This window comes from Siniperca chuatsi, linkage group LG16, assembly GCF_020085105.1.
Source record: "Siniperca chuatsi isolate FFG_IHB_CAS linkage group LG16, ASM2008510v1, whole genome shotgun sequence".
Taxonomy (NCBI): domain Eukaryota; kingdom Metazoa; phylum Chordata; class Actinopteri; order Centrarchiformes; family Sinipercidae; genus Siniperca; species Siniperca chuatsi.
This window is the reverse complement of record NC_058057.1, coordinates 14,745,150-14,995,282: the sequence shown is the minus strand read 5'-3', so window position 1 is coordinate 14,995,282 and position 250,133 is coordinate 14,745,150. Positions and strand designations below refer to the sequence as shown.

General features: G+C 40.1%; 13 protein-coding genes, 2 long non-coding RNA genes and 1 other non-coding gene across 42 annotated transcripts; 8 read left to right on the top strand and 8 right to left on the bottom strand.

Annotated features, from left to right (window-relative positions):
* Positions 1 to 7,385: 7,385 nt before the first annotated feature.
* gata4 (GATA binding protein 4) lies at positions 7,386 to 17,587 on the bottom strand. The gene is made up of 6 exons (XM_044169742.1): positions 16,813 to 17,587; positions 11,158 to 11,324; positions 10,917 to 11,042; positions 10,268 to 10,349; positions 9,769 to 9,905; positions 7,386 to 9,382 (listed from the first exon to the last, which is right to left on the bottom strand). Exons 1-6 carry the CDS (start codon positions 17,333 to 17,335, stop codon positions 9,257 to 9,259), a joined length of 1,161 nt encoding a protein of 386 aa, XP_044025677.1. The 5' UTR covers positions 17,336 to 17,587; the 3' UTR covers positions 7,386 to 9,256.
* A 15,425-nt stretch (positions 17,588 to 33,012) lies between these two features.
* trnae-cuc lies at positions 33,013 to 33,084 on the bottom strand. The gene has a single exon. It is a non-coding gene; the product is annotated as a tRNA-Glu (tRNA).
* A 109-nt stretch (positions 33,085 to 33,193) lies between these two features.
* Positions 33,194 to 52,327, top strand: LOC122863167 (nuclear receptor coactivator 7). 2 transcript variants are annotated; one of them, XM_044169366.1, is made up of 18 exons: positions 33,194 to 33,356; positions 34,274 to 34,466; positions 36,361 to 36,428; positions 40,927 to 41,084; positions 43,458 to 43,528; positions 43,657 to 43,764; positions 43,859 to 43,960; positions 45,724 to 45,849; positions 46,074 to 46,258; positions 46,695 to 46,849; positions 47,391 to 47,990; positions 48,095 to 48,266; positions 48,489 to 48,636; positions 48,894 to 49,019; positions 49,128 to 49,280; positions 49,670 to 49,765; positions 49,865 to 49,938; positions 50,521 to 52,327. In XM_044169366.1, the coding sequence occupies exons 3-18, from the start codon at positions 36,400 to 36,402 to the stop codon at positions 50,654 to 50,656; spliced, it is 2,439 nt and encodes an 812-aa protein (XP_044025301.1). In that variant the 5' UTR covers positions 33,194 to 33,356; positions 34,274 to 34,466; positions 36,361 to 36,399; the 3' UTR covers positions 50,657 to 52,327. The 2 variants fall into 2 exon arrangements, with proteins under 2 accessions (XP_044025301.1, XP_044025300.1); XM_044169365.1 differs by lacking the exon at positions 36,361 to 36,428 and having other exon boundaries at positions 33,196 to 33,356.
* A 1,173-nt stretch (positions 52,328 to 53,500) lies between these two features.
* LOC122862821 (histidine triad nucleotide-binding protein 3-like) lies at positions 53,501 to 62,113 on the top strand. Its single transcript, XM_044168551.1, has 8 exons — positions 53,501 to 53,696; positions 54,926 to 55,043; positions 55,457 to 55,526; positions 56,283 to 56,409; positions 56,681 to 56,725; positions 59,254 to 59,327; positions 59,440 to 59,567; positions 60,242 to 62,113. Exons 1-8 carry the CDS (start codon positions 53,595 to 53,597, stop codon positions 60,271 to 60,273), a joined length of 696 nt encoding a protein of 231 aa, XP_044024486.1. The 5' UTR covers positions 53,501 to 53,594; the 3' UTR covers positions 60,274 to 62,113.
* A 2,736-nt stretch (positions 62,114 to 64,849) lies between these two features.
* On the top strand, positions 64,850 to 96,103 carry ppp1r13bb (protein phosphatase 1, regulatory subunit 13Bb). 15 transcript variants are annotated; one of them, XM_044168544.1, is made up of 19 exons: positions 64,850 to 65,221; positions 65,470 to 65,639; positions 75,076 to 75,223; positions 76,770 to 76,889; positions 77,853 to 77,923; positions 83,393 to 83,494; positions 84,931 to 85,108; positions 85,404 to 85,603; positions 85,751 to 85,915; positions 86,236 to 86,428; positions 86,976 to 87,104; positions 89,431 to 89,564; positions 89,810 to 90,260; positions 91,194 to 91,981; positions 92,074 to 92,226; positions 92,309 to 92,442; positions 92,549 to 92,715; positions 92,984 to 93,183; positions 93,959 to 96,103. In XM_044168544.1, the coding sequence occupies exons 2-19, from the start codon at positions 65,631 to 65,633 to the stop codon at positions 93,998 to 94,000; spliced, it is 3,384 nt and encodes a 1,127-aa protein (XP_044024479.1). In that variant the 5' UTR covers positions 64,850 to 65,221; positions 65,470 to 65,630; the 3' UTR covers positions 94,001 to 96,103. The 15 variants fall into 15 exon arrangements, with proteins under 15 accessions (XP_044024479.1, XP_044024480.1, XP_044024481.1 ...); XM_044168545.1 differs by lacking the exon at positions 86,976 to 87,104 and having other exon boundaries at positions 64,851 to 65,221; positions 84,934 to 85,108; XM_044168546.1 differs by lacking the exon at positions 86,976 to 87,104 and having other exon boundaries at positions 64,853 to 65,221; positions 84,934 to 85,108; positions 92,074 to 92,211.
* Positions 96,104 to 96,566: 463 nt separating this feature from the next.
* On the top strand, positions 96,567 to 100,619 carry LOC122862820 (tubulin alpha-1B chain-like). Its single transcript, XM_044168549.1, has 4 exons — positions 96,567 to 96,719; positions 98,004 to 98,226; positions 98,316 to 98,464; positions 99,291 to 100,619. The coding sequence occupies exons 1-4, from the start codon at positions 96,717 to 96,719 to the stop codon at positions 100,269 to 100,271; spliced, it is 1,356 nt and encodes a 451-aa protein (XP_044024484.1). The 5' UTR covers positions 96,567 to 96,716; the 3' UTR covers positions 100,272 to 100,619.
* A 1,216-nt stretch (positions 100,620 to 101,835) lies between these two features.
* On the top strand, positions 101,836 to 151,588 carry LOC122862869 (disheveled-associated activator of morphogenesis 1-like). 4 transcript variants are annotated; one of them, XM_044168678.1, is made up of 26 exons: positions 101,836 to 101,987; positions 127,606 to 127,895; positions 132,701 to 132,790; positions 137,057 to 137,128; positions 137,737 to 137,831; positions 138,357 to 138,690; positions 138,802 to 138,912; positions 139,057 to 139,160; positions 139,617 to 139,683; positions 139,788 to 139,905; positions 140,574 to 140,712; positions 140,944 to 141,002; positions 141,123 to 141,310; positions 142,114 to 142,425; positions 142,516 to 142,623; positions 143,570 to 143,599; positions 143,954 to 144,051; positions 144,152 to 144,236; positions 145,189 to 145,295; positions 146,081 to 146,169; positions 146,486 to 146,654; positions 146,884 to 146,991; positions 147,088 to 147,148; positions 147,275 to 147,406; positions 148,698 to 148,868; positions 149,741 to 151,588. In XM_044168678.1, exons 2-26 carry the CDS (start codon positions 127,710 to 127,712, stop codon positions 149,951 to 149,953), a joined length of 3,246 nt encoding a protein of 1,081 aa, XP_044024613.1. In that variant the 5' UTR covers positions 101,836 to 101,987; positions 127,606 to 127,709; the 3' UTR covers positions 149,954 to 151,588. The 4 variants fall into 4 exon arrangements, with proteins under 4 accessions (XP_044024613.1, XP_044024616.1, XP_044024615.1 ...); XM_044168680.1 differs by lacking the exon at positions 101,836 to 101,987 and adding an exon at positions 116,308 to 116,330; XM_044168679.1 differs by lacking the exon at positions 101,836 to 101,987 and adding an exon at positions 116,356 to 116,652.
* A 396-nt stretch (positions 151,589 to 151,984) lies between these two features.
* On the bottom strand, positions 151,985 to 156,233 carry LOC122862870 (trans-L-3-hydroxyproline dehydratase). Of its 6 annotated transcripts, none has more exons than XM_044168688.1 (6): positions 156,104 to 156,228; positions 154,802 to 155,291; positions 154,561 to 154,730; positions 153,720 to 153,822; positions 153,379 to 153,516; positions 151,985 to 152,224 (listed from the first exon to the last, which is right to left on the bottom strand). In XM_044168688.1, exons 2-6 carry the CDS (start codon positions 155,277 to 155,279, stop codon positions 152,130 to 152,132), a joined length of 984 nt encoding a protein of 327 aa, XP_044024623.1. In that variant the 5' UTR covers positions 155,280 to 155,291; positions 156,104 to 156,228; the 3' UTR covers positions 151,985 to 152,129. The 6 variants fall into 6 exon arrangements, with proteins under 6 accessions (XP_044024623.1, XP_044024620.1, XP_044024617.1 ...); XM_044168685.1 differs by having other exon boundaries at positions 153,700 to 153,822; positions 156,104 to 156,226; XM_044168682.1 differs by lacking the exon at positions 151,985 to 152,224 and adding an exon at positions 152,920 to 153,070 and having other exon boundaries at positions 153,318 to 153,516; positions 156,104 to 156,233.
* A 674-nt stretch (positions 156,234 to 156,907) lies between these two features.
* Positions 156,908 to 173,254, bottom strand: LOC122862868 (potassium voltage-gated channel subfamily H member 5-like). Of its 2 annotated transcripts, none has more exons than XM_044168675.1 (12): positions 173,097 to 173,254; positions 171,309 to 171,432; positions 170,864 to 170,970; positions 170,581 to 170,709; positions 169,509 to 169,627; positions 168,687 to 169,079; positions 168,482 to 168,574; positions 166,860 to 167,289; positions 162,334 to 162,533; positions 161,513 to 161,765; positions 160,980 to 161,176; positions 156,908 to 159,333 (listed from the first exon to the last, which is right to left on the bottom strand). In XM_044168675.1, the coding sequence occupies exons 1-12, from the start codon at positions 173,167 to 173,169 to the stop codon at positions 158,200 to 158,202; spliced, it is 3,252 nt and encodes a 1,083-aa protein (XP_044024610.1). In that variant the 5' UTR covers positions 173,170 to 173,254; the 3' UTR covers positions 156,908 to 158,199. The 2 variants fall into 2 exon arrangements, with proteins under 2 accessions (XP_044024610.1, XP_044024612.1); XM_044168677.1 differs by having other exon boundaries at positions 169,509 to 169,624.
* Positions 173,255 to 174,400: 1,146 nt separating this feature from the next.
* On the top strand, positions 174,401 to 183,432 carry LOC122862800 (sphingosine-1-phosphate phosphatase 1-like). Its single transcript, XM_044168488.1, has 3 exons — positions 174,401 to 175,468; positions 179,924 to 180,013; positions 180,977 to 183,432. Exons 1-3 carry the CDS (start codon positions 174,773 to 174,775, stop codon positions 181,526 to 181,528), a joined length of 1,338 nt encoding a protein of 445 aa, XP_044024423.1. The 5' UTR covers positions 174,401 to 174,772; the 3' UTR covers positions 181,529 to 183,432.
* Positions 183,433 to 184,946: 1,514 nt separating this feature from the next.
* Positions 184,947 to 194,677, top strand: abcd4 (ATP-binding cassette, sub-family D (ALD), member 4). Of its 2 annotated transcripts, XM_044168485.1 has the most exons (19): positions 184,947 to 185,323; positions 185,766 to 185,884; positions 186,215 to 186,342; positions 187,421 to 187,560; positions 187,821 to 187,937; positions 188,584 to 188,709; positions 189,127 to 189,177; positions 189,473 to 189,567; positions 189,671 to 189,792; positions 190,569 to 190,660; positions 190,801 to 190,890; positions 191,089 to 191,294; positions 192,209 to 192,300; positions 192,480 to 192,516; positions 192,906 to 192,955; positions 193,104 to 193,156; positions 193,296 to 193,372; positions 193,629 to 193,744; positions 193,913 to 194,677. In XM_044168485.1, the coding sequence occupies exons 1-19, from the start codon at positions 185,283 to 185,285 to the stop codon at positions 194,012 to 194,014; spliced, it is 1,854 nt and encodes a 617-aa protein (XP_044024420.1). In that variant the 5' UTR covers positions 184,947 to 185,282; the 3' UTR covers positions 194,015 to 194,677. The 2 variants fall into 2 exon arrangements, with proteins under 2 accessions (XP_044024420.1, XP_044024422.1); XM_044168487.1 differs by lacking the exons at positions 184,947 to 185,323; positions 187,421 to 187,560.
* Positions 194,450 to 205,907, bottom strand: LOC122862798 (acetyl-coenzyme A synthetase 2-like, mitochondrial). The gene is made up of 14 exons (XM_044168484.1): positions 205,288 to 205,907; positions 204,853 to 204,949; positions 204,570 to 204,769; positions 203,256 to 203,431; positions 202,566 to 202,718; positions 202,118 to 202,265; positions 201,457 to 201,594; positions 200,296 to 200,388; positions 197,014 to 197,126; positions 196,283 to 196,409; positions 196,072 to 196,199; positions 195,299 to 195,362; positions 195,046 to 195,167; positions 194,450 to 194,952 (listed from the first exon to the last, which is right to left on the bottom strand). The coding sequence occupies exons 1-14, from the start codon at positions 205,583 to 205,585 to the stop codon at positions 194,776 to 194,778; spliced, it is 2,034 nt and encodes a 677-aa protein (XP_044024419.1). The 5' UTR covers positions 205,586 to 205,907; the 3' UTR covers positions 194,450 to 194,775.
* Positions 205,908 to 206,042: 135 nt separating this feature from the next.
* Positions 206,043 to 212,875, bottom strand: LOC122862801 (visual system homeobox 2-like). The gene is made up of 5 exons (XM_044168489.1): positions 212,347 to 212,875; positions 211,601 to 211,691; positions 210,737 to 210,860; positions 208,699 to 208,879; positions 206,043 to 207,476 (listed from the first exon to the last, which is right to left on the bottom strand). The coding sequence occupies exons 1-5, from the start codon at positions 212,774 to 212,776 to the stop codon at positions 207,139 to 207,141; spliced, it is 1,164 nt and encodes a 387-aa protein (XP_044024424.1). The 5' UTR covers positions 212,777 to 212,875; the 3' UTR covers positions 206,043 to 207,138.
* Positions 208,755 to 212,325, top strand: LOC122862802. 2 transcript variants are annotated; one of them, XR_006374848.1, is made up of 4 exons: positions 208,755 to 208,893; positions 209,091 to 209,148; positions 209,450 to 209,505; positions 211,639 to 212,325. It is a non-coding gene; the product is annotated as an uncharacterized LOC122862802 (long non-coding RNA). The 2 variants fall into 2 exon arrangements; XR_006374847.1 differs by having other exon boundaries at positions 209,091 to 209,505.
* Positions 212,876 to 220,502: 7,627 nt separating the features above from the next.
* LOC122863521 lies at positions 220,503 to 231,059 on the bottom strand. The gene is made up of 2 exons (XR_006375025.1): positions 230,003 to 231,059; positions 220,503 to 223,448 (listed from the first exon to the last, which is right to left on the bottom strand). It is a non-coding gene; the product is annotated as an uncharacterized LOC122863521 (long non-coding RNA).
* A 13,196-nt stretch (positions 231,060 to 244,255) lies between these two features.
* Positions 244,256 to 247,583, bottom strand: eif2b2 (eukaryotic translation initiation factor 2B, subunit 2 beta). Its single transcript, XM_044168393.1, has 8 exons — positions 247,317 to 247,583; positions 246,436 to 246,556; positions 245,431 to 245,582; positions 245,130 to 245,293; positions 244,920 to 245,015; positions 244,705 to 244,842; positions 244,561 to 244,627; positions 244,256 to 244,456 (listed from the first exon to the last, which is right to left on the bottom strand). The coding sequence occupies exons 1-8, from the start codon at positions 247,486 to 247,488 to the stop codon at positions 244,299 to 244,301; spliced, it is 1,068 nt and encodes a 355-aa protein (XP_044024328.1). The 5' UTR covers positions 247,489 to 247,583; the 3' UTR covers positions 244,256 to 244,298.
* Positions 247,584 to 250,133: the final 2,550 nt, after the last annotated feature.

The following is a 250,133-nucleotide window of genomic DNA, read 5'->3' as shown; positions in this document are numbered from 1 at the left end:
CATCATATTCTATAAGATCATCATATGTTTGTAGCGTCGCTGTCCTGCCATCTCTAAAAAGTCAACTTTTCATGAGAAAAACAGCCCTGTTTTCAGGTTTGTGACATGCATTTTCCAGCTAATCCAAGGTTGTTTTTTAGAAAAATAAGTTTTAAGAAGTAGGAGAATTTTCTCAACCCATAAAGGAACACTTAATCCTTCAGAAAAATTCAGGTTCAAAATCACCACATTTGGAGATAGATGGTTTTCACTGGACAGGGGATGAAAATTTTTAATCTGAAAAGTAACTAAAGCTGTCAGACAAATGTAATGGAGTAGAAAGTACAATATTTGCCTCTGAGATGAAGTGGAGTAGAAAGTAAAATGGAAAATACTCAAGTAAAGTACAACAAGTACCTCGAATTTGTACTTAAATACAGTACTTGAGTAAATGTACTTAGTTACATTCCACCACTGGTCATTTCTGACAATCAGTAGAGGGACTAGAGGATCACAGCTACACATCAACATGTAGACACAAAAGTTGGTCATCTGTTGGTCTATCTCCCTGCACTCTCTCTCTCTCAATTGTGTTTCCAATTTCAAATTCAGATTAGTTGTATTGGCATGAGTTGGTTGTTTTAAGGTTTGCAATGTAACAACTTAGAATGTAAGACAAAAGAAACACATATGGTTTCCATGTTGCTACATAGCAGCGATAAAAGGAAAACAAATAGTTAGACAAATCACTGAAAAATAAAAAAAATACATGTATACATGTATGTAAAATATATTTAACAAATATGGGGAAAAATATAAATATAGTGTCTCTCTTTGTGTGTCTTGCTTTCTCGCGCGCATGCACGTGCCTCAGTAAATGTTATGGAAACGGAATGATGACCCAGCCGAGGTCATGTCAGGGCTGCAGACCATTCTGATCTCTCACTTAGCACTAGGACTTGCATACGAGTTGACCTCTTGTAAATCCAAACTGTGGAAAGCTAGCTAACTCTTGGAGAACTGAAGTGCTGCAAAAATCTACTGAAAAACCAATCTTGTTGAAAAGCAAAACTTGGATCACTGGATCACTATTGTGGAAAACCGAAGAGCTTAAAAATGGCCCTCAGTAGAGCACTGAGCGATGAGGAACACCTGCTGATGGGAGTCACCCATGCAGGTAAGACAACCTTTTCATTTATTTTATCATTTCACTCATGATGGATTCATTGATTGATCCCTTTAAAAACTTTCAAAAGCTTTATCTGTACAGAAATCAGTGTAACGTTTTTAATTGTGGACAGTTCACACCACGTTGTAAGGCCTGGTGGAAAAACAGACTTTCACTCGACGATTTCTCAGTGTAAAACGATTATTTGACGGACAGAATGTCTTAAACGTCCCGGGAATTAATGTTGTGATTCGAAAACAGTTATTTTCGCCTTGTTGTTGGTTGCACATGATTTAATCAGTGTACCTTCGGTCCACTGTGCGTAATGCGTAATAGTGCAATGCATATTAAATACATTTACGCAGCTTATTACAAAACAATGAGAGTTTTGTCCACAAAAACACTCCTCACAAGACCTCATCATTGTTGGTGCAAAACAAATGCCTTTGCCCAGTGCACATACACGACAGCCTATCAGTTAACACTCACATTTTTACTAAAAGCCCTACAGTATTTCGGGAATTATTATTATTATTATTATTATTATCTTTTGTAATTTCTTCTGTGTTGAGTACATCTGAAGAACTCTGGATGTGCGCAACCTGCCTTTTTTTTATTACATAATTTTGACCCATGGTCTCCTGAGAGCATTTTCAAGGTTTGCTCTCATTTTAAATATCATTATACACCTACTCATATACTTTCAATCCAGAAATACTCAGATCCAAATGAGTTTTCATACAGTTGAAACCGTTAAGATGGGTTTATTTTTTATTTATTTATTTTTTATCCACTGATGTTTGTCAACACAGTCAAGCTAGTCATCACAAAACTTGGCTGTGTCAACATTGGGGCGCCCTGGTAGCCTATAATGGTTCAGGCGTGTAGCATTGTACCCCCCTCTCTCTCCCATGTTTCATTTTTCCTGTGTCTCTCTACAGTCTGTCAAATAAAGAATCAATAAATTATATAAAAAGCAGCCCCCATTCTGCTTACTTTCTCACATCCTACAAATATGGGTCATAAAGATTCTCAGTGCTGTCTGACATTTTTGTCCATCAGTTATGTGTGTAAACACACCAGTAAGACATGCTTATATTATATTATATTTTCAATCATGCTTAGTTTCCAAACACAAAATTAATTATTAAAACTCTCAAACCATATATGTGAGTGTACTTGTAATTTATCATTGTGAAAACGTTTCTTCCAAAGTCAACACCAGTAAAGTAACTAAGTAAACAATGGTTACCATTAAGTGACCCATGAATGCAGCATAAAAGTATTCTCATTTAAAATAACAGAGGCAGAACTGCTAATAGGTTCAGTACAGTCATAGTTATTATTTGGGTAGCTTGTATTTTTTTCTAACTTTTACTTGGATTGTTGCTTATTTAATATTTCAAATTTGAAATCAGGTTTTCACGTGCTTTAACTTTTGTCCCCTCAGGTGGTGTAAACTACATCCTTAAACGTCCGGCAGAAGACGGCCTCCCTGAAGTCATCCGGATTGTCGACAAAGGTCACAATCTCCCAATCTACATCTCTTCTGATGAGGAAGAGGAAAGTGAGGCTGAGATTGGTATTGTGGACAAAGGTGAGGCGCACTCTTCTCTGACGATGAGGATGAGTTTGAGTAAGATGATCGATGAAGATCGATGAGGAGGAGGATGAAGACACTGATGACGATGAGGACTTGTCTGATTGGGTCAGCGAAGATTCTGGGTATGACTCCATGTATGAGGATGAAGAGGACTTTGAAGATGATGATGACGACAACATCAGACCTCGCTCCCCTCTCATCCCACCAGGACATTTTCGGATGGCGACAAGTGTATCCTCCTGTTCCTGCTGCCGGTCCTGTTGGCATTCCCGATCGTATTCCTGACGCTGTTCCCGTTTGTGGTCCTGGTGCTGTTCCTCAGCAGCTGATTGTTCAGCATCAGGAGCTTCCTGGGCAGCAAGTGGAACAACGTGAAGACGGTCTACCCTCCGTTTCTCTAAGGTCAGAAGAGTGTGCTCTTCTAAATCAGGCCTCAGCTCCTCCATTAAGAGGAGCAGGGAAGAAAGCTACGGAGAGCAGGTAAGTGCTAAGAGGCAGAGGTGGAATTGTGAGGACAGCCATGAGGAGTCAGCGCCCTCAACTTCAGGCCTCAACTCCTCCACAAACAGGACCAGGGAAGAGAGCTACAGGAAGTCAGCACCCTCAACTTCAGGCCTTGGCTCCTTTACAAACAGGTGATACTGGCCAGGTCCTCTTGAGTACCAAATGTGGGCTGATGACAGCGACTCTGATTAGGACCGACAGCCCTGTTTGCAGCAGCACTGGAAAACTGTAAAACCTTTGTGTCTGCCAGGACTGGTGAATCCCCAGGTAACATTCCCACGCATCTGACGGGGTTGGCAGGTAGCATCTTGCACCAGGGCTTTTTTATATGTGGCTTCTTTATATTGATTTTCATTTTGAATAATAGTTAACTTTAATAGTAATGTATAGGATACCTAATTGAACTGCATTTATGTTGTGCTTTAATCCAAAGCACTTTTGAATGTGTCTCTCTCTCTCATACACACACACACACACACACACTGATGGCAGTTGATGTGTTTAATTATAAGCTGTAGATGCCTATACGATATATAAGATAACATTAACAAAAGTGTCCTGCAAATTTTAATTTCACTTTTTTAGTGAATAAGTTATACTGTATGTTATGTATTTTTCTAACATTAAGTCTCCAGCGACTCTTATCACCTTTTTAAAAATTCAGTGATTATTTATTTTAGTCACTCTTGTATTTAGTTTTTTTCTTTACTAAGGTACGATGGCTGTAACAGGCCAAGGTAAAGTAATAATTAAAAACAACTTAGAAAGTCTCCTGCAATTTTTAGCACTAATTTAATAATTCAATGATTATTTATCTCACTCACTCTGTTGTGCGTTCATGTTTTGTTTTGTTTTTCCCCACAGGTGTGTAGATGGCTAACAGGTAGAGCTGTGGAAGCTGGAGCACAGAGACTCTACATCCAGGATTTCCATGACTAAAGAGAAGAGATGAGAAGGATGGGCGACTACAGGATCAGCTGGAGAGCGATGGTCCCCTTTCTTTCAGTCGGCTAAGTAAGTAATCCCCTCACTAAGTCTACAAAAGTAGCAGTAGTGACATAAAGTGGTGATAAGCTAAAGTTAACTTTACATACGTGGATTATATTGATTATGTATAATCCCCCCCCCCCGGCCCATCCAGCACAGAGGATGTTGTTACCATCTGCTACTTCCGTGCTGGTGGGTTTGGGACGTTCCTCACACATGCGCACACACAGGAAGTTGTCACCACCTCTTTGCATCTATGATCAGAAATCACGACATTCAAGAAAGAGACTGGCAGTTCAGGCTGAATGAGGGGAAAATGAATTCTAAAAGGTTAAAAAAATATTTAGTTTGTCACATTCAATAGTCTGTTACCATATGTACAGTATGTATACGCTTTATGTCCTGAATAGTACAACGCAATAAGTATAATAGAAAAAGACAAACTTTCTAAATATTTCTTTATTTTCCAACACTATTATAATCTTTCATGTAGAATTCAGAAATCTGACAATGTATGACATCTTAAATAAAATAAATATTGTGCAAATTATAATGTGTTTTCACTTGACTCAAAGACATTACTGTTACAAGTGTAACTTTGAACTGTCTGATTGTCTGTCTGCCAGCCAGCCAAATGGTTAAATAATAATAGTTCCTTGTGTGTTTTTATTAGAGGTGTAGAAGTTATACTTTAAATCTGAGTCTCATAATAAAATAATTTTAATCCTAACCAGGGTTTGCCCCTCATAACATACCACACTAAGTAAGAAAAGACATTTTGACTTGTCATACTAACACCAGTGTTAGAAATATCATTAACAATGGCTCTGTACTAGAACCCTGAAACTGAAGCAGCTAAATGGAATTCAGCCGTCATTAATTTTATTATTTACACCTGGTCTCTTCCGACTGTGACATGTCAAAATGTCATCTAGGTGTTGCAGTACAGGGTCCTGGCATTGTGCATTGCTGCTAATCGGCATGGCCTACTGGAACAGCTGATTTGAACTGAGCCGTCATTAATATAATTTGTTGCACCTGTGCATTTCTTACTATGACAAGTCAAAAGTCTGCTGTGAAAAAGGCCAATTACCAATTCACTGCATCCACAACTGTCAAAAGAGGGTGTGATGTGTAGTCAGTGTGAAATTGATTTACCTGTGACAGCTTTTAGCTAACATCAGTATGCTAACATGCTCACAGTGACAATGCTAATATGGTGATGTTTAGCAGATATAATGTTTACCATGTTCACCATCTTAGTTTAGCATGTTAGCATGCTAACATTAGCTAAATAGTACTAAACACAAAGTGCAACTGAGGCCAATGCAGGTATTTGGTCATAAACATAAAGTTTTAGACAAATTTAAATATAAATCTGATGATGCCGTTAGATAAGACAAGTCAGAGAATCCCCAAAGTGATTACAATTCATCCTGAGGGAAATATGAATGTCTGTAGCAAGTTCTGGCAACACCTCCAATAGAAATTTCACTGAAAACCACAAAGGTGAACCTCAAGAGAAAAAGTCAGGAGATCACCAAAGTCAGTAGGGTTCATCCTCCTCCCATGCTAATTGCATGATGCATTTCATGTCTGTATTGTAATATTTCAGTTCTTACTGTAAACTGCCATGACTTTAACACACAGATAAGCAACTCCAAACTAAACCAAACACAGAGTAACACCTAGATCCTGTCTAACATGTTGCCCTGCATGGTTAACATGCCTTTTTGTTTAAATGCGACACTGACTGTACATGTCTCCCTCAATTTGCTAGCGACATTTCTCAGAAACCACAAGAAAACACAAAGGAGATTGTTGCCGCTACAGTTTTCTATGTTGTTGCTAAAGAACTGTTCAAACATGCAAACACACAAACCCCCAGTAATGATGATTATGTTAATGATAAAGCACCAAAGGCATCGGTCCTCCACAGTTGTTGTTTTGATGAATTCAGAATGCGGATCCATGTCCTCACTGAGGAATGTGGCGCAGAAGATAAGCAGCATTCATGGGCTGTTATTGAGAAGCAGGAGGAGATTGTCATGTACGGACCTTATTATCCTAATTACAACAACGGAGAACACAGCGAGGACATCATTGTTAAACAAACCGAGGAACTTCTGGAGTCAGAGGTTGTCTCAGAAGACTGGCAGCTGTATGTTTTCACCATGAACAGCCCGTGTTTGGCTAGATACACCGATCCATGCATGCTGAACCTGGTTCAGAAAGCTCAGGAGTGGTGGTGTGTATATGGAGTGAAGACTCATATTGGTTATGTGAAATGCTGGGGCTTCAAAGGAGCTAAAGAAAATCTGTTCAGGGACATGAACTACAGCCAAGTGGACTGTATAGGTCAGACTGAGGACCATGAGAGCTATGTTAAAGCAGCTGAAAAGAGCACTGATCTTAATCCTTTATGTGAAAATCTGTTTTCTGCTGTTAAACACCTCCTGCGGTCTGTGAGTTTCCCTTTGATAAATATCGTGCAAGGGCAGCACTGGAAGAGCTACTTCAAAAATATGCATAGTATTTTTGAATGCAAAACAGAAGACGAGAAAAAAATCTTCACACAGGAGGTGAACGACATGATCAAAGCTGCACAAGCTCTGCTTTCAGAAAAAAGTGAACGTTTTGAGGAATGTTTAGAAAAAGGACGGGTTTTTGCATTGGATTACACTTTTAGTTCACAAATATCTGACGCCATCCAGGATCACATAAGACTCACATTTCATCAGTGTTGGAAGGAGATGGTACAGGACAAATATGCAGAGTTCATGAGGGAGAAGATCACTGAAGACTTCAATCAATGCACCGTCCAGCTTTTTATCAAAGATGTTGTAAAGTTCACAAAAGAATACTTAGAAATTGGAAGGATACAGTTTTGAGAAGATTCAAAAGCTCCACGAGGTGTCAAGAAGTAAACTCTTTGCCAAGATGATGTGGAAGTTAAGACTAAATATTTCACAAATGTTTGGTATGCACTTGAAGTGGAACGAATGACACCAAACCTTTACAACATACATACCATTGTCATTATGTCAGAATGCTTCGTCTTTATTAGTTTCCTCAGTAGAGCTACAGTTGCACACAGAGGAAGTTAGTGTTAGTGCACACTGAGAAAGTCCACATACACATGTCCATCTCTCACTGTGTCTTTACTTATAGTATATCACAAGTGGTGTATTACAATTATACTGGAGTGGATTTTTTTTTTTTACATATATGCTCATATATTTGTTATTTTGGTAACATGGTACATGTGGCGATATCCCACATTTACACATGTTGCCTCCATGCTTGTCACAAGCAAATTAAAGCATTAAGTATTGATAATAAACTGTACAACATTAATACAACACTTCTTCATAAAGTTTATCGAACATCCTTCAGCCTTAAGCTAATGGATGATAATTAGATGATGGTGTGGTTTGGGGTTGTGCCTATAATAATAAATACTAGAAGGGATTTTTTTTTTTTTTTTGGAAAGGCTCTTAAGTTTTAAAGAAGATAAAAGTTTTCTTGTGGATGCACATCTGCACTTGCATCAGCAGAGGGAGTTATGTGCCATTACTTCCATCCCACATTCATCATGTGCAACTTAATTGCAGCATAGGTAGTTTATCATGTATTTTTTCATAGCGGTGTCAATGCTGACATGTACAGTTTAAATCAAAAGGACAAATGCACATAGTTCAGGCAATTGATCCAGACACAACAGGCCACCAGGGAGCTGTTCCTATTGAGTAGGAGATCGTGTTTACATATCACTGGTGTTACAGTTACAGTAAGTTAATAAGAAATGCTCCTGATTTCACTTCGATGCACTGTGAAATTACACGTGTGCATTACACTCATGGGTATCACAAATAATACCTGACCGTAATCAGTGACTGCCAATTTTGGGCAACGTTTAAAGGGTCGGTTCACACTGATCACAAATCACATATATAAGTTTTGCCATTTACCCCTACTGCTATTTTGCTTTGCAGATAGTTTTGGTTTTATTTGCTTACATTGTGAGATATTGCTGCTGAGACTGAGCCGCCCTACTATAACTAAGATGCCTGCTTGTGTGTGTGTGGTGCTCTATCAATTGACACCCTTTGAAAAACTCAATAGCAAAGGGCTTTACTAGATGCTCTGGATAATGCACAGACCTCACCCCCTTTGAACAGTTTTAATCATCTACCGAACATACTAAATACTGAAAACTGACCACATCGAGGTCTGCGGATTATTTTGTAACCAGCACATATTTTGGTCTGTAAAGAGACATAGCTTAAATATCATTTCAATGCTTTTAGCACCACAAACAAAATTTCATTCACCTCTTCTGCATTGTGGTGTAACGTAAATACCACTTGTGTGAGTGTGAAAATATATAGTGTTTGTTTTTCTTATTAATGTGAACTGACCCTTTAGTTGCACTTGCTACAGCTCCTGTATGGTGTTACTTTTGACATTAAGGTGTGCTGTTGTGACTCTACATGTTTTGTGAGTCCATCATTTTATGGCAAAATGTCCATAATAATATGAAAATGAAGACAAATATATTAAGATAAAAAAATAACTCAGGGAGAAAAAGTCTGACCATTACTGTTATTTGTTACTGGTTTATGTTACAACATTTGTCAAGCGCTCAATGCCCCTGCACTGGCATGGTAGAAAAGGTGAGAGTGACACAAAAACGTTCCCTTTTTTCACTTGTTTCATATCAAGAGTTGTTGTGTGTATTTAATCACAGTGCTGCTCTTTAATGATTGTCTAACACAAACGCCATTCAGTCCTCGATTGCTGTGAGTGAACACACAGTATCTGTTTAGGATCTCCATTTCCTTTGTGGCGCCCACATATTTGTCCCAGAGTGTCGTACTGAAGGCACTGTGCGGTGTGTAGGCTGTGGGAACATCTGCATCCAGAGCGGCAGTCTGCTGTCTGGAGACCCTTGTCTCTCAGGAGATTTTAATTGGTATAGATAGGTTGGTTTGAGATGCTGGGTCGTAGGTCTTCTAGGCCAGGATTAGGTTGTTCCAGGGCTCAGCTTTGGAGCCAGAAGACCCGCTGTGGCCCCCAGGGGACATCTTGAGAGGAATGGCCCCACCTTGAGCTGCCATGTAGGCTGGCAGGGCTGAAATCTAGAGGGATACAGAAGGAAATTATGAGAAGGTCAGTACGGGAATCTGTCCTCTGTGGCTGTTTGTGCAGATGAGGGCCTCTTAGTGCGTCATCACTACCTTCCACTTAGAGTGAGATCATAGATAAGGACTTTTCCTTTCCCTGTCCCATTATTTAGCATGTGAGAGAAATATCAATATAATAAGTGCAAAATAAGACTCCATATTGTAGAATCTGGGTTATAATAATCGCGTCTAAACAGTAGTTTAGCTGTCTGTTTGTTTAGGTGATACTGGGCTTATTAGACTGTTCTAGCTGAATGTAATGCGCAATGAGAGCCTCTACCTCTTTTTTCATCACAACCAAAGACTTTTAGTCAAAGAATCTGACTAAAAAGGCGTCGAACCTGTGTGTGTGCGCTGTGGTGTGAGTACAAGCTGTGAGTGTCCGGCTCTGTCTTTATCTGGCGAGGCTCCTCTGTGGCAGCGGAGGCACGGGGAGTGCTGCTTGGCGTGACTGGAGTCCCCTCACTGCCAGGGGTCCCTGTGGAGCACAGAACTGAGGTCATTACACATTCACAGACAGTATACACGTGTAAATGGGCCTTGTTACATATTCACATATGAGATATGCTCTCAGAAATGTACGAATACTTGCTCATTCATTGGGGGGGCCTCCAAATTACTGCTCTGATTTTTAACACAGGGTTTGTTCAAATACAATTTTTCTCCTACTGCTATTATGTTTATCATAGATAGAATAATGATGGTTGTGGATGGTAAGGAGGGGAGCCCTAAGTCCCCTCTTCTACGTGGGACTCATAAGTCTTAGCTGTGCCCCTGCTTATTTAATATCTATATCTACATATATACACAAACATGAACACATGTGGTTTTGAAGCTCACCAGTTTGGGGCTTGTTGAGGTTCTTGGGTTTGCGTTTGCGGGTCTGGATCCCCTCTTTTTTCATAGCCAGGGGTCGTGGTACCTGTTGAGACACCAAGACAAAGGAATAACTCAGACTGCAGTAACGCAAGTGTAGCATCCGTGGAGGCTGGTGAGAAAGGCTGGTTAAGTCAAGATCCAGAGGTGCAAAGAGAAAAAGGATATACCTGAAAAATGTGCAGATGTTAAGTCTCCTGTCCTCAAGACCAGTTTTCCCACTAATTTCTAAAGATACATTTTTCAAAAGATCTGGCAATGATAGTCCTTTTTATCACCTTTATGATGTATTTCCAATGGTTTAAGTTCATTTGCCTAATTATAACAAATAAAAACTTGCAGAGGCTCTGAGAGAAGTCGTCCATTACATCAAACATTTAGTCATCCGTAATTTTAGGTCAGAATTACATTATTATTGGATGGTGTGCACTTGACCACCAAAATGGTGCTTAAATGTATATTTACTTTCTTGATGTCTATACATTTAGAAATGCTCTGTTTGTATTCTTATTTGCAGAAATTAGAAATGCCAGTTTTAAGTTCAAGTAAAAATATGTTTAAACTGGTTATATACAAGACTTGCACTCCCCCTGCCCCCATCTTCCTCTCTCACCCCATGGAGTTTCATGTAGAGTCCACAGGCGTTGCAGACCGGCTCTCCCTCTGCGTTTCGTCGCCACAGGGTGGTGGTGGTGGTGTGACAGTTGGTGCAGGACAGGCCCACTCTCCTTGAGGCAGACTGCAGCGTATATAATATGTGTCCAAGCCAAGAGTTAAAAAAGGAGAAAAAGAAAATACATCAATTTTTTATGAAATGAAGGAGGTGCAGTGGAAAGTGCTCTGCTGTCACCCACCAGCCGTCTCTGAGGTTTGATAAGAGGTCTGTTGATGCCGTTCATCTTGTGGTACAGTCCGCAGGCGTTACACAGGTAGTGGCCAGTACCATCCCGCCTCCAGAGAGGGGTTGACATTGCCCCACAGTTCACACACTCTCGCCCCTCAGCAAAGTCATCGAACAGGTCTGATGAAGGCCGACAAGAGAGAAATACCATAAGCCAAAATATCTATTATTTGTGTGAAGAGTTTTTCTCTTCCTTTCCTTAAACCTGATCTGGATCAGTAATCTGCTTCTGTCATGTAAAAACTGTAACTCTGTTGCTTCTTTTTTAACATCAGTTCAGGGATCATACAATGCCTGTGGTGCAAAATAACTAAGTAGGCTACATTTACTCAATTACTCTACTTAAGTACAATTTTGAGGTACTTGTACTTTTTTTTTAATTTGTTACTTTATACTTTTACTCTACTACATTTCAGAGGGAAATATTGTACTTTTTACTCCACTACATTTATTTGATACATTTAGTTACTAGTTACTTTACAGATTCAGATTAAAAATCAAAAAATATAATCAACAAATACATTATAATGTAAAATTATAGAGTAAGCTCGCCAGCAGTATATAAAGGAATTAAAATTAGCCCCACCTTTACAAGATGCAACATTAAAGTAATACGTACATTAATCTATCAATAATTATATAATACAATAATACAATATACATTATTTTGAAATGGACCATTCTGCATAATGAGTACTTTTACTTGGTATATTTTGATGCTAATACATTTGTACTTTTACTTAAGTAACATTTTGAATGCAGGACTTTTATTAATATTTCTACACTGTGGTACTTTTACTTAAGTTAAATATCTGAGAACTTGTTCCATCACTGTACCTGTAATGCTATATGAGCTAAAACAAGTTCTTTAAAACTCACACTTGGAAAAATTCCACTGAATAAATTTTTAAAAAGCATCCACGTCAAGTTGAAGCCATGGCTCTTTTTCTGAAAAGTTGATGTTTTACTGATAGTGTTTTGGCAATAAGATGGTAGAGCTGACAAGGACAATTCAGAGTGACTGCTACCATTGCCAGCCATTACAAAGAAATTAAACTGACCTTTCCAGCATTTCCACAAATTACTTTGCACATGTCCAGTTCATGTTACAAGCCCAAACTGAGCTGATTTCTGTGATTCTTAGAGAAATTAACTTCCAGCTGGACTCATGCCACAAAAAAATTCTTTCCACCCTCCATAATATACAGTTTCCTGCACTGTCAAACCCTGTCAGGGTGATTATCAAATGCAGGGGCACTTCTACACCAGCAGGAGGTGCGGGCCTACAGCAGGCCCACACAACAGCAGCCTGGAATCCCTCCTTATCTCGCAGCTCTCCATAAGATAAAGAGTCGGCTAGAAATAGAGACGGAATAGAGCTCCATCATATTCAGATAGAGACTCCGCGTCTATCACATCTCTTTCTCCCTCTCTCTCAGATAGCATGACATCTGATGAATGCAATCTTCACTCTCTATCCTCTGGCACATAACAGAGTATCTCCCAAGAACCACTTAGCTGTTCAGGGGAAGGACATCAATCTGTGTTATGACAGTGACAGCTTGGCTTTATTCTTCATTTAGCAGTGATCCCAACAGCACAGGTTACAATATTCAGCAGCTGTATGAGGTTATGCTGAGAATAGCTTGCAGACATGTGGAAAACACCAACTTATTAACTGTAAAAGCCACATTTAGATCACACCGTGTTTTTTAACTGTACGCTCCACAGTGCTAATTATCCTTCTTCAGATAGTATAAATCTGACCTCCATCTGTTCCTCCCTCGCTGCAGAGTGTAACTGGAATGGCACTGATATGTGTGCAGGCCTCCTCCAAGGCTGGGAGCAAAACAAAGATGGCAGGGGCATGCTAACCTTGAGCCACGCAGCAATTGTAGCCAACACAACGCAGCAACACGAGACAGTACACAAAAGCAATAGTGCAGTATCCATGTATATCTAAATGGAGGTTTATTTTTTCCGCTGCATAAATGTCAGTGTGTGTCTTTATCAGGGTGCAGTTTAAAAACACCCACACTAACGCTATTAGAGGACAAAATAAATAAAAGACTCAATCTGCTGTGGCATGTGAAGACTAATTGTCTGTACAGGTTTTAAATGTGTTTTTCAATTGTCACAGTGGTAGAGTTAATGAGGAAATACTGTGGCAACCTGTAAAAGTAACAAAGTTCATTTACTCAGCTTTATCTAAGTACAATCCTGTGCTACTTTCACTTTACACGAATATTTCCTTTTTCTTAGACGTTATACTTTTACTCCGCAACATTTCAGGTGGGAATATTGTTCCTTTTTACTCCACTACATCTATCTGACTAATGTGGTCACCAATTACTTTAGATATGGAGACTTTAAATGCAAAACACATGATCAAAATATAAAAATTTGAGTTGCTACATGAAATAGCAACAACTTGGACCACGTACAACATTAATACAAGTACAGTAGTATATGAGAATAATTATAGAGGGCAGAGAGTAACTAAGTATATTTACTCAAGTACAAACTTAAGGTTTTTACTTTTAGTGTTTCCATTTTATGCTACTTTACACTTCTACTCCACATTTCAAAGGGAATTATTGCAGTTATACTCCATTGCATATATTGACAGCTGTAGTTAGACAATAGATTAAATAGTTAAAATGAGCTTCTTCAAGAGTCAAATTCTGCTTATACATTCATGTATCAGTAATAATAATCTAATGGTAATATATATACTTGTATAACACTCACAGACATATTTTTACTTAATATTTTCAGTACAGGAGTTTTACTTGTACTGGAGTATTTTTACAGCACAGTAATGTTACTTGTTACTTATTCTTTAGAATGAGTATTTTTGCCTTTGAAATTGTATGTATTTTACGCTCAGCGCTTTTTAAATTTTACTTTATTCATTTTTAACATTTTTTTCCATCGCTGTTTACCCAAATGCCAAGCAATGGCCAACATGGCAACAAGCAAAGGCTTCTTATTTTATATTTCATGAGAGGCTCCTTGTGTGTGAGGGAGACAGATAATACAGACACGGCCTAATGTCTTCTAAACTAAAATAATGACATTTATCCAAAACATATATCAGAAACATATCAGAACATCATAAACCAAACATCTGATGCATAACTTCTTTTTTAGTGAAACAGTTTTAACAAAGATTCGTAGTGAATCAAAATAATTGTGATAAATAAAAACTTAATTTAAGCTATTTTGAAATAATCAAACTCATTTTTACAGATGTTTTAAAGAATTTAAGTTTCTCAGTAAAGCTAGGCTTCATGCTAATTATCACTGAGCATCATTAAAGGATCCTCTTTGTGATTTATTTCTTCTTTCATTGAAGAAAAATCCAGTGACTTCCCCGCTGAGGGAGTTTCCCTTTCTCCTGTTCACCAACAGAACAACATGGGACTTTCACTGCATGGCTGAATGCCACTTCATCAAACTGAGATTTGATTGAATTTTCTGTGATTGTAAAAACAACGAGGTGAAGCCTGTCACTGTGACACGAAAGCGTGTTCCTCCATCAGCGAGCGAACAGGCTGGCCTGTGGGTTGTGTGTGATCGATCAGATGAAGAGGTCAGAGTGGATCAATGCTGTTATCTCTCGCGCTCTTGTACAGCTGATCTTTTTTCTTTCTTCATCAGACGGTTCAGGGAGATTTGCCTTGGGAACGTTTAGGCACCACGCAAACTCTAACTAAGTGCGGTCAGTCAGAGCTCATTAAAGACAGAAAGAGTGGCTGGTATTTATAAACGAGGAAGCAATCAGCTGTAAAACAACTGTGAATTTGATGCAAATAATAAGTGACATGTCTAATAATGATCCAGCCAGATTAGGTTGTAAGTTACATGATAATGAAATGGGAATATGATCAAATGTGGAAATGAAAACATGAATGTAAAGGTTTAGATGACCATCAGCCTGCAGCTGCCAGCCGCACAGAAAATGGAGATAATGGAACAAACGCAGGTCAAATAAACACAATGCTGATTAGTAATGAGGTGCAAGTTGAAGTCATCGAAAAACTGACAACCTAAGCAAAATCAATGTGCTGATATGTACCAGAGTGCACTGCAACCTGCAGCTAAAGGCCAAACTCACTCCCGGCACAGGGACGTAAATCTGAAGAGACCGTTAAGGTCCTGTTCCTAACATCAATGCTTTATTAATGAAAAATGATTCACACTTCAAATCTAATGAAATCTGACCTCATCCAGGCCGCAGTCAAACACAACTCATAAACCATAATCCCTATAAACTGTGTTATCAATTCAGGTTCAGTTAAATATTAATCTCTATCACTCCAAAAATGTCTTTGATTCATTTGAATCAACAATATACAAAACATGTTTATTATGTGTTAATTACATGTTGTGGATGTATGTGTGACTTGGGGTTGTATGGCGGTTAAAAACACTCAATCTGAGTGTCAAATGTTACGTTAATTGTCGTTATTCAATCTGACCTATTGGTTTGGTTTAAAGGAAGTCATGGTCAAATATTGCTTAAAAAGCCTCCTAAAATAGAAATGTTTAATATAGAACTCGTGTCTGGAAATTGTCACTTCGAGACAGAAAAAGTAAGGTAAATGTATAGTTAACAAAGTAATAAACCTAAAATGTGACAGGCTCAACTACAAGACTCTCAACTAACCCTAAACATGATCAAACGATACTCTAAGCAGGATAAACTAACTGCCATTTTAGAAATAAAGGTAGCCAAACATAACTTTTATTAGGAAAAAAAATGTGTGCTTTCCATATCATATTAGCTGTCGTGAAAATACATTGGTGAATTAGAAATCATATTACTCAATAAACTGCCAAACTCCAAATCAGCCTTGAACCCTTCTGCTGGGGCTCGCGGAGTCTGCGGTGAATGTGTGGGCACATCACGGCACTGACTGCTGTGTTGTTTTTATCAAATGTCAGGAATTAAAAAAACATGCACGTCCTGCTTCATTTAAATTTGACGTTAATTTTCGTTCTGCAGAAAGTTGATGAACAGTAACTCATCTTTCCAAAAAATAGTTAGTTTTTAGTTTGAAGTTATTACTCATAATTCAAGCACATCTAATCGATTCGTTTTATACCAGAATTTTTCTTATAGGCCTAGTTGTGTAAAATATACAGTATTTAATCTTGTAATATTATATTAGGTCTATTGATTTATTTGTTATTTGCAGATATTTCAGGCCCTTTGCCCTAAATTAGAGCAAACTAGTGTGTTTAGTGTGTTCTGTCAGTTAACACTGCCTTAATCTTGATGGGTCTTAATTAAGAGATTATTTTTGCCTTACATGCAGACGAAACTGTTTTTTAAGAGCTGTCCTGCAGCAGGACTTGCGTCAAAATGTATATATTTTTCAAGACAATCCTGTTGTTCTGCAAAAAAAAAAGCCCCATTTTTTTCAATCAGGCCTTGCAACCTCTTTGACATTCTTTGCATTTCTGTCTGGATGACACAATTTCAAAAAGTCAAAACACCTTTTAATGAAAACAAAAACTGAATATATTCAGCAGACACTTACAAAAAATATTTAAATGCTAAAATAAAAACAAATATGGATTGTATTTTCCTGTCGCTCACCTATGTTTGGGTGCCGTGTTGCGCCAGGAGGGGCGCCGGTTTGGAGACCATGGAGGACCGGGCTATCAAAGGGGGACGACGGCCACGTTCCACCCACGTTCGGGCTCATGTAGGCCGGGTAGTGGCTGTGATACGACCCGCTAAGGCTCCGGGCGCCGTAGTGCTCCCTCCCGTTGGAAGAGATATTTAGCGGGCTGGTGTAAGAAGCTGCCGTCTCCCGGGCCGTGGCCACCCCGGAGGACAGAGGCGGGCTGGTGGAGAAGGCGAAGCGTGGAGACACCGGGGAGTGGTTGTACGAGGGCACCGACTCGGCGCCCGGCTGAGCCCAGGCAGAGTGGCTCGACACGGGACTGCTCTGCTGCGACGCGCCGGGCGTCTGGAGGTAAGGCAGCGCCGGGATCATGGGGGTGACGACCCGGGTGGTGGGCACATAAACCGGAGAGGTGCCCGCCGAGGCGTTGTGGAGAAATCCGGCCTCATAGGACGTGGGTCCGTGGTTGGTTGTCATTATGCCCTGATACATATCCTCTCCTTGAAGCTGCACATCCGTGTTGATAGAAGGAATAATGATAGTATGGATGCAGTTACGCACAGGATTGCTGAGTATCAACGCAAAAATATGTTGTTTAATACAGTCCGCGAAGCTCTCTCGTCCTCATTAAAATCAGATCTGCTGGTGAGAAGTCAAGTAAACCGCAACATTCAGAAAATTAAGAATAAACTGGGAGAGGAGACACGAGAGAGGAGGAGGAGTGGGAGACTATACCTTGTGATCAAGATCCAGCTGTTATCATCTATCTGTGTGTGTGTGTGTGTGTGTGTGTGTGTCTCTCTCTCTCTCTCTCTCTCTCTCTCTCTCTCTCTCTCTCTCTCTCTCTCTTGTGTCTCTCCAAAACAGAAAAGAAATGTGAAAAAAGGATTTTAATGAAACTTAATAATGTTTACAAAAATTCTACCAACCCAATTATATTTTATTTTCATTGTTTTCATTGTATTCTAGATATCTGGCGTTCCGCGGCTTTGTCTAGCCTGCTAGATATTTCAAAAGTATCTTTATTTTTTTTACTCATTATGTCCTTGCTGCTAAGTTCGATAAAACATTATTTTTTGTTTTACTTTTTTGTTTCCTACTTCTGGATTTTCGTACTCATTTTAATCCAGAAAACTTTTTATTTTCATTTGTGAACTCAATTAACGCATAAGACCTTTTTCAGTAGAGTTGGATTTTCTCTAAATGGTGATTGGTTGATAGTTCATTTCTGAGTTGTCCTTTCGAGAAAATCACGACCATATTCTTGTGTGTCTGTGGTGCTTATACGTTGTCGTGATCTCGTTTTTTCCAGTGGTATTTAAAGTTATAGCAAAGCTATAATCATATGCGTATTATTTTTCTGCAGACGTGTCGTATGCTAAATTTCTGTCTACTGAAAAACGTATTAGACTAGTGAGATACATTTTGCAGCAGGGTGCAGGGTTTGATTATTCTGCTATGATCAAGCGAATAGTTTAGAAACACGTGGTATCAATTAACTCATCGATCTGGGCAAATAAGTCCAACCTCCCCAAAGTTATCCATTATCCGATAGAAATAAATTAATGAATAAATAAGTACCAGAAGCAAATAATTATACATAACGTGACTTCTTGACTTCCATTCATGTGCTGAACTATTTACACGTCTTAAAAGCGACGTCAAGGCCTACTCTCTTTTTTTCATGACAAATATGATGTATAGTGCTGGATGCTTGACGCGCCTTTAGTCGGAAGTCTCTGGCGGTTGTTGTCCTCATGAGGACAGATTTATACCTGTCATCAACACCAGTGAACGTAAACACACGAGGCCATTTCATTGTGCAGCCACTTCCCACAGACATTGAATTATGTGGCTCTACACAGGCTGCCAATATAGTCAAGTGTGTGTGTGTGTGTGTGTGTGTGTGTGTGTGTGTGTGTGTGTGTGTATGTGTGTGGGAAAATCTAACTTTATAATCCATAACAGGTAATTCATTATGTTGTACATCATCTGATTAGAAGGCTTCCAGATGATGACTATTTACATTTTTTTAATTTAATTTAAGTTTCCCACTGTGTTGCAAATCAGTGACAGAAAGTGTCAGGAAGAAACATAATGTGTTCACAGAATTTATCCAGATTGCATTTAAGACTTTACTGTCCAATTTCTCTTGCAAATTACCAGATTTTGTAGTTTGACAAGGCTGTTCTTTGCCAATAAATAGACCTTTCTCATGGCAGGTACTTGACTAATAACATGAATTATGACTCCATTTAAGGTCACACCCAAATGGAATGCAGCCATCATTAATGTAAATAATTACACCTGTGGTTTTCATGCTATTAAAATTTTAAAATGTCTACCATGAAAGGAGCCTTTTGAAAACTGTACAAATCAAATCAAATGAAAAAAAATGGCAAGTTTCTGTTTCCTTTAGGAAATGAATCCTTTGTTGAATTCAGCAAATCGATAAAAATAAAGAAAAGCTAAATGTTTCTTGAAAAGACAAACCTAAAAGCAGCACTGGATGCATCACAACTGTGCTTTCAACTCTCCTGTAGTCGCTTGACTACATAAATTGACTTTCGTGAAATGCATTGAATGGCATAATTCATGTTTAATATTTTACATGGTCCCTTACAAATAGATACATTAAAATAAAATAAAAATACTAAAAGACCCATATAGATGTTAATTGTCCAACAGGTGCAGCAAAACATGTTAATCAAATAGCTCCAAGCAGAGCTCCAATCAGGTAACATAATTGAAAACACCCGTGTGTGGGTCTGTCATGCAACTGCAGGCACATCAAAAGAGCACTCCACTGATTTAGCATTGCACGCCTAAAACATTGTCGGACTCACGATGGACAGTTATTTTTAAAAAGGATAAAAATTGATGCAGCAGAACCAACTTTTTATTCCACGCATTCTTCTTCCTCGTCAAAACCTGGCGCCTACATTACGCACAATGCACCGCAGCTGCCAACAGTTTAGTTGGAGATTTGGACGAGTAATGCTAGTAGCGGCTAATGTAGCCTCGAGCCGCTGCCCTCAAGCAGAGATGAGGAGCGGACTACAGATTTTTTTCATTTTCAAACTTGTAGTCCCAACTGACGCTGACTCACGTGACATCACTTGAGGACAATGACTTGAGTTCCCCTTTAAGTGGCCAAAACCGTTACATGCATAACGACCTGAAAGCAGATTTTTCTTTTTAATCTCTGTGCATTTTTTACTTATGGCTTGTGCGCATACTGTACGCACATTTGTTTGAATGAGTGAATTATTGAGTGTGTGAAAGAGAGAGAAACAGACAGATAACAAAGGAGAAGCTCTAAGAGTCTATCTATCTATCTATCTATGCATGAACGTTATACAATCACCTATAACCTTATACAGTAGTATTGATTCACTGCCCCCCACCCTCTCTTGTAGAAGTCAAACAGAGCAATATTGCCTCAATGGAAATGGGGAACTGTCATCAATGTGTAACTGCAGGCTGATAACAGAACCACCAATTGGTGGCTAATACTATCAAGGCGTGGATCCCTATTTGCCTGCGAGGGCATAAAGTAGCACCAAAGTCAGAGCTGATTCATGCTTTTATGGTTCAGTCTGTGTGCCAAGAGGCGAATGGACTGAAATAAGAATTAATATAACAAAAGAAACACGGAGACGTTTCTGTTAGTTTTGCATGCTGTGCAAGACGTTTGGAGAGTAAGATAATCAGTCAGTCCTCATTCAGCAGCGTTTGGTATCATTCGTATTTGAGGCTATAGGCTACTAAACCCTACACCGCAGTCTAATCTGACCAAATATAGGTGAAGAGGTTACAAAAATACCAAAAAACCAAACAGAGTTCATCCTCTTTTCTGTTATTGTACAGTACGGCGTGTGTTTTGATTTGTGTGTTTGCACATGCCAGGCTGTATCACTGACAGTGACAGAGGCCAGAGCCCGAGAAAACTGCGTGTGTGTGGGTGTGTTTATAACCATCATTCTGTGCAACTGTGTGTGTTTTCAGTGTATATGAATGAGGAGGTGTTGGGTGAGGGACTAGATAGAGATGCTGGTATGTGGCGGACAGCAGCAGACTGTGGCTGAGGAAAGTGTGTCTGTGTGTGTCTGTGTGTGTGTGTGTGTCCGAATCAGGCACCAGGAAAACTGTCCCCGTCTTGGCTGGGGCAGAGACTTAATCATTTGGGGGTCGGTGACTTACTTTGGCCCTTCTTCCTTGCACACACAAACACACACAGACACACACACACACCGAGGCTAGTAGACTCCTGGCTCCAGGAAGAAGACTTCAAATGGAGAAGCAGGAAAAGCCAGGAGGCATAATACCCTGTCGATATGGGCCAACAGAGGCCAGGGAAACACACACACACACACACACACACACACACAGTTGTACTGGTATTCTTCAGTAGCATGCTGTTTTGCAAAGTAAGCAAAAAGTATGAATTCTTTTTACAAAAGGCCTTTCATCTTGTCTGCATCTGTTCCTGCTGACCCCACCTGTTTGTCTTGTTTTATCTGATCAGACTGATCATCATGGATCCACTCATGTGATAATGATAATAATGAAACAGTGCTAATCAATATTAACTCACAGTCCGTCAAATGGGCTCCGATTACATCTGACGACTCTCAAATTTTTGTCCTTTTTGGATTGTTTATTCAATTTTCTTGACATTTATTTGATAAGCCTCAGATGACTTTTCTGACTTACTGATTTTACTTTATTGAGCCAGACTTTCAAATCTGACAACAGCATGTGCACATAACACATGATTTAATTTGTTACACTAAAAAAAACATTTAATCCTTCAACTATTGGCCTTTTAAATAAAATGTCATTTGGCCTGTTGTCAGTTGTGAACGGGAGCGTCCCCTGGTCTCTGGCCTCTCTCTGTTTCTCTAAATGGTTTTGGTGACAAGTGACGGTGGCGTCAACGTTCTTTGTTTCTATTGCCCCATGGGGACAGTAAAGCTGTACGCTCAACTCTCGCCACAAAATAGGTCTCTCTCTGAATACCAGTGTATTTCTACTGCTCTCATTCTTATGTTGAATTAATTTATTCTCTGTGTGTGGTCATTTTCCTATCTGCTAACTTCAGTTCACATCACAAATATCCTACAAAAGCAACACATTTTTGCATCCCATCGTATCCCATATAAAAAATGCAAGCACTAGTTTGTTACATTTTGGTTAACTTTTAGGACTTTAAGCTTTAGTGATAATATTTTGTTTAAGTTTGGGTTAGTCATTTGGATAAATTAAAGTTTTTATTTATTGTAAAAAATAAAAAAAACACTGGTCGTATCTATACAGTTCACTTTTTTCATTCAGCATTTATTTTTCCTTCAATCAACTTTCTTGTGGGATCATGCTCATGTGTCTGTGTTTGTGTGTGTGTAAGTAGGCCTATGTGTGGATTTGTGTGTTATTCTAAGGTATCTGTATGTTATGCTTGCGGATTAAGTGTGTTTGACCAGGTAAGGTCAGGGAGTCACACTGGGGAGACACAAGTCCATTCAGCAAGACACCTGGGCTTCAGCAACACAGATCATCTCGCTCTCTGACTAACACACACACACACACACACACACCATTAACCAGCAGTGTGTTTTTTGTTTTTGAATAAATTATTAACTCCTCGGTTGCAGGTTCTCATATGTGACGGGCTCAAGTGCTGAATTGAACTCTTGGTTCACACTGTTTGAAGAGCAACACAAACACATCACACAACACTCAATTACAGACGATAAGAATTCAATTATCAAAACCTCTTTTGTTCTGATGGTCTCCACTGTTTGTAAAGCTACTTAACCAACTCACTCACACAAATGTTTGAATATTTCTTTGACACTTGTAAGCTAATATTTGAAATTCCACTCCTGGGTGTTGCTTGCTCAAATGCCAACTATAAAATTGAGGAAAAATCCTGAGGAAGTTCTGTGAGTGACTCGTCATATAGTCCCATGTGCAAAATCCACCACTGACCAGTCATATTGGCCGGATATCTGACTGACAGCCTCAGAGCAGGGTGCCCCATGATACACCGAGAGTGTGTGTGTATGTGAGCAATGACGAGTGTATTTTTAGCAGTGAAGACTCAGGGATCCCAGGACCTCTCCCTGTGATAAGCAGTGGCCAAAGTCCGCAGGCTAGCAAAGGCCTGAAGAGCAAATAGGGAACACACACACTCACACACACACACACAAATGCAAAGACAGTGCTAAATATGCTGATACGCGGAGCTAAGTTGCAGTGATGTGGCAGGTTGAGGGAAAGCTGTTTGTTTTACGTGGAGGGGCAAGTTAGGGGTAAGATTCAGGTTAGGTAAAGGTGAGGTGACATCATCAAAACAATGGATTCTGGTGTCTTTGAAGGGTGCGTGAAGAGTTCATTCAGAGAGGGTTAAAGATGTGTCAGTGTGGATAAAATGGTGTAAGAAGATGCAGAGTGTGATGGAGAAAGACTGAGAGAAGGAGGGAAAATTAGAAGTTTTCATCAGGGACAAAAACTTTTCTTCTGCTGTCAGTCAAAGGCGGGCTCGTCCCTCTCTCAAAACACTGTAAGAGAAAACAAAAACACAATGAGGAAGCGAGAGGAGAAAAAGGTTCCTCAATCCAGGGACGGTCATAGCGCACATGCCCGATAACAGCAGGACAAAGAGAGGAGGGGCGCTGGAGGAGAACAAATTGGTTACGTCTGAAAAAAGAAGTTGAAAGTGGACAGAGAAAGAGGGAATGTCAGAGAGGAGGAGAAGGGAGATGCCACCAGACAGGAGGAGCAGTGGAAAACAAAAGAGGCTCCACACTCAGCTCTGTCTTATCTGTCTGAGGGTCTTATCCGCCACTGGCTCTGTTAGTGTAACCCCATTCCCTGCCTCCCTCCCTCCCTGCCGGCCGCTCTCCCTCCACCTCATCCCTCCATCTCCAGCCCCCACCCCCTTCCTCCCCCCCACCCCTCTACTGCTCGCTGTGGACCCCGTTATCAGGACAGGGCTGACGTCAGGGGGCCCGCTGGTGCTGGGGGGCCGGAGACGGAGGCTGATAGTGCGGCAGAGGCTGCCTCCACACAGGCTGTGGGAACCACGGACCCAGCCCACCTCGACCCAGTGGCCCCGCACGTCCACCACAAAAACACACACAGAGGTGAGGATATGCGGTTAATTCATGAAAGCACACACACTTTTCAGCAACCTGGGGAGAGTTTCTACAATTGAAAACTTACACATTGTGGGTATGTTTAAAGCTGAGATCAGTATTTTTAGAGTCAAAATGGTTAAATTTGACTACTTTTAGGCCAAAAATGAACTAAATATTAAATAAATCAAGGCTTCAGCATATCTCCACCAGAATTGATTTTCTGCCAGGGTGGAGATTGAAGATTTTTTTTTTTTACACAAAAATTAGAAATGAACAGTTAACCGATGATGTATGTATGACTCATGACCTGAGTATTTCTAAAATCCTGGCTACAGCCCTGACACTGATCCATGTGCATCTATCTACAGCACAGCGGATAAACACATCTACATCTATAAAAAGGGGAACAAATGCATATCTAAACGCATGCAAAACTGTGCATATATGCTCACATCTTGCTATTATAAGCATTTTCCACTTTCATAGATTCTACAGTCTCTTTATTAGCCTAAAATAAACACAAGATATAAATTGCGCAGTTAATGAGCTGTTTCTTATCAAAATTCCCAACTGCTGAACATCTCATCTTCTCATCCACTTCTATAAAAATAGCATCAAATATGTCCCAAGGTAGCAATATTACTGTAACTTCTTATCTCCCATCATTTTTGTCACAATATTTCAGCAGTGACTGACTTCCACTTAACAAAAACAAAGTGCACAAGCTCAGGGAATCACTTTATGCATCATAAGTTACATGTTTTCAACCTTACGCTTGAGAAATCAGTTCCCCAGGCACCCACTCAGCCTGATAAAACTGTGTATGACAGATATTATGTGGAGAAGGAAACTGTCATTTAGGCTGAAGATAAAGCTGACGTTACGTGACACTCTTCAGCCCATGTATCTCCATAAAAGACAGTGCAGTTGACAGATTATGATGTCAGGGTTGGTATTAGTCCATGAGACATTAATTCACTGGAGTAAATCTCAGGGAATTAATTGCCTGAGACTAGGTTAAGGAGGCACTTAGCCCTGAGTGATTGTCATGCCAAGAAATCTGTTAAAGGGTGTGTGTGTGTGTGTGTGTGTGTGTGTGTGTGTGTGTGTGTGTGTGTGTGTGTGTGTGTGTGTGTTGGTACGGGTCAACAGGTGCAAGTCTGATCTGAGGGGAGTGTGTGGAGTGTGGAGGGCTGCAGCAGATGAAGTTGGCAAGTTTCACATCATTAGTTGCAGGTGCAGCCCTCCCAAAATGTGCCAACACATACACTCATGTCATCTAAACCTTATTAATTATCATCCCTCAACATCAGTATACCCACTGAAACCACCCAACTCTACTCTATTCAACTCCGGTTTGACTCATTTACAGTAATGGGAGTGAATTGAACCATCAATCTGCCAGTTACACAGAATATTTCCACATCTTCCTACGTGTGTCTCAGATGTTTTCGGAGATGGATCTGTCGGATGGGGAGTGGAGACACACTTATCAGTGTGTCCTCGATAAGGCGGAGAAGATTTGTAACGGTTGCAGTGTGTGTGTGTGTGTGTTTGTGTGTGTGTCTATTGCGCTCTCTCTCTTACTCTGACCTCTCCTCGGCCAAGCAAGTAGGAGGGAGAAAAGAGTGGCCTTGACAGAGCGAGAGGAGGGGTGAGATGTAAAATAAGAATCGGCGAAAGAAGGAGGCTGTTGTTTTCTGAGTTGCTTATTTCTTCTCCTCCACCTCTCATCTGTCATTTTCTCTCACTCTTTGTCAGACACACACTCCCTACATTTCACCAGTGGCTGGGGTGTCCTATAATATAAGTGAGTCACTGGGAGTAGAGGTGAGTGTAAGCAAGAGGGGTAAATGAAAGGTCAACTTAAGGTGCACTCTAAAAATGCTTTAATGCATGGGGAAAAGAATAAAATGCAACTTACTGCTACAGACGACACTGGCAGTCTGTGAATGCTCTGTGGATTCAACATAAAGAAAGTATTTTTAATATGGTGGCATTATCAAGAAGTGCACTGAAAAACATGCACAAGAATCTTTTATGAAATTGTTTTGATTGTATCAGGCAGCAACCATGTTTGCTGGATGGTGAAGTCAATGCACGAGTGACTAAAGATGCAATTCCTCTAATGGTCGGTGTAGGACCACCAAAATTATTCCAACTGTATGTAATACTAATACTATTCTCAATTGATCGTTGAGGGCCTTAAAAGGCAAAGATACAGTGAATGTACAAACAGATCCCTGACTACACTTGCATCACACATTTAGTAGTACACAGTAGCTTTTGTAATACAGCTTGCAGATGTAATTGTATAGGAACACATGCATGTGTTAAACACCACCTGGGTGTATAACATTGCTGAATGTCTGGAAAATGTCTGCTGTCTGGTGGGCAACGCATGCATATGTTAACAAGTGGGCACAGTACAAGTTAGTGGCAGCGGCCTCAGTCAATCAGAAGTTAATATGTTAATAGTTAATATGTTCTCGTGTTTGCTGCAGAAAGCAACAGCTGAACTGACCAGTGCATTACAACAGACTAATATTTCCAGAAATACATACAACAATACATTTATGAGCGTAATGCAGTGAATAAAATAAACTGAACATATACCAATATGGATAGCAAATTTAACTTCTTTTAGGGTGTTCTTGGTGGCACTTTCCATTAAGAGGATATTAAAGCTTAAAGAGGGGTACATTCGGGTATATTTGCTTGACTGACAGATCTCTCAGTCATTCAGCACTCAGCCACGGTGGTTTTCGTTTTGCTTGCTTCACCCACACTCCACACTGAAATCAAATTTGGGTTTTCCATCTAAAGAGAAGTGGCAAGATAGCAAAGAACAGTTAAACCACTTATGTGGGGGACGTTACAGATTCTACATCTTTTTACTTTCTGCAATTGTCAAGGTTTTTATGTATACAGCCTCCTGCACACTGTATGTGTGTGCTTATCAGGAAGCGTGTGTTTGAACAGAAGATTGACTCATTAATATAGATAGTAAATGAATCACAAAGAGAAATGTTATGTTTTTTTTAATTTTGCATTTGATTACTCATCCATTCATGTGATCACTTTCTATTCAACAGTGTATCGTCTCCTCCGCTTTCTTGGTAGTCAGCCACGCTGTCTGTCTCAGTGCCCCCCTCTCTGCCCTCTGGGTGACATGATAAGCACAGGCCTCATTAGTCTTTTTAATTGGTCCAGAACAGTTGTAGCGAGCCAGTCTGTGGTCTGGCCACATGCCAGGCTAAAGTAAACCGACCCAATGGAAACACTGCACAGGCCGACCAACAGATCACAGAGTGCAACATCGAGCCTGACAAAGACAGCTTTTGATTTAGACTAAACCAAATGGGGAATTCATGGTATACAGTGTTTTATCTTATCTAGTATGCACGTTTTATCTTTAATGTCTGAGTTTAACACTAGTTAGGCCATCCAAAATTCAGTTTGGTGCTTAAAGAATTGAACCATTTGAGCTTGTAAAATGTTTCTGATGGACCTGCTTTGTTAGATTTTAAAAAGCACACAAGGAATCCATTTCTAAACACATCTACTCCCTTCACTCGACAGCTTGTTGGCCTTCTCTTGTGCCCACTAAACTTTGACCAGTCTCCATAGCGCTAAATAAAGATATTTCTCTTCTCAAGATGAGTTCAAAACAGAACAACTTCCAAGTGTAACCTTTAGCCTTCTGGAGCATTTGCTTTGTCTATTCATAGTGTGTATGTTCTTTGTTAATGATAAATACTGGAATCTATTTTTTAATTAGCTTTTATTGCTAATATTTGGAATTTATCCACTTTTTACTTGTTTTTTGCTTATCTGGTACTGTGCATGTGTGCACAAGCATTCATATGTGACTCTGTGAGTGTGTGTGTGTGTGTGTGTGTGCACTGTGGCGTCTATAGCTTGTGGGGAATCCATCAAAGCTTATCATTATAAGTAAACATGACAGAGTGGACAAAATGTCTTGTGCGCCGCCAGACCTGCTATCTAACCACAAGCCATATCTGTGATGATGGACTGATGTGGCGCTGGCTTGGACTAACCAGAGTCTGAGTGTGAGAGTGGGAGTGCATGTATGTGCGCACACACACACACACACACACACACATGCAAGAACCCACACATCAAAAGGCGTACACATGTAGACACTCAGACACAGTAAGTACACACTCAAGTTACCTTTAACATGGCCCTTATATCTTTTGTTTCTCAAAGGAATACTACTTTTACCATACATGAAAAGTTGACTTATCTCACAATCATAAATGAGCGGGCACAGTCATAATTCATATAGGAATTTATAGCTGTTATTTATTGGCCAGTGTTTGCTGGGGTTCATAGTTTTACCTATGAGACTGTGCTTTTTCTTCTGAAAAGTGATGGTTACTGTACAGGACAAGCCTCTTTTTATGGCAGATGAGATCAGAGGAGAGTTAAGGAGGAGTAATGTTAGCTAATAGTTCATGATCTGTACTCATTATCATGGTTTCCCTAAGTGTCAGAATATAGACCTAGATCAGGTTATCAAAAGCCAGAAAATGATTTGGGAGATGAACATACATTTCTGTTAGATTTTTAGAGCTTTTTTGCATTTGCCCAAGGTGAGGTTTCTTCCATGTGTGTGCGTTGAGCTCAGCCTGTGTGTCCCTCTGCTTGTTACAACACTGCTGATAAGCAGGGTAAACAACCATGCACTGTTTGCTCCCATACCATGGTCATGTGATCAAAAACACTGATGATCCTTCAGGTTTTCTACACTGTCTGCTCCTTCCTCGAGGTGTGGCTCCTGCACTGTCTGGACATTTAGCTTGAAGAACGAAAACCCCGACATTGATAACCTTTCCCCTGCCGTTCAGTTCCTGGGTCAAAGGTCATGGCTGCAGTACCTCTGCTGACTTGGCAGACTGACAGTTGGTGTAGTGGCACTGGATGGTATACAGTATAGAGCTGTTTCAAGCCATGTCTCCATCACTTTCATTCCCCTCTCTGTCTTTGTTAACTGACTGGTGCAAGTGGCCAGTGTGTATGCAGAGGGAGTGTGTGTGTGTGTGTGTGTGTGTGTGTGTGTGTGTGTGTGTGTGTGTGTGTGTGTGTGTGTGTGTGTGTGCTCGAGGTCATTAACCTCATGGTAACCTAGAAGGTGGTCTTTCAGTCTCTCTGCACTCTCCTAGACCACCAGGGGAGTGGTAAATGTCTCGCCATCACATTTAAGCTATTGAAGCTTGCGATGCCTCATATTCAAGTTTTTAAGCTTATTACACGGATACTTAAATCAATTATTTGACACCAAATATTGATTTAATTGATTTAAAAATTATTTTAAAACGTTTTTTTGCGACAGGACTTCTTTCTGTGGATTGATGATTGGACTCGGGAGTCTGTGACCAGAACTTCGTCCATAGCAACGGTCTGTTATTCATAACAGAAATAACAGCCCGAAGAATGCCGTAATTGACCAATCAGAATGAGTATTCAACAAAGCCGTGTAATAAAAAACAATATTACATCCCTGCTCCTACAGCCAACGTCAGAACACCATCGATTTGTAAATCCATTACTACTTTTGTGTGTAAAGTCCTTCCTGAGTTCTACTGCCTAGTTTCAATCTAGTGGTTTATTTAATCAGGCTGCTCTATTATTGGAATAGTTTGACATTTTGAGAAATACACTTATGCGCTATCTTGCCAAGAGTTAGATGAGAATACCACTCTCTGTCTGTCCTGTAAATATGAAGCTACGATCAGCAGCCGGTTAGCTTAGCTTAGCACAAAGCCTGGGAACAGGGGGAAACAGCTAGCCTGGCTCTGTCAAAAATGTGCCTACCAGTACGTCTAAAGCTCACTAATTGTTATTTCTCGTTTATTTAATCCGTAAAAAACAAAGTGTAAAAACAACAATTGTGGTTTGGGTTTTATTTTACAATTCAGTTTACCTAGCTGTTCCCCCAAGCTAAGCTAACTGGCTGCTGACAGTGGCTTCATATTTACCTTATTTCCAGACACGAGAGTGGTATCGCTCTTCTCATTTCTGCAAGAAAGCAAATAAGCATATTTTGTCAAACTATTCCTTTAAAACAGGAAATGTCTTAGCAGGTAAAGACTTAACTTAGCTGCATAGTTACACCTGGAAGTTACTGAGAGTTACCCATTTTAATTTTGTAATGAAATAATCAAAGAAACAAGAAAATGTAGACAAAAGAAATATTCGTTTTTGTTTCAGTTATTTTTTTTAATCAAATCTACTTCCTTCCATGTGTCAACCTCAATGCAAAAGCTTGTAAATCTGTCACAGTTGTTGGCTGTTGAGGTTCGTAAGTGGGACTCTCAATCCTGTTTCTTTTTTAACAGTTGCTGTCATTGGCTTCATTAATAACAACTCGCTCTCATGGATTTCTTGTCTTTCTAATTGGTTTATTGCACAACAATCTGTCAGCATTCTTATGTCTTCCCATAAACACACAGATGAAAACACTGTCCGATGGAAGATTTTCTAAAATATAGCTGCCCTTTTTTTCACAGGTTTGGTTCATTATAGTGAATTACGACTCCCATATTTCCTATCAATTATCATTTGTGTGACATATCCTTTTTCAGTGTTTAGATTTTGCAGCTTCTTGCTGCCACAGTGTACTTGAAGTTATCAGTGGTTGTAGTCTAAGCTAAGAAGTGTATGACGTCTGAGTAAAATGATTTTAAATCTCTCCAAGGCCTGTGCTGGGTCAGACCTTTGTGACCACAACAGTTTAAAAAGATATAAGCAAGATATTATCTTTATTTGCACTGACTTAGCAAAACAGGATGTTAGTTGCTGCTATTGCCACTCTGACTGTTTAATCTCCCATCCAACAATGGACACAATTGAAATGTGACGATAAAAAGCAAGTGAAGATCATATGGCTTATTTTTAAATATGTACTGAATATGGTAATATTAGTTGTCACATACAAAAACACATGTGCATTCTCAGATACACTATATCCTCAAAATGTGCTTCATATTTTCTTTTGTTCGTTTCCTCTTTCTCCTTTTCTGCTCATCCTCAGCAACATAAACTCCTGTGTGTGTGTGTGTGTGTGTGTGTGTGTGTGTGTGTGTGCGTATGTGCTGACACATGGTATTCAGTAAATGAATACCACTGTGTAGCAGTAATATTAACACAAAAAACAGACACTGTAATGCTACCAAGCTGTTTGTGGGCCCTGAATTCTAATTTCAGAGGCTGAAATGAGACTACCTGTATACTGTACAGATCTTATATGACACGGAGACTATAGGTTTGATGGACTTAGACAATTATTATAGCCTGTCTGAGGCACATCTTGAAAACATTACTCAGTAAAGAGTCAAAAGTTTACTAGAGCTCATCCTTTTTTTTTTGTGCTTAAAATTCTGTGAAACTGTGCTTCACTGTCTGCCAACGCGATTTCCTTTTCTATCTTTGTTGGTTCCAGGAAGGTAAAGCAGAAAATCAAGGATAACTTGCCACACATAACTTGAACAAAAATATATCAGACATTAGGAAAGGGGACAAAAAGCAAGAGAAAACATTTGAAAGAAGGTGGACGGCGACATTTGGGTGGCTGTCCCATTGCTTAGTCACATGAAGGTGTTGATGGTCTTGAAGGGGAACGATGATACCCAGAGCCCCGGGGGCCCTGCCAACACAAACCCTGCTCCCAACCAAACAGTCCCCCACAATCCTTTGCTCCAAGCAGGGTCGAGAGAGGAGGGGGTGGAGAGGGGTTGATGAGAGTCTGAACAAGACGGAGAAGGGACACACCGGCGCCGTGGCGATCCCTAAGACAACTTATCTCCTCTCCCACAATGATAGCGCCTGTCAAAATAACTAGATACATAGCCAGCCAGGAACTGGTTAACTCCGGGCCTTGTCCAATCAGAGGGCCTGCAGCCGGCGTCTCTGTCTTTCTCCACCTTAGAGGGACCCAAGTTCTACAAACACACATTTTCTCTGTCTCATTGCTCTCTATCTCAAACAGGTTCAGTTGAACTAGTCCTAAGCTTTATTGGAAGGAGGGGACAAAAAATGGTTACTGCATTACATTTACATCTGAATTACATTGTAGTTAATGTTACAAATATGTAGTGAATATTGGACTTGAACTTGTGCAAGCTGAAGAAATTACACAAAACAAATGTTAAGGACACTTAATAGTCTCAGTGTGAAATGCTGCAGTGAAAAGGACGTCTTCACTCACCTGGCAGGCTGTTGAAAAAATAAAAATAAAAAGTTAATGTAAGTTACAGGGCTCTTATGGTAGAAGCTGTTTTAATGTGCAATGTATTTTATGTAGGGACTGTTCTATGTAACTAATACAATACAGCCTCCTCCACATTTCTGTTTCTTGTACCATTTGTTGTGAATTGTCGCCACCTAGCGGTATAGTTGATAAATCGCTCGGGAGGGCAAAGTCAAGTGTACTGTGTATTTCACACACATAAGAGGTCACATGATAATTATGAGGGGTCTCGAGATGGTTAGAAAAAATTATTTAAAAAATGTCTTCAGGCATTAATCTGCCATTGTTTTACACGAATTACAGCATAATTAAAACAATATATTCAAATGAAACTGTAAATACAATCACTCAGAAATCACATCAACTGTAGGTGACAAGTACACATTGCTGCCAAAGCCAAAAGGTTGAGAACCCCTGCACTATTACAGTCAGTGGTGATTAATCTCAACTCTTAGCTACAGTAGGTAACGTAGGAGAAACGAGCAAGAGACAGCTTGATTTTGAAAGTATCCAACCGAAGAAATCCCGGATATCACTCTTTTACTGTAATGGCTACTAAATAATAACGTTATTGCACTGTAATACATTGAGTTAGTAAAGCAGCTGGGAGTGGCTCAGGAGCGTCAGCCATGTTAGCAGGACGGTCACGGCCAAGCTGTAGCGAATTCATGTTAAACCCATCAGCTGCTCGGTCGGGTTTGTTCCGTTAAATTCTGTTGACAGGATTTTAGGTGGAGTGGGAGAAAAAGTAGTTCCCTGACCGGGAATCGAACCCGGGCCGCGGCGGTGAGAGCGCCGAATCCTAACCACTAGACCACCAGGGAAGCGATACACCGGGGTCGATCCTGTGTGGTTTTCACTGTACCTATGTGATATACGTGCTCTTGTATATATGTAATACCTACACCGTACGGTGTAATATCGCCCAACGATCAAACCTTCAACCTAGCTAACATTAGCTAACTTAGACCAGCATTAACGTTCCCAGCTCGGTATTAGCGGGCTGGGAACACAGACGCCCCTGTGTTTTTACCAGCAGAGGGCGCAGTGAAGGGAGGCTTCATTTTCGTTTTAGCTGTTTGAGGATGCACGCAAGGTATGTGGGCACTTTGAGCTAACGTTACCTGTTTTCATGTCAAATTTAGCGTTTAAATGCGCTGTTGCGCATCAGTGTTTGACGTCAGACTGAAATACCTTATTGTTAAATAACGGGTTAGCGGCTGGACCGAATAAAATATCTTTATCATCTCCGCCAGGTTGCTATTGTCCTGTAAACAAAGTGGCTAGCTAGCACAGTTGGCGTCAGCTTGAAGACGACCTTGTTCACTGTGTCTGTGTTTTGCTTAGACCTGGCGGTTGCACAGAAGGTTTTAACATTAGCATAACTGGAAATCTGTCTTTTGTTACTGCTGCACCTTAAGAAGAGGCTGGTCAGTGGTAAGCTTCTTAGAGAAACTCCCATTTGGCAAGCTGCTACAAACTGAAGAATGCAGCTAGGTGGGGTAACGTTGCTTCAAATTTAGCAAGTCCTCCGTGGTTAGTCTTTTACCTGTTATATTACACTTTCAGGCTACACGTGGATGAACTTCAGTTGCCTTATTTCAGCTCTTTAGGATGTGTGACATGCGTGTAATCGATTGGTTCGTTTTCGCTTAGTGCTGTGATGTTACAGCTAGCTGTTAGTGTAGCCATGATGGTCTGAATGTTTACATCAACTGGATTCCCAAACCGATGCTGCTAATAATAGACACGCTGTTGTGATGGAGCATAATTACATAATAAAACGCATGTTTACTGTGGCATCATTAAGTGGTAGCAGATGTGTCTGTCCTCGTTGGTCAGCCATTGTCAGCTGAGTGGCCTGACATGCTTATTATAGGATGCTCTCATCGCCCTCCACTTAGGCTGATGAGGCGTCGCCATCAGTTATTGGGCTTTTGCAAACTGGTGAGTGTTGTTGAGTGAGGAGGCACCCGGTGAGCCTGCTAATCTCCTCGCTTATTTCCTCTGCAGGACAAGAAAGAAGTGTGAGAGCACATCGTCCCAAAGTTGTGTCTGCTGGCTTGGACACACTGAGTGAGTGAGTGAGTGTGTGTATGTATGTGTATGTGTGTGTAAGGGTGGATGTTTGTATGGATGTGCTTCACTGCATGCAGATTTAGGACCTGATGGAAAAGAGAGACAGGAAGCCGGGATATTTTGCCAGGTAAGGGACTGTGTGTGTTTGCTTTGAATTTGTGTCAATTGCATTTAATTTAGGTATTTCTCAAGCAGCAAAACTGAGCTCCAACATTTAGCTCTAATTAATTAATCTGCATATTTTTTCTTATGATAAATTGCTTTCATCTTAAGGCGGTACATTGAATCTGGCATTACCTAATGAATTAGTATAGATATTTTGTTTTGCATTCATGATGATGAGTTACCATCAGTTTGATTTAAAAATCACAGATCACAAATTTGTCTCAGACGGCTTTACAATGTGTATAAAATACAACACCATCTATCTTTAGACTTGGATAAGGAAAAACTACCCAAAAATATACAGAGTACACATGAATAGCAATAGTAAAATTTCAATATGGAGAAACAAAATGACAACATTTGGTAATGAAAGCGCAAATATATGTGCAGAATTAGTAATTAGAGAAGATGTAGAGCATCTTTCAGGTGCTAGACATTATATTCACAAAGTTGACTGGTCTGCTGCACAGAAATCCTGCCATAGTATTTTTTTATTAATATTGTGAGTCATGATACTCAATTTATGTCTGCATTAATGTCACAGAGCATTTGCAGTGTCGGATTTCTCCCTAAATGATTTTTGCGATATATTAGAATGCCATCTAAAATGACTCTTTAGTTACCAGACGTCCCATTACCATCTCGTTCAGCGAATGATGAGCATCGACCAGTAAGTTTAATGGGGGAGTTTCCCTACCCAAACAAATATTATAATATATATATCTGTTGGACGGAAGTCTTTTGGCTCTTGTGATATGTACGTCACTCAGCCAGGTATTACATGCTGGAGTGTAAAGTCCAAAATCTTTTTGAAATCTCTTTGTTCTCCTTAGTACATTGCTTGTTACGAGTGACATTGTGGCTTTTCCATTGTGCTGCTTGGTCATTTGTACCATGACATTTTGCTGTCAAGGTGCATTAACTAATTATTTATTCCCACCTTTTTTGAATCAAGGATCGGCACTGTTAATTGACCAGTCCCTCAGCTGCACCCAGCCGGTACAGCCTCATATAATCCGAGTCATGCGTCAGAGGTGTAGCAAGAACTGACCCACTGGGATCATGTCGACTTTAAAATTGGATTTTGGCAGCATTGTGAAACATGATGGCAGGAAATGTGTGGAAAGAGGCTTATCACAGCTACGGTGCATAGACTTGACAAGCAATCGGCAGATCATGAACAAAGATCAGACCTTTCTTTCTGACGTCTACACAGATGAGATGTGTTATAGAACTGCATGATTGACTCATTAATGACTGCTGGCCGGTGTTCATTTTAGAAAGCTGAGTGAATTGGTTTAAGGGGTGTACTACTGTGTAATGTAGCTTGAATGTGTCTAAAAAACCTTAACCCACACTTCAGAATATAGTTATTTTTCTGCTTGATTTATCCCATCCTTGTCTGGCCTGTTGTGCATAAACAGTATATCATAGCGTGAGAAACATAAACATAACTTGCAGTTAATTTCGTTACCGAAAACTATGACAAAAAATGTTTGTCATGTTTTGTTTAGGTTGACGAGACCAGGCAGGAATAAATTGTTAGTGGTGAGCTATTGGACGTTCAAAAAATACGTGATATTTTCCGCCAATTGTGCGTCTAGTCTGTCTGTCAAAATATAAACAGTGCATCCCTGTCATTGATTGACGTGTGCAGATTGATTGACGTGTGCAGATGTTAACCGACAGCGAGTTAATAACAACAACATCGGAATAAAAGAATAGATCTATGGACACACTTCATTTATAATTCAGCAGAAAGGAAAACACAATGCACTGTAGTAATGCGAGACGGAGAAGAACATTCCACTATGTTACCACTTTTATCTGTGTGTAATGCACTACCCTTACCTTAGTTAGTAGATCAGCAAGGACAGCACAGCAGCATCGCATTGATGGGAGAGTCTAGAGATATCCAACTAAGGTAAGGAATCCAGATATAACACCAGTAAAAGTGTTAAGAGAGTGAAATTTTGCTTTGCGAATTTCAACACTTGATACTGTCACCTTGATTCCAATTTTGGATACCTGCATTAGCCTAATGGAGTTAGTTTAAAGAGAGGAAACATTTTGACTAAAAGTTGATTAAAATGTAATGATTTTTCGTCGACATTTTTAGTTGTTGTCGACTAAAACTAGACAAACTACGAAGGATAAAAACAACTAAATTAACACTGATAACTTGTTTGTCTTGTTTTATGCCTTAAAAGTAAACAATTGCTTATGTAAGTAAGTTGATTTATGGATGAGCAGTAGTCGCATGGTGAGTGTGCTGTTAAAATATCAGCGTTGTTGTGAGGCAATGCACTGTAGCCTAATGGGCTTTCTTCTTTCTTATTATGTCTCAGGTTACTTGTTCAGGCTGTGCTGACAGCCTGGAAAAATCCTGCAATATATCTTGTGTTTTCATGATTTGATTGGCTTATGTTGGAAATATTACATTATGGAGAGAAATGATTTTGTAGTGGTGTCGCATTTCAGTCACTCTCTAATTATTAGGTAGGCAGTACATTAAATCTTCACGGGTTACAGGCTTTGAGCTGAGTTAGAGGTGGTCTTTTCATGCAAAGACAGTGTGCAGACCTGTGGGAGTGAGCAGTAAAACAACAGTGGAAAGGTGCGAAATTAATACATCAGACTCATGCAGACCTCTACTACTATAAAGACCAATAGCCATATTGTGCCTGTACGGACAGAGAGTGAACATATCAGGAAGGAAAATCAGCCTTATCTCCCCACACAGCTACTGCTATAACATGTAACTCTCCTGCTAGTTGCTTCATAAGCTGCCGAACTTCCTGACAAATAGAGCAAAGGCCATTGTGGAGCATACACATGTGCAGTACAGTGCTAATAACAAGTATTAACCCATCATTGACTTTTTCACAGTGAACCCCAGTACATGCTTCTGGTTGCCGAAACTGAAAATACAGTTGCCATTTTTAGTCACCTTATATTTTGAGTAATGTTTAAAAGTTTAATTACAGTAACCAAACAAAATTCTTTGTAGTTTGTTTTATCTGATACTTTACAGAATTTGAATCTTAAGTGTTACCAGTTAAGGTTATTGAAAATTCAGAGACACTGAAAACACAGTTAAGTGCAATAAGATCAGGCTTAAAAACCCAGAGCAGGCTGCGCACAAACATTAGAGATTGAAGCCACCAAGAGGCTCATGGCAACTCTGAAGGAGCTACAGAGCGCCATGGCTGAGATAGAGAGACTGCACATGAAGTAGCTGTTGTCTTGGTGATTTCACCAGTCAGCTTAATGGCTGTTGAGAAAACTCACACGACATCCTGGCCGCTGTTTGCCAGAACATATGTGGGAGACATATGTGGTGTTGTGACGATTCCAAAATTATGACTTTGATACGATACCTGTCTAAATATCTCGATATCAATACTGAAATGATACCACGGCAATAACCTAAAACATCAGGAAAAGTAATGGTAGGCCCTGCACGCTACAGTAGTGCTCTAAAGTAGACTGAACACTAATGACTCAATACACCTCCTTGGCATTTTCTAGTAATAGGAATAATTATTGACAAAAATGTACATGCCACGATTACCATTACCTGTACTGATTTAGTATAAATTGATCATTTATAACTGGTGTTGTTGATCTGCATACTTGTGAATGCCTGATTTAAAAAAAAAAAAAAAAAAAAATTTAGCAGCTTGCGACTTACTTCCTTGGTCTGCGTGGGTTTGAAAAATCTTATACAGACCAGCTTTGTGGTGTCCGTGGGCTTGCCCTGACTGTCAGCTATGTAAGTGAAATAATGCAATATTTCGCTCGGGGAAAAAAGTGGAAGCAGAGCGCTGCACACACACTGCCCTGCTGTCGCACGTCATAGCAATTCATAGGAAATACTGCTCTAATAAAAACACTATCTTAAAGTACCAGTACTAAAAAAATGGGGTATAATACAGTTTTTAACGGCAGGGTATTGCAATACCTCTCTAGTATCGGTATACTGTGCAACACTATGGGAGACTGTGAATCAAAGTGGGAAAAGGTTCTATTAGACCAAAATGATCCTTTCTGGCCATCGTACTAAATTATAGTTTTGGTGTAAGCCTAATTCCAACACTGCACATCAGTGGACACAAACAATTCTCCATCATGAACCCTGGTGGTGGTAGCATCACACTTTGGCGATGGCTCTGTGCCACAAGAAAGTTGAGGGTAAAATAAGTGCTGCAATACAGAAATATCCTGAAGGAGAAACTAGTGTCTGCTAGAGAACTGCGATTTAGGTGAAGATTTATTTTCCAGCAAAACATCTGTAAACATAAAGTCAAGGTAAAACAGGAATGGCCTAAAAACAAGAAAATTAATGTTGTGGGTTGTCCATGTTTATTGTTTATTGGGACCCTGATTGGTTGTTGCCTTGGCAACAGCTACTCTTCCTGGGGTCCGTATTCACATAAAATACATATAGTTAACAATGTTTGCATTTACACTTAATACAGTAAACAAAGTTACAACATTAACATTGCATCCAATAATAAAATTATATCAAAACCATACATATACAAAACATGAAAACAGTTAAAACAATTTCAGTCAGTTGACAGGTAAAACAAAACAATGAATGGGTACACTGGTTACAAACTGAAGGATAGAGGAGAGAGAGTGATTGAGATACTCCTGTGAAATTCCCAGTGAAACAGATGGTGCTGTTGGAAATGTGTCTGCAGATTCTTGAGTTCACTACCAGATGTGTGCTGCATCGTTTAAAGTTGGAGAGTGACCTGAGGCTGTGGGAGAGGCCTGAACTCTGTCTGTCTGCAGCCTTATCGACCCACTCTTGCCTTTCCATTAAGGCACTTGAACACTTAAATCGCTTCTCTTTGCGTTTGTCTTTTGTTCTTCCTTTGCCCGGAGCTGTGCAAGGCAACACTACCCCTGTCACTCAAAGCTTAGGATAAATCAATTTAGTCTTATCTTTTCTTAACATACTCAAATCTACACTTAAGGTTTCAGTTGGGCTCATAGACTGTACATTATCCTTAAGTGCACCACTAACCTGTGTTTCCACTGCACTGCAGTGTCCCCCCTTAATGAACCCCAACAGGGTCTGGAGATGCCGTTACATTATACCCTATCAATGATTAAACGGGGGGAAAGGCCAGTCTGAGAGGAAAATACAGCAAAGTCAAGAGAGAAAAAAGTTTAAGCTCAATGTGATAACTTTGAGCACAATAGCAGCACCTGGACAGAAGGTCTGAATTCACTACTGAAGTTACAGTTGGATGGTTTTAAATCAGACAAGGAGCTAGCTGATCATTTTAATACTTTTTATCTGAGATTTGATGTGAGTGATTTTAAAGAACAGGTTGATCAGATGAGATTGAAAATGTCTATCACTCCACAGCTAGAACTTGATATACAGGGTGTCAGGCGCATACTCATCACACATCAAACCATGGCTCTGCAAACGGGAAACAAACAAAGGGGCTCGGGCCGAGCACACAACACTGTTCCAGCCATGATTTATGTGTCAGGTAACGTTAAATGACTTGCCCATGGACAATCAGCTTACTTTCTAGTTTGCCAAGATATGCTGTTGTTGTGATGTTAGCTATAGCAGCAGGAGAGTTGTGAGTATCACAACTCTCACAACGCAGCTGCAACTGTAGGGACAGTTTGCGAACCCATAACCTAGCTAACGTTAGTTATATTTCTTGCTGTGTTGTTGTTCGCTCTATATAACGGTATTTGTCATTGTATTGTATTTCTCCAGAATCGCATACCCCACCTTTTTAAGGGCATTTAGACCTGTGTCCCATACTTCCCTTGTTATGAAGGGATTCGAAAAGCTTATTAAGAGGGAGTTGATGAGGAGCTGTGGAGTATTCGCTAGATCCCCTGCAGTTTACATATAGTACTACTGCAGTTTATATATATGATGTTGTTCTTTCCCTTCTTAACTTGATTTTTAAACACCTTGAAGGCCCAGGTACACGTACACGTTCATTGTTTTTATATTTCTCTTATGCTTTTAGCACAGTCTAGCCCCTAATTATTTCATCTCTCAGGCCACCAACCTGTTAAGTACTCAAAATGATTCAGCAGATGAAGAGTTTCCCATGTAACTATTTGGGTGTGATGATGTTTTTTAACCATCGATGGTTGAGTGGCGATTGCTAAACAAACTCTAGGTTTTATGTTGTCACTTGAGATATACATGTTTTATGTATTTTATCATGTTTTATGTGCCTTAGTCTGTGTGTGTTCCATGTTTTACCTGTCTGTTCATACATACTGTAAATTGATGCCAGTCTGAAACAGTTGTCATGGCTTAAGTTTTAAAAAAAAAATGGGATCAAATGGCAATCTACACTCCTGTGCTCTCTTTATTTTACTTAATGAGTAGATGAATATGTCCGTCTCCTCTGGCATCCCATCAGGCTGAAAAGGCGGAGACAGCTCAAGCAGAGCCAGTCAGAGAAGAATGTCAATGAGCAGAGCCCAGCGATCATCTCCTGTCCAGACATCCCAAATGACAGTGACCCCAACAAGAAGACAGACCTACAGAGAATAACAGCAAAGCCACCTGCAGGCTCAGGTAAGACCTGCGTCAAAAACTCACAGGAGATCTGCAGTATGTGTGAGAAAAATAATGTGAATAAATAGCACTTTTGAGATGTTGGAACATACCCTGAAGCTTCTAGTTGACATCAAATACCCTTAAATAGCATAAATGTGTATTTAATGTAATCTGTTATTATCAGTAGACTTAAAGGTTGATTTGTACATCTCCACTGATGTTTACTGTACCTACACTGTAGGTGTGTAACATGGCTCTGTAGAAATGTAACTGTAATGGCTTGTGGCTATGCAGAATACATGGATACCTCGAGAACTGGGATTACTCTGCTTGGGGTACTTCTGGTGCTAGTACTATTTGTTAGTGTTTGTTAGTAATCTGATTATTTGGGTGTAAAACTAATGGCACGAAAAGGCCAGAATGCAGGACTCTCCCATAGCTTTGTGACACTGCTGCAACTATCACTGGGTAAAGCCCATGAGAGTTATAATTAAGTTAGAAATCTTCTAGTCGTAGCCCACTATTATGCCAGTTATAATTAACTTTGGTGTAATGGCTCCATTCAAAGCAGATTTACTACCTAATTAGAAAGAAATCTTTCTACAACATTAAATATCCCTACTACTACTAGGTATTCAGGCTCTTGTAGTCTTATCAAAATGGGTTTTCCCATTTTTAGACAATCAGTATGTCAACTTAGTGGTGTTAGTATTACTGTCCATGTTGATTTTCTTCCCCTGTTCTGTTATTTAAAATGATTATCCTCTGACTGATCTGCAGCACAAGGATCCTCTGCGTTGGGAACGACCTCAGCAGTTTTAAACAGGAAGTTGCATAATCATTATCCTGTACTGTTTTACAGTTGATGACATTTAAGTAGCTGTATTCACAAAGTATGTGAGTACTAAGAGTTTGTGCGGGTGTTTAAATCACAGTAGAAATACCATGATGCCCTTTAATTTCTGCTGAAAAATTATGGAAAATTAAAATTGCCTTAGTTAGGATGCTAGCATTTTGCCATTAATATGATTCTTTTTTGAGGGTTAGGATTTCCTTGTGATCGGTCAGGGTAAGCTAATTGTTAGAACATATCTATGGCTTTCATAGAAAAGGTTTCAGTCGTAGTCATCTGGACACTGTTTTCAGAATCAAGATGTTTCGTCTCCCATCCAGAAGTCATTCTCAATTGTGAAAATGGTCTGAAAACTCAGAAATTTCAGCTACTCTGTGTTGCTTAAGCCCTGCCCTCAGGGAGGAGTCTTCCTGAGTGTCTGCTGTTTACCCTGCCTAGTTTCACCTGCAACTGACCTTGTTTCCATGATGGCCCAGTAATCAGGCCTATTGTTTTCTGGCTTCATATTAGCCCAACAATAAACCTACAATCTAATATAAATATTACTACAACTCAGAGTGATGTGCAGTTTTAATCAACGCTTTAAAGTAGTTTTTCTGCATTTTTTCTTGAGTGCATGCTACATTATGAGCTTATGCATCACGCTATCATGTGTTGGTGTTGCATAAATCATCACCAACTCCTTCATATTGACTGTGATAATAGACTCTTGTCATGCGTGCAGTGGGTCAGCCAGCTGTGTAAACTCTGCAGCATGTGTGCTAATAAGACCACAACATTGTTACCTGCAGCCCATCAAATCAAATATGATGTTCTGCAGAGTAATAGACAAACAAGGTTTGGTCTTTAGGTTATATGCACTTTGAGCTAAACGTTCATAGCCAGCAATGCTTCATAGCATATTAGCAGTCACAGCCCAGTATAAATTTAATGAATAAGCAACGGTCTTGTCTTTGATGCTCGGTACAGTGAAGAGCAGACACAGCTGGAGTCTGGATGTCTAATGCTTAGTCATGCCCTCTGTTTCCATGGAGGAGGCAGCAGTGTAATTACGCAATCAGGGAGTGGTACGCTAATAGCTTCTGTGTTCCTGGCAAGAAGAAAGTGCTGACTGTGGACCTTGTCTACTACAAGGGTCAGATTGTTTGTGTGTGTTAATGATAACTGCTTCAACATGTGTGGGACAGTGTTTCAAGGCCGGATAATGATAGGGGACAAACAAGCACTGGCACTGTCTCAAAAGGCAATTAACCACAGGATATTTAGACGGTCATCTCTGTTGGGGTATTTCTTTGCACCGCCCTCATTGGATGGTGTTTTTCATTTTTACTGTTTATTGTAGAAACTTAGAATCACTGGATTGTTTGAAATATATCTGTTAGCAACCCTGAAAGTATGAGGCGGACAACATTAAACCATATATTCATCTCTTACAAGAATAATTCTGTGTTTTGTTTTGTTTTTTCCTTATGAGATTGTCAGTTTGCCATTGTCCACGGTTTGCAAAATCCTTTTCTCATTTTCTGTTTCCCTTGTAGATGAATGCTGTAAAAGTAACAATCAGGCAAAGAGGGAGAAGAGGAGGCCACCAGGGACAGTGGAGGTCATTGTGAGTAAAACTATTAAATAATATGCTGACTTATTAGCAGAAAGGCTGTAGTTTTCATCATCTAGTATTTTGACCTGTGTGCCTTTTTTAGAGACTCATTTCACAGAGGAGTTAATCTCTTGTTACAGGTGGAACCTAATGATTCCCTCAACAGCATCGCACTCAAGTTCAACATCACCCCAAACAAGCTGGTCCAGCTAAACAAGCTCTTCTCTCGCAGTGTCTACCCTGGTCAGGTGAGAACCTCGGCAGTAACACGAACCACTATGTCGGTTCCTTCATTATCCCTCTGTCTGGCTGACCATTGGCTGTCCATCATCATTATTACAGAAGCTGTTTGTCCCTGATGTGAGCCAGTCAGAAACTGACCTAAAGTCTCCGAGTTCCTCTGGTCCCTCCTTCACAAACGGCTTGTCAGAGAGTGCATCACATGTAAGTAAAAAAGGATTCATTATGTTGCTTAGAGTACGTGGCGTTTAGTAGTACAGTAGTTTTACAGTAGCCATTTAGGGACAAATTTGTAAAAAGGTTGTTAAAAGGCACATGATATGTTTTCTGTCTGAATCTTGAGTATAGAACTATCCAAAAAGTTAAAAATGCCACAAAAAATCATAGATCCACCTTTGATCTTGGTATTGTTTATTTGTGATAATTGTGTAAATTATACTTTACTTCAGGGTCTGTTAAAAACACCAGGTACTGGTAAAATATTATTTTCACCAATTATCTTAGGAGTTACACTTTGGTTAATTAGATAATATAATGGGAGTATATACAGGTTTTGTGTGTGTGTGTGTGTGTGTGTGTTTTTAAACTTTGTCCAAAATTGTCCATCTACACTGGCTCTAACTGTGAGCCAGTTATGTTTAAGTAAAACTCTGGCTCTGATGCTAAAAAATGTTTTACTATCCTCTCGTAATTTAAATTTTGCTACCCTCCATGATGGATTACAAATTTAATACATGGTATGAGTGAGCAGTTTTTAAATGTGCATAAACAATGTAGACTGAATATTTTGCACACAAAGGTAATTTAATCTACCAGCTTTTTGGCAGTCAAGAGAAAATGTTACTTTCTGCTGATGAGAACTAAAACCACACTGTAGGGCAGGTTTGGCTATTAGTAAAATATCAAAGATATTTCTGAATATTATTTAAAGTATTATCACAATTATTAATATGGATTAATAATTATGGGGCACCACCCTGGGATCAGGGACCAACAAACAAACATGAAAAACAGTCTCAAAGGTGGCTGATACCCTTAAAATACTGATATTTAAGGTACTATCTTACATTAAAACGGACGTGACCACGTGGGTCTTCGTCACACACAGAGCCAAAATGGCGAGCTAAAAGACTTGAACAAAGGGGCAGAGCCAAAATGGAGCACACGCTCTAGTTGCCCTCAGGATAGCGTGCAGCTTAGCTGGTTATGCTACGACGCTATCTGGGTCGTTTGAGATGTGTGTGTAAGTGTATATGTACGTGTAAAGGTGTGTGGATTTGTGGAGAGGAAAGAGAAAGAAAGCACTCAGAGTAAGGCACAAGGAATCTCAAATGCCGTGGAAAAGGACAATAGCTGTTCCTTTATCACACAGGAACCGAGAGGAATCGAGTGAAGAAGCGGTTAAACCTGACTCTTTCTTCTGCAGGTATAGGATCGTTATGGAGAACAACGATCAGGATCCAAAAGTGTGCTCAGCAAACGCAAAGCTGTCTGTTGCTCGTCCAGCAAGTTAAGACTCTCCTAGGAGAAAAAAAAGTTCACGTGATGTGCCTTCCTGTAGTAACGGGGTTACAGTGGAAAAGACATCGAGCAGTGTGTGGCGCTAGGCTGTATAGAGGTGATGACGTCATAGCGGTGCGCCGGGATTTCATGCGCTGCATTGCATGTCTCGTCAAAATAGGAATCCAATGTTTAGATTCAACTGAGCTCATCTCGCATTGGCTTCCACCAGGATCTTGCATCAGTCTTACACCTAAGTGTAAATTAACAGCTGGTGGAGATTTGGCGCCGTTCTACTGTCTGGCCTTTGTTTCCCATTCGGGCCTCGGGTCAAGGCATTGCCTTTCCCAACTAGGCCACTGTCTTTCTTCTCCACATGTGGTGTGGTGAGGCCCAACAACATGGTGATCATACTCTTCACAACAAGCTATACTAAATATACTATCTGTGCTTTTAACTTCCTTCAGGATGGCATTTCAAACTGCATGCCAGCAAAGTCCATCCGGCGTGAGCTCTCCCCAAACTCGGAGGACGAGAGCCCAGCAACGGTTAAATTCATCAAGATGAGCTGCAAATATTTCACTGATGGCATGGTAAGAAGCCTAGAAAATGTGATAATGCATGGTAATAATTTAAATGAATGCTGAAACACGTAATTTCTTAGTGGACACATTATTATGTGTGTAATAACATGTCAATTAATTGATAACTAAAATACTGACCTAATTCAAATTGTATCCAGCGGGTACCACTCGCCCCACCACCACCACCACCTCTCATCACTGCTGCCTCTCTGTGTGTTATTTTACTGTTGCAGGGAGTGGTGGGAGGCGTGCTGATTGTGACACCCAATAACATCATGTTTGACCCCCACAAATCCGACCCCCTGGTGATCGAGCACGGCTGTGAGGAGTACGGCCTGATCTGCCCCATGCAGGAGGTCGTCTCTGTGGCGCTGTATGATGACGTGTCACGCATGAAGCTCAAAGATGCTCTGCCGTCGTAAGAGCTCCTAACCATCTCGCTTTCCTCATTTTCCTCTTTAGTAATAGTTCTTCTTACAGTCCTCAGCTCTGAATCCTCCTTTCTTCCTCTTTCCAGTTTCTATTTTCTTGTTCTTTTCAAGAAAAAAAAAACGTTTGTGTAACGCCCTTTCGATTTCTAGGACTTCTCAATTTTGCCTCTTTACCACCACGGCCCTTTTTAAGTACCTTTGTTTCCACTAGAGTTAAAAACCTCTCAGATTTGTTCTTCATTAATCTTTCTATTTTTGATTCATTTGCTGTTTTACATCACACATGTTATTTTGTTTTCTTTTGTTTTGTATCATTCTGGTCATTTATAATTTCTGTTGGACCTTGTCTTTCTTTTGTTTTTTCCCTTTTCATTTTCATCCTCATTTGCGGTGCGGTATGTGTGATGCCCCGTGACCCCACAGAGACCTACCCCAGGATTTGTGTCCTGTGTACAGGCCCGGCGAGTGGGAGCAACTGCCTTCAGAGCGGGATCTGAACCCCTTCAGCCGCTATGAAGCTCTTGATCCGAAGCGACCAATCATCTTGGACGACATCGAATCAGCACTCTCAGAAACTGGTAATGTCATGTGTTACTGTGTTGAGTCCAAGCTCCAAAGTGATCCTCTTCTTCATCTTAGCAGTGAATGAAATCACTCTAAAATGGTAGTAATTCTGGGTTATGACTTTTTACTTTCTTTTACTATCCACAACAAGCTGAAACAACTATTTTTGGGTGGAGTTTTGTATGTTCTTTTTTATGTGTCTGCTTGAATGAAAGTTTGCTTGTGAATTTTCAGATTCAACTCTGTGACCATATATTTAGTTTACTTCTCTATCATCAACTCTTGAGCATCCAAATTTGACTTTGGCATAAGTTAAAATATCTTTTCCATTTCAATTTACTGACAATTGAGCATAAAATATCGCTGAAACAATTAGTTTATTAATCGATTAGTCTGTTTTTGGACTGTTGCTCGGGTAATTGTGATGGGCATTTTCTACTATTTTCTGTCATTTTATAGACCAAATAATTAATTAATTGGAAAAAAAATCTGCAGATAGATTGGTAATGAAAATGTCTTGATGTTAAACAAGAAACAGTGTTATCTTCTTAATAGCAGGGAGCACAGAGGGCAAGCAGACGGAGAAGTCTCCGTCAGACGAAGGATTCACAGAATTGGAGCCAACTGTCAACGGGAGCACTGAAGAGGCGGAGGGGACGTCCTCCAAAACACCCATCATTGCCAGCAGGGACCAACTAGGACCAAGCTGCACAGGCCAGGGACTCTTTCAGGACACGTCGATGCTTGGTCAAATTAAAGGGAAGCTGGATGATCAAGAGGATGAGGGCGTAGCTCAGAGCAGCTCCATTGATGATGGAGAGTCGATACAATCCTCTTCAGAGACTGAAAAACAGGGTGACTCGCAGGATATACCTACAAGCCAAGAGGTAACTGAAACCAAAGATATAAAACCTCAAGGGGCCGAAGAGCTGCTAAATGGTGCACATGATAAAATAATCAACGCACCAGTGGACCAAAACAGGAAGTTGAGTCTGAAGGAGGCTTCAGAGGTTTGTGGGAACTCGAGTCCGAAGAGACAAAGCCCAGACAGACCAGCAGGTGGGGCTGAATTCAGTGAGGAGGAGAGACGGAAGAAAAACTATGAGGCAGAAGTGACGTCATGGCTGCTGAAGAGGATGCAGGCTCCAATAGAAGGTAGGAATTATAAACTAGATATTAAACCCATTGGTAGATTTGTCACAATTATTGTGTATTCTAACCAAACTCTGTCTGTTTTCTAATTCTCCCATTCTCTATAGACATGCTTTTCTCATCAGAGGAGAAGAGTAAAAACCCACCTATGTTCCTGTGCTTCAAAGTGGGAAAGCCAATGAGGAAGTCCTTTGCCTCTGGGATGACCTCTAGTCCCGCCCACTCATTTGGGGGTCGGGGGAAACAGCCAGAGTACTGGTTTGCTGTGCCACAAGAAAGGTGAGGTGATGGCTTGCTCTTACATTAATAAATACCCGTACAGGACATTGTCATGCTGAAATCCAGAAATATGACTAATGCAGACTCGTACACATTCATTAACTTTCAAAAGCCCTGATGGTTGCATTTGAATCGTAACCAAGTATAAGTGGTTTGAAAAACAGAAATCCATGAGGGATCTGGTCTTGTAAGCTAGCAGTGTGCCGTTTGTGTGTGTTCCAGGGTGGACCAGCTGTATGCATTTTTCGTCCAGTGGTCTCCGGATGTGTACGGGAAGGAGGCTCGAGAGCAGGGCTTTGTTGTGGTGGAGAAAGATGAGCTGGACATGATAGACAACTTCTTCAGTGACCCTGCATCTTGCAGCTGGGAGGTGAGCTCAGTAGAAACTTGCTTCCCTCTATTTGCATCACAAAATAAACATTATAACGGTGTGTTTGCTGACATTTCTAACAGTCATAAACATCATGTTTTTTCACTTTGGCTTCAGACCTTTGATGTTTTTAAATGAGCTTCATTTATGACTGATTTGTTTTATGACCTATCCCTGTTTTGCATAGGCAGTGAAGTCTTTGTGTCATTCATTTCTCTTTAAAGTTGACTTGCTTATATGCTTGATTTGCTGCCAAGATCATCACCATTGATGAGGCTAAGCGTAGGCAGAGTTTCGGCAGCTGTGACGGAGACTTGTCCGTGGATACGCTGCCCATGCTCAGTGATACCAGTGATCTGCTGCAGGACACACACATTGAGAAGGTACTTGCAGCTGGCTGCTAACAACATTAAGTTCCCCACTTACTGTCAAGAAAATGATTACAATTTTGAAAAGCCTCATAATGATCTGATGATCTGTTTGCCCTCCAGCTTGCCTGTCGCCTGCCAGCCCGTGTGCAGGGTTACCCCTGGAGACTGGCTTACAGCACTGTGAAACATGGGACCAGCCTGAAGACTCTGTACAGGAGCCTGGCAGACGTGGACAGTCCTGTGCTTCTCGTCGTCAAAGACATGGATAACCAGGTAGATCCTGAAAAACACTGGACCTACATTTGCCTGCTGTGTGCAGAGCCCATCACCGTGTTATTAGAAGTGCAAAGTAGCAGTTACTAGAAATAACAACTCCTCCAACACCACTTCTTTTGGTGAAGTTAAACATGTTTGTTCCTGATTTTCATCATTTCGTCCTTTCCTGCATCCTAAAAGGTAATAGACTAAATTCAGACTTTGGCTCCTGTGTATCAGAAAATACACGGTGGAAAAAACGTATGCTATCAGAATAAATCCAGATTTCCTATAATCATAAAAATTCACATGCTGGTTTTAACTACTTGTTGAAGCAGTTTAAGCCTGTTTATGATTATTTGTTCCAAGTCTTTTCATCCTTAAACTGAATCTGACTCCTATCACAGATATTTGGGGCATTCTCGACTCATCCCTTCAGAGTGAGTGAACACTGCTACGGCACAGGAGAGACATTCCTCTACAGCTTCTGTCCTGAGATCAAGGTTTGTTGTACTGAGTTAGTTTAAGAACTCTTTTGTTTGGGTAGTTTAGCTTTATTCCTGAAATGCTAATATCAAACATCTTTTGCTCTGTATTTTCAGGTGTACCGCTGGACGGGGGAGAATTCTTACTTTGTGAAGGGCAATATTGATTCTCTGCAGATGGGAGGAGGAAGGTAAGGAGATCTACCAGCTACACTGCTAGCTAACTACTAGCTGGTTTAAAGTGGTCATATTATGCTTTTTGGCTTTTACCCTTTCCTTTATTTTGTTATATATCTTTTTGGTGCATGTAATTGGTTTGCAAAGTGAAAAAGCCCCAAGTCCACCCCAAAGGGAGTTAGCCTCTCCCACAGAAAACACTGCTCCTGAACTTGCTTGTCAGGACCCCCCTTACTCTGCTTCTGATTGGCTAGTAGTACTTACCTCCATACTGTGCATGTGCCACTCCCAACAAAGATCAAATAGAAGTGAAATGCCTCACTCTGTAGCTAAAACAGAGCGTTCAAGACACAGGAGAGGTGCTGCAGCAATGTGCAGTATGAGAAAAAATATGGTGTTTTTTGAAAATAAAACCATGTCAACCTATTCTGGGACAACCCCAAAATAAAATTATGAACCTGGAAATGAGCATAATATGACCACTTTAATGTGTTTTTTTTTGTGATCAAGCATAAATTTATATCCCACAATCTAAACCCTTGGCTGGCATCAAATAATGTACACCTGTTTTCTAACTTTTTGCCCCTCCTCTGCAGTGGTCAGCTGGGTCTGTGGCTGGACGCTGAGCTGTACCGAGGCACCACCACCAAATGCGCCACCTTCAACAACCAGCCGCTCTCCACACAGCAGGACTTCAACATCCACAGTCTGGAGGTCTGGACCTTCGAGTAGCCTCACCTGCTCCAGCTACGTCCACATTCGCTCTCCGCTCCAAACCTTCAAACACCCCCCAAGTCTATTACGCACCACTTGGAGGCAAACCTAGCTACCCCACACTAAATATCCTGTGAGCGAAGACAGAAAGCAGCCTGTGCAGTTCTTATGTTGACTGAAAACAGAACGGAAAGTCTTCTGTAGCCTGTTTTGAGGTGGGTTTGGCCAGTTTATGTCTGGTTCATTCATCCTTCAAAGGTGGAAGCGTGAGAAAATGCTGTTGCTTTCAGTTCATTGGCTGCCTTAGACGTCTGACAACGCCTCCAGCTTTCCCAGCATGCAGACTGCCTTAATAATATAAGCTTATGAGGAGAGTGAACGGAGGAAGGCTGCTGATGTTAATGTTGAAGTTATCCCCCAAAAAGTTGATTTTATGTGTGTATGAAAGAACAAGATGTCCCATAATGCTGTAGGTGTATTTGTGCAGAGATAATGGTTGATTTGTATGTTTAGGAATGTACAGGATTATGAACTGAAGAGGTTTGAAATGATGGTATATTTTTTTTTTTTTTTTTTTTTTTTTTTTTACGACGCAATGAATATCAAATGTGAAGGAAGTGGAAGTTGCCAGGGAGATTTTTGGATCCTCCACCATTAAATTAACTTTGACTTATGGGAACTATTTCTAATTGTTTACAATGGAAGTGTTGAACTTCCCCTGAAGGCCGTTTCATTGTCTTATTTTGAGTTTTAGATGAACTGAATGAGACTCTTTCATTGCATTTCCTTATAACTACATATAATGTTTTCATTCACTGTATTATCCTAAACAAGTGGTAAAACCAGGAAATGTTTGCAGTGACCAAATATGTTCTATTTTAATTTCATATTTGTTGTGAGCTCATATAAAAGATTTTAGATTTTTTATTTTTCCATTCTGTTTTTACAAAGAATGCTCAGTTGTTGTTTTTTTTAATTGTTGTACTTTCATAGAAATGTTGTGTTAAACATGTCTGTTTCTGCCTGGACCCAACAAGCACCAGAAATGACTGTTGTCAGTATTGAATTCATATCTCATGCCGACTTTATCTCTTTGATTTTTCATTTGTGGTCATTGTTGTCACAGTTAGTAGAAGTTTAACATGATGTCACTTTGCACTACAGGATTGATCGACAGTCGATGCTGTGTTGTGGCCCTATGTGTAATTAAAGCATTTCTTCAATGTAAAATTGTTACTGAATGTTGTTTGATCACCACTGCAGGAGGGACGCTTACTGTCCGACCACAGGTTAGTCTGCTTCACATCATGGGTGGAAAAGGGATTTTCTGTTTTTGCACTCTGGTATGCCACTAACTAAAAATTCAGATCTACTAACATGGAAAATAAATGTTCATTTATATCCTGTGTATGTGACACAGGCTTGTAGTGCATGAATATGCAGTACCGCAAATTTCTGACACCTCTGTTATGAATCCTGCCATACTATTCACTAATGCCAGTTATCGCTTCATGTGAAAATGAGCTTTGTTGTCTTTAGCTGTTCAGTGTTGTAACTGTGAATGCTCCCCGAGTATTATTTCTTGTGAATCCAAAACTGCTGTGGTCTGTGATATCACTAAGAATCTATTTATTGTGTTGTTATGGCAACCACATTTAAACCTAAATAAATGTTAAATATACACATAAATGATAATGGGTCGTGTTGTTTATGTCCAACTTTTATTTCTATGTGTTAGTTTTAATTATTTTGCCCTTCAGTGGGATTTAACGTCCAGATTATATGAATATAATACATTTTTATTGAACGTTACAGTGTCTTCATGTTGTTACTAAGTTACTGTAATCAAGTGTACCCGGATGTGATACGGGGAAGTCGCCATCCCCTCAAAGATCACTAATTGAGAAGATGACTCACTTTAATAATAAAGCTGACTAGTTTTCACTCAATCTCTGTTTTCAGGCACCACACAGGCATTTTAATGTCAGTCATTTACTACAGTGACCGCAAATACACCCCAGCTGATGGGTGAAAGCATAAATGAATGTAATATACAGATCTGTTTAATTTTAATGTTAGATTTATCTGAAATGTGTCTTGCATAACAAGGCAAAGACTTCACATACATAACAAAAACATTCAACCAGACAGCAAAACAATATTACAAACAAACATTTATATATGATAAATTATGATTAAAAAATCAGCTACATTGCCATCGAGTATTTAGGATTGTGACGTGGTAATTAAAGCACAGTGGAAACAGAGCAATCATCAGAACTTAGAGTTTATTCATTGCGTTAATTTGTACAATGTAGGTTACAATCAAGCATGATGCAATTAAATCATGTCAGTTATGGATGAGATAAAGTTACATTTTTTTTACACCTTAAATGTATGTCCATATTGAACTTAGTGGTATTTTTGTCTGATTCTCTGTTATCCTCATCCCAATCATACAGTATGTATCTTTATAGAACATATCTAAAGCTGTGTGCAGTCTTTATGGCTAGAGCTTTAAGGGCTCAAGTCACTCAAATAACAAAAACACATTTAAGCCATTTTTTGCTTCTTTTTGAATATTTTAAGAAGATGCAAGGCTTATACCACATTAGCCCTACAGGCCAGTATATCCTGACTGCTTGCTGTGACAGTTAAGATCACAAACAAGCGTGATCTCCATTTATTAAAAATTAACTACATGGGTTCATTTTGGCCTCTGTAATGTCCTTTAAATATTGTTTCTTTCTATTCAACCGCCTTCACTTCCCCACCCACAGTGTTTGGTGTGGGGATTTAGGGAAGATAGATCGTTTAGAAAAGCACTGAGTAATCTCTCTTCGCAAACACAGACGATCTTTGGCAGGTTTACAAACTATGGGACAGGCCTACATTTTACCGGCAGTAAATTGAGGAAGGGACAACTGAGACATTTGTCCTAGAAAATATCAGAAAGATGGCGGGGAACGAATCAGACTTAAGTAAAGAAATAGATGAAACTTGTATTTTCTGTTTGATAGCCAACGATCAAGACAAAGAAACGGAAGTCATTAAAAAGGTAAGATCCTTTTAAATAAAGGTGCAGTTGCGCTGTAGGTAAAGCTCACTTCATGACACTCTCATGCATACAGTAGCCTATATGACCGAGAGAAAATGCCATTAAAACATAAAATATAGCTGGAACAGCATTTAAACTGTATTTCATTGTCTTATCGATAATTGTGTAGAACTATCGATTATGTTTTTCTCGTGTTACTGTAAATATTGATTGTTAAGTAGCCTAACTGTAATGGACAGACCATCTGCTTATTTTGTTTATTTACGTCTTGAGTAAGGGGCCGACTCTCTGCTCCTTTTCGATCGTGTTCCCAGGTCATGTGTGTATACATTTTGTATGCCTATACAAAATGTAAACAACATTTTATTCTATGTTTTAGATTTCATATATTTTCTTAAGCAGATCATCCAGAATAGTCCACATCAAGCCCACAAAATAGAAGATCAAGAGTAGGCCTACATCTGGATAAAGATGTGATTATTTTAGTAGCTACTGCAAATCATGATGCGGTCTATGATAGGCAGGCAAACGCCTACACAATGAACCATGATAATGTTACTATTCAAATTCACAATATCAGATAGTCTAACGTTTCCAGTCAAGGCCTTCTAGGCTTGTTTGACTCTCGGTTCTTCTATATTAGTTGTTAATACAACGACGGAACCAAAACGCAACAAAAGCGCGCTCTGCTGTGCGCGCTTTTCTCCAGGAGCCATTCGTTGCGCGCAGCCGTTTTTGATATATTGTCTCTATAAAGTGAAAGTGGGTGTTTTAATCAGCAGCAGGCAATGCAGAAAACGTAAGCGAATACTCAAAGAAGATGTTTTGGGGTTTTTTTTCCAGAATAAACATCAGAGCAAAGCTGTTAGGAAGATGAGGGAGGCAGGAAGACCAGTTTAGTTGTTAATGTGCGCCGTCAGTCTATGTTTCCACCACAGAAGCTTCAGTGTGTGTCTACAGCATCATTCAGACAATGAACAGGTGTCGTCGTTAATCCTGTACACACGCGGTCAGGCTGAACAAATCCAAATGTCTCCCCGCCAGACAGTGGCAACCTTGTACCCACACAGAGAAGTGCCCTAGCACCACAACATGGACAGTATACCCTGTTTCCTACTACACACAACTGTTACAGACTGAACACATGTGAGTTTCAACAATGCTGCATTCACTGGCCTCTAGGTTATCATGAGTGTGTTTTATCCCTACATTTCCATCCTCTCCAACAGAGCAAGGAGCTGGTGTGTTTCAGAGACATTTACCCTGCTGCTCCCCACCATTACCTGGTTGTCCCCATACAGCACATACACAGCTGCTACTCACTGCACAGGGGACACATCAGCCTCGGTCAGTTATAGTGGATCTTGTTAGTATAAGTACTGCAAGTACCCCTGAACCACTATTTCTACTGAGATGCTACTGCTACAGCTGCTACTAATACTACTACTGCATGTAGTGATACTACTAGAGTCCCTACAACTAATACTCTTACTACTACTTTTACAGGATACTACTAGAACTAGAAATAGCACTGCTGCTGAAACTACTTCTACAACTACTACAACAATACTACTTATACATTTACTAATACTATCACTGGACTACTGCTAGTAGGTCACTATTACCTATAGCACTTCTGTTTTCCTTCTTGAACTGCTTCAGTTTAATACGATGATATCTATATAAGCTACCTCATGCTGCCTATAAGTTTAATCTTGTCAGCTCTTCACAGAGAAATAACTGAGTCATGTCTCCAACAGTTAAACAGATGGTTGAGATGGGGAACGCTGTACTACAAGACCAAGGGATCACTGACATGAAGGACATAAGGTAGATGAAGACAGATAGTGTGTGCATGTTTTTCTTCACCTTTAATAAACACAAAGTTTAAAGGAATAGTTTGACATTTTGGGAAATACGCTTATTCGCCTTCTGGTGTAGAGTTAGATGAGAAGATCAATACCGCTCTCATGTTTGTACGTTAAATATAAAGCAACAGCCAGCAGCCAGTTAGCTTAGCTTGGCACAAAGAATAGAAATAGGGGTAAACAGCTAGCCTTGTTCAATCAGTACAAAGTGCAAAATCGACAATTTGTCTTTTTTACGGGGGTTATGTGCCGGACTATTTATTGGCCAGGCACAGCAACTTTCTGTGTTCGGATTAAACAAACAAGATATATCGTGTTAATTGGTGAGATTAAGGTGCTGCTGGTAAGAAGATTTTGTTACCGTTAGGCTTGCTGTTTCCCCTTGTTTCCTGTCTTTATGCTAAGCTAAGCTAACTAGCTAGCTTTAGCTTCACATTTACCTTCCAGACATGAGAGTGGTATCAATCTTTTCATGTAACTCTCCCTGAGAAAGCGAATAAGCGTATTTCCCAAAATGTCATACTTTTGCTTTAAGCAATGAAGAAAGTACAGTTGTTTGAAATGTATGATGCACCTTTAAGCTCAAAACTAATGTAAACTATGTGGTTGTAATACACACTCAAAAATCAAAGTGTTTCATACCTCTTCTGGAATTTGAACTGTGCTTTAACTTGCTTGTCAGTGTGCTGATCACAGCACTGATGTGTTTTCCTCACAGGATGGGCTTCCACCAACCTCCCTACACTTCAGTTGATCACCTCCACCTCCATGTGCTCGCCCCCACCAGCAAAATCTCAGAGTACATGCAGTATAAGTTCATTCCAGGAACAGATCGTTTTGTTACTGTGAGTGCTGAGGACTAGAAATTCCCTCTTCCTTACTCCTTATTTCATTGATTTCTTATTAATTCTCTTGTATGAAAATTATTTCAGTCATTGCAGTGTTATCCATGCAGTGGCTGTGAAATGTGTACTTGTTCTTTCATAAGTTGCTGTGAATACAGTCATTAGACAAATGGCTAAACATCAGATGTAAATGTAGATACTGAACCAGATGTGACTACCTTTCTTGACAATGTTTATACCCCTATCTAAGTTAATGTTTTTCTCTTTGCAGGCACAATTTCTACAGAAGCATCTAAAGAAGAACATTTTCTGGAAAGTGAGTCAGTAGATGAGATAATGAAGCAGATAAATTAATTAGTTTTGAAAGGAAAGCCATAACATTGACATACAGTAGCTATGACTACACACACTGCACACATTAAGGTCTGGACTAACTCCAGTGTATAAGAGTTTGTTGAGATATTCCTTAAAATTAAATTATTTTTATGTAGAATTTTGTGCATTTGTGTGTGTGCGTAACTACAGCTTGTCCTTTTGGGATTGAAGAGAGTTTCTGTTTATCGCTGCAAAAGGTGTTGCATAGCCAGACATCCTCAAACACATTTTCCACTCATTTTCTGAAATTAACTCTAGATGTTTTCCCTGTTTCCAGTCTTTGTGCTAAGCTAAGCTAACTGGCTGCTGGCTGTAGCTTCATATTTCATAGATATGAGAGCGTGGTATCAGTCTTGTAATCTAGTGTTAACGCTTGGCAGGAATGTGAATAAGCAACAATCCCAACATGTCGAACTATTCCTTTAATTAACCATTGTAGATTTTTATATGCGCATATATTCATCACTCAGATCTTCTACTTAGTTAGTAAAAGTCCTGCATTCAAAATGTAGCTTATGTAAAAGTACAAAAGAATTAACATCAAACTTTACTTAAAGTACCAAAAGTAAAAGTACTCATCATGCAGTATGGCCCATTTCAGAATAATGTATATTATATTATTGGATTATAATTACTGATGCATTAATATGTACATGACTTTAATGTGGCAGCTGGTAAAGGTGGAGCTAATTTCAATTACTTTACATACTGCTGGGTAGCTTGTGAACTTCCTCCCTGTGGATCAGTAAAATCTTATCTTAACCTATAATAATACATTTATTTGTTGATTATATTTTGCATTATTAATCTGAATCTAAGTGACTATTAACTAAAGTGATCAAAGAAATGTAGTGGGGTATAAAAAGTACAATATTTGCCTCTGAACTGTGTGGAGTAGAAATATAAAGTAGCAGAAAATGGAAATACTCAAGTAAAGTATAAGTCAAGTCAGTTTTATTTATATAGCCCAATGTCACAAATCACACATTATGTACCTCAAAACTGAGTAAATGTACTTAGTTACTTTCCACCGCTACCTCTGAGTAGGCTACATTAGGCTGTTTTGGTTAACACATGTGCTCCTTGATGTCTGACAAGTCATATTTAGGTCATTTGAAATAGGAGTTTACGCGGTTCCCGTGAACGCAGCAGTGGACCGACTGGACGCTGCTTGTCCTGCGTCCTCAGACCACAGACACGCCCAGGCGTTATTCAGACGCAACCGCACAGTCACGAGCTCGTAGTGCTCCTAAGACACACCTTTAAAAACACAAATGACAGAGAGGCCGACACAGAAATCCTGCTCAGCGTTAAGTAACGATAACTCATTCATGTTTGAACAGCTGGCTCCTGACTCCCCCCACCACCAAGCCTCCGGGGGGGCGACAGACCTCTAGGTGAGGCAGCAAAAGCAGGGATTTGCTCTGTTTCTCAGTTTAGCAGCACAGCCTCGAGCATTGGTAGTAGTTCAAGAGAGAAAGATGAGTCCGCAGTCTTTGATTGATTACAGGAAAGTGTCACATTGTTGTGGGAGTGATGGGACTCTGCAGTCATTACTGTCGAAGCTAGACACTGGAGAAATCACCCTTACATTCTTGATGTTACTGCAAATTATAAAGACACTGCTACATTAACAATGAATGAATTCATTTATTTTCTTTCTTTTTTTACCTACAAGAGTTTTGTGGAAGTGCTGTGTTTTATACTCCGGTTCATACCTGTCAGGATGTATCCTAACTCTTGGTGTTATAAAGGCAACATGAAGCCATTCATCGTCTCTGAGGAGGTCGTGACTATACACATCCAGTGACATCAGGAAGCATCCTCTCTGAGTTGAAGTACATTTACCATAGTACTGTACTTAGGTACGATTTGAGGTACTTGTACTTCACTTGAGTATTTCCATTTTATGCTACTTTATACTTCTACTCCATGACATTTTGGAGGCCAATATTGTACTTTTATTTGATAACATTAGTTACTAGTAACTTTGCAGATTCAGATTATAAATATAGATCAACTAATACATTATGGTGTATTATTACGGTTTAAGACACCCAGCAGCATGTAAAGTAAGTAGTAGAAATTAGCTCCACATTTACCAGCTGCAACATTAAAGTGATGAACGCATTAATGCATCACTTTTTATGATCCAGTGATATTATTCTGAAATGAGTATTGCATTATGCAGAATATACTTGCTTTTTGTAAGTATATTTTGACTTTTACTTAAATACTAATAATAATTTTGAATTAAGTAAAATATCTGCGTACTTCTTCCACCACTGTCGGTATCATTGAATGAATATGTGTTGCTGTCCTTGAGTTCAGTGGGAACATTTGTCAGTTTCTAAAAGCCAAACTTATTGAAAACCAAACGGTGTACCTGAGATACTGGATTTACACGAATGAGATGCGGTTTACACTAGGCTGTACTGACGGGACCTTATTGATGTGATTTGTTTGTTGATAGTGGAGCGGATGGTAGAAATGGGAGGGAGAATACTGGAGAAGAATAAAGTCAGCGACCTAGATGACGTCAGGTAAATCAGTTTCCTGAGATGCTTTGCTTCAACTGGCCTTCTTGAATGATTTTGTTTGTAATCATTTCTTTGCAAACCTTTGTTCATTTGTGTTTTTGTTGAATCTGTGCAGGATGGGGGTTTCATCTGCCTCCATTCTCATCTGTTCCCCACCTCCACCTCCACGCTCTGGCTCCAGCCAGTCAAATGAACTTCAGGTCGCAGCTTCACTACGGGCCTCAGTCTCACTGGTTCATCACAGTGAGTGGTATCTTAGATGGCTGCATTTGTATGTATGGAGACTGGAGCGTGCCAACAAAATCATTTTTAGCACTATGATTGATTTATTATTTATTATTCAATAATCAGCATTCATCATAAGCCAACATAAATCGATTAATAAAATTTGCATTTTGGTAAGTTGGCAATTGCAAAAAGATTTAGTGAGTGACTAAAATGTCCTTTTTGTCTTTAAATTATGATTATATTTAAGTTTAACTTTAGAATTTAATGTTTAAATGGACATGTCAGATGATTTACTGTTCATTACTGTCCACATTCATTTAAAGCTGCCTCTTTTTAATTTAAAGACACGCTAATTAGGTAATTAAACAGCAGCTTTTTGTTTCTCAATCACTTAATTAATCCAAGATGTTATTATCCATTAATTAGGTGATTATATTGACCCCTGAGTATTTATTTTGATGGCACACTCCAGCCTCTCTATAGCGCTGCCTTAAATCTGTCAAAATCTGCCCAGAAATGAGCCATATTTCTTCTTCCGTGTTATGTCTTGTATGTCTGTTGTGTACACTGTACAAATGTTATATAAATGTTTTATGAATAAATGTAATTTGTAAGCACTTTTAATCACTGTGACACTAAACTACAATACTGTGAATACTGTATAAGTCCATTGTTCTGCTCTGTTGCAGGTAGACAACGTGCTTTCTCAGCTGAAGACTAGCTGCAAGGTCAAATGAAGCGATACAGAGTCTGAAGGTGTCTTCTTTTATGTCGACAGGTTATTTATTGTCATTACGCCTCACTGAGTGTAATTTTAAATCAGTTTTCCACCTGACTTGAGCTTTTTGTGTTAATGAGTTATAATGATTTATAATTCCTCCGTGCAGCTTGCTGGTTTTAGTTGTGGAGGAAAAAAAGCTCTTTTTTTGGGTGGAAGCCGTAAAATCTTTCTTTCTTTCTTTTTTACGTGCATGCTGTTCCTACCAAATATCACGTTGTGTAATTAGAGCATCAATGAGGGGAGAATTACAGCTTTTAAGATATGTATTATTTATGTAGATACAAACCTTGAAGACTAACTTGAAAACTAATAACACATTTATTGATACAATTTGAAAATTACATATAAGAAATCATTTAATTGTATTTTTTTTTTTTTACCATATTACATCTGTATTTATCGGGAAGGACAGTTATACTTTGCACATTCATGCACAAACCTCTCAAACCTGTTTACACACAGAAATCATTTTTGTTTATATGTTTACTTGTTTGTTCCAGTGTATGAAGTGGATCAAAACAGCTGCTCATAACTTTGGTATCTTTGTTTCATAACCTGTCTGATTCACTGCGGTACAATCTTTATTTTAATAGTAATATAATATTTTATGTAATATTAATAAAAGATCTGGAAAAGCTCCAAATAATGGGTTCATCTCTGACAAAGTCTTAAGGGTTGCTTGGCCCTTTTTCCCACTTCACAAACACAGGCTCAAGTGTGTGCAGCTGTGTATGATACCCCTTCAGTATTTCTGTTTACTTTAATAATCACAGGGGACAATGGGTCCTAATGTACGTCTTTGTTTCTCTGCCAGCACCTACACAAATGTCTGAACAACACTGTTTGGAGGAAAAACACAGAATTCATTATGAGAACACAAAAAACCCAAACATTAGATTACCATGACAATACAGGAGATCCTAATGGGCCTGAATACAGCTAACAATGATACAAGGGTTCCTCTAATTTAATTATTTACTTTTATTACCGCTCAAGATTCCATTAGCGCTTTCGAGATCATGTTAATTGGCAGCGTGTGCCAGTGGGTGCATAGATATCTGAAGGCTTTGTTGGCAGGTTTTTGTTTCGTCTTCAAAATTTGGCCAAATCTGTGAATTTCCAATTGGACTGCTCAATAAGATGTGGGTTTTAAGTCTTTGTGTCCATTCAGATGAAAGATGGCCCATTAGAAATTGGCAGCTAGCTGTTTGTTTTCATTAAGCCACATCAGAGAGATAATTTACCTAAATTATTCTGTTGTTTTTCTATCTTTTAAATAAGCCAATTATATCCGTGCCATTATATAAAGAATTGTATTTTGGTGCAAAAGTGTTTGGAGTTTAAGGTGATATCATATTGGCGGTGGGTAGGTGACAGTTGAATGCCCCTTCAACATCAAGAATAAAACGTCACGCAGGTGGGGAGTAGGGTGTAGTGACCGCTGGGGGGCTGCTACTGTCTGTGTTTCTCTTCTGATGCATGCTTCAGGAAAAAAATACACCATTGAACAATAATTTATTATACAGCTTTGTATCTCTGTACTGTATTCTGTACCATTGACAAGCTGACCACCAGCGCACTCATAGCACCAACCAGCTGATCGCCCTGCTGGACGGGGATCCCTCTTCGAGTAGTCCCCCCCCAAGGTTTCTTCCTTTAGGGAGTTTTTTCCTTTTTCTCATTGAGGGTCTAAGGTTTGGGTGGGTGCCATTTTAATGTAATGTGGACACTGTAAAGTCCTCCGTCAGACCAGAACATTTTAAATAAATGTAAAAATGTATTTGACTTACTTGGAGTATGACTTTAGTAAAATCTTCAAATGTCATCACTGAAAGCTGTACTTTGTTTGCATGAATAGATACAATTCCACCTTGGACACTAGGGGCAGAAAAATCCAGGTCAGGGCCTGGTGTAGACAGGGAACTGGACGGGGACACAAGAGGCATAAGTTACAAAATTTGGCTCCTTGAAAATCAGATTTCAATGGGGTTATCCTGCTGTAAAATAATACATTTGACCACATGCACTCTCCCCAAGCCTACAAACTCAGTTATTATTTCTGCTTATATATATATTAACTAGCGCCGGAGGGTCGCTGTTATTTCCCTCGTTATCTTGTCAAGTGAGATACAACTGCAAAAGAAAGGAGGTGATTGCAATGACGTTCTCACAACGGTAAAGTAAGAGCTTGTGTCCGATAATGGATCCAGAGCGTCTCTGCAAGGCATCAGCAACGTTACGTCTATCACACTTGAGCGCCAAAAGTTGTTGCTATAAACAATGGATCGATAGTTGCTGAATTACTTTTACTTTCTGTTTGATGTCGGACAGCTCGTACCAGTCGGAGAGAGCTGAAACCAAACCAGCGGTTGACAAACTGGTATCCTGGCTGGTGACGTTGCATTCTTGACATTCTACGTTGACGTGCCGCCGTGGCGTAGCCCCGCCCCTCCTACCGTCAACTACTGGAATCCAGCTATTTGTATTTTCGTCAACTAGCGCTGCTAGACGACGCTGAAGTTAGCTTCCGATTCGGCAGTTAAGGGGAAAGTTAAGGGAAACTTCACCTACAGTGTTGAGCGACCGATCCTCCGCTTTTTTGCACCTCTTACTGTTGTGAAAGCCTGTTTGTAGCAGCGTCTGTGGTATAGCCTTAACGCTGTCTGAAACCCGCTTTTAAATTTGTGATAATGAAAAAAAGGGCGATTTCACTGCTTTTTTCACATCTAGACCACATTGGACCAGGTTCAGATCAAAAACCACTATACCTAGACTTGTCAAATCTGGACTAGATTATCCCAGAGAAGCCAAAGATTCTTAAAAACACAGTTTCAGATTTGTGAAACCTTTATTCTATTTGTAAAAATGCAAAAAATGGTGATTTCACTCAATAGTATTTCCACATGGCCTTTATTGTTTGTGATTCACTTTACTTGTGATTTGTGATTACTTTTGTAACTGCCATGTAGAGTTCTTCTCTCTCACTTGAAAACAAAAGTAGAAAAGTTATTTTTACCTTTTGAAAAACAGTCAAAACATCTTCATAGATTGGTCTATTGGTCTAACTATTAAAATTCTTCTTTCCAAAAAAAGTACTGTTGTTCTCTCGCCTGTCCTCCCTGTCAACATCTCTCTCTCGGCTTCTGCCCAGGTTTTTCTCCAGACTTTTCTCAAAGCCTGCGCCGTGGCCTGTTAGAAGTGCCATAATTCAGCCACTAGTGTGCTTGTTTTTCATTTGATCTATATAGGAAGACATTCTTATGAAAAGCTTTCTGTCAGTACTTTCGTGACAATGATCAACATTTGATTGAGAAATCATTTAATTCATCTGGTTTATCTGTCCACTAACATCTGCCATCATTTCAGACCCTGCTCTCCTTCTCCTGCCCACCAGTGTTCCTACCTTTGCCAGTCGCCTGACCTCACACCTGCCTGCTGACATGATCCTCATTAGCCTGTTATCCAAAGGGTTTATACTGTAGACCTGCACAGTGGCCTAGTCATTTGCCACACTGTCATGTCTCCCTGTCGTAGCGTTGCAGCCCTTTTGTTTTGCCTGAATTTGCCTGCCTGCAATTGTGATTTTGAACTATGCTAGTTTTTTAGCTCTCTGCCTGCCTGCATTAACCTTTTACCTGTTTTACCTGTTGGTGTCCTGAGTTATGCCTGCTGACAAAGTAAACTCTGTTTTTAATGCTCTTGCTTTTTGAGTCTGTGAGTCTGTCAAAATCCAGAGCCTTCACAATGCACACATACCACACATTTATATACATTTTATTCAGTGGTGGAAGAAATAGTCAGTAAAAGTAGCAACACTACAGTGTAGAAATACTCTGTTACAAGTAAAAGTCCTGCATTAAAAATTGTACTTATGCAAAAGTACTAAAGTATTAGCATCAAAATATACTTAAAGTACCAAAAGTAAAAGTGCTCATCATGCAGAATGTCCCATTTCAGAATAATGTATATTATATCGTTGGATTATAGTGATGCATTCATGTAAAAGCATCAACAATGTTGCAGGTGGTAAAGGTGGAGCACATTTTGATTACTTACAATGTATTCCTTGATTTATATTTTGTATTAATAATCTAAATCTGCAAAGTAAGTAGTAACTAAGTAAGTAGTAAACATAATAAATGTAGTGGCCTTAAAAGTACAATATTGGCTTCCAAAATGTAGTGGAGTAGAAGTATAAAGTAGCATAAAATGGAAATACTCGAGTAAAGTTGTTATTACTTCTTATCTTATTGTATCATTCACTGTGGTATTTTATTTCTCTCTCTGTAAAGCACTTTGGACCTGGTCCAATGTGGTCTAGGTATGAGAATAGCAGTGAAATCCCTTTTTTAATTTTCACAAATAGAATAAAGGTTTCACAAATTTAAAAGCGGGTTTCAGACAGCGTTAAGGCTTTACCACAGACGCTGCTACAATGTCTAACAGGCTTTCACAACAATAAGAGGTGCAAAGAAGCGGGGGACCGGTCACCGGTGAAGTTTCCCTTAACTTTCCCCTTAACTGCCGAATCGGAAGCAACGAATCGGAAGCTAACTTCAGCGTCGTCACTGCTAGCCTGCTAGCGATGATTCATTGCGTTCGTAAAAAAAGAGTTAGCCAATCTGAATGGACATTTATTCATTTTTGTTTGCTTGAAACACACTCCGTCAATAGCTTGTGCCGATGTGCAGCCAATCCAAGCTAAAGGACCGACGAGAGCGGAGAGATCGCCCTGCATACCGTCCTTTAGCCGCCTCTGAAACCAGCTAACACAGCTAACACATTACGTTAGCTGGCTGGCTGACAGCTGGTTCGGTTAGCTACGTGCCTTTTAACAGTAACGTAGCTAAGATTTACTGCCTGAAACAATGAACTGTCTCTGACATTGGTGAGTATAATTAGTGTGCCATGAGTAATATCAAGTCAATGAATGCCATTCGTTTTGACTCGCTTCAGCGTTGCTTTGCGAGCTAACTGACTGGCTAACCATCGGCTTGTTTGTAGCAGCAGCAGCGGCACAGAGCCACGCCTGGACCATTTAAATTCAACTGTGGCTGATAACATTAGGTGTTATTTTGGGTGTCAACTACCTTACAGTGTTCAGTTTTATAGCAATGCGACTGTTTTGGTTTACAGAGAGGACTGAGGCCCAGTTGGTTGTCACATTGGAGTAACCAGAGCCCATAACTTGAAGGTGGGTCTTGGCTGACTCTACGGTGGTGCCAGCGAAGATAAGTGGGTGAGCCGTAAGACAACTTGCCGATGCACCCTGGTTTTGACCCGCCAGAGCTGCCAATATGATGCCGGTAAGTGCACACAACCACTGCTCTCCCAGCATAAAGAGTCTAATTGACTCTCCCATTTGTTCTTTCGAGATCAGTGCCTCCTCAGCTACTGATTGAACTGCTCACTTTTCCCCCACAAAATCTAACCTTGTGTGCAAGGTGGAAACTGTCAGGTATCACGCTCTCTACAGGAGTGGTTTTAAGATGGGGTATGTTCTTTGAAAAGCCTAGCTTTTAATCTTGCTCTGTGGCGTTTGGGGTTCTTCATTCCCATGTGATGGTCATGTGTTTCCTCAGTCTAAAAAAAGTAACAGATTAAGATGAAGAGCACCATTTGATTCTCTATACGTTCAACCCATTTGCCTTTCCCACTGCCATTCAGCTAATCTACAAGTGAGATCAGTTCCTAGAAATAAAAAGCTTAGCTTTATCTACTACGACTTTATCCATTGTACAGTATCTCTGCAACTATCCATAACTGCAGGACATTTCATGTTGATGGTTACAATGATTAAAACATTAGGTGCTTACCACAAGGAATAAAATGTTTTCCTCACAAGATTGAAGATGTAGTCCGTGTTAGCAAACGTGCAGTACTGAGTATAGAATTACACTACTGTATATCAGGATAGGCCAGGTTGACTTCACACCCTCTACTCTCTCTATAATAATAATGAATTTGTGTTGAATAATGTTGAGACAAAGTTATCGCTTTATTTAAAGCAGTAGGTACAGTAGGCTTTGGTACATGTTTAAACCAAGAACTATTTTCATTCAGATTTTTTCCCTCATGTTATTGTTCGAGACGCTCTGTGTTGCAAAGAATAGAATACCTGAATGGCAACCCTATTGGAGACGTGCTTTGTTGGGACCTCTTTTGTTATCTTTAGTGCTGATAATGCAGTGATGGATTGTGGCCCTTTTGGCCTTTAGGGAGGGGAACTCAGATGCAGGTAAGTTTACAGTAGGTTCAGTAGGGTGTCATCATAAATGGAGGTGATTCTGTCAGTATCACAGTAACATTTTGTTTGTCGTCATTAAAATAGCTTTACAACCCAACTTCAGAGAGGCTCGTAAGTTGTCAGGAGTACATAAGTAACAGAGAAGCAACTCCATATTTGCTGCAGCTGTCGCAGGATTGACTGCGATGGGAGCCTCCGTGGACGTTTGTACCCTGTGGCACCAACAGGCTATATGAGTCAAAGAGCCAGTCGAGCAGAGAGGCAGCCCTGCACTTGGGTCTCGCGGGACTCCAACAGCCAATGAGACCTTGGCAGATCTAGGTCTGTGTGGCTGCGTCGACTAACGCTCTGTTGTTAAGGGGAACTTTTGAGCTGAGTAGATTGTCAAGTGGCATTAATCTCAGTGGAGCTGGACAGAGCATGACTTACAGGAAATGTAAACATTGCATCTTATTGTCGCTTTTACCATTTTTGGAGGTATGCTGGTATAAAATGACATCAGCCAAGCCATCAGTTATATCACAAAGCACTCGTAATTAATATAAAAAATGAAATGTTTAATGGATATCACTGTTAATGTTTGACCTTTTCCCCAAACTCACTGTGAACAGATGAAAATAGTCAGTTATTGATTTATTTAACAACTCCCACCTGTTTAAGACTGCTAGATCTTTTTTCTTAATGGTAAAAGAAGTGTACATTATTAATTAGACTTTCCTAATGCCTTCCTCTAATGCACATTAGCTTTCACTCAAAGGGACACATCCTTTTTTAAACAGCAGATTAAGTCTTGAAGGGGCCTAATATGTTCCCATGCCTCTGTCCAGATTTGTATTTTCTCTTAGTCTTTTTCCTTATAGAAATATAGAAATATCAAAGGATTTTGTGCTTGATAGCTACTAGACACATAAGCTCTACTAGATTAGTCTGTAATAGCAAAGCCAGTGCAGTTATAACTTGGGTTATCCCGCTTAATAAGAGAACATGGTCTTAGAACACCTTTTTGTAAAAATTCAATTTGGATCTAAAACATCTTGTGCGCACCAGTGTCCAAGTGCCCAGCTTAAGGAAAGATCATCTTATGTGTGTGTAATACATAACAGCATTATTTTACAGTTTTCTGACACCCTGGCTTGTCGGTTGTTTCAGTTTATTCCACATCATTTGTTGCATCTTGACCTCATCTTTTCTCCGTATGGTTCAGTGCTATTTTAGCCAGATGGGCAGTGTTTGGCATATTTCGGATGCATAAAATGTCTAGATTAAATAATTTTTTTGTATTAGTCAAGAATGTCAGAGGCAACCCTCACATGTCCCAGTGAATAGCTGTCTTTGGATTTAGCTATGATTAAGCTATTTGTGTGTTTGTGTCTGACCAGATGATAAAGCAAAATCATGCCTAACACTCAGTTGTTCCACACATTTTGGGCTTGTTTGGTCAGAATTATTTTGCCACATATTTTTTTGTCACAATGTGAGAAGTTTGGGAGTTGAATTCATCCTTGTTTTATTGCAATGTCTTAAATCTGTGGCATCTCTGGAAGGTCTTTTCATGAAAAAACAGGTTTTCAGTTAAAGTTTGTGCTCTCAGGAAGCAATATTCTGCTAGATCTTTCTTCTTCGTTGTGGCCACCTCTTTGTGAGTAAATGAGTGACAGGATTTGTGAGAGGAAATGACTGTTTGAATCATCCTGCTGGAGATCAGGCCAGCCAAGCATCCCTCTTTCCCTCTCAGAAGTTAAATGATAAATGCTCCTTTCTCCAGATGATGCCCACTGTAGCATTATGCGTCAGGCAAGAGGGGTACTGTATGTTTCTTGCCATGTTCAGCCAACATACAGTATAAGGATGCCTCTACATGATATTGCCCTGACCCGCTTGCCAGTCACAGCTGTGGCCAAACTATTCTGATTAGCAGGGAGTCGTTGGTGTTGCAGCCGCTGGCACAACCCAGGGACAAATTTTCCAATAGAAGGACTTGTCAGCACCCTCCTCCAACCACATCCACCACCCTGTGACTCCCTCTCTCTCCTTCTCTTACTGTTTGTTTCTCTCGCTCTCTCTCTCTCCCCCCTCCCTCCCTGAGTTACACACACACAGCAAGTGTTTTTTCCTCTCAAGTCTCCTCTGCAGCACTTTTCCAATGCACGCACTGCTGTCTGTTTCAGAGGTCTGCTTCGGGATGGCGTAACAATTTAAGTCTCATGCCTGCAAAAGCGGCAGTGCTATGATGAAGAGGTTTGTGACTATAGTGTTACGCGGCCTTGTTAGCCTCTCCAAGGAAAACCCCATTTGGGCAAAGGAGCACCACCGGCCACCAAAGAAGGAGATCAGGAGGAAACGGAGGGCGGTCAAAAGAGCCAAGAACATGGGCAGACGCAATTTAGTGAGGGCGGTTCGTATTTCTCCAGTGGTCAGTCAGCTGGATCACTGGAGTTTCTGTTTTCTACGCTGTCACTCTCTGAATGTTTATTCACACGATTTGGTAGTTTCTATTTATGTGAAGGTATATTTTAGAATATTCGGTATTGGCTTTTTGTGACCGGTTTAAATTAGGCCCAAGTTTGCACCTTAGATTAATTGAAGGTTTGTTTTGACTCTTTTGAAGGTTATTCAGCATGAAGGTCTGTGATGAACTGATTTGATTGTTGGAGTGTAGATTATGATGGACTGGTTTATTTTACCCCTTTGTATTTCATTACATGTTCTCACTTATTGTATTTCTTACATTGAACACTCGTGTAAAACATAAATGTAAACAAGAATGCACAGTATTTCCACCAGTTAAAATAATGGCATCAATCATCTGGATTCAAACTGATGTTGTTGCTGGCCTCACTGGGCTGTTTTCTGTTTTTCTTCCTGTACTCCTGTACTGTATCTTATTATGCAGCTGGTAGCACGCCAATATCCCTTTGGGATTAGAAAAGTAATTATCTATCAGTAAAATGTGGACATAACCAGTCTCCAGCTTACTTAAAACACTCTTTTTTCCGTTTCTTTCCCATTTCTTTTTTTTTCTGTTAATGCTCTTGCACATCAGGTCCCAAAAATGACATCCATTACTAGTCTATAAGGACACTGGGTCCTTATAACACTGAAAGAAGCAACATGAAATAATAGATGGATGGTATGGATGGACGACTGTTGGATTTGAAGGAAGTGCCTCTGCTCCAGTATCCTACATATAGTTTCTGAATTTGCCAAAATATGAGCTTTTAGACTCATAATCAGCTGAGTGAAGTCGCAGAGGCTCCCGAGCACAAGTAATCATATTGTTTCAGTTAGGCTGCTGCAGAAAATGTCAATGAATCACACTTGCATCATTACAAAGGATGAGTCACTTTGTCTCGGAGAAACTCCCAGAGTAATAATCTATATGTAGTTTAGTGACTAAACATAGATATTATATGACAATGGCAATTATTGTAGCACTACAAAGGCAACCTGAGGCCACACATACAGTTATGCATCAATGAAACTTCATTGCACTTTGCATTTGAGTACCTACCAAATTATGCATGTGTAAAATACACTGCAGCTGATACATTTTAATATGTTTACTCATTAAACAGAGCAAACTGTATAGTAGGTCTGATGTAGTCCTAGTAGGAAGGTTTGGTTCTTTGTTCCAATTTATCATGGATTTGGTTTGACATTGTGAGCCATATGTAAACAAAGTGGTGTAGTTGTTGGTCTAGACGGCAAGAGCAGGATAAAAGAGCCCTTTTGATAGTGTAAGTAATGTTTCATTTTAAGTCATTATTACTTGGTTTTCTTTGCAATATACCTGAATTGTTTCTTGGCTAAAAAACTGAGAAAGTTGAACAGGTTAAAAGCAAGCTACTGAAATATGGGGAATCCAGATTTCCCTTTTCTGCTCTGTTTACTGACAACTAGCTGAACTTGCACCAAAGTTGCGTGAAGGTCATGATAAACTCTGTCTTTTCAAACACAGCTATCATTTGAACATTCCTCCAAACTCTTGGCTTTGTTATAGATATATTCTCCATCACAGTCACACACAGTCCTGTTTTTCTGTAGTGACACAAAAAGTGAGGCCTGTCACATGAAACAGGAAGGCACACCTCAACCCCCTGGAGTGCTTTGTGCCATAGAAAACAATGAAAATCTGCCGCATCTCACCACAGAAGGAAAAACACATCATGTAGATATGCTGTCACACTGAAAATATTAATCAATTTGGCTTGTTCTCATTTTCCAAAAACCGAATTACAAGAGCAAAGAAGTCAAGGTTAATATGGGCTGGTCTAAACAAGGCAGATGAGAAACATTATCACATGAATTACACTGAATATGAGTTGATGGCACAACTTTCATTTTGTCAAAGGAAAAGATCATTGTGTATAGAGCACTTGAGAGGACGTTTTCCACTGCTCCTCTCATCCTATATTTTGGCTTTATTCAACCAAGACGTTGATTAATCTCATCATAGGATCCACTTAGTTTTTTTACCCAGAAAATGAGTTCTCACATTGTGAAAATGTATTTTTCCCCACATTTTACAACCTAACTTCAAAGTGGATCAGTAGTTGTTTTTTTATGCTCTACAGCAATATTTAACCCAGTGAGTCAATACTTTGTAATGACTGAATGATGTGTTTTTATCAGCTTGGTCCATCTGGAGTTGGATTTTTTATTTTTTTGGCTTCTTACAGCTTTCCTCCTTTAGGGGTAACATTGGACATGCATTGGAGCGTGTGTGTGTGTGTGTTTCAGATTTAAGGGTCTGTCTACTGGTTGGTGTAAAAGAAAAACCTGAGTACATCCAGTATGCTTCAATGTTGTGAAACATGAAAAAATCCAAAGAGGTTGTTCTTATTACCATAAATGTTCTAAGTTCCAGAGAGATAATATGTACGTAGAACATATATGCTGATGGAGAAAAAGTACGTACAGTAAATTACATGACATAAATTTACATATTAGTTCTGTTAAAGTCTATAAAATGCCAAAAAAAAGCCCATTACAAGTTACCTGAGCCCAAATTGATATCTTAAAATTGCTTATTTTGACTTTACAACAGTCAAAACCCCCAAATATTTCAGTTTACATAAATGAAATATCAAAAAAGTTTTTCTTGCAATTTAGAAGCTACGGCCATCACACTTGTGATTTCAAGACCAAACGAGCGAAACATAACGCCTCCCCTGGCTTAATGACCATACAAGAGATTTAAAGAGGCAGTTTAAGAGAGCTGAGCATTAATGGAAGAAAGACAAACTCAAGATATCTTTTGATATCATCAGAGGTTTGATGTTTTTAGCTAAAATTTCTAGAAAAGTCTGTTGCTTCTCAATTGATCTCACACACACACACGCTCTGTCTTCATTCTGCTCGATTTGAGCTCTGCATTTGATATAGTTGACCACGATATCCTCTTCAATTGCCTTGAAAACTGGCTTAGTATTAAAGACACTGACTGCTCTTGTCTGGTTTTACTCCTACCTCTTTGACAGATCATTCTCGGTTGTTATGGGAGAGTTCTCCTCATCCTCCTCATCCTCAGCCCCCCTCTCGTGGTGTTCCCCAGGGGTCAATTCTAGGTCCTATACTGTTTTCTATTATATGCTCCCTTTGGGTCAAATAAGTCATAGGCACAATATTAATTTCCACAGTTATGCGGACAATACACAGCTTTATGTTCCGCTACTGTACTGACATGGAGAACCTTTCTCATGTCATGGCTTGTCTCTCTGACATTAAATGCTTGATGTCACAAAACTTCCTCTGGCTCAAAGAGTCCAAGTCTGAGGTCCTTTTTATTCGGCCCCCAAAAACACTCAAGTGACTTGAAAAAGAATCTTGGGAACCATGCTTTCAACTCTTCACATCTAGATTATTGTAATTCCCTGTATTCAGGACAAAAAGCCATCTCCCGTCTCCAGCTCATACAGAACTCGGCTACCAGACTTCTAACAAACTCAAATCAATGGAAAATTGCTCAGTGGGGTGAGCTGTACAAGATTGTTGCAACCTAAATAAGCTAATGACAAAAACGCTACAACTAATGGTTAACAGTTTGTTACATAACGTTCGAGTGAAAGATTAGCTACAACATGTGTTATGGCCAAATATTAATAATAAATTAAGTGTTAACACTTTACAATAAGAGCACAAAATTTTGAGTAGTTACCTGGGAAGAAATGAAGAACGAATAAGGAACTAGCTGCTAGTGAACCATTAGTTTATGAGTGATTCCTAAACAAATAGTAGAGTAGTTAATGATTAGTTAATTGAGAAACGAATGAGGAATAAATCAGGAACGACTTGATCATTGATGAATCGTTAATAATATTCCCTAATAATTCCTAATGGAGGACTATATAGTGGATAATGATGAGTTACTGGAGAACAGACTGGGAGATCCTACATTAACAAATCATTAGGTAATGATTAGTTCATGAATATCTGTGAATTGATCATACTGACCACTTTGTTCATGAGTCGTTCCTGATTAACTCTGAACCAGCCGGTGAATGGCACAAAACTAGTATCAACTCATTCATTACTAATTACTTAAACATTAGACACACACTCACAGTAAGGCATGTGTGGTTCACTGAAGGCCTGAGTTTCCTGAAAAGTTATGTGAAGAAGACGAGGCCTACACTTTCAAAGTTGGAGGTCATTTTTGAAGTCAACTGTTTGTTTGGCCAACTATTTTGTTGGGATTTGTTTGATCAGTGTGCCATGGACAGTTAGTTTTAAAAACACCTTATAAGACGACTGCCAACATTAGACTGTTCCCTGTTGTTGGAGCATGTTTGATTGGTGTGCCATGGGCTTTAGAGACAAGACCATATCACACCCATCCTTGCAACGTCACACTGGCTACTTGTGAAGTACAGAATTGATTTTAAACTTACTTTTAAAGCTCTACATGGCCTTGCTCCTACCTACATTATAGATTTACTCGTGCCCTATGAGCCTAGCCGCTGCCAGCGCTCCTCAGGTAGGACCCTTTTAACTGACCCACAGGCCGCCTCACAACAAAAGGAAAGCACGCGTTTTCTGTTAGAGCCCCGCAACTGTGGACCTCCCTGCCTGAAGAACTTAGGTTAGTTAACTCAGTACCTTCTTTTAAATCACTCCTCAAAACTTAATTTTATAATTTTTATAGTAAGTACTTGCATTTGACCTGTTTTATTGCACACTGTTATTTTATCAGGTTTTATCTTTTATATTGTCATTGTTGTTTTTATCTTGACTGTGTGTACTTTCTGTAAAGCACTTTGTAACTGTTTTGAAAAGTGCAATACAAAAAAGTTTATTGTTGTTATTATTATTTAATAATCACAAATATATGTGACCTTGACCGTTTAAACGACTGATGACCGTTGTTGCCACCAAACTTATTAAGCTGCAGCTAATTAACTTTAAAAGTTGGCCAAACTACTATAAGAAACTCTAGGCTGGTTATTGCTGCACTATTGACTGTATGTTGGCCAAAGATGTTCTCATTATTAATACTTTGCGGACCACTAACTAGACCTGGAGTTTATTTTATAAAAAATTGTCATTTAAATCACAAATCCAAATATTGGTAAAAGAAAAATCATGAATATATATTTCCCCAAACTGTTCGGCCCTAGCTATTTGTTGGTTTTCTATCAATCAGCTGGTTGATTAATCACCCAATCATTCAAGCTGAAGACACAAACTATGCAGGCAGTGGCGTGTGGTTTAGTCCAAAGGTCGTATGTGTACGTATGTTGTACAGTCTGATAACTGCAGGTTCAAAGGAGCGCTTGCAGCCCTCTGAACTCTCAGGTGATTTCTTGAAGACGCTGCATGTAGGGTGAAGTTCATTTTAGTCCTCATCCTATCCTCCAGGCTATTACATTTAGCCATTTAGAAGCTTGCATGCAGGAGAGTATATTTAGGATAGAATTAAGAATAGATATATCTGAAGTTTCCTCAGATGTCCACTGACTTAGAAAGAAGTTTGTGATCTCTTTTTTTTTTTTGTTGTTTTTTTGTGTGTTATGTGAGTACAGACGGAAGCATGTGGGGGCTTGTATTGCTATGTCTCACCTCCCAGCCTAAACTGAATATCTTCAATGCTATGGCAGGCCCTAATCATAGTAAGCAGAAATGTGGCAGGCACAGGCATGAGTCCACCAGCAGCTCACACTAACGGTCTCTGCTGGTGGACAGCAAAATGTAGCATCGGCACACTGGGCTTTGTACAACGCAAGGGTGGGTTAAGCATTGTCCTTAAACCACACCATCAGACAATTACATTTTACATTTTCCCATTTCTTGTATTTCTATAATATCTTCATATTTTCTAAGTGGTTTTATGTTTGTTTGTTTTTTTTCGGGAGTTTTATTTAAATCTTTCATGTTCTAATGTTACATCAAACCCTTGTTTTGTGCTATATTTTATTCACTGTCATTGGGGATCATTAAAGCTTCATCTTCTCTCTCCTGGTTCAGTCTCCTCCTGACTGTTTTTATTCCTCTTTCAGATGATATTGACGGTGTACCTCAGTGATGGGGAACAGGCTGTGACTGAGGTGCCCATAACCCCTGAGACGACGTGCCGGGATGTCGTCGAGTTCTGCAAAGAGCCTGGTGAGAGCGGCTGCCACCTGGCTGAGGTCTGGAGAGGCAACGGTAAGAGCTGGTTGAAATCGTGCTGCTTGTTATGGAGCATGCTTCTTGTCTTGTGGTAAGCAGCGCTCAGTGCTCTGCCGTGTTAAAGAGGAAGAGCAGCAGGTGTCACTAGTAATGCATGAAGGTGAAACTTCATTATCACTGAGCTTGACACTTCACTTACATACACAATAATTAAATTTTATGAAGCAGTAGCCTTTAGCCTTCCTCAGTGATGTAAAAACAAGCACATTAGAAAGTTCAGGTGCTGAGCAGGGCCACGCATGACTACCTGAGTGGAGGAAAGTCATGGAGAAGCCGACATAGAGAGGCATGTTTCCGTTCCCATCAGCTATTATCAGACTAGAATAATTCACTGAAAGTACGAATTTGTGGGTCAGAAAAGGGTTACGTGCTGCTACAGTCCACAGCCCTGTCACAGCAGATTCCACTCTGTCCAAACGATTTGCTCCCGTCACCACAGTCGTGCTGACATACCCGGTGTTATCAGCATTTTTTGCTGAGGGGCCACTCCCCTGTCGAAAACAACATCCCAGCCAAGGGCTTTATTAACCCACGTTATGCAATCATGTTCGGCTGGTGCCTGACAATGCGGCTGTCTGCCCCCGAAACCTCCTAAAACCTTTCGGTCTTTGTCTCTGTCTCTTTGTGTCTCGGCCTCTCTTTGCCCACAGTGTGCCGTCCTCTTGAAATGCAACAAATCTTTTAGCGCACATAGTTGTCCATCAATTTCAGCATTCCCAGTTTTCCTAGGGATATCATCACTTGATTTAATTGTGATAGCCTCCATACTGCCAAGACATAAACAGATGACCACAAAGTTTATCCATTGTTCTCCGATGTTCTTTACTTTATTAGTTAGTTTTTCAATTATCGTAGTTGTCAGAAGAACATTAACACCAAATGCACACACTTCCCCCTCCGCGCTTTGGGGCATCAGAGAACAGGAAACTTAAAAAAAATAAAAAAAATAATGCAACTTTGCCATGGTAAAATTTTTTATTTTTTTAATATATATTCAAAGGAATAGTTTGACATTTTAGAACTATAAGCTGTCTGTTAAATTTGAAGCTACAGCCAAGAGACAGGTAGCTCAGCTTAGCACAAAGACTGAAAACAGGGGGAAACAGCTAGCCTGGCCAAGAAATAGTCTGGCACATAACTCCCTGTAAAAACACAAATTGTAGTTTTTATACTTACACTCCACAAACGAGATATTTAATTAGTTAGTGAGCTTCAGAGGTTCTGGTAAGTGGATTTTGTTACCTTTTGGACAGAGCAAGGCAAGCTATTTCCCCCTATTTCTAGTCTTTGTGCTAACCGGCTGCTAGCTGTAGCTTCATATTTAACAGACAGATTTGAGAGTAGTTTCAATCTAACTCTCAGCAAGAAAGCGAATAAGCGTATTCCACAAAAAAAATGTTTTTCTTTAAACGACTTATTGGACATGCACTAGAAAACTGAATTAGATCAGTTGTTTCCATGAGACAAATATGTTCAACTAATCAGCCTTTCCCCCTTTTCCTTAACGTTTTTGTCTCTGTAGAGCGAGCGATCCCCTTCGAGCACATGATGTATGAACATCTGCAGAAATGGGGGCCTCGAAAACAAGAAGTCAAGTTCTTCCTCCGGCATGAAGATTCACCAACTGAGAGCAGTGATCAAGGTGCGTGTTGTCACGGTCTCCTCTGTCTGGAGGTTTTTCTGCTCTGTGTAGTCTCTACCTGAAGGAGCCAGGAGGGTGGAGTCGAGGGTTGTCAGGAAATTCCTGACACCTGTTCTGGCTGGCTGCTCAGCTATGGACGCTGGTGTCAGTCGATGTTTCTCCCTCTCCTGTTCTCACCCTGGTATCTCCAGTCTTTCTGGTTTAGGTATGTTTGCTTTCTTGCTTATGTTGCACAGTACATTTTACCTCACACACCAAAGATGCGGCTGATGGACACATCTAAGCAGGTCTTTAATATCAACTATCTTAAGTTGGGTTAAAATGAAACCCTGTGTGATCTTTGTTCTTTCTTTGAACCAGGTTATAACACGACACATACTCTGTAAACACAGTTTTTATGTGGCATTGTTTTGTATTAAGAGTTTAAAAGGCTGTGTAGGATGAAAACCCAAAGTTTAATTGATGCTTGATGGGGCATGTCAAAGGAATAAATCATAGCTCCATTTTCACATACATTATCATTATACATTTGTAGACACATAAAGAAAGTAAACACAAAGTTAACAGGCTCATTGTGATGTGATCCTGATCTGATTCATATTTGAGAAAAATTTGGACCTCGACTAAAAAGTGTATTTTTGCAGCGAAGGTACCATCAAGATATCCAGTGATTTTTAGAAGTGTAGCAGAAGTGGACAGTTTTCTATCTTTTCCTGTGAAGTTTTAAATCATTTACTCTCAACCCTTTCTTATAAAAAAAAAATGAGTTAGGTGGCTTTAGTCAGCAGTGAGTGTCCCAGTTCTTAAATCCTTCTGTCATGTGCAATCATGTCAGTGAATTTTCAAGCCATTCCTGACAATGGTTGTAGCCTCCGAATCTGCACTTGTGCGCACGCTCGTCTGTGCACGCTTGTGTATCTCTGCACTGCCCGTGTTTGTGATGGTGACTGTTTCTTTTTGCAGGGAGTCAGCAGTCTCAGGATCAGACGAGTCGCAGAAGTGGAAACACTGGAGAGAAGCACAATGAGAATGGGGTGAGACTTAATTAGTATTATCTAAATGATGCTAAAATAGAAATGTACTTGCAATAACTTACTGGAATTTGGTGCCTTCTTTCATGGATAGATTAGTGTTATAATGAAAGAAGATAGTTGATTTGATTACTATCTATCAATCTAAAATAGATATGTGTGTGTGTAACTTTTTTCATTAAAAAAAAATTAAATAAAGAACAGAACAAACCAGGTCCATATGCCATTATTCAATCCCTGAATTAGATGTAAAAGAAAAACCTACAAAGAGTGCAGTTATACAGGCATATATAAAGAGAGAGACAAAAAAGAAATAAAACCCAACATAAATAACTTATTAACATAAAATCTAATTTTTTCATTAACATTTGTGAAGACCCATCATACTCTTAAGTTTGTATTTCACTTTGAAGATGGAAGCTAGCAAGCTAGGCTAACTAACTTTCACTTGGAGAGTGGAAGCTTCTCCCTGAAAGTGGAAGCTAGTTAGCCTAGTTTGTCAACATTAGCACTGATTCCTAACGAGACATTACTTTTTGTTCATTATTTTTACAGCTGCTGAGTGCCATTGTCAAACTTCTGCACACTGTGTTGTATTCATCACACATTATAGAAAGGAGGGGAGCTAGCTAGCATTAGCATGTCTCTCTTTCATGTGTCCAGTTGTGGTGATGGCAAACAGCCTGACTGTCAAAACTCAGACCAATGGGTTGTCCTGTCACTCGAGCACACAGTTTCCCTTGAAATCTTAGTGGCTTTCTAATACCAACAAAAACACATTTAGAGTGGGTGATTTTCATTTGAACTCTTTGTACATTAAAGACTGCAAAGCAAGTATTAGCGAGGGTCATCATTCTTCCAGTGAGTTCCGCTGATGTAAGTTCTTTACATCTACATCTACAAGATGGGCTCAGATGAAAATGAAATTCAGGACACTGTCAAGTTGTATGTTTTTACTGTGTGGCAGCATTTTTCAGGTTTTCATTCTCCAGCACAATAATGACATAACTCCAGTCTCTGGTTTGAGGTAAAAGTATCAATATGCATGTATACATAATGATTCTGATGTTGCCGAACATCACAGGCCCTGGTGTTACAGTGCCAGTATTTCCCTGACAGGTGAACCCATTGTTGTGCACGTTGAGCTCTAGCTTCAGGAAATGTGTGCAAGGAGATGTGAATGACTCCAATAAGAGCAGCCTCTGGCGTGGCATCCTTTTTCTCTCCGACCATCTGTCCCAGATTTCACAATAGGAAAGTGTTGCGGTCAAGGAATTGTAACTAATTCAACCTTAAGGGTGGAGGGAAGAATCCAGCGCAGCAGGAGATGGAAGGGTTGTGGTTTTTGTTTTCAGTAAAGATTATAGCACAAGAGCAGCCCGAAGCCATTCCTTTTGTCATCCTGAAAATCCACAACTTTTGAGTCTGTTTGTGTCGAGGAAATATCACAAGGTAATATATATATTTTTATGGACATAGAAATATGCTATTGATCGACTCTCCAAGCGACAGTCTGTGCCAGTATCATGCTACTAACCTATAAAACCCCCACCACAGCATGACAAGTAAAAACATTTTAAAATCACTAGTTGTTCACTCAAACAGGAAACATTATCAGCTGCATGGCCGGCTCCGCTTAACCTCCCAAGTACTGAGGCTCATTTGTGTTCGAGTTTCTTCCTAATATCTGATTTAGAGGATTATATCAGTCTGCTGGATGATATAACGGGCCCTAAGAGGATCATTGCTTTGGCTTTTCTACGGGCTGCTGCCCAAACCCCAGGGGCTTTCTCTCCACCAAGCAGAGCTGATGATCCTCTGAGATCGAAGCTGCCTTGTAAAGAGCAGAGGTGCCTCAAGGGAACGCTACAACGATCACACGCATTTTCAGTTTAGTTTTTTATCACAATATTTAGCTTCTATAATTGGTGATGACAGCTTAATGGCAGTACTGAAACCTCTCATTTCAGCAACTGTTTTGATAATCGATTTATCATTTCAGTGATTTTTCAAGCAAAAATACTAAACGTTCTTCCAGCTTCTCAGATGTAGGGATTTGGTGCTTTTCTTTGTCAGTTATGATAGTTAATTTAATATCTTTGAGTTTTGGACTTTTGTCGAACAAAAGAAGCAATTGGAAGACATTGGCATGGGCCGAAAAAATTGTAATGTAATGACAAAACACTGGACATATATATATATATACATATATACAGCCCTATATTTGCCCACGTCAGTAAGTTCTAGGGCTGCAACTAGAGATTAATTGCATTATCTATTAATCTGCAGTTTATTTTCTTGATTAATCTTTTGGTTTATAAAATGTCAGATAACTATTGACAAGATTAATCTATTAGCAAAGTAGTTGCTGAAAAATTTCTGTTAATCAAAACATTTTTACTTCTCAGAACATTTTTTCATGAGTAATAATCATGAATAACTGAGTTCTTTTATTCTGAAACATTATCCTGATAATCATTTTAATAATATAATAATTTTAGCCATACTCGTGAATCGCTCTTCATTTCAGATACTGTATGTGCAAATCTATAAAGCTGTTGGAGGGAGTAATGTAGTCTCTGAGTAAGACTACATGCCTCATAAGCGAGGCTGTGGCTGCTCTCTCCTCCTTCCTGGTCTGCTCAGTCGGGTGTTTCTCCAACTCCCTCTTCATCACCGTCTGAGGGTGTGTGTGTCTGTTTCTCCCTCGGGTGAATTGTCACTGATGCAGCGTTGCCTGAGTGCATTTGAGCGTGGCTGTATGTGTGTCAGTGGCTTCCTCCGCTCTCCCCATCTCGACCTCGGTTGAGTCACCCCCCCCCCTCTGAGTCTCCCCACACATTCTTATATCTAAACGCCTTGACAAATGCGCAGGTGAGACAACACTGTCTGAGCCACATGTGCAGGCAAAGCTGCAAATGCAGTGTCCCTGCTTGAGTGTCTTCAGAGATGAGATTATGTATGACATGTATACTATTGTTGCCTCACTTCACAGTACCATAAAAATCTAATTATTCCCAAAAAGAAGCATGTTTTATTCAGACGAAGATGAGTCACAAAAATCTCTGCCTCTTCGAATCAAGTAAAAGCAGTGCATGCAGTATTTTTGTCTTTTGCATGTCATGTTTATTTCACCTGGACTTTATCTTATGTCTCCAGCATTTTTACATGCTTGTTTAGGATCATATCAAGCAAATTGTGAAGCACACACTTTTCATGTCGTCATCCTTTCTATGCCTCTTACTAATCTCTTCACGTTTAAGAGAGTGCTCTATCCAAACCAGTATTCCACATTTCTCTGTGTTACTGGAAAAAAAACCCACCATGACATTTCCTGCATCATCTCCTCCCTCTTTGAGTGCGATTCCTAAAGGCAAAGTCTAGGAGCACTTGGAGCATTTCAGTGCCGCTTGTAGTTCAGAGGACTGTATTCACTGCTCCCTTAGTATTCTGTTTTATTAAAGAGTAGTCTGCCAATGTGTTGACTGTAGCAGCTGCTTCAAGGAAATTCAGAAGTCTGTAGAATGATAGTTTGGGGAAATACAGAATTGAATGTGATAGCCAGTCTTCCTTTATTCTCTGAGCTCTCGAACAACACATGGGTGCTGATTTCTGGATCAAGAGGAGGACTTCGTTGAAAATGTTTATGGAGGTGAACCACTTTTTTATTTACTGGCTTTCTGTAGGTCGATAAACTACCTTTTTATAGTTTTTTTTGGTTGTTTAGAGTTTGTTTCTTGCTACAATTACAGCTGAAATAATTAGTTGATCAACAGAAAAGAAGAAAATGGCACCTTTTTTTTGATAATTAATTGTTCAAGTAATTTTGCCAAATCAAATGCCAAACGTTCTTTCCCTTGTGTATGATTGTTAGCGTTTGCAGCCTTTCTTTCTCTTTCATGTTAGTAAACTGGATATCTTAAGGGGAATTTATACATCTAAGTCTGTTTACAGGTGTTGGGGAGTGCTACTATGTGGGGGGGGAATAAAATAAAAAGTTGTATAAAGCCTTTTGTGGCTCCAGAGGGAGCTGCGCCAAGTCAGCCTCAGTTGGGGTTGAAAACTACAAGTTTGAAAATGAAATAAATCTGGGGGTGTGGAGTTAGAAAGAAGTGAGCACACCAGACCTCTGTAGCCCGCTCCTCATCTCTGCTTGAGGCTAGCGGCTTGATGCTACATTAGCCATGTTAGCCACTACTAGCATAACACACCCAAAAATCTCTGACCAAACTGTTGGCTTTGGAGTTGCATTGTGGGTAATGTAGGCAGTAGGTTTTGACAATAAAGAAGAATGTGTGGAGTAAAAGACTATCTCTGGATCTGCTGCATTGATTGTGATGCTTTTTTGTTAACTGTCTATCCGACTGTTATATGAGTGCAAGGCTAAATCAGTGCAGTGCTCTTGAAGTTTTTGACTGTTGGTCGGGCACAACAAGCCATTTAATGACATCATCCTGGGCCTTAAAAAACTGCGATGGACGTTTTTGTTTTTACTATTTTCTGGCATTTTTAGACCAAATGGTAAATTGATTTGAAAATAATCTGCAGTTTAATCGATTATGAAAATAATCATTAGTTGAGGCCCCCATTATTTCATATGAATTGGACTTCAAAACCATGAAGTAGATTGGTGAAGCTACTAATAATAATATAATTTTTTTTTTTAAAGTATACTTTTTTTTTTTTATGAACACCAAAAGACACATTGCCCTCAGAGCCGTCCGTCCCCTGCTCATAAACTGAGTCTTGTCACAATTAATGGCCCATCATAAGGATGTTTGGAGCCTTGTTGTGGAGGAAGGAGTGCCCGACTCTGCTATTAAGTCTCCTGCTGTTTGACCCTCTGGCTGCTGAAGTCAGACATCTTTTAAAATCATTTCTGCAAATGGCTTTTTGGGTAACTTGTTTCTTTGTACTTGTTTCTTTGTTTTTGTGTTTTTATTCTTATGTAACGTTTTTAGCTTATGTAACTTCTTATGCCGGATGTTGTTTTCTGCACTTATTGACTTGCATAATTGTCTTAAAAGTGCTATTATATCAAACATTTACCTGAGTATTGGTAACATACATGACATGAAGATGCACAAAGATACATCACACTGCACGGTCTCTCACAGTTGAGTTCTCCAAACTACCATTTAGATGTTTTAGGTATTGCTGATAACAATTTAACTACTCACCTTTTTAGCTTTTACTCAGAGCTAACTCAGGGGCCTATCTGTTTTGTGCTTATTGCACAACATTTTTATTTAAATATGTTTTTCTTCTCATTAATTAAAACTTTCAGTGGTGTTTAAAAGAAGAGAAGGGCCCAGCACCAACAATCACATTTTACTGTTTGAAATGTTTAAAAATCCTTATGTATCATCAGTCTCAGTCGACGTCAGTGGCTCTTGTAACATTTCGACAGGTGCCTACATCAAGACCACTCTGCTCAGATTTGAGTGTGTTGACCAGTTCTCATGTGTGTAGGTGGGGAATCAGCGTGTGGAGCTCACGCTGTCAGAGCTGCAGGAGATGGCCACACGGCAGCAGCAGCAAATCGAGGCTCAGCAGCAGATGCTCGTTGCAAAGGTAGCATCTTGTCTTCATTCTTTTATCTTACTATGAATCATTCCCCTGAATATTATGACGGTCTTTCATTCGAAATGTGCTTCTTACTAACAAAATAGCACGCGTCACTGCAGTAATTTGCATTTGAACTTTTCTAGGTTTGTACTGGGGAACATCAGAAGATTCACAGGTCCTCTATCACAAGCTGCAATATCTTCCTTCTTTTCCAGTTGAAATAGTTAAATCTAAAGCACTTTGGCCGTTCCTTAAACCTAAATGTTCTGTTCTTATGCTGGGATCAGACTACACAATGTTTTTGCCTTTTGAGATGGTTACTGTGCAATCATAGATTCAAAAATTCAGTAACTTAGCTGAGAAACATGGCAGACTATATGCTGAAGCCCGACCAATCATAGCTCGTCATCATTCACGCATGACATGATCTGAAAGGTGCTGGTGGGTCATGTAGTCTGATCCCACAGACACAGACTTGGGGTTTATTTCAAGGCCTCAACAGGCCAAGTAAGTTCAGGATACAGCCTTGAATCTTGTTTCTGTTGGAGAGATAATTAACTACTACTTACATCCAAAGAGTCCCATCATGACTTGAAACGGGGGCAAACAGTTATGTAACAAATGAGATGTGAGGCAGTGTGAGTCACAGTGCTAGTATTGTCCAGTCTGTCAGAATTCATAGTTCAGTCTTTATAGGAACACTGCAGTGCTTACTCAAGCATGTAAATTATTCATGGATTTTAACACAGAGGATACTACCTTTCTCACACCAATTACAACTCTACAATGCTTATTAAAAGTAGATTTCGTCTTGTAATGGAAGGAATAAGAGTTTGGTGGCACACCTCCACACAACCAGTCTACCATGTCTGTCTCTGTGGCTTTTCAGCACACTAACTAAGTCTGACCACCGTGCTTGTGCTGTGCTGATCAGTCATGCAGGATGAAGCCCACTGTAGACCCGCAGATAGGAAGACTATTTATTCCCTTTATTGTGGCGTCTGAAAAGTAGGCCCACTTGAAGCCCTGCAGTCATTTGGAAACCTGGGCCTGTCTTTTCCTATTTTAAGACCTTAACTGGAGCAGTTCTCAGTTGGGTAGAGAGATGAAGTCATCTGACCCTTTCTTCAGCCTTCAGACAGTCTTGACACAGCACAGCATTTAATTTAGTGAATACAGTAGAAAGATTTAGCCTAGTTTTAGGGTATGTCTGTCACGGAGATATCTTGTAAGCCTTGGGATGGTGTCTTGCTGTTTTTATATTCATGCATGTGTTATTATTTTCGCCAATAAAATAACGTTTTGTTTTTAGTATTTCTATCCAAATGTGCAAAAACAGGTAGTAGTGAGACTATCTGCACTGTTTGATGCAGTTTGACATTATTTTGTAGCTTGTGTTTGCCTGTTGGCCTATAAAATGTCAATCTCTGTCTCGTTCACTGAAGGAGCAACGTTTGCGTTACCTGAAGCAGCAGGAGCGGCGTCAGCAGCAGACTGTTTCAGAGAGCGAGAAGCTGCAGAGGCTGAAGGAGCGCGTGGATAGTCAGGAGGCAAAGCTCAAGAAGATTCGGGCAATGAGAGGCCAGGTGGACTACAGCAAGGTCATCAATGGCAACCTGTGTATGTATACTTTCAATATGTACATCATTTCATTATACTAACTCTGTTTTTAAACACTCTTGCCGTCATAAATATACTATATACTTAAATACATTCACATCAAGAGTTAAGAAAAAAGCCTAATCACACCTGGAGATGAGGGTGGAAAATCCACCATGTAGACAGAATCAGTTTTTCATGCAACATACAGCAACATTTTGACGAAGGTTGTGCTCATAAAATAAGAGTCAGCTAGCTTGCTAATTTTAAAGAAGGATATGAATGAGCTGATGATTCCCTCATTTCTCATATCCAGCAGCGGAGATTGAGCAAGTCAGCGGCCTGTTCCAAGAGAAGCAGGCCGAGCTGCAATCTGCAGTGCTAAGGGTGGAGCAGCTCAGCCTGCAGCTGGAGGACCTGCGGAGGGGAAAGCTCAATGGCATACAGACCGCCCTAGGCGGCCAAGTAGCCGGCGCTGCAGCCATAGAGCTCCGTAAACTCTACCAGGAGCTTCAGGTATTGCCTAGTAGAAATAAGTGCAACATCTAGCAAATGCCTTTATAGGTTCCACTCTGTTTGCGTTACCCCTGACTACAGTGATGGCAATATCTATTGTTCTACTGAATCGGTACGTGTGTTTGCATCTGCATTCATCATCCACAGATCCGGAACAAGTTGAACCAGGATCAAAACAGCAAGCTGCAGCAACAGAAGGAGCTTCTTAACAAACGCAACATGGAAGTGACGCTCATGGACAAGCGCATCGGCGAGCTGCGGGAACGCCTCTACAAGAAAAAAGCTGAGGCACGTCAAAAAGAGAACCTTCCTGTAAGACTAAGAGCGCATAACACACCTCCTCATTAAGACTCTTTTTGTTGAAATGCTTCTGACAAAAGTCTCCTGTCTCATTGAGACATCAGTCCAGACATGCCAGAAGTTCAATATAAAGTGAAATACAAAATTATAATTCTTTTAGCTTTTAATGTCTTAGTGGAAACTTGTGGACAAAAGTTTTTGCTAATGTCCCCTTAGGAGCTCCGTATTAGTTCAGTACTATTGAGCTAATTAATTTATCTCTGTACATGTTGATCCTTTTCGCTGTCAACACTTCTAACATTTGAAACTTTTCTGACTTTCTCCTCTTATAGCTGAATAGAGCCAACGGGCCTCCCTCCCCCCAGCCAGCTCCTGGTACTCTGGGCCGTGTTGCTGCTGTTGGGCCGTACATCCAAGTCCCTGTACCGGGCCGACAGGAAGGAGGCTACACCTTACCACCTGATCCACTGAAGCCTCAGACTCTGGGCGTTAATAACCAAGCCAACCATGGCCGCACCAAGTCAGGTTGGTTGAAACCCATAAAATTACATTTGCAGTGCACTGATTTTTGGGTGTGTTAAATTGCAGTGTCACTGTAAAACACAAAAAGTGAAGTAACTGTAGTAGTGGATACCAGGTGATACACTATCTTTAGGCTTAGTTTTAATTGAAAATTTCAGTGAATCTCTTGTTGCTTTTTCCTCATTAAGAAAGCAGAAACATGGACAGTTAGATAAGTAGAAAAAAGCAGATGAGAAGATGGATTCAGGTACATAGTATCTTGGATACATGTACACCCAGAGGCAGAAGTCTTACACCACTACACATCTTGCATGAAAAGCTTTTGACTGAAATTCCCTCCTGGGCCCCAGCTGTTTCTCTGTTTCCTTCTTACCTGACTTGTCAGTCATTTTTCCTTCCTCTCTAACCTGCCTCTCTTCCTGTGTTGTGTATACTGTGATTCCCTTCCTTTTCTCTCCTCCTCTCTCATGTGTCTTTGCTGTCCTGTCTTTGTAATGTCTCTGTTTCACTGGGTGTGGGTGTGGGTGTGGGGCAACTCTTCCTGGGGCAGACGGTGTGCGAAAGCCTCCCAGCTCTTGGAAGGTGTCTGATTTAGACATCGTTGTGGACCCGGTAACCCCGTCCCTTCCAGAATCACACCCGGGCACCGGAGCCTCCATTGGCTCTGACGGCACGTCCCGTGAGTGCACAGTGCTGCATAAGCAGAGGGATGGCACTTCCTGAACCTTCTCTCTCGATTGTAGCACGGGATCCTCAGCATGCACTGGAGTTTTTACTTCATACATCATCCTTATCTTTTTAATATCATAGTCAGTTTAATTGGCCAGGAATTTAAGATTACCAAAACTGTATTCTGCCCAATCATGCCTTGAGCCCCCTACACTCTAGTCCCCAACTGTTGTTTTTATGCTCCACAAAACAGATTATCTTTAAAAGTAATGGGACTGATTTTCTCCACCAGACAAATGAAAGCTTAGGTGCACAGCTGGGGAATCTGAGGAGAAGATGAGCATCTGTGCCTGGTTAACTTGAACAGTCGCTGCCTGATGGAAGCATCCTTGTTTGGCATCATTACGCTGTCCTGCCAGTGCAGCATTGAGCCAGTTTTTCTGAACTGGAGAGAGAAACACTCATTTGGAGTGCTTCCTCTTTGGATTGGCTAATGATGTCAAAGTAGTGGGATGCCATCTTGAAACACTTGGCTGCCATCTGCAGAAAGTTTACACTCTTTGATCATATTTGACATCATGCCTCATATGAAGAAAGTGTCGCTGACAAAGCACTGCTGATCCTCTTTGTGTTTGTACACTTCTGAGAAGGTTCAATGAGTTGAGTGCCTCATAAATTTACACATGCAAAGCAGAATATTTGGGCTTTGTTCTAATTCCGTAACATTCCCAGCCTACCTGTAACCTTCACACCTCATTCTCACAACAACCAAGCTGTGAGAATCAGTTTTCGTTGTCAAACACTTAACATGCACAAGGAAATTAACTTGTACATGTTAAAATGTCATTGGATTCACTTAGCAACTGTCCCTCCTGATAATCTGTGAAGACCCAGATCGGGCTGTTTCCTTTTAGACTTAGTTAGTGTTGGTAGAACTGTATTAATCTCTAGCAATGCTACATTTAAAGAAAAGATTGGAAGCTGCTTTTTAAACAGGTTTCCCAATGAACCAAACTAAGTAGACCTACTGTTTGTTTGTTTGTTTGACTATTTAAAGTTAACATAGGTATTAAGTAGCATATTGGAGATCTGAAATGCTATGATTGGCTTTTGAGACTTTTTGGGTCTGTAACGAGTCGATCCCCACTCTGCAGCTTTATTTATTGTCATAATATACAAACAAATTCCTGTCTAATTGTACCACAGCTATTGCTGTTGTTTTGTCTTCCTTTTTCCATCCTCTTTCTTTTCACCCTATCCTTGCTGTCTAAAGGTGCATTTTTTTATCCTGCACATATATATTTTTTAAAGTAATCAGTTTTGTCTTGGAGACAAACAGTACTGACATTAGTGGCAGTACTTACTGTGTATCCTTGTAACTTCTACTAAATCGCAATTTAGTTACAATTTGCCAAATGTAACTAAATTAAAACGCAAAGTCCACTGTAGCAAAATACTAATTCAGATACATCCATTGCCACCATTGCTGTGAAGTGAAGGCTCAGGATTTTTGTCCTATTGATCAACAGCCCCTCTTGAAACATGTAGTCCATGGTGTTTTTGATACATTTTTTCTTGAAGAAGAAATTAGGACAACTCGCAAATCTGTTGTGCAAGAAATAAAGAAATGTTGTGATGTGCCAGATGTGTGTGGCCTTCAGCAGAGAATAGAAATGTTGAGAAAGTGCCTCCCTGAAAAGTCAGCTAATTTCTATCCATTGCAAGAGCAGTCTATGGGAAATTTCTTATCCCCAGGTCAATTTGGATTTATTATCAGTGTTTTAAGTAAATGGTACATGAAGCCATTTCTCTGAAAAACCATTGCCTTTACTTCCATGACCTGGGGCAGTTGTGGTAATATATGTAATAGAGCTTTTTGCAGGAATTTGTGAATTTTTTAGAGAACTGGTTTGATTCTTAGATTATCTTGTGTGAACCATGCTGAATTCACATTAACAAAAAGGCAACAAGGAGTCTTTTTGAGTCTTAATGGTGTCTGGTTAATAGGATAGGCTTCTCAAAATCCTAAAGCCTCCATTTAATACCAATCCTAGATCAAAATGGTACAGATATACGTGTTCTATGTGTATAAAATGTTACACATACTCATCTTGAAATACCATCACTATTCCACTTTATTTGGTTAATCACACAAAGTGACACATTTAAAATAAAGAAATAAGGAAATGGTACCATTTTGATCTAGCTCTGGTGGACATGCTTCGTCACTACCCTGAGTTGTAAAAGAGGCTTATACCTCTCATACCATCTCAATCATTGGGTATGGTCTCTTTTCTCTTTTGCAACACACTTACTGTGTCCTGTTTGTGCCCTAGCTAATGATACTGGTTGGCCTACTGTAGGCAAGACCAACACATCTCTAAAGCCTCCTGAGAGAAGAGACTCAGGGACTGATATCCAGGGCAAGAGCCCTCCCTCAGGCTCTCCCGTCGCTCCAAGTGCAGAAAAGGTAGCTCTTCTAATCCCCTTTAAACTGTACAAAGATGTTCATTGTTTTTGTAGCTATTAACCTCCTGGTGTAATGTCACATCCGTAAGAAAAATGTTTTGTTTCAGATTCTTCTAGAGATAAACTGTCATAGCGTCTTGATTAAATATAACCTTAGGGCAAGAATTTAAGATTTAGGTTTCATTTCAATGTACGAAATACTTTAATGGTGGATGTTTGTGTGTGTGGTTTCATGCTTCTTCTTAGGTGCTAGATTCCAAAATGGTCGTTTCCTCCCCTGCCATATCCAAGCCACAGCCGCCCCCCTATGGCTCCCACCTCACCTCCGCAAACTCTGCCAGCTCCTTGGAGCGCCGCAAGGATGCGCCGCCTCCTCGCCCGCTCCCAAACCCGCCAGCTCCTGCTTGGCCCCGCGTCCCTGCCTCAACAGGCTCCTCCTCCCAGCAGATCCAGCAGCGAATCTCAGTGCCGCCAAGCCCCACCTTCCAGCCTAATGCACCGCTTTTCCCCCCTGGGCTGAGCGAGCGACTGGATCCCCCGCCAGCTGTGGCAGTACGCCCCTTCATCCCAGACAGAGGATCACGGCCTCAGTCGCCCCGAAAGGGCCCGCCTACCATGAACTCCAGCTCCATCTATCACATGTACCTCCAGCAGGCAGCGCCAAAGAGCCAGCCACTCAAGCCTGCTCTCAAAGCAGGTAAGAGCTGGGTTTAAAGAGATGGTATAGTATGCGAGGCCTTACTGTAAAATTCCATGAGAGAAAATGAGTTTTCATGATTGGGTATTTTAATAGTTAAATGCTGAATCATACTTTATGTTCTGTATTGTGATAGTGTCTCTTTCAGTATTGCTGCCACTTAATAGATCCAGTTTTGTCTTCTTAGATAAAAATGAATAAAATTAGAATCAGAAATACCGTATTGATCCCCGTGGGGAAACTCTTTTGTTACAGCTGTTCACTATCATGTCGATGCACACTTGAGAATAGAAGGAATAGAATTACTAAGCAAATGTTCATTTGGCCCTTTTATAAAAGGTACAGAAGATATTATTTTCAGCATTTACCATACATATGAAATTATGTCAATTAGTGCTGAAGAAATTAGTCAATTCATTTTTTAGACTTTTTCTTTATTCCACGCTGACCCTTCAAGGAGGTATATGGACATAGTTACACAAAAAAATCAAAAGAAACAAAGTGGTCGGCAACACACCGTACAATAAAGAAGAAAACTAAGTAAATAAACAAATATACAACAAAAAGGAACTGACAACAATTTTGACTTTTGATTAATCTTTTTACATAATGTGTCATGAAAAAAATGACAAACATTAACTTGTTGCAGCCTCAAATGTGAAAATTAACAGGAATGTTTTTCTCTGATTTATATCATTGTAAATTGAATACCTTTTTAGATTTTGGACTGCGAGGAAAAAAACAAGGAATTTTAAGCCGTCACCTTGGGTTCTGGGAAATAGTCATGGGCAACTTTGACTTTGACATTTTAGACTGCCGACTATCTGACTAATGGATTAATTTGAAAAAATGGTTTACAGGTGAATTAATAATGAAAATAATGATGATGTCAATGCCCTCCAATATAATTCCACACTGTCTGTTTGTCTCTAGTATATGGGAAGCCTGTTCTCCCCCCCAGCTCGACACCCCCCTCACCCCTGCCTTTTGTCCAGGCGGGAGGGGCCTTCCCATTGCTCCAGAGCCAACCCAGTGGTGAGGACACTTTTGATGGAGAATTTGATGATCATGAGTTCTTCCAGCACCCAGAGCCCTCAGCACCTCCTCCCAGTGTGGAGAACATCCCACGACCACTCAGCCCTACTAAGCTAACACCCATGGTACACTCCCCGCTGCGCTACCAAAGTGACGCCGATCTTGAGGTGCTCCGTAAAAAGCTGGCCAACGCTCCGAGACCGCTTAAGAAGCGCAGCTCCATCACAGAACCAGAGGGCCCCAGTGGACCCAACATCCAGAAACTGCTCTACCAGAGGTTCAACACTCTGGCAGGAGGCATAGAGGGAAATGGAGTCAGCGGATCAGGAGGTGGCAACGGTGCAGGTAACGGAACACCGTTTTATCAGCCAGCTAATCCTCCTGGATATCTGGGAGGTGACTCTGTGGCTGACACAGACAATGGCAACCTCCCCTCTGAGACGGCGCTACCGCCACCACCAGGGGCAGAGGAGCCGGGCTCTGAGGCTCCACCTCAATCTACTGACGCTAATGACAACGAGCCACTGCCCTCGCCACCAGAAGGGCTGGGGGATCCTGCTGATGCAGAGGGGCCAGAGGACGACGACAACAACAACAACGTGGGAAGCTCTGAGGCGTCGCTGCCCAGCCCTGTGCCGGAGGTCACCACTCCAGAAGAGAGCGGCACGGTGGTCTCACAGCCCCTGGTGAGAGACGCATATACATACTTATTATTACATTGAGTTACATTTTCAGTAAACAACATTGTAACTCATGCTACCTCTCTTTATCGTTACAGGAGAAGCGCACAAACCTGAAGAAGCCGAACTCTGAGCGCACTGGCCACGGCTTCAGGGTGAAGTTCAACCCTCTGGCCCTCCTGCTGGATGCCTCATTGGAGGGAGAGTTTGACCTCGTCCAGAGAATCATCTATGAGGTATGTCGTGACTGTGTGAGTATACTTTACTTATTTATTTGTATTTGCATGTAGGATAAGCACTCATCTTTTCATCTGGGTCCTTCTTTTTTTTCAGGTGGAGAATCCTAGCACCCCCAATGATGAGGGCATCACACCCCTGCACAATGCAGTGTGTGCAGGACATCACCACATAGTCAAGTTCCTGCTGGATTTTGGTGTGAACGTCAACGCAGCAGACAGTGATGGATGGTGAGTCCAAGCTCTCCGACACAAATTTAATGTTACATGATCTGCTGTTGTATCCATTTACATTTATATATCGTGTTTGTTTTCCCGTTTGTGTTTGCTGGAACAGGACTCCGCTTCACTGTGCCGCCTCCTGCAACAGTGTCCATCTCTGCAAGTTGTTGGTTGAGTCTGGGGCCGCCATCTTTGCCAGCACCATTAGTGATGTGGAAACTGCTGCAGACAAATGTGAGGAAATGGAAGAGGGCTACATCCAGTGCTCCCAGTTTCTATACGGTGAGAAACAATCAGTCTAGCATGCACAAATGTAACTCTGAAAGGACTAGTTGACTTCAAAATGAAAAGCTTGTCATTATCCCTCCAACTCTGTCAGTCCAAACTTCATTGAGGTTTGTACAAACACGTAGCAAATCAGACGCGGTACTGAAAGGGAACTTAGTGTAAGTTGGAAAAAGTCTTGTACGTCATTTGGTTTTATCTATAAAAGATATTGATTTTATCCAATACAATTGTAATATTGACAGTTTTGGACTCTCTCATGCAGGCGTTCAGGAGAAGTTGGGTGTAATGAACAAGGGGACGGTGTACGCTCTGTGGGATTACAAAGCTCAGAACCCGGACGAGCTGGCGTTCAGCGAGGGGGACGCCATCACTATTCTGCGACGACAGGACGATAGTGAAACAGAGTGGTGGTGGGCGCGACTTGAGGACAACGAGGGCTACGTGCCCCGCAACCTGCTGGGGGTACAAACTAAATAAATTATTTGTCACATTTGTCCAGTTTCCATCAGCTTCACCAGTAGGTTTAATTTTAGTTGTCACGGGTAGGGCTTGGCATTGCCAGTGCATGGCATTTCTTCTCCCATGTTCTGATTTGTTTATCCAGATTAATGACTGTAATGAAAAGCTGAAATGATAAATGGATTCATCGATCAGTCGAAGGACAGAAAACTAATTAACTCTTTTTGATAATTGGTTAATTCTTTTGAGTCTCTTTTCAAGCAAGAATGCCAAACATTTTCTTGTACCAGCTTTTTAAAGAGTAACTTAACAGCAGGCTGAAAAGCAGTGTTTCTCTGGTTGAAAGTTTCAAGCCTGTTTCACCACTGAGTAGAGGCAGATTAATTGATAATGACAATAATCGTTAGTTGCAGCCCTAAATGACAGTATGACCTGTTAAAGATACTCAACTTATTGACGTTAGCCGTGGGCTGATATCGGATTAGATGTCATTGATTGTTCTCTGTGAAATTTGTTAGGATTCTGACAAATTATCAATTAATAATATGAATACATTTTGGTTTGGAAAAGATTGATAATTTCAATAAGTCAATGAATCCGGTTTATTATCCAGCTTGAGTCATGGGGTACAAGGGTTTTAGATAAGGCATTGAAAAGAAAAATATATAATACATAACTGCATAAATGATGTCGGTGACAAAGTACATAATAACAAACATTAGCAAGTCAAATTAGTTATGTTAAACATTTCTCCTCTTCCTGTTTGTTTTCTTTGCAGCTCTATCCTAGAATCAAGCCTCGTCAGCGCTCCCTGGCGTAGTGTCTCACTACACTGACCTCTGGCTGACAGCTGGACTAGTGACAAAACCAAGAGCAGAGAACAAAGGAGCCTGGTGCTCTGTCTTCTCCCCGTGGCCATAACCTCCCCCAGCCTCATGCTTCGCACAAAATCCTTTTCTCTGAAGCAGTGGGCACCGAACTGTGACGCACATATTTACATCTGCACACACATAGACACACACGCAATGAAACACAAGCACTCCAAATGTGAAAATCTCTTAAACCACTCCATCCTGAACCCACCTTTCAACCAGTTGCTCTGCCATTGTCCCAACTTGATTTTACCCCGATTCAGTGTCCGCTCTGTATCAGACATCAACTTGAACAATAAAACACTAACCCTTGTCTCAGTATTTCTTGCAGTGTTCACACTTCTTCAGCCACCTCCATCTCCCTAATGAATTCTATGGTGGCACTGGTTTACATGACACTATATGGAGACTGGAAAATTATCTCTAAGGGTGAGAGGGTGCTGATTATTGTTAGTGAAATGTAATTTTAGTTATAAGACATATTACATGTTTTTTTTAATGCCAATTTGAACCCCTTGCACAAAGAAATACTAACACAGGAAAACGTGCTCTGTGTTTGATTTTGCTGTAGTCTAACCACCAAAGATGAATATAGATTTTAACACTTTTAAATTTTACTACTCCCTAAGACCTTGCAGAATTGTTGAGGAGTGAGATAATCAATTGGTTTGCTGCTATCAGTAATGATTAACAGCTCCCAGGAGTGGATTAAAAGTCCTTCTAGATATTCTCATGGAGCAGAAAATGGATTCAGGAGGGGAAAATAGAAAATGCTGTAAATCCTCAGTATTAACTGCACAAGCCAGTCAGAACAAATCCAACGTATTAAAGCAAAGATTAATATAGATTGACGGCTCACAACTTGTCATGAGTTGCATTTCATGAACAAGTTGTTGCAAGACGTGCTTTACCAAAAAAGGTTGCCAAATTGAGTGTGCATCAAGGTTACAAACGTAAAAGATCTCATAACTAAGGTATTGCAGGAATTAGAAATTGGAAAAAGTTGTTTTATAGTTCCAAGGTGGTGAGGCGGGAAAGTATCAGCTCCACAGATATACAAAGATATCAGTTCTTTAGGGAATCATTGGGTCAGTTTAGCCATTTTCTTTAACATTGTTTAAGGAATCTACATTCTGTATGTTTCTAATTAGTCCAGGCATTTATAATAAGTTGGACATCACTTTAGAGATCCAGTTTTTCTGACTTCTTGACCCAGATAAGATTTTTGCTTCTGTTGCGATTAAACTTGACAACATGGCAAGAAGACAGCAGTATCTCTACATGAAAAGTAGAACTTGAAAATATTTAATTAAATCCAGACACTGCACCTCAAGAAACACTGAAATCATCAGCCAGGCCATCGGATGAACTTTGTTTACCCTACTTGACACTCAATTTTAATAACCTCTTTTTTTTAATAACCTCTAGCTGCTAAGTAGGTCTCTGGTCATCTAACATTGCACTTATTTTTCTGTGACTGACAAACCCCACTTGAAGCTCTTAATCTCAGGACCAACACGGTGCTGCTGACACTGTTCCACCACTAAACTAGTGATCACCGTTCTGTTTTGTTTTCACTCTCAACAAACATCCCCTTCATTTGAGCAGCGAACCAAACAAAAGAGAGACAGTCCAAAATTTAAAAAACAGTATGAGCCGTGGGCATTAATTATTGATAGATGAAAAGACGGTTATTGTGACTGAAATGTAAATGTTGAGATTCAGACTTTAAATTCGCTTCAGACAATCCTGAATTTGCCCAGATCTCTTCCCCCAGCTGCCCCCTTTCAGGTATACACAGTTCCAGTAACACCATGTTTTATGTGTCACATTACTGAACACTTAGTCCATCAACTTGTTCTGAACCTTGAGTGACTGAGTGTTATGCAAAGTGTGCTAGCGGCCCAGGCTTTATCATGGCTTAGTGTACATAGTGTGAGGACGTGTTATATGTCTGTTTGCTGTATGGACAAGTGGGCTTTCTGTATAAACGCTGTACTCACACATTCAATTCTGTAAATGTCAACAATAAAACAGAAGCTCTGGCATGATGAATGTCTGTCATTGTCGTATCAGCAAAATAATGCAAATATTACAGTGTTAAATTTGATAAAATTTGTACATTTGTAAAAACCACAGGCAAAATGTTTGAAGCTTGTCTTTTTCTGTAATAACATGATCATGAGGCAGGAGCATCCATGCTGGAATGAATTCAGGACTGAATTCATTACTGAGGAGCTGCTGTACTTAAGAAATTTGAGCAAGGAATATGAATTCAAAGAGGAAAATAATTAGTTTTGAGCTCAAATGAGCTATGAAGTGAAGTGTATTTTTTGAATATAATAAGCAAAGGCTTTGTTTTTGTAAATGTACATTTATGAATTTCATATCTAGCAAGTGAAAAAGAATAAGGTTTATTATTTAAAAATGTCTCCAATCATTCCGAAGATTTTATCATTTTTAAAAGTAAACAAGTCTGTTTGAAGGAAACTGTTTAACCAATAGGAAATAAGTTAATGTGACATTCGACCAATCGGATTCAGTAGGTCTTTTCCCGCGTAAGTATAAAGAAAAGTATAAAAGGCCTAGCCTGAAGACAGAGAATACTAACCTCATATCTTCTAACTTATATCTTCATAACACATCCTCAAAACCTCGAGAAACATGGTGAGTATCGAATGGGAGTTGTCTTATTTATTTAACCGTGTTGAAAACGCTATTGGTGGCATATCGTAGCCCACATTAGTGTTTGGTGTTAGCTAACGTTAACTTCAACTGTCAGAATTTTAGCTTTGATGTTAATGTTAACACTAGGTATCCTAACAAAAAGCCTAAGGTGGAAGAGGGCAGTGAACAGTTAACCAAGTTTCATGTTTTATGAGATGTCTTAATTGTAATTTTTTTTTAAATTAAGTGTACCTTAATTGGATTATAGATGTTTTGTGATTAATGAAAAGGCACAAAATAAATAAATTCAGTTTCGCCTGCTTGTTCGAGATGCTGGCTGTAACGTCAATGTTAGTTAGACAACATGGCGGCCTTGAACCAGAATTCTCAACCGTCAACGGTTTTTAGTGGTAGGCATCCGGTCTTCTGTGAAAGGAGGGAAGGATTTATTGTAATATATGCTAACTTTTCGTTAGTGAAAACTGCCCAGGTGGTATAAAAATTAATGTTAGGCCAAATTATCACAACCCGCCCAAAACAGTTTTTACCCGCACAATTACATAAAAAAGTAGGCCAGTTGCGCGGAAAAACGCCTAATCTGGCAACACCATAGTATGAAGTATTCAAACCATTCCCAAAGGAAAACGTTTTAAAATCAGATTTTTGGGTTTGTACTCAGCCGTTAAGCTTAATGTAACAGTTAATGATAAGGTTAGGTTAAGTAGACAGTTTGTGTACCATGTGCAGAAACAATTAGCCTATTGCTAACTAACTCATATTAACGTGTAGTTAACACATCAATTGTTTACACTATTTTTTACGACCAAACCAGTTCATACACAGTAAAATTCATAAACGATAATTTGTAAATTTTGACCAAAAACTCAGTTTAAACTTTAATTTAAAAGACTTGAGATCAACAGTGTTAAAGTTAATGTATTTTTGTTCAACAGATTTGGATATAATCTGACACTTTTACAAGCACTCCTACCTACCCAGCCAATCTGTTGGCTAAAATACTGTATATGATGAAATCTCTCCTCAATATGCACCTATCCCATTGAGGTTCTGGTTTGAGGTCCTTCATGTTGTCTCCAGCAAGGTCTGTCTTGCTTTATATATAGGGTAAATTAATAGGCAGCATGTATCAGGTGACTTGTGTGTTTTTCCTTGCCATTAAATCTAGCCATAGCTCTTTAGCTGTCTTCAGCCTGTGATGAGTAAATGAAGTCATCTGATCACTATGGACTAGCTAAATGTTACAAATTGCCTGGTTTCCTCCAGCGTGAGTGTATCTCAGTGCACGTGGGTCAGGCTGGTGTCCAGATTGGCAATGCCTGCTGGGAGCTTTACTGCCTGGAACACGGGATTCAGCCTGATGGACAGATGCCCAGTGACAAGACCATTGGAGGAGGAGATGATTCCTTCAACACCTTCTTCAGTGAGACTGGAGCTGGAAAGCATGTCCCCAGAGCTGTTTTTGTAGACCTGGAGCCCACTGTCATCGGTAAACTCTTTATCAGATATAGATCATAGTTGCTGCTTGATTTGGTTCGTCAAACCCTTGAGTCATTTTGTGTTAACCTGTCTCTTTAGATGAGGTGCGAACTGGGACCTACCGGCAGCTGTTCCACCCTGAGCAGCTGATCACCGGCAAGGAGGATGCTGCCAACAACTACGCCCGTGGACACTACACCATCGGCAAAGAGATCATTGACCTGGTGCTGGACAGGATCCGCAAACTGGTGAGTCAGTTCAGAGCAGGAGGAGTTCCTTATACTGGGAGCCTGTGGTTAAATATAATTATATAATATAATTATAAAGAATTAATGTATACAATGTCTCAACAGCACATGTATGCTGTGTGTCAACTCACAACTCAAATTATGGAGTTTGCCTTTGCACCACCAGAGGGCACCAAATCATTATCCATGACAACTAATACCGCTGCCCATTTTAAGTGATGTTCTAGTCATGCAGATAGTTTTGCTTTAAATTTCCAGGATTTGAGATATCTGTCTCTGAGATTTCTGTCTCCAGTCCAGTACAGTGGAGGTGAATGTAAAAATGAAAATCACATTTGATCAAATTCAGCAGCAACATCTTTCCAGAAACAGTTTCCCAGTTACTCTTATCACATAACAAGTCAACAGACTTCGAAATTGCAATTTTACTTTTTAAATATATTTTTCAAATGCTATGAGCACCACGAGTAAGTGGCCGTGTTTAGGGCCAACGCAGGGGACAAGACCTATTAAACTTCTATTTAAAGAAATGATGACCCTGTATTTTCATGATGACCCCATAAGTCATCATAGTCATAGTTTTAAGCTTAATGTCAAATTTAGGTTTGACTGCGGATTTGACTTTATCTTCTGTTGATTTTACAGTGTCAGGTCAGTGTGCAGTGTTTTTTGTTTGTTTTTGATGGTTAGAACTATTAAGTATTTTACTATTGCTATGTTCGAATTATTAGTAAATCAATTGGTCCCTGCCATAATTCTCATGGGTTTCAATCATCCAAACTATTATCTCATGTCTTATATTTGGTAAATGTCTGTCTGTCCGCAGGCTGACCAGTGCACTGGTCTTCAGGGCTTCCTGGTTTTCCACAGCTTCGGAGGTGGTACCGGCTCTGGTTTTACCTCCTTGCTGTTAGAGCGGCTGTCTGTAGACTACGGAAAGAAGTCCAAGCTGGAGTTCTCCATCTACCCAGCTCCCCAGGTGTCCACCGCTGTGGTGGAGCCGTACAACTCCATCCTGACCACCCACACCACCCTAGAGCATTCTGACTGTGCCTTCATGGTGGATAACGAAGCCATCTACGATATCTGTCGCAGGAACCTGGATATTGAGCGTCCTACCTACACCAACCTGAACAGACTGATGAGTCAGATTGTGTCCTCCATCACTGCCTCCCTTCGTTTTGACGGTGCCCTTAACGTTGATCTTACAGAGTTCCAGACCAACTTGGTGCCTTATCCCCGCATCCACTTCCCTCTGGCCACCTATGCCCCTGTCATCTCCGCTGAGAAGGCTTACCATGAGCAATTAACAGTGGCAGAAATTACCAACGCCTGCTTTGAGCCATCCAATCAGATGGTAAAATGTGACCCTCGTCACGGCAAATACATGGCTTGCTGCCTTTTGTACCGTGGTGATGTGGTGCCCAAAGATGTCAATTCTGCCATTGCAACCATTAAGACCAAGCGCACCATTCAGTTTGTGGACTGGTGCCCCACTGGTTTCAAGGTTGGCATCAACTACCAGCCGCCCACTGTGGTTCCTGGTGGCGACCTGGCCAAGGTCCAGAGGGCTGTGTGCATGCTGAGCAACACCACTGCTATTGCAGAGGCCTGGGCTCGGCTTGACCACAAGTTTGATCTGATGTACGCCAAGCGTGCCTTTGTTCACTGGTATGTAGGTGAGGGCATGGAGGAGGGAGAGTTTTCTGAGGCCAGAGAGGACATGGCCGCTCTGGAGAAGGATTATGAGGAAGTTGGAGTTGACTCTGTTGAGGGAGAGGGAGAGGAAGAGGGTGAGGAGTATTAAAAAATGAATAAAGGCACTAGTTAAACAGGACATCATTTGGTTGTGGTTTTAAATACATTCCAGTGTTTGTGTTATGAAATACCATTTTGGCTACGTTCAGAATAAAATCCTTGAAATGTCAGTTTGTACTAAAGTTCCTGTGTCAGTAAGGAGCAGAGAGGATACGGCAGCATGAGGAAGTTGGAGTTGACGAGGGAGAGGGGCGTTAAGGGACCTAAAAGCACTAGTGAAAATGGAGATTAATTTTTTTCTTGAATGGTATTCCAAAAACGAATGTTTGTCTATTTAGTAAATGTTCAGAATAAAAATCCTGGTTACGTTCTAAATAAAGTTCCTGTGGCATATGAAGCTGTGCATCTGTTTATTTATCTGTTTATTTGTAGAACTTGTTGTTTGATTAGTCCTTCAAAATCTTGAAGTTCAGAATCCAGTCGTAGACATGATTTTGAGAAATACCTGTACAACAATAAACACCATGTATGTTTTGCAGAATATATACAGAACCAACAGCATGTACATTTCACTGATATTGAAAATTATATTTGAAATAAGTGTTATGGTTTGTAGTTTAAAAGCAACAGTCAGTATATTTTAGCTATTCCCAGTGTTTTTGTACAGTCTTTGAGTTTTACAGAAAACTAGGCTCTGTGGTAAATATAAACCTGTTAGTCATGCCATGGTGCACATTCTCATGACCTGAATGTTTATACCTGTTTAGTCACTAGATGGAGATATTCTATACCTGTTTGGTTACAGCCACAGCTGCAATTGTGGACCAATAGCTCAGGACAAGAATAATACCTGCCCCGTAAATTTGTAATGGAAAAAAGACAATCTTGGCAATAAAATGCTTCTGGGTATCCCCGATTAAATTGGCCTAGCAAAACTTAGCTTCCATAATATCTTTTCAGGGCCGGTGGTTTAGCAGTAGTAAGGCTGTGACACAGACCATCAGGTCAGCTATGAGTGTGGACTAGGGCTGCAACTAACTAATGTTCATTATTGATTCATCCGTTGGTTATTTTCTTGATTAAATTGATTGATTGTTTGGTCAATTAAATTTCAGAATATCATCATAATTTCCAAAAGCCAAGTTGCTATATTCAAACTGCCTGTTTTGACCGACCCACAGTTCTAAAGCCAAACATATTTAGTTTACTATTATATAATAAATAAAAGCAGAAAATCTACATTTTAGAGGCTGGAACAAGCACATTTAATTGCCCTTAAATTTTATGTCGATGGACTAATCAATTAATCTAATGTGGACTCTAAAGCAGCAGCTGTATATGTACAGGCCTTTAATATAAAGTCTCCACTTCAGGTGATTAGAACAACAAAGCATTTTAGGAATACTACAATTAAAGAAACAGACAAAGATAAACCAGCTCACTCAAAGATTTACAGCTGGAAAGCATGTCGAGTCGGCTTTGGTCACACACACTTTAAATATAACACTGGTATTTCTAGGGTTTCTGCGAAGAGTATTGATTACAACTATACTACAACATCTATGAAGCACTGGACCAACAAAGGAGGGCGCATGCGCATTAACTGCCCGAGTAAACCGATGACATCACGAGCAGCCCGGACCAACCAGTCTGTTGAATCATCTCCGTGCCGTCTGGACTGTGTGTATTTTCTGTTGCTTCACTTTTCTGCTTACCTGATGAACTTGTGGACACAGCTGACAAGAGAAATGTTCAACGTGGCGAGGTAAGAACAAAACTCTCACCATAACGGCCGAAACAATGTCCGCGTGAATATCCACACTGGGCCGTTTGAGTGCGTTGTTGGTGGTGACCTCCGTACCGGTGCGGCCAGTCAATACAACAGCCATCATTAACGTTAGCTGTGGCGAGTTACGGAAGCTGTTGTGCGTCTCTTGTTGAATTTCCCGAGCTTCCTCATAGAGCTTCAGCTTCAGTGACCTAAACCCGGTTTAGACTGGAGTCAACAGACAGGAGTCGGGTGACATTTGCATCTCTTTTGCCTCTTATGTTTTTGTTTTGTCTGTGGGGGAAGCTGACCTGTCCACGCAGCGAACCGCACTTCCAACGGCTTCCACTCCAGCTAAAACCCTAAAGAGGCCAACGAGGTCCGGGGACCCTCAGGGTCCCTGAGAGGGTCCTCGGGGTCTCCCAGCACAGTGAGGACACGTTGAAAAGTCATTACATTCACTAGCCTGGATGTGAGAGTCATGACTATTTTGTGTATATTTTTGGGGTTCTTTACTCTGAGGTATTACACAAAGGTGGACAGCTCAGTGTCGTTAATGTATATGAATGGATATGGGCTTAATGTTGGGATGGTAGGCAAATAATAAAGCTAAAAAGAGTCTGAATGATAACTTTGGGTAATAATTAATTGTTTGACCCAGTATCTGTAGTAGGCTATAGCCTGACCGATCCTGGATTTTTGAGGTCCATACCAATGTCGATATTTGAGAGTTTAAAAAATCCAATAATGATATATTGGTTGATATTATTATTTTTTATTTACATAAAGACATAACAAAAACATATTTTATTACATTTATAATTTGGTTATTACATAACTGTGACCAAGATGTGCAACATTTTACAGGTAAAAAAAAAACTATGTAATGGAGACATTACTTGTAATGTATCTTTGGCATTTCTGTTAAACAATTTCTTGTTACTTATCTGCAAAATATATGCAGATATAGATATAGCTGCAATAAGCTAATATTGTCCAGTATATCTGCCCGGCCAATTTATCAGTGAGGCTGTAATCTGTACAGTAGGCACACAGGTCCACAAATATAATAATTGATAACCTTTCACTTTTAACTTGCCTTTACATATTTTTGTGAGGATACAATTTTGGAAAATATGCTAAGATAACAACAAATTTGCACTTAACCTAAATCAAAATGTTTTAATTGTGTTTTATATTGCTACCCAGGGTTGATCATCTCTTCACATGCCCCAGTACTATAACATTCTCATCTTTAATTGATTAATTTAGGTCACATACAGTAGCTTGGCCCTCATAAAGGGCCCTAACTTCCACATTATCCTTGATAACAGAACTGGCCTCCGGAGCTTTCAGACATATGATACTTCGTCCTGTTCTGGGTTAATATTCACTTGTGTCGCTTTGCTGGGAATGGACATGACTCACTTGTGAAAGCCATGAAGTTACAGGTTAGTCAGAGAGCACAACTCAGAGATTATCACAGCATAATCATCCTAGTGGTAGGCTTTTACCCAGTTAGGCGCTTATCAGAAAAGGCTTGCATTCCCGAGAATTAAAATGCCCTAAATCATTGAGGGGCCTGTACGTGCTTGTAATGGGCCACTGCCTTGTGAGAGGGCTTACTGCTGTGGTGTGATCTGCAGACATGTTTTCACTGTAAACATGGGAGAAACCTTACATGATGTACAATTCCTGTTATTTTGCTCACAGTGGTAGTGCTCAGACAGGGAGTTGGCTGGTTACAGATCAGTGTTGACAGTCCCTGGCATTTGAATTACGTGTCTTGTTTTTCTGAATTGGTGCACATTGCAGATGATTAATCTTTGTTGTAACCTCATGATTTCCCAAGTGGTTTGTGCTTTAAGCCTTTCTATTAGAGCCTGACCGATAAATACCCGTAGGCCGATATTATTGGCTGATATTGACTTATCACAGATATATCAGCTTGGCATGAATATTGTCAGATTTGCACTTGGTGGCCTGTATAGTCCAATTAAACCATAACCCCATTTGATGCCGTTCATCATGTAACTGTGTTTTCCTGTTTAGACAGGCTGTCCCATGTGCATGCATGTACCAGTATTAAAATCAATTTATTTTATGTAGCCCAATATCACAAATTTGCCTCAAGGGGCTTTACACTTACATTAATTATTTATTTTGCATTAGGTTTTTAATGGTGAACCTTCACACCAGCCCACCTTAGGTAATGAGTGTGTTTATCTGAGTCTTAGTCCTTATTATGTCTTCTTGCCTGACAGATCAGCAAACACAATACACATCGCATTTGCTCTGTGTTAGTTCAGCGTATTAGTTGCTGTTAGCAGCTATGCCAGTCACATTTATGGCAATGCTTCCTCTAAACAAACACAGCCCTCAGCTACAGCAACTACGGTCTTGTTTTGTTGGCACTGGTCGTTTGTTGATGTTTCTCATCATCCTCCTGTTGTCACAGACACGAACACTCTCTGTCCTGCTGTCGGAAACAGAATTTGACAAAAACTGTCCTCGGTGAAACTGACTGCAGCATTGTGACTCAGTGTCAGTTGGCACTGGTGGAGAACCGGAGCACACATGGGAAATTAACACCAGCCACTTTCATATTTGACCAACATTTGGCTGGTAGATTTCAGACACAAAATAATGATTTACTATTGAGTGGCTGGTGAATTTGAAGTCAGTAGCTGGTAGATGTTCACATTTTAAAAAGTTAATTTCCCACCCTGGTATATAAGCTGCTTTCAGTGGTGACCCTTCTAAACTCTGACAGCAGGCTGAGCCTTAATGTTGCTTAAAAAAGTGAATGAAATCAGACTTAACTGTGGCTTATCTGTTAGGTGAGGTGATAGAATAGTCATCCCTATGAACAGATGAAAATTGGCAATGGCGTCTGTTCACTTCATGCTCCACAGAGTAAAGCAATCACATCAAAGTTGCTAGTCCATAAACAGTGGCAGTGTATTGAACCTGGTGCTCTTCTGTCCGTCAGCACACACAAATGCTTCTGAAGCTCTCTGGGGGAACTGGGTTAATGAACAGAGTCTTACGTTTCACAGGACTGGCAATATATACCTCCCCCCTGGTTGGCAGGGGGGAGGTATAAGCTAATTATTTTTTCAATGGTGGATGTCATTTAGGAGTGGCTGTAACACAGCTGAGCCCCTAAGACCACCATATGTCAGCATGGTTTCTGGATGTTGTGGTGGCATTAATGTACGGAGTCAGGTGTTAACCGCAAACTATTGCACATGCGTTAGATATGTGTTAATGGCTATAATTACTTTAGTTATATTTACTGAAATATGCATGTATGGTTTGGCACTGTCAGTAAAAGAATGGTTTTAGTATGAGAAGGTAGCAAATCCAGTTAGTATACATAGCATAGTCACTTGACTCGGTTTAAATATTGACTCATGCTGCATGTGTCACATCTTTATCAATAGATCTTCTTACTATATATCTATAGTAGATATCTCAACATATATATTGCAATAAAATTTAAATATACCGCAACAGAGGATTTTATCACCACTCCTACTCCACATTAGGGCTCCATCTAACAATTATTTTAAATTTCGATTAATCTGCTGATTATTCTCTCGATTAATCGTTTGGATTACCGAATGTCAGAAAACAGTTAAAACTCCCCTGACAGTTTCTGAATCTATACACTTGAGAAGTTGAAACCAAAGAGTTTCTCATTGTTGCTTGAAATATGACTCAAAGTAGTTGCTGATTATTTTTCTGTGCATGGACTAATTGTTTCTACTCGATACGCAGTAATGAAGTTCAAGAGGAAAGTGATCAGTCTCAAAGATTCTTATATGTTTTTGTTCTTTGCTTTAGACCCATATCAGAGTGCGACGGCCTCGATCGCGTCAGTTTCAGCAGCAAATGTATCAGAGCTAGAGCAACCATTTTCAAAAGAGTCCAGTGATGTTTACATCGATGAAGTGACCTAAAAAGTCTCTGAATTGTTTGGGGGAAAGGTTCTTCCAGGTCAGTATCGTTTTCTGCTGGTCCTGCTGGTGTCAGAGCTTCATGCTCTCAGATCAGGCTCTCTCTTTATGATGTGTAGTGGATCCTGTGGGATAAACTATGGACCTGCAGCACTCTGCTGGCCCGCCATGACAATAGGCCTGTATGACTGTTTGAATGTGCCATTCTTTGTGCGGTGTGCTTCACTTGGGCCAGACAATGGCTTCATTTAGCATCCCTTCTGTGTCGAGGCCTGCTCTGTCACCATGGCACCCCTGCCATGCCACACCCTGCCCCCAGTCTGGTCCGGCTTTGCACTTGTCCTCCCTGTTGGGACAGCTGGGCTTAGACAGCCATTGTTGGCCACACCCAAGATCCAACCTCACATTTTGAGGATTGTTGCTTTGTGGCAGAGCTGGAAAACCTCTCAGCTCGTTACAATTTTCCTTTGTAAAAAGTTGAGTATCATAAACCAAAGGGTCATCTAACCTTGAGCTTGATGGAGACCTGCTAAACATCATTTACTGGAGAGAAAACCCCCTGAAAAGAGTCAGGGATTTCCTGCAGTGCCACCTTGCCTGAAACAAGGACCACCTCCTCTAACGTTATAAAAAATTACTCTTTTTGTGAAATTAAACATTTTAATTTAGGGAGAAAGAACAGTGTTGCTATTTCTCAAAAGAAAAGCCATCATATTTAGTGAAGCTATTGTGGCAGTCACCTACAAACTAATTTGATCACGAGACGAGATACGTGGCTCACCACCTCAGTTTTTCTGAGCGAAACCCTCAGTCATAGTTCTTGATGTGACAATTTTTCTGTATTAACTTTGCATCTTGAAAAGAATGGCATCATTTTGGACAGATAGTATATTGCATAACCTCTGCTTATAGCCTTGTTGATTTAAAATAACTTGGTGCTAAGAGCTTGACTTTGAGTACACCCTTTACAGTCTGCCATTTGATTACACTTTTGAAGCGAACAGAAAATATTGTTTTTTTTTTAATTTAAAACCTCCCTGTTTTCAGTAAAACCACAAAAATATATCCTAAACATTTACGATGGCAGATGAGTTTAGATACCCACTGAATGGCTGCACATTGCTTGTCACATTGCTGACTCTTGACCTTCCTGATTGTTCAGAGGTGAAAGGGTAGTGCACCCTGTTTCCAGCTCAACCACTCAGTGGTGGCAGATTTTTAATGAATGGGCTTTAGGTTGACAGCTTTCAGACCTTTTGGTGAGTAATAGATCCTTCATGGCAAGTCATCCACTCTTTCCCCACTTTTTGTTAGCAAAAAAAAATGCATCGCAGCTACTAGATGATGTGAACTGGTGGGAAAACCATTCACAATCACTGCAGATATTACGAACTGTCACCTTTTATTTGCTGTCATTTTACATTCTAATTAATAAGATTATAAAATCTGAAGAGCCTAATGTCACTGTTAGAGTTTAGTATAAAGCTTAACATCTTGCAAAAGTTGGCACATAAGCCTCCATCCACTGAAACCAGTGGATTTGTTAGTTGTATTGAGCGAAGTCCTGCCTAGTCACTGGTGTCGCAGCACAGACTCATCTCCAAAGAGCTCCCTCCAGAGAAACAAGCCTCGATCTGCAGTCTTATGGTTCTAAAGCTAGAACTGGGTGACCTATAAAATTATATTTTGGGCCAATCTGAACTTGTTGCAGTTGTACCCTCGAGAGCACAGTACAAGCTGTGCTACTTCTGATGCCTGCCGAGTGTTTCTTTTTTGAGACAGTTTAAAGAGGTAATGACTTTATAATCAGAGCTATAATGTGTAAAATAGTCTTACAAATTGGTCAACAAGACAATTTTAAAGCATATTATGATATTTCTAACCGATAGTAGAGTAATATTACCTTTAAATGGGAGGTTGTGGTAACTTATATATTATGAATTTTGTATGTTTACCATTAGTCTTCAGAAATCAGTCTTATCCACACATCCAGGTGTGTTTTTTAGCTGTGATATAAGCAGGAAATGACCAGAGCTTTCTTTATTATTCTATTCTTTATATTACCAGTTTTATCCTGTAGACAGTGCAACAGTAAATCTATTCTATGAAAAATGGTTTTCCTTAGGAAATATATAAGACCACATTGCAGAATAAGTAAGGACAGAGCAGTCAGTGTTTTTGCACACACTGAGCTGTAAACTAAAGAATTTTTACCCAAACAAAGCTAAAAAGATTAAGTCCTCTAATTGCTCCCAGCTCAACACAGTTAAAAATGCACTATACACTCGAATAAACATTTCAGTTTTGGGAAATAGTCTTTCCTGGTTGAGTGCATGTCATTTTGGAGTGACATAATTGTCTCAGGCTTTTACAATATGTCACATGACAGAGGCTGTATTTATACTTGCTTGGTTTTGTTTCTGACTGAAGTCTTTTAATCACTTAATTTTTTTCAGCCTGTGTAGTTTTTAATTAATAGCCTTGCTTTGCTTTTCCTGCTCAAGAGTGGCATTCAGTTGTGGTTAACAAAGTTCGAAAGTGACTGTTCTCTTGCCAGACTGAGAGAATTGAGGCAAACCTCACATTATTATGACAATGAGCATCAAAATTAATCACTTGTGTGCCTCAGCCGCAAGATGTGGAGAGTGTAGCCATGCTGCTGTTCAAACAAAGGCAGCATGTGGGTCCTGTCCTATGTATGTGTCTGTGTGTGTGTGTGTGTGTGTGTGTGTGTGTGTACGTGTGTGGGGGAGTCCCATAACCAGGATGTTGGTTTGGGAGGTGGAAGGGGGTTTTATGGGCCAAGTGGGATTCATGTTTCAATCCTTGCTCGCCTCTACCCCCTTTGTCTAGGTCACATTATTAATGTTAATTCCCAAAGCAGAGATGATGGAAATGAGAATTTTGTATGAGTTTGCAGTTTTGGTGGGTCTGCAAGGCCTCTACCTTACTTTTTTTATTTGATATTCTTGCAGGAGAGATTCCAACTGGTTGGGTGCCAGCATTTTGTCTGACAGCAGCTTTTGTGCAGTCATCAATTCAGGCTACTACTTGTAGTTGTGGTAATAACAGCTCAATCACTGAAAGCTGACGCGTGTTCAACATATCAAAGCGAACCTCATCACGTTCACCAATACAGCTTCCTTACTTAGCCCGTATAACAACATTTCAACCGTTAAATACTAAAGTTCAGCACATTTCCTATATGTCATATCTTATCAGGGCACGTTTACAAAGAGGATTAATCTCAAAAGATGGAAAACTGTGGCAGTATCCGGGAAATTCTGAGGGCACAGCTTTAACAGTAACAAAATATAAAGCTTGTTTTGATGTCAATGCCAAACAAAACTCAGCTACAACCAAATCACAGTTTTCTAATTTCAAGCCTTAAGGATACATATTAATGCTTTAAAAATACTCAATGGACCAGAATTACATGAGGATTTGCAGAATGTGCCGTACATCCTGTTTGATTAATTTCTTCGATTGGAATAGGTCAGATGCCAACATGTTTCTTTCTCAGACACAAACCAAAGCATGCGTAACAGGCCTTGAAACAGCCGACGGATATCAGATTCAGCAGCAGACTGTGCCAGAGCACGGCATGCTTTATCCTGCTCTTAAAATGCTGCCGCGCCCTCCAGAAAGCATGCTCAAGTTCTGACAAGTTGTCAAACTAAAAAAGCAAAGACAGAAAATAATGTTTAGGCTATATCTCCTATCTTTCTTTCATTCATGAATTGAAAAAGTACAGCACTGAGGTGAGGATTAAGAGTTGGCAAAAGTTTAATTCATTGGACCTAATCATGGATGGAGTTAACTTGCTTTGCAAAGTGGACTTCCTTGATTCAAGATAATCCTCTGCATAATATATGGAAATAAATGCAGGCTTTGGTTTGTCAGTTTCTCTTTCTGTTGTTTCTATACCTCCTAAGCTGAAATGTCAATGGTATTTTTACCACGGTAATGTAATTTCCCGTTAACTGTGTTGGCGTCTCTGGAGCCGGTAATGTCAGTCATGCACATTCTTATTGAATTTGTAGAATTTGGGATTGTTTAAAACAGCACATTTTGTTTCTTTGTCGTTTTTGTTGTGAAGCACATTGTGACTTCTTACAAATAACATTCATGAAAGCCCAAAGTAATGAATCGCAGCCTGGCTGTAGACTGAAACTGCTATCTTCCTTCTTTCCTGGTACAGTGTATCGACAGGTAGGAAACGTTTTCTGTTTATTTGAAAGATAGCCACAGTAGTCAGCTTCTTGCCTCCAGGAACAGAAGGCGTTCTGGTTTCCTTGGGCAGGGTTTTCTGCTATGATGAACAGGTTCCCACAGTATAACATAACTGTGCGATAACATTACTGTAGAAAAGCCGTCAAAACAGCCATGCAGTCAGACGAAACCAGCTGCGTCAACAGCTAAATGTTCCTCAGGAGTGATTGTATTACAGCTTCTAGTGGCGACCATTGTCCGCGTCCATATTTCTTTCATCTCTCACAGTTATGTAACTTGTTATACATTTACCAGTGTTATGATTTTGAGGTGATCCGTTAGAACAACTGGTTCATCTTTCATTGCTCTAACTCTTCAAATAAAGTGTAATTTGGGGGTTGTCTGTTTTTAGGAAAATTACAATGATATTAGTAGATTATAACAAAATAATTACTCAACAAACAGTCCCAATGTTTCCACGTTATAGTGTAGTGCTACCCTGAACACAGTGTTGTTTGTGTCCCAGCAGTTGATAGCCGAGAGGCCACAGGGCAGAGGCTGTCAGGTCGATCCTGTTAAACAGCAGGTGTCCTTGTTAACGTCCCTAAACATCCGTTTTCTGCTGCTTGTGTTTTGGTTTCATTCTTCATTGCACTGCCCAGCTCTTGGTTTAGGGTTCCCAGCAGATTTTCATAGCTTTAATATTTAGTTTTGGCTTGTCTCATCTCAGGTTGTTTTTCCCCACTGAAATTATGACACACTCTGAGATAAGCAGCTTGTAACTCAGCCATCCAGCCATGCAAGATGGCTGCATACTGTATGCCGGCTTGGTTTCACCGTAGACTTTGCCTCTGTGTCAGTCATGCGTCCGGCTGGCCATAAGCCAGTCTCACATCAGTGTTGGCGGTCAAAGATGAGGCCAAGACCTCAGACCTTTTCTCATGGATTTAGTCCGGTGAACTGATTATCAGAGCATCCATGTGTGACATTAGCTAATAGCTGCACAATACTTTGAAGCTGTCTTCACCCTCAGAGCAGACTGGATACTGATTGGATTATGTTGGATTAACGTTACTCTATTTGATTTGTTTGTTTATATGCTACCTCTACTGTCTGCATTATGCCCCCTCTGCTTTCTTATCTCTCTGCTTGAAACATTAACCACTGATTTCTCTGTGCAGTGAGCTTGGCCTACATCTGGAAGGATCAACAAGTTAAGCCACAGCCTTTTAACCCACAAATTCTGACAATCCGTTACAAGCACGTTCACTGCAGCTGCAGCCATTCACTTCATAATATTTTTGCAGCACTGCCTTCCACTTCCTCCGAGAAGATCTTTTATCTTTGTAGCCCTAAATTTTCCTGTGAATAAAGAAGTCAATTTAAAATTTGAGGGACAAAGAAGTAGATAGCAATTTACAGTTTAGAAAGTACCATACTTGTGTGGTTTACTAAAATGCGTAATTTTTTTGCATGTCAATTACACATGTTCTAAATGATTAAATAATGATTTATTTTAGTACATATCTACTCTAAATGTGAGATTAGTGGCTGTTTGAGGGGGGATCAGCAGTTGAAAAATAGCCTTGTCTTTATTAGATAACTGAGCAAAGAAACTACTGAAAAACAATGTTCTCAAAAGTTTGATTGTCCAAAGACAATCAGACTTTGACAAAAAAAAATCTTAACTCAAGGTCGACTTACTAGCTTTTTCCAGTCCTGTTTCCATCCACTGAGGAAGAAAGTAAGATGGGTTGAATGCTCGGGAAAAAGCTAGTTGGTGGACCTTGACTTAAGATTTCTTTGTTAAGGACAAGACTGAACTTTTACTCTCAATAATCAGACTTATATATAATAATATCTGTTTATAAACAGATATTCAACAATATTCACTGAAATATGAAGGGAAGCTACTGAAAATGTTTTGGAAAAACTCATATGCTTCATCATGTTAGAGCTTTTATAGGACAACAGGAAATAGAGGCACACTCTTTCTGATTATGTGAGAGAATACATCATAATCATGTGGGTACTCCAGCCATGACATATAACAGGCCCATCCCTACCATTAGGTTAATGTTGTTATCTCCCTACCACAAGCTAGAGTTTTCCCACATCTATCTTCTCTTAAAAACACTTTTGCTGTTTTCTTTCACAAACACTGCTCCTTTTATCCCACCGCCTAAACTGGAAAGTGTTGTATCCTTACTTGGACTTCCTTTTCATGTTTGCAATTGCTTGACTGCGTTCTAGAGATTAGTGGGTGCAGAAAGTCGCGGGGCCCTTCTGGGATGGACCTTTCTATTCCAGGGGGTAATTACAAGCTTTCCAGAGGGTGGGTAGAGACCAGAAGGACCCTTTCTAATCCTGGCATTTCATTTGTGATCGTTAGGGTCTCCTACAAGGGAAGGGCTGCATGGGTGGAATTTATGGATATAGCCCCACCCTGAATGAAACATGTGTACGGTGTAGCCCTCCTGCCTTCCACCACATGATACCAGCCATAATATTACGTTCCCTTTCACACATTCCTTTGCAGCAGTCTCAGAAACTGTTTTTTTATTTATGGGCTGTCAGTCATGATTCTGCTAAGAATATGTTAATCATTAGCATGCAGCAGAACTTTCTGCTCATTTTCACAAACTCTTCACACTGAGATGCTTCACTTAAGGGGTTTTCTGGATACATGTCTTCTCCACTATTTCTATCAGTTCCTGTGTGTGGGGCTTTTGACTGACCCCATGTTTCACACTGTGAGCAGAACGATTAACACTTCACCAAAGTGTTTATTTTTTGTTATGCCTTGTTACATTGTGCCTTATATGTTGTTGTTTCGTCTGTGTTGCTGGCCTGCTTGCTACGTCAACACACGACACAAAATCATAAAAGGCAATACCAAAACAACAGAAAACATATATTATTGCCTGTTGAAAACCAGAAAGAAAAGGGTAAAGTTGCGATTTATATGCCCTTACATGCTTAATAATTAACAGAAGAGTTCAGTAAAGAGAGAAAAAGGTTCACAAGGTTTGGGGCTTCAGTTTCTGTTTGATTAGTTGTAGTAGAGTATGTTTAGTAGCTTAGCTACTTCTTACTTTCAAATGTGACAATGCAAATCCTCAACTTAGTGCTGGAATGAAGAGGTTGTCATGTATTATGTCACTAAAACTTGATTGCTCCTGCTGTAAATGTGCATGGTCCTAGTATTGCTGAGTGTCAAATGGAACAAGTATTCTATAAAGCCTGAGTGTTGGTGATCAGTATTTTATCCAGAGTAGAATCCACGATAGTTAAAGCCCATTTTCTAGAGATCCCTCATCCAAAACATCCACTGGTGGTGACAATGTCCTCATACCTTACACATGCATCTTAAATTGGTTGCAGACAGAAACAGGGAGGTTAGGAAAACCTCAATCTCTATTTCATAAAGTTCTTTGGCTTTAGCTTGTGTAGCAGGCTGCCTTATGTTAAAAACACTTTCTTTTTATATTACATTACAGTAGACACCTAAGAGACACAGTAACCTCGCTCTTCTTAACTTGGAAGAGAGATTTTGATCATTGAAGACTAAAGGAACAGACAAAATTCCCAATGATTCAAGAACAACCAAAGATTCACAAAATATCTCACGTTAAATCTTCCATGTCACCATTCACAGTGCCCCATACATTTCCTGTTGTATGTACCTGGTGCCCTTGAGGTCACGAAAACATCAGTCCTGGCTTTTATTGACATGGATGATCCGTCCCACCAGAACAGAAGCCCTGCATGAGAACAGGACCTGTCTGTTATTCCAGCTGCATGACATTCTTTTTAGAGGCAGCTACCCAGAACCGTACAGCTTCCACTGTTATCCAGTGGCTCGCCACTGATGTCTGTAACACCCGTCCTGTAGAGATAAACTGTTTCACATAAGCCCAGTTTCTTGGCTCAAACCACAGTGCAGTGTCTCAAATCTAGGCAGAAAGTTTCACTGCTCAAAAGATTGCATTAGATCAGCTAGCATGACGTGACTTGGAAGTCGTCCAGAAATCTTAAAGCTGCAGGCGACTTTACACATTTGCATCTCCAAATGGCAGCGAGAGGCAGCTGTTTGAAAACTTTGAAGTTTTAATAACCCAAAAATCATGTAAAGTAACCTCATTGACCTCCGAACAGCATACTCATGTTAAGTAAACTGGTTGGTTTGTGCTGCTTTATGGTTAACGGATGAAGCGAAGGAGCATTTCTAATACTGAATGTTGCTGAGTGCTCACTCACAAGGAACAAGTTTGAATCTTGCTTTTAGGTTTGATTTGTGACTTCCTTTTGGCAGAGAAGTGTCCAAGTCCAGAATTTTCTTGGTGCGTAATGTAAATCCATAGTCTCAGTATCAGTCTCAGTTGCAGGGCATGTGATACTCTACTGTGTTTCTGCCGCATTTCCTGATTATGCTGATTGGACAAAGCTGTGTTGAATGACAACACATACAACAAAAGCACTGTGATGTCTTGTTAGCGTGATAGCCATCTGTAATGCTTGGCTCACTTCTGACGAACAGGAAGTTAATGACATAATGATAGATGACTCTTATTTTGTCAACAACTACATGGAAACCTTTAGGGCATGAATCAGGTAGATGACTGTTCTCTTATGAGAACATGTCTGATTTTCTCACCTTCTGTATTAACAGGAATTGACAAAGTAGTAATTGGTTTGGATGCTACAGCCTCAAGAATGACCTCAGAGTTGAATCAACACCCCTGTCATATAGTCTCAACAATATTGTAACATTATAAACTTCTTGAGGTAGAGATGTCCTGATCAAGTTTCTTTTGGCCCAGATCCCGATCTAAGTCCTTTAATATTGGGTATCTGCCGAGTTAGACCTGATTCTTACATTTACGTAAATGTTGATTAAATATATATCAGACACATTGAACAGCTGTAGCCTTCTAAATTCTGCCCACCTTATTGTTAAATAGCTTGCGACATCCCTATCTTAAAGATAGAATTGCAGGGCTGTTGGTTTGGATTGTATTTGATTTTACAGCTGTTGCTTTTCTTGTGTCTACACCCTCAATTACCACAAAATGGTATCAGTGCCCTTAGCACCATCTGACTAAAAAGGAGCAGTATTCCCATTTACGAGATCAGTTATTAATGTATTTGAACACCAACACTTTGTTTTATCCATGTTTCATGGTGAGAGCTTCGTCCATAAGAGTTAAACAGTCAGAAAGGTTTCTTCAGAAAGGTTCTTTAGTGGTTTAGTTCAGGTTTCCCATTTTAATATTGCCATAATCATAATATATATATGAAATGAAGGACCTGACTGAAATTGTTTACTGGTTTTGTCGCGAAAATCTTGCAGCAAAAGGCTAAATTACTGTGACGTGTACATATGTTTCAAGTGAAATACTTGATGAGCATCCTCCACAGAAAACCAAATTCCTTACACATTTTCATGACTTTGGTGTTTATTCAGTCCAAAACATATCACTATGTTGCAATGTAGGAATGTTTATGGATGCTGGATGTTGTGAGTTAGTAATTAGCTGAGATGTAGGAGTGATGCTTGTGCTGTAAATCATGTAGGAGTGTCTGGGATTGTTTAGATTAACTTCCTCTGGATATTTTGTCAGTTGTCTCATCATTGCCAGACTGTTTGGGTGGAATGTGTGCGTTGTTTTAAGTTTCCTGGGCTGAATGTGTTTTTATTATACACAGGAGGAGTTTAAGGTAGATGGGAAGTAGCTTTTCTTTCTTAATTTTTGTTTTTGACATAACATAATTTCTTTAGTCGCCTTGTCACACTTTCACTGCCTCCCATATCTCTCCCTCCCACACCCACATTTACACCACACACGTTTTACACCTTAGCTTTGTTTCCCTCCTGCAGCTCTCCAAACAAGCCCTCTCCAAACAAACCCTAAACAAGTTGTCCAAAGCCAGTGTAGGGGGGAGGGGGTGTGCTGGGCGGCGGCCACGGCTCGGCTGCATCCTATTAGGACTGGGAGTGTTGAAAAGGGGTGTGGCCTGGAGCCAGTAACATCTGCGCCTGTCCCCTCTGCCCCCAGAGCATTCTGCAGAGAAAGGCAGAGAGAAGGGAGGGAGTGGATACGCTAAGCAGAAGTTCTCGCCGGCCAGCTGGCTGTTTGCAAGATCTCAAACAGCAGCTCATGCTGTATGGTGATTTTATCCCTTGTTTGCCCCCCGCACTCCCCCCGTACCATCAGAGAAAAATAGTCACCATCTATCTGGGATTTTCATCTCGGCTGATTTTGACAGCCTCTGGGATTCAAGGTGCTTATTTAGCCGCTCCAACCCCGAGCAGAAGACTTTGAACCTGCGTGGATTACATACCCTGCGCAGGAAATGCTCTGCTGCGTGCTGTGTACAAGCATCGTTTTTTCTGTCGACAGTGCAGAAAGCGGGATACTGCAGTGAGTTGAGGATATAAAGGGAATGCTTAGAGCACAACAGAGGCGAGCTCACTCCTGGACAGGGTAAGACGAGCTCAGTGAATCTGTCTATTCTACCCTGTAATCAAATGAGTGCAAGGAAAAGGAGTGCAGGAGCCGGCTATCTGCTGATAGGAATGTGTGTGTGGATTGCATGTGACCAGTAGATAGTCTGAGGCTATCAGTGTCTCTGTTTGTGTGTGTGTGCAGGGGCTGCTGGTTTGCTTTATCGCTCCCCAGGATACAGGCTGGATTCCTCTCACCAAGACGTAGGTGATTGTGTCATGTCTGTTTAATTAGGAGGTGTTGGTGCGGGAAACAGTGTTTCCATAGTAACGAGGGGGGGGTGACAGGGTGCTCCGGGGCTGATTTCGTGGTGAGAGAGTTGTCCTGTGTGTACGGGGAATGCCCCATAATGACAAGGCTGGTCTGTAGATAGGGTGAGGTGGTGGCAGAAATATGTGCACACACAGACAGAGGCTACAGGCTGCTACCTCCCACCAGCTTCTCTCTGTGGTTTGGCGAATGTAGCCCGTTATCAGTGTCAAGTGAGTGTGTGAGGGAGAGAGGATGGCATACCTTTTTCCATGAGAGGGGTGGAGTGCAGATAATCAAGTCAATACAAAGGAAAGTCACCTTGAGCAGAGAGGGGCTCATTCACCTCGCTCATTTCCTGTCGCTGCCCATCCTTCAGGTTCCACTCTCACTTCCTCAGCTTCTCTCGAGAGGCTATGTATACTCTACATCGCATGTAAATACTATACAGACTGATGTATTACAAAGGACTGACAGCTAGGCTTTGTAGCTCTGCAGGATTTCGTGGTGCCTCTGAGTGATGGCAAGCTAGATTTTACCCTGTAATCCTTAATGGTTTTGTTATTTGTTTTTGTGCGCTGAATTAGAGAGACAATCCTATTTTCTCCCCTATAAACATCCAGAGCAGATTAAAAAGGAGGGTAATGTGCGGTGGAAGGGGCTTACATTAAATCACCCACCCACCCAGCTTGCACCGGTCACCCACTGCTCTGGTTACCATAGCAACTGAGGAAGAGGTAGGGATTTTTAAAGGACAGGCTGCAGCTCAGGGTATCCTAGAAGAGATTACAGCGCTCTCCACGCCCCATTATTGGCGATCTGAGAGGTTATCCGTTTTACTACTCAGAAATACATTTGCGACTAATATTGGACTGTGTCCAGCTGTGGTGCACATAATAATGTTTACTGTTCCTTCTGCCACACAGAGGGAGATCATGATGACGGCTGTTGGTGCTTCATGATGTTTTCAGTCATTCAAAGTCCACAGCTTATATCTGAACTCACCAGCTGTTTATTCCTTTCTGTTCTTTGTTGATGCTCAGCAGTTTCTCTTATTTTCCAGTTTTCTGTCATTCACTACTAATTTACAGTGATGCTGATCTTCTAATAGTCAAATCTTTAATGTTGATAGAAGCACAGACATAACCTAGATGACATTAATTCGATGATGGTAGTGATTCTCTTCCCTTTCTGCTGATAGTCAAGAGCTTATTGATCCTGTTCAGTGGTCTCCAACCTTTTTTGTCAGATGTACCCCCACAGCCCTATCAGACGACAAGTATGCCTTCACCGACACCACTCGCCATGTTTCAAATGTTCATTTGAATAGATTCTTAAACTGGATGTTATTAATTAGGCCTATATGAAAATGGATATTATTTTTTAATAAAAATGAACTTTCAATGTTAAGGCGATTTGGTCAAGTTTGCTTTTGTACTACTGCAAAGTGGCAAGAGCTGGATGACTCAACCATTTATCCATTAACTGTTTGAACTTCTATGCTTGCTTGCTAACTAGTTTTCACGCACTCTCAATCTCAACACATGGTGTTCAGGTGTTGCACCTGACTCAATATGTGGATAAATTGTTTTAAATCAAATTGTAATTTCTATTTTTCGAATTACTACTCCACAATCTTTGCACGCACGTCCTGGCAAGTGCAGAAATAAGTCAAGTACCCCTGGCTGAGAGTTGTTGCTCTAGCTGAATCTGCATTACCTACATATGTGAACACTCTCAGAAGGATTTTCTCTTAATGATTACCAAAGTATGCTGTCGTGGTTATAACGTGAAGGATGTAACAGGAATAGTCTAAGTGACAATGTGGTTAAGACCCTTCTCTCATAATAAATTGAAGTTTCTTGATTCTCTAGTCTCAATGCTAATACACAGCATTTTCCCACTATCTGCTCACTGAATAATATGCTTTGCTTCATTAGATTCAAGACATTACAGTACACTTGTCAGGAGCTGCACATGCAGAACATCCAAAAGTAAATACAGCTGAGAAAAAAACAACCTTGTAATTTATAACCCAAACTTGAACTTTTCATGACAAATACAGATCACAAAAGTTAAGCTGCTGTTGTGAAATGGGCAAGTTGTTTGCAATGTCAACACCTATGCTATGTGTTAAACATTGCTTTTTTAAGTGCTATTTTTAAACTAAACTGCTCTTTTTTCACTGTTTTGGAACACAGCCAGCAAACCGAACCCAGATGACTAAGCTGAAATCCTAGCAAGGATATTGTCGCATGTTTGAGTAGTTTCCCTCCTTGCCCCGAGTCTAACCTCCACTCGAAGGGTTGACCCGAGGAAGAATGCTAACATGTTTAGAGTGGGGGGTTGGAGAGTCTGTCTGCAGAACAAGTTTGACAACCTTGCCTGTGAAAAGAGCAGCAGCCTTTAACCTGCTTTTTAATCTTTGTCCTCCCTACATTTCAGCCGCACACTCCCCATTCCTAGTTGTACATTTTTTGGGTTTGCGGTATTATTCATTTATGTAAGAATTAAAGGGGATTACCACAGAATTGCTTTTTAAATTGTGGAACAGTTCAGTGTGTTTTAGATAACATTCAGTCTAATCTCTAACAAAAAAAGTTTATTTTTCTATCTGTGACTATAGGCAAGTATATGATCATGAATTCTCCTCACAAATTCATTTCGGAGATCATACACATTTGTTCAAAGCATCCAGCATCTCAATGGATCAGAGGTATAGTTTAACATATATGGACCATCTCTAGGCTTTTAGATCATTGTAGCATCTCTTAAGGGGAAAAAACAAACTTGTAAAAGGCTAGAGGGTACCACAAATTAGATTCACCCCTGATTGAATCTTTCCCAGGCAACAAAACAACTTAACTGACAAACATCTCTTTATCAGTACTTTGTTCATGAAATAATGCTGTGGCCCTCTGCATGAGGAATGAACACAGTAAGTTAGTCAGTTTGCATTGATCACAGCCTTTATCTTCTATTCCTGTTTGGCAATGATTTTGGACCAGATTATTAACCTTAACTAACTATTTAAAACAGGTGGGGCTAGAGATACAGAGGCTGATCTTGAACTAATATGAGTCATCACTGTCTGACTGCGACAATGTCTCTGGATGAAACGTGTGAAATATAGATAGAGTTCCCTGCTTTCAGTTACAACAGATACTGCAGTGTCTGTGTGTTGGTAACAATACAGAACTATATTTAGCTTTAGTGTGTACTATTATATGTGAATATTACAATTATGATACAGGCCTAATGTTCAAATCAGTACACAGACAGAATTTTTGATTTTTCCAGCTGTCGTTTAAATAGAAAACCGCAACGTTGTTGTTCAGTATTTGGTGTTTGAACACAAGGGTTGAAGGGTTCGGTTATGGTATGAAACATTTTTCATAATAGTATGGAAATTTGCCCTGTTGTTCCAAATTAACACATATGTGTATCAGTGCATCATAAAAACAGGAAAAAGTACCACACCAAAAGAATCACATTACATTCCAGCAATGTTTTGCACAACAGTAACCGCTCACAGTAACTTTGTCAAAATCCACTGTAACCCGCAGCTATGTAGACAAGTATAAAATATATCAGCTGGTGGAAGAAATGCTTCTTTTGTCTGTCTCTGTGCTGTTATCCCTTGCTGTCTGCACTCTCTCTGTGTCCCTGTATGTTAATCCTGTAACTTGAGAGCCACTTCAGCACTACTCCCTCTGCCATGTAACATCAATGCTCCAGAAGCAATACCTTTGTCATATCTTGACACACAATCCTGTAATGTAAATGCACATGAGCACACAGGCATCAGAGCTGAACAGCTCTGCTACTGTAACACTGTTGCTTTCAGTGTTGTTGTGTGACTGGCCGCCGCTGAGACGTGATTGATTTTAATCTCCTCTTAACCTGCCAGTCAGCATTTCTATCATGGCCCAGATATTTTCTGATGTGTGTCCAAGTCTGAGTCTGTTTACTCATTGTGTACTTAGGGCGCAGTTAAGTAATTGGCAGAATGAGCGTTATGTATGCTATCCAGCTGTGCAAGACAATTGGGCACCGCTGTGCCATTTGTACCATAGCTAAACTAGAGAAAATCAGACAATGTGAAACGCCATGTTTAACATGAAAATAACTGTCAAATAGCTACCGGTTTTCAGAAATAACATGGGTTGATCAATAGATCAGTTCAGTTTACTTTCAGTTAGCAGTTATTAATGTTGGCTTTGAGCAAAAACACAAGGGAGTTTTTCTGGATTGGGAAAAAGCTTAGCAATACATGTTCTGCAGCTACATTGAGAAATGGAGATTGTTTTATTACTTTTGATTGTTGTTACTATTGAGCATTTTGTGGTTGAGTCAAAACAGTTTTGAGTTTCACAGGTTGAGCAACTTCTCCGTGTCCAAATACTAGGCTGCTGATTGATTTTCAGCTGGGCAGCTCCAAGCTCAGGCTGTGTGTTTTGATGAAAGGACTACCACTAGCCTTCACTGTGTGACTCCTCAGTCTTTTGTTTGCAGCTGTCCAAATTGATCCAAAGTAAATTAACAAATGTACTCTCAACAATCGTGGGGGTTTCCAAAAGTCCATAAACCTCTTGAGTGAAGCACATTGCAATCCCCAAACCACGAACTATGTCTCCAGTGGCTTTTTTTTTATATATAAGTACCCTTTTATGTTCAATGGCTTTCAACAGTTTAACAGTTTTCAGTTTTGTCAGTGTGAGAAACACTGTAATGCAGTGTAGTGCAATAGCATGAAACAGCACTACCTACAATGTTGAGTTCCTTCGCCCTTAAAATACTGCAGTGAGATGATCATCAAATTGCAGGTCTGATCCATCCCAAAATCCTAAATCAGAAAAGAAGATTAAACTCCTGTGCACCAAATGCCTTTCTGGTCCGCCTATAACAGCTGCAGCTATACTCTGTACAGCCCAAGCAGTCAGTTAACAGCGGTTCCATATTTCTATTTAGTTTTTTCCTCATTACAGTTAAACCCAGAACAACACATGAAATTATTTGGGTTTTGTGTAGCTGTTAATGTGACAGGATGATAAAAGCATGAATAATTGTGTGCTGTCTCGGGTTAGAGGAATGGCAAAAAGGATGATAATAATGCTGACATGGCGCTTTATTGATTCCATTTTTCGTGACAAATTTCATTTTCATTTGCTCGCTCAACAGAAAGGTCAGAGGTCAGACAGAACAATGTCCCTGGAGCAGGGAGGGAGTATGTGTCTTGTTCAAGGACATTTCAAAAAGGTAGATTATTGCTAATTATAGCGCTTGAGCCTAAGAGAGACACACTGTCAAGGTGAAACAACCCTGCTGCCTAATATGAGGTTCTTGTATTGATTGTCACTGCTCTAATTCTCACATTCTTATTCAAGGTTTCCTCTGTCACCTTGGCTGTAGAACTACTTCACTTTGCTTAATTTAGAAATATTGGGGCACTGTTCTGCTGTGTCTTATCCCAACCAACATTAGTGGCTGATGATTTAGACAGCCATAGCAGCTGTAGATATCAAAAATTAAAAGTTCATCTCAGCTCCAGAAACTGCTGAGAGATAACAGCTGGTGCAGAAGAAGGTATTTCAAACATCTGTTTTCAATACATTACTGTCCACTCTGTTCTCTCACCAAGGTTGAATTCCTGCTCCGAGTGAGGCACATTTTGGCTTATTAGCATCAACTTTAAGTTGACCTGTTAGTATTTATAAATTATACACAAAGCCACCTATTTAAGAGCAAATATTTTACGAGAGACCACATAATTACTATTAGATTATATATTTTTATTTGAATTTGGTTTGGTTTAGAAACTGATTTTCTTGTTTTAATGAGTAGTTTGATTGCACACTTGCAAGTTTCCTTCATGTTTGGCAGTATCCAGTATCCAGTACTTCGACTTGCGGTTGTTATTATGTGTTTCTAAGTCTTACCAACACCACAAATTCAACTCAGTTGGGCCTCTGTGATGGCCTCCTATTGGGCTATTAAGATTATGTACCTTATAGGAGTACTGTGGCAAGGGAGGACACTGTTAGATTGGCTTTTGTACGAGCAACTCAAGCAGCGGCAGAGAAATCAAACCCACATTATTTCCACTACACACCATGTACCGTCAATGCTGATGCCATTCACCAAATAATATAATCTTGAAATAAGCTTGAACAGCAGAGGAGGCTGAAGAGATGAGTAAAATGGATAGAAAATCACAGAAAAGGAAAAGAGCAAAGTTGGAAGAAGACAGCTGGATGAAAAGTGTCATCTTCGAATTTTTGCTCTCTGTTCTCCATTCCTCTTCGCACATGTTTAGTAACGTGAGCGCCTTTCTGTGTTTAGCTTAAGATGCTCCTCTCGGCTTCTGCCTTTTCTCCAGCGGACCTGACACTTCTGCAGATTTAATGGAGAGGTCTTGGGCAGGCACCATGCACAGGCTCACACTCACTTCACAAACACTGGGATTCTTTTTACAGTCTGGACTCAGGCCAGGTCACCCGCCAAACCACATGGTCACGAAAACAACAAAGCTATCCAAGGATAGAAATCTACTACAGACAAAGAGAAGAGTGTTTGCGTGAATATTGGTGGGCGGGTTTAATTATTGGATGTGTATGAATGAAGGAGTAAAAGAATCTGCCTCATACTGTAAGCAGTGGCCTAGAAAAGTAATGATGTTTCTAACTATTAATTCTGCTAATTTTACTGCTTGGACAACTAAGGTTCAGTTTGACTGGTTGAGTTGTACATGCTTGATTTGGGATTTGAAGTACTCCGTGATCCTTCTCAGTTAGAGCAGGTGATAGTAGAAGGTGGTGTTGTGTGGGTGTTGTTCAGGGTCACAAGGCTCACCTGGCTATGAGAGGAATGTCATCTTGTTCTAACAGGCCTCTGTTATGTTGGGAACCTTGACCGTCTGACAGACAACCTCCTGGGGCTAATGTTGGAGCACTCAGGTCTCACAGGTTAACAATTACAGCACAAACACAAAGTCTTAACAGTGACACAGCCTGCATGTTCAAACCTTATACGCTCTCCCTCTTTGCCCTTGTTGTCTGCCTCTTTCTACCCTCCCCGCATGGCCGAGCCGTGGCACATCCACAGGTTCCTGTAGCTGGAGGGGGACCAGCGCTTCTATGAGCTGTGGCTCCTGAGTTTATACAAAGTTTACAGCTGGCTTTAGCTAATGGAAAAGATGGGCAGTTTTGTGGACTAATATGGTCAAAGAGGGCTTTGAATTGCTTCTTCCCTTCATGCTAGAATAGATGGTGAGCGTGAAGCCAAGCAGCTGCTGCTGAGGCCTATGGTAGTCTATTTGGAAATGTCAAGGATGTGTCAAAATAAATATACTACTCAGTGTGTTAGTTAGAATGAGCTGCTGTGTACTTTATCCCACGTGTGGCCACTGGCCTCAGGTACCTTTTCTATAAGCTTTTTCATTCACTGGACTTTGTATATATAGGTACAATTGCTGTCTTTCTTCAGAAAAGACTGTGGTAATGGGATAAATTTGGCTATTGTTAGTTTTGTTTGACAGTTTGCCCAGCTATTACTAGTTTGTTGGCCACCAAGAGACACAAGTGGTAATTTGGACTAATGTCTAGTGTGTCTGATTAAATGGCCATTGCAACAAATCATTATCAACACAGTTTACCTTGGAACAAAATATTGAATTGTTAAATGGTATCTTATCTTTGTGCTTTAAAGTGTTTTGATTATGTTCCTTTTTGAGATTTGCTTCTTTTGTTTTTGTTAGCATCAGCATATTAAAGGAGACACAAAGATCAAAAACATTTTAGGGTGAAATATGAAAATAATATGACAGATTTCAAGATTTTCTGGTGGTTGGAAAAAGTCACAGAGAACTCTAGCAACTGTTCCAAATTTGAAAAGTATAGCCGCTGGATAGAGGAAACACAGATGAGGCCAAAAAGTGACCAAAATGGGACAGTGATGGCATCAGGCTTTATTTAGGTAGACCACAAAATTGACTTTTTATAATTTGACTCTACTTAGACAAAGTTGCCACAGGAAATGTCCTCACTTTCCCTTTTGGAAGAGATAACTTTAGCTGTCGTCTGTTGCCTCAGCCCACTGAGCACAGTGACTCGCAATCTTCGATTCCAGTGAAGTACATGATCCTACCAGGTTAAATTTAGACTGCATCACACTGCTGATGATGCATTTTGTCTGGGTGAAGCATCTGACTTATAGGAAACCACTGGAAAGGTCAAGCGAACTTTGTTAGTTGTGTTCAGCGGGCTGTCTGTCACCAAGAAAAGACATCCAGAAATTGCTGCAGGTCAGCGCAGCCTCTGCGGTTATGATACTTGGCATTGCACTGCTCGGCACAGCGGGGAGGGAGACTGTAGAGCTGTTTTGTGACATGCTAAGGACAGTGTCCTCGTGGATATCTGGACCACGTCTTTATTTGCCAGACAGCAGAGAGGTCTTGTGCACTTCCATTATTCCTGCTTGGAGTCGAGCCAGCAGGTCTGAGAACACACACTGCAGCTGTCTCTCCTTACTCTGTTTTGTTTGTTACAAATCAAACCTGTTTATGTTCATGTTAGTGACATTCGAGGTCCGTCTTGTCTCAAAATCTTACCTTTTGTTTCAGTTTTTAGCTTTAGCAACAGAGTACACTGTCACTCTTAATGTTTGAAAAGCTGTAACCAGAGAACCAAATACTCCACATACAGTTCAATCTGATCCCAGGTCGAAATACTCTCTGAGGAGATGACATACTGTAAGGGCTGTAACATTAAACAAGACCAAGAGTCTACAGCCAACGGCTCTATGAGGCTTTACTTTGGCATAGCGGTGTTTTGAGCTAAATTCTAAAGCTAGCATGGCAGCATGCTCGCAGTAGAAGTGCTAACATGCTGATGTTTAGCAGGAATAATGTTTACAATGTTCTCTAACTTAGTTTAGCGTGTTAACATGCTAATTAGCACTAAACACAAAGTATAGCAGTGGCTGATAAGAATGTCATTCGTTTGGTTTTAAAGTATTGGACAAATAGAAATTTTGACCGCTAGATGAAAAGTTAATGGCTCACGTTATTAGAAATTATCCTCAACATCTGACACCTCAACACTGCTGTCCCTAGAGCCCCAAAATACCATGAAGCATTTGGAAATCTACTTAAATGGGGATGTTTTGGGGCACATTGGATCTTCACCTGGCTGGACAAAACTTTCTGTAATGTGCTCAACCCTCCTCATCAATGCTGTTCATTTATGACAGCTGATCTCTGTGTATTTTTATCTGTGATATAGAGGCAGGGCAGATGGGGCAATAGTCCAAATGGATTGCACACATTTCCTACATTACTGATCAAATTGCAGCTGCTAGAGACCAGACCAAATGTGTAATCGTGTCTTCTAAGTCAGAGAGCCTGGAAGGGAAAGTCTGGTGATGATGATTACCAGGATGATGCAATGCATGAGTTTGACGTAAACTGCAAATGTTGCAAATTTCACTTGTCATTTGAACAAGATGTAGGCCGACTTACACACCTTATAATGACTCATCTCAAGGTTTACAAGAAGGCCTTTGCCCACGATGACCAAGCAAGTATTCAAAACAACAAAAAGCCTCACACACCTCTCACCATGGTCATTGTAGACACATCCCTCTAATCATTGCTCGACAGGTCTTTAGAGGAAAGCCAATGCTGAATAGGAAGGAAGGGGAGATGAAAAGGCCTGAAGACACTAATCCTGGCAAATTATGGTCTCCATTTCAAACATCACACTCTCACGGGGCCCTATTGTGTAAACAGTATAATTGAATCCTTCAGTATTTGCCCCCCCGATACGGTGCATTGTACTTTCCTTTCAAAAATTATGACCCTACGTCATTAACTGTTACCAGGGGCAGAGGGTTAGGTTGTAAGTGTGGAAAACTCATAGCCTTAATAAGTAACAGTTCTACTCATGACAACATGGCCGAGCCAGTTAGACTGTATATTAAGATGGACAACATGACTGCTCCCCAAAAGTGAAGCCAAAACATCTCAATCGCCCCCCTGGTGGCTGGCTGCAATATAGGTCATAAACCCCGCCCCCTCCATGTTAGCGGATGGGAAACGAGCCAAACTAAAAACTCAAAGTACACGTCAAATAAATTTATACCAAAGATGGTTTCTGTCATTTTAGCTAGTTCTTATCACGCTGATGTATGTTCAAGTGTTAATTTTTCTGATAAGTTTGGTTTTAATTAGTTATTTGGTGCTATAAAAAGGGGATGATTGACAGCTGAGCCAGGCTCACGTTGGACAGGATCTCGATACCGCGGCTCCAACTCTACTGCGCAGACTCTGGCTCCAAATTACGTCACCAGCTCAAGATGACAGCGCCCGTATCCGGGATATTTTGGCTTCATTTTTGTACAGTGGGAGGAAGTGGAGATGCGTCGTCCATAGAGCATTACTGTGGGGCTTCGGATTTTATCTAAGAGAACAGAAAGTGTTAATCTTTGTATTTAGTACCATTCAGATGGGCAATTCTTATTTATGGACCTTATTATCTGCTATTGTTCATCTCTTTCTGAGAAAACTCGGCTTCTGTAATTGATTTTTGTGAATGCCAGTTTAAATAGCACAAACTTCACTCTGCTGACTAGACTAGATTTGGTTTTGTGTTGAAAACTCACTGTGTCCCTTCTCCGTGTCTACAGCACTCTCTGACGGAGGCCAAACTCTGAGGTGGAGGAGGCTGTAAAGGGGCCCTGAAGGAGCCTCCCACCCTCCCTACCTGACCAGCCAGACGCATCGGACAGCCATGGCTCCTCGGAAACGCGGCGGCAGTGGCCGCGGTGGCCTCTCCTTCATCTTCTGCTGTTTTAACAGCAGCGATCACCCGGAGATCACCTACAGGCTGCGGGAGGACTTTGCCCTGCAGGCCATGGAGCCGGCACTGCCGATGCCAGGATATGATGAGCTGGATAGCATGTTCTCCGAGTTGGTGGTAAGACATTGTTCAGTTTTTTCTTGCTGAGGAAATTCAGGCCAGAGTAATTGTCAGACTTCAAAAGAAGCATTTAATTCATGTTTCAGTAAATATATTTTAAATTTGATTTAAATAATTGGTCTGGTGATGTTCTATATTTTTCTCAATGTCAGCAAATCCCTTGAAAAGACCAAAACCAACAATGAACTGATCCTACTAACAAGTTTTGCCTGTGTAGCTAAAGCCTGATAGAGCTTATTCCTCTGTGCCTTAGACCTTCCATTGTTGTCCAAAAAACTATTAAAAACACACAAATGAGCCACAACGTTTCACTGGATGACTTGGTTTTTTTTTATTACCATGAACATGGCCACTGTAGTTTATTTTGAGTTAATTGAGTTAACCCGCATACACCATCATTAGAGCCTGACCGATATGGGATTTTTGAGACTGATACCGATTTTAGAGGGGAAACCGATTACTGATATGGCGGCCGATATAGTGAATTTTTGAGCTGGAATGAAAATAGACCTTTTCTATGTGGATTTTGCACCATCATGCCTATGCAAAGGTACTCAAAAGGCTGCTTTCTTAAACAAATAACTTTATTAAAGAATATTTAAGTTAAATATTCTTTAACATGTTAAATAATTTAACAAATACATTGTCAGCCAATTCTAGAAATGAACACTGAGAAAATAAAGAATAAATAAAAATAAAATTAATAGCTAAGTAAACATCAGTACTGTTCAATATCACTCAGTTGCTGAAGTAGCAGGAAATGTCATGGAAATAATCAAGTAAAGTACAAGGACCTCTAAATTTTACTAAAGTACAGTAGTAGTACAGTACTACTAAACGTACTTAGTTAGATTCCACCACTGCTCTCTACTAAACCACATTATTGTTTAACTTACTCTATCAAGCTCTGAGATTCATGCTACAGCTTTGTTCCGATTCTGAACCATTATTTCAATGAAATGAACTCCAATCAGAAATGCTTTTTTTTTGCTTATCAAAACATGTCATCTGTAGCAATATTTCGCTGTTAATGTAACATCACAAACATTAACTCATCGTTTGCTGCTGCCAAGTCAAGAGATAAACAGCGTCTCTGCTATTAATGTTCAGGGGAAATGTTCAACGTATCCGGTGAAAAAACAGGCTCCTGACTAGGGTCGGAACCGATACCGGTACCTGGAATTCAGTACCGGTACCCAACATTACCTTTTTTTGGTAATTTACTCTCTCTGTAATAACAAAAATATAATTTCAGTTGTAAAACAAAAAAGTCCAAACTTCTCAATTTCAACATTATTTATTTAGAACATTTTACCTCACTGCCTCACTTAAAGTTTAGTCATCCATGGAGGGTAAATGAACTTCTTCCTGCTGCCTGCAGGTGTGCTAACGTTAGCTGTGGCTGCTGTGGGGGACTTGGCTTTCACACTATCAAACACGGCACCCTCTTTAGCTTTTAGATATATTTGGTGTTTGATCAGGTGTTTCCTCAGGTTAAACGTGTTGCCTTGGCCAGCTTATACAGTCAGTGTTTTCTGCCTCGAGTTTTGAAAAGCATAACCACGCTTGCGACTGCTTTCAACTCGCCATTGCCCTGACTCAGTAGCCCCTTTTTTACAAAGAGATCCCGCAATACTGCCGTAAAGAAGAGCCGTCATTACGCCTGCTTTGCTTTTTTTACACTGAACCAACTCTACTACATGCGCTGCATGGTGCTGAGAGTATTGTAGCGATAGCGATGCCGCACATTTCCCAGCATGCACTGCCTAGTACTGAAAGCAGTTTAAGTTAGCTGCCTTATGTTCCAAAATGCAAATGTTACTTTCTGTTAGTGTTTGTAATGTGTCTGCTCAGAACATGGTGGTTTATGTTGGTAGTCATTTTTGTGCTGGTTTATAGTTTTAAACATTAGTGAGGTGGCTGTTACATTTCTTGACCCCAGCTGTAGTTTCCTTCTCTGACGCTAGTTCCTGAGAGCGGCGTCTTCTCCTCAGTTTACACAGTTTGCTACTGTAGTGACGCCAACATATTAATACAGGTCTTTCTTTTTGCATAATGTACTTAAAGAAAACAGTTTTATATCAGTTCATATTGGATAACATATATGCCGATGCTGATATATCTGCAGTAGGCCAATATCGATAAATCAGTGGGGCTCTAACCAGCATGCTGCTGTAAGTATTCTCTAGTGTACCAAATGTATATAAATCTAGTCCCCAACAAATGCATTTATTACTCCTTGGGTAATGTTTACCAAAAACTACAGTACCCGGCTGTTTTAGGAAATTATTTAGCCTTTTTAAAAAATATATATATTTTTGAGACGTTTCAAAAGGTTTTGATTTAGTTGGTCTTGGGGCTGAGTGCCACAGACAGGAAAGTAAAGTAAACAAGTATTGAGAGACAGACCAACACATTGTTAAGGTTATGGCTTTTTATGGCATTGAAAATTATAGAATAACATCAGCCTTATATTTCAAGAAACCTTTGTTGAACCAGTTTTCTGTTTTTCTTATTAAGAGTGAGACAGATCTGATGGAAAAGATAACTGTTCAAAAGCAAAGTTATTCACATTATCACAATCACAATAATTATATCTAGTTGTGTATGATGAATTTAAAATAATTATGTTTAAGATAATTGTGTTGTAATTGCTAATCAGTTGATTGTTGACCACTTTCTAAAACTTTGGAGTGGTCCTAATCCTTTTCTCACATAGCACATACAGTAGTACATAGTGTAGCGTGGAAAGACAGCTCTTTGTTTAGTTCATATAATAACAATTTAAAACCCTATGAAATCTAAAGACCATCCTGCTTATAAATGAAGGAGATTGGAATATAAATATTAACACTGAAATACTTGGAACTAAAAATCTTTTTCTTGAATTTACAATAGAATTCAAATATTTGTGTTTATAAAATGCATAACAGACATTTCAACATTTTATTAAACTCAGAAGATGCCTTTAAAATATAATCCTACCTCATTGTTTACACTGTTTCATTTTAAGACATTCACAAACAAACTGTCACTTTCTCACAGTTTACACTGTCTCGTGAGTAACGGGGCCAGGCTGCTATTCTTTCTCTGTCTTATTGTCACTTCTAATTTGTCGTGCTCTCCTCTCTCTCCTGCTTCGTTTTCCTCTCCAATGGTTGCCACAGTAATCTAAGCATGACATTTTCGCACATCAATAGGCCTCATTCAGGAACTCTTAATGTCTCTGCCTCCTCCATCTGCTAATTGCTTGTTTTTGTCTACCACCCTTTTATGAAGACATAATTGAGTAAGTTGAGTGTGATGACCAGGAGGCTTTCAGTTGCTCTGTTTACCAAAAGAAAACAGCCACGTGCTTTTCTTTTCAGCCAGTATGAGCCACCATGTGCTTGTATAATCGGAATGGGCTTGCTGGAAAAAGGACTCATGTTGTGGAATAAGTTGGGGCCACCTGCTCTGTTGCAATCAATTAAACCCGACCTTTGAACTCGAGATTCATTTGAAGAGTCAAGGTAAAGCTTCTTTTCCCATCCTACATTCAGAGAGAGAGAGAGACACTCTCACTCGCAATCAAACAGAACATTAATAACAAATCTGTTGCAGTATAAAACACGTAGCTGCACTTTATGATGTAAAGAATCAATAAAACAACAACGACAACTGAATTAGTTGCCTTTTTCAGTGCTAACTAGTAAGTACATGGACCTAATTCATGAGATGAATCAATAGTACACACAACCATTTTAGGACATTTGATCATTGCACATATTGATTCACAGGGTGAATTGATGGCTTTAGCAAAGAACATCCTCGAAGACAATTTCCACAATGTGCAGTTGCCATAAAACATTTAGCAGTCAATCGGTTGGGTAAACCACGTTAACTTCTTAATCTCCATTTATTGCTTAAATAGCAACTAAGAAAGAGTAAACCTGTTTAGACTTGTGTTCACACTACCTGCTATGTTGTCCCCTGGAACTAAATAGATTAATTGCCTCCTCACGAGTTTTACCACCTTTTTCACATGAAGCTCATTTAAACATAATTGCCTTACGCTTTGACTAATATGGATTAGAACAAATTAAAGCACAGAAAACAGATCATTTTCAACACAAATCTACCATTGACTGCCCTTAAATGCTATGATGTAAAATGCTTAAAATGCTAATATCCGAACCCCTACTTAAATTTCAGTTTTATGCTCTTGACATGTAAAAGCACAAATTAAAACTTGCTGATAAGTTTTTCAATTGCATTTAGATATTCTCAACATGTTGAAATGCTCTCTGGCATTTAGTAACTTCCCAGCAGCACCCTTTGTGTGCCTCTTATGATGCATGTTGTCTCCAGATGTTTGTTACCACATGTCGAGCAGACAGACCACGCCTTATCTTTCTTCCTCCGCATTACTCACACGTCTAAAGCCTGCAAAGACATCTGATTTGATTCAGGGTCATATTAAATTTACGGTGATATCCCACTGATCATGAAGAGATTTAGCACAAACCGATCTCGAACCGAGAGCAGAGCTCTGGTGCCACTACTCCTGGCACATGTTTTTGTTTTGAGGAAAAACAGAATTGATTTATGTGGATATTTTAAAATATGCAGATTGATGGTTTGATAGTTTGATAGTCTGCAGTCTGTGAGCTATGTTTTTAGAATAATGCTCTCTTTTGAATCATTAATTAATCATTAATAAAGGATTGTGAAGATCTAATAGTTAGAATTTTCCCTCTTCCTTAGAACCCTCCTCACCAATATTTCTTAACCTTTTCTGCTGTTTTTTCCCCACTTTGCAGGATGAGCTGGACCTTACAGAGAAACACAGGGAAGCCATGTTCGCCCTGCCTGCAGAGAAGAAATGGCAAATCTACTGCAGCAAAAAGAAGGTAAAAGACTCTCACTGTGCTTTATGTCAAACTCCACATCAGGCTCCACAAGCTTGCTGCCGACTGGTTGCTTTTGCTGAATAATATCTGCAAATATCCTGAGCTGCCAGGTTTGTGTAATCTCCTCCCTCATTGATTTGTTGATACCTGAAGCTGTGCTTGTTCTAAAGCACAGACCACGAAACCTTTGCGTCACTGTGTTTCTCCAGCTGTAGAATGAACGTGTTGTCTGCATACTGTATCTGTGGAATGCAGGTGATTATTTTTTTCTTCTTTGATGTCAGGTATATACAACTGCCTATGAGATGAAAACAATTAAAATTCAGGACATAATATATAGTAATCATTTAGTTCGTAGCAAGCCATATCCATTGGTGTCTGTGGTGAACTGATGCCTGTATTTGTGTCCTGAAGGTATGGTTAGAGGTTTTGTTTTTTATTATTTTTGGAGACATTTTTTTTTACTTTTATTAGATGATACACAGTAAAGAGCTGATTGTAAATGAGGTGAGAGAGAGAGAGAATGACATGATGACTTAACAAGGGACATTACGATTACATGATCTAGCATCTTAAACCCCTAGGCCACCAGGATGCCCCAGTGAAACTAAGCTTTTATCAATGCACATCATGCCCACAAAACAGTATAAACTGCCTATAATGTACTGTAATGGAAGGCAAACATATAATGTACAGAGAAATACCATAACATTTCAAACATACCACTCCAGTACCAACTAAACTACTTTTAATAACTTTATTCCCCAGTCTGTTATGTATCTCTTCAATTACAGTCACTTTCCTCATCACTACATAATATCTGTACTTATATGTACTTAAGTGGATGTTATGCAAGATGGAAATATAAATAGGCATGTGTAGAGGGAGTAAGACAAAGGCTAAATTCAACCTCTTCCATTAGATAATCCACCAACAGAGAAGGCAGTGTCAGGAATTATAAAGTACTAAAATATATTGCAAGACTGAATTCACAAGTAGTATCTTGTTTCAATTAGTGCATTTTTCCCAGACTATAAGGTTCTTGTCTCATTGTTTGATTGTCCTCCCTGATTCAAAAACAAAGAAGCTTGGCAGATTTCCTTAAAGGGAGGATTTTTTAATCATGCAGTCTCTTTTTAGATAATACACCTGTCCCATCAAAGCATTCGTGTAGCCATAACATAGCCTACTCTACCACTGTGTGATGGCGTCATATTTCATTATGTCTTGTCTTCATGATAAAAGGACTGTCAGCTGTTCCTCCTTTCCCCTGTACATTAATTCCTCCTCTGCATGCAGGAAAACACAGATGCCTGCTTTAGTTTAGATCAACTGGAGTTGAGCTTTCCAGCTAGTACTGAATGTGCCCTCGTGTTTTTTTACAGCAGTATTTCTCAAGGCCATAGGAGTGTGTAGGATATCCTGTCCTGACTAATATGCAGACAGGGCATACAGATTTATTAATCTTTTCCTACATCCGGTTACAAACTGGAGGTGAGGAGTATTGGGATTTAGTGTGATGGATGGATAGTTTGCATGTCAGTGTACAGTATATATTCTTAGTGACCTTTTTAGTGACATTAGACATCAAATGTTTTCGACCATCCACAAAAATCAATGTCATTTTGTGTGATTTTTGTAAAATACTCTTCTTTTAATGGACTTGGAGAATCATTAAAGGAATAGGAACATTTTAGGAAACATGTTCTTGCCGAGAGTTAGATGAGAAGATTGACACCACTCTCATCTCAAGACTTTTCACATTTTTACACTACAGTTTTTGTCTGGATTAAATAAACAAGATATAACATGTTTAGTGAGCTTTAGAGGTGCTGGTAGGTGGATTTTGTTACCTTTGGACAGAACCAGGCTAGCTGCTTCCCCCTGTTTCCTGTCTTTATGCTAAACTAAGCTAACCGACTTAGCTGTAGTTTCATGTTTACCATACAGACATGAGAGTGGTATTGATCTCCTCATCTAACTCTCAGGAAGAAAGCAAATAAGCATACTTTCCAAAATACTAAACTGTTTCTTTAAAGATTTTTGTGTCAGCCAATAATGTTTTATTATTAATTTATGGCAACAACTCATTACAGATACAGAAATGCAGAAATAGTACGTTTTGAGTATTTTTGAGTCAATGAATATGATAAGAGGCCTAACAAGCTACATCACAAGCCATGATGAATTATTCCTTTTTGGCTGAAAACTCAATTTGTTTAAGCATTGACGCCCTTATGGCTGACTTTGGCTGCACACAGCGTCCACTAGCCAGCAGCAACAAGGCGAGTGATGGAAATGGAAACAGCACGGTGTATGCTCCCGTTTCTACTGTGTCCCAATTAGTGGTCTCATTAGGAGTAGTCTCGGGGCCCAAAGTAGCCTCATAAGGCGTTTTGAAAATAAACCCCAAAATGTTGCTCTGCCTCTGTTCAACGTTCTAGGGATCGTGCAGGGTTGTTTCAGTGTTGGTGTGAAGGTGGAAGAGGATTTGATGGAACCAAATCTTTATGTGCAGCGTCGACCTGCAGGGGGGGGGGCGGAAGGAGTGACAGAAAGACATCAATATTGCTGACTCGGCAGCAGGCTCTGGCCCTGACCCAGACAGATACAAACTGTGTGGGCGTGGGCGTGTGTGTGTGCGTGTGTGTGTGTGTGTGTGTGTGTGTGGAGAGAGAAGAGGCAAAGGAAGCGGTCGGTTGTCCAAGGCAAACAGGAAGGCTTCACTTCCACAGGTGCAGCTTTTGTGTGTCTGGCGAAGGGGATGATAAGGAGGAAGGTGGGGTCATTATCAGGGCACCGGTGATGAGGGAGCTCTTTTTCGCCAGTCGTTTCTTGGCTTCAGAAGCCGGGAGGAGATAAGTCAGTCAAAGCAGCAAAGCTTTAGCTGTTTGGTTTGGCCAGGCACCTGAGCTGATGAAATCATGCTGCAGAGAATCAATCTTCTTCCTCCTTCTTGTCAGCTGTCTTCAAGGCTACATCATCTGCCAAGAAGCAGATTTACTGATCTGGTTGTTAGCAGAGATTTTGCAGTTAGGTTTCAAATTTCATTAAAAAAAACAAACTTGAGAGCTGTAACTTCTCTTTCAAGCAGAATGTCCTTTCACCCCTAAATAACTGAGATTGATTCCTGTTTCCTAATGTGTCTTTGATCTTTACTTTCTCAAATGTGGAATAAATAAACTCCCAGAAGTACACTCCCCACTTTTCTCTCTCATCACGACCCTAAATAAACTGGAGACATCTCAGCGTTTGAAGAGTGCTGACTTCCAAGTTGAAAGATGGACTCTTTAAGATACAAAAGGAAGTGGTCCCACCTCTGCGTCTGCTCCGCTAATGGACTGAACTTCTTCCAGCACCCGCCTGGTCAAGCTGGCACCAGTCTTGAGTGGAACAGCAGGATCAGACCTTCCTGTCGCTGCACGATCCCTGCAGACCAGCCAAGGCCCACAGTTTCTGTCAGGGCAGCCAAGCTTCTACAGGCCGCTTTATTAACTGACGCCCAATTAGTTTCTGATGGTCACAGCTCGCTTGTGCTTAATGGAGCGAGAGTTAAAATTAAAGCCGGGGGGGCCTTTTATGTACAAGCCAAGTTCACGGTCAAGTCAATTTCTCCTTAGTGTTCTCCCTTGAGTTAGAAAATTAAATAATCTAAGAAATGTCTTGCAGTTATTTTTTTTTCACTTGTAATACAAACGTGCCTGTCAGGAGATTAATCCCAGCATAAATCAGGCCACATTCTTAATCCACAGTTTTAACATTCATTTGCTAATCTCAAGATTTTCTCAAGCAGCTGTGCTCTCTTTTCGGCACTTCTCACCACCTCCTGAAACTCAGTGAAGCTCTTGATGATAAAATGGGCTGGATATCTGTGTCGCCCTACTTTGAGTTCCTGCTCCATTTGTGGCTTTTGGCTATTTATGCCTCGGACCTTCTGTTGCCCGTGTGTTTGTTGCTGTTTCTGTGTTTCATGTCTTTCAAAGTTCTCCATCTGGGTTGCAGTTCCACTTTGATGTATTCAAACATGTGACATGAACCAAATAACAACTCGTCCCCTCATGTGACTTTCTGAGATATTTCCTTCAAGACCAAGTTCTTATGTAACATTTTAAAATTCCAATCACTCCCAGTTAATCATAGGCCAAATACATCGTTTTCTAATTCACTCATCTTATGTTCTGCTTTTCCCTTATCTTTGTGTGGCATTCTTTAAAAGCAAAGCCTACCTTGATCTTGCCCAGCATCATTCATTCTCTGTTTTTTCAGGAACAAGAAGAAAACAAAAGTGCAACTAGTTGGCCAGAATACTACATTGATCAGCTCAATTCAATGGCAGCTGTAAGTAATAACATTAACTTTATTTGTTCTTTTTTGGATATAGAAATGGTTATAAAATAGTCCTGAAAGAAGAACCCGTCCTCTGTTGCTGCTCTTGAGTTTTTTTTCTTCCCCTTATTAATGAGTTTTTCCTTATTCTTAAAACCGTCTGAGACAAATCTGTTATTCTGGGCTATATACATTAAACTTGACTTTCAACTAAATTATGCTAGTAGTGAGCCAACAAATAACATACTTTTTAATTGAAAATGATTTTTTTCTTCCATTCTAATAGAAACACAATGAGTCAAGTCGAGTTTATTTATATAGCACACTTCATACGACAGGCGTATACTTCATGTCATTAAATGATAGAATACTATGATTGTGCACATGCGGTCCGCCACATACTGTATCTTCCTCATTGTTTGGCAGTTTGTCATAATCGAAACCAAGAAAAGCTTTTTTGCTTTTTAACTAAATCTAGTGTCTTGCCTTCTGGGAATTAATTTTCCATGTGACCTGTACATCTTTGTAAATCAAATCAAAATTAGCTTTATTTTGGCTTTGAATTGTTACACAGGCTACTGATTCATATCTTTCTAATGTTCAATCTTGTTGTTGAACAGAGGAAGACGCTCCTTGCTCTGGAGAAAGAAGATGAGGAAGAGAGGAACAAAACCATCGAGAGCTTGAAGACGGCTCTGAGGACACAACCTATGAGGTGGTCAAATGCTTCCCTCATCTCTCTATCCCATCTTTGTTATCTCCTTCCTGCCTTTTACGTATAATATCATCACATCTCCTCTCATTTAATCTCCTCTCACCTTGTCTGTCACTCTTTTCAATTCCTCACAACAGTTTGCAAACAAGTCCTTTAAGGATTAAACACCCATAAAGGTCACTGCAGTGTTGGTTAAAGATTTTTCCTTGATGTGAACGTACATTAAAGGAGACTAGGGAATTTCGAGAACCTGAGCTTTTCACTGCACTTTAAAAGCAAATGTCCTGAGTTACTTATTACATTTACTGAAGACAATTCAGTTATAGTACAAAGAAATAGAGACTGAACAAGTGGACATACATAAACATACACACATTTAGCTATTTGGCATGTGATACTACAGCTTTACTCCAGGACATTTGTGCATTATAATTACATTTAATATTAAAACTAGTCTTCACACAAGCACCGAGATCAGGTTTTCATTAAACTAAAATGATTTCTCTTTGCCTGCTCTCCTCTCAGGTTCGTGACTCGTTTTATCGACCTGGACGGCCTGACGTGCATCCTAAACTTCCTGAAGAGCATGGACTACGAGACCACAGAATCACAGATCCACACGTCTTTGATTGGCTGCATCAAAGCTCTGATGAACAACTCGCAAGGCCGCGCCCATGTCCTCTCTCACTCCGAGAGCATCAACATTATCGCTCAGAGCCTGGCCACAGAGAACATCAAGACCAAGGTGGCGGTGTTGGAGATCATGGGTGCCGTGTGTCTGGTGCCTGGTGGGCACAAAAAAATCCTGGAGGCCATGCTGCACTACCAACGCTTCGCCTGCGAGAGGACGCGATTTCAGGTGGGTGGGAGCAAGTCAAGTGCACAGTTTGTCTTTTGCAGACAGATATAGTCGTTTAAAAGCAACACTGTGTAAAGATATTTACACCTGTAATGACCTGTCATCCCTCAGACACTTATAAATGATCTGGACCGGAGTACGGGGCGGTACAGAGATGAGGTCAACCTGAAAACAGCCATCATGTCCTTTATAAATGCTGTGCTGAGTCAAGGCGCTGGAGAGGTGAATTATACACTAGACATTTTTTATGCTTCCTTTCACACTAGAAGGTCACCATGTCCCTTGGCCACTCATACAAGAGACTCTTTAAAAGATTGTTTGCATCCTTTTTTTACTGCTAATTTATCATTTATTTTCCAAATATAGACAAGTTTGGAATTCCGTATCCACCTACGATATGAGTTTCTCATGTTGGGGATCCAACCTGTGATCGACAAGCTACGTTCTCATGAAAACTCCACATTAGACAGGTGAGATGGAACGGGAAAAAAGGTACTGTCTCAATCCTAAAAGGATCCTGAAAGAATTCCCTTGCTCCAGAGTGGTGCCAATCAATGTTAGTTGACCAGAAGCTGAACAGCATGAAATCAAAGATATAAGGGATTAGTTTGGTCTCGGAGTTAGATTAAGAAAACGTTTGTCTGAATTTATAAATCTACAAAACCTTTTAGTCATGCATAAAAACAGAAAACAGTCTTACCCAGAAAAGGCAATAGTAGCCTTTAAACATGTCTGTTGTTTTACTCTTTCCACCTCATGTGACTGACATCAGTTTAGGTGGCAAGACAACAGAGATTGTACTGACCTAGAGATAATGTTTTTGACTGTGTATTTCATATATCTTTCTAAGTAAAACTTGAAGTATATAAGTGCATCACGTTTGCAAGCTGCCTCTCTAATCCAGTCTTTTCCTCTTACACGCTCAGGCATTTAGACTACTTTGAGATGCTGCGGAACGAGGATGAGCTGGCTTTGTCAAAACGGTTCGAGTCGGTAAGGAGAAAAAAACATAATTTCCTATTCTCGCATTATTTGTGACTGTAAAATATTTTGCAGGAGATATTCATGGAGCTGTTGTTTTACTTCTTCTCCTCCAGGTACATATAGACACAAAAAGTGCCACCCAAGTTTTTGATCTCATTCGCAAGAAGATGAACCACACCGATGCATACCCGCACTTTATGTCTGTCCTGCATCACTGTCTCCTCATGCCACGTGAGTGTTTCTTTAAATGATTCATTACTGGGCTGCAAACTATAGAACATGTTTGGACAAATACTGTCACACAGAAATACAGTTCAAAATCTTCTGTGCTGTAAAATGTGATTAAAAGACGCCACTGAATTTAAAATATGTTGAAATATATAATGGCTCCAAACAAGGTAGTAGTATTACTCCCACAAAATACACAGTAAATCTGTACCTTCTGGTTTCTGGCCAGAAAGATAAGCATATTGACTTTGTCCAGATTAGTCGGTCCAGAATTTGGATAAGCACATTCCCTGATTTGACTTGAAAACAAAGAGCCACAAAACAGCTACAGTAGCCTTTTTCTTTAATGCTCACCTTCCCCTTTATGTGGCTTTTTATGAGAGGACATGTTGTCCTCCATGATGGATGCAGTCTCACCAATTAGTAACAGATACGTGTCACCTTGTTGTAACCTGTAATTATAGTGCAATTATAGTGCCTCTCTTTGGCTCATCGGTGTAATTTTGGAAAATGCCTTGACACATCGTTCCTTTGTTTCATCATAATCAAACAGCCACTGTGGATCTGTGCTTTCTGAGATAATAATGGAGATACTAATCCTAATCACTGAGGTGAATAGTAAAAATCCGGCCAGCAAGCTAATGGGAAACTCTCTCTCCCTCTCTCCTCAGACAAGAGGAGTGGTAACACGGTGCAGTACTGGCTGCTGTTGGATCGTATCGTCCAGCAGATGGTCTTGCAGAATGACAAAGGGCACGACCCCGACGTCACACCACTGGAGAATTTTAACGTGAAGAACGTTGTCCGGATGTGAGTCCTCTGATTTCCCCTAAACAGACACATGAATGAGTACATGGAACAGATTACTCGACTGTCAGATTAAAGAATGGAGAACAGTGTTGTGTTTCTTGAGAAGTTAAAAACCCATGTGCTCAACCGTGTTGGTTCAAAAATAGCTTCCCTTTTTAAGTTCAGAAAAACAATCACTGGAGTTGTTCATGTAGACACTGTAGTTAATTGTGTGTGTCATCCTTTCTGCAGGCTGGTCAATGAAAATGAGGTCAAACAGTGGAAAGAGCAGGCAGAGAAAATGAGAAAAGGTTTGTAAGACTATAAATGACTTAAATAGAATAAGTTTGTTAAAGGTGGTTGCCAAGTGAAGTCATGTTTTTAGTAAACTAAATATGATGAATATATATCGCTGTGACTTCCCATCACAGAGCACCACGAGTTGCAGCAGAAGTTTGAAAAGAAGGAGCGTGAATGTGACGCAAAGACTCAGGAGAAAGAGGACATGATGCAGACGCTCAACAAGATGAAAGAGAAGCTGGAAAAGGAGAGCACCGAGCACAAGAATGTCAAACAGCAAGTGGCCGAACTCACTGCCCGACTGCACGAACTCAGCACTGTACGTGTCCTTTACATTCACTGGCTCATGTTATAACCTTAAGACAAAACCCTTCAGATGTTAAGCTGCCCTAGATAAAAAGCTGAAATGTAAAATTAGAAACCATTTCACACTTCTGTCTCATTGCATATTAATTTGTTACTTTATGTTGTTGCTTGCTCGAAACACTAAGACTAATAGTAAAATTATTATGTCACCATAGTACTAGTTATCCATCAATGAAATAGAAAAAAACAGGGCCATTCTTGTACAATGTATAAGATTTTGACACCTAAAATAATTATTAAGACAGACCTGAAACATGAAAAAGTAATGCATTAAAAACAGGTTACCACAAAAAGTAATTTAAGTACTCTACCCCCAGACACTGCTATTCTAGGACAGTGGTTCCCACCCTTTTTGGTTTATGACCTTTTGAAATGACCCCATGTCACACGTTGTATTATTATACATGGGTGGTGAGCAGTTCAACCAAAGAGTGATTATTTTTCAGATTGTTTCACTTGAAGGATTTTTAAAAACCTGAAGAGGGGAAAGTATGCAGTATTTGAATAAAAAACAAAACAAAAATTTGAGATTTTTTTCTTTCATATCTTTCTTTAATCATCTTCTGACCCCTCAGGTTGGGAACCACTGTTCTAGGACATAAAGCATCGTTAGGGATTTGTACAGAAATATAAAATGTTGAATTCTTTTAAAGTTTAAAGGATAAAGCTGGCGATATTCTATATTTTTGTTATGCTCAACAAATGTATGTTATCGTTAATATTAGAAATTCTGCAACATTTTAAATCTCCCTGCAGAGACAGGCAGCTGTTGTTCCTGGAGGCCCACCCCTCGCCCCCGGTCCCCCCGGTGGTCCTCTGCCTTCTCATCCCATGCCAGCGTTTGGAGGTATGTGCCCACCTCCCCCGCCGCCGCCTCCTGGGGGCATGATGCCTCCTCCACCTCCCCCACCCCCTCCTCCAGGGGGACCCCCGCCTCCTCTTGGACGCCAACCCATCGGGGGTGTCCCTCCCCCGCCAGGAGCACCCCTAGGACCATCCCTAAAGACAAAGAACATTCCCCAGCCATCCAATGCACTTAAATCCTTCAATTGGTCCAAGTTAGCTGAGGTGAGAACGGTCGAGTCGGAAAAAGACCTGAATATATTGATGCTTTGTGTTCAAATATGTGATAAAAATGCCTTATTCTCCTCTGCTCAGAATAAACTGGAGGGCACTGTGTGGATGGAGGTGGACGATGCCAAGGTTTTCAAAATCCTGGATCTGGATGACATTGAAAAGACCTTCTCAGCCTATCAGAGACAGCAGGTACTGAGGACGATGAAGTTCATCTTTCAAACTCACCAAATGTCGCCGTTTAGAGTCAGAGAGGGGGACGGGGGGCAGATTGGTTGGATGGGTGGGATGGTTGGCTGAGGGCTCAGCTGGCTTGCATTTCTGTTTTGCAACTTTTGATTTCTCAAGCAAAGTTAGAGAAGGGAGAAGGGGAGAGGTCAGATCATTTACAAAAAACAAGTCAGCCTGAAGTCAAAAAAGTAGAGGGAGATATTGCCAGATAGATTTCGGGGTTTATTAGATGCAAAACGTTCATGCTTGAATCATCTTAAACGGCGTCTTACATTTGACTGGAATGCTATTTTTGCTATTTTTATTTGTGGTTTTGATCATTCTGCCATATATGATTGAAAGTGCATGAGTGAGCTGCTCAGAATCTGCTATTTTCTTCTTGTGGCTTTAGCTTGCAGTTCATTTAGTTACTACTTCTCCATAATCAGTAGTGTCTTTATTAGTTGTACCGAGGAGAATGAGCATGCTCAACCCCATCAGTGCTTAAACATGACCTTCAGCATGTCCAACACACATAATAAGTGTGTAAAAAAAAAAAAAAAAAGATTGAAAATGAATTAACTGGAAGTGTCTCTGTTTAGGACATTCAACAACACAAAGACAACATTCACTAAATTTAGATCCCGATTTGATTAGCCTGATTAGTTTAAACAGAAAGATGACAAAGCTAAACACACTCGACAGATTTCTTATGTGCGCAGCATGTGAACCATAAGCACGCATTGATCAGCTGAACAACCACACGTCTCACTGCCGCTCACTTCATTACTGATGGACCCATTGTCATCTAAACGCTGAATGATCTTTGATTGATTTTGCTGTTTGTTTTTATGGGCTGCAATCACGTAACTGCTTTACTTATTCTAATGAGTGCTTACGTCTTCCCTGCTTCTTGCCTGCATTTTAGGACTTCTTTATGATCAATAACAGCAAACAGGTGAGTGCACTTACAGTACAGTAGATATGCAGCCTGGAATTTTTGTCGCTCCTTGTGGATTCAGTCAGACTATTTATATGTAATACATCATGTCCTGTTGTACTTTTAACTACATCTTCTTACTTAATGTGTGTCCAACAGAATATACAACCTGTGAGACTTTGTGTGTCAATGTTTACATGTACTCATGAATGTGTGTTTTCAAAGCCTTTGTACTGTATTTTCTCTAGTTTGTGATTTTAGGGCATGTGTCATTTTCGTTGTTGTGTGTCTGTTAGTGACCGTAACTAAAACTAACTAGTTCATGTTAAAGTAGCCTGTTGCACTCTAACCTCTTCATCACTTTCCTCACAGAAAGAGGCAGAGGACGACACGCTGAGCTCTAAAAAAGTCAAGGAGCTGTCAGTCATTGATGGCCGTCGAGCTCAAAACTGCAACATCCTCCTCTCGCGGTGGGTTTATTTCAGCATCATAACACAAATATTACTGACACATCACAGGCTATGATGTATTTTTAATGGACTCTTGTAAAAATGGACTCTTGTGCTGCAGGCTGAAGCTTTCAAATGAGGAGATCAAGAGAGCCATTCTAACCATGGATGAACAGGAGGACCTTCCCAAAGACATGCTGGAGCAGGTACGTCATCAGGCGTCCTTCGTGCAGCAGAGAAACCTGGTTACTGTAACTGGGGTAGGGGATTAGAGAAACCTGATTTCCCCAGGTAGATTTCTCCTGGAGAACTCAGATTTCTTAGCGATGTATACAAGTAACCAGGTTTTTAATCACCTTGTTACATGTTCGCATGTGCAGGACTGCAGGTACAAAGACTTCAGACAGGGAAAGTATCTGTGAAAGTTGACCAGCAGGAAGATAAGATAAATCATCTTATTCAAAATAATTCAATAATTCAAAGTAAAAATGGAAACTAACTAAAAGAAACCTCTAGAAGTCTAAATAAGTTGGTTTCTATTGCTGAAGATTTGACTATTTGTTAAATTCAGACACATTTGCACTGTCACTGTCCAACACACACACCAAAAATCAGGGAGCGGTGTATTGTACTACTACAGTTAAAATAAGTAAGCCAGGCTTCCAAAATAAGGTGGAGGGTAGGAGAGAAATATGATTACTGACCTGCTGCATGTATACACCGATTTATAGTATCCAGGTTACTACAGTGCAAGTGTAACCTGAATTTTTAAGTAACCTTAGCAACAGCACTTGAAGAATCAAATGTGCTTTCATTTAGTTACTGGACGTTTGCCATTCTCTGCAGAGTGAAGTAACGCTTGTCAATACGAACTTCAGAATTTTATTATGTTTTTGGAGCACTTGCAAAAATGTGTGCTAGGTGGCATACATTGTGTTATAAATCTGATAACAGTATTTTTGTTAAGGAGAAATGTTTCTTACTCTTGTATTGACGAGAGACAGTGAGATGCTGTAGCAGAGATTCAGCCCTGTTCATCTACCAGTATATGAAGAAATGCTGTGAGACAGCATGATAAATCCTTCCACTGTCTTACTGATGAATAAGTACAGATGAATGTGTTTTAAATAAGTAAAGAGTATTTTCCTGCCCCATCAGCTGCTGAAGTTCGTCCCAGAGAAGAGTGATGTGGATCTTCTGGAGGAGCACAAACATGAGCTCGACCGAATGGCAAAACCTGACCGCTTCCTCTATGAGATGAGCAGGTACTTTACTCAAACAGTTTTAGTTTCTCATGTGTTACCTTTTTTTAATTCTGCATTAAACAGGTACTAACCTCAGACCTGCCAGCTTCAGGTCAGCGCAGCACTCTGCAGATCAGATCTGCTGACAAACAATAGCCATTGTTTCCTCTTAGTCAGAGCAGATAAATGAAATGACACATGGGTTTCTCCTTGGCAGGGAACAATAGCTGTCTGTGTGAATCACTATTTCTAAATTGTGTTGGAGAATAAATGAGTCTGTAATGTAATAACAGTATTTGTGTTGGAGTTTTGTTTAAAATAATAAAAATTAAAAAAAGTGCTGTAAGATAAAAGGAACAAAGGAAACATGTCACAACTGAGAAACTAAAGTAACTGACACTCTGCGTCACAATGACAATAGAAACGTACCCGTCAGTTAAATGCAGAATTATACAATTCGGTTTTTTGTTTTGTTTTTAATGATTTAATGTAGTTTGGCAGTTTTTTGTCATTCGAGTTTACTCAGTACAGAATGGACTGGAGGACAGATGTCACTGTGGCATTCATTAGCTGCAGCGTCAGTGGTTTATAAGCTGAAATCAAAAACGCAGCCAAAAATAAGCTTCATTACCACAACTAAAACTTTATATGTGCCATTTAGTAAGCACACAGGCGGCTCACTTTATTCTGCTTAAGCACAATGTCCATGTTTGTGGCTTTTGTCTAAATTTTGGATTTCCCTGTTTATAATTTATTATTTTTGTCTATTTTCGTCCTCTGACACGCATTTTCCATTCTCTGTCCAGAATAAACCACTACCAGCAGAGGCTGCAGTCTTTATACTTCAAAAAGAAGTTTGCAGAGAGGATAGCTGAGATCAAACCCAAAGTTGAAGGTGAGAAGTCTCATAGTTTCATACACCAGTGATATTAGCTCAAACATTTTTTAATATAAAGAACTGAAAATTAAATTTGTATTGTATTTATTTTGACCATGTAAAGCCATCTATATTTAGTAAGAAAAGTATTCTCTCTCGAAGCATCTCTGTAGCCTGACAGCCTCTAAAATTCTTAAAATTCTAAAGTTTTATATTTTTACCTTTTTATATTTGCCAAGGCAATGATGTGCCAGCTGCCTAAGTCTAAAAATAAATTAGTCAGGCACCTTTAATTACCATAAACATTTATTGTCTTTATGTTTTCGTGTCTCAGCTCTGACCAAGGCATCTAAGGAGATTTTACACAGCAGAAACCTGAAGCAGCTGCTGGAGGTGGTGCTGGCCTTTGGAAACTTCATGAACAAGGGTCAGAGGGGGAACGCTTACGGCTTCAAGGTGTCTTCACTCAACAAGATTGCTGATACCAAATCCAGTATCGACAAGTAAGAACATTTTTCAATTGTAACATCAAAACTTTCAGGCAGTAACAGAAAGAACGGCATGAAATATATAAAATTCACATCTGGAACAGGGAATGTGATACTTATGAAACTCCATATGGTTATTCATATCTGAAACTACATAAAAAAAGCAATATATTGCACATTGGACACATTCACTGCCTTGAAGGTTGGTCCACCTCAGTGTGTCTGTTCGTCTTTGTGTTTGCAGAAACATCACTCTCCTGCACTACCTGATCACCATCCTGGAGAAGAAATACCCCAAAGTCCTGATGTTCCAGGAGGACCTGCAGAGTCTCTCAGAAGCAGCCAAAGTCAAGTAGGTGGAGCTGTGGAAAACCTGCTGCCTGACATGCCACTGCTTCTCTTGTTTGCATTCCATTTTGTATTAAACTTTTCTTTTCTTTCTCTGCAGCATGACTGAGCTGGAAAAAGATATCAGCAACCTGCGCAGCGGCTTGAAAAGTGTCGAGAGTGTGAGTCACAAAGATCTATGAGATAATACATGTTATATATTGGTCATGCGTTATACAGTGTTTAGCGCCGGTGCTCTGCTTTCAGTTTGACTTCAGTTTCCTCTCCTGGATCGTTTTCACTCGTAGGAGCTGGAATACCAGAAGAAGCGACCGCAGGAGCTGGGCGACAAGTTTGTGTCGGTGGTGAGTCAGTTCATCACTGTGGCCAGCTTCAGCTTCTCCGATGTGGAGGACTCTCTCACTGAGGCCAAGGAACTGGTAAGTCATTGCGGCTGTACGTGTGTGTTTGAGCAGACCGGACAGCAACACTATCACTTGTTGACACAAACGCTGAAAGCTTGCATCCCATTTCCGCTCCGCGCAGCTGTTTCTACACGCCTTATTGACCTCATCAGTCACCTTTGTAAGAAAGCGAACAGCAGGAGTGAAGTGTTTCCGCTTCCTGCCGCAGCACCGCTTACACTTTATTGGTCAGCCCGCTGGTTGCCATGTGTGCAGGTCAAGAGAGAAACCAGGAACAGAGGGTTAGCTATTATTTTACACCATTATGCATGCCCATTGTTTGGACATTGTGTGTCTCAATGCATCATAGTTTTGAGGGCCTTGATCATACCTGCCAACCTAACATGTCATTTTGTAAACGCAAACTTACTGTTACATTTTAGTGTGGGTGGCCCTTGTAAAAATTAGAGGCTAAAGCAAAAGAAGAAACTGGATTTTGCCACCATTTTTAGGGAAATGGGGTTTTTACTACTAGAAACCTGAGAATATTCACCTTTCTAGAGAGAGCTTGACACCCTGAAGTTAGATTTATGCATCTGTCCACATTTATTGGTGCAAGGCGGGAAGAGTTTTTTTCCCTGCCCCATAGTGTGTGTGCTACATTGACCCAAGAGCTCAGCTGGTCACATGGCAACCATTCGTTTCTGTGAATCATTTACGATGTCCCACAGTTAAATATTTGAGAGCGTTTACAGTGATCCTCTGCACTCATGATTGGGAAACAGAACAGGCCGACCCTTTAAACAGTTCCCTGCATCTGGTTTGTGTGTATGTAAGCATATAATAAAATAATTAATAATAATAAAAAAGTGATATTTTAGGCATTTTTGTCACAGAAATCGGGTCCCATTGGGGGAGGGGGGAACACCAAACAATTTAAGTAAGTTAAATGCATCTTTGCTCCACCTGAGTTTTTTGCGTGTCACGTACAGAGCTGCCGTTAACATACACATCTTAGAAGGTATATGTTCTCAGCATGATCTCACATCTGGATGTTCTCCTTTTTAACTTAGTGAAAAATACTCAACAAACACGTTGCCTTAATTTGGGCTCTGGCTCCAGTCTCTGGCCTCAGCTGTAATCAGTAGCCGGTCAGATCTGGGTTAACACGGGCTTCAAAGCCAGACTACTTGGTACCCTGCTCTTATTTCAAAGAGCTGAGACCTAATGAGTCTCCTGTAAACAGTCAAAGTTGGAGTAAAACATGGTTCTACTGTGTCCTGCTGTAAATCTAATCCCATGTGCCCCCTTCCCTTTGGTCCCACAGTTCCTGAGGGCAGTAAAGCACTTCGGTGAGGATGCCACTAAGATGCAGCCAGATGAGTTCTTTGGCATCTTTGACCAGTTCCTGCAGTCATTCGCTGAGGCTCAGCAGGAGAACGAGAACATGCGAAAACGCAAAGAGGAGGAGGAGCGCAGGGCCAAAATGGAAGCTCAGGTATGTGATCATTCCCTGTTTTCATATGATCCTCAACGAAAAGATAAGACACATGATAACCGTTATATAAAACAGTTATAGTGTATAGAGTATAATCTTTAATATTGTAGAAATTCTAAAATTTATTTTGAATTAAATAAAATATTTAAAGCAAAATGATGTAACTTTTGAAAGAAGATAAAAAACACAATCTTCCTTTTACAAATGAAAAGTTTAACCAATAAAATGAACCCTCGCTCAATTCAATACACTCGTGTTTTGCTGCTTTAGCCTTACTTGGGCTAGTATGACCAGCAGCTGTAGTTACAAAGTTACATAGTCTTGCTATGTCCTGTAGGAATAGTTTGACATTTTGGGCTGAGTGTTAGATGAGAACACACATATCTGTGTGTTTAAATATGAAGCTACAGCCAGCAGCCAGTTAGCTTAGCTTAGCACAAAGACTGGAAACAGGGAGAAACAGCTAGCCTGGCTCTTTCTGTAGGCAACAAAATGTACCTACCAGCACCTCTAAAGCTCACTAATTAACATGTTATATCTTGTTTATTTAATCTGTACAGAATCTAAAGTGTAAAAAGAGCAATTTGTGATCCCAGTCAATAGCTTTTGAGGTGTTGATAGATTTTGTTACCTTTGTACAGAGCCAGGCTAGCTGTTTCCCCCTGTTGCCTTGTCTTTATGCTAAGCTAAGCTAACTGCTGGCTGTATCTTCATATTTAACACTAAGATATGAGAGTGGTGTCAATCTTCTCAACTAACTCTTGGCCAGAAACTTCTCACAATGTCAAGCTATTCCTTTGGTGCAAAGGTTATTAAATGCTCAGGGAATTCTTTTTTATAAAAAACAATAACTTTTATTTCTGTGTCACCAGCTGAAAGAGCAGAGGGAGAAGGAGCGAAAGGCCCGGAAAGCGAAGGCAAACGGGGAGGACGACGGCGGTGAGTTTGACGACTTGGTGTCAGCGCTGCGATCGGGGGAAGTCTTCGACAAGGACTTGTCCAAGATGAAACGCAACCGTAAGCGCATCAACAGCCAGACCACGGACTCGAGCAGGGAGCGACCGGTCACAAAGCTCAACTTCTAAGTGGGGTTGAGGTCATCATCCTTGCTCCCCCCCCCATCATTAGTTTCCCTTGGGTCGAACTGACATGCACATTCCTCTGCACCCTCCTCCATTCCCACCCAGCTCGACTTCACCACTGCAGAGCCACACACAGCACAACATGTTTCATCCTCTGAGATTTTGATGTTAAACGGAGCAGAAGCCAAAAGTTGTTATTAACGACCAAATCAGATAATTCCCGCTGGAGAATCAGTTTCATCAAATGAAATGTTTTAAGAAGTTGTCGTGCAGGAGTTGAATGTTTTTCCCCGCCGGAGAAAAGTTTCCTTCCAGGTGTAAGAGATGCTCACAGCTGTTTGATAGGAGCCGTTCTGTGCTGTTTTTGTACGTCAGAGTCTATGCACAGAGTGAAATGTGCAGTCTCCTCCTTCAGAGCTTGATGCTCGATCCAAACAGGAAGATGATTCCATTAAAAACACAAGGGGCCATTTTGTACGGACTGATTTCATAGATTGAGAGGGGCTGCTTTCATACGCCTGAATTGTCCAAGAGATCATTTTTGCAGAAAGACTGAATCTGAACTTCCTCTTGACGCTGCCGTTCTCTTGCAGTCAGAACCATCACAGGACTGAGACGCGCCGTTGTTAGACAGACGTGGTTTTGACTGCAAGTGATGCAGCTGAGAAGCAGAGGTTTCTTTTCTATTCATCATTATTGACGTGCAGCATTTATATATCTGATCCCTGTATGTTTTATTTGAACTTTTTCCCTGTTAAGAGCTGGCCTTAACTCTGTTGATTTTAATTGTTGAGTGGGTACTCTTAAAGGCCTGGGCCTAATCTGCAATTTCTCAACAAGTGCAGACACTCGTGTCATAGATTACATATATCTATATATAAGGTTGTTACACATGCACATATAAATTCATAATTACTATGCTAAATGCCATTAAAACCATACCCAATCGATGCAATACACTTGTTTTCCCCCTCTGAAGGGAGTGCCCTCCTATAAGTTTTTATTGAATAGATGAAATATGTTTTCTGTACACTGGCTGGATTTACACTGCAAAAAACCAACAAAAAACCCTCATTTTACCTGATTTTAAAGTCTGTGTGATCCACACGTGGTGTTTTCATTCTTGTAGAAAACATCTCATGTGGACGTGAAACCTTTGATTTTAATTTGTCCCCTGAGCTGTGTGAATCCATCCAGTGTCAAACACCAACATTGGACTTTTATAATTTAAATATTGCCTTCCACTGTACAACGACCTGATGATAATAAATGGGAGAAAACAGTTATGAGTTTTTGTATTTAGTTAACAAGCACATGCACTTGAATGCATTCTTTTGCAGCATTTACTTTGGGTCAAAAAGTCATTTATTATAGAAATAAGTGGACATAGAAAAAAGGATGTAAGAATGTTTTTATGACCGTGATAGCTACCAGGCTCCTGGCTCCATCTAGTGGTCAGTACTGAACAGAACACGTGACCGCCACCATGGTTTCAACCCTCTTACATTTAATGCAAATCCCCTCCAAAAAGTCTGATGTTACAATCTGCAAATGTTTACACTTGAGCCAATTCTCAAACGTGAACGTTGTCAGCAAATACATTTTAAACTTCAATAAAAACTAACTTAAATGAAAAAAGCTTTTTTTTTTATTACCTCAAGACAATCATATGCTGTTCACTGGTTAATAGCTCAGTAACTGTTATTATTTATTGAAGTCATGTCACAATGGAGTATAAAGAATATATTAGTTAGCCTGGATTTGTTGTGTCATTGCTCTAAAATGTGTGAATTTTCTGCACTGCTGTAATTTTTTGTTGATTAACAGCTAGTTTCAGATCACATCATTTACTTTACTATTTACTTTGCTAGTGTATTAATTGAGGACAAGGTAATTCATCTCTTTCTTAAACCAGGGTAGTCTTCATGAGTGCTGGATAATTTCACCCACAATGAAATTAAAACATTATTTCTTAATTTACTAAGGCTAAATCAGGCCATAATGAACTCTTACAAAGAAAACAGAACATTTTGATACCATTTCTTCAACACAGTTTATTATAGATCCAATATTCTTGGAGAGCATAGAGATTTTGCATTGTTCCCCCCCCGTATAACCATGTTTATAAACAAAACCTGTAACTGAGGCTCACTTCAGCAGAAAACCATGTGTCAGCTTGTCATCTGGCTCCTGCACGAAGCGGGAAACTCCGGTGTAAAAAGCTCTGCCAGCAACTTCCACCACTACAGCCTTGAAGTCTCCACACTTGGTCTCCTGAACAGAAACACAAAAGAGAATCACAAACGCACCTCCATGAACAGAAGTTTGTAAGTTGTATTTATTCAACTTGATTCATACGAGGTGAAATCATCTATGAGCGATATATAGTAAGTAAGTGAGTGACTTGTTGAGTGACGACCTTTTCTGGTCGCCATATAAAGCCAGTTTAAATGCCATAGGGAAAGGCCACCATAAAATAGACATCTCCACAATGTAACTCTGACAACAGTCGTGAATTTGTTGGGATATAAGGACATTCCCTGATTCACTGATGGATGGATTTATATTGTAATATGTCAAATAAATATTCGGTGAGCCTACAGAGTTGCTTATTCAATGTCAATCCACTCGTCTGTTTAAGTCTTGAGGATCTGACTTTTTAGCTTAAGACACAGATTGTTGTGTTATATCGATTTTACCATCCAAAAAGGGATTTTCCTTTTTGAGGTCCTAAAAATATTAGTGTGCAGAAAATGAGTCTTTCATTCAGTATTAAAAAATCTGTTTAGTGCTTTTGATAACACAGCTTGCAGTCTTTCTGCAGTGTTTTATAACAAACTCTTAACACGATCTGATCTGCTTAACACAACAGTGATTCCACCTGAGGAGACAGAGGGAGGTTATCTCAAAGTGCTCCTGACCTTTGGTTAATGGCACATTCTGACCGTGACAGTCAACCCAGAAACCTTTCACCTATCACACCATCTTATCAGCACACAGGTAAGGGCGGGGCCAGGGGGTCTCTTTGAGTCTGGGTTTCTTGCTCCTGTGTGTAGGAGGGGTGGGGGGTCTTTTACATGTCTGTGTCCAGGGGCCCCTTGCCTCATAATCTGTCCATGGCTGTAGGTTATTTGAAATTAAAAACAGCAGCTATTTATTAATATTATTTCATATTAGAATATTTAAAGGTGTTTATCTGGCATTAATTTATTACACTGAATAAAAAACTTAACTATAATAATGTTTATTATTGCCAATAACCAGTACTTTAAATGTCAGTCTTAACACATTTCTACTCATTTTACAAATGTGTCCCCCTTAAAAAAGTTTCTAAACCCGCCCCTGCAGACGTGAGCCAACTCTGGACCTGTAAAACATCGAGCGTGAGGCAGCTTCCTCGGTGACACAGAAGAAGAAAACTCTGGTACCTCGACGGCTTTCCCTGTGAACTGGGATCCAGTGGCTCCACTCTGAAATGTCCTGGTCTGGTTCAGCTGGATGAGACCTTTGTGATACTGAAGAGCCACTCGGGCTGTAACACCAGAACCAGTAGGGCTTCGGTCCACCTGAGAAATAAGACCAGGTTAAGATAATACTAATAAACCAGACAGCTAGTGTCTGTTCTGTACTTCTTTAGTATTTTTCCAACACATCATCATTTTATTACACAAAATGTAAATGAAAAATGTTTCCCTCCACTTTCAGATATCTCTCCTTAAAGTGTCAAATGACCAGTGTCAGTAAGACACCTGAGCTTCTGCGAACACACAGGTATTGGCGGTGGGATCACAGGAATAATTATCTTTGCCGTCTGTGAGGATGGTGCCGTAGAGGAAGGCCAGATCATCACTGCTTGGGTGGTGCAACTTCACCTAGGAGAGAAAATGTCAAGGCTGTCAAGTAAACTGTGAAATCAACATACGGTATGTGGCCAAAGGTAATGTGGACAACGCCTTTACATACACTTTTGTTCCAGATGCTTTTGGTGTGGAAGAACCTGAGTGGCCCTGACCTCAACCCCGTTGAAAAATACTGTGTGAGCCAGGCCTCATCACCCAACAGCAGTGTCTACATACTTTTGGCCATGTAGTGGATTTGGGTAACACCAAACTGTGAAGTCGTGTGGTGCTCACACTTCCACATCTACAATCCTGCACTGCGTGTCACTGACCAGGTATCTTTAATTGTCATGTATCTTATATTCATGATTAGTAATGGCTAAGACAAATGCAAACTGGACTAATAAGAAAAAGTGGCATCTCATTAAAGCTGCACTACACAAGATTGGCCTAACCTGTAAAGAATAATAATGTTTTAGGAGTAACAAAGAAAATCAAACTCTTTATTCCACTTTCTTCAAACTGTGTGCCTTCCACTAAATCTAAATTATGGATGATATTTTAATTGTTGGAGGTACATTGTTTATTAGGAAAGAAATGCTTTTCATTGCAAATGCCCTTCTTTTAGATTCCATCTTGCACCTGTAATATTCTTCTTGTTATATTCAATATCATCACCATCACCACTACCTCTGCTGTTGCCAGTTTCTCTGTGTCTGCACTGAGAGTACTGTGTGCAGTGATTTCAGGTTGCAGATATGAACTTGTTACCTGAGATTTGACAGCGTTGGTCACCGCTGTGGCCGCGTCTACCAGATCTCGAGTCCTGGACTCGGTCACATCGAGGCCAAACCTCTGGGCGTTTACAAAGGCGTAGAAGGCTCCTCCGTAGCTGATGTCGACCGTCACATCACCGAACCCTTCCACTGTCACCGTCACATCTGGTGAAAAGTCATGCAGTTATAGTCCTGCAGAATGGACAAACACCTGAAAACAGTTTTGAGTGTCCTACCTGTGGCGAACGCAAACGCTGGCACACTGAGGAACCTCACTCCTCCTGTTTTACCATCAGAGTACTCCACGAACGCCTTCACCAGACCGCAGGGACAGTGTATGTTCACTTGGGTCTCTGGTGACTGTGGTTCTCTCACCAGTTTGTAGTCCACAGCGAAGCGTCCCAGTGCGATGACGGCGTGTCCACACATGGTGCTGTACCCCTCGTTGTGCATGAACAGCACCCCCAGATCAGCCTCAGGCAACTCGCTGTCCACGATCAGGGCTCCGTACATGTCATAGTGTCCCCGCGGCTCGTACATCAGCACCCTCCTGAGGTGGTCCAGATGTTCCCGCACATATCGGCGTTTGGACAGCACACTGTCACCTTTGACCTCTGGGTAGCCGCTGAGGATGACCCGTAAAGGCTCTCCGCCTGTGTGCATGTCGACCACTGAGAGCTCGTCTCCCTCGTGAGGTGGAAGCTGCATTTCCATCTAAAAACAGCACTTTAAGCCAAAACACAGACATATATTCACTATGTAACACACAATTCAGCAGAAAGCTGAACATGCACTTAGTTGCCAGTTTATTAGGAACACCTAGATAAAACTAATGTAGTCTAAGACAACAGTCCTGCAGTAAATCCTACCTTCATGAAGGTTATAATGTCCAGTTTCGTTGTTTTAGAGAGGTGATGATTTAACTTTATGGTCATTTTGGAGTATGCAGTTTGTGGTGCTGTTGAACTGTATTGAATTATACTGACAAGTGTTATTATTATTTTGTCCACCCCGTTTATATCAATGAGGGAAAGCTAAACACAACAAATTATACTTCTCTTGTTGGTTGTTTTTTATCGTAACTGTTGAAACTAAACAGACTGAATGTTTTTACTCCCGAAGAAAACGGTTGTATCATTTTGACAGAAACTTCCTGTACTTTATTGGTAAGGAAAACTGTCTGTGGCAGACTCCACACTAATTTCAATATTAGCCTGCTGTGACTGAAAAACACTATTCAGGTGGACAAACAGCGCTTTGGATGTTGTTGGTAACTGTTTTTCAAACAGAGACCAAAACATATTTTACCTGCAGGAGTTTGAACAGGATCAAGTATTAGACACACTGCTGCTTTCTCTGCACGCCCAAGCTGGATATTATTATCACGGAACCAATTATAAAGTAAAGATTTATTTTTAAAAGTTGGGAATGCTCGGAGGACGGAGGAAGTGTCATGTGACCAGACTTTCCGGTAAAATGCTGCAAAAGGCCAGCGCCAATTCAATTAGTACAACACCAGAAACGATTATTACATTTACCTGCTTTAGATCTTCTCTTTATTTTGGGATCAAACTTCTGCAGCCTTCCGTTTTTTAAATTTCTCCTGTGTATACGTGTTTCAGTTTGCAAAAACACTAAAATGAGACACATGAGCCATCTAGTGTTCTGGAGGACTGCATAAAAATGAAACATTCAATATACTGTATATGCATTCATTTCTTTATGTAATAAAAATCCAGATTTGTGGAGTGCAAGCCATTCTTTGCAGACATGTGAAGATGTCGGCTCTGCTAGTGCCAAAAGTGAACAGTTTGGCACCTTTGTTGCATATCATTCCTCATGCCCTCTCCACATGTCTCCATACACTGAATACAAATCATCTTTTAAAAACAGAAGTAACTGGAGGGAAGTCTGGTGGATTTAGAGGCTCAAACGTTTTCTGTTTCAGAAGGAACAACTTTCCTACACAATAAACAGCACAGTGGCCTTACTGTACACTTACTTATTTTGACCTGTTTGCAACAACTGTTCATGTTCACAAATACTGCTTTGACTCACCTGGATCAACAAAAACACACACGTGAAAGATAAAAACCAGTCTGCATGTTAAATAAAGACTTTTTTTGTTGCATAACAGAGGAGACTAAACAGCAGATGGTGAGCAGGCATCAGTTTTCATTATTCATTTCACTGTTGACAGGATCCCTGGATGCATGCAAGGTCATTTATGTATCTAATATAAAATATATGTGCTGAATCAACTAACACATGCTTGCATCCTTACAGTTCGCACTCACGCAGAAAATTAGAAAACATCATGAACTGAAACTGTAACCACGCTGTTTGTTCGTGTACATCATCGTTATCATTTTATCCCAACAGAACAAATTCTAATGATTGCATCACCAGCGTCAGTTCATTTAGATTTGCATAGCATTGCATTTCATCTTACAAATAGGCAAAATCCCTCGTACTGAAATAAATACTGAAATTCATCATTAGAGCAAATATACCTGAGTAGGAGGCAAAGTTACATGAAGGAATAAACAGTAAGTTTGCTGCAATTACCTGTTGAAATATTCATTTCATTAATATCTTGTTTAAAGGAAAATATATCTTTCACAAGAAAATTGAGAAAATGATAATTAACTATAAAAATCTATTATTAAACTGCCATTATTGCTTTCCTCTTCCTATTTTACATGCGTGGGAATGAAGCTCAAACACAATTTAAAGAGTTTCTAAACAGCTCATAAAAGGAATGCATAGCGCTGGGTTAACATCTTCAATTATAATAATATGCTCAAAAACCATAAAGAGTTGATTATGGCTCATCAAAACAACTCTGAATGAGGCTTTATTATTGTAAGGCACATATATTATTACCTGACAATTAATAACTCTAGGTAGTCAGTCACCACTGTCACTCCACTGAAGATTGGCAGCAAAAAACGAAAAAGTGAGAGTCTCCTGCTTAATGAGACAGAGGGAGACATTTATTTAACATACAGGGTGCACATGGAAACGTTTAGGATGATAAAAGTCTGAGCTGCTCCTGCTTTCGTCAAGTTGTTTAAATAATTCTGAAAGTTATGGCAGGTTAACCCTTTGTTTAGGTGTTCTGCCAAAAACTGTAAATTAACATCCAGGGGAAAAAAGTCCAGGAGGATCATGGAGATGACAGCTTTACAAAAAGACTCAAAATACGTTTTGAAAAATGTGACTTGACATCAGCTCCGCCATATTTTTTAGTGAGGCTAAGATGTTTCAACAAAAGCCTTCATCAGAGTGTCATACATGAGATAATGTAGCTCTATGTTGGTTTATAATGCCTGTAAAAATGGTATAGATGTTTGGTTTTTTTCATTGTTTGTTCAATAATTGTTCCTGTTCCTTTTTGGCATTCTCAAATGTAGCATACACAGGACCATAAAAGTGCCTCATAAGTCAAAGACTATTAGAATAATTTGTGGGGTTTTGTAGTGCTACGGTAACATGAAAGGGGATTTCTGCATGCAGTCAAGTGTTTAATGCAAGAAGTTTCTTTGGCAGGCCAGAGTCCAGCAGGACATGCAAACCGATGCTTCTATAAATCCGTTTTTTTATGAGATCCAGGGTTTTAATATCAGTCAATTCAAAAAGGCCCATCATCTGCTTTCGGCGTGACAGGCTTGGAGGCGGCAACTGAATCTTGACTTTTCACTCTGGCCTTCGGGGAGGACGTTGGAGGCAGCGAGAGTCTTCTTCTTATCGACAGCAGCCTGAGGATCTCGCTCACCTGGGACTCGAGGACTGACAGGCGGCCGCTCAGGACCTGAATGTCTCCCTTCAGCTCCAGCTTGGCCTCATGCAGGGTCACTTGCAGGAGCGCTTGTTCAGACGCCGGCTGAACAAAAGAGTGTTTGAGGGAGTCGACCCCGAGGCTGTGCTCGAACGGGTTTCTCTCCATCGGGCTCTTTTCCATCGGGCTTCTTTCGAAGGAGCTTCTTGAATCCCCGGCTCGGTCGATGCGTAGGTCGCTCTTTGTAATACCACTGTCGCAGGAGTCCGTTTTGTGCAGGGCGCTTGTTTCTTCACCTGCTTCTCCGGTGCTGTTGCTGTTGTTGTCTGCACTTTCCTCCGAGTCCCGGTTCTTCTTGGCCGCTCCTAACTGTTCCGAGGACTGGGATCCTTTTGGCCACTCGTCTGCTTTCTGCGGCTGCTTTTCTTGCTCGACAGCAGGAGGCCGTGGTGCAGCTGAAGTGGCGTTTCTAAACTTTGCCCAGCCTCGAGCGCCTCTGCTGCCTACAGCTCCCCCTCCACCTGCACGACTGCTCCGTACAGGGCTGCTGACCCTCTGACAAAGTTGACTCTCCGCACAAGGCCTCGATATAGACTCCCCAGCCTCCTGTGTGCAGTTTTGCTCTGACTCCTCAGTGTGGACAAATGCTTGTAGAGGAGCAGCCATGCTGCAGCCGCTGCCTGCTCCCCCTCCTCCTGCGCAGGGTGCGTTATTCTGTGCGGTGGAGCTGTACTCCTGCTGCTGAGAAGACAAAGACTGACACTGTGCGTAAGAGTTTGAGTCGGAGTGATGGTGGTGTTGCGGCTCCACCTGCACACAGTTATGATCAAAGTAAGCGTGAGACTCTCCTGGTGTTTGAGCATCTCTCTGCTGTCTGAACCTCTGGAACAGCTTGCGGACCGGGTGGTCTTCAGGAATGGAGAGAGTCACCTCGTTCCTCTGGCGCTCCTGCTCCCTCTTCACATCAGCAATCTTTCTGAAGATTATCTGCAAGAGGGAGAATCCGTACACAGAGGCCACATTTAAATTACAATAGTAGAGCTCTACAGAATGTACATATATAATGCAGCTTTAAATCAAGGATAAGCATCTAGACCTGATATGTATGCTGAAATATTCAAGACTTGAAAGCAGCACTGCACAAGGGAAAGTGTTAATGGAGCAATATCGAAGCCTTGAGAGGGAAAAGTTGATGCAACTTCCCAGCGTCTCACTTTCTTGCAAACATTTTTAATCAATGCTGTTTAAGAAACTGTGATAGTAACTATCAATACAATAAGCTGAATACACTGAAACCAAAAGGAAACGGTTCAAAATGTTGCGTTATAACACATAACTGACAAAGAATAAAGCAAACGCATTTGAGGAATTGCTTTCAGGCACTGATTGAATGGATTCGGGATACGGCTGAGATGCACATTCATGCACATGCACAAATTAACTGAATCCATAACAGTAAAGAGGGCAGAGAGTAAATCCTAAACCTATGCAGGCACGAACAGTTTCTAAAGCTGCTCAAATGAATAATAGATGGCTTTATTTTCATTGAATACATTTTAAGTACAAGCCATAAATCTTTCAACATGTAGCCACAGTTTGCCTTGAAATTAGATTTAGAGCTGCTTTACTGAGGCTGTTTGATTTCACTATATGTGATTACATAAGACTCTTATAACGGAGCCCTAACAAACGAGAAAAGTCAGAGAGGAAATTAAAAGTATATAGTTACTTAAAACCTTATAAAATCATTACAGAAATCTGCATGTAAACACACAGTTTGTATGACTGTGTTTGAGTTGCACAGTTCTAATATTCCTAGTAAGGGCTGCTAGAGACAGAGATTATATTAAGTAAACGTGAGTCTGTTTAAAAGTGCATATTTTAACTGATAAGATCTGCTGTACCTCAGAAATATTTCATATAAACCTGTCCTGAACAAAGAGCACAACAAACCACATGTGCCAGATTGACTTTAAAGGGAATATTCATTAAGAATTTATGTGATGTTGATCCCATAGGACAATATTACACATATATAGGAGCAACTTACAATCAAGACTGGAAAGGAATACATCTCAATGCCTTAATGGGATTAATATGTATAGCCTGCAGAAGCTCCATCAAATATTAATAAGAGTCTTAGTTTGGACTCAGAGAACTATTTCTTATTTGTTTTTCTTTGTTTCTCACAACATTATTGTGATTGTCCTATCGCCAAAAACAATTCTGAACTCTGAATGTTATCAGGAACAGTGTGCATGTGCAGAGTGATTCAAATTGATCCTTTTCACACATTGGTCAAATTGCAATTTTTCTTTTATAAGTAAGGACTCCAAACTCCATTGAGATACATTTTTTGCCTTTAGTATCCAGCTTTATGGTTGTTAAAATCCTGTTATTCCACTGTCTGACTATCTGACAATATCATATATGTTCTGTATCAGCTTGTTCCAACTCTCTATGATGTTTACACTGAGTCTCCACTGAACCCAAGACTCCATGTTTGTTTATGGCTGCACCACACATCAAATAGATTTACCCAAATTTATGCCTGGTGTGTTTGGAAGCTTCACTCCACTAGAATATGTTTTACAAAGAAAGAATTAAGTTAAGAGTTTGAGAGTCATTTTTACCCGTTTTCGCAGATTGCAGGTGAGGATGAGGTTGCGGGAGAACGTGTTGGCAAACGCCGTGTAAAAGTCAAGCACCCTCATCAGAGCTTCTCTCCTGATGACATGCAGGTCGCAGTAAGTCAAAGCTCGGACATTTGCACAAGCTCGGGCAGGCGTGGTCTCTTTCCAGAACACGTCTCCAAACACATCACCTTTACCTGGATGGAGCCAGACATTATCACTTTGTTTATAACAGGCGGAAAGTGATGGATTCTTTGAGATAAACATCTCATGTGACATACAAAAGTTAAGGGGAACAAAGTAACATAATAGTAAATAAAACGTATAAACTTATATATATATATATATATATATATATATATATATATATATATCACATTTCTCTGCTTTCAGAGAAAAAGAAAACAGGAATAAAAGTGGCTATATTCAGGTAGAGGACATCCTGTAAGTCTTTGTACTGAGACAACCTCTAGTTTTATCTATGCCACAATAAAACGTGGCTTGGTCTGTTTCATAATATTACGTTGGATTACCTAGTATTGCGATGACCTCATCATCCTGGATGACTTCGAGAGAACCAGAGACTACAAAGCAGAGGGTGTCGACGCTCTCTCCGATATGGAAGATGAGGTCTCCAGGTGCGCAGTGTGTGGTCTGAAACTCCACAGCTAGAGAGCGCAGACAGCCGTCGCTGGCCAGACGAAACGCCGGGTGGTCGTTGAACACCTGCCTGTTGAGGTGGACGCAGATGTCTGCCCGCATGTCTTTGGGACAAATTGAGAGGACCTGGGAGAGAACGGTGAGATATCAGAGCAGTTAATCATATATACTTCATCAGTAGCGGTCAACATTTTCCAAAGCAGTAAAGTCCAGCCAAAAGTTATGTTTTTCATTTTATTTCTTATCTGTTAGGGAGCATTTCAATATGGTAAGATAAAACAACGATAGCAGAAACATGAAACTGGCTTAGTAATAGTCAGTCACAGTTAACATGTAGCCAGATTTATGTTTTAGAAGATCACAACCCAAAAAAGATCTGCGATGCATATAAACAGTAATTCAGTGAATTCAGGATTTCTTTACAAAACAGTGTATAGGTTAGAAAAATGTTTTAGGTCCAGAAATCCCAGCGACTAGTGACGTGATTTTTGAGGTCAAGACAAAGATTGACATCTGGAGCATTTCTGGTGCTCTTGGAGAGGGAAAAGCTCTGTTCAATCAGTACATTGTGATATCTCTAAAAGAATACACTATTTCCACTTAATACAATTTTAATTTCAGTATATATTAGGTACATTATGAGCATAAGGTGTTGTTGTGGTAAGAGCTGTTTGTTTTGGATCCATAATAATACCTTATCTGTGTCAATGCCCTTCGACATGGCCCAGGTGGAGACGATGAAGTCCATGACCCTCTCACTCAGACCTTTGGGAACTTGATAAAGCTTGAGGAAGTCGCGCACATTATTGAGCATCTCATGGTAGCGGTTTGTGTTGGTGTACATCTGCTGGAAGATGGTGGTGACGTTTCCAAAGATGGTTGCATATAGCAGCGCTAAAACAAGAGATGAAGAGCAAAAGGCAGGTACCTGCATAAAAACAAAGCAGCCTTACAAACAGACTGACATGCAGGGTGGATTTATTCAACAACATGAGACGGGAGGTTTTATTCTAGTAAATGATTTGGCATCATTCACATGAAGGTCTGAAATTTTTTCAGGTAAAAAAATGTATGATACTTAGGATTTGTATTCCAAACAGTATTCAGGTATTTCACTTCAAATTTGGAGTTAATTATTTGGTAAATGAATGGATTATTACATATAAGTATTTTTAATGGATTATATGCATGTTTTTACTTTTTACCTTAAAAAGGACCTTAAGTTTTCAATTAAGGTGCCAACCCTTAAAATATGTACATTACATTACATCAATTAATTATTCCATTAAAATCTAATTTAAATATCTTAATATATAACAGTCCATTAATTTATATAGGGATAGTTTTCATGTTTTTTGGAACAATTTGAAGGTGTTTTTACTCCTTAAAATCCCCTCAGACTATACATATTATGTATCTCAATTGGGGTTCTTTTTAGAAACAAAAATATAATTGGTTTTGCATTTATTTATTTATGTGTTTATTATTAAGGTGAAAAGTTAAGGGAATTGGTTTTATAGTGAAAGGGAAAAAACATTGGAAATATGTGAAAAGGTGCACTGAATGTTGGCGACATAATGCTGGATGCTACTAGCATAAAGTAAGCAATGATGTTTCACTGATGCAAAAAACTGCTGCAGATTGTAGTGAAAATAATGTGATTTTGTTAAATAATGTACTTTGCTACACGTGTATTCTACAATCCCAGCATGATAGCCTACTGTATGGTTGACAAAATGGTTCTCTTAACACACACACACACAATGAGATTGTGAGCCTTTATAATGCAAGTCATAATGCACATTTCCTCAGTAAGAGTGCTGTGCTGCAGCGCTGCAGTGACCTCAAAGAGTCAGTCAGTATCTCTTATCGTGAGGGTTTACCCACTCAGGAGGAAAGAGTCGTCTCCAGTTGCCACAGCAGGATCGCAGAGGTCAGGATACATATCTAACATGATGGCTCATTGTCCTTTTACTACACTCAAGCCTGCAGGAAAACTCTCCCTTTCTTCTATTCCTCATGCACAATTACTGTATCTGTAGCAGGAGATTTATCGGCCGTAATTGAACCCGACACTTCAGTGTGACTGAGTGATCTTCGTGATCGAAACACCACCAGAGAACTGGATGTTTGCTTTTGGAAGTACAAACCTTGAAGCGTGGCTGTCAGTTTGTGTCTCCCTCACTTGTTTTTATTGCATCACTTTACATGCTGTTTTAGAGGAGTGGGCCAAAGGTTAGTGCATGAAGGCGAGTCGTGACTGTATGCAAAGGCATGGAACAGTGGAAGCGGTGACACAAAAGGTGAAGCTATTACTGTAACTGCAGTGGGTGATGAAAACAATACAGACATCTGCATAAAAATAGATATTTCTATTTTTATGAAGATGTTCAAAGTAATTTAAATGAGGTTGGTTTGACTTTCAAATAATTTCACATAATCAAATCACTTTTTAAGGTGAATGGACTCAATTTTGTGAATAAAACATTTGAGGTAGGTGAGACTACGTGACTTTAACGTTCACCCCATCCTAAATTACAGGTAGTTTTAATGTAAAGTTAGAAATATGACACTGAAAGACAAACTTGACGGTGTAGACTGTTTATAAGCCAGTAGTATTACACAACATGCTATACTCTACTGTATAACACTGCATCACATGTGAGTTCATGTTACACAAGACTCTACATAATAAGCCGGATCTTGATCTAATTTACAGTTGCTTCTCATCAAAACCTGCAACTCAACTGGATCTAAAATATGCAGAATGTAAAAAATACTATATTGTGGTTGTTGTAGATAATGGCTTTTACCTGGACTCACTGTATCAGTTTACATCGGTTCACTACATGAAAATAGTTATGTGTCCCTATTGTTTTGCATTAAGCATCAGTGACCGAGCGATGTAGAAAAATGAAAAAACATTATTTAAAGCAGAGATAATACTTTCAGTATGAGTGAATTAACACAAAGACAATGCTTTTCTGATGGAGGGTAGTGATGACTAACCTTCAGACAGACCCTCATAGAGCAGGCTGTGACGGGCGCTGAACATGTCACTTTTTATTATCGACAAAGCCGAGTCCTAAACTCTCCCCAGTGGTTCAAACACCGAGGCTGCAGCTAAATGTGAATTACATGAGTCAGGAGAGTCTGTGAATTACCGAATACTATCGAGTGTAAAGAATTATTTATGTACAAAAAATTCTCTCAATTATTAAACTAAGATTTAAAATAGTAGCTCAATATTTCCTTGTCCCGGAATTAACTATTCTTTTTGGATTAATCACAAATACTGCTTATTTAATTTGCCCTGCTGGGGCAACTGATGAAAACTAACCAGTTGGCTAAATCTGACACATTTGTATCATAATCAGTTATCATAGTCAATTGATGTGCATTATCCCTGATGAATAAATAAAGTAAATGTAAATTTACATCCGCAATTTTTTCTTGTTCGTATCAATTGAGATATAAAACGTCACCTTTTTTGCAGGACTGCAGCTAAAAATACTTAACAGAGGCTCAAAGGGCTGTAAGAAATAACAGGTCATTGGTGTTTTTAACTGCATTTGATTGTTTTAACTGTTTGTTAGTGGTTTATGAATGCATGCATACATATTTTTACTGTGCTTTTATGTTACTTGCTTGCTTGTTAACATATACACGTATGTATGCATATATTTATCTGGGAATGCGTGTGTCTATATGTCATTTTTGATGATTAAATTTAAAATAAATTAGCATACAACAATGTTGATCTCTGCTACACCACAGACTTGTCCGTAAGAAGAAGCCATGTGTTAATAATACTGAGCTTGAATTTCAATTTGCGTCTGTGCAGATTCTCCTGGACCTGGACAACATCTTTACCATTCCTTTGCTTTACTGGCAGCTGTCAGACAGCCAGCTGGGCTGTGGAGCGCATTATTGTGTCTAGCATGCAAGTAAATGCATCCAGATTGTTTCGGCTCCTGCAAAGTTGTAGTTGCATATTATGAACGGATGAATGCATGAATTAAATGAAAATAGCATCAAAGGATGTGTGTATCGTTTGCTGTAGAGTGACGCGGACATCAGAAAGTGGTTATTGCTATACAGCTGTTGTTCTGCTGGCATATGCCAATTATAAATGACCTTCCCACCTGCAGCTGCTGACATAAACTTGTAGCTTATGTCACTATAACATAATCACTCTTTATAGGCAGCTGTCACTGTTACACTAATCACTTTGTGGGAGCTAGCTTGCTGGGCTAGCCATAGCTAAATGTTGGCCCTGTATGACCTAGCTCACACAAAGTTTGAATGACAAAACCATAAAATTGTTCAATTCTCTTTATGTTTATATTGAATTATTTTTATAAAGATATTTGGCACATTACAGTTGCTACAGGGTTAAATGCACAACATCCCGCTGGCTTTGGCATTAACTTAATGCTTATAGCGGCAAAAATGCCAGCGTACAAACTGGGGTATGTCAGTGGAACATGAGTGATATGCTGTTTAGTCGGTAAGTGGCATATGCCAGTTGAAATTGGTATGTTACTGAGGTAAAACACACCTTTTCTAGTCAAGAGAGAGAGAGAGCGCACAACCATAAGTGTTTCAGCACATATTGTCTTCATACTGTACGCCACTGAAACAACAGTGCAGCTGCTGTTCTTTTGACCTCTACTCAGATTTATTTGGACTGTCAAGGTTGTACTGTATGTCCACTGAAGAAGAAAAACAGTGGTCACTTTGATTTGAGCTGCTTTTGAAAAGCTTCCCTTGAATTTCACTTGACTGTCCACTGGCAATTACTGATATATTTAGGGTTTTTGTGCTATTTGTCACAGGCTTGGAAGAACACAGGAAAGATTGGTGTTAACTGGAAGCTGTTTAAATGTGTGTGTTCATGTAATAGTAAGAGCTCTTGTGGATCTGTATTAGACGGCTGTGTGACTTTATTGTCTTTCTAATGTCACCTCCATTTACTGCTCCAGTAACCACATCTCATACCAAGAACAGTAATGATGCAATGATGCTATCTGTTATGTAATATCCGACCAATTAAACTTTTCTAATATGTGATTTGGAAAAGATGAAAATTTTGCAGTGCTAAGAAAGCACATCAACTGAATAAAGCATGTTGCTTAAAATGTATTTAGAAGATTATATATATATATATATATACTATAAAACAAGGTGCTTAATGTTGGAAAGTGATTGAGTACTTACAGCCCACCATCATCATAGCCACGGAGAAAATCTTCTCGCCATCTGTGGCCGGAGCGATGTTGCCAAATCCGATGGTGGTGAGACTCGTCATGGTGAAGTAGAGAGAAGAAATGTACAGAGTGTCCTTGTTGGGACCACCTTCCCACTGTCCTGTACCACTGGCGTTGTAGCGGTAAGGAGTCCCAATACTCAGGGCCAGCTGGTAGAGCCAGCTGTCCGTCTTAATGGTGTTGGTGGTCTCATCGATGACCTCGTAGTCTCCGATGCTGTACCAGATGCAGGCCAGCCAGTGGGCCACCAGACCGAAGACACACACCAGCAGAACCAGGACAGCTGCTCCGTACTCCAGGTAGTGGTCCAGCTTCCGGGCCACTCGGCCCAGCCGGAGCAGGCGGACCACCTTTAGGGAGCTGAAGAGGCTGCTGAGACCCTACAATAAGAGACAGGTGGAAGATGCGAGTCCGACATACTATGATGTTGAGGTGAAACGACTTTTTATTTATCAGCAAATATTTTGATGATCGATTAATTATTTAAGCCACAAAAATAAACTTGTTCCAGCTTTTCAAATGTGAATATTTGCTAGTTTTCTTTGTTTTCTATGACATTAAACTGAATATCTCTGGGTTTTAGACTGTTGGCCAGACAAAACAAGCAATTTGAACATGTCAACTTAAGTTTTGGGAAATTGTGATGAAAGTTTTACACCATTTTCTGACATTTTAGCGACCAAATATTTAATTAACTGTTGAAAAAAAATCAGATTAATTGATGATGAAAATAGCCACCAGTTGCAGCCCTACTGTATTTAATGTTCGAAAGGTTTTCCTTATGGATTCAATAAGTGTAACTGAGATTATTCTATAAACTTGGTTGTACAAAGTCATTTTTCCACTCTTACAGTTAAATTAAAACACTAGTTCCTCTGCGTTCCCCAAAGCGCTGATAAACAAGGTTGCCTTTTTATTTGAAAGCCCCTTATAGCAGTGACTGTCATTGATTATGTTAGAAATGAGAAAATCTTCTTTGTCTTATCTGAATCTTGCAGGAATCATATTAGGGTATGCTTTTGACATTTCTCAGAAACTGCATCTTATTTAAACCTGGATTAACTGATTTTTTTGGTCACTTGGGGGCAGCGGAAACAAGTTGCCTATTTACGCATCCAGCAGACACGGAGCAACATTAGCATCATTTGGAGTTGAGTTTCTGGTCACCTAAATGTAAATCCAATTTCACTCACTGCTCTGCTATGATCACCAGCTAATCGCTAACTTTGTTTGTGTCTGCGGATGCGGGTGGTGCTGAGCAGGTAGCATACAGTGCGTTTAACAGTTTTCCTTGCTGAAAACAGCTGCCTGCTGCTGTAAACGACGCTGATGAGAGCTGTGAGACTGAATCAAAACAGTAAAGTTGTTGGTTGAATAACCAAAACAATTAGCTAAAAGATGCTAAGTCGCTGCATAGAGATGAGGGGAACTGCAGAGTCAGGTGATAATTCTTTGTGGGTTTGTCGCTACAACCAACTCCTTTAACATTACGTGTAGTCATTTGAACCACTGTTAATATGAAAAAAAAACTTGATTATAGCAGCTTTAAAAGAAAAACATGGATTTCCTTACTGGGAGTACAGAGTCTTCTGTCCGCGTGGTATTCCTGTGGAAATGTGAAGACTCACGGAGATGACTGGCTGGAGAAGCAGATGTGATGACATCCTTCATAGAAACAGGCAATCAGAAATGTTTTGATATTTATATAAAGTGTTAAGTACCAATGCCTGAGCCATTTTAGCAATAAATCAATCCTAAATAAAAACAATTCACTCACATCATCCACATTTTCAAAGGCATTGATGATATCGTACGGCAGACAGGACAGCAGGTCGATGACAAACCACGTCTTCATGTAATTCATTCTTATCAGCTTGGCGTCTGAAATGACCTCTCCAGCAGGACCCACAAAGGTGGTGTGGAAGTTGAGCACAATGTCGATCAGGAAGATGACGTCTACGATGCTGTCCAGCACCAGCCAAGCCAAATTGTTTTGCTTTGTCTTAAAGGAGACGTTATAGGGCACCATGATGGCAGTGTAGAAGGTGAGGATGAGGATGACCCAGTCCCAGGTGGTCTTGAAGGTGCAGTAGTGGAGGATAATGTGTGGAGGGGTCTTAGGGGCCTCCTGTTTGTACTGAGGGAGAATGTCTGATCCCAGCTGAAGAGCCTTTTTCATTGAGAGGGAACATTTACCATCATGAGTACAGAATCACATGTGAAGTGTATCAAGGAACAGAAGACTCATCATAAATGTGAAAAGGGTCAGACACATGGTTTAAGGACAGATCAGGTCTATTAACAGTTGGTATTTTTGCCTTTTCTAAAATCAGTTTTTCTTTTTAAGACTGTTGACGTCAATATGGACCCAGAAATTAAAGTTCTCCATAGATGTGTTTTATAATCGTGCTATACAAGTTTAGGGTGGATTTTTCCTTCAAATTGTGAAGTAACTAATTTCTTGATTGGAAAAAAATATTATTCTTTTACAGACTCAAGATCCACTCTCTTTAAGGCACTTTCTTGATTTAACTTGAGGTATATTTAAGTAGATTTATAGAATTTGAAAACTCTTCCTTTACACCCGGATACTGCTCACCTCAGCCAGTCTGGAGGGCTTGTGGCTGACCTCAGTCTTGCTCAGTGGTGCTAACTGCTGCACCAGGTTGCGATTGTTGGTCAGCGCCCGCGTCAGTCTGGCAAACTTTGTCCATCCTGCTTAGAGACAAAAAGACAACAAAATAAATTCGTATTTGTGTGAAAGAGGGTACGGATTCCATGTTGTGCTGTGTGCCTGCATTAAATTGTTTTTAGTGGCAGTGAACAATGCAGAACAATTACTTTTTAATATTGATTATTTCTCTTCATAAAGAAATCACTTTAAGACTACATTACTGAAATTTAAATTCAGTGTTTCCCACTTGTGGGAAATGTATTTGTGGTTGTCGATGCTGGAGGGAAGAGGCGGGACTACAAGATCCCTTCAGTTTAGGAAAGTCATTTTTCCAATCTATATGATTGTGCATGAATGCATCATCCTGGCAGACTTTTAACTGTGTTTCTATGCAGAAAGGAAGAAATAATAATAAGTACACAAATGCTATAAAAAGCGGGAATACTGTACACTTTTTGGCACTGTACATCACCCAAATAAATTCCATGGAGAGTAAACACTTTTGTGTTAAAATGGACTGATATTCTTTTATTCCCTGTGTGTATAATCAGTGTTTTTTCATACATTTACCATCCCCGTGTGGTCTGAGCGTCCTTTGTTTCTGCTTGATGTATGTAAATGTCTTAGTGGCACACTTAACCCCCTGGGACATCTCACCACTGAGACCAGTGTTCACTGACCCGCACACACAACACCTGGACAGTTGTATGTTACATACCAGGAAACAAATGTCTGCTAAGTCACAGCCACTCATGTGTGCTTGAGACTTTCGGCTGCACTGCACCCTCCATGGTCTCGTTGGGTATAATTGAGCTTTGATAACAATGGATGGACCTTAATGAGACATTAACATGATGTAAATGCATGTTCTAACCCTTTAGTGTGTGGAAGAAGAAATGAGGATGAACTCCAACAGTTTATCACGACTACGCTGAAATACTGAATGCAGCCATGCGGAAAACATTTAGTCGAGATACAAGAATTTGAACCGTCTCACCTCTAGTTGATTCATCTTCAATCGGCTGTTTGAAAAGCGTAATGTCTCTGAATGTGCAGAGGAAAAGCACCACCTTGTCATTCTCATTTCTGATTGGAGCTACCTGCATGTAAAGCCATATTGGTGTTCCTGTAGGAAACAATTAAAATGAGAGTTGTGGAGAGCACAAATGGATAATGGGACAAAGAGGAGTAAAAGTTATTGTAAAAAAAAACAACTCCCTTTTAATCATACATTTGATTATTAGTTTAGTAAAAACACAGGACTCAATAGTGATACCCACTATTCTTTGTGTAGAGCAGCACCTCATAGAAATGGGACTCATAGTTGTCAAACGTCTGTCTGATTTTGTCTATAGTCTTCTTATCAGTCAGGTCGCCATACATGAAACTGCAAAATAAGGGAGAAAGAATAGCAAGAAGCAAAAGGGAGCGTGTTAGCTGGTCATTGGGAAAGAAAGGCAGAGGATTAAAGACAGACATAATTAAAGTGGACTGAATACTTTGTTTCTTTTAATCTAAATTGTAGATGCAGCAAATCAGCGGTCACATTTTCTAGAGATAACAACATCAAGATCAAGATGTATTTTATTTCTTGTTCTCTGTTTGTCAGATTTGACCACTTCCATATTTTTGAATTAGTTGACTATTCCAAGATGTGTTTCATGTAAACAGTCTACTGTATCTTCACATTCAGGCCATCATGCTACAAAAAAAAAAGCATCTTACTTGCAGGTGCTACTCCTGTGCATGACTTCAGCTCTGTGGTATCCAGACAGCTTGCAGAATCCATCATTGCTGTAAACGACCGGCCACTCCACAATCTGTGCATTTCCCAACAGGAAACTGGTCTCTGCAACAAAACAGGAAAAATGCAGCAGTCTGGAACAAAACTAGTCACTGCTGACAGCACACCTGCAGACTACTGCACCTGTTGATCACCCTTTGGGGGTTTTGTCTTACGCTCATTGCAACTGGAGTTATGTAACAGTCTCCTATAAACCCTGCTGACCAGTGTCATGAATTACAGAAAAACTCTCCCACTCCTAACATTCTTTTAATAACCATATGTAATGGAAACAAGTTCATTAATATTTAAAGCAGCAGTAAACAGTGGTAATCAGACGAGTCACTGGACAGAAATAGTTGTTGATAAAATGTTTATGTTCCACCCTTAATGTTAATGAAATATTGATGAGGAGCGACAAAGTTCCTCAGCTTTACAACAGTTCAAACTTGAAGCATCTGCATGTTTATCTTTTAATGCTCGAGTGTTGCATGAGTTTATGTTATGATGAATGCATCCGCTCTGTAGGCTTTTGCAGGGTTTCAACGTCTGAGACAGACAATAATGAATGACTTTCAGAGTATTGTCACAGACTAAATTTGCCTAAAATATACTACAGAGGTGAGCAATAACTTTTCAGACATTTAATTCATGTTGCATTCTCTTTCTTCATACTACAGTTCATGCACTCGGTTCTCTGTACCTGTAATGAAAACCTTCAATCTCTCACACACACACTCAGGCTGACTCTCATGGGGGAGCTGCTGCCTGCCATGCAGACTGTCAGTCCAAAAATGAATTTTTAATGACAGAATTACCTTTATGAAATAGAAACAACAAATACTAACAAATGTTACTGCAAAACAATACACAATACAATACAATAAAAAGGCACTACAAGAGATAAAATAACATAAAGCGCAACAGAGTCACCATAAACACAAATCACATTATACATCCCCCAAAAGAAAACTAAAAAGGCCTCTCTTAGAAATGGCTGCAAACCCAATCTTTCTAAGATTACTCTCATATTTACTGTGTCACTGTTTATTTTCATATGAGTGTTGACATTTAAGAAAAATCAACAAGACAAATTCACCCTGAATTGTCACTAGAAAGGCACCATGCAGCACATCATGAGCCCTAACTAAATATTGTCTGACTCTGACCAGCATCTCTGCAACATCTATATTGTTATTGTTATTTATTTATTCACTTATTGTGCACATACAAGTGCTCAGTCCACATGGACTTTTGAAAGACACCAAAAACATAATCAGCCACGCAGAAAGGTTCCCTTCTTAAAACACAGCTCAAGTTTCTTATAATAATTCATCCTGAAGAACTCATTGTACTAGAAAGTGTAGCCCTTAAATCATCATATAATGAGCAATAAAACATGAAGTCTCACCTAAATTTACATTTAAAAAAAGTATTTTCTCTTTGGGGAGACCAGTGTTTCTATAGCTAATACTGATTTTACCTTATTAACGCAGGGCATTTGGATTTATTGCATAATTCATCAGTACGCATATATTGCATTGTTAGGTAGTTGTAAAAAAAGGAGTGGAAATTACAGTAAAGTGTTAGTTGATGCTGCTTCCCAGTAAATGACATTTAATAACATTATAGGTTTACTTTATCATCCCATGCAGCCCTGCGCGGTGCCTTGATTGACATGCCAAATCAACATCCATTAATTCTTGTTTCCCTTTTAGAGTAAAACTCACCGCTGGAGCGCCGGACAATGTTTTCCAGAAAAGTGTTCTGCGGAGCCACCAGTCCTCTCTTGCCCCCATGCATTATGAGGGTTCAGGACAGAGACTCAGGGCTGCTCGGTGGTCGTGCTGATGTTAAATACCCCCCTCAGCTGTCTGCCCGATCGGAGCGTGAACCACAAGAGTCAAGGTGACCAGAGTTATAAGAGGTACATCCGGACTGAGGTTTTAAAAATTAAAGCCTCGTTGCAGAATGTGTTAGTGAAAATACAAATTGAAGACTATTTCGTGTGGAATCTGAGGTAAATGGTAATTATTATCCCCAAACTGTCGTTTTAACAGCACTTTTACACATTGTTCTACACTTACATCAACCTACATAACAACTGGAGACGCTGAGGCACAATCAGGTCACAACACATGTAACGGACAACTTGGATGGATCTTTACTCAGTAAATGAAGATCGGTTTTCAGCGATATCTTGTACAAATATCTAAGTGAGTCACATTAGCCTTTACAATAAAATGAATTACTTTTATTTTGGAGCAAACCCCGCAGATTTTCCGGTGTTATTCTGGGTCTTTTGTCTCTTGGTTTCTCTGTGTACATGAACTGGCCTGGAATTTCTGTTATGATTGTGTATGAACTTACATTTTGTTTTTGCTTTTGAAATGGGTAATGATTTGGAGACTTATATATATGTATTATGCATATAATGTGATGTGGGCCTACAATTCCTGTTCCTTTTTTTACTATCACATTTCAGAGATAAATATTGTACTTTTTATTCCAATATATTTTGTGACAGCTATAGGTGCTTGTAACTTTGTGGATTAAGATGTTGCATGCAAAGTTTAGAAAATATAATGCATTGTCATAGATTAAACTACCCAGCAGTATACTGTATAAAGTAAATTAGCTCCACCTCGACCAGCCACAACACTAAATACTGCTTACATGTTCATAATAATCCAATAAAATAATAGGCTTTGATAAGTAACACTTTGAAAGGGAGCATTCTGCATAATGAGTGCTTTTACTTTTTATTCTCAAAAACATTTGCTTATAATACATGCTTATAAATTATATACTTTTACTTGCGTAACATTTGAATGCAGCACTTGTAATGTGGTGTTTTACACTGCAGTATTTTTTATTTAAGTGTAATACCTGAATACTTCCTCCACCCTGGTTATCTAACTGTACTTTTGAGGCAATATTGACACATTTTCTGAACATGTGAAATTTATTACAACGCCAGCAGGGGTGGTACTTGGACATTTTGGACATTGACCGACCAACGTTAAGTTAAACGAAGAAGAAAATGAACCGAATAAGAAGAAGAAGAAGAAGAAGCGTGAAAACAGGAATAACGGCCTGACGCAGTTAGTTTGAAGCCAAGCTGTAAAATAAGGCTATATGGTGAAGTAACGTTACAGATTAACAGCTATCTGTGACGGACTTTGGATGCTGCAGTCCAAAACCTCCACGCCGGTGTTCAAGGTCTGTGTTTTGAATGCGAACACCAGGTAGTGAGGTGTAGCTGTCCGCGCTGTTAGCTAAATCAGTTATTTTGTGTCGTTGAGATGAATGCAACGGGCATCACTTCACCGGTACGTTAAGCTCACTCGACGAACATGAACTTCATTTGTGCATTTTAAACTAGCCTTAACTGTTATTTTGAGTCATGGCGAACGACTTTGTAAAGGCTTTTGTGCAGTTGTGTAATTATCTCCAAGACCCCTGTCATGTAGCGAGGTTTCAACATTTCTGCGGCGTTAGAGGAACATTTCCGGTTCAACCGACCAAGCCTGACAGTGGACAGTCGGAGCCGGACTGTCCCGGGCTGAGGAAGAGGGTCCAACAGGGGGGACAAAGCTCGGACGTCAGTGTTAGGAATGGAGCAACCGGGGATGCGACCGCACAGGTTAACGGGATGCAGGGTGACAGCACCGTCAGGCCTGATGGTGCACCACCACCAGCAGCTAATGTCGACCCAGACACCGCCAGGGCGAAACCCCTCCGGAAAAACTCCCTAACCGGAGATGTGGGTCAGGAGTTCCTGATCCACAACAAGTTCCTGTTCTACCTGTTCACGTTTGGGACTGAGCTGGGCAACGAGATGTTCTTCATCATCTTCTTCCCCTTTCTCTTCTGGAACATCGACGCCCTGGTCAGCCGCAGACTCATCGTGGTCTGGGCCTGGAACCTGTTCGTGGGGCAGTCCACCAAGGACATGGTCCGCTGGTCCCGGCCAGCGTCCCCTCCTGTGGTGAAGGTGGAGGTCTTCTACAACTCCGAGTACAGCATGCCGTCCACACACGCCATGACAGGGACAGCCATACCCTTCTGTGTCTTCATGCTGACCTACGGACGGTGGCAGGTGAGCACCTTTTTAAACACACACCTCCTCAGAGTGTCAAATACAGGTGGAAACAAAGGACTGCAATGCAGACAGATGTGTAGTGTACGTAGACATGTACAGCTTGAGTGCAGAAGTAGACGTGCCAAGGCTGGATTACCAACAGGACAAAGGAATCAACTGCCTCAGGGACCCCAAAGGCTCCAGGTTCATGGTTTGGCAATTAGTTGTTTTAATTTGATAAATTGGAACTTGATAGGTAATGGTTTGCTTTAGACCTGAAACAATTAGTTGATCAACAGAAACCGTTTTGATAATCAGTTACTCGTTTAACCATTTTTTTTAAAGCTAAAATGTCAAAATGCACTGGTTCCTGTTTTTCTCGGCCTGCTGTGATATGAAACTAAATATCTCTGGGTTTTTGGACTTCTGCTTGGACAAAACAAGTAATTTGAATATGTCAACTTGGATTTTGAGAAATTGTGCTCAGCATTTTTCACAATTTTCTGATATTTTATGGAACTAACGATTAATCAAGAATGTAATTAGCAGATAACTTGATAATGAAAATAATATTTAGTTGCAGCCCTACTTTTACTTGGTAATACTAAAGTACTGAAGCACAATATTAACTACAGGATGTCCCTCAGGAAATTGTTTAGCCTCAGAAATCATCAAATTCATCAATAGACTGCCTAAACAATAGTCACACTCATCAAATACATGGCCTTAACACCTCAGAAACCCTGAACTGAAATGATAAGGGCCTTAAGGTGTCTCCTGCATTATTACCCGTTATGACCTGTCTTGTATGGCTTTGTACAGTATGAAACTGTAGTTTAAATACCTTTTGTTTCTTCCCTTGATATTATGCTTACATGGTGCATATTTGTGCTGAATTACGCAAACTAACCAACACACCGCACGCCAGGGGAGTTTTCCAGCTGACCTAACGGGTACTGAAACACAACAGGATAGCTGTGCCCAAAGAGAGGGAGGAACAGCAAGGCCCACAGCTCATTTTTAGCCCCAGGGACCCCTACAGTGTTAATTCAGCTCTGAGGCAATACACAGTATGGAACTGCAAATATGTTATTACAGGTTACTAGGTGCAACCTGATACATCTAAATTAACAAATACCTCAATGCTATGGCAGTGTTTTTCTCCCTCTTCATGTTGTATTAGAATTCAGTGGCCTAGCCTTAATCCACAGGATATGAACATGTTTTGATAACCTACAGGGAAGGTGGCCAGACGCACCAAGATCCCAGACATTAAAGGGCCCCAAGAGCCACAGTTTCAAATGTCGAGAAGTTTGCAACATCGTTCCACATCCAACATATTTCAGTATATGTGTTTGTTCAGGTAAAATCTAAATAAAAAAAAAAGAAAGACGAGAGTTTGAGAAACACACAGGTCACCTGACCTAATAGAAGTCCACATGAGATTTATCTCCACCGCCCCTCAGTGCCAAGGAGGGTCAGTCTCGCCAAAGGAATAAAAAAATAAAAGAAGCACAGACTGTTAATCCTTGTTGCCCAGTCCCGTACGAAGCTCTACAGCCCAGTCTGAATAACAAGAAGAACATAAATCTGTTAAGTTATAGTTGATGCTTGCAGCTGTTGTGCTCCATACAAGACAACAAACATTCCTCTTTTTAAGCGGACTGTTAAGCCAAGACAGCGTGTGTCAGAGAAGTACAGGTGAAAAAGTAGCTTTGCTTTTTAGATAACCAAAGACTTGAGCTTTGTTTACACTCGCGCAAGTCAGCGTGGCGCTTGCCTCCGCAGAGCTGCAAGCAGGCACAGAGGCATTTATGCTCAACATTGCAATATTCTCCGACACGCCAGGGGGCGTACAAACAAAACATCATGTGAATAAGCAAGAAGTCAACGAGTTACTGGAAGAATGTCATTAACCAACGTTGCGATCCCTCATACTTTTCCACACTTTCCAACAAAATTATTTATCTTTTGCCAGTGTGGTGGCGATCTCTCTCCATGAATTGAGTCATTTGGCTGTCCCTGTGGTATCTCAAAAAAGGGTGGTAGATGTGTTTTGTAGAAGCAAACCTGCTTTACCAGTCTACCTCTGGCATCCATTTTGAAATGAGAGCAAGAACAGAGGCGCCTAGTTACTAAAATTCAGAGGTGCGCGACCAAGCGTGGCGACAGCTTGCAGCTCTATGCAAAAGGCGCAATGATGTAATTCTTGGCCCTTGGACCCTCGTGACAGGGACGCTGTGTCGAGCATAAACCAGGCTTTATTGTTCTACATTGTCAGAAAGAGAGAGAAGGGACTAGCGAATGTGATTTAGGGGAAGAGAAAAAGTTTCAGTAAACATTTTGATCTAAAGTATCAATGGACACCAATGCAAATAAACAAAGTCAGGGATGAGAAAACTCGACGTTTCCTGTGAGTGTCTTTTCTGGTTGTGGAAGAAAGAGGGTTGGCAGGCTTACTAGAGAAAAGAGTGTAGGATCAGTCAGGTAGAGAGCTCAAAGCAATGAAACTTGTTCACCTACTGTGCTGTTACAGTTTGGATTTTCCACCCTCATGGTTGTGCAAAGAGATAAACAGTATAGGGCAGCAGTAGATCCACAGCCTCCATCACACATTTTGACAGAATATAAATGACAAGGATATCCAATTTTCCAAGTCTTTTAGTTTTGTCTTTAGTTTGTGATGAACAACCGGTACTCAGACTTTGGCCTAATATGTAAATTACTCCTAAATGGATTTAAATAGCTTAGTGTCTCTGTCCCCCTCCATGACTGAGCCAGGTCACAAATCATTAAGAAATGAGGGAACAACACTTGCATGCTGTTTTTATGGTCAATTCATTAGACAAACTACAGTTAATACTTCTAATTGAACAGCTCCACCCAGAGGTACAGTGTAACACAAGCTATACTGGATTTTTGAGGCCAATATTGGAGTTTTAGAGCTGTTTGGTGGACAAACTGTGTTATGGCAAAACTTTTTCCAAACTGCCTCAAATGTATTATGGCATTTCTCTGTTGTAGTTTCTTGTTTAGTCTTTGGCCGGCATATACACTGATACTGATGTAATCTCCTCACAGGTTATATGATCAACAACTCAGAAGATGCATTAAGGCAGGAGTTGGCAAAGAAAAAAGTTGTGTGGATAGGGGCAGAGACACTGGATTCAGATGCGATGAAACCCCAACCCTAATAGCAGCCTCTGTGCTGTTTGAAAAGTGATGCATTAATGACGCACAATGCATTCCTGTCATTTGTTAGGTCCCATGTACATCCTGTATTTCAAAATTCTTTAGTAATCTCTTAGTTAAATCAGCTTGTCCCTGCATCTTGTGCACTTTATGTTTAATGTTAATAGAAGAGATGCATTAATGTTGTTTCTCAGAACTGCCTGAACTCCCTTGGTGTTATCAAGTTATCATAAACTGAAACATTTTAGAGAGAGGTAATACGAAAGGTTACAAAAGATGAGATGCAGACCATAAATGGCTTCCAGGGCAGGAGGAAGATTCAAAGTGTTAGCTAAACAGTGTTAAAAGACCTACACTTATTAACTGGTAGCGGTGTGGATCTAGGGAAGATTATGTTGGTTGGTCTGTCTGTCAGTCAGCCTCTTTAGGCCAGGCTCAAATATCTCAACAACCATTTGGATGGATTGCCATGAAATTTGGTACAGATATCCATGGTGCCCAGATGATGAATCCTAATGACTTTGGTGATCCCCTGACTTTTACCTCTAGCGCCACCATGAGGTTGACATTTGTGGTTTTTGTGAAATATCTGGACAACTATTGTTAGAGTTGCCGTTAAATTTGGTAAAATTTTAATTTGTCTTATACTTTAGTTTATGACCAAATACTTGCAAAACTAAATACATTCCCATCATCCTCAGCTGTGTTTACTGCTAATTGGTAAATATTAGCATACTAGCGAATTAAGACGGTGAACATCGTAAACATTATACCTGCTCAACATCAGCATGTAAGCATTGTCATTGTGAGCATGTTATCATGCTAACATTAGCATTTAGCTCAAAGTACCACTGTGCCTAAGCACAGCCTCACAGCTACCAGCATGGCTCTAGAGTACACCCTTGTTTTCACAGAGTGACCTTGGTATGAATTCTTTCAAAGATATCATCTAAATGTTTTCTAAATGGACTATGCACTGTTTTTGTTTTTTGTTTTTTTTTTTAAAGCTAGTATTTCCACTGGCTGTGAACTGTCCAGGGGACTTTATGTAAATTGAAATATTGCCATTAATGCCCTGCTAAGAACAGTGGCACTGTAGCTTCTGTTCCCAAAATTCAACTGTATATTCTGGTCATAGTCAACGGGATGTTAAGAAAAATTTAGTTTGATTCAGAAAACTATGATCTGGAGTTTTATATTGTTTGAAGTCTCATCTGCAGCCACCTTTCTAATATCTATGTTCGTCTTTTCATGCCATGTCTTTTATGCTCGCTCTCCTAGTACCCCTTCCTGTTTGGGTTTTGTGTGGCTCTCAGCTGGAGTGTCCTGGTCTGTGTAAGCAGAGTCTACATGGGGATGCATTCTATTCTGGTAAGTATATTAAATAAATAATATGAAATAAATAATCCCTCACTGAAATATGAATTAACTCAAGAATATAAAGTGATGCAGCTCCACCTGGACACTTTGCCTCCACTGACACCTATAGTCTCAGCTCAGAATGGTAACTCAGGTCTGAGGTCTACCTCAGCTTGGTCAAAAACGTTCTCTAGGAAATGCAAAGCACCGCTGTCTTCAACTTTTGGTGTCATTTAACTTATATTACGCAACATCATATACACCTCAGATGATGGTGCAGGCATGACTCCAGTATACCTGATGCTAAATTTCATTCTTTGATATATTACGGAGGACACCTTCAACCAACAATCTTAGCACCAGGTTTACATATGTGTCTTTGAAAGCACCTGCGCATATTTTATATTTCTGTAGGTGGACAGATTATTTTTTTTACGTATTCTAACAGGAGTTTCAAATGTATGATTCCTGGAATAATATCTGTAAGCAGAACCACTAAACAACTCAAAGCCAGTAGATAAGGTTAGATTAGATTCGGTGGCCAGGCAACTGATGTTAGTAGATATTGTTTATGTTCTGCATCTTCCAACAGTAACACCTGTTTACCAGTCAGCAGCTCAGCTGATTTTACAGGAGGCTTTAGGACTCTGTTGCTTAGATCAAATGTCTTGGTGAAAAGTATTCTGTGGCGCCACCTACAGGACAGGAAACAGCAAAGTGCTTTGTTGTTTATTTGATATAGAAACTGATGCTAAAAGAGCTCGGACTTTTTATGCATTACTTGCAGTATGTTGGCACTACTTTAAGAAAATGCCGGGATATATTTTGATTTTAACTTCTCATGTCAAATGGGTCATTAAAACATTGCAAATGAATCATACATATGCTTTATAAGACGGTGGCTATATCAAGCAAGTATTTTCTATAGTGAGAAAATTTGCTCCTGCTTTACAATAATTTGTCCCTGTGTTGCAGGAGGTAATCACTGGCTTCCTGTACAGCCTTCTTATTCTAGCCTTCTTCCAGCCAATTTTGGACAAGATCGACAGCTTCTACATGATGGACCACTATGCTCCACTTGTGATTATCGTGTCACATGTGAGCCTGGGACTTGTGGCTTTCTCTCTGGATTCCTGGAGCACCTCTCGGGGTGATACAGCTCAGGCTCTGGGCACCGGGGTAGGAGCCGCTTTGGCTACCCATGTGAACTATCAGCTGGGGCTGCTGCTTGATCCACCACTGTCCTCACTTCCTCTAACTTTACCACCAATCAGCATTAGCTTGGTGGTTCTCTCCCTGCTGCGCTTCGCCATTGGAGTCGTTGTCCTCCTCGTCACAAGAATGGTTATGAAAGCAGTGACTGTTCCTTTCTTGTGTCGACTGTTCGGGCTGCCTTCAGATGATGTAAGACAGGCGAGGCAGCACATGAAAGTAGAGTTGCCGTACCGTTACATTGTGTACAGTGTTGTTGGTTTTAGTTGTGTCTGTGTGGTGCCTCTCCTCTTTAGGATCTTAAACGTTGCCTGAGTGTTGTGTGCAAACTGTCATTTACTGCTGACATGCTCATCTACATGGTGAAGGCAAACGGCACATGGAAACATGCTTGTTTTGACACAAGATAAAGGCAGAAACAGAAACTGATTTAAAGGATAAATTTGGTGATATTCTATGTTTTTCATATAGCCAAATTATTCCTCTGTACCATAGAACTCCATTGTTGTCCAAAAACTATTAAAAACACATTAATGAGCAACACTTTTGCACTGGGTGACATGTTCCTTTTTATTAGGGTGAGCATAGGCACTGTAGTTTATTTTGAGATGATTCCACTTTTACTATTACAAACTATTCTCACACTGAAAATACACCAAATGTGTATCAATCTGCAGCTGACAATAATTCCAAATACAGTATTTACTCCTGTTTGAGTATCAGTGGCTAAAAAAATAAGTGCCCAGCTGTTTGTAGGAAATAATTTTTCCTTTTTAAAAAAATGAAAGCATACATTTTGTGACCCATTTTTAAAGATTTTAAAGTCTTTAGGAGGAACCAGTGGGCTCGGGGCCCAGAGCCACAGACTGGAGGAAGTTAGAAAGTATTGAGAGACGGACTAAAGCATTGTTGGTTTTGAGGCTCTTCTCATTTCTCTATTTTGTGCCATCTCGTCTCCTCGCTCCTCCGTCCACCTGTCTGTGATCCGGAAAATCGATCTCAGCTTGAAGGACGTCTCAATTCCTAAATGCATCTCGAAGAGAGGAGGCTTGCCAGAGAAGCTATGAGCGAGGATGCACAGGTGTATCCTTTTGCAGAAATCTTTTCGGCACCCGTGACGTATAAAAGAGGCGTGACAATGGACAGATGATGCAGCTGTCATATTTGATTGACATCGCTTTAAAATGACTGCTTCGAAGCAAGGATGTCTCATTTTGTTAAATGCCTGTTGCCTTGACTCCTCTTTCCTCGTATCTCTTCTGAGGATGAGCAAACTGAGAAATGGGAATTTCTTGGGATTTGTTGACAATAGCAATATAGAACATCACCAGCCTTATCCTTTTAAGATCCTCCTGTGATGGACACATTTAAGTGAACTTTGCAAATACAAAATTTATCAGATGTACTGTAATGATGCTTGCTTTCATTAATGAGGAATCCATTTCCATCATTTGATCAAAATATATAATGTTATTGGAGAATTCCATGCTCTAAGAATAAACCAAGCCATGAATCAGTAATGTATGATATCACTTCACTTCTCATTTGTTGCCGTTCTTAAATCAAATCAGCATGGAAGTAATAAAATACTGTAAGTATTTAAGCTCACAGGTGTCGGGGTAGTTACACTGGGGTAGTTATCTTTATTTAAATCTGAATACTTGCGCTTTTTTCCCCTGTTTGAGCAGGTTGGTTTTGTCATTGCATTTTTTTCTACATTACCATAGTCACCCTTATCTCATCACATTTTAAAAAAAAAAAAAATTTTTTTGTACATTTTTGTGCTTGTTTCAAAAACGTTTGTAATTTTGGTCCACATGTAAGTTAAGGATTCTTTGAATAATCATTTGAAAGCATAATATTAACATAACATATTTTTACCATCCTAACTAACTTGAGCTAAATTGTTGCTCTAGAAAAGAAATCTCTCTATTATTCTTACTTGACATTTCTGCTGACCTTCCTTAAACTACAGTATATAAAACCACTATCTATAGCACTTGGCTGAATGTTTTGTTTATTTGCTGTTGTAATGTTCCAATAATGGTTTCTCTAATATTCATGCTTGAGTATTTATACTTATCATAAGTACTCATGGAGTATTTATAGGTCTATTATTAACATCCATTCCCACTTTTTTCTGTTATGCAAGGACTGTATCCTTTGGAAAAAAATATGGAAACAAGGAGAATAAAATATTCCAAAAAAGGAAAAAAAAACCCATTTTGAATGCATTTTATTTTCAGAATTGAATTTTTGAATTTTTCCTGCAAGGAAATACAAGAGAGCCAATCAATCAGTGCAACTGGGATTTTAGACTAGTGTGTGTTCTGCTTTAGAGTGCTGTGAATATGGATTATGTGTAATCTCAGTTCCTTCTTTGGGAAAAAAAAAAAAAAGTAATGACTCGAGATTTTCATTGACAACGGTCAACTTGCTGACATTAGATTTTCTGTAGGCTGGAAAACAACATCAGATCTGTCAGCAAGTAATCAATAATTAGAAATAAATGTAATAGATACTTTGTTTGAAATTAGGCCTATTTACCAGATGACAATAGAAAATGTCAAGTACTGATAATGTTATGTTTGGAAAAATTCTTCCAGCAAGCAGAAAGAAAATGAGGTTGAATGCTTCAGCAAATTTTAATTTTAAGTGCACAAAAATAGTACAGTGATTGGTGTATAATTAAAAGTTTGTGAAGTACTGAAAAAATCCAGAATAGCAGCATTTTTGTTTTAATAGTTCAAAATACAAGTCAATAGTGAGGGAAGGCATGTGGTGAAGGCAGTGTAGGGTCACATGTTTTATTCCCCCCACTCAAATAGTACATTGGGTTCATGCTTAACCTTTGAGCAACTTACATAAGGTCTTTATCTGGTTTGTAACCCACACGTACACCCAGTCTAATCACAGATCTTCTCTGTGCTGTCCTCATGAATTGAACTTTGGGTGATGGCTGTTTTTGGCATTTAGATCTAAAGAATTCGCAGAGCTCAGCACATGATCTGTCTCTCCCTTAGCAATCTTTTACCATTATACATTTATCAGCTAATGAAAGATTTAAGATGTCAGTATTTCAAGCAGTGATACTCAACAAAACTTTTACCAAGTATGATAAGAATGAATTCTTCCATAATGGAAACATTTCCTTTTTTGGCATAGTTGTTTCATAATGAGGTATTTTTCAAACACTATTTTTAAGCTTTTCAAGTATCTCCCAGCTCTCCAAGCTGGGCCACTCCAAAGTACCCTCAACCATTAATAGCCTCCTTTTTATAGGCCTATGCCCACTTCTTTTTGGTTTTTAACACTGTGGCTGTTCAGGTGTGGCTCCTATTACCATAGAAATAGTTGCCACAGGACACAGAAACAGACTAAACAGAGTTTTATTATATATTATATACATATATAATTATTTATATAATTCCTTGATATATAATAAATATGTTTAAAATCCTGGGTTTGAGAGTGATAGTACGTTTTTGCATCTTTTCAGGCATGAATCTACTGTATGTAACTAATGGTGCAAAGGACATTTTGCAAAAAAGATGTTTCCATTTAGTGTTGCACACACAATCATGTTTGTTTGTTTTTTGTAAAAACAAATTTTTGCCAAGAGGGGCGGGTTAACATTTAAGTTTATGAGCATTTTTCCCACTTGATTGGTATAAAAAAGTATGGGACCTTTTATTTTGAAAAATTTGAGTACATTGAACCGGACGTCCGGACTTTTACTTTTACCGACCAAAACATTCTCCTGAACTCCAGTCCGCGGAGGAGTAGCAAGGTAACTGAGTGGTCGGTAAGGCGATGCTAAAGTTACATTTAAGCTAATTAATGTAGCCATGAAAGAGGCTAAAAGAGGGTAGTTACTTTGAATAATTTTGTAGAAATGTGTTCGTTATTCCCCTCGCTAACAGTTAACCGTTTGTTCTCTTTGGCTGCTTGAGACGTTGGTTAGTCTGAAGTTATCTTGACCTGCTGGTTAATATCCGCTAACATAAAGTCCGAAAAACGTATGTGAAGTTTTATCTGGGAGAAATATTAGTCCCTGCCGCCAGTGCAGATGCCTCGTTTGGAAAAGTCAAATGGCAGAGGGACAAAAAGGTAAGACTGAAGCTAACGTTACACTTCCAAGGAAACTGATGGAGATGTATAGTTTGATCACCTTAACAGCAAGGTTTTTCGTTATTGCTCTGCTAATTTAACTAACCTCAGTATTTTATCTGAGATTTAATGTTAATGTTCATTGTAATTACATTATAGACAAGTAAACAGTAAAACATTTCTTAAATGATTGTACTTTCCAGGCAGGAAACAAGGTAAGTTAGTGCAAATACACCATATGGTGCAACACTGCATTGGCAGGCCAGTTTTCAGTTTAAACGTTGGTATTGCGGTATAAGGAGAAATGCTTTAAGTAAAGCAAGAATTTCCTCATGACAAAATCACACATTTCATGCATGTGAACACAGGATGTAAGTTTGGAAGATTCAAATGCTGCAACATCCTAATACCATTTTATGTCTCTTGCTGTGCACAACGTCAGACCAAAATTAGACTGGAAGTTTGTTCAGAGGTTCTGCAGCATCCAGAAGGTCCTGTTCCCATCATGGACCAGTCAAAGTGCTCTGATGTTTGGGACGCTACTTGGTGTCACTCTGACAGGTAACTGCTGGAGTTACTAAAGCTATGTGTGCAAGAGGAGAAGTATGATTGCCAAAGGGGAAATAAATTGTCACAATTAGATCAAGATAGCTTTCAAAATAAAATGTAATGATTGCGTCTTTCTCGTGAAAGATCATGAGACACATTTACTGCCTTTTATAGCATTGTAAAACTACATTTCAGATAACACTAGAATGCATACTATGTTTTTTTTTCCTGCTGACCTTTAGCTCAAAGCATTGCCTAATTTCCCTACTTACTTACGAGTCTCTGTTTGAACGGTCTCCCAAAAATTAGCTAACACATCTTTTTTTTTTTTTCTGCCATCAGAGCAGCTGATCATTTACCAAGTGGGTGTCCTCCCCAGCCACTTCTACAATGTGCTGGCAGACAAAGATTTCTCAGGCTTCAATAGTCTGGTGGGCACAGCTATGGCGCTCATCTTGCTCAACTCCACAGTAAGTTGAAGGAGCTGTGGGGGATGGCGGAGGTTGATCTACCTACTGACAGTAGTAGCCAGAAGAGTTCAACCCTCTTGATGTCATTCTTACAATTTTGCTGTACATTGAATTTGGTCTTTTAACAGTTTTTACTCTTCACTCTTCATGTGCAAACTCAGCTGTACGTCTCTCTTATTATCACAGCTCTGCTTCTGATTGGTCTGCAGACTTAAAAGTATTAGTACTTTTAGATTCTGCACTTTCAACAGCTTTCTACATACACTAACTTGTATACAGTGAACAAAATATAGCTTAAATAATACAAGGTTTTTCTTTGTGTGGGACAAAATTTACTGCATCATCACACAGATTTTTATTATCCACGGATAATAACTTTGCATATATTATTGATCAAAAGGTTTATTCTTTATCATGCCATCTTCTTGTAAAATCTCAATTTACTGTAGTTGCTTGTTTTTCTATTTGTGTGTATATTGTATGTTATGAACAGTAACTTATTTCTAAAAATATGAGCATAGTTTTATTTATCAGCTGGATATTACACCATATTCAGAAAGTTGACTTGTTTATTAATATACAGAGCATTACCACAGTACCAAAGTCTTACTACCATAAAGGCAAATTATTAATTATACGTGATTTAATACAACATTAGTGTCATCATAACTGGGACAAGTCTTATGTTCCCAATACTGTACATTGTCTGTCTATAGATTTTAGAAGTGTACTAGAACTAAATCAAAAATCAGGTTTCTATATTTTATTGTATGATATGTTTGATTTTGGATTGCTGTTATAACAGACAGTAGCAACAAGGTCAGGACAGCTTGACATGTTCATTTTGCAGCCTGCACACGCTTGATCTTAATACTTGTAAATTGTAAATACCTTTCACGATACTGAGTTTATTCTGAGGAAACAGATATTCTACGTACAGTTTATTTTAGCCGTTTACTGTTTATTTCTCCTCTTGTTAGTCTCATAGATGTCAGCATATGGTTACTGGTTGTTGTCCTTGTTACTTTTTCTCTCTAATAGACTTTACTCTCTCTCTTCCCCTCCCCCTCCCTCCCAGTTGAAAAGTCTGGACCAGTACATTTGCAATCAGATGTATGTTAGCTGGAGGAAGACACTAACTGAGAGCCTCCATACAGCCTACTTCCAGGGCCGAGTCTATTATACACTCAATGTACTCAGACAGGACGTAGACAACCCGTAAGCTTTAATGGTTTTCCTCTTTGTAGATTTATCTAGTGCTTTTGTTTTAAGAATATAGACACAAATGCAATTTCAATTCATCAATATTTGAGTGTACAAATATAAGTCTGTACTTAGTGTAGTGTCCATGAAAGTCTATCATCTGAAAGTTTTTATGTGTAAGATCATGTTTCTGTTAGAACATTAAACAACATCATAAAGTGGAATAATTTAATTGATTTGTTTTTTCTTTGTGTTTCTTTCTGTCTAACTTGCAGAGACCAGCGAATCAGTCAGGATGCAGAGAGGTTGTGTAAGCAGATGAGCACCATGGCTAGTCGTTTGATCGTATCACCGTTCACACTGGCTTACTACACCTACCACTGCTTTTATAGGTGAGTTTGTAGAGTACCGTGGCAACATGTGATGCACTGTAATATATCATACTCGTACTACATTTATCACCTACTCTGACGTTGAAGTGAAAGCATCATCAGAGACAAACATTGTGCTCTGTTAAGGTATCACGTTATACAACATTTTGCTTTAGAGAGGTACATTTACAAAAAAAAAGACTGAAAGAAAGTTAGAATGTTGTCAAAAAAATACTTTTTTTTTTTTAGCCATCCAATGTGCTCTTTGTCTGTAGTTTGTAAAGAGACGAGAAAGTCCACCTGTTGTCAGTGACTCTATATTAAAGTCTTTAACAGATGACACTTGTGAAAGAGAGAAAAACAGGAAAAAGACACAATTCCTACGTATCTGTTCCAACTCTAAAGGTCTGCTGCAGCTCTTAACCTTTTTAAATGGAGGCTAAAAAGTGTGAGGCTCTATTTTTGCACCGTAACTGCAGCGCCTTTTATTTATTTGAGTATTATCTTTTGTATGCTTTGAGTGTTTAATTTTATTTAAATGCATTCTGTTTTAATGTATTTTGCCTTTCATTGTCTTTGTCATGTTGTTTTATTCTTTATGTAAAGCACTTTGAATTGCCTTTGTGTTTGAAAAGAGGTATATAAATAAAGTTGTCTTGCTTTGCAGCACCGGCTGGATCGGTCCTATGAGTATCTTTGGCTACTTTGTGATTGGGACCATTGCCAATAAAATCCTCATGGGGCCGATTGTGTCGACTCTGTTTGAGCAAGAAAAACTGGAGGGAGACTTCAGGTAAGTTCAGTCTGTAAGTCATGGAGTATCAATAAGAATGTGTGCTGACAGACGAGCCGAGCAGGATTGACTTGAAGTTCAGGGAAAACACTTTTAACAGTTTGTGTTTGGGTAATTTGCCAGCTCCATTTGATGCAAATCCTCTCAGTGTTTGTTGTCAAGGAAATCAGTCATTTTGTTAAGAGGAAGTATCTGTAGACTTTGGCCCAGTTTCTTTTGCCTCTTAGGAAATAACAGGATATGTGTCAGCTTTTCCTGAAGAGGAATTGTAATTTAATATAACTGTCACAAGTTCAGATAATGCGATTCTGTGTTGCCGGGGTAACAGCTGAATGAAAATTGTGTTAAATCTTAAATTGTGTTGCTTGAAAGTGAAAACAATATTTTTTTTCAGAGTTAATGTTTGTGTATCTCCAGATTCAAGCATATGCAGATCCGTGTCAATGCAGAGTCTGCAGCTTTTTACAGGTGAGACACAAACACATGATTTATATACCAGGGTCAACCATTTCTCATTTATTTTACTGTGTCTCGTGCACGTATCATGCCTGCAGAGACTGCCCAAACGGAAATACAGACCTTTCCAGAAAGTTTAGACAATCATAACTGTATAACGTACATGGAATCTGTACATGGTGTACTTTCCTGTGATTTAAAAAGAAAGTTCAGTATCTGGCACTATATGAATCGTTCTGAAGCACTAAGTCACACCGATTATGGAGTTATAGCAGGTTAGAAAAACTGCTGCTGTCTTTGTTTTTAGAGCTGGTAAAGTGGAGCTCATGAGGACTGACCGAAGACTGCAAGCTCTGCTGCAAACTCAAAAGAGTCTAATAAACAAAGAGCTCTGGCTTTATAGTAAGAACACGCTATACTGTACACCCCCACTCACTGACTCCTATTTTTCATTGATTGCTTTGATGAAACTTGTAGAGTTGACTTCTGACCTCTCCTCTCTCAGTCGGGGTAAATACCTTTGACTACCTTGGAGGTTTCCTCAGCTACATTATAATCGCCATTCCCATCTTCACTGGTATCTATAACGGTCTCACTCCTGGTGAGCTCAGTGCTCTCATCAGTAAGGTATGACATGTTTTATATTTCCTTTCCCTACTTCTCAGAACTTGTGCAACTTCCTTCACATACAAAAAAATAAGACCCCTTAAAAATGTTTTTATTCTGATACAATCAGTAGAAGTTTGAATGTTGCTCCCAGTTTCAATCAACTTTGTCAGTTAATCTCTATTTGTCCCCAAAGGGCAAGTGCTTATGCAGCAGTGACACAGAAACACAGTGTAAAACAAAAAGCAGAGTAACACATCATATTAATGATTAATGACTAGTTTAAACAATTTAGAAATAAGTTAAATTTCTAATAGAAATTGACAAAATATTTTAAATTGAGATACAGAATACAGTAAGTAATGATACAGTATGTGCTCATGTTACCTTTTCCTCTCAGAGTTTATTTGAGGGATAGCAGAGGGTATGAAGGGTTGCCACCACAGAGTAGCTGGCTGAATGTGAATTTAAACACTAGGTGGCAGCAAAAGCTTGCTCTCCTGATAAATCTGTTCAACTACATTCATGCTGAGTTCAAATGCCTGTTGTTAGACAGAGATCTCACTTCTGAATCTAAAAAAGTATTATTGTAGCGTCAGAACTGTCTCAATCACATGTAGACAAGCATAGTTAAGTATTATCATCAGCTAGTATTAAATTCCTCTTGTCTCGTTTTGGTGCTGATGTCCGATGTGCCATGTAGTTACTGCCTTTTTTCTGTGTTCTGACATTCTTCTTTTAATCTTGTCTCTTATTTAGTCTCTGCTCTGGTTCTCCCTCTCCTTTTTCATATTCAGAACGCCTTTGTCTGCATCTACTTGATAAATGGCTTCACGCAGCTAATAGACCTGTCAACCACTCTGTCAGATGTGGCTGGATACACCCACAGGTATCACACTGCATACTTAAATTCACTTCCTGGAGGACAGATGATGACAGCAGCGTTTGTGTATGCCGTCCACCTTTCTATCACTGAATCTGTGTGTGTGTGTGTGTGTGTGTGTGTGTGTGTGTGTGTTTTGTGGTCAGGATTGGGGAGCTGAGGGAGGTGATGGATGACATCCTACGCACGCAATGTGACTATGACCCGGCATCAGGGGAAAGCTACGACTTTGACAGGTTTGTGTGAGCACTTTTACAATAATCTCTGCTGCAAAAAAGTAACAGACAGCATGTTAAAATAATGCACACGTGGCTAAAATTAGATTAGATTAAAAAACAAGACAAATAAGAGCAAAGAAGATGACTAAAGATGACTATAACAATGTTTCTCAGCCTCCTCATGTTCTTTGTTTTTTATTTAATTTCTCCACACAGTGACTTCAATGTCCACGCAGGGCCCGTGGACACTGCCTTCATCCTGGACCATCTTTCATACAAATCTCCTTACTCAGACCAGCTGCTGGTGGAGGATCTGAGTCTAAAAATCAGCCAGGGAGCACATCTGCTAGTGGTGGGGAACACAGGCACTGGCAAGACCTCACTACTGAGGGTCCTCAACCGACTTTGGGAGGCACACAGCGGTGAGAGAGCAGCGAGACTGAGGCTGTTTGATTTTAATTTTAATCAGTTTTAATGTGAGTGAATATGACAGGAAGGGCTTGATGAACAGGTGTGGTAGCCCCTGACCAGTTTAGCTCAGGAGCCATAATAATAAGAATAATTGTATGTATTTCAGAATAGAAATAGAAGAAGAATGTGTACATCCTTACCATGACACATAAAACCAAATATAAGTGACAAACGTCTGCAACACTGAGGGCCTTAGGTTTAAATTTTTTTTTTATTGTAGTATGGACATGAACACTTTGATTACTTGAAGCTTATGAAAAGAAATAGTTTGTGCGTATCCTATAGTTTAAAAATATTTGGATCCCCTCAGTGTTGTGGGCACTTTTCACTTTTTATTGTATGTACTGTAGCATATTTTTATTTCAAATACTTTAGTACAAAAGTACACATTATGTGGTCATGTTTTCCCTTCCCTGTTTTAAATACAAATTTGTATCACAGCCTATACTTTAAAACAATAAACACAGAAATACGTCTGAAAATAGCTCATAGATATATGGATACATTGGCATCTTTTATCAAAAGTTGTCCATTAAAGTATTGAGGCATATTTTTTAGGGCAGAGGATACAAGGCTCCAACTGCAAGTTTTGTTTTTACAGATCCCAGATCTGTGTTTATGGCAAGATAGAGGTGAGGGATCTACACATGATCTAGTTTGTTTTCTGTACAGCTTTTCTTACGAGACGGGGAGAGGGTAGCACTGTTTTTGTTTTGTTATTCATACTTTTTTTACAATTTAAAAAAAAATGTTAAAAAAACCAACATTTTTTTGTGCAAATATTGCACCTAAGTATTGCAAAACAAAGACTTGATCTGTGATATCTGCACACATTAGTAGCTTCATGACACGTCTGGCTCCTCAGGTTTTGTCCAGATGACCACATGTTTCGGGCCCAGAGGAACCCTCTTCCTGCCGCAGAAACCTTACCTGACTGATGGCACACTGCGTGAACAGGTCGCTGTCTCTTCTTTTATGTTGTTTTTCTTCTAGGGTTGTTTCTCTATAGAGCCTGTAACTTGTCAAATCATAAATATATGTGTAAAGATGCTATGCTTGTTGCAAGTGCTGAAATCTACCAAAATCAAAAAAGATTAGAATGAATGAGGATCAACTGGACCTCTCTTCTCCAACAGGTGATCTACCCACTGAAGGATATTTACCCTGCATCAGGTATCAGATTTCACATTAATTTAATCACAGTTAGTTGTGCTGGCAAAAAAACCTACAAACATACAAATGAATATAAGATAAAAACACATAACAAGTGTCGTATGTCATTTTGACTGCATTTACATTAAACATTACATTAAAAGCCAGAGAAATACGTCTTTTCAAATGTGTCCTGACAGAAATATGTTTTGATTAAAGCAGCTCATTTAATACTACAATAATAATACAATAATACCATTGATACAGTAAATCAGTGTTGTAAGAAGATGAATGTATATAGGTACAACTTTTATATTTATATCAAACTAACTTGGTGCTGATGCTGGCTCCTGAAATGACTGAAATCATTTCAGTTTGTGATATTCATAATGTACGTGCCCTCTTTTCAGGGTCTGTGGACGATGACAGAATTATACAGTTCCTGGAACTAGCTGGAGTGGTGAGTGACTTTATCCTACAGTATATTCCTTTAAATTAAAATCTTCAGTTTGTTTTGCTAAATTGTTTATTCACTTTGAATATTTCATTAAATTATTTTTATTTTGAACATGCACTGATCCTGAATCAAACTTGTATCGATCCTCCAGTCCAGTCTCCTAAAGCGTACAGGCGGGCTGGATGAAAAGGTGGACTGGAACTGGTAAGAGAAAACGTCATAAATATGACAAAGTGAAACACTAAATGCGTGTATTGTGTGTTACTGTGCAGTGGTCACATTAACACTCCTCTTCAAATGTGCCACAAAATGATGCAAACTCTGAACTAGTTATTCTCTGCAGGTACGATGTTCTGTCTCCAGGTGAAATGCAGCGTCTCTGCTTTGCACGACTCTTCTACCTGCAGCCCAAATATGCAGGTGTGTTGTTCTGGATTTCTGTAACGTATTCATGAAAGCATCTCAGAACTTTGAGTGATTCTGACAGTTTCAGGGGAGCTAGCCTTGCGTACTGTCTTTAATTTAAAACCTTAATTTAGCATTTCTGATGTGAAACATTTAACATTCAAAACATTCATCCTGTCCTCTGTGTTAGAGGTGACCCAGACCGGAGCTTTCTTAAACTAGTGTTGTTCTTTTTTTACGTGTTTTTTTTTTTATTTATTTTATTTTGCAGTATTGGATGAGGCCACCAGTGCTTTGACTGAGGAGGCAGAAGCACAGCTGTACCGAACCTGTAAACAGCTTGGCATGACTTTGGTCAGTCTGGGACACCGGAGCAGCCTGGAGAAGGTAGACTCAACACACATGAATCAGCCAGCTTGAAGTGATAGTAAAATCATTTAATTGAATTTGTGAACTTTCATTTATTTATAATATTTTTTTCCACCCATGCTTACTATATAGCCAGTTCTGCTATCTACAAAGTACTCAGTAACTCTGTCTTTCTATTTCTCACAGTACCATGATGTCCAGTTGAAACTGTGTGGAGGAGGCCGGTGGGAGTTAACTAAGTTAAAAGGAGGCAGTGGGAGCCTCGCTCTCAGAGAAGAAGCCATGTGACTGCATGGTTATCTCTTTGAAATCCTGTAAGCATCAGTGTGGGAGACGAGAACAGAAAACACTCCTGAATTCGTCATTTAAATAACATTCAAGTGCTCTTCAACAAGGTACTTTAAATCCCAGTTCCTCCTCCTCCTTCAGTCATCAGGTTTATATGTATTTATATATGTATTCATGTCCACGGGCATTTTAAGAGAATAACATTTCTCACCAGCTTGCTCGGTTAAATGCGAGGTTAAGAAAATGGGTGGGAGTGCAACACTTTCCAAGGAAGATGACGCTTTGTTGGACGCTTGTGGGTCAGGAGGGAGAGCTCAGCCAAAATGTTCTGGACCCAAAGACTTTGACAAACGAATGGCTTGGACGGCTACGTAATTTTAAATTTGTCTATCATGACAACAAATCAGGAAAGAAGGACACTCAGTAGATCTTGTGTGCCTTTATGTGAGATTACATTTGTTTATTGTATTATGTTTATAATCACTACATTGGAAATATTAGTTAAAATTTTGTAATAAAAACAATGTTCTCAGCTCTATGTAACTCCTATCAAGTGCAGAGTACATCTGTGGATTATACATACAGTTTTAAAGAGTTGTTTACCTGATTTCATCAAAATGTCATATGTAAAATAAAAACTAAATATGTGGCCTTTTAATATAATTTTTGTTACAATGGCACAAGTCTGTTTAAGTAATACAGAGAGTAACATGCAAGCATCACATATTCCTCTTTAGATGAGAATGTTTTCAGAAAACACATCATCGTGGTGGTTGTTTACTACAGAGCTCATGGTGACCTTGGATGATCTCTTGAACTGCTGCAGGATCATCCAGCGTGCTGAGGTCACCCAACCTGTTCACGTCTTGCTCCACCACGTTACGCAGCACCCGGCGCATTATCTTACCTGAGCGTGTCTTAGGCAGACGCTGGACTAGCTGTGAGAATGACCAAAAAAATTACCAAAGTGACTAAGTACAAGTTAGTCTTGAATGTCTGCTTTTAATTTAAAGTCAGTGAGACGGAATTACCTGGATGTAGTCTGGACAGGCATACTTGGCGATCTTTTTTGATACCATGTCGTTTAGCTGCCGGGACAGGTCAGCCTCATGGACGTCCACACCCTTTTTTAGCACCACAAAGGCATACACACCTGACACAGATGTGTGATGGACATTCTTAGCTAACATTGCTGTCACATATTTTTATCCATCCCTGTGAACTACATTATGTGGGAAACACATTTTTTGACTGAATTACACTGAAAAAAGATTTCTTGCTCACCTTGTCCTTTGATGTTATGAGAGTATCCCACGACTGCAGACTCAGCCACTATAGTGCATTGATTCTGTTAAAGAAATCACAATCAGGGTCGTCTGTACACTTTATGGGAAAAGATTTGACTGCTTGAGCTTTGAAAAAAATTTAAAAAACCCATAAATGTCTCTTTGGTTAAACGTTAGGAAAATGACCTAAAAAAAAAAGCACTTGTCCACAATGAAATTGAAATTACTTCAACCCTATTCAAAGATGTCAACCCCTTTTCCTTCTTTCCTACTTTTGAATATCATTTTATTCATGACTTTATTGCTATAATTTTTCTAAATTGCTTTTATATCGAACTGGACACATTTGTAATTTTGAGAACTTTTGGGGTGTTTTTCTATATTTCAGCCCTGATAAAAACATGGTTTTAGGTATGTCACTGTTGTCAGTCACACTTTGGTCTAGAGTAAAATATCTTGATAAATACTGGATGATTTGCCATTAAATTCAATTCAGGCATTCATGGTCCTCGGATAATGACGTTGTTGATAACATGACTTTTCATATAGAGCCACCAAAAAGTAAAACGTTCCACTTGGCCAACACTTTAGGTCATGCCAGGATACCTGTAAAACTACTGTTAGTTTGAACAAATTCCTGAGAGAGATTATTGCTTTCATAGCATGCTAATAAAATAAAGTTAGTATGATCTTCTAGACAAACATTAGCATGTTACCATCATGTGAGTGTTTATGAATAAAAATACTTTGTTAATCATTGATTGACCTTACCACCACATCCTCTATTTCTGCGGTCCCAATCCTGTGACCGCTCACGTTGATGACATCATCAAGGCGGCCAGTGATTTGGTAATACCCCTCCTTAGAGCGATAGGCGCCATCACCAGTAAAGAAGTAACCTTTTGGCACAGACAGAGGGAATTAGAGAGTTGAGAAACACCATAAAAATAGAGAGTTTGTTCTCGAACACATCGTACTGTACCAGGATAAGGCTGACAGTAGGTCTCAATGAATCTCTGGTGGTTGTTATGAATGGTTCGGGCCATACCAGGCCAAGGCTGAGCTATACACAGAGCTCCAGATGTGTGGTTGGAAGTCAGCTCTTTTCCCTGAAGAAAATTAAAAAACGGTGATACATTTTAACACAAGTGCAAATAAGGGCTTTAAGAGCACAAAAATGATTTTGAAAACTATGAAGTATTATTTGGTGCATGTTATTTCCAGCATTGTATGGTCAGGGAAACTGGTGATTGATCTAACAATTAGACAAGACTGATGAAAAAACTTGTAGAATATTCCTCTCAAAATTAAAGAGAAAAGGCACACATTAAACCCTGTGAATATCGAAGCTCTCAAAATGCTGTGTGTGGGCGTATTTGTGTGTTTTTGTTGACAGGGAGGAAGAGCGATCAGCTCAGAGACACCACTCCAACTGTCTGTGCAATCTGTGCAACTGCAATAGCCACAAAGTAGTGTGACAGATTTTAAATGGGGAGTTTGGCACGCACAGAGTGGGACTGACGGGTGGGAGCAGGATGGGTATCAAAAGTGACACAGCTGGTGACTATTTTATAATCCTAATCTGACCCACCCTCCAGGCCGTTCCCAGCTATCCAACATTTGCATGGATGGCACACTATATACACACACACACACACACACACACACACACACACACACACACACACACACACACAGGGATGAGCACCACACCTCAGGGTCCATGAGCACGGGCTTAATGCCAAAGAAAGGTCTCATAGCCATTCCTGGGACAATCTCTGCATCTGGGTCCGATGGCCTTGGGGCGATGCAGATACCACCTGTCTCTGAGAACAGAGCAAAACAAGGCAGATCATAAAGCTGGTGTTATTCTATATTTTTCTTATTGTCTTTTGATAATAAGACAAATATAGAATATTATCAGACTTATTTAAACACAAACAAAGCGATGTGCTTTTATAAAAGTCCATTGTTGAATTGAAAATGTCTCATATGGATGTAAAAGACTGAGGATGGATGAACCATAGTCACAGTTCTACATGCATACCTGCTCAGAACAGAGCCAGATTGGTCAAGACCAGATTAATATAGTGCAACACCCAACAAAAGACAAAGAATTAACCTGAACGGAAAAACATAACTGCAAATCATAATTTTTTTAAAGCACTAAAGATGCACTGAAGCAGAGTGGGGGAAAAAATGAAAGGGACAGAGGAGTGAGTAGGAAAATATAAATGACAGAGCCAGATAACACTTTGTAAATCTAGCATAAGCCCTTCTCATTGCTACAGATGTAGATTGTGGAATTACAGCCATACTAAGTAAATTGAATTAAATTAGGTTTGCCTGGACCTCAGAGACCCTCGTAATCCGCCTGGTGGTGTTGGTGGCAACAGTGCCGGAGACAGCAGAGGGGACCCGTTATAAAGTAGGACACAACAGATGATCCCACAATAGCATTAGCAACCAGCATCCTGTTCAAATCAACTGTAACCGAGAGACTTCTGGACTAAAACCCCCGCACAAATCATCAACACTCTTTTGTTGAGCCTCTTCCAAACTCAGTGGAGGCTGTCTTCAACATTTTAAAAATGGTAAAGGAATAGTTAAACATTTGGGAAATTCGCTTATTCACTCTCTTGCAGAAAGTTACATGAGAAAATCAATACCACTCTCATGTGTGTTTGTTCAGCATGAAGTCACAGCCAGCAGCTGGTTAGCTTAGCTTAGCACAAAGACTGGAAATGGGGAAACAACTAGCCTAGCTAGGAATTGTGTTACCTTTGGATAAAGCCAGGTTAGCTTCCCCCTGTTTTCAGTCGCTATGCTAAGCTAAGCTAACTGGATGCTGGCTGTAACTTCATATTTAGCATAAAGATGTGAGAGTGGTATCAATCTTTATATCAACTCTTGACAAGAAAGCAATATATTGATATTCTTTCCTTCTTTCTTGCTGTTAGATGCTACAGAACTTTTCCACCTCCTGTCCTCCTGCATCCTCTCACCTCTCTAGTCCTGTATGATCCAACATGGAGGCCGTATGCCAACAGCAGATCAAAATCTAATTTTCTCTCTAAACAGGCTACTTGCTCCCAGATCAACCAAATGGCATTTATGAATAATGCCATTTAGTCCTAATTGGAAACACTGGTCCAGGAAAATAATACAATCCTTTTTCCTGAAGTAGCGTATTTGGGTCATATCTGTGTCTGTAATTCTCACAGCTCATGATGCTGTGATGTTTAATTATCGTCAATTAATTATAGATTTTTGCCATTTGTATGGTAATTAACGCAGCTTTACTCCATTTGGGCATTACTCAATCTAATTTGAAGGGACTGAGGATGAAACACATAGTGTCAGTAGGGTCCTGTGTTCATCCGCAAAATTGATTTTATTAGCAAAATCAGCTGATTCCGAACATGTCATTATGTCCCATCATAAGTACTTTAGTATTATGTGGTTATTTTGCAGTGAAATCAGAGGTTATATAAGTGTGAAGGACAAATTATTATACAGCAGTTTACACAGTCTAAATATTTATTTTTACAAATCAAATTTTTTACAAACATATTTTCTATTTCTCAGTGCTCAATGTAGAGACAAATTGAAGAATAAATTTTAATTTTGTTTGTAGGATTTAGAGGTGGTTAGCCTACAAAAACAAACAAACAAAACAGGGAAGATGGGATGAAATTATTCTCCACAGGGTGTTAATGTTAACTGTTGTTGTTAATCGATATCAAGAAAAACAGGCTGACGTTGAGATTTAGTTCATGCCTCTGGTTTCCTGTGCTGCTTCTGAGATCAGATGCTTAACTCTGAGAGGAAAACATCTGGATTGTTTCAGGAGTCCAGAGGGGATAGAAACGTTCCCTCTCTTTCTGCATATGTGTGTGTGCGCGTGTGATAGAGAGAGACCCCCACGTACTGTATTATTGTGTATGTATACGCATGCACTTTACCATAGTCACGATGTTATGTAACACTGTTATTGTTGGAGGGACGGAGCAGACTGCTCTCCCCTTTAAGACCGACCGGTTTAGTGCCTGCAGACGTGGCTGTGTTCGAGGAACAGTTTGTGAACTTAACGGTCCTTTGTGGAGGGATTGTGATTGTGCTAACAAGTGATGAAATGCTACTATAAGACTCACAGCATGAGAGACAAAACCAAGTTCAGTGGGAGCACAATAAATTAGATTTGGTTAATTGGTGATGACATATCACCAGAAAGTTAGAGAACACAGGGAGATAGAGAAAAAACAGAGAAAACTGTACGATGGTAAAATAATCAATGACACAATGCATGTGTAATGTAGGCTGAAGAACGGATCCAGTTCTTCCAACAGTGATGCAGCAGCAATGAATATTCTAAAACATGCTAAATGCAGTCTGACAAAGATGTAAAAGTTGCATCAGTTTAATGAGTTAGATTAGTCACTGAATGATTAGGTTACAGACAGAAAAATAAATCAGTTTTAATAATCGATTAATAATTTCAGTTCATGTAGTCATTTCAGACTGATCTGTTTCGTTCTCAGGAAAGTATTTGTGTTAGTAAAAACAGCAAATGACGGGAATGCTTGCTTGACACTAAATGACCCGACATTTTGCCATTAAATTTGGTTCAGATATTCATGTCCCCCTCAGGATGAATTTTAACTTAACTTTTCATCTATAGCGCCATAATCAGCTCTAAATTTTAATTTGTCTACTTTGTTTTATGACTAAAAACCAACAAAACTAATTACATTCCCATCAGCCTCATCTGTACTTTTAGTGAAAATTAGCAAATGTTACATGCTAACATGCTAAACTAAGATGGTGAACATTATATCTGCGTATTATATCTGCATAACATCATCATGTAAGCATTGTATTTGTGAGCATGTTAGCAAGTACAGCATCACAGTGCAGCTAGCATGTCTCTAGTCTCTTGTTTCATTTTGTTTCCAATATTAAATAAATTCCACATTTCAGTGTATTCCCAGTTACCTGTTTGCCACCAGGTGTCGACCACAGGGCAGCGTCTGTCCCCAACCACTCTGTGGTACCACTCCCACGCTTCAATGTTGATGGGCTCACCAACTGCACACAGACGAGGACAGCTTAAAACATATAATGTAGTCATATTGTTTTATGTACGTGTTTTAGTCCAATGCATATTTTTATGTTTTGCAAAACAAAGAAAAAAAGTGTTTCTGTAAAAAACAAAACAAAGAAAAAGCTATTTGTGTTGGTTAGGAAGAGGATTTCCATTCTTTATGTTATGCTTTGTTTTAACCCATACGCTTCATGTTTCAGGGGAACAGGTGTGTGTGTGTGTGTGTGTGTGTGTGTGTGTGTGTGTGTGTGTGTGTGTGTGTGTGTGTGTGTGTGTGTGTGTGTGTGTGTGTGTGTGTGTGTGTGTGTGTGTGTGTGTGTGTGTGTGTGTGTGTGTGTTTGATCTCCTGGCATGCTGGACTTTGCCGTGGACACTGTGGATCACTGAGGCATGTTGACATGCCAGCCAGGCTTGACTTTAAATATACTTTAAGTATGTAATATGTGTGTGCTTAGAGGAAAGGAATTTGTGAGGTCACTCTCTAGTACACGACATACTGTATTTGATGTAGACAAGTGCCAGCTGGTGTACATGACTCGGATAAATTAAGTCAATTTTACAATCTGGGTCCCATTTGTGGCCATCAGTTATTTAACATTTTGCACATCAATATCCATCTTTACCCAGTTATGTAAATCAAATTATTTTGAAATGTGAAAGAGCCAGATATGTCCATTTCAACTATGCATTTAAAAGCTGCGTGCATGCACAACTGGTGGTAAGTATGGTAGGTTGACACTGAACTGGGAAGTTCTATAAATGATATGTTGTTATATGTAGATGTTAACACACGACAGTTTGGGAAATAATTAAATAAAATTCACGTTTGTTTTTACCTCCAAATAAGTGCAGATATATATGGTTAAATTGTGGATTTCCCACTTTGTCTGACTGCTTGTGTTACTCGTTGGACTCTAGTTCTACATAATCAAAAAGGAGAGATGGCCATCACTAAGCAAATGAGAACCAGGTTGGCAAAAACTAAATTTCACTAAAGTGGTGAGCTCTTGTGCACATAATAGTATTTCTAAGTAGAAGTATGTTTGGCGTACCAGAGCCGAGTGTTTTGAGGGTGGAGCGGTTGTACTTGTGCACCCACTGGTCTCCGTACTTGAGCAGCAGGCGGATCGCTGTGGGAGCCCCGTAAAACTGGTTAATCTTAAGTCTCTGAACCATCTCCCAGTACCTTCCTGTGAACAACAAAACATGTCTACATTAGCATGGTCCAAAGAGATGCACTACCATGTACTAAGATGATACTGAAAATCTCAAATCAGAATCAGAAATTGGAGATTAGACTGGAGCTGTGGCCTGAGAAATGAAGACTAACATCAGAGGGATTTTAACTTCCAGTTTTGTTGCGTTTCTCCTTGACAATAACAAGGTGTGTGTGCTGACACATATGATGACTGTGTCCTGACTCCTGTGTATATAGAAGTCCCTTATTTTAGCGTGGAAGGTATGGCCAAGTTCAAGTTCAAGTTCAACTGTAAACAGTTAATCATAGACAAACACACGAGCATGCAGAGCTCTTGGCAAAGGACGGGGATTCTTAGAAGGAGTGTGCCAACACACTTTATGATACCGTTAGAGCTAAGACTGGTGAATATATGACAAATTGGAGGGTTTACTGTTCAACTAAAGGTGTTTTCTTTTTTATTATGAATTTATTGACTAGTCTTGATACATTCAGACATTTGCTGACATTCATACCTGGGTCAGGGTAAATGGGAGTGCTCTCAAACAGGACAGTGGTTCCCCCGTTGGCCAGGGGCCCGTAGACACTGTAACTGTGTCCTGTTATCCAACCAATATCTGCCACACACCCGAACACATCACCGTCATGGTAGCTGAAGACATACTGGTGACGATTGGATAAAACGAGAAGAAAATACGGTATTTCATTTCCTTTTATACCCATTTAAGCTGTAAGTGTAGTTATTAATATACCTTGAGCTCACTATATTACATGAATACACCAAACTACAGCACCATTTTTGTGAAACTCTTCTGTAACCTGCTGTGATCAGGCTTCTATTTTCTCTACAGATGGATAAACACTGGATTATGACATCGCTGGCATACAGTAACTATACACTGTGTGATTAAAAAAAATAAAAAATGAAATCAACAAAACACCACAGGTTGTGCTTGATGTTACCCTGTGTGTGAGTGCGGCATACAGCAGGTATCCAGCCTGAGTGTGGACGAGTCCTTTGGGCTTCCCCGTGCTGCCTGATGTATAAAGCAGGAACAACACGTCCTCACTGTCCATGGCAGCTGGCTCACACACCACGTCCTCCTTCAGCATCTCCTGCACAACACAGTGACTTTTTAGTTTTAATTTGTTAAAAATCACATTTAGTAAATGCAGCATAGTAATGGAACCACAATAGAACAAACTTTATTGCTTTTTCTTGTTGAAAGTGCGCAACACTTGCAATACAACTTTTTAAGATGCAAGAAGAGAAACTAACTAGGCATATAAGAATCAAGATTAGTGCTGAAATGATCCATTCAGTAGCTGTTCTGCTTTCAATCATGTCACAGGATCTTCCTCAGCAGATGAAGTTTGCCCAGTTTTCATGGAAGTGAAGATGTTCACATTTCCTTTTCTTTGGCTGAAGAAGATTGTGCGATGCAACCTCAAAAATGTGTTGATTAATCAGTTAGTTGATCGACTCAAAATGAACAATTTTGGTTAATTGGTTAATTTTTTATTAAGCCAAAATGCATTTTGGCTTAATAAACATTTTTAGCATCTTTATTTGACCAGGGAAAAGTGACACAGTGCAGCTGCTGTTGGTATTAATATCTTAATCAAGTTCTGATTGGCTTTCTGCTCTCTCACCTCCTCCATGGCGACGTCCCTGGCTGTCATGGCGACCGGATTCTCTGTTCTCACAGCAACAAACACCTGCTCTACTGTCGGGCAGCTCTGAACAGCCGTATCCACCGTCTTCTTCAGCTCGGTGATCTTACCCCCTCTGACGCCCTGGTTCACCGTGATGATGGTGCTGGACTGGGCTGAAAATGTGATGTTTAAGAAATCAGACTGCTGAGGTGGGTTTTTGTTGTGATTGAGTTATTTTTTTTTTATTAACTGCACTGTTACTGTCACTTTTACTTCCTGCATTTTATTTCAATTTCAAACTTAGTATGCAAATATTGTGATACTGTGGCTAACGACAGTAGAGGTAAAAAAAAAAAATAGGTCATTTAGCAGAGCCTGTGTTTTGTGACCTAAACTGAACTGTGTGTGGATTATATCACAAAACACACATTGAACCTCATAAAAGGAAGGGCCCAAGAATACTTTCTGTCTAGGAAGAAGGTGAAGAGTGAGGAGCCAATCATAATCTTTTGATCTAGGAAATCAGATACTTCACTCACGCAATCAGTATTTCCTGCCGACCAAGTAATATTAAAAATGAACACTAAAAAAATTTCATTTTTTAAAAGCAGCATTAATTGATTTTTGGCCACTTGGGGGAAGCAGAAAAATCTGAAACCACAACATTGACATATAATCATCCTATAAAGTTGTTATGGCGAAAATATTAGCAGACGATTGCCAATTTCCACATACAGCAGACAGACAGCAACATTAGCATTAATTTGGAGTTGTGTTTGTGTCACCTGATAAATGCAAGTCCAATAGTCACTCTCCTTTTAGCTCTGTTTTTGGTCTCCACCAACTCCTAAGAAAAATACTTGTCTCTTTAGCTGCTAAATGCTCCACTATGTTCACCAGCTAGTCGATAACTTTGTCTGCTGTTTGCTGCTAGGCAGGTAGTGTACAGTGAGTTTATCAGGGCTTTTTCACTAAAAACATCTGCCTGCTGCTGCTGGAAACGAGGTTAATGAGCGCTGTGAGACCGAACCAAACAGTAAAGTTGCAGCTTTAAAACAAAACAATAAGCTGAAAGATGCTAAAATGTTCCGTAGAGCTGAGGGAAACTGAAGGGTGATACTTCTCCGTGGGTTTGTCACTACAAGCAACCGCTTTCACATTACAGATAGTGATTTGATCCATTGTTAAAATACAAATATTGATTAGTGCAGCTTTAAAATGTGTCCTGGAAATGTGTTTCCAGACTCATTCTGTCACTTAAATATATCATCTCAGTCACACAGCATCAGCAGGTGAGTCACACTGTCTCACCGTCTCTGATTCGCTCTGCGAGGGCATCAGCACTGAAGCCTGCAAACACCACGTTGTGTGCTGCACCAATACGAGCACAGGCCAACATGGACGCCACAGCCAGAGGGCAAGGAGGCATGTAGATGGTGACACAGTCCCCCCTCTTCACTCCACGCCGCCTTAACAGGTTGCCCAGGCGACATGTCATCTCCAGTAACTGCCTGTAGAGAGATATCAATGAACTAGACTATAGGAGGACGAAAGGACGAGGAACACACACACACTCTAAATCCAACCTGCTGACCTGTAGGTGACTTTGACCTCTGACCCCGGTTCATCTCTCTCCCAGATCAGGGCCACCCTCTCAGGACAGGTGTGCACGTGGCGGTCCAGGCAGTTCACTGCATGTGCCCATAAAGAAACCAGATGCACACACACACACATTGAAAATGTCACATTAGCTGCTTCACTCAACACCACATTAGCATGGTGCGTTCAAGGTATTATTTGGATAGATATGCTGATAAAGATTGCTTTGCATGATGATGCCTTCGCTGTCTCGTGTTTTATTTAGAAGTGTTCCTCAAAAAGCAGCATGGAAAACTGTCTGTCAGGAGGAAATAAAATCACATTCTACTGCCTCCGATTATGACTTGAATGAATCAGTTTATTCTAATGACCAAATCTATTTCCAGAAATCCACTTGTCGTATTCTAATTAAATGTGACCACAGTCTTACCGGACACATTCAGCTTTCCTCCCTCAAACCACGTAATCTTGCCTCGGCTCAGATCACAGTCCAGGACCGTGTGGAAAGGACTGATCCAGCTCAGTCTCTGACGCGCCGCAGCGGCCCAGAAGCTCTCACTGTTGGAGACGGAAAACTCCTGCAGTGCCGAGCGGTCCGACGCGCCTTCAAACCCCGCAGCCTCCGGCATAAACGCCGCTATGTTACATCTCCGTCGACCCAAAACATGGAAATAAGATCTGAAGACAGTAAAGGCGTACTTTGAGGTGCATCCGCAAGGCAGCCACATCACGACAGTGAAAGTATTCTGTGGTGCCGGAAATTATGTTTGCAAAGCATTTCCGTCCTAGATGATATTTAAGCAATTTTAGAAGTTACTCTGCTCAAATTCAGTGAAGTGGAAAACTTGGAAACTCCGGAGAGGAAGGGCCTGAGGAGTGATGCGTTAAAGGGCGGTACAAACCATATGCCGACACTTTTTTTCTGTTCTTGTACGCCTAAAGCATAGTTGGCTACAGCTGGATTTCAGCATCAGTTGCAAAATAAAAGTTTCTCTTTGTGCAATACCCAGGATTTTGTTGTTTAAAGATCCAGACATGTTTTAAGACATAAAAACACTCAGCTCACACTAGCTTTTGTCTAACATATTTTCCCCCCACAAAAGAGTTTGATTACCTTGTTAAACAATTTAGAAATTAGCCTACAACTACTTCTTGTCCTTCATTTAAAGATCCAAATCTCATGAATATGCAAATATATTTCTTATATTTATTAATTAAGGATTAACTACTGGACACAAGACTGGTTTCTAAACTAGTTGAGATGTCACAAAGTCAGCTTGTATATACAGAGAAACTTTGCCCCTTCAGCAGATGAATGTGAAAAACAGCGTTTTAGTGTCAAACTCTGCACATACATCACTCTGCACAGAGAAGAGCAAACGCCCAGGTGAAGTAACAATAAGCAAAACACATTTTTGAGTGTGTGTGTGTGTGGGGGGGGGATTTAAATATCAGTAACTTTTAATGAGGCTACAGTTACATTTATACAGAGACAAACACAAATAACTGTACATAATAGTACACATTAACTATTGGACATTATTTTCAGTATGTACATCACAAATGTTGCAACAGCTGAAAGAAAACAAAGATTCAGGCTTGTAACCTTCTCACAGGACTTGATGCCAACTGTGTGCTTTTCAGTTACCTTTAACCGAAATCAGTCATCACAGGGAGGTCAGAGGTCACAGTCATCTCCTTATTTGCACCTCTGGAGCAGGTAGTCAATTTCTTGCTTAAGATGCTTGTTGAAAGGAGGATAGCTTCCAGAAACCATTTTTATCCACACTGTTGCATAAAGTAGCTGCCATGTCAGAGAATCGTAAAGGTTAACATTCTATTTTAAAGAAAATAAATATATTTTTAAACAGAGCTCTATATCAAAACATCTGCAGCAAAGGTTAGGGAAACACTTCCATGCTTAAGCCTCCTTTTCAGTCTCCTACAGAAGGTGACATGAAAAGTGTAGTTGGGAGTTTGCTGTACAAATATTTCTAAGAGCAGTGAGGAAGAAATAATCTCATTGGTTGAGTTAATGAACCTCAAATCGTTGGAGCCAAAGAAAATTTTTTTCAGAGCAGGAGTTACCTGACAGGTAAGCTTATATTTGTTTATCCATGATTATAATGTTTGATCTGCAGTATGAAGTCTAACGAGCTTGTGGGTGACTCCACATGCGCCAAGGTTCAACTCAACCAATGAAACAAAGACTTCTGCCTGAAACGTTTGCAAACTCCACTCTGCAGGTATTTCGCCATCAGTCTGTATCCTGCAGCCTTTTTCACTTACTCTTCTCCACCTCTGCTGTTTCCTGCTCCATCACCTTGTCCTCAGCTTCCTCTTTATGCGTTACGCTGCTTGTCCTGTCAGAAACTGTCCCGAGCATCTTAGCGCTGTGCTGCTGTGCCTTCGCTCGCAGAGCAGCAATACTGTTCTCCCTCAGTTCCTCTTTAGAAATCGGTGAGTTAGTGTCTTTCATCTGTTTCTCCTCCTCTTCCTTCATCACTGTGTCCACTGGTTTCTCCTGTGTTGCTGTTGTTGTTGTTGGTGGTGGTGGTGTCAGGCTGCAGGGCTTTCCGGGAGAGGTGTGCGAGGTTTCACCTGACTTCTTGTGCATACCTGAAGAGGAAGGACATTCATTTCAATTAGGGATTGCAGAGGAGGGTTAGATAAGGTCACTATGAGGACATGTGTCTTGTAAGTATCCTTGTCTCAGTGTTTACTGGTGTAGTATGACGTATTCATGCATTTTCATTCATTTCAAATCTACAATGGAAAAAACCTCACTGAGAAAGAGCACCAATTTGACCTCACAAGCGTCACATTTTGTATGTACTGAGGTGTGTGACATTGAAATAAAGTGTGAAAGAGAATGAAGGGGGTAGACATATGGATAGGACCTCTTATTCAATTAGTCACCTAATTGATTTAAACTAATCAATTGATATGAGGCAAGAGAGGAGATTTGGGCTAATCTGTCCTGATTAAGTAGGATTATCACTGTATCGACTGCTACCTCTTATTGACATGCTGACACTTTTATTGGCTCCGAACATGAGCCAGGCTTAGCTCCCACTTCCTGTTGTTAGAATACATCTTAATCCCCATTTTCAAACACAAGGACACAAAGTAATAGAGAAAAAAAAATGTTTTCTTTGGACCTACAGTACAGTAACTAAAATATGGGCTAACAGTAACTATGTACACAAGAATGAATAGGAAAAATAACCACATCTGTATCAGACAGATCTCCACCCCATGTGTCAGCCAAAGAAGAAAGACTTTGTAAAATTGATTTTCACATATTGAGCCTCATTATTGATATTTAAGGTGGAATATCTGACTTTTACTGCCCCCTTGTACAAAATCACCATAATGCATACGTAAAAATATCTGTGGAAGTGTTGGAATTTTAAGAAACTTCTTTCCAACACTTGACAAATGCTCATTGACAGATGATGGTGCTGCTGTATGACTTACTAACTCCTTGCCAGACATTTCTGCCATGAGCAAGCTTACTAACGTCTATTGTTGAACTGTGGTGTGTCAGTTACAGGCTACCATATAATTCAGGGTTTGACTGTCATAGAAGGAAAAACAGAGGTGTTGCTTATAACATTAACAATGGCCCTGTTCTATTCAAGTGTCCCAGTGAGCCATGACAGTGAGCCAAAATGAACAATACCAGGACCCTGAAACTGAAGCAGCTAAATGGAATTCAGCCATCATTAGTTTTATTATTTACACCTGTGCTTTTCCTACTGTGACATGTTAAAATGTCTTTGGTGATCTAAACTTCTTCCAGTTGAAATGTAACAAATATACCTCTGCAACAACTTACCTAGTAACCACGGAGCGTAAGAGTCCGTGATGCCCTCCTTGGCTGACTTGAGGATTGACTCGGGCAGTGGGATGGAGTGACGGACCATGGCGCCGTACAGGCCGTACTCTGCCATGACGCTGCTGCGACCCCAACACTTCTCCCTCTTCCTCCACTTGGCCCTGCGGTTCTGAAACCACACCTGGAGAGATGAAGGTCAGATAAGGATTAGATTTAAGTTTACTGAGTTTTGCATAACAGTAATGCATGAAATTTTCTCTGTAGTCTGGGCCAATAATCCATCTATCTGTCTGTCTATCTATCTATGAACATTTTTAATTGTGACTGGACCAAAACATGATTTTAAACCCGCTTCTACTCAAAAATGTGTTTTGCTTATTGTTACTTCACAGACTGATGTGTGTGCAGAGTTTGACTCTAAAAGGCTGTTTTCACATTGATCTGCTGAAGGTGGGGAAGTTTCTCTGTGCTCACTTTAAATCTCAGTTTAAACTTTGTACCAGGATCAAAACCTCCCATGCACATACACTGAAACTGTACTTTTCAGTGAAGCAGGAGAAAATCTTTAGTAATTTAACTTTTGAAATGAACAATATTTGCATATTATTATTCAAAGCAGAGTGTTTTTATATGTCTTAAAACATGTCTGGAGGGAATCTTAAGCTTCCTCAACTCCTCCTTGTTGTTTGATGCTGAGACAACCCAGCGTCACTGCTGTATCAACGTAAGAATCTTTTATGATGTGGACCAGGAGAGAAACATCAGTGGAACAATGACATCTACTGGAGGCTTAAACAAAACAAAAAGGTTTGTTAATGAAGAAGACTGATTTTGAGATCTCACTTCCATCTTGACTCAATTTTGAGTGTTTGCTTGTTGCACACACCTATAGCTCCATTATAGAGTCAAAATGTAAATGTGTTGCACAAAATAGGTCTGTAACACAAGTCCTGAAATTCAGTGTTTAATATTTTTATTTTTTCCTCCGCTTCATTTATAGAATATGTTGTCTTCTGTCCATCCTGTGTGTGTGTGTGTGTGTGTGTGTGTGTGCGCGCCCATGCATTATTCTCATTCTGGCTCCTCAAGTGCCTAAATTGATTTCCACCAAGCCAGACCTCCTAATAGCCTCTGCAAGCTTGTGAATATGGATGAGGAAAGCAGGGAAAAAATGAGCGTCCTAAAATGGCCGAGGGGGCAGGATGAGATTGTAGGGAATGATGTGTGTGTGTGTGTGTGTGTGCGTGCATGCGCTCCCGCATATTTTGCAGACCTGGAATTAAAAACGCTCAAAGCCGAGCCCAGAAAGCTATTCAGGTAGATCTGATGATAACCTCCATCTCATAAAAAGATGGGCCTCAGATGAGCAATCATGCTTTTTGACAGCAGCAGTGTGAGTGTGCAAAACAATGTTTGTGTGCGCGAGAGAGAGAGCGAGAGAGAGTGAAGTGTTTCTTGAGAGAGGTGACCTCGGGGACGAAGAGGCTGATTGAAAAATAAGTTAATTACCAGGCCCGATCGACGGGAGACAGGCGCTCAAATATCACGGGAAATTAAAATGCTCATAGCAGCCAGGCAGAGGCCTCTGCTCAGCCGCTGACCTGCGCTAATTAATTTCTGTGTAGTTATCATTTCATTTCAGGGCTGCGGCCCGTCTCTCGCAGGGAAAGAGGTGATAAGTTCTCCTCAATTAACTAATTACACTGAGAGGGTGAATTGGCTGTTGTGTGGATGATGATGGAGCTTTTTGTTGGGTTGTTTTTGTAAAAATCTATCTTCATCACCTTAAAAAAGCTTCCTTTCTGGTATGTACTAGGATTGCAAGTCATTTGAACCGTATGCTAATGTTAAAGAAGCTTCCATTGCAGGAAATATCTGAATTATTTGACTGAATACACACATTTATTTATTTATTTGTCTTATTGCCCCTCTTAAAGCAAGATGATTAAAGCAACACCAGGATTTGAAATTTAATATAACAGAGCATTCACATGTACATGTCTGCATCCTGCACAGGCATTAATGCACACTAACACACCTGTATTCTGTCCTCTGGTAGCTCAGTCTTCATGGAGAGCATTTCTCGGGCGTATACGTCTGGATAGTGAGCTTCGTTAAACGCTTTCTCCAGCTCCTCCAGCTGATAGGACGTGAAAATGGTTCTGCAAATAAAAGGAAGCGTATGAGAATAAATACCCATTTATAACTGGGATTTCTTCATAAACTAATTTCATATTTTCACATTTCTTCAATTTTGTAGAATTTAAATGAGCCTGCATCTTAAATGTGGTCAGATAGAAAAATAAAATCTAATCAATTTGAAGTCAAATCAAGATCTTGTAAAATGAGAAACACAGTCAGTTTGTTCTTTTATGAAACAATTTTAGAAGTAGTAGTAATGTAGAAGTAAGAAATAGGAATAACAGAGGACAGTTAGGCTGCTGTTATTTTGTCTTTGTTTACCAAAAGGCATAGAGAAAACAAAACACATAAATAGGCCATGTGATTTGTTTCACACATATTCGTTATTATTCTTAACGAAAAATGTAGAAATAATGTGTTTTTAAGACAGCACAGAGGAACTCGTGATGCTTTTATGTAGGCTATTTCTATAAGGAATTTTAGGCTAATACCATATTAAATATAAACCATATTATGAGCATCACACACACACACACACACACACACACACACACACACACACACACACACGTGTTATTACAGGAATTTAATAGTTTTTTTTTTGAGGTTTTTATCACTGATGACACCAAACGAAAGTAGCCTTCAGTGGTATAAAGGCCTAATATATGCCGCACCAGAACATCATCAGTCTAAAAAAATAAACATAAATCATACATCGGTTCGATAATCTTGTTTTCCATTTGTGGAGTTTTTGTTTCACCTGTGTCGTCTTTTCTTTCTCTTTTTGCTCTGACTCAGGGAGGATTTGGAGAACTTCTGGTCACCGGAGGAAAGACTCAAGGCATCAGAATCTGCGAGGAAACACAACAGCAATAATAATAATAATAATAATAATGAGAATAACAACAACATGATATTAATAATAATGATACCTAAATTGTATAATACATGAAAGATGGTAGAAAATAGTAACACTGGTCCGCTTTTGTGATGTAAAATGTTTACTTCTGCATGTTGAGTCTTCAGCGCGGATTTGTCCCAAATGACAGAAAATATCATAAATAAATACTAATAAAATTGAGAAAATTAAGTTTAAAGAATTTATTTTAGTAAGGCCTCTAGACATTTCTTTTCAATCTTTAACCCATTTTTTAAACAGATGCTTTTATAAAGATGCATTTCAGAAGAAAAATATTCTAACATACTGTTTTCTAGGTGAATTTATATTTCAGTCTCTCTACCGTCAGTATTATTCGATCACAGGGCGCGAAGGCTTTGACACTTGCGCTGTTTTTTGTTGACCTCTGTCGTTTTTGTGCAAGAAAGGTCTGCTAGCCACTCATTCTGGCTCGCTTATAATAAACACACGAGCTAAAAATGTGTGCTGATGTTATACAGGTGGCCTATAGTTTGAAACATTCAGCAGTTATTCTCACCTGCGCATCAGAAACATGCAGTATGTTAGCAGAGTTATCAGGCCTTCAGTAGTTTGTGAGAAACACTCACCGGAGCTGGCGGAGTGCTGCGCATCCATCTGCGCGTCCATGTGCGCCGCTCTGTGCAGCGGCTGCAGGTGCACATTTTGCGCCTCTGACAGCACCTCTAGAAAGGCAGGCTGGCTGTAAAACGAGTGTATTCCCTCTGGTCGCAGCAAACCCATACCGACCCCGAGACCCCCGTGTCCGAGGGCCGACCTGGCGGCCAGGACGTGCGCCCTGTGCGGCAGAGCCTCCAGCGGCCGCCTCGGTGCCGCCGGAGGCTCCTTGTTGAGGCCGAGCAACTCCTGGATCCCAAAGCCGGTGCGCCGGTGCACCGTGGGGGCCATCTTCCAGACTGGAGGCGGCTGCTGGGATCCCCCGTGGTTCACGCTGATTTGTGAAGCTGATTTCTGTTTATTCTCAGTGTCTGAAAGTACAACTCCCTCCTTCCCTGTCATGGCGGTGTGGTTCCACTTTTTGTTCTCTTCTCCCTCCAAAAAAAAAAGCCAGAGTCCCTGGTGCAATGAGCCCTGTGATGCTCCTTCTTTATCTCCCTGCCCGCCTCTCTGCTGCGCTTTTTATCCAGCGGGCAACAGGAGGCAGCCAATCACAAGAGGGGAGAGACTCCACGCTCAAGTTTCAGTGACGCTTCATTAAAGTACATTACAAAAGCTCTGGTAATTAAATGTGACAAAATAACTGTAATATTTGCCCCTTTGCCAGGAAACTGCTGAAGATGAATGAATTGTCTGTAAGTTACAAATAATTAAAAGTGTATCATCGCCACCACCTGGTGACCATGTAGACCGCCATCAGTTTCTACAGGCAAAGCTTGATCTTCCTATTTATGTCACAGTTCAGCGCGTAAAGGTTAGAAACGCTAAGAGCTTTAATTTTCTTGCTGAATCGGTGAGTGTTTTGGGCCTAATTCTAACAAAAGAGAGAGGAGGCGACTGTTTATAGTTATAGCTTATCTTAGTTTAAAATCTCACCCCTTACTTTCACTGTAACTCTTCATGTTTCTGCCGCTGATCATCTGATCCGGGAGTCACACAGATCCAACCGGCCGGATAAGTCGAGCAAAAGCAGCTTAATTTGCAGCACGTTTGTCCTCATTCAAACAACGCCGTTGTTGAAATTTTGTTGTGAGGAACAAAAAAAAAAAAAAACCCAAACAAACAGTAATTCATATTTAATCTGACTAAATTGCTGCTTTGCTAAATAAAACCCATTTGGCTTGTAAGGTTTATTATTAGTCGTGTGAGCTTAACAGTTTATTTCAGCCTATTTATATCATTACATTGACGAAGCTGTTTCGATATTATATCAATAAAAACAACTTTATTTTCATGAAAGGAGAAGTCTCATTTAAAATTCCTTCCCTTAACAAATAACGTGTGATACGAGTAAAATACAGTAAAACAGATGCAGTAAAAGGCAGCTGTAACTATGCAATTTAAAAGTAATCTGATTACACCTCAGCGAGATCTTCTTCATAACTCAGCTTTCTATATTTTAATATTCCTATACACATGTCAATAACAAGGCTAATCCATTAAATAAATATACAGATCATTCAGAATGCACACTAAACACAGGTCACATTGGATTTACAGTGATTTTCAGTTTTCAGTCACATTAAAAGAAACACTAATAAACTCACATGAGCCAATTTCTCTATCAGTGAATTCATCAATTCAGCTTCTTATTAGGAGGACAACAAGCTGATTGATCCGTTACCAGACTCGAGCGCTAACGCCCCATGTTGATTTGCATATTCTAATTAGGTTTGAGCACTAAACGTTTTGGTGGCAGTCTGCTCATCTGTTATTAAGCCTTTTTTATTCTTCGACGGGTCACATGATAAACAATACAATAACCCAGTTCAGGGTATTTAGGGCACACCAGGGTGGCAATTAAATATGAAACAAACAGAGGAGCAAATGCCTGTGTGCAACACAACAACAGATGTATTTACCTCCCGAGGTTATTTTTTTGTTGCTGATATCAAACACCGAAAGCTGTGACACAGACTGAAAAGTTGCACATTGTTTCAGCGCTTGAATCCGATTTTGAAAGTAAGAGCGAAGACATTTAGGATGTCAGGGGAAATCATCCGCAGCTTCTCTTCACACTCGTTTATCACAGTAGACTATAAACCTCAGCTCGAATTCAAATGAAGTGGAAATGCTCTCATATTCCCTCTGTTTCCACAAACCTAATCCTCTCTAATCAGCTATTATTCAATTATTGCGCCGTTTCAATCGTTCGGAGATAATTTGCGGCACACTTTTGGACATCTGGACGGATAATTACGCAGAGGAGAGTTTATGGAGATGAGTGGACGCACACGATGGAAGCGGAGATAACAGTCTTATCAATGGGACATGTGGTGATGAATAAATAAATAAATAGGTGGTTCCGGCGGGACTGTTTGGCAGCAGTGCGTCAGGCTGTCATGATTTAGTGCTGGTTTAAAAAAAAAAAACAATCTGAGATACGATCAAGAGATGTGGCATCATCCCGGTTGTCTAACACTGCGCTTCATTTCCCTGCAGGAAAAGACGCTGTGGGCCTGCATTTCAGGGGGATCACGTATCTACAGGCGTTTAAGACGTGGCTTTAGTATAAAGATTTAGCCTTCATTTGCACGAGTCAGTGTAGAATTGAAATCTTCACTGTGATGGAAAATTAAAAAGTATCACTTATTTGATGTGTTCCAAAAATAAATATAAGACAAAATACAAATGTAAAATAACAATAAACAAATCAAATGGTCCAGATGTTGCATAGAACTGGAGAGAGGGAAAGAAGGAGTGAAGGGACTTAAATTACCTTCAGCATCTCATGAGAAGCTATTCGAGAGACATTTCATTAGAGGTGAATGAAGAGATCAATGCCATACCAATAGCTATGCTAATGAGGTTTCTACATTACACACGTGCAGGATGACGGCCATGAATCACATCCTTCCACTTGGATCAGGATACAGCAAGAAACACACTTTTGCATCACAATAAGCGTCACATCTCACGGGCTGTGAACACAAATCACCTCAGTTCAAGGTTAATCTCTGTCTCATTAACAAACGGCTCAGTGTGTTCAGAAAAACACAAAGAGAGAAGAAAGCACAAACAAAATGATCCACAGATTAAGGAAAAATATGAATATTAACCTAATTACTGTAAATGTTTTAACAATGTTTTTTAAATCTCGTGTGAAAATATAAATTGAATCTCTGCTTGGGCATACAACTGTGAGTTTGCACATTAATAAATTACTTTGAGTTCATAAATGTTAACTGTGGTTATTTGGTAATTCAGCTATAAATGTTTTCTTTATTTTCTGATATCAGTCTTTCTTAAACTGTTTTAAATAGTTTCCGTCTGATTATAACTGTACTTGCTGCAATAATGTCTTTGCCTAACACAAACACATCCCATGTACCAGCAACTGAAATGAATGATGCCAATTTAAAGACCAGTTATGAGAATGCATATCAGTCTATAAGCAATTGCATTTCCCTGCTATATTTAATGTGTGTAGCATGATTTAATCAATCCACTGATTTTCTTTCAATCACTCCCTGTATAAACCATTTGGTTCTATAAGGTCATAAAAGCTCCCTTATTGTAGTTCTTCTGGAGATGGATTAGAAACCTGTACGTCTACATTGCTTTATTCTAGTCAGTGAAAATTTCCATAAAACAAAATAGTTGAGTCATGTTTACAACAGCTAATATTGTGAACTACACTGAGACGTCAAACGTGCAGGCTGCATGAGTATACAGTCTGAGCTTGGGACTAAAAACTTCTGTCACATGTGGCCAGTCATCTTCATTTTACTAGATTCAATTTGAACCATATGAAAAAAAATGGTATTGTTACAAAGTGTGAACTTAACGATCTCCGGACATTCAGTCTGTAAAATTAGAACCATTGCTAACTTTAGCTTACCAGAAGTTATAGACAACTACATATCATTCACCACTAAATATAATTCCACTTTTGACTGTGATGGTTATAATAATGAAAAAGCCATTTTATGTATCACTAAATGTCAGCTCTAGTAGATTTTATTTACATACAGATGAATTATCATGTTCTTTGAAGTAAAATATTGATTAAAATGTGTGTCAGTGTTACAGTCCTGGTGGAGCAAAGGCGTGCTCTTTGCTTTCACCCACATACTTTTAGAATTTTTGCAGTGTCATTCAAAACAAGTTACAGTAGTAACTGTAACTGTAAGTAGTTACACTATATGTCTAATACAGCATATCTAATACAAAACCTCATGTCATTTTAATGTTTTGTAGCACCGTAGAGTTTTCACAATAATGTTTACCGTCCCACTTGGATGGAGCAGTGGCCCCACAGAAAAAGGAAAAAAAAAGAAAATCCTGGCTCAAACACTGATATTTTTTTTGGATCATTTTATGCACAACATTTTATTTGTTTGAATACATTTTATTTTATGTTTTGCCACCTGTTTTATGTGTCGGTGTGGTTATGTGACATTTCAGTTTTGTTTAAGCATCTTCTTGTCAGCTACACCAAAACAGCAACAAAATATGGACTCTTTAATATTTTAATATGAGTAATATATCCAGCCATCTTTAATCTATACCAGCTTTTCATTTCAACAGTGAAGTCAATTGGGTTCAAATAACAATACAGTATTTCACATTTGGTTTGTTTTCAGAACAGTTTCAGTGTGTTGAACTTTAGTAGTTATACAAACTGCAAACCTCTTATTCCACTCAGTTCCCAGAATAAGAAAAAAGTTTCAGGCAAAATGGGACTTTGTGCCCAAAAATGTTGTAAAACCCGAGTCAGAGCAAATGTTTTAAAAAGCTGTTGGTTTATTTGGGCCAATAATTAGACACTTAAACCAGTTAAGCACTCAGATGCTCTGTATGCAGCAGTGAAAAATATTCAGATATGAACAGCAGAAAGTTTAGAGAATAAAACAGTTGGTTGTACTTACATTATCATCATCATCAGACCTCCTCCTCCTGAATCGATGGAAGATATTTGAAGCCATGAGGTTCACTAAGTTTCAACAACAAGTAAGAAAAGCGGAGTATTTTCACTAACCAGATTAGTGTGTGTTTGCCAGCTGTTGGCTCTACAGGTTCCAAAAATTTGAAATCCAGAGAAATCCGTAATTTTAATCAAGTTAACTGGTAGAAAACGGCTAGAAAATGCCGGGATGACAGCAACCTGTTACTCATTCAAAGTATTTATGGTGAATAATAAATAATATGCCATACCTATACGTGATGTGGAGTTTTATATGATGTAATGTGTGATCACCTACTGTGTGATCATCTACTAATACATTAAACATGCCAAAAATAATACAAGTATCATTTGGTTAGTTGGCTCTAAATTTCTGTTATGGATTAGTCAGACTGGCTATGGTGGCTAGGCTAACGATAGCTATGTTAGCTCTAATATTAGCATTAGCATTAGTAATCTAAAATTACTTTAAAGTAATTTCATATATCCTTGCTGATGTGCCCAAAGCTAATATTAGAGCTAGCCTTAGATAACATAGCTATTGTTAGCCTAGCCACCATAGCCAGTCTGACTAATCCATAACAGAAATTTAGAGCCAACTAACCAAATAATACTTGTATTAAGGTGTTCATGATTCTTCTTGTCAACACGGTAAACACAACTACTTAGCAATCACGACAAAATATATTTTCGCTCTTCATTAGAATAATGAAAAGGTATTTTAAAGTATCACAGTAATGTAGCTATTATCACTAAATGTCCGCTACAGCAAATTGGTCAGTTTATTTCAGATACAGATCAATTATAAAGGTAAAATATTGATTAAAATATGTGTCAGTGGTACAGTCCCGGTGAAACAAAGGGGGTGTTCTTTCTTGATCGCTCTGCTTTTCCCCCACATACTTTCCTACAAATTCTCATTTGTAAACAAAACTAGTTAAATGTCTAATACAAAATCGCATGTCATTTTAATGTTTTGTAGATTGTGTAGAGTTGACTGAGAAGTAATCCATACTCCATTCTTTCAATAAATCTCTTTGTCCACGTTTATTTTCTATCAAATGTATAAATGATGCATTATAGAACATCTTGATTATTAAAATGATTGTTAATTCATCCATTGAAGCTCTTCAATAAAAAATATTTGAGGTTATAACAGTCCAGGTCAGTGATGAGTTTCTGAATCAGCTCTGTCAGTCTGATCCATCATTGTCTTTGTTTGAGGCTCTAGAAATGGCTCTTCTAATCTAGCTAATTGCCGTTTCCCAGAGCTCGGCATTTAAGAAGAAGAGCTGGGTCACCAAATAGCCGTTGATCATAACATCCTATTAAGGTGAAGAAACAAAAGGTTCTCACAATCCTAACAATGTGCCACTGGTGATTCAACTGTTTGCTCTGTGGGCACAAAGCATTAATTAGGGCAATAACTTCATGCCATTGCCGTTCTATAGTCTCCATTTCTGTATGAGTGCATCTATTTATGCTCTGAAGTTTGTCGGGGACTCTGACTTACTGAGTGTGCCACATTCCCCTGTTCCATGTGCACATGTGTTATTGGCGTAATGAGGAAAATACTCTGGGAAACATGGGAGAGAGGCCCCCCCAACACCAAAACTTTCTTGGCAAAATAATATTCCTCATTGTGGTCACTCCTAACAAGAATTGACATAATTACTCAGGCCCATTTCTTGTCTTATTAGCACACTTCCACAGTGGACAGGGACTAGCAGTTAGGCAGGAGAAGGGAATCGGACAGGCATGGCAGTAGCAACACAAAAAGGGGCCTCTGGTTTCAGCGTAATTAGGTGAGACAATGCCCCTGACTGTTTTGAGCTATGGCAGCGGCTCAGAGCTGGGGCCGAGCAGGCGAGCGGATGCCCCCTGAGGTTCATCTCCCCGAGACCCTAATAAGCCCCTAATTGATTCACATGGGCAGCACCAGCAGACATGAAGACTGCCTAAACTTGGTCTCCTGCAGAGAGCATGGCACTCGTCCTGCAGAAAGGGAGAAATTTGAGTTGACTCACTCAGGACCTTCACTGTTTGGCCGTCAAACTCCAGACAACTTGTTTTAACCTCCCGTGACACTCCCAAACTGGAGAGCCGCCAACATGTTGAAAACAGAGAAGGAGGAGCAGCTATTTTTCTTTACAGACAGCCATGAGGTGCATCAAAAATGACTTCATTTCATCTAATGGTTTAATGGATGCCAAGAAAATGATCTTAGCAGCATGGATTACTCTTGATATCTGTGTGCAATCGTGTTGGGTGAATAATGAACTGAATATAGTAAATCTTGAATGCACAAGGTCAGATGTCAATGTACATAATAAGCTTTATATTTCAGAAGAACTGAAAGCAAATACTCTTGTCAAAGATAATAATGTACTTGTGATTCTTTGCCCTCTTGTATTTTATGTTATCGGTCTGTTTTTGTTGATAACATTTCAAAAAACATGACTTCATATTAAGTCATGTTTTTTGAAAGGCCTGTTTGTTTTTAATACAATGTTATGAAATCCATGGTGGAGTTTGGAGAAACACTGTATTACTATATTAGTGTCTGCTGTTTGCTAGCACTGTGATAAAATCAACATTCAACTTATTTGTGACTTATTTAAGCTAGAACTGAACTTATTATTATTATTATTATTCTCAGATTCACTTTCTCATTCTTGCCGCTAAAGAACACATTGAACCACAAGCAGCTGGGCTCTAAAGGCTGCATTTCAACACAGTAGGCTGAGCCTGTTTAACCAAACATACACACACACACACAGACTGGTCCATATGTTTAAAGTCACTTCTAATGGCAGTTGGTACCCAGAAAACTCAATATTTCATAATTCGCTCTAACATCCCCTGCAGTCAAGGCCTCTCCGCTCAGAGGAACGTCAATTCGATGTGCCCTCACTCCTTTAATTAGCTGTCAATTAGTGCAAATGAATCAACTCTTCGCCTAATTAAGCAATGCCACCAGGCAGCTCCCATATACAGGCCATTGTGTGAGCATCATGAGAAAACCACAGCTAGCAAACTCGTTTTGGATCACGAGTGCAATTTAACGATCACACTGACACACTGTGTTCAGGGAGCTGTGTGTGTCTGAGTGTAAGGGAGGATGAAGTCACTAACTTTACAGTGATCAGACAATGCAAAATTATTGTATTTATATTTTATGCATCTTGAGCAGCATGATAGCTTTTATGTGCAAAACAAGTAAACATGCAAGACACAAACATTTAGTTCTCCATTTAGGCCTTTAGATGTTTCTAATCGTTTAATGCCCCAAATGTTTCTTAGTTTCATGTCTGATTCAGATGTGGATTTAACACCAGCTTGTCTTTTACTGAGAAGACTCGATTTTACCAAGTCAAAAAAAAAAAAAAGTCACTCATGGCTGCTGATAATTTAAAAATTCTGTAAACACATGAATGTCACTTATTTGGTGATACATTTTAAGGGAAGAGTTTGTGAACTCTTTTCTGTTTGATTTCTAGGTAAGTGTCATTTTTTTCTCCAAGTGACATTAATAATCACAAACTAAGGGGTCACACTTTGCAATTAGCTGTAATCTTATAAAATGCTAAAACTCCAGCAGCCAGCCAACGTTTTGATTCACGTGAAAGCGTTATTTTTGACACTGAACAGAGTTTTGACACCATTTGATTCCATTTTCCTTATTTTCATGATTTCCCTGGGATTAATACTCTGTGTTTTCCTCTCTGTCTGTCCTCCCACTTGTAGATGCCAGAAAATAATTTTGTTATGCAGTCCACATGCTTAATTTACAGTCAGAGTGGAAATGTAATCTCTGCAAACATCTGTTCACTTCTGACTCGAGAGAGTCTGTTTTTTACTCTGACAAGCTGTTCTTACAAGTGAGTTTTTTTTGTTGACTGAATAAAATATTGGCATCACCTTTGATTTAAGTCAGATCGTCATCAGCATATTGTTTGTGTACAAATGAGTTCGGAGGACATTGAATTTAGCTTATTTATAAATGACATGACATGTCAGTTTTGCTTGTTTTCTGAGATAGGGGTGGAATTTTTGACAATGTTTAAGCTTTCTTTTTATATGTATTTCCTAATTTAGTGGTTTTGTTTTTAGGTGCATCAGTTATGATTGGCCTTTTATTTATTAACTGAAAAATTTACATTGTTTTTAATTTTGTGGTAGGCAGGTTCCTGAGCTAATGTCTTCTTGGAATATGTGTTAGTTTGTGTGTTAGTGTTACAACTGTTGCAGCATGTCTTTCATATATTGTCTGAGGTTACCTGTCTGATTCGTGTCTCTCTTGTTATTTGTCATTGTGCATGGGTGACCAAATTGGTTTCCCCACTGGGAATAAAAAAAAGTTATCTAATCTTATCTATTTTCAAAGCAGTTTCAAAGCATAAATAAATAAATGAAGTCAAAAAATACTCACAATGTGTAAGTTTTTAACTGTAGAACATACATATTTTCCCTCATGGTTGTTAAACCCCCCCCCCAAATTCCCAAATTTGCTCCCAAAACACATAGCTTTATTTAGCCTGTATGGTAAACATGTTTACTCAAACACTGTGATGTAAGGATGTTTTGGGTCATGAAGAAGCAAATTCATTTTCAGGCACGTGGGCAGTTCAGCCATGTTGGCTCCCTCCCCCCCTCCTTCCACCAGCCACTCTGGACCATTACAGGCTGTAATTGTTATTTAATGGATTAAACATTCATCCTTCCTGTGCAAACTCCCAATGGGCCAGATGACAGCCTCACCATGTTCACACAGCTAAACATCCCCCATCACACACCCCTTCGACGCTCATTTGACGGCCGTGTTTGTGCTTAAAATTCAATTACCCACTTATTGATAGCTCTCTGGGGTGCTAAAGAAGTTGACACGGTGCTGGTGGAAGTGTGGATGATTTCCCAGGAGGCCTCAGTCTCCTCTGCACATCTCCAGCTGGATCTATTTCATGGCTTTACTCATCAGCAGCAGACGCAGATGGAGCATAAGCAGCCGTCATACACCTGCACACACCAGCGCACGCAGACACAGACAGAAAGGGGGCGCATCACACACACACACACACACACACACACACACAAAACAAGTGTGTGTGTGGTATGAGTTTTGCCTCTTGTTGTATGTGTGGTCTGTCCTCTCTCCAGGTCTTTGTCATACAGAGGAGGTTTCATGGTTCAGATTCTACCAGTGGCTGCATCTGGAAGCTGCTAAATGTCTTCTCTGATCCATACTCTGTTTGCACTTTATTGACCTAATATGGTCAATATTTCTCCACATTGTAATTTTACTATGTTATCTCTTTTTATTCTTCTAGACTATATGACATCTCTTGCATGTCTGTCCATCCTGGAAGGCAGATTTGTGATTTTGGGCTATATAAATATATGTAAACTTAAATTGACAAGATTTACTTTCTATTCAAAAGTGTCACATTCTGTTCCTGAGTGAGTGTAGTTTGGCCAAAAACTGACATGAGAAATGACTTTTTAAGCTCCAAAACCTGAGACTTTGTCTACTAGTGGGATGGTGTATTTATTGTTCTAAAATAAAAGGTGATTTGAAAACTGGACCTGCTCCTACCACCAGTCTGCTCAGCACCACACATACAGAAGGACGCCCCTGCTCTTTTTATACATGGTTGACTCCTTCCACTGCATCATACAGACAAACTTATCAATTAATATCAAAACAACCATAATATGACCACTGATGTCCAAAACACATCATGAAAATACATAAACATATTCAGCTTCATCTTGAACATATTTAAGGAAAACATTACATTTGACAAAACTCTTAATTAGGCCAGAAAATAGGTCAAATTGCTCACACCTGGGTGCCCCACACATATATGGGGTGCATCCCAAGTCTCTTATTTGTCATTTCCTCGATCCTCGCTTGAACTGGCAGTCGCTCTGGTCCGCTATCTTGAAGGCCATCCTAAGTCTCTTATTTGTGCTCCGAGGAGCGAGGAGGGATCTCTGAGGAGCAATGAGCGAGGATACAGCTTCAGTCTCCCTTCTTTCAGTTATTGATTGGACGCTGCAGCTGATCGGACTGATCTGATACATCACAAAATCACTGGAGTTTCATACCTGAGTGAAGACAGATAACAGATTAAACTCAAGTGTATCACTCCCACATGTTATATTTGATGTGTTCTCTGATTCACCATCTAGTTAAAAATCTGTGTTAATTGTAGGTCTGAACAACAAAAGGACAACCATCAACTTTCTTCATTTATTAAAAAAGATTTTTCTTTTCATGATGTGATATTTCCCCCATTAACTTTTCTTAATGGATACAGTTAAAGTCAGCCAGAGTAGGAGAGTCTGTCTGTCAGCAAGAAAAACTTTTTACATCATTTATCGTCTTTTTCATTTAGTCACATGTGAGGCTGATCATTCCTGAGCGTTGGGTTTGAAATTAGTTACACCAATGTCCTAATTGCATGCGATGCGACGCATCTTCCCTACAAAAACCTAAATAAGGTGGCTGGAGGGAGATCGCAAGGGAGCTCAATGAACATTGCTAATGACAACCTACTTGTCATTTCTAGTAAAGAAACGTAGAAATATCACAATATAAAACGTATGTTTTCTGTTTAAAAAGTACAAACGTAAATAGCAAGTAGCCTACACATCTTTTACTTGAGTGGTTAACGCCTCCAGTCTGATCTCGAGCGCACAACTGATAGGTACTTGGTTTGTTTACATGACAACAGACGTGCATATTTAACTAGTCACTGCCAGTGACAGACAGAGGAGTCTGTCACAAGAGTCCTCGAATAAAAAGTGAGAGTTGAGGCAGACTTCTTCTAGACACATAGCCACATACCTGCCCTGGAAGGGTAATCATGTGTCTCCTGAGGTTGCTTCCACTTTTTATGAGCTATAATAGTGTAAAGGCTGACTCAGCAGCATTCAGACTGTTGTTCTTAAAATCTTAATTATTACTCCATCTTCTGTAGGTTTTTCAGTTGACTACTTCTACATACTTTCAACTACACAAACTATTCAAATGTCAAAATGTTAAACTCTTTAAGGACATTTATGCTTGTATCCAACTTTTTTCTTTTGTCAACAAATTCTTATAATGGAAGTGAGTGGCAGGAATCTTCAAATCCTCTTCAAACCTTCACCACGTTGGCTTTAATGTAGTGTAATCTAGATTAATGTAATGTAATGACTTTAATGTGATGTAAAAACTCACCACCAAATGTTTCTGTCACATTATCTAATATTATTTATTTTTTAAATTCAATTCTGTTGAACTATATTTTTTTATTAATTCAGTTTCAAGTTTTTTCTAATCTAATTTAATGTTCAGTGATGGATTTAATGTAATGTACTGACACAAACCGGTCACTTGTCAACCCATCACTAGAGACATAATGAGTAAATTGATTCTGAAACATGATGTCAACCAAACAGAATAAACCCCACCCTTTCTTTTAGCTTAGGTGTTCTCTTAGTCCCTTGGTGAAAGCGGATGATGTTCCTAACAAAGAGTCGACTTCTGAAGGTGCAGCTGTTAAAGTGCCAAGTACACAGTATGTAACCTAATTAAAAGAATGTAATCTATTTTAATTTAATGTAATAGCTTTAATGTGATGTGAATATATTATTTCACATTCACTGAGACCTGTCTTACTTTGGTGATCAGATTACTTTGGTGATCAGATTACTTTGTAATCGGATTACTTTTGTAATCAGATTACGTTGGTAATCGGATTACTTTTGTAATCGGATTACTTTGGTAATCGGATTACTCTGTAATCAGATTACTTTGGTAATCGGATTACCTTTTTAATTGGATTACTTTTGTAATCAGATTACTTTGTAATCGGATTACTTTTGTAATCGATTACTTTGTAATCGGATTACTTTTGTAATCGGATTACTTTGGTAATCGGATTACTAAATTAATTAGATTACTTTGTAATCTGATTACTTGTTAATTAGATTGCTTTTGTAATCGGATTACTTTGTAATCGGATTACTAAATTAATTAGATTACGCTTGTAATCGAATTACTTTTGTAATTAGATTACTTTGTAATCGATTACTTTTGTAATTAGACTACTCTTGTAATCGGATTACTTTTGTAATAATTACATTTTTAAATTTAAATTAAATTTTTATTTTTAATTGAAATGTTTGTCATCTAATTTTTGTAATGTAATATTACACTACAGACCATCTTGCAATGGGACCACACCAGCTGCGAGCCAAATCAGAGTGTATGGTGCAATGGAACACACGACATGAGAGAAGTGAGTTTAGTGAAACAGGTGAACTATAAGTATTTAGCAATGCAGTTCATCTGTCTGATATTAATACAAAGCAATTCTTCTATCAGCCTTTACAGGTAATTCATTTCAACTTCTGGCTTTTCTGGCAATGTATTTCAGCTCTTAGCTTCTCTGGGTAATGCAGTTCAGCTTCCAAGTTTGCAGCAGAGCAGTGCGATGCATTTGGGCTTCAAGGTTTTTCAGGCAATTCATTTCATTTAATGTAATAGCTTTAATGTCATGTGAATATATTATTTCACATTCACTGACACCTGTCAAAAGTCAACCCATCACAGTGAGTAAATGAATTATGAAACATGATGTCCGCCATAGTAACAGAGTAAACCCCACCCCTTCTTTTAGCTCAGGAGTTCTCTCAGGTCCTTAGTAAAAGTTGCTCTCAGCAGCTTCCTGAATGGCTCTTCAGGCTCCTGATGACATGAAACAGGGATCCCCTCCACATAAACAGATTAAACATCCTGCACCAACAAATTTGGCGTCTTGACTGTCTTGCTGATATGCGGGTGTGGTGTACTACTTACTGTGTCTTCCTGTGTGTACGTGAAGGTACCAGAGGAACCCGCTTGCAGCAGCACCTTACACTCCATCATGCTCACCCATTCCCACCTACATCACTGATGTTACTGACTGACACATTTGTAGTTATTGCTTTAATTTTTTTCAAATCAAATCAAAATGTAGACAAATGTGTCCTCTTTTACGCAATGCCATTATTTAAGCATTAGGACTTACAGTTTTTAAATATCTGCCTCAAAGCACCAAGAGAGCCCTGGAAGGGACACAAATAGCGGTCTCCTGGGCGAACATCCTGTGTTTGTTTGACACATCCATCCGCCCTCACCTCACCCCTACACGGACTTTGTTGCTCTTCATACATGTTCGCACGTAAAATGACGCACGTAGTTTTTACTTCACTACATTTATTTGGCAGCTATAGTAACTTCACAGATTAAAGCGGATCATACAAAAATTTATATTTGTATACATACAGAACATAAAGTTACCTTATAAGATTGTTTAAGATGAAAATGCCCAACACTATATAAAGCAGGAAGAACCAGCTGCAACAATACTACTTACAAGTTAATGCATAAATGCCAACAGTCATATGTATAATAATATAAACTCCTGAAAGGGACCAGTCTGCATTTTGAATACTTTTACTTTGGATACTTTAACTACATTTTGCTTATAAAACTACTTCAGTCAATATTTGAGTATTTTTACATTGTGCTATTGCTACTTTTTCTCAAGTAAATGATCTGAGTACTTCTTCCACCACTGGTGTGGCCATAAGTGGAAAACCATACTTCTTGACAAGTATAAAAAAACTGTAATCTTTGTAATCTGAATACTTTTATTAAAAAATATATATCTAAGGGAATCTGTATTTGAATTACTTTGGTAATCAGGTTAATTTGTAATCGGATTACTTTTGTAATCGATTACTTTGTAATTGAATAACTTTGTAACAATTACATTTTTTAATTTAAATAAAATTTTATTTTTAATTGAAATGTTTGTCATCAAATTTTTGTAATGTAATATTACACTACAGACCATCTTGCAATGAGACCACACCAGCCGCGACGCCAATTATTTATTTTTTGTTACTGTTATTTTCTATTTTTAATTCAAGGGCTTGACATGAATTATGAATCATTGATTTTTTTCTATGATCGAAAATCGATAATTAGTGCTATCTCCCTCTGCTCTGATAATGAGTGTAGAATTCAAGAGCAAATCCATATTCACCTCTGTACTCTCTGTAAAACTTGCTTGTGTGCTGCTTGCTTTAGGTCTACGAAATCAGAACTTGTTATATGTCACGCTTTGACTCTGCACTAAAAGCCACATGTTGTGCCCCACAGGTTAGCCACGCGTCTTAAAGTCCCCAGAGGCCTCCAGGGGCCCCCACAGGAACACTTGGCTTGCCGCTGGCCTCGTTCCCCGCTAATTACAGCACTCATCTCTGCTCTCCCATGAGACGCCAGCACTCTGATGACAACACGCTGCACAGTTTGGAGCTCTGCATCACCGGGCAACAGCTGGGGCTGCCGGCTGCACGTCAATACCCAGGGGAGGTAAAAGGAATAATGATGTTGTGTGTGTGTATGTTGGGGGAGGTGGTAACACGATGCATTCATTCACACCATGGAGGGAAAATTTTGTTGCTATTTGGTAGAAGACTCCCAGCCTCAGATCTAGTAATTGCTACTCAGCAGTGTTTAATAAGGTGAATTCAATTTTTGCTTTGACTGAGTACCTATGAAACTTAAACCATAACACAATAACATGTTATCCGAGGTCAGATATACAACACCATATAATCCAACACGGGTTTTGATTAGAAAATAAAGACGAATCTTGTGACAGTGTCAGACTACAGCTTGCAGCATGTCCCTAAGGATGACACTGGATCGATGAGCTCTATACATACTGTGCTCCTCTCAGTGAGATTGCACTGACTGTTCATTAGCAGGGCACTGGGCTTTAATGGCCTGCACACTTCTGTAGGCCGTAAATCTCCAGACTCCACCCAGGTTTGCTCCCCTGTCTCATCAGAGGGCTGTGAAGAATGAAGTCAGTGTGATGAAAAAGAGAATGAGATTTATCTGCTCCCTCCTCCTCATCCTCTTCTACGCACCAAGACGAGCTTGTGAGCACAGAAAAATGATAAGTGGGTCCTTACCAAGACACACCCATAAATGTGATGATGCCACTGGATGTGTTTGAGATGCTGATGAGAACTGCTGGCCAAAGAGAGTGACATCAGTGTGTCTTTGTGTCACATCTAAATGTGGTTCTAGTGAGTAAGGTGTGGACTCGAAGGCAGAAACTCAAAGGCAGAGCCAGAAAAGATAAAAGTGAGGTTTACTTTGTCTATGTTCAGGTCAGAAGTCAGCAACAGACAGACAGTTGGCGAAGGCAAGAAGCCCAAAAGGGACGAGGCAGACAGACAGAACAGGAACGCACAGGATATGTTCTACTTTAAATATATTTTTTTTTACATTGACTCAACACAGAGAATCACAAACACGAGAACATGAATGATGAATGATGAGATGATTTCTCTTGCCTATTCTGTCATGAGAAGTTTTTGTATAGCCACCAAGAGGCACAGATGTTAGCCATGGTCACAGCTAAAAAAAAAAAAAGCTCTTAAACTATCATTCAAATAAAACAGCAAATTTCTTTTAATTCTAAAACACAGAATGTGTTTTGGATATTTGGGGCCCTTTTCTTGAACCTGATTCTGTTTTGAAATCTCTGCACCAGTTCACATAAATTTTTTTATTGATTAATCTGCAACAATTAGTTTCATTTTTCTTTTCAAATGTGGATATCCCATCTCCTGTTTGTTCCCCATCATGCGTTTTGGGGAAACTGAGACCAGATATGTCACACTGCTGGTTGCAGCTCTGGGTCTTAATCTTGCCTACTGCGCTCTTTTCAAAGGGGCTAAGTGTCCGAAAATGTTATTTGACGGTTTTGATGATGTCATGGTCTGACCAGCAAATGTGGTGCAGTGGAGAGTGAAGACATGTTGCTGCGTCCCATTCATTCTGACCTTTTTTTTCCTACAGTTCCAGGTCAATAAATTTAGGTCAGAGAACAATACACTCTCTCTGTTAGAGCATAGCAGGGTGCCAAAACCCCTCTCATGCTCTGACCCTCATCCCAAGCCTTCACATCCAACCACTCAACACAACGTTACACTTGGCAGACACACCAAAACTCCCAGTGGATTTTAGCTGGGAGAGCTGTAGACAGATTAGATATTACAATTACACTTGATCTATCTATCTGTCTGTCTGTCTATCTATGGACACTGAGGTCATGTCCCTGTCCTCATCTTTTGTGGGAATTTGGGGGTTATAGGAGCCTGGGAGGAGAGTTACATCCTACCATTTAAAAAGACACATAATTAATATTTTATAGGCTGGTTCCAATATTTCTGCCTACATTTAAATTTTAAAATTTTTTAGGTAAATAAAAAACAAAGGAATTTTATTCCTGGCAGTGTAGAGAAAGCTTTGAAACAGCATTCAGCAATTGTAAAGTTAATTTAAAGAATAAAATATAAAAAAAATCCAGACTTTTCTTTTGATTTATCTATACTCACTTGGTATGACTTGGGGTGTTTCTTTTGATTAGGCCTACATTTTCAGTACATCACCAATAAAAAAAATCACAAAATAAAATAAGTTTTTAAAAACCTAGGCTGTAGCTTTTTTTAATGATAAAGAGCTATGAAACTACAGACTACATGAGCCCCTGCATGATCTGAAACTAGGTACTTGATGGACTTTCATCAGAGGGTTTGACCCATACCTTCCCAAGGTGGTGACGTCACGTTAGTCCAAGTCAAAAGCCCTGTGAGCGTGTGTGTTTGCCGCCGGGTGCGGTGGCGCGCGCCTGTAATCCAAGCTACCGGGAGGCTGAGGCTGGCGGATCGTTTGAGCTCAGGAGCTCTGAGCTGCAGCGGACTATGCCGATCGGGTGTCCACACTAAGCTCGGTATCGATATGGTGCTCCTGGGGGAGCCCGGGGCCACCAGGTCGTCTAAGGAGGGGTGCACCGGCCCAGGTCGGAAACGGAGCAGGTCAAAGCCCCGTGCCGCTCAGTAGTGGGATCGCGCCTGTGAATAGACGCTGTAGTGCAGCCTGAGTGAGACAGCGGGACCCGGTCTTTTCACACTCCTCAGCGCGCGCGCACTCACACACATTATAGCTTTACATCTTCCTCTTCTTATTCCATGAAAAACCTTCACACACCAGCTGCTTCTGCTTCTTCTGCACCGCCTCCACCTGGAGGACACCTGCAACTACACCAACCACACTGACTACTTCTCACGATGTCCTGCAGGTGGCAGCAAACTAAAACTACAAACATTCAACAGCTTCCTGTCGGTTACTCATGAGCACACTTCTTCCATTCACCTTCGGTGTTTTCGTGATGATAGTTTTGTTCTAGTGAAAATGCAGCAAATGTTCAAATAAAGGAAACACAACACAGAAACATATTTACAATAGATGCTTTTAGGTTCATTGATCCAACAGGTATCTGCGGGGTTGTAATGCCATTGTACCGAAACACTTCTTGTCTGTGTGATTATTGTGTGAAAACAGTTGATGTGATGTTTCTGATCTGCTGTCTGAACCCACTGACGGATGATTTACATTAAAAAATCCATCTAATTCTTCATCTCCGCTCTTCTACCAACGAGCTGTTTTCCATGTAAAGTGTGTCATCAGGCCAAAGTGTTTCACCCAAAGATGAAGCTAACTGACATTGTATTCATTCATTTTGCTCAGAGGGAAATAAAATACCTACAACTATAACTTTAGGTTGGTTTACAGTGTCTCAGGTGTTAAAACGTCCTGGACCATGCCAGAAAAAGCTTCAGTGTCTTTTCTTTCCTCCACAGACTTTCTTTTTGGTAAGTTGTCACTGCAAAGGGGCAAAACCACACATCCTGCTAACTTAACTCTGTGTATGTTCACAATAGTGCCAAAGTCTCACAGGCTGATTGTTGCTTCTTCCCACACTGCAAGTTGTTGGATTATTTCATAGATGAAACATTTCTCACTGAGGTTTGATGACATGAGGGCTACTCATAGATTTTACAGTTTTGTGGCAGGAAACGTCTGTATAAAATACTAAAAAGAAATGGTAATAAAAATGTATCGTCAGTCAGTTGAAAATATTATTGTCTTATTGACTACACATGGACAATAAACTGGACTGGGCTAAGAACACTCAAGCTGTTTACAGGAAGGGCCAGAGCCGCCTCTATTTCCAGAGGAGGCTGAGGTCCTTCAACATCTGCCGGACAATGCTGAGGATGTTTTATGAGTCTGTGGTGGCCAGTGCTATCCTGTATGCTGTTGCATGCTGGGGCAGCAGGTTGAGGGTAGTGGACGCTAACAGACTCAACAAACTGATCTGTAAGGCCAGTGACATTGTGGGGGTGGAGCTGGACTCTCTGGCAGTGGTGTCAGAGAGGACGATGCTGGCCAAACTACCTGCCATCTTGGACAGTGTCTCCCACCCGCTCCATGACGTGCTGGTCAAACAAAGGAGCACCTTCAGCGGAAGACTCATCCCCCAAAATGCACCACAGAGCACCACAGGAAGTCATTCCTGCCTGTGGCCATCAAACTCTGTAACTCCTCCCTCTAAGTGTCAGTCTATATGACCGTAAGTCATTAAACTGGACATTGATCATTACATCTCTGCAATACTTGACATAATTGTGCAATATCCTGTGTTAAAACTCCTGTGCAATATTTGAATTTAAAATTCCCTATTTGTTGATATTATTCATACTTCTATTACTGCTGTGCAATATCCTCCGTCTCATTGGTACTTCACACTTATTTTATCTTATACTTACACCCACCTGGTACTTAATTTATTTTCTGACCTGTTTTTATAGTGTATTGTATTATATTTTGTACTTCTATTCCTGTGTTCACTGGACGTAAAGGCGAGCTGCTGTAACAAAGAGTTTCCCTTCGGGGATCAATAAAGTATTTCTGATTCTGATTATAACCTTAATAAGCTACACTTAACTTGACAGTTCATGCACTATTACTTTATACCGTATTATTATCATCATTGACAGATTACAAAGTTTCTAAATGAATCTGACTTAATGTGAAACTCCAAGAAGTAAATGTTACTTTTGACAAACTGATTTTCTGTTGAGTTGTGGTTTTTGATTTAAGTTTTATTGTCAGGTTTGTGTTTATATTGTAGAATGTCCACAATAAATGAATAATAATAATACAAAAATAATCTCGTGCAGTTGATGAATGTGACGGACATGACCTTGATAAAGGTGTGTTGTTGTTTTAATTGTTGTGGCTCTTGTTGACTGTGACTGACTCGTCACGTGCAGTCGTGAACGAGTCACTGTAGAGCTTCAGCACAAAGAGAAACAAAGTTTCAGCAGTGACAACTGTTCCGGGATCAGCCTTCATCACTGCAGCTGCAGTTTGATTTTGCGCCGCTGCCGCGTGCTCCGTGGTGACGTCACGTTAGTCCAAGTCAAAAGCCCTGTGAGCGTGTGTGTTTGCCGCCGGGTGCGGTGGCGCGCGCCTGTAATCCAAGCTACCGGGAGGCTGAGGCTGGCGGATCGTTTGAGCTCAGGAGCTCTGAGCTGCAGCGGACTATGCCGATCGGGTGTCCACACTAAGCTCGGTATCGATATGGTGCTCCTGGGGAGCCCGGGGCCACCAGGTCGTCTAAGGAGGGTGCACCGGCCCAGGTCGGAAACGGAGCAGGTCAAAGCCCCGTGCCGCTCAGTAGTGGGATCGCGCCTGTGAATAGACGCTGTAGTGCAGCCTGAGTGAGACAGCGGGACCCGGTCTTTTCACACTCCTCAGCGCGCGCGCACTCACACACATTATAGCTTTACATCTTCCTCTTCTTATTCCATGAAAAACCTTCACACACCAGCTGCTTCTGCTTCTTCTGCACCGCCTCCACCTGGAGGACACCTGCAACTACACCAACCACACTGACTACTTCTCACGATGTCCTGCAGGTGGCAGCAAACTAAAACTACAAACATTCAACAGCTTCCTGTCGGTTACTCATGAGCACACTTCTTCCATTCACCTTCGGTGTTTTCGTGATGATAGTTTTGTTCTAGTGAAAATGCAGCAAATGTTCAAATAAAGGAAACACAACACAGAAACATATTTACAATAGATGCTTTTAGGTTCATTGATCCAACAGGTATCTGCGGGGTTGTAATGCCATTGTACCGAAACACTTCTTGTCTGTGTGATTATTGTGTGAAAACAGTTGATGTGATGTTTCTGATCTGCTGTCTGAACCCACTGACGGATGATTTACATTAAAAAATCCATCTAATTCTTCATCTCCGCTCTTCTACCAACGAGCTGTTTTCCATGTAAAGTGTGTCATCAGGCCAAAGTGTTTCACCCAAAGATGAAGCTAACTGACATTGTATTCATTCATTTTGCTCAGAGGGAAATAAAATACCTACAACTATAACTTTAGGTTGGTTTACAGTGTCTCAGGTGTTAAAACGTCCTGGACCATGCCAGAAAAAAGCTTCAGTGTCTTTTCTTTCCTCCACAGACTTTCTTTTTGGTAAGTTGTCACTGCAAAGGGGCAAAACCACACATCCTGCTAACTTAACTCTGTGTATGTTCACAATAGTGCCAAAGTCTCACAGGCTGATTGTTGCTTCTTCCCACACTGCAAGTTGTTGGATTATTTCATAGATGAAACATTTCTCACTGAGGTTTGATGACATGAGGGCTACTCATAGATTTTACAGTTTTGTGGCAGGAAACGTCTGTATAAAATACTAAAAAGAAATGGTAATAAAAATGTATCGTCAGTCAGTTGAAAATATTATTGTCTTATTGACTACACATGGACAATAAACTGGACTGGGCTAAGAACACTCAAGCTGTTTACAGGAAGGGCCAGAGCCGCCTCTATTTCCAGAGGAGGCTGAGGTCCTTCAACATCTGCCGGACAATGCTGAGGATGTTTTATGAGTCTGTGGTGGCCAGTGCTATCCTGTATGCTGTTGCATGCTGGGGCAGCAGGTTGAGGGTAGCGGACGCTAACAGACTCAACAAACTGATCTGTAAGGCCAGTGACATTGTGGGGGTGGAGCTGGACTCTCTGGCAGTGGTGTCAGAGAGGACGATGCTGGCCAAACTACCTGCCATCTTGGACAGTGTCTCCCACCCGCTCCATGACGTGCTGGTCAAACAAAGGAGCACCTTCAGCGGAAGACTCATCCCCCAAAATGCACCACAGAGCACCACAGGAAGTCATTCCTGCCTGTGGCCATCAAACTCTGTAACTCCTCCCTCTAAGTGTCAGTCTATATGACCGTAAGTCATTAAACTGGACATTGATCATTACATCTCTGCAATACTTGACATAATTGTGCAATATCCTGTGTTAAAACTCCTGTGCAATATTTGAATTTAAAATTCCCTATTTGTTGATATTATTCATACTTCTATTACTGCTGTGCAATATCCTCCGTCTCATTGGTACTTCACACTTATTTTATCTTATACTTACACCCACCTGGTACTTAATTTATTTTCTGACCTGTTTTTATAGTGTATTGTATTATATTTTGTACTTCTATTCCTGTGTTCACTGACGTAAAGGCGAGCTGCTGCTGTAAAGAGTTTCCCTTCGGGGATCAATAAAGTATTTCTGATTCTGATTATAACCTTAATAAGCTACACTTAACTTGACAGTTCATGCACTATTACTTTATACCGTATTATTATCATCATTGACAGATTACAAAGTTTCTAAATGAATCTGACTTAATGTGAAACTCCAAGAAGTAAATGTTACTTTTGACAAACTGATTTTCTGTTGAGTTGTGGTTTTGATTTAAGTTTTATTGTCAGGTTTGTGTTTATATTGTAGAATGTCCACAATAAATGAATAATAATAATACAAAAATAATCTCGTGCAGTTGATGAATGTGACGGACATGACCTTGATAAAGGTGTGTTGTTGTTTTAATTGTTGTGGCTCTTGTTGACTGTGACTGACTCGTCACGTGCAGTCGTGAACGAGTCACTGTAGAGCTTCAGCACAAAGAGAAACAAAGTTTCAGCAGTGACAACTGTTCCGGGATCAGCCTTCATCACTGCAGCTGCAGTTTGATTTTGCGCCGCTGCCGCGTGCTCCGTGGTGACGTCACGTTAGTCCAAGTCAAAAGCCCTGTGAGCGTGTGTGTTTGCCGCCGGGTGCGGTGGCGCGCGCCTGTAATCCAAGCTACCGGGAGGCTGAGGCTGGCGGATCGTTTGAGCTCAGGAGCTCTGAGCTGCAGCGGACTATGCCGATCGGGTGTCCACACTAAGCTCGGTATCGATATGGTGCTCCTGGGGAGCCCGGGGCCACCAGGTCGTCTAAGGGGGGTGCACCGGCCCAGGTCGGAAACGGAGCAGGTCAAAGCCCCGTGCCGCTCAGTAGTGGGATCGCGCCTGTGAATAGACGCTGTAGTGCAGCCTGAGTGAGACAGCGGGACCCGGTCTTTTCACACTCTCTCAGCGCGCGCGCGCGCACTCACACACATTATAGCTTTACATCTTCCTCTTCTTATTCCATGAAAACCTTCACACACCAGCTGCTTCTGCTTCTTCTGCACCGCCTCCACCTGGAGGACACCTGCAACTACACCAACCACACTGACTACTTCTCACGATGTCCTGCAGGTGGCAGCAAACTAAAACTACAAACATTCAACAGCTTCCTGTCGGTTACTCATGAGCACACTTCTTCCATTCACCTTCGGTGTTTTCGTGATGATAGTTTTGTTCTAGTGAAAATGCAGCAAATGTTCAAATAAAGGAAACACAACACAGAAACATATTTACAATAGATGCTTTTAGGTTCATTGATCCAACAGGTATCTGCGGGGTTGTAATGCCATTGTACCGAAACACTTCTTGTCTGTGTGATTATTGTGTGAAAACAGTTGATGTGATGTTTCTGATCTGCTGTCTGAACCCACTGACGGATGATTTACATTAAAAAATCCATCTAATTCTTCATCTCCGCTCTTCTACCAACGAGCTGTTTTCCATGTAAAGTGTGTCATCAGGCCAAAGTGTTTCACCCAAAGATGAAGCTAACTGACATTGTATTCATTCATTTTGCTCAGAGGGAAATAAAATACCTACAACTATAACTTTAGGTTGGTTTACAGTGTCTCAGGTGTTAAAACGTCCTGGACCATGCCAGAAAAAAGCTTCAGTGTCTTTTCTTTCCTCCACAGACTTTCTTTTTTGGTAAGTTGTCACTGCAAAGGGGCAAAACCACACATCCTGCTAACTTAACTCTGTGTATGTTCACAATAGTGCCAAAGTCTCACAGGCTGATTGTTGCTTCTTCCCACACTGCAAGTTGTTGGATTATTTCATAGATGAAACATTTCTCACTGAGGTTTGATGACATGAGGGCTACTCATAGATTTTACAGTTTTGTGGCAGGAAACGTCTGTATAAAATACTAAAAAGAAATGGTAATAAAAATGTATCGTCAGTCAGTTGAAAATATTATTGTCTTATTGACTACACATGGACAATAAACTGGACTGGGCTAAGAACACTCAAGCTGTTTACAGGAAGGGCCAGAGCCGCCTCTATTTCCAGAGGAGGCTGAGGTCCTTCAACATCTGCCGGACAATGCTGAGGATGTTTTATGAGTCTGTGGTGGCCAGTGCTATCCTGTATGCTGTTGCATGCTGGGGCAGCAGGTTGAGGGTAGTGGACGCTAACAGACTCAACAAACTGATCTGTAAGGCCAGTGACATTGTGGGGGTGGAGCTGGACTCTCTGGCAGTGGTGTCAGAGAGGACGATGCTGGCCAAACTACCTGCCATCTTGGACAGTGTCTCCCACCCGCTCCATGACGTGCTGGTCAAACAAAGGAGCACCTTCAGCGGAAGACTCATCCCCCAAAATGCACCACAGAGCACCACAGGAAGTCATTCCTGCCTGTGGCCATCAAACTCTGTAACTCCTCCCTCTAAGTGTCAGTCTATATGACCGTAAGTCATTAAACTGGACATTGATCATTACATCTCTGCAATACTTGACATAATTGTGCAATATCCTGTGTTAAAACTCCTGTGCAATATTTGAATTTAAAATTCCCTATTTGTTGATATTATTCATACTTCTATTACTGCTGTGCAATATCCTCCGTCTCATTGGTACTTCACACTTATTTTATCTTATACTTACACCCACCTGGTACTTAATTTATTTTCTGACCTGTTTTTATAGTGTATTGTATTATATTTTGTACTTCTATTCCTGTGTTCACTGACGTAAAGGCGAGCTGCTGTAACAAAGAGTTTCCCTTCGGGGATCAATAAAGTATTTCTGATTCTGATTATAACCTTAATAAGCTACACTTAACTTGACAGTTCATGCACTATTACTTTATACCGTATTATTATCATCATTGACAGATTACAAAGTTTCTAAATGAATCTGACTTAATGTGAAACTCCAAGAAGTAAATGTTACTTTTGACAAACTGATTTTCTGTTGAGTTGTGGTTTTGATTTAAGTTTTATTGTCAGGTTTGTGTTTATATTGTAGAATGTCCACAATAAATGAATAATAATAATACAAAAATAATCTCGTGCAGTTGATGAATGTGACGGACATGACCTTGATAAAGGTGTGTTGTTGTTTTAATTGTTGTGGCTCTTGTTGACTGTGACTGACTCGTCACGTGCAGTCGTGAACGAGTCACTGTAGAGCTTCAGCACAAAGAGAAACAAAGTTTCAGCAGTGACAACTGTTCCGGGATCAGCCTTCATCACTGCAGCTGCAGTTTGATTTTGCGCCGCTGCTGCGCGTGCTCCGTGGTGACGTCACGTTAGTCCAAGTCAAAAGCCCTGTGAGCGTGTGTGTTTGCCGCCGGGTGCGGTGGCGCGCGCCTGTAATCCAAGCTACCGGGAGGCTGAGGCTGGCGGATCGTTTGAGCTCAGGAGCTCTGAGCTGCAGCGGACTATGCCGATCGGGTGTCCACACTAAGCTCGGTATCGATATGGTGCTCCTGGGGGAGCCCGGGGCCACCAGGTCGTCTAAGGAGGGGTGCACCGGCCCAGGTCGGAAACGGAGCAGGTCAAAGCCCCCGTGCCGCTCAGTAGTGGGATCGCGCCTGTGAATAGACGCTGTAGTGCAGCCTGAGTGAGACAGCGGGACCCGGTCTTTTCACACTCCTCATCGCGCGCGCGCGCGCGCACTCACACACATTATAGCTTTACATCTTCCTCTTCTTATTCCATGAAAAACCTTCACACACCAGCTGCTTCTGCTTCTTCTGCACCGCCTCCACCTGGAGGACACCTGCAACTACACCAACCACACTGACTACTTCTCACGATGTCCTGCAGGTGGCAGCAAACTAAAACTACAAACATTCAACAGCTTCCTGTCGGTTACTCATGAGCACACTTCTTCCATTCACCTTCGGTGTTTTCGTGATGATAGTTTTGTTCTAGTGAAAATGCAGCAAATGTTCAAATAAAGGAAACACAACACAGAAACATATTTACAATAGATGCTTTTAGGTTCATTGATCCAACAGGTATCTGCGGGGTTGTAATGCCATTGTACCGAAACACTTCTTGTCTGTGTGATTATTGTGTGAAAACAGTTGATGTGATGTTTCTGATCTGCTGTCTGAACCCACTGACGGATGATTTACATTAAAAAATCCATCTAATTCTTCATCTCCGCTCTTCTACCAACGAGCTGTTTTCCATGTAAAGTGTGTCATCAGGCCAAAGTGTTTCACCCAAAGATGAAGCTAACTGACATTGTATTCATTCATTTTGCTCAGAGGGAAATAAAATACCTACAACTATAACTTTAGGTTGGTTTACAGTGTCTCAGGTGTTAAAACGTCCTGGACCATGCCAGAAAAAAGCTTCAGTGTCTTTTCTTTCCTCCACAGACTTTCTTTTTGGTAAGTTGTCACTGCAAAGGGGCAAAACCACACATCCTGCTAACTTAACTCTGTGTATGTTCACAATAGTGCCAAAGTCTCACAGGCTGATTGTTGCTTCTTCCCACACTGCAAGTTGTTGGATTATTTCATAGATGAAACATTTCTCACTGAGGTTTGATGACATGAGGGCTACTCATAGATTTTACAGTTTTGTGGCAGGAAACGTCTGTATAAAATACTAAAAAGAAATGGTAATAAAAATGTATCGTCAGTCAGTTGAAAATATTATTGTCTTATTGACTACACATGGACAATAAACTGGACTGGGCTAAGAACACTCAAGCTGTTTACAGGAAGGGCCAGAGCCGCCTCTATTTCCAGAGGAGGCTGAGGTCCTTCAACATCTGCCGGACAATGCTGAGGATGTTTTATGAGTCTGTGGTGGCCAGTGCTATCCTGTATGCTGTTGCATGCTGGGGCAGCAGGTTGAGGGTAGCGGACGCTAACAGACTCAACAAACTGATCTGTAAGGCCAGTGACATTGTGGGGGTGGAGCTGGACTCTCTGGCAGTGGTGTCAGAGAGGACGATGCTGGCCAAACTACCTGCCATCTTGGACAGTGTCTCCCACCCGCTCCATGACGTGCTGGTCAAACAAAGGAGCACCTTCAGCGGAAGACTCATCCCCAAAATGCACCACAGAGCACCACAGGAAGTCATTCCTGCCTGTGGCCATCAAACTCTGTAACTCCTCCTCTAAGTGTCAGTCTATATGACCGTAAGTCATTAAACTGGACATTGATCATTACATCTCTGCAATACTTGACATAATTGTGCAATATCCTGTGTTAAAACTCCTGTGCAATATTTGAATTTAAAATTCCCTATTTGTTGATATTATTCATACTTCTATTACTGCTGTGCAATATCCTCCGTCTCATTGGTACTTCACACTTATTTTATCTTATACTTACACCCACCTGGTACTTAATTTATTTTCTGACCTGTTTTTATAGTGTATTGTATTATATTTTGTACTTCTATTCCTGTGTTCACTGACGTAAAGGCGAGCTGCTGTAACAAAGAGTTTTCTTCGGGGATCAATAAAGTATTTCTGATTCTGATTATAACCTTAATAAGCTACACTTAACTTGACAGTTCATGCACTATTACTTTATACCGTATTATTATCATCATTGACAGATTACAAAGTTTCTAAATGAATCTGACTTAATGTGAAACTCCAAGAAGTAAATGTTACTTTTGACAAACTGATTTTCTGTTGAGTTGTGGTTTTTGATTTAAGTTTTATTGTCAGGTTTGTGTTTATATTGTAGAATGTCCACAATAAATGAATAATAATAATACAAAAATAATCTCGTGCAGTTGATGAATGTGACGGACATGACCTTGATAAAGGTGTGTTGTTGTTTTAATTGTTGTGGCTCTTGTTGACTGTGACTGACTCGTCACGTGCAGTCGTGAACGAGTCACTGTAGAGCTTCAGCACAAAGAGAAACAAAGTTTCAGCAGTGACAACTGTTCCGGGATCAGCCTTCATCACTGCAGCTGCAGTTTGATTTTGCGCCGCTGCCGCGTGCTCCGTGGTGACGTCACGTTAGTCCAAGTCAAAAGCCCTGTGAGCGTGTGTGTTTGCCGCCGGGTGCGGTGGCGCGCGCCTGTAATCCAAGCTACCGGGAGGCTGAGGCTGGCGGATCGTTTGAGCTCAGGAGCTCTGAGCTGCAGCGGACTATGCCGATCGGGTGTCCACACTAAGCTCGGTATCGATATGGTGCTCCTGGGGGAGCCCGGGGCCACCAGGTCGTCTAAGGAGGGGTGCACCGGCCCAGGTCGGAAACGGAGCAGGTCAAAGCCCCCGTGCCGCTCAGTAGTGGGATCGCGCCTGTGAATAGACGCTGTAGTGCAGCCTGAGTGAGACAGCGGGACCCGGTCTTTTCACACTCCTCAGCGCGCGCGCGCGCGCACTCACACACATTATAGCTTTACATCTTCCTCTTCTTATTCCATGAAAAACCTTCACACACCAGCTGCTTCTGCTTCTTCTGCACCGCCTCCACCTGGAGGACACCTGCAACTACACCAACCACACTGACTACTTCTCACGATGTCCTGCAGGTGGCAGCAAACTAAAACTACAAACATTCAACAGCTTCCTGTCGGTTACTCATGAGCACACTTCTTCCATTCACCTTCGGTGTTTTCGTGATGATAGTTTTGTTCTAGTGAAAATGCAGCAAATGTTCAAATAAAGGAAACACAACACAGAAACATATTTACAATAGATGCTTTTAGGTTCATTGATCCAACAGGTATCTGCGGGGTTGTAATGCCATTGTACCGAAACACTTCTTGTCTGTGTGATTATTGTGTGAAAACAGTTGATGTGATGTTTCTGATCTGCTGTCTGAACCCACTGACGGATGATTTACATTAAAAAATCCATCTAATTCTTCATCTCCGCTCTTCTACCAACGAGCTGTTTTCCATGTAAAGTGTGTCATCAGGCCAAAGTGTTTCACCCAAAGATGAAGCTAACTGACATTGTATTCATTCATTTTGCTCAGAGGGAAATAAAATACCTACAACTATAACTTTAGGTTGGTTTACAGTGTCTCAGGTGTTAAAACGTCCTGGACCATGCCAGAAAAAGCTTCAGTGTCTTTTCTTTCCTCCACAGACTTTCTTTTTGGTAAGTTGTCACTGCAAAGGGCAAAACCACACATCCTGCTAACTTAACTCTGTGTATGTTCACAATAGTGCCAAAGTCTCACAGGCTGATTGTTGCTTCTTCCCACACTGCAAGTTGTTGGATTATTTCATAGATGAAACATTTCTCACTGAGGTTTGATGACATGAGGGCTACTCATAGATTTTACAGTTTTGTGGCAGGAAACGTCTGTATAAAATACTAAAAGAAATGGTAATAAAAATGTATCGTCAGTCAGTTGAAAATATTATTGTCTTATTGACTACACATGGACAATAAACTGGACTGGGCTAAGAACACTCAAGCTGTTTACAGGAAGGGCCAGAGCCGCCTCTATTTCCAGAGGAGGCTGAGGTCCTTCAACATCTGCCGGACAATGCTGAGGATGTTTTATGAGTCTGTGGTGGCCAGTGCTATCCTGTATGCTGTTGCATGCTGGGGCAGCAGGTTGAGGGTAGTGGACGCTAACAGACTCAACAAACTGATCTGTAAGGCCAGTGACATTGTGGGGGTGGAGCTGGACTCTCTGGCAGTGGTGTCAGAGAGGACGATGCTGGCCAAACTACCTGCCATCTTGGACAGTGTCTCCCACCCGCTCCATGATGTGCTGGTCAAACAAAGGAGCACCTTCAGCGGAAGACTCATCCCCCAAAATGCACCACAGAGCACCACAGGAAGTCATTCCTGCCTGTGGCCATCAAACTCTGTAACTCCTCCCTCTAAGTGTCAGTCTATATGACCGTAAGTCATTAAACTGGACATTGATCATTACATCTCTGCAATACTTGACATAATTGTGCAATATCCTGTGTTAAAACTCCTGTGCAATATTTGAATTTAAAATTCCCTATTTGTTGATATTATTCATACTTCTATTACTGCTGTGCAATATCCTCCGTCTCATTGGTACTTCACACTTATTTTATCTTATACTTACACCCACCTGGTACTTAATTTATTTTCTGACCTGTTTTTATAGTGTATTGTATTATATTTTGTACTTCTATTCCTGTGTTCACTGACGTAAAGGCGAGCTGCTGTAACAAAGAGTTTCCCTTCGGGGATCAATAAAGTATTTCTGATTCTGATTATAACCTTAATAAGCTACACTTAACTTGACAGTTCATGCACTATTACTTTATACCGTATTATTATCATCATTGACAGATTACAAAGTTTCTAAATGAATCTGACTTAATGTGAAACTCCAAGAAGTAAATGTTACTTTTGACAAACTGATTTTCTGTTGAGTTGTGGTTTTTGATTTAAGTTTTATTGTCAGGTTTGTGTTTATATTGTAGAATGTCCACAATAAATGAATAATAATAATACAAAAATAATCTCGTGCAGTTGATGAATGTGACGGACATGACCTTGATAAAGGTGTGTTGTTGTTTTAATTGTTGTGGCTCTTGTTGACTGTGACTGACTCGTCACGTGCAGTCGTGAACGAGTCACTGTAGAGCTTCAGCACAAAGAGAAACAAAGTTTCAGCAGTGACAACTGTTCCGGGATCAGCCTTCATCACTGCAGCTGCAGTTTGATTTTGCGCCGCTGCCGCGTGCTCCGTGGTGACGTCACGTTAGTCCAAGTCAAAAGCCCTGTGAGCGTGTGTGTTTGCCGCCGGGTGCGGTGGCGCGCGCCTGTAATCCAAGCTACCGGGAGGCTGAGGCTGGCGGATCGTTTGAGCTCAGGAGCTCTGAGCTGCAGCGGACTATGCCGATCGGGTGTCCACACTAAGCTCGGTATCGATATGGTGCTCCTGGGGAGCCCGGGGCCACCAGGTCGTCTAAGGAGGTGCACCGGCCCAGGTCGGAAACGGAGCAGGTCAAAGCCCCGTGCCGCTCAGTAGTGGGATCGCGCCTGTGAATAGACGCTGTAGTGCAGCCTGAGTGAGACAGCGGGACCCGGTCTTTTCACACTCCTCAGCGCGCGCGCACACTCACACACATTATAGCTTTACATCTTCCTCTTCTTATTCCATGAAAAACCTTCACACACCAGCTGCTTCTGCTTCTTCTGCACCGCCTCCACCTGGAGGACACCTGCAACTACACCAACCACACAGTACTTTTGACCTGACACATTTCTCAGCCATGAAGCTGCCAGTCGGGGAAAATGGAGGTTTCATTCATCCTCTTTATGGAATTAAGCTTCCTTAACTTGTATTTAGCTTCAGTCAGTTTATTCTCTCTATTAATGATGCTGTTACACATGGAGTCCGTTTCTTTACAAACTGCAATAACAAAGCATTTAGATTTTTAGATACTGATGTTTGATTTCATGGAAATCATTTAACATTTTGCAAGACTTTAGTGAGAAATTGCTGTATGGAACTAAAAATTATAGACACAAATGACACCGCTTTAACCATTTAATTTAATTTATTTGTTAATTACACTGGTTAAAGTTCGTGGTCTTCTGGGTGGTAAAGTTCGCTCATCAGTCGGTAGATGTATGACGGTGCATGTCCTCCGATGTTAGAGATGAACAGTGTGATGATCTCAGGTGGGACATAGTCAAACACCGGACAGTGCACGTTCACCTTTGAGAGAATCTCACCTGAAATCCAAATGGTAAACTCTGAATTCCTCAGAAAACAAACTTTAAGATACTATATTATTCTCCAAAAGTGGATATTCAAAAGATGAAGATTTAGTTGTTACCTTCGGTGAAAGGAAGCACCTCATGTGGAGAGACAAACTTATGGAAGGTATCTTCTTCATTTGGGAACTAAAAACACAAAATAGTTTTATCATTTATTGTCTGCAGGAATTATAGAAACCTGGCAGACAAGAGAGTGTTCTTACCTGAGGCGAGAGTTTGAACATGGGAGCACAAACAATCAGAGGTGTTGAGTGGTGCTTGGCTGCAAGGGCCAGAGTGTGTGTCCCATTGACAGCCCTCAGCCCTCCGTTCGCCAGAACTGTCTGCGTACCAATGATGACCTGAAGAGAGATCGCCACACAGGTTAACCCACATGCTCTGACATGACGGTTTCAAAGTCTTCTGCGGTGTCAAATACCTTATTGACACGAGACATGACTGCAAATATGGCAGCGTCTGCAATCACGGTTGTTTCGATGCCAGCTTTTGAGAGACTGGTTGCCATCTCATGTCCCTGGTGGAAGGTGAACACATAAGATTGTAACAATCTTTTATCTCAGTAAGTTTTCTTTTTCCTACATGAACATATAATTTCAAATTTCTTGTATCTTTGATGTGTTTAGCCTACCTGGCAGAAGGGGGCGCACTCTGCCACGATGACATGGAACTTGCGTTTGCGAGCAGCGTCTTTGAGGAAGGCCTCCACGGTTCGAGAGCGCCCAATAGTCATGATGACCTCATTAGAGTGAATGTGCTCCAGGGCCTGCATCGCAATGTTGTCAGTTGTTCCCTCTGAAAAATGAAGAGGTGAAGGGAGTTTTTAAACCTCCCAGAATAAATACAGACTTTGCTTCAGTTTAAATTACGAATATCTAATACCAGCTGATGGATTAATGACCTGCTTGTTAAAAAGAAGAGAAAAAACGTACCTAGCTCGGTCAGCAACTCATTGATGGCCTCAATGACGTTCGCTTTGAGGGCGGCGAAATGCTGTCTGAAATTCTCCTCGCTGAGTCCTCCAGAGGTCAGCAGCTTGTGGAGAGATTCCTGCTGGTCTGTCTCTTCACTGCTACCTCGAGATCTGCAGGAAACAACAGAGCAAACACGCTCTTATGAAGAGGAAAAGACAAGAAGGGGAATTTCCCTGTAGATGTAGTGAACAAACAAGACGAGTACTACAGCAAATACACATATACAGAATGGACATGAAAGGGAAGCAGCAGGGGAAGACAGTCAAAAAAAAACTTCACAAAAAAAATATTGAAGGATTTTTGCGATTTTGAGGTAACACTTTATTTTATGGATCTGTATTTTCCTAATACAGTTTCCAATAATAAACGAATAAAGAATGAATATTGACTTTGGTTTAAATTGAGCTGTTCTTCTGAGGAAAAAGGCTGTTTTCCTTATAATCAGTAGCAAATTACATAATTATTTCCAGGAAACTTATTTTATAATTATAATTTATCCCAAATTATTAGGAAATTATGGACCTGTAAAACGAACCAAATTGCTTTCACATTATCTGAAGAAAAAATTGTTTGCATATATTGTTGGCTTTTCTTTTAAAAAAATGTTAACAGGGCTTAACTTTGTTACATTTACTCTTATGAAAATGAAAATTATTAAGTTAATAATGTTCTATAAATCAAACCCAATGTAACCAATAATAAATGCACAAGCATCCAAACAAATATAACGAGCACTGCTTTGATTATATAACTTGACAGCATCTGCTTCCGATGAGGCTATAAAGTGACAACCGTACGACTTTTCAGTATACGTGCCTGCTATGTGCAGTAAATCCAGATCAGCATTCATAACATCCTGGCCATATGAGTGCGTATATATCGTGTATATCAACGACCTTAATCTATAACCTTTCCAGTGCAGTGACTGGTTTCAACAGCTGTCAGTCCCTGAGGCCTCCTCACCTGGCATATTCCTCTCTGATGATCTTCAGCACACGTCTGATCATGTTACCAACAGTGGTCTCTGATGGCTGGGCGGCAGTCATCCTCCTCCCCTCTTTCCGGATTATTTCCATCAGATCGCCTGAAACAGAGAACATTTTAGTGGAAATAAGATATCTGTAAATGCTAAAGCTTGTGACAAATCTACTGTTGTCAACTCCTATTCTTATAATTTTAATCATATGTACTCCTTTTCTTTTCCATTTGTACTTTACACGAATAGAGAGTGTAACATTTAGGTGTTACATTTACATTTGTAATTTGTAACATTTGCAGCATAGTTCCACAAATGCACCTTTCAGTACGGTTTACTCACTGCTTTTAATTAGCAATAAAGAAACACTTTATAGTACCACGTTTTCTCATTCACGTGTTGCAGACAGTTTTACTTTGCACCTCCATTTATTTTACATGCATATATATATTTTCCTCCACACATATATTTTATTCTACTATGTATGCAAATCTTGTATGTAGCTATAGATTTATTTTACTACGTATAACAGTGTATTGGGCACAGAACTACATTTGGGAAGAATAAAGCTCAATTTTTATAATCTTATTTCAGTGACCTGTCTGATATAGAAAACAAACCAAGTCTACTTACTCCCTCAGTAGTTAACCCAAAGCCTTTATGAGAAACTCGTTACCTTAAACAACACTTTCTCTATCTGTAAAATGCACCAAAGGTTAGGCCTCCTATAAAGTATCAGCAGCAGTTACAGCAAATTTGACTATAGTCCACATTGTTAAGCTACAATGACAGCTTTCATATTTGTTGTCCTTACTGCTGTAATGTCAGAGTTAAACTGTAAATTAAGAAACAGAGTAGCACGAAGCACCTGCGCTGCTCCACCGTGCCTGTGCTGTGATTCTGCGGAGCAGGGCTGTCGTTTCTCGGGCTGTCTCCGCCGAGCCCCGCAGCGGTCCCGTCCCGCTCCCTCCACGCTTCAGGTCGGACAGAAACGCTTCAATTCTCTCCGTCAGGTCTGTTTCTTTGTCTGGGCCCGGCATAGTTGTTATAAAAACCACTTGCTGTCACAGTAAATCCTAGGACACTCAACACTTCCAGCATGAAACTGTTTTGACGAGGAAGTACTTCAGGAGTACATCCGGGTGATTATGGCTGCGCTTTCATTTGATTGGTGGACCGCTCCACGAGCTATTGCATGGAGTCTGCGGCGTGTCAGCAAACAAGAAACTGTGGACTTGGGAGTTTTGAAGCGTTTAATGAGCACCTTGGGCTACCTAAGCTTGTAACGCGGCCAGGCCAATCAGAAAAAGAGACGGGTGTAATGCCAAATTCTGTATCCCCTTCAGAATCTGTTCCCTTCCGTTAGATGCCTGGAAAATCGCCTGGAAATCATGTTTATGTTTCACTTTAGCAATGGATGCTTAAGTGAGCAAAACGTTACCCCATTTAATTCAGTTAATTTCATTTCAAACTTTCCTCAGATGTGCTCCGACTTTAATTATATATATTTCATGCAGTTTTATGTGTTGTTTGAAATTTTGTATGGAAAAGTCACTGAAAAGGTGCTTATTTGTGACCGGTGTGAACATACAATGTTTCATATTGACAACAGAATTCTAATTTTGATTCAAATACATTTTTATTTATTTACTTATTTTGAATGAATGAATGAAACACTGATATATTCTGAAATTACTAGGTAAACAGCCTACAGGTATAATATAAACTCATTGTAAATGTGTAGTAGATACAGGATCATGGAACCACATTGTTTTTTCAGTATTTTGTACTTTATTTAAACTTGGGAGGGAGGGCGATCTGTCTGTCGGTTGGTCGGTCCAACCATAGACTTATCACTTTGGTCCAGACCATTGACTGTATACACCATAGACTGGTCCAGACTGAAATGTCTAAACAATGATTGGATGGATTGCTTTGACATTTTAAACAGACACTGTGCCCAGACGACTGTAGTGATCCTCTGACTCTTCCTCTAGTGCCACGACAATTTTAGGTTTTGAGTGAATTTCTCATAAATTATGGGATGGATTTCCATGAAATGTCCACACAGGATGAATTTACGCCATCATTAGGTCAACATTTTAATTTGTCCAATACTTAAGTTTATGACCAAATAAAACTAATGACCTCCCGCAGCTGCACTCTTTGTTTATCGCAAATTAGCATGCTAACATGCTTAACTAAGATAGTGAACAACATGATAAACATTGTACTTTGCTGCTTAGCATCAGCATGTTAGCATACTAACATTAGCATGTAGCACAAAGCACCGCTGAGACGCTGGCATGGCTGTAGATCAACTCTGCCATGATCTGGTTCTATGCATAAATGTTTTCCTACTGTATATACTTTTTTTGAGTAGCATAAAGGCAACTACAAAACAAAATCTCACTATACAACCCTGTGTTGTACAATGATCACTAAATCTATCTTGCATGTAGGCTGGTTGTCCATTTGTTGCGGACAGTGTTCTTGTCCTTCCACCTCACGAGAAGTGTTTCTTCTTGTATCAAAAAGTTTCTCTTGGTGAAGTTTCAAACTCTCCCATGGGTGTGAAAGGAAACAAGCGATTTTGATGCATAGTCCCACGCCAGCAATATCTTCTTCTTGTAATCCAATCATTGACAGACAATGAAATTACAGGATGTCATGGGTGAATTTGCAGCCTTGGAATATATCCAAAACCAGGACAACACTTGGGTCACCGACCCAGTCCAATCTCTGGAAGGAGAGGGAGTGGGATCTATAATATGCCTCAATATGATACTTACAGTTTTATCAAGTTAATGAGGCAACGCTTCAGAGCTTGAAACCAACACAAACTGTCCTTCCTCTGATGACCTGGCAGGACTGTGTCCTTGTGGATTACCAGTTTTTGTTTTGGCATCAATGTATGGTGGCTCCCTAGTCTGAGATGAGACTATATCATAGGATATAGTAGTATTAGTTCAACAGTCTCATGCAGTGCTGTTGTAGCAGGTAAAGTGATGGTTGGTGATCAAACTGTGATTTTTCTCAATCAAATCACTTCAAATCCAAAGATTTCAGCAGGTGAATCGAAAAGGTAATTACCCATAGCATTGTTAACTAATATACATACCTAGAATCTCTTTATTGTCCTACTAGTCACAATTGTGGCCGATGAGCAACATGGATAGCATTTTATTATTTCAAAAAAATAGGAATTTTCAAAACTGTGTGATTTAGCTTACTCACCTTCTGTTGTTGAGCTTTCATGACTTATGAAGGCCATAATGAGCCCCTGCACTGTAACATGCTTTTAGTTGTTTGTTTGGGAGGGATGTGCTCAATTTTGATGACATCAAGCTCTTGTTGCTATGGAGTTTGAATGCACTCATCGGAAGTTGCTTTGGACAGAAGTGTCTTCCAAATGAATGTAATGACTCCATCCTGTCTTCAAAGTGCACCAAGGATGTAAACAGCTGTGGTCATGTGACCATTTACACCCAACAGGTGCAACTGCACAAATCTCTTCGGGACAAGTTGATCACAAATTACACATGAACATTGTAGAAATAAGGACATTTATAGTCTGAATTTTTTTTGACCAGCCGTGCAAACAGTGCTCATTTAAATATATAAAAAAAAGAACCAGTAAAAATTTTTAATGTGCTACCTTTTACACTTATACTGTTATGAGGTT

Coding starts and splice junctions, on each gene's coding strand:
- ppp1r13bb (XM_044168533.1), top strand. CDS start 68,808: ATGATGAAGAGGTTTGTGACTATAGTGTTACGCGGCCTTGTTAGCCTC. Junction 86,429..86,975: donor CCATGGCCGCACCAAGTCAG/GTTGGTTGAAAC, acceptor TTCCTGGGGCAG/ACGGTGTGCGAAAGCCTCCC. Junction 87,105..89,430: donor TGGCTCTGACGGCACGTCCC/GTGAGTGCACAG, acceptor TTTGTGCCCTAG/CTAATGATACTGGTTGGCCT.
- LOC122862868 (XM_044168675.1), bottom strand. CDS start 173,169: ATGCATGGGGGCAAGAGAGGACTGGTGGCTCCGCAGAACACTTTTCTG. Junction 170,971..171,308: donor CACAGGAGTAGCACCTGCAA/GTAAGATGCTTT, acceptor CTTATTTTGCAG/TTTCATGTATGGCGACCTGA. Junction 169,080..169,508: donor AGCCCTCCAGACTGGCTGAG/GTGAGCAGTATC, acceptor TCAATGAAAAAG/GCTCTTCAGCTGGGATCAGA.
- eif2b2 (XM_044168393.1), bottom strand. CDS start 247,488: ATGCCGGGCCCAGACAAAGAAACAGACCTGACGGAGAGAATTGAAGCG. Junction 245,294..245,430: donor TGAGTTGCTGACCGAGCTAG/GTACGTTTTTTC, acceptor TTCATTTTTCAG/AGGGAACAACTGACAACATT. Junction 244,457..244,560: donor GGTGCTTCCTTTCACCGAAG/GTAACAACTAAA, acceptor TTTGGATTTCAG/GTGAGATTCTCTCAAAGGTG.
- LOC122863167 (XM_044169365.1), top strand. CDS start 34,429: ATGGAAAAGAGAGACAGGAAGCCGGGATATTTTGCCAG. Junction 46,259..46,694: donor CTCAAAGATGCTCTGCCGTC/GTAAGAGCTCCT, acceptor GTGACCCCACAG/AGACCTACCCCAGGATTTGT. Junction 46,850..47,390: donor ATCAGCACTCTCAGAAACTG/GTAATGTCATGT, acceptor TCTTCTTAATAG/CAGGGAGCACAGAGGGCAAG.
- gata4 (XM_044169742.1), bottom strand. CDS start 17,335: ATGTATCAGGGCATAATGACAACCAACCACGGACCCACGTCCTATGAG. Junction 11,043..11,157: donor TCAAACCTCAGAGACGGCTG/GTGGGTGACAGC, acceptor TATACGCTGCAG/TCTGCCTCAAGGAGAGTGGG. Junction 9,383..9,768: donor ACCACAGCGCACACACACAG/GTTCGACGCCTT, acceptor GTATCCCTCTAG/ATTTCAGCCCTGCCAGCCTA.
- LOC122862798 (XM_044168484.1), bottom strand. CDS start 205,585: ATGTGGCTGCCTTGCGGATGCACCTCAAAGTACGCCTTTACTGTCTTC. Junction 203,432..204,569: donor CGCAGAGCGAATCAGAGACG/GTGAGACAGTGT, acceptor TCACATTTTCAG/CCCAGTCCAGCACCATCATC. Junction 196,410..197,013: donor CCGTGCTCATGGACCCTGAG/GTGTGGTGCTCA, acceptor AATTTTCTTCAG/GGAAAAGAGCTGACTTCCAA.
- LOC122862800 (XM_044168488.1), top strand. CDS start 174,773: ATGGCGAACGACTTTGTAAAGGCTTTTGTGCAGTTGTGTAATTATCTC. Junction 175,469..179,923: donor TGACCTACGGACGGTGGCAG/GTGAGCACCTTT, acceptor TCGCTCTCCTAG/TACCCCTTCCTGTTTGGGTT. Junction 180,014..180,976: donor TGGGGATGCATTCTATTCTG/GTAAGTATATTA, acceptor CCTGTGTTGCAG/GAGGTAATCACTGGCTTCCT.
- LOC122862869 (XM_044168678.1), top strand. CDS start 127,710: ATGGCTCCTCGGAAACGCGGCGGCAGTGGCCGCGGTGGCCTCTCCTTC. Junction 132,791..137,056: donor TCTACTGCAGCAAAAAGAAG/GTAAAAGACTCT, acceptor CTGTTTTTTCAG/GAACAAGAAGAAAACAAAAG. Junction 138,913..139,056: donor TGAGTCAAGGCGCTGGAGAG/GTGAATTATACA, acceptor TTCCAAATATAG/ACAAGTTTGGAATTCCGTAT.
- LOC122862820 (XM_044168549.1), top strand. Junction 98,227..98,315: donor CCTGGAGCCCACTGTCATCG/GTAAACTCTTTA, acceptor CTGTCTCTTTAG/ATGAGGTGCGAACTGGGACC. Junction 98,465..99,290: donor TGGACAGGATCCGCAAACTG/GTGAGTCAGTTC, acceptor GTCTGTCCGCAG/GCTGACCAGTGCACTGGTCT.
- LOC122862801 (XM_044168489.1), bottom strand. CDS start 212,776: ATGACAGGGAAGGAGGGAGTTGTACTTTCAGACACTGAGAATAAACAG. Junction 210,861..211,600: donor AGAAAGAAAAGACGACACAG/GTGAAACAAAAA, acceptor TTTTATTTGCAG/AACCATTTTCACGTCCTATC. Junction 207,477..208,698: donor TTACGCTCCGTGGTTACTAG/GTAAGTTGTTGC, acceptor CTTCCTCTTCAG/GTATGCACAAGAAGTCAGGT.
- LOC122862821 (XM_044168551.1), top strand. CDS start 53,595: ATGGCGGGGAACGAATCAGACTTAAGTAAAGAAATAGATGAAACTTGT. Junction 53,697..54,925: donor AAACGGAAGTCATTAAAAAG/GTAAGATCCTTT, acceptor CCTCTCCAACAG/AGCAAGGAGCTGGTGTGTTT. Junction 56,410..56,680: donor GAACAGATCGTTTTGTTACT/GTGAGTGCTGAG, acceptor TTCTCTTTGCAG/GCACAATTTCTACAGAAGCA.
- LOC122862870 (XM_044168682.1), bottom strand. CDS start 155,279: ATGGAAATGCAGCTTCCACCTCACGAGGGAGACGAGCTCTCAGTGGTC. Junction 153,823..154,560: donor CCAACGCTGTCAAATCTCAG/GTAACAAGTTCA, acceptor TTTCTCTCCTAG/GTGAAGTTGCACCACCCAAG. Junction 153,071..153,317: donor TCACGCTCGATGTTTTACAG/GTCCAGAGTTGG, acceptor AATAACCTACAG/CCATGGACAGATTATGAGGC.
- abcd4 (XM_044168485.1), top strand. CDS start 185,283: ATGCCTCGTTTGGAAAAGTCAAATGGCAGAGGGACAAAAAG. Junction 185,324..185,765: donor AATGGCAGAGGGACAAAAAG/GTAAGACTGAAG, acceptor GCACAACGTCAG/ACCAAAATTAGACTGGAAGT. Junction 189,793..190,568: donor TCAGTGCTCTCATCAGTAAG/GTATGACATGTT, acceptor TTTCATATTCAG/AACGCCTTTGTCTGCATCTA.